The sequence below is a fragment of the Cydia splendana genome, chromosome 1 (assembly GCF_910591565.1).
Source record: "Cydia splendana chromosome 1, ilCydSple1.2, whole genome shotgun sequence".
Classification (NCBI taxonomy): domain Eukaryota; kingdom Metazoa; phylum Arthropoda; class Insecta; order Lepidoptera; family Tortricidae; genus Cydia; species Cydia splendana.
Genome location: NC_085960.1, coordinates 10105294 through 10376612, shown reverse-complemented (window position 1 = coordinate 10376612; position 271319 = coordinate 10105294). Strand labels below are relative to the sequence as shown.

Sequence of the window (271319 nt, the reverse complement as noted above, 5' to 3'; positions counted from 1 at the left end):
TATTCCATACAATTTTTTAGCAAAGATTTTGTTTAGTCTGGGGGATGAGATACACAAAATGACAACAAATAAAATATATAAACTAATGATATTAGTAAATAGAATCAATACTTGGAAAAAGGAATAATCGAAATCGAACTATCGAAACTTATACAAATATAAATAATGATTGAACAGCCAATAATTTGATAAAAACCATTGCCCTTAATTCCTTTGCACAAAAGTGGTCTAAATTATCATCATGGATCGATCTTGTTCAATCTGACAATGCTCAGCCAAACAAAATCCAAACAAATATTTACGTAACGCCGATTATCCCAAAGATTGTCCGGAAGAGGTCGCTTTTAGCGATACGAAGCGGGCAGCCTGTTGTTACCTAGTTATAATTTTCGTCTTTTCCATTGAAATTTTACATATAAAATGTATTATTATTGGAGCAATAAAGAATATTAATTAATTTAATAAATACGATGGTATTTGGGTTAATAAGTCCGTTATGGTTGAAACTGAATTATTTTAACTGGTTTCATTTGAATCATTGTATGAGGTAGCGCCGTCGAACGCTACCTATAACGTGTGACGTGCTGCGCGGGGACAGGGGCACTTAGAGCTAATAGGGCCGTTACTGTAAGCACTGAATTTATTTTATTTGTCCCAGATGGGGCCATTACTGTGTTGGGTTTTTATGCAATTTACTTGGAGAAACCGAGGTATGTATTAATTTTAACCTACTTTGTTTTTTTTTTTGATTTTCGTTAATATATATCTTAACCAGAAAAGCCTTATTTTAGAGAAAGAAAGTCACATATTGTTAATTAATAGACAAGTAGGGGTAATCTACTTTGGAAACACAAAAACGTGGTACATAAGTAGCAAAAGTCTTTAAAGGCTACTGAAATGTGACGCGGCGTCCACCATGTAAATGACAGCATCAGATTGGGCTAGTAACACAATGGCTGAGATCCAATCCAATGTATTGTTCCACCCTAACACGCCAATCTTGCGCAATACCTAGGAATCGGGCGATCTAGTGTCTTCTCATCGGGTGTCCAGATCATAATACGATTCTGGTCACATAAAACTTGTAATTGGATTTGATTTCACTCAACAGCGAAACGCATCGCATCGCTTTAAATTATTTTACCAGTAACTAAATAAATGAACTATTTTCATCAATTATTATAGAATAGAGAGGACAGAATACGGTATATACGGTAAGTGGTTGCAACACCCAGTAAATATGATATTTAAAAATGTAACATAAAATAAATAATTACTATTCCGTTTAACTAATCTAAACCCTTGCGTAACCCAGGAAGCTTATTAAGCGGGTTACGAAATAGCTCAAACCGCCATATTTTACAGCAAGCTCACACCTCCTCGCTGTACGCGTTAATTGCTAACACGCCGATGGAGATAACCTGGCACTTTCGTACAATACCTGGTCCAAGCTAACAGGAATGGTTTGCTAACCGATTACACATGTATGCGTTAAAGCTGTACATACCCACACCCACCCATTCCTGGTGAATTTATTTTTTAAATAATTGGATTTAATTTATTTATTGTAAAACTGCTGACATACGATTGTAATTTAATAATTTTGAATGAAATTTTGATTGTCAGTGTTATTTTTCGTACTCCATTATTCATAATGTAAAAAAACTGACAATCACAATATAAATTCCTAAAAATTTACCATATGTAATTTTAAGTGACATTGTATATTGTGAGATAAATAAATCATATCATATCATATCATAGAATCTTCAATCAATCTTTGGCATCATTCACACACGATTATCATATGACCACATATTGGAAATTTCTACTTTTGTAATCCATGTTGGATTACAAAAGTAGAAATATTATTGAATGTGCTTATACAGTATACAATGTAGGTATGGAAATGGAAAAAAAGTTTGTTTAACCTAACTAAATCCAATAAAGTACCAGTAGCATAACTAAGAGCGTGCACTCTTGAAAAAAACCGGATAAGTGCGAGTCGGACTCGCCCACCGAGGGTTCCGTACTTTTTAGTATTTGTTGTTATAGCGGCAACAGAAATACATCATCTGTGAACGGACGACGGACAGACGGACATATTGATAGACGGACTGACGGACAGTGGAGTCTTAGTAATGGGGTCCCTTTTTACACGACTGCCCAAACATAAAGAGTGTATTGTTTACCCTTAGGGTACGGAACCCTAAAAACAGATAAGATTAAGTCCTGTTTCAGTTTTAAAATTATGAATGAAAATGAACATCAACAGATGAGACACGATAAAATTATAACAAAGTTTTTACTGCGCCGGGGGGTGGCATCATGCGAATGATAATTATATATTCTGGCTTACCTACTAAATAATTAATGTCAATAAGCTTAATTTGGAAACTTTGTAAATTAATGCTTTCAATATCTCTCTTATGTAAGTGATAATAAACGCCCAGTGTTGTCAACATAACTGCAATGACTATTTATTACTCAAACTGTATCTTGGATCCAGTTCGATCAACCGTGTCTGAAATTTAATTTGTTGATCTTAATTTACTTGAGTGGCCACAGGCAATTATTGTGGCATGTCCGCTATCATTAAACCCGTAAAGTCATTAATTCATTATACAATCAAATTCGTTCTAGAACGACATTCTGTTGACATATTGCAAGCTTTTCACCGCATTTAGTGTTACAAATATTTGATTTCTGACACTGTTGTAATTTCTAGAACAGTCCTGAAATTTAGTATGTATATTAATTAAAGGTGTCTTTTCATGTCCACACTATTTTACTTTTGGGGACCTCGAGGAACTGCCGCCATCTTGGAAAATGTGTACCACCTTGGAGAAATTTGCATTTTACTCGGAATCTAAGTTCTCTATTAAACATGAAAGCCGATTAAATTCTACACAAAAAAGTCTTCGTCTCTTTTGCCGAAAAAAAAACATGTTCTTAGAGAAAATACTTGCTAAATCCAGATTTAGCGCTTTATTATACCCTTTCATTCTGGGACATGCTCTTAATAGGAAAGTTGAAGGAATATAAATTCCACTTTTGTCTCTACATTTATACATGATCTACCCCAATATTAACATTTTACCGACTGTGACTTCACCAGAAAGTAGGGTTATGGGTTTGAGTACTATATCGTGAGTCGAGCTATACAGCTGGTGCAATGGATAAGTGCGCATATGCTAATGGAACTATTAATTTCATTTGCTTCATAATTATACTATAAAGTGGTTCAATAATTTTCATCGATCTGGCTTACTATTGGTACGATTGGTTCGACTCTAATTTGTCAATGTGAATTAAGAATCTCTAATCAATTTCAAATCACGTTGATATTATCTGAACTACTAGTGGAAGCAAATGTCGATAAAACACAAGATATATCGTTCAATCTAAAGCGGGGCGGTAACCGCGACATAATGACAATGTCCAGTAATTGCTTGGAGTTGCTACAATGTAACAAGGTCTCAAGAATCTTACGTTAACCTATACGTTAGATGTTTAGAATTTATGTGTGGACAGCTAGTAATTAAGATTTACACCTGGGTGTTGTTAATCAACTGATTTTAGTGTCAACCTAATTTAGAGGTAGCTGCGGGCAGAGTACGATAGAGCCGTTACGGTCTATGGGTCGAATTTAGGATAATGGCTCAAGACAATAGATTGGTTAATCTATCGGAATACTTTGTTGCTACATGTAATGCTTTGGTAATAATTGAACAATGTCAGTCATATCATAATATTCATGATAATTTTGGCAAATTAATTTTGATCTTATTGGCAAAACACTTTATGGCTAATATTTAAATAAATACACTAATTTATAAAATTTTCATTAGTCGGCTATATAAAATGCACTCTTAGGTATATATTGTCTAAATTTCCACCTTATAAGTTTATAAAAAATAGGTGTTTCAAAGGCCGGAATGTTTAAACCTTTAAATGCGTTTTTCTCAAAACTGCGTTTTTTGAATTGCAGCGTTCTACCATTTGACGGCAGTGCTGCAGCAGCGAACGCATTGGCATTCTCGGGAAAAAAAAATGAGAATTGAATTTCGGTTATTTCATTAATGTTGCCTATTTTTTTTTATTAATCTACGGTGTTAAGCTTTCCTAATTTAAGTACACTATTTTTTCTTATAAAATTAACAAAGAATATGAAAGAAATACCAATGGTACACGCATTGAGCCATTAGCTGGTTTAGTTTAGGCAAAGAGAATAGATAGTATAGAGGGGTCCTGTCATAGTAAATTTTGTAGTCACAGTAAATTTACTGACATCTATCGGCACACGACTAAAACTCAAAATGAAAAAAAAATATATATATGGATAAATTATTTTATTATTTTTATATCATTTTGACCCATGTTCATTCACTAATATCTATGCGTTAAAATTGTTAAATATGAAACGGTGTCGTCACGCCATCTAGCCGAGCATAGGCCAAAGGTGTGTGCGCCATTTATCCGAGAATGACTTTTTCTTGATTTCCGAGGCACGTTTTTTCCTTAGACTTTATTCATCTTATACGAAGTTACATATGTATGTCTTTGGTTTAGGTAAGTATGACAAGAACATTACTGAGCTCAATTCGAGCGTCATCGTCAGGCTTTTTGCGTCAGTTTCCAAGTAGGTATGTAAAACTGTTCCATTTTAATGTAGGTACATATTTGTTGCACCATATGTTGCATGTACCTCTAGGTGTTGTTATCTTTTATACATTATTTTTATTTATTTATTTAAAATTTTAAGTCAGGCAAGAAATACCTTATTACATAATTACCATATTACAAATACCTTACAGACTAACATACATATATATTTTATAAACATAAAAACTAAAAACTTTTTATGCGACAAAACGGCGTGGCTCCGTTGAATCGGTTAAATTATCACACTTATATTTAATTTAGATGATTACGAAATTAACTTTGCTTATTAAGTAACCATAAACATTATGTGGATAAAATCAATATAGTAACGGTAGGTATTGGTCAATATTTTGATACCCCATATATTTTATAGTACAACTTTTAGACTAAAACTTGCACCATAAAATTAACAAGCCTATCAAAATGCAGGACTTGCAGTATCTAAGTAAGTTGTAAGCGATAAAAGCAGGTAGTTACTGTTGCCTTCTAATACCTACCCGCGTCGCTATGTTAGTTTAACATCAGCCGGCCTAGCCAAGGTTACAATCGCTATTGCTTCGACAACGAAAAGCTTTGTCTCTCTATCACTCTTCCATATTAGTGCGATAATGGCAGCTGCGTTTCGATCGCTACGGAGCGTGAGCGATTGGCATCTTGGCTACGCGGCCAGGATATCTAACAATAAGCGATTGTATCTGCTAAGATTTGAAAATAAACCCCTTGTCACTTATCAAACTCTGTAGGTACTCGCAGTTACGTACGAGATACAACTGTTCTCAATATGTACAATCGACTCCAAATATATGTTAACATTTTTCATTTTATTACAAATCAATCAATCAATCAATCAATAATTTTATTTCGTCATCATAGGTGTAAATACATTAGTACAGGTGATAGGGTGTTTTTTCAATGCAGCAGCTATGATGTACCTTTACGGCTTACGATATTTAAAATATAGCTAAGTAATACAATTATTTACAATTAAAATATGAGTTACAAACTGGAAAAATAAATTTAAAAATTATAAATGTCAACTGACCTTAACATAATATACCTACCTACAAACTAGTAATAAAAACTTACAATGTTCTCAGTTTAATATTCAATTAAAATTAGGAATAATTAGGTAATAATTTAAATGTCACTATCTCATTACATACTGCTATCACACAGAAAGTCTTGAATATTATAATAACATTTTTCCAAAAGAAATTTGCGCAATAACCTTTTAAATTTCTTTGGACTAGTACTTTTGAAGTCAGATGGTAGTTTATTGTACAGCTTTGGGCCCATTGTTACAATGTTGTTGCGCATAAGGCTAGTTTGACAAGCTTCTAAGTGAACACCAGGGTTCCTAGGACGTAAATTGAAACCTTGTGGGGGCTCTCTACTTTGGAAAAGACCAGGATTTGAGTTAACAAATACGCAGCACTCATATATATAGAGAGATGGCAACGTTAAAATATTGAGTGTTTTAAAAAGGGACTGGTGGCTTTCGACTCGTTTTAATCCGCATATTGATCTAATACATCTCTTTTGGGCTAGGAATAATACATTCTTGTATGCTGAGTTGCCCCAAAATATTATCCCATATCGTAAAGTGGATGCAACAAATCCATGATAGGCTGTTAAGACAGTACTACGATCAGCTGTTTTCCGTAACCGATATAGAGCGTAGGAAAACTTTAACATTTTTTTGCAAACTTCTGTGCAGTGCGTCTCCCACGACATATTGTGGTTTGGACAAAGGTGCAAAAGTGTAAATATTTTTTTGGCATCGACTGTATATTGCCCACTTAAGAGGGTATCGATTGTCCAGTGGTCCCCTAATTAGGGGGATTATATTTTCTAATAAACCAATTCTATTCATGTTTAAATAGCTAAATTCGACGGTAACGGAATAAAATGAAATAAGTACGAGTATGGTCTGCAATGTCGAATGAAACATCGCTTTAGTTGTACATAATGTATACACGTTAATAAATTGTTAATATACCGGCCACCTCGTAAACTTGAACATAGTTCAATTAATGGACTCAGCAGTTTGGTATCTGTGCGAAATAACTTAATGCTAAGGTGTGTTGGGAGATAAGTCTTATCCAGGTATTACTGTTACTATTAAGCAGTTTGATATATGTACTTAGGTTTCTTAAAGCCCTATGGTTAAAATAAGTTCTTAAGTCTTGAGGTAATGTACAATTATGTATTATTTTATTCTATTTTCTTATTTTTATCAAGCAGATAATTATGTTTACGAACAATACTATTTTTTTTATCATTGGCTCTTATCCAACTAAGCTACGGAAGCTTACCAGAAGCGTGATATTTTTTTTTTTTGTTTTTTATATTATAAATAATATATCTTTACAATAATTACAGTGCCTTCAAATAATATTTTCAACAGTGAGAACTCTATTTCAAACAGAGGACTAAGCCATTAAACATTACGAGTAACTAAGCAACACGTCCGCCAAGTGAGAATTACGATGACTCGCGTTCTAGCAATTTTGCGCAAAGTTTACTTTTTTTCTACTGAGCATATTCCGAGAGAAAACATAACAAAATCCCATAGGCAATGAGCTTTTGTTGGAATTTAAACTATGGACGTTAGGGCAAAGATATTATTTCCGTACCACAACCGAGCCAGATAGGAGCTTGCAAAAGTCACGGTTCTATAAATCATTGGCTAACTAAGATGTTGTGCGACATACAATTTTATGGTTTAGCCACTCGTACTAAGTTTCTTGTTGTGTTCCTTTTGAGAGATGGTGCCAGTCAAGCCTTGTTGCCTGACAAAACTATTGTTAGTTGGACTATAATTTTAACTAGATCTTTGCACTTCCAATATGGAGTCTCTCTACGGCACAACAATATAATAGCAGTATTTTTACAGTTAGTTACTTCTACAACATTTACTATTCTCAAAACATTTTATTTTTATATTTAGATTCGGGAAAATACAAGCATTTGCTTGCTAAAATCTATTAAAAGAGTGTTTTTTTTACCATGATAAATGGAAAATAATTAATATGTAGGTGTGTTAATGCTATTATTAGACACATAATACATATATTCATAAGCTTAACATAAGCTGTCAGGCTGTATATAATTTGAATCCATCGTTGTTTTTCCATCAGATCCATATCTTAGAACTTTTACCAAAGCATCCCTGAGGACCTACCGCGAACCACGTTCGACGTGTTGCCTCCCTGACACACTTACGTACACAATTTACAAGTGTGACAGAGAGGCAACACGTCGGACGTGGTTCGCGGTAGGCCCTCTGCTCTATCTTCGTCCTGAAAGGCTCTGATTTGTTCTCTCCTTCTCTCGTCCTTCTCACTCTTATAGACACTGCTCTTATTCTTGAGATTCCTATGAAAAATATCTTCTAGTAAGTTAAACGAAATTTTATGTTACAAGATAGTTTTAAGATGCGAATCGCCTACAGATGTTTAAGTGTGTAATTATTTGTGTTTATTTCATACAAATTATGACATTTTGACCGCACAAAGGGGCAAGAAATTAACCGAGCTCTTACGTGCATCCTTTTACGCACCGTACATTAATTATAACACCTCTTTAAGGTTAAATTTATGGTGTTGTTTTGTTAGCCATTACATGGTTTAAGTGGCCGAGTGTTGGGGTTCCAGTGCTATTTAAATTACATATTTGCTTCTAATGTGACTATGATTATGTTTGTATTAATTACAAAACTAAAAAAAATATTCTTAAATTGCTTGTAAAGTAAATAAATATTAATAATATGTGAAACGAGTTACCTGCGAAAAGAACCGCTAATATAATTATAAAATTTCAAGTTAATTGGTCCAGTATAGTTTCTGCTGTGACTGACGGACAGACAGACAGACGCACGAGTGATCCTACAAGGGTTCCGTTTTATCCTTTTGAGGTACGGAACCCTAAAAATGATATACAATTAGATACTAACTTTGCATAGGTAGTCACTTCTCATTTGCCGAATAAGTCAAATATAATAGATATTATCTAAAGACGAAAAAGTTTTCAAAGAAAACCCTTGTCATCATTTCACTAGAATGCCATCCTAGAAAGTATTTACTAGCGGAACCCACATTTTATATGAAAAGTAAAACTTATCGTCCCTTTTTTTGCAAGCGCTCGAGGCTCAATACTTATTGGGTGTTTATGTTCTTATAATTTATGACTGCGGGCGGTGTTTTTATGCTTTGAAAGGCTCTAAAGGCACGTGGTAAATTTATTGAGGGACGTTTCAATCTGGGCGATCTCTGCGGTTCAATTTTATTTTCTTAGTTTCTGATACAATTTTTCATTTGTTCGCGTTTGCACCCAGCTGTATTGGCTTTGGAATTTAGTTTAGCAGCCGCGGAATGGTTAACAATAGATATGATGCATCGATAAAAAAAAAACGGCTAAATGCGTGTCGGGCAATGCAATATAGAGGGTTCACAGGTTCATACGATATGAAAAAGCCGTAGCATTTCGCAGTAGGTACTTACGTTTTTTTAATACAAAGATAAGTATTTTGGAATAAGGAGGAAAGTATTTATTTAGCTATATTTTCTGTAATCAAAATTTTTGTACATCCGATTCAAAACTTAGAGAGGACACAATTTTTTGAACTTACGAAAAGATTAATTTAAAAAGTATTATTCATTTAATCATAAAACATTTTTTTTAAACCTTAAAGTTGTTTTTAAAGACCTATCGAATGCCACAAGTTGATATTTTTAGTTTTTTTTTTCACTTTTGTAAATTGTTTTTTTTTATAACAAACATGATTATGGTAAATTGGTCGCATCAACATTTGCCACCTTGATAACATAATTTACTTTGAATGAATTAATGATATAATCGATCTCTTTTTCTGTGCACTAGCTGTTATTGCATGGTAGTTGTTAAAATATAGGTAGTAACCTATCTTGAACTAGTTCAACAAGAATGAGTAGGTAGGTACCTAGTTGCAAATTAATAACCAATGAGAATACCATTCCTGATTTTACCGGTAGTTGTCGACAGACGCGGATAATTATGACCTCACATTACATTTGCACACAATAGCGTCTCGAGAAATTAAAAATACATCATCGGTTTTCCTCCTTAACGCATATAAAATTTTCTTATGACGACAGTGCATCGGAGTTGTTGTTTCACGGGGATTTATTATATGAGACGAAGATCATTCCTAGAAGCAGGTTACCTTATAGTGATTTTTAATTAATGATCGCCCTGCTTTGTAGGCATCTTGCCATTAATCGAATCATGACGAAGCTCGCTTAGCAATTTTAACTTGAAAATTTGCCTCGTAGAAGTCGTAGGTATTATAAGTTATAATAACTTCAAAATGCTAATAACATATTTAAATATTAAGTGTCCGAACCAATCTAGGTGTTCCTCGGTTTTACGAGGTTTTTTACGAGTTAGTTAAACACTGATAATTCTATGAAAGTAAAAATAAAGCAGACTTAACCCTTTTTGGAAAATGATTTTAAAAACAACAAAACATAACAATCAGTTAAAACATAATCGTTTAGTTAAAAATCATCTTAACCATGAATATAGGGTACCTATTATAAAAGATCTTAATAGACTCCCAACTCTTAAGATCTCAGTTAAGATCTTAACTTAATAGTTATCAGGAAAACGTTATTCTTACAACACATGTATCGGTGATTGGTATCGCAGTAATTAATTCGAGATAACACACCTGCCACTAGAACCGGCCAAGGACAGCTAATGCTCGCCTATCCACGGGCAACTGAGGATTTGTTATTATATGTACCTACAGGTTAAGCTATAATTAACAACGAGACCACGAATCATTTATAAAGTGTAGTTCATATAAGATGCTAGTCATAATTATAACACGTTATTTAACACAACCAAGTGTGCTAATTTATTGCCTTCTGACTTTTACAGCTACTCAAGGAATATTGGAAGCTCATAGCAGCAAATACAACTAAATGCAAGAAAATAAAACAAAACGGTAGTGTTACTTTTACAGTAGTAACTGTAGTAAGGTGGCACCTGCTATTAATTTGTATCTAATCCACATTGGATTACGGATATTTCCCACGGTATTTGAATAAAGTGTTAAACCTTATATCATAGACTTCGTAACTAATAATTCCCAAGTAACACACAAGCAGGATAATAGAGTAAAATTATCATCTTATTCAAATTATGATTGCATAAATTTTGTGTATAAGCGGTGGAAATTACTAAATTCGGAATAAAGAAATGTGTGGGCCTAGTGGGGCCTATATACCAATTAATGCTGAATAAATTTTGCATAGTATCGGTTTTGCATATTAAAACTGAATATTACTTATTTCTTACACAGTTAGTCGGACATTATTCAGCTTAAAGCATTTGTGGTTACTAAAAGCTGCATAATAGCGGCATTAGCAGCAATTAGCTGTATATATTCTGTGTTGTGAGATATTAAGCAGACAATATTAAGAAAAATGTGATAGTGGCTACTAAATGCTGAAAAGAAGCGTCGGTGGAGACTTTCAACTGTATAAAAGCGGTTGCAGTTTCTGTTTTAATGCTAGTTTTTGAATAAAGGTGGACGCTATTACTGGAAGCTGTAATGAAATCCAAATCTTATTTGTTATTCACTAGCTGCATATATGGGTTAATTATGGCTTTTATAGACATAACGTCTGAATAATAAATACTAAAACAACACTTATACTTAAATTATAGCGATTTTAGTACACATGTACTATCTTTTCTTGCTAAAAGCTGCAAAATGAACGCAATGACAAACGACACGCGGTGGAGAGGGTTCCGTAGCTTTATACACGGTCAACGGTGCTACTTGAGCCTGATTGCCTTGAGCTTGAGCTTGTTTTTATTTTATTTTGAACGCATTTATTCTTTAATCCAATCATTATTAAAAAAATCGAGGTTTAGTTTTCTTAACAATTATTTTCGATTGGTTATTTTACGTAAACAATTACTAGCTTCCATCGTAAATACTGTTAACGGACCATTTGCATACCTTACTGCAACGAGATAAGGTTTACCAATGGCCATTTAAGGGTGTTGCTAGTTGGTAAACAAGGTGTCAAATGCTAGTTATTGATATTGTTGCATTAAAAACTTGTAGACTGGACTCGGTATGTGAAAAATAAAATAATCACCCCCATTAAAATATAGCGAAATCGGTTCTCCTGTCGATTTTGAACGGACTGTTTTTAGGTTTCAAGTGGGTCTACTCATACCCATCCCACACTATACTCGTACTCATACCTAAACAATACTGCCCATACCAAACTATACTTGTACTCATACCCGTGATACCCGCTACTAATATACCCGCACCTTCGCACCTATACCATATTCATATTCATACCATACTCGTAACCATACCATACTCATACTATATACATCTTCGTACTCACGTCGTACATCTTTGCGTGTACCTTTACCTACTACATATTTGTCGGAACTGATAACGGAAAAAATAACTGTGTAATCTGCCGTGCCCCCAGATTTATCATATAACTTAAATATTATATCGCGTTTATAATATTAGTAGGAAGTAGGATTGAATATTGCCCGTGTTACATACCTATAATGTTTCTCATCAAACTAGTGAGGATCTATGTGGTTTTTACCATTTGTGTATAGAACCCTAATAGGCTTTAAGATTGAGAAAACAATTACTATTATACTGATGTTATTCAAAACTTGTTGTTCTAAAACCATTATTATCTAACATGTAGCTTAGTAACGCGAATAATGTGAATGCCTATTCAGAAATTTAGCACATAATAGCTGTGGCAGCAGCTTATATTCAGCACAGTCGGACGCCATTACGGTTGCTCATATTCTAACCTCTACAATTAAATAGGAATTTAAAATGAACTGAAAAACCCATTTATATTCATTTATAAAACTAGTTTTATCGTAGCATAACTTGTTAAAGTACATTTTCTATCCCTAAAACATCTAAACACCGCAAAAAAATTACAAATTTAAAAGTGGAGTACAAAATTTTCTATATTTACTTTCTAAACAGTGCATTATTTACGCGGCGCTTTAAAATTTTAAATAAAATGTATATATATATTAACAGTAAAGTCGCATGCGCAATGAAATTGATGTTATGTAAACATCAAATCAATATATGGGTAATGTCCTCCTTATTTTGTATTCACTTCAGAAACTACACTTTGACACGAGTTCACAAATTAAAATGGAAGACAAATCATACACAAATAGCTGAATATATTTTCTGTAACAATGCACTTTTGAACCAAAAGCTGCATAATGTGTGACTAATTGAGTCATTCTATACAAAGCTGGATAACTTTGGTTTAAAAGCGGTATAGAAGCTTTTGACAGCCTCTATACAAGTGTTATTCAGTGATCCAATGTGTGGGCACACACTTATACAGCTATTACATTACTGTTATTCAGTTTTAAGCGGCGTGGGCATGCCCACTTTGCGCCCAAACCTTCTGTATAACGTCTGTATTAGCGCTTATACAGAAGACATACAGCTACCTTATTCAGCATTCAGTACGGCATGCTCTATTATTCAAACAATATTCAGCTACTTTTGTGTTACTTGGGTCCATATTCATGTTTGCTTCTGTTTGATTATATAACACGATCATATCCGTTTCATTTGTATTCACTTTGTACAAGAAAAGAGCCCACAGTAAAAACGAGAAAACTTTTTATAGCTCTTACGACGTTGAATATTATGACACCACTAAATTTTATTTAAGGTAAGGTGAGCTACAGCTGTACGTCTACCATCAGTTTTGACATTGACATATACGCTCACGTCTACGTAACTTACTTTCTATGCATCTCGCTCGTACTCGCATATTAGTGCAAGCGAGATGTATTACGTAGACGTGAGCGTTACGTCAAAGTCAAAACTGGTGGGAGACGTACTGAACTTTTAACGTGGGTAGGTACTTGTTATGATAAGTAGATCACACGTTAGAGAATCGAATTGTATAGGTATTCAATATGTGTAATCACTAGACACACAACGTTATTATAAATTATAACTTTGTGTGATTCGTTGCATTTTGTCTAATTATTATTCCAAAAATAAAAGTGCCGCAAGTAATCGGCGGGAATCAAAAGTAAAAAGATAATTAGCAATCTAAATCTCTCTTCACATGCGCCTCTAAATCTAAAAACCGTGCTATCAAAATGCACCCCATAACTTCAAGCATATTTATTATGCACTCCGAAGTGTTCTAGTGTTAGATAACATAACATAAGATAGATTAGATTAGGTGCGTATCGCACAGATAGCCGGAGGGTAGGCTGGCTGCAGCATCATAAATTATTATTACTAATGTATATCCTTTGCTATTGTGATTTATAAGACGTTGCGAATTGATTAATAATTAAAGGTTATTTGGTTGAGAAATTGAAATTATGGTCAAGTAGGTTCGGTTATGAGGAGTTACATTCCTAACCTTTAGGTAACAACCTCCTCCAGACAAGCAGTTGATATACAAAATGTTTATTACTAAACAAACTAACGTAACATTTTACTAGGTTCAATACCAAAAGAACATTTATTTTGCATTTCCTCCATGATATTTCTTGAACAAATAATAAATTCTTCGTAATGAAGTGCGCAAAAAGATCATATATTCAATAAACAATGGTAGCAGAGGTTCAATAAATTCAAAGACATGCTCGGACAAAAATGTTCTGAATTGTTGTAGATACAATATTTATGCGAGGATCGAACCCGCGACCCCGGGCTACCGTGCCGGCGCTGGTGGTCTGCGTTCTCCATGCGATCATCCATTGGTTACTATTGAATATAGGATTTTTAGTCCTTTGTTGTTAAGTATGCTTAATTCATTATTACTATTACTAGCAAAAATATGTATAACTATATGCACAATTGCATTTATTATTCACGAAAGGTATAGCATGAAAGAGTCAGATAAAAAAAAAACTTCATTATTAATAGGTATTATTATTTTTTAGTCGAATTTAGCACTGGTTTTTAGTTAATTTATCTTAGTTTAATCCTGATTTGCTGATAATAAATAATCATGCAGTGGAGTTCGCCGTACAACATTATGGTTTCGAGTGTCTTTTAATACCGTTTATTGAAGCTCTCATTATTATCTAAGGTATTACTGTATTAATTTGTGCAAATAACATATGTATCATTACTATTTATTCACTTGTCAACATTTCCGCGGCCAGTAATGTATACGATACAATCGAGAGAAGCTCTTGTTGTGAACAAGAGCATATCGGCCTTCTTTAGCGTTGTAGTAGTTTTAAATACGGTTCCATAATTTCGTAGCTTGATCTTACGGAGGCGCGGGGTCACAATGTTGTTTGACGTTTTTCAACGTTTATTACTTAACTGGGAAACATAGATTTCTAAAGATTGTGTTTTTTCTACTGTTTTATTTCAAAGCCTTATACAGTAGAACCTTGATAGCTCGAACCTCGATTTCAATTCTCTACAAAGCCGAAAACAGTCATATCTCGATATATTTAACCTAGACAACATTAATCCTTTGCGGCTATCTAGTACAATATTTTTTTCCATAACCCGAAAAATAAAAGTAGACCCCTGCAACAAGAAAATGCAAACGTATTTTTTTTATTTGTATACCACGAAGTTATTTACTAAGTTATAGATAGCTTAACTTGGGCCTTAAAAAAATATATATAAAAAAATCTTTATTTCAGAATATTAAAAATTCGATACAATATTGTTAGTACCATAATAAATTACAGCTACATGTTAGTATTGTTAGTAAGTACATTAAAATTAATCATTAACACAATATTTTGACAATGAGATCAAGATTTATAGTAATATTAAAATTAATTGGAATCATGAATATATGTATAATAAATAATAAGTAAAATAAAATTGACTAGAATTGAATTGAAGAATGTCACAATATTGTTATTCATATAAATAATGATTTCATGTCAAAAGCATAAATAGAAATAAACAAATGTCCTAAAAATATTAAATACTTATATCTTTTTAATTAATAATTTTGACCCAAGTGCACAGTTAATAAACCGGACAAGTGCGAGTCGGACTCGCCCACCGAGGGTTCCGTACTTTTTAGTATTTGTTGTTACAGCGGCAACAGAACTACATCATCTGTGAAAATTTCAACTGTCTAGCTTTCACGGTTCGTGAGATACAGCCTGGTGACAGACAGACGGACGGACGGACGGACAGCGGAGTCTTAGTAATAGGGTCCCGTTTTACCCTTTGGGTACGGAACCCTAAAAAGGGCCTACAAAATCTATAAGAACCTCTGTAAGTCGATACCCTCTTTAAGGCCAAACCACGTTAGACACATTTTTGGCGTTTCTTTCGTGATGCGTGCTATCGAAATTCTATCGTACTTACTTAAAGTTTCTTAAAAAAGAGTAAACATAGGAATCAATTTATTTTTATACAGTTAGGTATGACAATTTTTTTATACCTAATAAATAAGTTTTACCTTTTTCACTCGGTCAAAATCATATAGGTATCGCAGTTCCCTCGATAAAATTATACGCCGATCAGTAGAAATCCCTTACAATTGACACTTCTGTGTGTCGCTTGACATATTTTTACACCCACATTAATTTCATTATCTTTTCCAACCCGATCAGAACTTTAAACCTGATGTTTAGAACTTAAAGTTCAATAAGTCCTCCTGATCCAGAATTCACATAACACCAATTTGAATTTACCGCTTGATTCAGCTCATGTGGACTCTAAAATGTTACAGTAAGGTTTGATTTATTGTTGAAGGATGGTAATTTGTAAGTTGGGTATGGTTTACTCGCATGGAGTGACGAAGTGACAGGTACAGGCGGCGGTGTCTGTGATGCGCCAATCAATTTGTAGCGCACAATACGCAATACATCGTCGCGCTAACTGGCTTACCAGAGGGTTATTCTGCGAGGTTGGTGAGAAGAGTTCTATGTTCTTAGCTTTAGCTTGCGAACACACATGATTAGTTGATACATACAAACAAGTTAATTTATCATTCCATTATGACGCTAAGGGCTATACTTGCTAATGCTGTCAATGTAATATATGTATGTATTTATGTACGAGTATACATATCCACTTACTTACTTACTCCTCTGGCGCAGCGACCCAAAGTGTGTTTTGGCCTCCAACACGACTGCTCGCCACTGATCCCGGTCCTGTGCCGTTTCTCGCCACCCCCACTCCACATCCATATTCATACATATGATATATCCACATACATACAATATATCGTCGTCTAATTATCACAACAAAGGCCTTATTAAGTTTAATGTAGAACTAGTTTGAAATGTGTAACTGTACACTGTGTCAGCAGATATTTTAGTAACGTTTTAAGCAAAGACATGTAACTTCGTATAAGATGAATAAAGTCTAAGGAAAAAACGTGCCTCGGAAATCAAGAAAAAGTCATTCTCGGATAAATGGCGCACACACCTTTAGCCTATGCTCGGCTAGATGGCGTGACGACACCGTTTCATATTTAACAATTTTAACACATAGATATCAGTGAATGAACATGGGTCAAAATGATATAAAAATAATAAAATCATTTATCCATATATCCTATACATTTTTTTGATGACTTAATACGTTTTCATTTTGGGTTTTAGTCGTGTGTCGATAGATGGCAGTGCTTTTAACTCTTTTTTTTTACACTTTTGTCATTTTAAATTTTATAGGTAATTTTTGTTTTATATGGGTGCTTGCCTGAAATAAAATCAATTTATTTATTTATTTTATTTATTATTTAAATTTACTGTGACTACAAAATTTACTATGACAGGACCCCTCTATACTATCTATTCTCTTTGGTTTTAAGTAAACGGACGTAAAAAACTTACCAATGTCAATAAGCATAGGCACAAACAATCCGCACTCAAATCGATCCCTCCACATGGAAGCTACACGGATAGCCTCTACGGCACCACAGATAGACACTTTGAAAACGAAACAAAACGAATATAAGCACCAATCTGCTGCAGAATAGCGCCTTTCCTGCTGGGTGTCTCATACAAGATGCATAGAGCTGCGCGGGAGGCGGCGTTTTTGCGGCGCTAATGAAGTGGCGGTTCATTAGACCCGAGTAACGAGCCCGGGTTCGATTCCTGGCCCCACTTAAAAACTCACATGTCCATACGTTTTATGTTTTTAGTAGATATTGTGGGATGAGTAAGGATGTTTTCAAGTTTCATATGGAGATACGGGATTTCCTGCATATTACCGATGAATTGAACATGGCGTTGGTATGCCTTTACCAAGGTGTATAAGAAGTTACTTAACGTTGTGCTATGCGGTGAAGTGTGAGAATTAAACAGGTATGGAAAAAGTAATGAATTATACGTCATTACATTTTTTATTCTGGACAGGGACTTCTCGGGTTGAAGTATAGCTTAACAGATTTAATAAACTTTAAATCTGGTCTGCATTGCGTAGACAATAATGTACTATTTATTACTTAAGTACAACTACCGTCAAAAAGTAAATGTTTCAAATAGAAAAAAAGCCTGAATAGTGTTAAAAATTTCTAAATTTGGAATAAGTCAAGGACACGAAAAGAACACGACGTAGTTATTGAGATAATTTTTAAAAAGAACTATTTATGCAAGGAAGTATTAACATGTCCGTGGCGCATCATTTTCCTTGAACGAAAGCACATGATATTGCAAGGTTCACACACATAAGCACCGGCATTAGGCGGCGGTTTGGTTGAAATTTCAATCGCGCTAAATAACGCGGGTGAACAATACGTCGCGCTGTCCCGACGTCTCGCCTGTCCTCGCGGCCTCACACAGTCACAGATCCTTGCAAGCAACTAAAGCCTGACCAGCAATTAATATATGATCACGCGAATTATTGCGGAATTACTATACTGAACGGTCACCTTAAGAGCCAACAGGAGTGGTCATTCCTCCATACAAACGTAGTCCTCGTTTTCCTCCGTGGTTTTTGAAGCTAGAGCAATGATTTTTTCAACACAGATTAATATTGTCAATATCTGTGTCGGACCGTTTTGCTTTTTTTGATATTTTTGTTTTTTAAGGCGCTAGAGCCCTTCAAAAACGGCCAAAATGGCCTAATAGACTATGCCGCAATGAGAGGCGTGGTATTCAAAACTGATATCAATTAGCCAAAAAAGCAAAACGGTCCGACACAGATAATTTCATAATCATTTAGATTTCCAAATTTGGTTACGATTGGTTAAGTTTTGGGGGAGGAAAAAGAGGACTACGAAACCTCGATTTTTGTCATTTTTACGCAGGATTTTTCGCCTCAGCTGCAGTTGTCCCTATCGCACTAATTTTAGGGGCGGAGTCAAGTTTCTAAATACGTACACAGCCAGAAAAGTGATGGGCAATAGTCGACATTTAATGTCGATAATCTAGTGATGTAAGAAGTTATCGATAAACCGTCTTGTGTGAAAATATCTAGATCCTAAGATACAAGGGGTTTTGGGTTGAGAGTAGGGAACACATTTTTGTAGTTATGATATACAATCTATTATGAACTTTTTGATTCTAATATTTCAAATTAGAAATCAAAATCAAAAATATTTTATTGCATGGTTAAAATGGGTTAACAAAATTTTTAGGTACCTACAGGCACGCTTCGTAATTGTCGAGCAATTTAGGGTCCTAGCTGAATTGGTTGTTCCATACTTACTCGTACTCTATGGAATGTCCAATTTAGCTAGAACCCTAAATGGCTCAACAATCACGGAGCGTGACAGTACAAATGATTCATGTTCTGTATATCCTGCCCTACAATGGCGTTAATATTTGGTTGTCATGTCTATACTTCGTTTTTAAGCATTATTGAAAAAAAAAATAGTAAATACTAATATTAACCACTAAGTACATAACTATTACAAAAAAAGCTAAATAATTATACGATTGCATGCTTAAAAAAGACACGTCACCTTCACTCTAATTAATGCTAAACAAACGAAGAATAAGAACTAACAGCGATAAGACCGCCTGTTGCTACCTTTATCTACATTGTAAATCGGTTTTAGGGTTCCGTACCCAAAGGGTAAAACACGGGACCCTATTACTAAGATTCCGCTGTCCGTCCGTCCGTCTGTCACCAGGCTGTATCTCACGAACCGTGATAGCTAGACAGTTGAAATTTTCACAGATGATTTATTTCTGTTGCCGCTATAACAACAAATACTAAAAACAGGATAAAATAAAAATTTTAGTGGGGCCTCCCATACAACAAACGTGATTTTTGACCGAAGTTAAGCAACGTCGGGCGGGGTCAGTACTTGGATGGGTGACCGTTTTTATAAATAATGGTACGGAACCCTTCGTGTGCGAGTCCGACTTGCACTTCGCCGGTTTTTTTTAAATTTGTTTTTATGTTTGTGGTGTAATAAAGAATATTTTAGAGTCAGACCAAGAAAAGTCTACAGCAATTTTGATAGCACACGCAGTGCAAGTGTTATTTATATGTCATAATTTCATAGAAGCGACGTTTGAAATAATACTTGCACTGCGTGTTCTATCAAAATCGCTATAGATTTTTCTTGGCCTAACTCTACTTTAAATTACAAAGTAAGGCCTAAATTATAAAATAAGGCCCATCAATGTTTTTTTTTTGTGTTTATTAAACTTGATATTTTGTCTATAGTATTAGCGGACATGGCCTCAAAATTTAAACCCGCTTAAGAATCGGGCCTTATTTCGTGCATTATATACAATACTACCCATTTTTGTGTAGTCATTATTTATACTATAGAAGCATTGTTTGAGTAGCCAATTATTTAAACAGTTTTTTTTTAAAGGGCAACGGTGGCAATATTTTAAGGTCTGGATAATAAGATACAGATCTTAATAAGGATATCAATGTAAGTGAATGTTACCATGACTACCAAACAAACAAATGTGATAGAATTTGCCAGCTGGCATTGTAACATTCAGACAGTTACCTATGTACCTAATCTGAAATATGAATAAATTAGTAATATTTTAAACAGGAAAGTAAACCGAATTTTGGCCTTTTGCTGGACACAATCACAATAGTAATTTGTTTTACAAGAGGGCAAAGTTTATCGCCACCGGTTGATGCATTTGCAGCACCAATGGTAGAAAATGCAAGCTCATCATCAACTGCATAATCGACGTTTGATATGACTATTGAATCCGAGCTTTTTGATCATGAATCATGATAAAACAAAATTTTAGAAGGTCGCAGAATAGTGGATTTAAAATATTTATTTTCTGTGATCTCAAATATCAGGCACGATCATACAAATTGTACATTTGCTGATCTTGCCTTTGTCATTGAAAGACGTAAGGGTTTACACAGAGAATATATATTTAAGTGTAATATGTGCAAAAAAAAGGAAACGATACACTCTGAAGACCCAAAAAGAAAATGTTAGTAAATACTGCTCCTCCCCATGGTTACTTGGTTCCTTATTCAACCTACCTGAAATTAAACGAGTAGGTTAGTAAATTATATCATTTTGCATTATAAAGTTAAATGTTTAGGTATCTCAATCACTTACTCACTGGTGGACATGGACGCAAAATTTTTGCCCATCTACTTATACTATCTTATAAAAAATGAAATTTTGAAAGTTAGCACGCTTAAAGTTCGTTTTTTTTGCATTAAGGTAACAGATTTTGACATGTCTTATTAAAAATTACCATTGAAAAATAAGTCATAGCAAATATGTTAGAATTATAAATCATATTAATCATATTAATGAGCAAGAGCACCCTAAACCGGCGAGCGTGTATGAGGAATGTTATGAATGTGAAGGAAGCGAAAGTGGTATGTCAGGATCGTAGCAAGTGGAAATCCGTGGTCTCTGCCTACCCCTCCGGGAAATAGGCGTGATTGCATGTATGTATGTATGTATGTATTAATCATATACTTTTTTATATTCTTTTGCTTTCATAAGTAATATAAACTAATTTTGGAAAGCGTTTTTCAATAATTATTAATAAAAAGACACGTCATGATTGTTTACCTTCTTTCTAATGCTAAAAAATAACGAACTATAATAACCGGGCCTTATTTGGTACAGAACCTTGATTTGATAGGTACATCGGATATTCTGGGCCCCTGAGTTTGTTACGTAAAGGACAAAATGGTGACATGTGGTTAGAGCTGATACTGTTAAACTAGTGGTTCTGTGCGCTAAGTATAAAAAATAAGCTTCAGCGAACTCATTAAGCCTAGAAAAAACCCTACACCCTACTGCCACTTAAGTCAGTCTTGAGTCTTTGAATCAATTTCCGTAGTAGTACTACTACTACTAAGGTACTAGAAGGTAATAAGGCCTATAGTAGGTATAATAAGGCCTACCTGAAAAATAATGTTCTTACAACAGTGTAACCGTGTTAGTTATTTGAGTAACATATATGTAAAGTGATACAATTAAAAGCTAACAGCAAACCAGTACATAAATTATATCTTATGTACTTCTTATGAATTACACTCTTATAAAGGTTTCGGCTAATTACGCTTAATTACTTGAATAAAGGTAGATGAATTGCGTGCGGTCCAATAGGTAACCACAACTCACGGAGTCCAAAACAATAAGCTGATCAGCAAAGTCAAGTAAACAAAGCCAAGTCACAGTAGTAGAAAGATTATCGAGTTCCGTAAACGTAAGCCGGGTCAAAAAATTCAATCGCAACACAGTAAGTAATAAGTGAACGCCTCGTGGTAGTAACGCACGAAAAATAACATTGCAAATTGTCGGCAATGAGGCGCGCGCGGGTGCAAGCGTACGCATCTGTGTGCGTGCATTACACACACAAATACAGTCTCTCACGCCCCGTCAGAGCGACGGGTATATTCAGCTTGAAATCTCAAAATTGACTTTTAGCTCAGCTCCCGTTTCGTCTTAATACATGATAATAACAGCGCTCTCTTGACAATGATCATACATAAGTACTTATATTAGTAAATTAAGTTAATGCCTGATTAACTTAATTTTTATAAATAAAATACTTGTATATCAAGGAAAACAGCTCAATCAGACTTATGTTAAAATGAAAGATATACTTAATAATGAAGAGGCACAAGGGATACCTCTTTCCCTATCTAATAGTTACCATTTAGGAAAAATCTAATTTGTTTCATAGTTAAGTATTTCGCATCAAATAGGGGATATTACTGCAATGTTCTGCCGCCAGAGTGCAGCACTACCGACTCAGTAAATTCATAGACTAACTTATTATACATACTGTGCCTTGAACTGTTTTTTGACAAGTTTTCACAGACAATAAAATATGACATTGATGCATCAAGGTGGTTTGTTAACAAGGGCCTACCGGTAAACACGAAAATTGAAATTTAGTTATCTGCCTCTTTATCGCTCGAATATGCAAGAGTGATAGAGAGATTAGATAACGAAATTTCGATTTTCTTGTTTCGTGGTAGGCCATGTGATTGACGTGACGTATGATGTGTCAATGTGGTTTGTTTACTGTATGTGCCACAAAGGTGCCATCTACGCAGAGCTTTGCCTAATATGCCCTATTAATGTGGATTTATATTTATTTTATTTAGCTACTTATTATTTGATATATTGTTTCAGAATGTTTATGTATACGCCATACGATTAAATAAATCAAATTTGAAAATAAATTACGATAAATAAATGATCAGTGACATTAAAAAACTCATTCAATTATAAACGGAAATAGATGTCATATGTGTAGGTACCTACTAAAGAAAAAGTAGTGAAGGTCGCATCCTCCAGTGGCGGAAACACAAATCAAAAGATTTAATAAAATAATTTCATTTGTTCCCCAAGTTGAACTCATAATTGTTTACCGTATCTTCGCTTTATAAATCAAAACTGATTTTCCAATGTCACTTACGGTTGTTATTAAGGTTGTTATGGTTTAGCTATTGAGATATTTCACTAGAGGTAATAGAGAAGCCATATCAAACAATGAATTTATCGGAACCTGTACAACGCGACCAAAACGTCGTAAGCGGCGATAAATTCATGGCACTTAAGCGTTTAGGTCGCGAAATTCACGCTCTGCTTTCATAGTTTGTCGCCGTAAACAACTCATGGCGTAAAATACTGGTTATCTGTGCCGGTTCTATATGTAGTAATAATAGTTCAATGGGTTTAGCAGAAAAGAAAAGGCCTCATTTTTAGTACGTACTAGCGACCCACCCCGGCTTCGGACGGGTTAGCAAATTATACACCTAAACCTTCCTCAAGAATCACTCTATTGATAGGTGAAAACCGCATGAAAATCCGTTTAGTAGTTTTTGAGTTTATCGCGAACAAACACATAAACAGACAGACGCGGCGGGGGACTTTGTTTTATACGGTGTAGTGATGATAGTGATAAATTGATAAAATGCTCGATGTTGAACGCAACCGTGTGTTTCCTAACGATGGCCGCTCGTAGGTGGTTCTCCTTCAATAATATCAGTAATTTCATCTTATCAAGTCGTAGGAGAGAAAATGGGGGCGGATAGCATCGCGATAAGTAAATTACGATGCTCAAGATAATCTGTTGTCTAACGCGGAGCGCTTTAAATCACTTTTAACGCGCCTTAAGTGGAAATTACTTCATATAGGGTTTGGGCTAAATAACAAATGCAAAAAGTTACGTCAACTTCTTCTTCTTTTCGTGTAAAGGGATCAAACTTCTTAGTACTAAATTTTTGTTTGCCAATGTTTTGCCACTTCCAGCCCTCGGGGTGTAGCCCTCAGGAGATCTTCCTCAGTGCACGTCGTTGAGCACAGAGAGCACTGTCTCATGTGTAATGTTGTTTGAGGTACTCCACACTCGCAGGATGTATCACCTTGTCGCCCAATTCCCCATCTCAGAAGATTATCTTTTGACCGACCAACTCCCGTCCTAAGTCTGTTGAGAGCTTTCCATACTGACCACTTTTGCTTTCCCCCTGGAGGCAGGTGTTCCACAGCTGGCATTCGTAGCGATGTGTCGCTGAGTTGCAAGTTCCATGACTTGATGCGAGCCTCCTGAGGAGAGGAGACAGATCAATATCATATCAGAAACAGATCGAGTAACTCGAATTGGTCTGATAGGATAGTGTTTTAAATATCACATTTATAATTATAAATTGAATAAATCATCATTCTACGCAAGTGATGTCGGGCGCCGATTAGGAGGAGGGAGGGGAATTAGGAATACATTACTTAAATATTTTGTAAAAAACCGGTCAAGCGCGAGTCGGACTCGCGTCCCAAGCGCGTTACATTACCCAATTTTTAACAATGTATTTTATTATGTGGAACGTGAATGAAATGTCTTTAAAAAACCCGTAGGGGTCGGTTCAAAAACTAAGTAATTAAGTCCGACTCACGCTTGACTGCACATTTCTAATAGGTTTTACTGTCATCTATAGGTAAAGAACTAGTTTGTGTTTTTATTTCAAAATGTTAGATTAGACCCAGTAGTTTCGGAGATAAAGGGGGGGGGGGGGAGGGTGGTCGGACAGACAGACGCACGAGTGATTAGGATCACTACAACATTAAGGGTTCCGTTTTTTCCTTTTGAGGTACGGCACCTTAAACATGATCGAGGTGCTCTAGTAAACTTACCTACTCTTTAGTTAAAACTCGTAGTTGTATATATAATAAATAGGTACTATCGGCCAGTTTAAAACCGAATGCTCTCAAACTGCAAACGTCCGTGAAATGTAGGTATGCAACCCTCCACACGGTACACGCATCTCCAAATATTTTTCCACGCGATATCGAAATACCAATAGGTAAAGGCATATTTTATGAAGATAACATTCCCGATCGTATACGGGAGGCACATTGTTTTCATCGAATAAGTATCGATATAAAAAGCTTATTGTAATGCAGCCAGGAAATGGAAAGTGGGATGGTCTGTTCACAGTGTGCAGAGCTGTCAGCAGTAAACACTGTATTATAAATTTATAAAAGTTAGGTTTCGAATCGTTAATATTTCAAAGTGCATCATCATCCGCTTGCCCTTATCCCATTCATTTGGGGTCGGCGCAGCATGACGTTTTCTTCCATACCTCTCTCTCGCCCGTCATCTCATCATTCAGTTGCGTTCGTTTCATATCATCCCTCACACAGTCCATCCACCTTTTCCTCGGTTTTCCTCTCCCGTTACTTCCCTTCACATTCATTCGTAATACCTTTCTCATCACATGACTTTCATCCCTTCGCATCATATGCCCGTACCATGCTAGGCGATTCGCTCTTATTTTCTACTACGGGTGCAACTTTCAGGCTTCCTCTTATATCAATGTTATGTCAAGTGAATTACGGGCTGCCATCATAGCACTGCTTTTAATTTGTGTAATATTTTATATTTCACAGATGAATTACCATACCAACGGCGGCGTATAGTCACCACAATTTCTTCTTATGTTCATAATATAAAAATTAAAGAGTTATTAGTACATATTAATAAATAAAGTCCGAGTCTGATTGACCGAAAAATAACGGCTATAATCTAAAATATACAAAGGAAACGATCACATGCCCGACACAAATCAAAATACGTTACGTACAATACCTATTACGTGCTAAATTCTGCACTCGATATCCCTTACAAGCTACGACTGTTATGTTCTGTGTGCTGCGTCAGCGCGCCAGAGTCTGGGGCTGCGTAACGCGAGATTCCCAAGCAGCCGCGTAGCTATGCGCTGCGATTCGCACTGCTAGTTGCGATCGAAGTCGATTTATACGAATATCGATTATAATAATTGATTGATTGATTATAAGTATTGATTTTGGCTTCTACAATTGTGTGTATTATATTAGTGTACCATGTTCAGTTGGTGACAAGATGACTGTCTTGGAATGATTACAGTTTATAGTGTTTTTACAACACTATAAATACAATTAATAAGCTTAAAACGCAAAATCTTGTACCCATGCTGTTTGAAATATATTATAGTAACATAGTAGAACTAGGTCTTTGCCAAATATTACATTACTACTCGTACCTAATGTAATGTTGCATTATACTCGTACATGCATTATTTTTAAACGACCCTCTTGTTTTATCCTCAGACATATTTGTCTTTTAAAAAACTATAGGTATCGAATTAAATATTATTAGATTCACTTCACTCGGTAGCAAAGTTTGTTTAACCCTCGTGCCTTGACACCCTCGCGCGCTTAAGATTCCACTTTTTGCAGGTACAATTTGCAGATACTTCGCTTACATGTGTATCAATATTAGCACGAGGAGTTAAACAACAGCTTTGCCCTCTTGTTAAACAAATAATTATTACTCAAGACATTAAAAAATAACTCGGTCTCTTCTTCCTCGCGTTATCCCGGCATTTTGCCACGACACATGGGAGCCTGGGGTCCTCTTGACAACTAAACCCAAGAATTAACGTAGGCACTAGTTTTTACGAATAAAAAAATAACTCGCTATCTGAAAAAATATATCGATAGATTATCCCCAACTCTAAATTCATCTCCACGTTGTTTTATTCCGTTGCGTTGCGCGTGTGCGTTCAATGCGCGGGATTCCATATTCCAACGCACGTGGTTTCTTTGCCTTCTGGCGCGCATTGTTGTGATTTACCAATTTCAACGCAGCACTTATATTACTGACTCCTTATTGAATTATGATCGAAACGAATTCAATACTGCTGTTTTGGTTTTCTTATTTATTAGGCGTATACACATTTGTATGAAAATAAGTACAGTACTAAATGCATTAGTTTGTGGATGGTCCCGATTTTTAGTAAACTTAATACTATGTAATTTAAAATCGTTCGTGTAGTGTGTTGATCATGTACTGTATCACACACAACGAAGGCCACAAAAATACTGACACGATCTTATTTCTAGAGCCATTTAGGAGCGTGTCACATATTTTTGCGGCCTTCAAAGTGTGACATATTATTGCAGGTGACTGGACTGCTTGAATTTAGAAAAGGATCGACACACATGAGTAGCGATGCGTGCATAAATAATAAATCTTATACGGCTGAATTAGTTTTAATATCATGTTTTAGGCAAACACCCCCAAAGACCCCAGATGTTCAGAAAAGAAACTGAACTTAAGTTATTTTAAGATCCGATTCCATTTGTTGTCCGTTTTTGTGAGAACGAATCGGTAGAGCGGCATGCTTGGCATTTACGGAAATTCAGTTTTTCTGTAGATTCCCGCCATGATTGCCGTGGCAGACACAATGTGACGGAATCCCAAGTCTTAATCATGCCAAAGGAATGTTAAAAATGTTGAAATGCATGCAATTAGGTACGATTTATTTCTATAACACGATTTGTCAACAATAAAGATGAGCACAGTAAATTCTATGTCCTATATGTCGTGTATATTCTGTGGATATCTAAGAGATATTATACACGGTGACTAAATAATAACTGCATTCCCGTTGCCAGGGAGGTTTTGGGATTATACTGAGCAATGTTAACTATGAGAATGTTAGCCATGCCACCCTGTATAAACAATTATAGGTAATCCACACCACATGCCAATAAACACAACACATAATTGCAGTTTACAATTCTTTGTAGGTATCACATTCACATCACGTTCCAAAAATATATTACACGACCTTATTGTCAGTGTCTTATGTAGAGGTGCGTAAATATATTATTTACAGTACATATAGTCCTATTTTCCCGCACTAGTGCGTAAAATAGCACTTTTCGTGCGTATGTCAATAGTTTAAAGGGCCATATTTGCTGTAAAACGTTGTACGATACACGTGCGAATAGGTAATTCGCACGGTATTTTCCTCTTTTCCGCACTTGTATTGTAAATAACTATTTTGGAACGCTGGCTCGTAAAGGTGTTTATAAACTCGACCGAACAATGCTATAGGTACTGATACTGATAAAGGGCAGTATATTCAGATTTTCTTAAATGAGCACTTTTCATTGATGTTCTCTGGCACGTCTGGCACTCCAGGCGTCCAAAGCACGTTGGTCACAGCCGAGCAGGCCCCAGCAATGCAGCAGAACAGCGGGAACAGAGCAGACGTTTGCACGTCTCTAATTCATTTCACGCTTTATTGTGAATGGGCTTTTCGAGAATTCCAAACACGCTTTTTTGGAAGTCTTTTAAAATGGTTATTGAGCTAAGTTAGTTAGTATCTATTATACTCATCTCTTGTTTATATTTCCTGATTATCAAAGTAAGAGTATGTATCCATTTTATTTCTTAACTAGACTTTTTATAATAATTATGGTTGGTGAATAACGATGGAATTGAAAATACATATTGGTGTCATATAATTTAAACAATACATAAAACCCCCCAACTTTGTTATATTTTAATCTTCTAAATCATTAAATTCGTGTACTTATTATTTATTATCTTAAATGATAACGAATGAATAAAATTGGGTGGGTACATACTGCGAGCAGAGAATATTTTAATGATTACAAATATTCGTCATTGTAAAAGCATTAAAATAAAAGATTTTGACAGTCTCATCAAAATGAATGATTTGTATTTGGACCCTAACTCGGTGGGTTTACTAGTAGCTAGCGAAGAGTTTTACTATCAATTTCCTGGTTCCTTCAACGCTCGATGGTACCAAATTATGGTATTGTCATCGGGATTAACTATTTTTAAAACCACGTTGGTGGCAAACAAGCTTACGGCCCACCTGATGGTAATCGATCGCCGTAGCCTATTGACGCCTGCAACTCCGCGCCGGGCGAGCTATTTTGTATTACTTGTATTTAAAGTTAAACTAATATTAACCTCAAACTTGGTAAAAGTTACGTTTATATACGTAGGGCCTGACGTTTCAAACGTGACGTTACATTCGTGTCACAGGCAGACGTTCCTGTGTTAGTTTTAAAATTATGAGTTAAAATTGTTTTAGTTAAAATCTCAAACTTGGTGTAATTGTAAAAAATCTACAGCGTGTTAATAAATATAAAAAAGCAATCAAAGAAACCTTCAAGCTCTCGAAACCCGAGTCCGACTTTTATTTTATTTAAATCTTACCTACTTTACAGTGAATGACTAATACAACAAAAAGTAACACATCAATCAAAACCTACAGATTTTTTAAATCGTTCTTTTCTGTCGTGATATAGACTGAAAGAAATCTTTGCATAAAAGTATCAAAATATTTTGTAACTACTTACGGCGTTACGGCCCAATTCGAACAATGCTTATAAGATGTCACTCCAATACGATCAGTGTCAGTGTCAAAAGTGACGTTGCTTCAACCAAAAACGTCACGTTTGGCACTGACAGACGGGTATCGTATCGGTGTGACATCTTATAAGCATTGTTCGAATTGGGTCGTTATACAATAATTGGGACTTGCGAATAGGGTTGCCAGATCGAAAGGCGCTATTTTCGGGAAAAAATATAAATTTTTCGGGATTTTGGGGCTTAAGTCGGGAAAAAAAAAACATTCAAATTAAAGTAATTGTATTAAAAACAACGATATTTTACATTATTGGCTCTACGTCAGCTGCTCAGTACGGCTACCATCAGTTTGTCATTGACATAAACGCCTTCGAGAACGTAATTTACTTTCTATACATCCCGTTTGCACTAATATGCGAGTGCGAGCGAGATGTATAGAAAGTAAATTACGTTCTCGACGGCGTTTATGTCAGTGACAAACTGATGGTAACCGTACTGGTCTCTCGCCACGCGCGCGCTCGTGCTCGACGCGGGTCGATCGCTCGCTCGACGACAGTTCGGAACTTGAAATTATTGCTTTATAACGAGAAGCTGTTTTTCGGGACACTTAACACTTTGTCGGGAATCGGGAACACTTGCTAAAAATCGGGAGAATCCCGCCAAATCCCGACCATCTGGCAACCCTACTTGCGAACTATGTGTCACTAGCCAACAGGTTGGTTTGTAATATAACAACAAAATCGGTTTTAGGTTAATTAATTATTGTCGTTATTTTCTTTAGTAATTAACATTAGTTTTTAAGATTTTTGTACTAACAACGTTAATGGAGCAGATCTGAATTAACTGAAATAAACGATTTTTTCATTTTTTTTTGGATATGGATCAAAATTTGTTTCTTTATTACTTCAGTTCAATTATTTTTTGAATTACTCAATGAGTGCGGCTAATTAGTTTCTTCAGTGTAATTTACAAAATGTGGAATGTAACTAAGCCCAATGTTGTGATTAAAGTACCTATGGTGATATGAAAGTTTTTATTTTTGTTAAGTACCAGTTAGATACGAGCTCTCCACCAAAAACACCACATGAAACAAATGTAACAATGATATTAATTAAAACTAAAAACCTCAAACTGCTGTCAACAGTGTCAACCTATCGTCTATAGAAGCGGGAATCGCGCAGCTAATTAGTTCAGTAGTTCACCTGAGTAGGAGGCGTAGGTATTCTGACTGTAAGAGCAGGATATAATTTTGATTTGAATTTGTTATGGATATGATCTGTCAGTCAGATTTAAGATACGTCAAATATTACGTCTAGATACTGTTGGAAAGTCAATGGCACACTTTATTAATTGACATGCACGTATATAGGTGTCTTTAGAATATTTTTGACTCTGGCAACTTGTGCGCTGTCATTCTTTCTCTTTGCTATCACGGATCGTACGGTAAACATGCTATTAGGTTTACTCTCTAAATATTATAAGTTATTTAATGTTAATGTGCTTACAGACGACTTTATAACATTTGTGCATTTTGAAAATACATTGAGTGTTTAAAGGACGACGTTGTTTTAGTTCACTATCGCACCACTTCCTCCTGCTGCGTATGCACCCCAGAGACGGGCTCTGCATAACAGGTTAAGATGCCCAGCATACCACGAGAAAAGGAGAAATCGTGATCCATCTAGTAAGTGGCTGTCGATCAAGTGGCAAAACCTACAAAATATTACCTCTTACGTCGTCCTACAACGTTATAGGTAAACCAGAACTTTGGGAGTATTGTCAAGAGGGCGCTCGTTTTGAATTTTATATAGCAACAATTTGTATAGTGGGGACAATGGAAATTGGCAGATGATTTTTGTTTTATTCCGACAACTTTAATAAGTGCGAAGTTTGATGTTTGGATATTTCTTCGGTTTTTACGCTATAAAATTCGTGAATTTTACGACGTATGACACATAAATCAAAATCATCCAAATCTATTTTCTTTTTTTGTTTTCTTTTTTTTAGGTTTGGTCGTTTAATTCCGCCCTCACGCCCTTCGCTAGCAATGTGTGATACCGATGCATGCGATACACCTAATACACAAATCAAATTATTACAAGACATCAACCAAATCGTGACGACCTGACTATAGTGACATTTGTCCATAAGTTTGAAACTTACCCGTCAATTCAGGTGGTAATTTCGTTATGTTTTCTAATGGAAGAAATTTCTCTCCCGCTCTTTTTTTTTTCCAATAAATAACTATATACACTATTTACAACTTTTTCTCTGTAAAATCTAAAACTTTCGGCATGATTATTGCAGTCTAATAATAATTCACACGAAACTAGACAAAGCAATGTTTACATTGTCAATATTGACAACTATCATAGAGGGTAGATGTTGTCTATTATTAAAGTTGTTGCCATTGCTAGAAATTAGTACCAACAAATTTCCGTAACATGGCGCACCCTCAATAGATCCTGGTTCACCTATAATTCTGAATATTTTTTTTTATCATATTGCCACGATGGCTGTAAATGCCACTAATGTCGTCATGGGCACTCCCGTCATCGAGAAGCTGGACGGGAACAACTATCTGACGTGGAAGTTCGCTTTGAAGATGATCTTGATCACAGAAGGATTGTGGGACACTATAGACAGGGAGTCGGACGAGGCTTTGACGGGCGCAGATGCCGCGCGCGACCAGCGCGCTTTGGCACGTGTCTGTCTCAACATAAAACCGGCATTATTTCAATACGTTCGGACTGCGACAACAGCTAAAGAAGCGTGGAAAAACTTGTCGGACATATTTGAAGACAAAGGGCTGTATCGGCGGGTGTTACTTTTAAGGCAGCTACACAGGGTAGATTTCACCGAGCATGCAGACATGGCTACATATATTGAACATGTAATGTCCCTAGTTCACCAACTCGCAGACATCGGCAGGGTGGTCGAAGATAAAGAAGTGGCCGAAATCTTATTAAGTGGCCTTCCGGCAGACTATGACACTTTGGTGAGCAACCTAGAAACGTATTGTATATCTTCTGAAGAGCTGAAAAGCGACCTGGTGCGTACTCGTCTTCTTCAAGAGGCGCAAAGGAAGTCTGTGAATAACGGGAGCTCAACAACAGCGTACATTACAAGCAAAATTAAGTGTACATACTGTCACCGAGTTGGTCACATCAAGCCGAAGTGTTTTAAATATAAGAGAGATAGGAAACAAAGGGATTCTTCCAAGTCTGCCACCGCCACCGCAGCTTTCTTCGCCCAGGACCGGACGGATGTCTTCTTGGACTCAGGCGCGTCTTCTCACCTTTCTAATGATCCAAACTTGCTCAGCAATATAAGGGATACAAAGAAGCAATCCATAAGATTGGCTAACAGTGAAACAATGTCAAGTTGAGATCTTAGTGTTGCTTTAAATGGACAGGATAAAAACCTCAAGAACTGTGAAGCATGCATTAAGGGGAAGCTTTCGGCCGAGCCTTTCCCTAAGGCTAGCAACAGTGCAACAACGCAACCACTACAGCTGGTGCACACTGACGTCTGCGGACCAATGCCAGAGACGAGCCATGGAGGAGGAAGATATCTACTCACCTTTACGGATGACTACAGCCGGAAGAGTTTTGCCTACATAATGAAGAACAAATCACAGGTGGAGAAACCGATGAGTACTGCACTGGGAGCAGCGACTCCAGCACAGCTGATTCACCAGGTGCCGGCGGCCCACAACCAGTGAGCCTTCCCCCTGTGGCAGTTGAAAGTGATGGAGCGTCTCGTCCTGTGGCCGATGCTACACCACAACGCTCGTCTCGCTCCACGCGTAATGTACTCCCTGCGAGGTATTTAGACTATGATTTATCCTTACTCGCTCATGGTCCCTCTCCATCGACTGATGAACCCATTACCTACGAAGAAGCTGTAAGTGGCTCTAATAGCCAGCAATGGCTAGATGCCATGAAAAGTGAGTATGATGCTCTAGTTAAAAACAATGTCTGGGAATTGGTAGATAGGCCCGTTGGTAAAAATGTAATAAAATGTAAATGGGTTTATAAAACTAAATATGATGCTTCTGGTAATTTTGATCGTTTTAAAGCAAGATTAGTCGCCAGGGGCTTTACCCAACGGGAAGGCATTGATTATAACGAAACGTTCGCTCCTGTTGTCCGTCACTCGACAATGCGAATTTTATTTTGTATAGCTAATCAGTTAGACTTAAACATTGACCATCTAGATGTGGCAACAGCTTTTCTCAATGCTGACCTTAATGAGACTGTATATATGGAACAGCCTATTGGTTTCAGTGATAATAATAAAAATAAAGTATGTTTGTTAAAGAAAAGCATTTATGGCCTCAAACAGGCAAGTAGAATGTGGAACTGTAAAATACATAGTTTACTTAGTGAGCATAATTTCACTCAATCCAAGTGTGAACCCTGTGTATATGTTAAAAGTAACAAGGATGATTTAGTGATTTTGGCTTTATATGTTGATGACTTTTATGTGTTTTACAGCCAAAACAGTTCAATTAAGCGAAATTTGTTAAACATTTTAGAAAGTAAATTTAATGTTAAAAATTTAGGTCCGCTTAAGAGCTGTTTAGGTATAAACGTGTCTAGGGATAAAGTTAAGGGAACTTTGACTCTAGATCAGAGTGAATATATCAGAAAACTACTTGTACGTTTTGGCATGGAAAATTGTAAGGCCGCAGCCACACCTATGGAAATTAACTGTAAACTTGTAAAATCTGAAAATAATGACTGTTTGCAGGATGATGTTTTTAACTATCGACAACTTTTGGGTTGCTTGATGTATCTGTCTGTATGTACACGGCCAGATATATCATATGCATGTAGTCAACTTAGCCAATTTAACAATTGTTTCGATAGGTCACATTGGTTAGCAGCTAAGCGTATATTGCGTTATTTGGCAGGTACAATTCATTATTCTCTATGTTTTCATAAGAATGAGAATTGGTCTATGTATTCTTATACTGACGCAGACTGGGCCAATGATATTACTGACAGAAAATCCTATACTGGCTATGTCATTAAATTGGGAAATTGTACAGTTAATTGGGAGTCTCGCAAACAAAGGTGTGTCTCTTTGTCTTCATGTGAATCAGAATACCTAGCAATATCTGATGTATGTAAAGATGTATCATTCATTAAGAGTCTTTTGTCTGAGATTTTGCCTAAACAAATTAATTGTATTGTATATAATGACAACCAAAGTGCTCAAAAGCTTTTACAAGCTAAGGAATACTGTCATAAGCGAACGAAACACATCGACATAAGGTACCATTATGTTAAAGATTTAATATCTAAAAATGTAATTAAAGTAGAGTATTTGCCTACAGACAAAATGATTGCCGATGTGTTGACAAAACCTTTAGGTAGAGTTAAGCATAATGAGTTTATCAAATCTATGAACGTTTGTTAATACTTAATTCAATAACTAGAGCATATAAAGTAAGTTGTGATTGTACTCTAAATTTATATTAAGTATTTTTATCTGTTGTTTTTTCTTTTATAAAAAGCTAACAGGTTTATTATTATTACTAGTATATGGTAGAGTCAATATGAATTTGTTTTAAATGTACATTCAATGTTTATTTGTGACATTTAATATGGTAGAGCCAAATTTAGTTGTTTCATGTTAGTTTTCTCTTTGAAATATTTGACTCTACTATGGTTATTATTTAGATAACAGTGTGCCCTTGAGGGGAAGTGTTGGAAAGTCAATGGCACACTTTATTAATTGACATGCACGTATATAGGTGTCTTTAGAATATTTTTGACTCTGGCAACTTGTGCGCTGTCATTCTTTCTCTTTGCTATCACGGATCGTACGGTAAACATGCTATTAGGTTTACTCTCTAAATATTATAAGTTATTTAATGTTAATGTGCTTACAGATGACTTTATAACATTTGTGCATTTTGAAAATACATTGAGTGTTTAAAGGACGACGTTGTTTTAGTTCACTATCGCACCACTTCCTCCTGCTGCGTATGCACCCCAGAGACGGGCTCTGCATAACAGATACGATATGGATTAGTTATGTCAGTGCCAAAAATGACGTTGTTGTTTGAAGAAACGTCAGTTTATCCATATCGTATCTAGACGTAATATTTGACGTATCTTAAAGTTTGAATTGGGCCGAGTGTCAAACGTGACGTTTCTGGTTGAATAAATATCACAGATCATATCCGTAACAAACCCAGATCAAATTTATAACGTGTTATTACAATCAAAATTCGCCTCTAGGTATGTAAGTACAGTGGTTTCTAGGAAAGCTCCACTTTTGCCAGTAAATCCTGCGCGAGGCTACAAATTACGCTGCGCTGCGTCTGCGCCGGTGATAGGATATCGGCTGCCATGGAAACGGCCCGTGGGAAAGGGTCAGTGCTATGGTTACTGACCTTTGGGCTACGGCGCCTTACAGTCAGTCAAAAGTAGCTTGTCATTTCGCTATGGTTCGGATCAGGATAATTCTCTCTCAGTAAGTATCTAAGTAATAAATTGAATAAGGGAATCATCAGATTAAGTTTGCATAATGATGTATTAACAATTTATACTTTGGACTAAGAAGCTCGATAATTAGGTTAATAAATACATTTTACAAAAAATCGTTTGATTTAAACTGTATGCTAAAATCTAGTAGGTACCTGCTACTGCAGGCACTACCTATTGAATTTTTAATTGTTAACTCAAAATGGCGTAACACAAGCACAGTCATTTGATTTTGTACCCATTTTTCAATATTTATTTAATATAATATCCCGAAAAATGTACGAAACAACAAACAAACAATTAACAAAACGAAAGCCCATTTAAACAAATTCTAACCATTTCGCACGATCCGGGGTCAATGACACATTATTTTTCACTTGATCTATATTTTTGACAAAAACTCCACAATCCATTAAAAAAATCTATAACAGCATTGCCATCTCTGTTGCTCCGAACACTCGCTAACAAATACGTAGGAGTAAAAGAGACGGTCGTAGTTCGTAAGTTTCACTTTCAAGTGGGCAGTCTTTCGCGGTGATCCGTGACGCGCGTTGTGTTTGAAGTAGAAATGACAAACGCGATGTGTAGCGACGTCTCGCTCGCGCATATTTTTTTACCGTTGCCATTGTGATGCAATGTTGTCATATTTTCAAGGCAATGATAACTGATGAGGCAATTTTTGCGACGCGTGAAAACGCTTTCACGATATTGACATAAGTATTATATTTTTAACAAACAATTACGAATTATGTTCTTGAGATGATGCTCACTTACATAAATTCTGCTACCTATTTGTTTTGTAGGTAGGTACCTATTTAAGGAACTTTATTAATCGTACAGTCAACAACAGAGCTATGAATACAGGCAAAGTGCCAAAAATATGTATACACGACCTTAATGTACAGGCAATAAAGTACTGTATACATATTTATGACACTTTGCCTGTATTCATAGCTCTGTTGTTGACTGTACTACATATGGCCGAATACGAACTCTTGAAAACGCATTTTTGACGCCGCGCTAAATTTTCTAAATTAGCAATTAAAATAGGTAAAATTAAAGTTAAATTAAACACTTTGGACAAATGTACACCCAGCCGCAAAATTACATGACCACTTTTTGAATTTCATTGATTATGTGTTCATGTACTTTTGCAGCTCGGTTTATGTAAATTACACATACCTACCTACATAGTCTTAACCAATTATGTCCCACCTTATAAATAACGAACACTTTAAGCAAATAATTAAAATTTGTTAATGGCGAAATGATGACAAAACTTTTTAAAAATAATGATGACTAAGCAGACCCGAATTTTGAATTACTTAACTCTTAAGCTAGCCCAAAAAAGGATAGGTTGAACGCCTACTTGGATCGCATTAGTTGTAATAATTTTGGTTAGGATTACGAGCCAAAAGTGGGTCAAAGTTACCCATTATATTGTACGTTGCCAGAACAAGGGTTACTGTAACATTAGGACTGCGTTGATGTCTTAGGCTTGCATTATCCTAGCACGAGTTGCGTAGTTCACATAATTAGTAGAATCGATTTTAACTCTATACACGTGTTGATATCTATGATACCCGCCATATCAAGCTTTTAAGTTTGAGAAACTAAATCCAAATCAAAAAATAAAATATTATAATCAACTTATAGTCAATCTCGAGCTACCTATATTTTACCTATATCTAATGCAATCCCCATAAATAAAGGTTGAATTTATATCTTATAAAATATTAGATACTCTAAACGTAATTATCATAACACAATAAACATTCAACAATATTACCGTAGTATTTGTACTAAACGAGAACATAGACAAAGGAAACGAGAACCTAAAATATCATAAACAATTTTCTCAATCGTATCGTACAGCAGAGCCGTCAACACACACCGTTAATTCCATATTAATCCTTCATTAACACCGGGCTGTGTTCACACTACTAATAGTTATTTTAATACATTTCTTATTGACAGATCTACTTTTGAACACAAAAAGGCATCACGATTAGCTATGGTTCATAAAACTCGAGCATTCATAACCCAATAATCCCGTTTAAAAAAATAAACGAACCACTTCGAATGCGGCAAGGAGATGAACTTAGTGAAAAGCTGAAGCGGAAACAAATTTATCGATTTTGAAATCAAGTTAAATAAAAACGTAAAAATGTTTGTAAAATAGGTACACGTTTGAAAATAACGTGTGAATTTAGTGTCCCACCTGCACCCATTTTTTTCCACTTAGTCAATTATTTAGCAAGCGCAGCTATACTAATGTTCTATCTTGTCAAGTTGCTATAATCTTTTTTTTTTTAAGTCTATCGTTGACGTTTCGTTTTGCTATCATTAACCGTCTCCTTATTTTCAGTCCGAATGCGCTTGACCGAGAATACCCAACAGTTAATCGAATGCATAAAAACTATATGTCAATTACAAACTAGAATAACTTATGTAGATATAATCAGTTGGTGTTTCTATAGTCGAGTTAACTTTTGGTGGCTTTTTTACTCCTCTAGCACAAGCCGAAAAGTTTACCTGATCGCCGCGCCGATGCAGCGGTAAATGTGGTCAGAGATTTATCTTGTTATTTTTGCTCTCCTGTAGCCTGCGGGCCTACCGCAAAAACCAAAATTCGCAAATTGCGGGGATCTTTCTCTTTTACTCCAACGAAGGCGTAATTAAAGTGACAGAGAAAAATGCCCACATTTTCAGTGCTCGAACCCGTAAAATGCTTACGAGCACGACGTGTGCTTCGTGCAAGTTGAAACAGTGAAGCCCGCTACCTCTCCCGCGGGTACTGTGGCGCGACCCGCACGTCAAACGGACGGGCACAAGGTAAGCCGAGTCATCATCAGTCAACGACGATACCGACCGTTAGACGTGTGCCTCCATGCAAGCTGAATCCTGGGAATATGTATATCGAACACTTTTGAATACTGTTACGTATCTGTTAGAGTTTTCTATCTATAGGATTTAATAAAGCCCTATAAAATTTACGACTAACGATAGTTATGTAAATTATGAAGTTAGCAGCTTTTGCGACAGAACATGCAAGTTAGTAGATAGAGATAGTGCTAAACAGCTTTAATCAATACACTCTAACACCTGCCCGGTGTGACTGTAATCTTAACGTCGTAGAAACACAAGATTTTCCTTATTATCAAGTGACATTACGAAATAAGTTTTACTATAAAGGGTTAGGTATAGGTACATAATTTGTAATATGAAAAACTAGGCAATATTTAATTGCTTTAGACTACTTCGTCGTTTTGGCTTTTACCTCATATTTTTCTGTCTACTCCCTATATGTTTTAGTCAGCTGATCACCATTAAAAATGAAAAGGAAAAAGAAGATAAATTCTTGAAATACATCCAGTACGAATGTGTCCTAGCGCACGCACGCTCATGACGTGCAACAATATGGTTGGGACCGTCAAAGCCTCAGTCAAAGGTCAACTTTTGATAAACGTGATATCGTATCCGTAAGTTTTCGAGCATCAAGTTCTAATGCATCCCATACTGTGGGACTTGAGAGGCTGTGTTAGTCGAAAAGCGCGCGAACTCAGTGTAGCGCCGATGCCCGTGCGCACAGCACGCCCGTTCGCCCGCGTCTGCGCAAGCGCGACCTGTCAAACTCGTTGACAGTTCCGAATTTGAATCCGAAACGCCGATTGGCGTTTTCAATTTTTCATTATTTTCTTTTCAAAATGGGACCTAGGCCAGATTTCATGCATGCTGTTATTTAATAAATTGATAAGGTTTTTATTGTTGTGACACTGTTTATCAATTATGACTGCAAAATAGGCGTGAAGAGTGCCTAAATTTGTGTTAATGGATTTCTAGGTCTGTTGAATTTTGTTTAGTGATTACAAGGGCAGTCTTGACTAGTAGGTGTGAACTGATAAGGTGTGAACTTTGGAATACATTTGAATTTGTTGAGTGTATTAGATGCTTGTAGTAAAGGATTGTTTTACAGATAAACACGGTAAGCATGTTCATTTTCTCTATTCTAATACCTCTTTTATTTTGTATCATTACTATGTATGCTTAACTTAATTATTTATATGTTGAGATTTTATCGAAAGTATACTTATACTGGGTATACTAATAGAGTGTGGGAACTTTACAAAAAGTAAGAAGGCACCTATATGTACCTGAAAATGTACCTACCTAGACCCCTACTCAAAATATTAAGTCAATCACTGAATAGTATTTTCAGGACTCTAATATAAAAAAAACGAATGGTGCATTACGTCCATTACTCTGGCGAAGCACTCTACATGAGCTCTACTTACTTTATGTCTCGACTGAATTAGTATAGCTGATCTTACTTATTATAATATACAAATACAACTAGCGTTTATATATAACCATACATTTTAATTTTAACCAGACATAGATTTCAGGACTATGAACCAGTTTTGCAAGATAGGTAGGTACTTATTTTATAATTTAATCCAAACGCTTCATTCTTTTTTTTTCTGGAACAATCTTAAAACGAACGACATTTTGAGTAAAAACAAAGTAGGGTCCTATACTTTTATAGCTACCTACATTTTACATGTAGGTATGACTTAAAATATTTTTTACAAATTTTAATGGACGTTTTAGGGGAGCACTTCTATATAATAATTCACTTTTTACTTTACTATTCAGTAATTACGACGCTTACTGTTGTATTGCCGCCTATGAAGTGGAATATTAGACTGAAATTTAATGTTTCATGTGTAATCTGACTATTTCTTTAAATGATAACTGTATTGACCAGGCGGCTTAGCACGGTCGCGTTTTTATCCCTTGTCACCATGCCTGTCACGTTCTAACAAGTACGTAAGTGCGAAAGGGACGCGCATAGTGATAGACGATAAAAAATGGAACCGTGCTGCGCCCACAGGATTGGTTAGCATTGTCTACGTGAAACATATGTTTATTACCTACATATACATACTTGAATTTTGTTGTCTAATGATATCTATCATTCAACTTTTTACTTAATAAATATGCCAAGCAAATTACGGAACTCAGTTTTCGTTTGTGTTTTGCAAACAACATCATGTCAAGATTTAACTCTTGACTATGGTCACTGCATTTACGAATGTTTGCTATCAGAGTTGGTACCTAAATAAAACATACCTACAAACTTACACAAAATAAGTTTTTCCTTTTATAAAAATACTTGAATAGTTAGTTAAAATCTTGTAAGTAGGTATAGTTAGTAGAAATTGGCAATAATGAAATTCCGTTTTTTGGGTTCCGAAGCCAACATAGAACCCTTTTAGTTTGTCCACCCCTATGTCTGGATACGTGGCTTATGACATGTGACAGCCGAAGCTAAAATAATCACGATATAATTAAGTATACATAACTAAGTGAAGAGGAAAACTACTTATTTATAATCAGAGAGTAGACATACAAATAACATGTTTACACCTACAAAATTCCTTACCTACCTAAACTGTATGACGCAGGGGCATGCTTACGATGATCATGATATACCTACCTATATTTAGAGTCAGACCAAGACAAGTTTGCAACGATTTTGATAGCACACCTTATTTATACGTCATAATTTCATAGAAGTTTGAAGTTTAAAACTTGCACTGCGTGTGCTATCAAAATCGTTGCAAACTTGTCTTGGTCTAACTCTAGCTGTGTATTCACAAACTTTTAGACGTTGTGTATTTATTGTAATAACGGCTGCAAAATCATACACATTAGCCGCTATAGAGACCAAATTGCACATGGCCGTTTTTTGGCTTAAACAGCCAAAATAAGCAGCGAAATGTTTCTCTCATTTGCGCCATTGCAGCTTCATTCACAGGGGGAGGTGTTTTAAAGCGTGTAATAATAAATACTTACCTATAACTTCACACATTTGTCAAAATAGCGACAGTTTCATGTCTATACACAACGTGTTTTGGTTTTTGCGCGGTACCATAGTCTAATAAAACATGGTCTTCTCTTCCCAGAGTGACACAAGCCTACGTCACAGTAACATTGCCACTTTAAATAGCGCTATCGCATATTATCATATAGCGCTGTCGCGTGATGACGTAGGCTTGTGTCAGTCATGTGACCACGAAAAGACGGGAAGAGTACCAGGCGGAGTATATTATTATACCATGCGCGGTACCTATCATATTTTCCATCCTACTCCAATAGTCTATCTTCTCTCTTATAAATATCCGTTTTCATTGCACATAATACCTATGTCCTTTCCGGATTGCGAATAGAGAACCATTAATGTCACCGGTATCAAAAAAACCGGACAAGTGCGAGTCGGACTCGCCCACCGAGGGTTCCGTACTTTTTAGTATTTGTTTTTATAGCGGCAACAGAAATACATCATCTGTGAAAATTTCAACTGTCTAACTATCACGGTTCGTGAGATACAGCCTGGTGACGGACGGACGGACGGACAGCGGAGTCTTAGTAATAGGGTCCCGTTTTTTACCCTTTGGGTACGGAACCCTAAAAATTAACTCTTATTTATTAAAATTGCTAAGAGTACCAACAACAAGGCAAATGTACCGTGGTAATTAAGTAGGTACCTACCTAAGACATATAATGTTTGGTTGAAAACCGTAGCATCAGTTAAATACAGCAACATTAAAGCTTAACTAAGATATGGATAAAACTTACATACTCTCTTTCGGAATTGAAACGACATCACAAGGCGGACCGTAATAGGTGGCGATCAAATATAATTGATAGGCTCTAGATAGATGCAAATAAATACCTAAATCGAACCGGTCGCCAACCGGATATAGTTTTAAAGTCACGGCGCCACAGAGTATCTGTACAGCGGCATCGATTTTTACCATAGAAGGTAGCATTCTATAGAAGTTTAGTGGTATACGCGTACCTCCGTGAGGGACAAAACATACGCAATGCGACACTATGATTGGTCGAATTTATTTGTTGCCCACCATAATCCATACTAAATTTAAGGTGGGGAACAAAAAATATGTGAGACTGTGACAAGGACAAACAATAATAGCGCTTTCGCTGCTACTCCTACTGAAAGATACATAAGACTATCCCGTTTTGTCAGTTATCCCCACCACTCATGCCCAATCCAGTTTAATACTAGATTCATGGTTTTTACTGACGATGGGCTGATGCGCGGAAGACAGGTGCTTGTCAAATTTTATTTTACATGTGAACTTTTATGTCTATGTCTGAAGCACTACCACCAGTTTTAACATTGACATATTCACTCACGTTTAAGTAACTTACTTTCTATGCATCTCGCTCGTACTCGCATATTAGTGCAAGCGAGATGTATAGAAAGTAATTTACGTAGACGCGAGTTAATCTGTCAATGTCAAAACTGGTGGTAGCCGTACTGATGTGTCTAGTATATATTACCTACATGATGGATTATTAAGTAGGCACTAATCACGAATACCGTTTTGGTCATTCATTAAGTAATAATACAATTGATGAATAAATAATAATCCAAATATATTAAGGGACAATCCTACACAAATCAATCTAGTCCTACCCACAGCTAAATAAGCTTATGTTCTAGGTACTAGACGTGACGATATATATAATAGATACCTACATAAAGTTAAATACATAGAAAACATCCATAACTCAGAAACAAAATAATATATGTACCTATGCGATAAACACATAAAAAATGCCCTTGCCAGGATTCGACCCCGGGACCTCCTGCTTCGTATTAGGCTTAGGCTATGTTAAATTATTATTTTATTTAAATACATTTTATTACATAAAATATACTGAATTAATCAATCTTGTAAGTTTAAGCTATACTGCATGGAAGTGAGAAAAGTAGTAATGGTGTAAAAGTACTACCGCTGATTATAAACGGTCGTAATCCACTCGGCCGGGTGAAGGGTCACGGGTTCGATTACCGCCTACTGATTACTTTTACGTGTGGGTAACTAATTTGATTCCATTTTTTATAGAAAGGAAAGTGTTTTCTCCAAGTATTTTTAAAGGTATTTTCTCATAAAAAAATCTAAGTAAATCTACGTACGTTTACAATCGAGTTATATCTCGACGCATCGTTGTCCCGAATAACATAATAAATATGAAGATGGCAGCGTCTCTTAAAAACAAAATACTCAGGATGAAGCCCGTCCAGTATCCACGAGCAAATATTTAAATTTCAATTCGAACGTCGCATATCAATGGGGAGCCATAAGCCACCGGGCTTTTGTTTTTTAAAGGCAAAGACAATAAAGAAAAAGCCATAGAGGGAAAAAGAAAAAAACAATTGGAAACAGCATCTAGATTCGAAGCACTGGCTGATTCGAGTCTGGAAACAAAAGAAGTCTGCTCCCGCCTGACCGAGATCTTAGCGTACGGTCGCAGGCGCATCTCGTTTGCTTTTTACTTGCCCTTTTTTACGCTCCGTTCCACGAGATTTCTTTTCCCTGATGCATCACAATGAATTCTATCGAATGACAATAGCTATTTTTGTAATGATTGTGCGTTGGACAATTGTACGAACGAGTACGTCTATATTATAATCGATGAAAGCTTTTGAGATTTATATTTAATGTGTATTTACGACGAGTAAAACAGAAGTCAGTATTAAAAATTCTTATTTTGAGTGATCGATATCTGCTGACTCACTCTCTCATTTTATTTATATTAAATATAGTACATTGTAGGAGAGGACGGAAAACCGCTAAAAGATGGACGAGTGCGTTTGAGGGCCGACACGTTAGTGGAGGCTATCAAATAATACGAGTCCATCTTTAGCGTTTCCGGCCGAGGCATTACATAGTGCTTTTCGCGACTACTGCGAGGAAATAAGAAAACATTTGCATAACTATAAGTACTAGCCCGCGATTTCTCTGGTAGCAAATTACTAGCCACTGACTGTACTGTCTCTTAAATTTCGGTAGGCGTCAGCGTAAGAATATAATTTTCTTCACTAGAAGAACTCATTTTTATAGCGATCGTAGATACGAGTTTCTTATATTTTTAGTCAAACACAATTTACACTATCCAATTCAGTAAGTATTTTCAGATCCCGCCTTTTTTACTTTTTTTATCACTTTTAAGAGGCGTTTTTCTGTTATTTGCTTCAAACCGACTCTAAACTTAGAAGCGTTTTTGCTAAAAAAAACCACAAACAGCTACAAAAGTAAAAAACGCCTTAAGCGTGAACTGAATGGATAATTGTTAAAAAAAAATGAAGTTATTGGTTTTGACATTTCTTTTTTTTTAAAGAAGAAATTGGTTTCTTTAAATAATCTAATTTTATTTTTGAAGGAAAAAGTTGCGCAAAAAAAAAACCTTTTATTGATTTTTTGTTTTAAATGATACTCATTGTTGTAGCGAATTGTCACCAATGACAGATGATGATAAAAATGAAACATTGTTGTTCAGGTGCTACAGCTATAGCCTACTTTCCAGCTTGGTTTTAGACCATCTATTGCCACATTTCCGAACAGTGGCGTGAAAACATCATTTGTATTACATATATAGAAGCATAGTGAACAACATCTACAGGTAAATATCTACAAAGATTGAATTTAAGCTAAAACTCAATCTTTGTTGCCGACTTTGCTTCTAACTATACATACGAGTACATATATGATACATTTGTTATACTTACGTAAAACGGTACTTTGATTTCTATACATACAAAATAAAAAATGGAAGCCTCAGAATCAATTAAAATTGAAGTTATGAATACATACGTTAAGTGTGATTTAACTCTTAGATCATCGTTGCATATTTTAATTGGTGCATGGGAAAACGGTTAGTCAGGTTCAGGGTTCGATCCCGACCAGGATATATGTTAGTCATCGTTGTTCGAGTGACTAATGTAATTGATTGTAATCTGTAATCCAACTAACAATCACAGTAAACATGGTGAAAACAGTAAAGTTGTAGTCAATTACATGTAAGTTAAGTAGTAGGATATTTAATCTATACATTTTTATGAAGTTTTTGTTGGGTACAAAATAATTACATTTTGATTTAAATATTTTCTGTTTATTCTGTGATTGGTAAGGTTTCTTTAATAAAGGAATAAAGGATAACTACCAACTAGCCATCCAGTCGAACTCGTTCATAACTTAAATTATGTCAACGTTTAATAAATTAGAGTAGTAGGTATATTAGAAAAGTATAAACCTTTATAAACGAAAATTAGATCCTACATAAAATAGTGTGCTAAGTATGACTACCGCGTAAAATTCTGTGTACTATGCATTGACATAGAAGCAAATGAATCTTAATAGTAATTAGAATCAGTGGTAGGTATAGTAAAAAACATAAACAAGAAAAGTGATAATGTACAGTTGAACGGTTTTAAAACCTTTTTTATATGAGTGTATAATACACCTATTATACGCTCATTTAAATGTGAGAAGGTGCTTGATATGTTTATCAATCAAATAACATCCCATATAACCATTCCAGTCGCAGAATCACAAAGTGGTAACTAAATGTCAGATGTGTCGTAACAGAGTCCACACAATGTGTCTAGAATTGTTTCGAAACAAAGTGTCGTCGCCGTGTCTACACTTTTCCGTAACAAGGTGTCGACACATTTGTGTGCACTTTGCGTGCGGTTTGCGACTAAATCTGACAGCAAATTTGTGACAGCAAATGTCAATATAAAATACCTCTTGAAAACCAAGGTTTGTCAAACTACTATTAGTGTCTCGTGTGCTCGTAATTCTAGTAAGTCATCATGGGCAATGCAAATGATAATAATCGACCGAAACCATATAAACACCCAACACCCGTCAACCTTTTACAGAAAAGTTTTTAAAGAAATTCAATAAGCTACTTAGGTCAGGCAACGAATGCTCCAAAAGTTGTAGAGGGAAATGCTCGGAACACAATTTTTGACTCCGTAACTCGGTTTGACAAGTTAGGAGGTGAACATATCAAAAGTCCCCGGCCGTAGCCCTTGAGCGGGGGGGAGAGAGGGGGCTTTGAAGGTCCCATTTTCCCGTTTTTCGATTATATCTCGGAAACTATGCATCTCAGCGACATGGCCACTTATACAAAATGAAAGGTAATTTAATTTGTTACAAGTTTATTCCGTCAATTTTTTCGATATGTTGAATAGTTTTTGAGATATCCGCTCTTGAAAGTTTATTTAGGGCTCTCAATTTTATCTTGATATATCTATATCAGTGAAGGTGCTAGGCCGTGTTTGGTATCGTTTTCGTATAAATCTGGGGTGCTGAATCCATTTAAGATATCACATTGACACCATTCCACAAAATAAAAATAAATCTTTTTAGGGTTCCGTACCTCAAAAGGAAAAAACGGAACCCTTATAGGATCACTCGTGCGTCTGTATGTATGTCCGTCTGAATACACAAAATAGTTCTTTACCTATAGATGACAGGAAAACCTATTAGAAATGTGCAGTCAAGCGCGAGTCGGACTTAATGTACGGAACCCTTAATACGCGAGTCCGACTCGCACTTGGCCGGTTTTTTTGAAACTCTTCTTGACGCTTAACCGCTGAACCGATTTCGTTGAAATTTGGTATAGAAATAGTTTGCGTCCCGGAACAGGACATAGGATAGATCTTATAACCAAAATCATCTTTTGAAGGTGTGAAAAGTGGCGTGGAAATTTGTACGGGAAATCAATAACCGCTGAACCGATTTATATGAAATTTGGGATGGTCTACATCTTTGATTTAGTTAAAAATGATGAAAAAACATGACTTCAAACCTAAACTTAAACAGTATTAACTTCAAGAAGTCAATTCTGAATTCCCCCCTACACCTCATTTCACACCTTTAAAGGGTGATTTTTGAGATAACTTATTATATCCTGTCTCGGGACTCAAAATATATGTGTACCAAATTTAAATTAAAACTGTTCAGCAGTTTAAGCGTGAAGAGGAGTTTAAAAGAAAGTATTTTAATAAGTTTATATGTTTTTACTTCGGAATGGTGTCAATGTGATACCTTAACTAAATTTGGTACTGCGAATTTATACGAAAACGATACCAAAACATGGCCTCGTAGCTTTACTGTTGTAGAAGTGAAAATAAAATTGAGTGCCCTAAATTCTTATTACTTGGCCAAACTTGTGTAGAAGGAAAAGGTAAAATAAAAGTCTTCGGCAGGAATATAAGACACAAATATATATTTTTTTTTGCGTTACTATTTCATTCATCAAATATAAACATACCTTGATTATACTATTCTAGTGAGATCCTCATAGATAAACAAAAACATTTACTTAAAAAATTACAAGGTCGAAATGTCACGGAACTTTTTTTTTTTCCTTTATTAAGGGGCTTTTTCGATTGAACGAATATGTCACCCCATAAAAAACAGACTTAATTAACAAAGTTAAAAGAAAGTAAATAGCTACATCTAGTTTAATTACATCACACATTTCTGTCCCTCAGACCGCACTTAACAATATTTAGTACCTTTTCAACAACCTCAGACATGGGGTTCGAAAGGTATAGGTATGTATTACATAACCCAATGGAACTGTCATTGTCATGAAATATCTGTCTTCTAAGTCGCTCATTTCGGACACACTCCATTAAAATATGATACACATCCTCGACGCGATTACATAAGGTGCATAATTCCGAATTCACTTTACGCATGAGGTAGGCGAACTTATTCAATGGAATGTGTCCAGAGCGCAATCTCAATAATAAAACTAGATCCTGCCTACACAACACACTATTATCAATCCAAGGAGAATTAAAGGGTTGTGGCTGTATTGTCTTATACCAAATACCTTTGTCCCTAGATCTCTCGTCGAAATATTCCTTCCACAATTCGCGACACTTTAATTTGACTAAATGTAAACAGTCATTATTGCCCCCATATAATGTTTCAAGTGAAATTCAATGCCATCGCTGCATGCCTGTTTTGCTAATGCATCAGCTGTCTCATTGCCACTTATAACTACATGCGATGGAATCCATTGCAATATTATAACTTTTGCCATAGATTTAGTAATATGTGAAAAATATAAACTTTTATGACAAAAAAAATCTGGACACAATTTAAGAATCACCCAATTGCGTCGAGGAATCATCTGTATTTTTGCATGTTTCATTACCTCCTCGCTTCTTTTTTGTCCTTTGTATTCTGTAGCAATTTGTTAGATCTGAAAATAAAGATAACTTGCGTCGTCACGGATGTCGATTTATAGGTTTTAGGGAGTGCAGAATTCGAAAACGATGATCATTTTATAATCCAAGATGGCGGCTACGTATTTTGTCATAAAAGTGGAATCCAAAATAGTCATCATTTTCGAAATCTGCGCCCCCCAAAACCTATAAAACGACACCCATGACGACTTTTATGACAGTGCATGGCCGCCATTTTGGATTCCAAAATGGTCATCATTTTCGAAAGCGGGGCCCCCTAAAACCTATAAAACGACATACATGACGACTTTTATGACATAGTGCATGGCCGCCATCTTGGAATCCAAAATGGTCATCATTTTCGAAATCTGCGCCCCCTAAAACCTATAAAACGACACCCATGACGACTTTTATGACATAGTGCATGGCCGCCATTTTGGAATACAAAATGGTTATCATTTTCTAAATCTGCGCCCCCCAAAACCTATAAAACGACACCCATGACGACTTTTATGACATAGGGCATGGCCGCCATTTTGGATTTCAAAATGGTCATCATTTTCTAAATCGGGGCCCCCTAAAACCTATAAAACGACATCCATGACGACTTTTATGACATAGTGCATGGCCGCCATCTTGGAATCCAAAATGGTTATCATTTTCGAAATCTGCGCCCCCTAAAACCTATAAAACGACACCCATGACGACTTTTATGGCATAGTGCATGGCCGCCATTTTGGATTCCAAAATGGTCATCTTTTTCAAAATTGGGGCCCCCTAAAACGTATAAAACGACATCCATGACGACTTTTATGACACAGTGCATGGCCGCCATTTCGGATTCCAAAATGGTCATTATTTTCGAAATCGGCACTCCCTAAAACCTATATATCGACACCCATCTCGACTTTTATGACAAAGTGTTTTGCTACCATCTGCATGCAAGACATTTCTATTATTTTTACGTACAAAAATGGCCCCCTGTTAACTTTCAATCGAGATTTAATCGATAATTTATTCGATTAATATTCAGATTAATTCAATTTCAATCTATGTTAGGTCGACTAAACTAATCGCGATTAAAATTTGAGAATTAACTTTTTTTATTCCATTAATTAGTCGAATAAACAGTTAATCGATTAATGCCCATCTCTGACCACGGCATTTTTACACTTTGAGAATATCTGAAAACAAATCAACACAAGGAGCCATTTTGCAAATCCAGTAACATACCAGTAACTTTGTTATTACTTTTGACAGCGCGTGTCATGTGTCAACACAGAGTCGACACAAAGTCGAAACATTTGTGACTGCAATATTTCTCAGCCTTGAACCATATTTATACATCATAATTAACAAGTTTCGTAGTATGTAAAGCGTTATTTCTGTTATTTAAGTATAGTATACGCATCGAAGTACTAAAAATGCTTCAAATAATATAGTTATGAACACAGGCACTGAGAAGTAAACAATTTCATTTCCGGCTAAACTAAAACAATGTGGTGGCGCGTTGATTATATTACACTTAGTTTATCAAATCACTCGAGCAGTTTAATTCCCCATAATAATTTAAGTCATATTGTAATATAAATGCAAACAATATATAATTACGTCTTGTAATCCGTTTAAGAGATGGCGTATTAATGTCACTTATTTTTATTTAAGTATTTTTCCATCTGACAGTTTCCATTTGACAGGAACAAAATGAACGAATGAACGAATGATTTTGGCATAAAGTAGTCGCAAACCCGAAACAATGTGTGCACACGGCGACCACACTTTATGTCACTTTGTGTCATGTGTCGACCCTTCCCCATTTCTGGTAACTGTGTCGACACGGCGACGACTCTGCGACTGGAATTGTGACCGAAACAGATGGTGTCGACACAAGATGTGTCAACACCGCGTCGTAACGGCGACTGGAAATGGTTGTATGGGATGTAACAGGATACAATATATGCATATATCTGGTAGGTATCTGGGGTTATTTGTTAAGAAGAGCGCGTGTATACTTAGCGAAGTAACGCTAAAAGGCAAATAATAACGAAACATATCTACACTTATTTAAAGTGCCACGTACCGCTTTAAAGCTTGTTAACTTTCAACATACTGAAACTAACAGGATTTATTTTCTTTATGGAATGAATTTATCTTTTATATAATATAATAGTTTATTTGTGTAAAAAAGGGTATAAATTGATGTTACATAATATTGTTTCCAATCCTTAATTTACCATAATACATGGCGTACAAATATTCTTAAATTACTATCTAATATTAAACTTCCATTAAAATGACACATTGAAAAATAATAAAAATACAATTAATAATAATTAATAATAAAATCATAGATTGTCAATATCATTCAAGATTACAATTTGTCTTATATAAAAATATACAATCATTATAAAACATAATCAATGTACCCATCAATAATAATAATTTAGTGTGACTTGTAAGCTCAAAGTAGAGTCGCAACCGGAAGAAAGTATACAAACATGGCAAGCTTGTAGCTTGTGTAAGTAATACAAAAAATAGAAGTGGAAGCATCAAGCAACTTGTCAAGTGGGCACTTTCCACTCTTTATCTACTTGTGTGTCATTTTGCAGTTTTTCATTGTTAATAGAAAAAAGGTTGAAGTTACAACAAAACTACCAATGATTGCATCTAATGGAAAATATTTTGTTCATTGAAAGTTTTGTTAAAATTTAACCATTTTTCTAAAAACAATGAATAACTGATAAATCGGATACAAAAGTGGGGGAATGGAGAGAAAGCATCCATTTGATAAGTTGCTTCCCCTTCTATTGTATTTGTTACAAACATAAGTTGCCAAGTTTTTATGATTTCTTCCTGTTGGGAAGTACTATACTTTTAAAATTTGTTAGGAAAATAAGCCGGACCCTTTTCATTTCTCATTCTCTGAAAGTTAACTCATTACTTATCTATGAAGCGGATTGAAAGTAATACTAGTACCTTACCCTATAGGGAGTTTTGCTTTCCGAGTATATTTTTTTGTCATTATTTATCTGTAAAAATTAGGTTCAAAATGGATTTGTGATGTATACATAAAATAATATTTTTCATTATCCAGAAGAATCAAATATCTAAGCAAAAGTATATTCTCCCAAAAGTGGATATTTATATAAACTGAAACTTCAGAAATACTGTTAAGTGGCCTTTTCCTGCTTTTGCAAATATTACCATAATTTTATTTTAAACATCACAGAGTTGACTGAACTAACTGCTTTAATGGAAACTACAATACGTAGCACAGCTATGCGTTAGAAATTAATAACCGTAAGAAAACTGAGTTTTGTCATACACAGCTCCGGAGATTGAAATTATGATAAGACGGTGCATTAGTTCTGGCAGCGTAATGGCGGCGATTAGGCTACGGAGATGTACGTTTAGTGAAATGTGGATCGGCCCGGGACGGTGATGGAATTGTGCACATGGGCTCGGTGTGATTGTATTTATTAGTTACTTACTCTTAAAATAAGTAAACGTGCCAACTGAGATTAAGGACAATAGTGCGTAAAACCTTTCGTAATGACATCGGATGGATCAGTGTAACGTGACTTCCAGATCTATAACTATTATGAAATCGGAGAGCACACTTTACAGTTTTGAGTGATATGCCTGATGATAAGGTAAGAATTTGGGAAAGTAGGAATTAAGAAAATGCATGCATGATATTCCACTACCCTCAGAATTGCCTCAGAATTTGAAATGAATACAGGGTAACTGACTTGCAGTGGCACGCCTACCTTAATATTGAATGAAGTTCTATTTTCAAAAATGAATTAAGCAAGACTTTTTATGACTACCTATGAATAGTAAAGGGCATATAATATACGTATGTAAATATGTAAAGTACAAGCACTACAATAACAACAATTTTGTATTCTAGCATTGGCGTTTTGTAGCATATTTGATGAAATATGTACACGTACATATAAATGTAGATCCTCTCGATCATTTACGAACAGGACTTACATATTTACAAAGGAATCATAACGAGCAAGTAAACCTGACATAAAATGTAACCTAAAACAACACCAAATGCACCAAAAACGTTTAAACAAAGACCACCTGCGTCCACCCCGTAAGTAACCGCTAAACGGCGGTGTTAATTCGACCTCTACTTACCACGTGCACCCTTCGTAAACAGTCCTTCCAAGGGTGCTAATGGGGGGTCAAAATGGGGGGTAAATATTGTTAGCATTAAATTTTGGGATCAAGTAGAGAATATGTGTGTTGGAGGTTCCCCTTCCAAAAAACCTGCTGTATAAATAGGTACTTACATAGATTAATTATTGTTTTCTCTTATTAAATAATTAGGAAAAACTTACAAAGCATGAAGATAATATTATTTTCAATCTACATAAGTAACTTATTTAACACAAATGAAGTAGGTAGGTACCTATGCATATTGTACATATCTAGGATGCAGTAAAAATAGTAGTGTTTTTAACAGTACCTCTATCTATGCATTATAAAAAAATGCTAAATAAGTGAATATCAAGTTGAGGCAATAGATAAAAATATTTCTCGGCATTTATTTCTATACTTAAGATTATTCATCATTATAGACATTTTATATCTCAATACATATATTATTTAGAATAAGCTGGTCGTGGCATACTGTTGATATTTTTTTAAATCTTTCTCGGAAACTGATATATATATATTTACTTATGTACCATAAACAACATTTCAAAGTAGAGAAGTTATTATGTATTATGTAGGTGTACGAGAAGGTATTTCATATTATCTACATGAATAGTAAAACATTCCTGCAAATCCCATGGGAACTCCGAATCACACTGACGTTCAGAAACAATATGAAACAGTAGACACCGAATCGCGCAAATCGAACAAAACAAACAATCCGATATTCTATTATGGTGATCGTCTATCTTTCTCCACCTCGCGGCGTTAGAGAAAGACGCGGCTACTGGTTGAAATGTCATAGGTCATTAGGTCCTAGCCATGTAGGGATTGCAATATGCCAATATGGTACTAGCCGTGACTCTAGTAGGTAGTAGGAACAATAGGTTATTGGGTATAATATTTAAGCTAAATGCGTAGAAGTTGGAGTCTGATGGCTCTGATAAGAATAAGTTAATTGTGTGTCGATAAAATGGTCTGCGTGAAGTTAGAATATCCATAGGAGGCATAGAGAGTAGGCACTACCCTGGAATATGCCAACCTAAATTTACTATGTATAGTCCTAAGATTTAAGTATGTAGGTATGCAGGATACAATTTAATTATGTAATACATAATGCATACAGGATAAGTACTGTTTCATATTGCCTCATAATCGGCAAAAATATGTTTTCATAAAAGCACCCAAAAACCGAAAAAAAAGTTTCAATCATATTTTCAATGTAAAGGAACTCGTTTTCAAAATAATAGTTTATTGAACATTGCTCATAAATTCTTTAGTAATAACACTTTTACATGGAAACAAGCCTGCAGCTATCAATTTATCAGCCATCGCAACTTGAAGGTTCTTTATTTACACCAATTACATTTCTTTTATAAATAAAAGCCCAAAACCAAAATGTGTCCAATCATTCGACGAAAATGGACATAATCACCTTAATGCAGGTCCTTAATACAATTCGGACCCAATTGTTGAACAGTCATTTAAGTACTTTAGTTTATTTTGTGTATAGCTATATATATATGCCACAAACTCAAATTGGACCTATTAACCTGAAAGGAGTTTAAGTAAGTATATAAATAAGTTTGGGTGTCATTATACGGTGTTTTACCACAGCGGTATCTTTGTTGATTCTCGGTCAAACAAATATTGTTGTGAGTTCACCTTTCGGGAATATGAAAGTCGTTGATACTCGCCATTACTTAACAGCGATATTTTGTTATATTTTTTTTTAGTTAATAAATGTTTGATTTGTTATATTACTTATATCTCAACATTCTGAACACAATTTAATGCGGAATATTTTATAATTAATGATTTATTTTACTAATATGTAGTATGATGCTAATGATTGACTGTTAAAATATTGAAAATAGAGGATGGCGAATCCTGTTTCCACCGTGATACAGTTTAATACTAGTACGGGGAACAGATGTAGCTTACTTCATTCATAAAAATCATAAAATGTTTATATTATTTTATTGTAATCTTTAATACTAGTGCAGTTAACTGGCCAATTGTAGACCTTATTCTAAAGACTTAGGGATTATGGTTGGTCACTGAACTGTGCGGTAACTACGCCAATATTTTCTTTGCACTTAGCGGCTAAGGTTATTAACTATAATTATAGTTGTGAACTAAAATGTAAGCTAAAATTGTGTCCTTTATTACTGAATAAAGATATTTGTATTTGTATTTGTATATGTATAGCAGTGGCGGTCAATATCACTACCAGTATATAAATGCCTGTCTGTGTGTTACTTCTTTACGTTTTAACCGATAAACCAATTCGAATAAAGCTACTAGTCTAAAATAAACTTATGACGTTTCTATGTCAATATTTCATTTTAGTTCGATGTGTTTCTATGTAGCTAACATATCATTTCGATGTCGGTGTTATAAGTTTCACTCTATGTATTGTTATATAACATACTTACAGTAATGTATATCTACGTCAAGTACGTCATCAAGTGCCTACTGGCGATAGATTGTAGAAGTGTTCTAAAATGGTTGGTTTTACTTATTTGCTATTTTATTAACGTCTGATGATTTTAAGTTTAAACTACTTTTGCAAGGATTTTATTTTTAAACATACGGATACGAAGACAAAAGTATTAATGACTTCATAGGCATCAAGCATAAAAGCAATTTTACTTTTATAATTGAATGTGGCCTGCCTATTGCCACTTCAGCTTGCTAATCCGGTGGGCTATGTCGTTGACTTTAGTTCGTCTACGGATCTCCTCATTTCTGATTCGGTCACGTAGAGAAACTCCGAGCATAGCCCTCTCCATAGCTCGTTGAGCGACTTTGAGTTTTGAGAATACACGCACGCAGAGAAGACGCTGCATTGCACGCAGAGAAGATGGCCGATGGGGTCGAAAAGTGCTCGAGTGGAGACCACGGACTAGCAAGCGCAGCGTAGGACGTCCACCCACAAGATGGACAGACGACCGATGGATGCGGGTCGCTTCCAACCGGCACGTATGGAGGTCCAAGGGGGAGGCCTATGTTCAGCAGTGGACGTCTTATGACTGAGATGATGATGATGATGATGATGAATTGAAAGTGGAATTCATAGTTTAAAAGCAGTACCTACTAACAAAATATTTATAAGTGTTTCGTCTTTACTTATTTTAAAATACATTATACCATGCAATCTTAACCACGAAAGCTGAAGACACTGGTTCGATTACAAGCATTACCTACAGCTATTAACTGGGCCTTGGTCACTTTTTTTCATATACAGGGTGTCCCAGAAATCGACGTCAAGCCGTAAACGGATGATAGACCAAGTCATAACAGTTATCATAAAAATACAAAAAATAAATCCAACTCATGTTCTTTAAAATATAAGGTCACTTTAAAAATTCACTAAAAAATCCACACCCTGTAATGGTTCTTTAACTCTTGTTAATACAAATTCCATAATTTATTATAATTTTTTTATTATTATGTAATCTTCAATAATTACAGGTTGTGGATTTTTTAGTGAATTTTTAAAGTGACCATAATTTTTAAAGAACATGAGTTGGATTTTTTTTGTATTTTTATGATAACTGTTATGACTTGGTCTATCATCCGTTTACGGCTTGACGTCGATTTCTGGGACACCCTGTATGACACATTGTTTCAGTTTATTATTTAAATAGAAGTGTTTCTACTTAAAATAAACACAAGTTAAAATATTTCATAAAATACTTTTGAGTTATTCCATAGTTAGAACATACCTTGTATTTTGTACCTTATTAATACAGCTTTAAAACCTTTAGAGTAGTTTAGAGCAAGCGTTACAGCTCCTTGTCTTATTTGACCAATAAGGTCAGTTATTACTTTAATAAGCAGAAGTCATAACACTCCTCCTATGCCCATATTCGATGCATCGCCGGGCAACGATTGGTCAAGGCATAGCAATGCTAATGAAAAAATTTTAGCGCTCCATATTCGGAATCGCAGTTCCAGAACCTTTTTAAGACAAACCAATAGCTACTAGTTAGGTATCAGAACATTTTCTTTCTTTGTCAAATTGCAAATTACCGCTTAGAAGCAATAACAGCTTAGATTTTTAAATCTTTTTTCTTAATTTTTTTTTCACATTTTTTTTTTCTTTTATAACTAATTTCATTTTCGTCCTTATGATCGATTTGTATTATGGTCCCTGCGCTAGCTTACAACCCATGTGATTTCTAATTCTACTCCCTTGTTTTAATTGGCTTGCTGTAGCGATGACATTTACCTAAGATTTAGACACCTTTCAGAACACATTTTGTAATTTTTGACCTAAAATGTATTGAAATGACATGTTTCAAAATTTCAGTAAAAACCCTTAAAATACCTGTTAGCTTAACCCTTTCGCCGCCATTGACTTGATATGAAGTCCGAACATTTCGTGCCCCACACGCCACGACTTGATATCAAGTCGTAGTTTTGGTCAGGTTTGTATACGAGCAATTTTTGACATGGCGCTGATGACACTTCATTACTTCATTGACGTGGCGGCGAAAAGGTTAAATACTAAAAGGTCATCTCTGTTGACAGGTGACAGCAGTGGGGGCTTCGTTAATGATGCGAGCGCGCGGGGCGCGGGGGGACGCTGATCAAAGCGTGCCACACACACATGAGCAGCTACGCACACAACATGTTCACCAGGTTGGTAAAGATGACTCACACTGCGAAGTGCCACGCCCGACAATCCCAAACCCGTGATCACAGACAATGTCACACTCAAGAAATGTTGGAAGTGGAATTACTTCATTTTATCCCCGGTTTAATCCTGTTTACATATGTAAAAATCTTTAATCGCATCCAATAGGTAGAGGGAGTTCCGGAGACTTGCCCAGGTGGGTGATGCTGATGAACGAATGTATAAAAAACTGGCCAAGATCAAGTAATTTAATGTAATTTATTATTAATTACAAGGGGGCCAAGTTGTTGTTTAACCTCTCGTGCTAATATTGATACCCGAGCTAACGAAAGATACCACAATTGAACCACGAGCGTAGCGAGTGGTTCGGAAAGTGGAACCTTGAGCGTTGCGAGGGTTTCAAGGCACGAGAGTTAAACAAATTTTGCCACCGAGTGAAACATAAAATTTTTCACCACACCAACGCAAGTAAAATATGAACTGTCATATCAAGCCAAATCAAATCCAAATGAAGGTCTCATCTATTCTCGTCAATTCTATATACCAGCAAACATAAGGTAACAACTCAAAATTTGCATCTGATTACTTTGCCCCACATGTGGATAAAATGCAACTGAAAGCAGTTTTTGAACAATCAAGAGAGGCTTTTCCAGCTGGTGTGGTGAAATAGTAGTTTTCGATATAAGTGCGAGAAGTATGTCATTTTGCACGAGTACCGAGGTTTCTTGACCCGAGCCGATAGGTGAGGGTCAAAACTCGGGACGAGTGAAAATGACACTTCCGCACGTGTGTCGAACAACGTTTTTTAATACAATTGCGAAAAAACTACAATGAAATAAAAAGCACAGTAGTTAAAAGAGACAGTTTTATTTATTTTTTAGTCCAATTACGAAAATAATACCATTGTATTATTATTTGTTGCCAAGTACTGATGATCCGGAGCTTCGTTGATGATTTTTTTCAATATCATCTGCCGTCAGTACTTTAGATTTTATTGCTTGATATCCTTGCGACTTTCTCTTCAAAAATGCAGTCAATTGTGTGTAACTACCTATATTTACATCGTTTTTTTGACTTTATAATTGTTTTTAACATTGAGTAACTATTTTGACCACATAGTTGGCGCCTGATATTTTTCAGATAATTCAAGAAAGTACGCCAACAATACGGTTTGCTTTTCTCGTTTCCAGTTGACGAAATGTTCATAGGCAGCAATGTATAATGCGGCCCAATACATTCCACGACTCTTCTTTTTCCATCATAGTCATCAATCATCATCATCACTCATCAATATAGGTTTCAGACCTTGTAGGTAAATGTCATTTACTTCTCTCAAAGTAGGGGAATTTTAACAACATCACACTTGGTTATTAATAATTTGGAAGTGTGTAGATTCGATTTTGTAGCAAAAGCTTTTTGTTTATTTTGGGATTTGTTACATTTCTGTACTTTGTGAAATAAGGATTAAATAAATAGCTGATAAGTTTTTACTATTTTTATTTATTTAACAAATGTGCATAAAATAATAAGAATAAATTTAAATAGGACAGAGCATATTCGACTGTGTTTAGTCCGTTTCCAATGTTTCCATATTGCGTCATTCCGATTTAGTCTATTTTTTTCCTTCCATCTCGCAGACAGAAGTATATCAGTCAGAAAACTGAAACGAACATGACACAAAATACAAATAAGAAAAAAGTAAATACTTACCTAAATAATTAACTTAATTATAATTTTCTATAATTATACAATGAAATTTAATGGAGCGTATTTATTTTAGAATGTAGACGTCATGTCCCATTTGGAGGAAAAAATATTCACTACACTGGCAACATTTAGAAGAAATGGCGGCTGACGAAAATTTTGATTTTTGTATTTACGATTATGTAAAAATATCACATTAAACTCGATACTTACGCGTGAAATGTAATATCAAGCGGTTTGTTTTTATTATATGATGTGTTGTGACACCTATTCACTGTAGAAACAAGCATCTTTCCTGTAGTTTTTGGATTTTAAACGGGAGGTGTACACAGACCGATTTGACTTTGAGTACTGCGAGGGCCGTTCGAATACGATGATGCGAGTGTGACGTGACGTCGCACTTGAAATGGCTTCACTGGGGGTGTACGAACTAATAATCTATGCCTTATAAATCTATGATTGGGCCCCATACATTCCACGAGTCTTCTCTTTCCGCACCGCGAAATTATTTTAAGATGCTAATACGAGTGTATTGTAAGTCACTGATTTAAACTTTGATTTTTACTCATTATTATTTACTACAACGGGGCTGAATCGAGTAAAATTAAGTTTTAAATTTACCTCCGACGTGTCGAGGACGGCGTTGTCCCCGTGGTCTCGTGGTTTCGTGGTCGTGGTGGTGTATTGTAGGTATTTGTCGAACGTTGTGACACATACGTAGTAACTGGACCAATATTTTGAAATCAATTTGCACATTTCGTCATTTTTTAGCGATAGTGCGTTAGCGGCCATTTCAAAGAATTATGTATGAATTTCGAGGAAATGTAGATTCTTTGTGATAGGTATGTCATTATAGGTACTTACGTCATTTACTCGATAGTAGGCGCCATCATCATGTCTTAAAATTATTCGGGTATTTTGCAGTATTCGGTACTTATAGCATATACAAAAATTTAAAACAATTTTAGTGTAAAATAAAAGAAATTTTTTTTAGTGTAATATAAATGTCTCATATATTGTGTTTTTTTAAATATGTATTATGACAAACTATAGAACGAAAGAATATAATACCCCGCAGAAGTTGGCGCCGTCAGAAAAAACCAGAATAGCTTTTAGTACGCTTTCACTGTTTTAAAAAAAAATTACCTTGACCAGGTTAGTAATAGTAGTAGTAACCTAGTAAGCAATATGACATAAAGTTGACAGTATCATTTTACTGTATGTATAATATGAAATGTAATTAACTCGTACAATTTCAGTCAGTCTGGGACATTCCTTTCAGTGGGTAATAAATATTCGCTTGAGAAAAATAACTTTTTTTCATAAATACAAATCTCACATGAACACAACCTGGACAAAATGCTTGTACAGATTATTTGTATAATTCAAATCAAATTAGATCTCGGTACAGTTGTTCTGTTAACACTTCTGCTGCTAATAGGTGACGCCGGGCCGCTCAAGAATTCACGTCAAGCGTTAATTGCTTATTACAATGAACGTAAAGGCACGATCCATTTGACTGATGGTTTCGAGTCGCACCTTATTTTACGAACATCAGATATACTTTAACGTTTTGACATAAATTTAAAACAACTAGAGGTTTAAGAATAATTAAATCGTTAACTTTAAAAACCTAAATGTTTTTCAAACTTGCAACTATAATGTATACTTAGGTACATGTCAAAGTATAGGCATAATATTAATTTAACGATTAAGACAATAATGGTTAAGTGTTTTACTACACTCAGGACCACAGAAAACGGGGCGTTCTTGCCGCCTCGCCCAATCACCTAGCGTATAAAAACATTTTTGTTGGAATCATTAAGGGCAATATTTTTGCTTTGAATTGTTTATAGAATCCTCCAACAAAATAAGAGAAACTATAGCCTTAACTAGACTAAACGACAATAAAACGCGTCACCAATTAGGGTTGTTATCGTGTCTCAAGTTTAGGAACGCTGTAATTTACGTATCGAGTTAGTGTCTACTACGTAAGTAAGTAAATATTAAAAAATAGTGTCCTATAGAAAATTTGGAAACGGGTCATGGCGAAACATACGACGAACGTCTATATTACTAATTGTATAACATTGTAATAGGTACAGTGGCGTTCAAACGCATGGCTAGATGTCGACCGTAATGCCTTAATATTACGGTTGAAACATCCTCATGCACTTTTGAACGCCAGTGTACCTAAAGCACAACGGTGTGTCGTCGCCAGTACCTAAGTTTAAGAACAAACTGGGGAAATCATAGGCATGTCCTAAATAAAGTAAGTATATTATTTTTATTACGAATGCCTATAGGACAATGGGTTGTCTATTGTTTGTCCGAACATTATATAAAATAATACTCATATGCCCGAATTTTATTTGCCCGAATTGTTTGTTTACCATAAAAATGATGTGACATACTCTTTGTTTACCCGATTATTAGATTCCAGAACGTACGAGTGCCATACGTGTTGTTGTCTATATTATTAATTGTAATAATATTATTTAATAGAATATTTAACCTCACCTAACCCACTTTTCCAGTAGTATTTCTTTTCTGTAAGGGTCGCAGTTCAAACCTAACCTAACCCATTTTTCTAGTAGCATTTGATTTCTGTAAGGGTCGCAATTCAAACCTAACCTAACTCACTTTTCTGATAGCATTTCTTATCTGTAAGGGTCGCAGTTCAAACCTAAGCTAACCCACTTTTCCAGCAGCATTTCTTTTCTGTAAGGGTCGCAGTTCAAACCTAACCTAACCCACTTTTCCAGTAGCATTACTTTTCTGTAAGGGTCGCAGTTCAAACCTAACCTAACCCATTTTTCTAGTAGCATTTGGTTTCTGTAAAAAAATTATATTATGGCTAGTGATAATTATGGCTTACAATGATGATGACAAATGATATTATTGAAATTGATTTTATGGGAAACAAAGTTTCTGGCACGTGATTAATATAGTAAACAATAAGTATTGCATATGTAATTATGGGAAACAATATAATGGCTGTTGACTATTATGGCAAATGAAATTCTGGCAAGTGGGTGTATATCAGGACAATGAGGGTCAAATTTTGGACGATTTGGAAAAAATACAATTTTAATTGTGTGATTTAAACTAGGCATTTACAAAGGCAAAATGCGTATCTATGGGGTACCTATCTACCTACACATCTTGAAAAGGTATTACCTACTTCGAAGCAGTAGCTAAGCAAGTAAGATTTCAACGTTCAGGCAGGTGAGAAACACATACATATTCAAATATGTTTATCATTTATTAAACAACAAATGGTAATTTTGATTTGTAAACGCTTTAACTTACCGACAAGGCCGACGTTCCCTACATAACTCAAATTGTTTCCCATTTTTTTGTTCGCCTCAAACCACTAAAATAACGTAATGCGCGTAAGACCATTATGGCGGCGGTAAGGCGTCGCGCACACAACGAGATAGCCAATATGGACATAATGGCACGACATTAAAATGTTGGTTAAGTAGTACTAAAGAAAGCAAGAATGTATCTGGAAACATGAATCTTATTCATTATTTATTGTTTTACAATAACTTTAATTTAGTAATTAGAGATTTGAACTTCTAGTTAGGTATTTTTTTTAATCATTTATATAGGTACATACAATATATATACAGTGGTACTACTAAACGAAATTAATAACTAGCTTAAATCTAAAATAGGCCCCTGAGGCATTGTACCAAGGATGCTGGCGGCATTTTCCTCGCTGTATCGCAATGCTGATACGTTGTGCGAGGTAGCCGCCAGTTCTTCGGTCACCAGTTACGTCAACCAGACGCTTCGCGATTTCTGCGAACAACTTATGCGCGCTGGGACCCCATGGACCTAGAGTTTCAACTCCAAATGGTACAAAATGGTACTCTCTACCGAGGCACGGTATTTATTAAGTGAATTCAGCCATAAATATTTCAACTCTTTTTAATGCTTACCTAGAATCTTACTTAATTATAGATTTACGCGAACATAAAAGTCAAATAACTTGTAATGCCATGGTTGCAATAAACGATTATGGTTATGAAAATATAATTTAAGAACAATTATGTTTTTATTATTATATACAATGCTGATAAGAAGGCCATACACCTATGTCATAATTCATATGACGTAGGAGTTTAATCCCGGCACGTGGTACCGATGTACCACTTGATAACCCGTAAGCCGATCATGGCCTATTCAAAATCATTCAACAACCGTATCAGAACCTTCCATACAACTATCTCGCACTAATACCGTGATGTTAAACGAGATAGCAACACTGAAAAATCTTATAGCAACAGAATTAGACAGCCCACTGCTATCTTTTACTAAAGCGTCGATTGGGAGTGAGATAGCAGCTTTTGAAGGGTCTGATTTTAAATTAAAATGTTTGACAGGTACATTTGTACGCAATTATACAAGTCTTTAGCTATTTCTTTCACACGCTAATTTCGTTAAAATTATGGTCCGATCTTAGAATTAATCATTTCATGATGTTGCAATAATTTCATGAAATGATAACGTGGCTGGCCACATCATGAAACCTAACGATATCATAAAAGTATAAATTCTAAGATGGCATATAGCGTTATGTATAACATAGGTTCATTTACGAACTTCATGAAAGCTGGCGCCGATTTTATATCTCGTGCCAGCTCCTATTTATTACAAGAATCTCAGAATTTAACAAAATATATGCCTATTTAATAAATACTTGAACATACACACATACATACATACATATTTGACGACCGGTCTGGTCTAGTGGATAGTGACCCTGTCTGCTAAGCCGATGGTCCTGGGTTCGAATCCCAGTAAGGGCATTTATTTGTGTGATGAACACTAATATTTGTTCCTGAGTCATGGTTGTTTTCTATGTATATAAGTATGTATTTATCTATACAAGTATGTATATCGTCGCCTAGTACCCATAGTACAAGCTTTGCTTAGTTTGGGGCTAGGTTTGATCTGTGTAAGATGTCCCCAATATTTATTTATTTATTTATTTATTTATTTATTGTAATTTAAACATTAAAACTATGAAAATATTACTTATGTCCCCGACTGTACCATATCTTTGACACACAGTTGACAGTCGGTTGCGTGATACGATATAATAGGAGGAATGTTGTGACAGCACGCGTGTAGAGTACGTACTTGCCCGGTCTAATTAGATCATTGTAACTCATTATACGTATGAACGGTACATCGGATTTGATTAGGTTTTAATCTGTTAAGGGGATCAACCTATTCGTAACTGGTTTGTTTTAATGGAATTAAAAATAACAAAACGATGAAGCCTTGACAGGTTGTAATTTTGTAGTTAGCCGTATCCTGTATCGGTTCATTAATATATTTTTTAATTACTTCAGTAATTATCTACGGATGCTTTACCTATAGTATATCTAATGTCAGGAACCATGTCATGAATACTATTTTTTCTCAAAAATGGACGGCAAAGTCGACTTTGCCGTTTAAAAAATAGGTTGCGAAGCGCGTAGTTTATAGTCAGTCAAAAATTAAAAAGTTAAAAACATTGCAGTCTCGATTTTGGGACTGCAATGTTGCATACAAATTCCATTATTTGTCGAGTTCCAAACTTTTTAAAAGTTGAAATGGCCATATCAAATGAAGGCACAGGCCCATTAAACAGCCAAACAGATGATTAGTACCGCGACTATTTAGCTGTCTCAAATAGGTTGGCGTACTTTCGGCAGAAAAATACACTTCTATTTTTTTATTAAAAAAATAAAAAGGCGGCAAAGCTAATTTTTTCAATTGTTTCTGCTTTTTTCTGTGAAAATATATACGTAAGAAAGTTGCTTTTGTAAAATATTTCTATGATATTTATATTTCTTGCACCATTTTTGAGAAAAGCACTATATATGACTCGGCTGGAAGGCTACTTGCTGGCTTCGGATTCAATTAAACGGACTCCCAAGGTCGTCCGTTTAAAACGAATCCTCAGCCTGCAAGTAGCTACTTCCGAGCCTCGACAATAATGTACTATTATATACTCGTAAATCCTCAAATTCGTGTTTCTAATAGGTTTTGAAGCAAGTTTATTTCAACAACTGGAACCATTACAGGTTACAGTGGTTCCCAATAATAGGAATATCGAATAGTTTTACATATCTCCTTACTAATGCTGAGTTCAAAATCTTGAATGTGTTCACCAAAAGAAAAAAAAAGATTGGGTAATGCGAAGCGAAAGATCTGTACTTTTTGAGATTAAACGATTAATATTTTGTGTTGTACGATATAATGTTGAAAGTGTATGAAATTAAATTTAACGATTTCCTAGAAATGAGTTTCACTTCCTTACATGTACACACAAAGAACACAGCAAGAAAAATAAAATTACAGCGTCCTCTTTCAAAATATACAGAATTTCGATCATGGGAACTATTTAAAATGAAATTTCTTAATTTTATGAATATCTCAATTACATATTAAGGTACTATTACATATTTACGATCCAAATATTTTCGAAATTTAAACAAGGAACCAACGGGACTCACGCAGGAAGCGACCGCAGACGTCCATAGATACACAATTAACCGCAGGCGCATCGGTACTGTAATGGATTTATGTACGTATTGATGGATCAATCAAAAGTCCACTCACGCCTGATCCGGCTTAATTGATGGATCTATTTCTAGTGCTCTTATGCTGCTTAGATCAAGCTTTTGTTCCGCCGCCTTTTGTTTTGGAGAATGTTTATTAAATTATTGTTAATAATTGATCTGATTTGCAAAACCTGATTGAAAGAATAATAATTTAAAATTCATCAGCATTCAATTCTGTTACGCTGAGAGTTATAAATATTTTTAATTTTGAGGTTCAGTTTGTTAATAGATTACAATTACGTAAATAAAATAGGTTAATAAATGCAATGCGTAGCGTGCGCCCAGCGCTCAGTGTTCAGGCAGGTGGTATAGACCAAAACAAAATGTATATCTATATATTTTAACTTTGACTAAGAAACTCGAGAAACATTCCATACGCATATTGTTCTTATTATGCATTGTAATTATGGCTAATGGTATGTATCGATTAATTAAATCGGCCTTGCATCGAGGACTGATAGATATGTACTAACAATACGGACTGTTGCCTTCCGAGCCACCTATGTGAAACCCGTCTTACATCGACGATGTTAATTATTTCAAAACAAAATATTTTTCAGGTTAGATATGCATTTCATGAAAGTATTTTCTTTGCAGCTTTTGATGCACTGTAAAATTCGTGACATGCAATGAAAGTTCATAATCACTATAATCAGACATCGTTAATTTTATAGCCTTTTTGGTGCAGCGGAGTGTGTTAACTGAATTGGTATAGATAATTCCAACTAAAATGGTAAATTAAGGTTGATATTAACGTAATTAATCATTAGGGTTGAAATTATTTATACCAATTCCGTTAACACCGCTGCACCGAAAATGCTATAAAATATGCGATGTCTGTTCATAATAAAACTCTATTAGCATCAAAATAAATAAGAAGAGGATATAGAGGAAACAATAAGGTCCTTTTTAAAGGTGACGACGTTGAATAAACCTCAAATAATTGTTTATTTTACCAAATCAACTTGATTAACTGATTAATGAGTCCGATGACGGTGTGAGTGCAAGCGCGCGGTTCCCACGCGCGAGCGCCGATAAATTATCGGGATCCAATATCTGTGACTTGACTACCCAACAGTTCCGGTTCGCTGAAACACTGAATCATATTTAATGTTGACTGTTTTAGCAAATAGATTTAGTTTACATTGCTTACCTACTATAAAATAATACATTTTCAATAAATGCTGCTAAATCTTTCGGATACCGTTGTGAATTTGTGATGTGAAGAATAGGCGCTTTTATTTTTCTTATTTGCCATTTATTGTTGTCACCATTTTCACGAGAGACGCCTTCAATAATAGCAGCGTGTTTTTGGATAAAACATTTATTTATTGCCCTAAAACATAAAAATAACAAATTGTGGCCTCTAATGCAATATTTATAAAATTTGTCTTGGTGTTGTCACCGAATATCTCACAAAAAATGGATTTTTAATAATTTCAGTGACGTTTCATATTCGTTCGTACACCATTTTAACAAATGATCTCTCGACCTTTTACTAATCTCACTTCAAACATTACACTTTGCTGTTTAATTGTACTTGTCAAACATTTAAAAACGAATGAATGAAATGTTCAAAAGCTAATGCGTTGTCAGTCACTTTGAAATGGATGAGTATTTAACGTCATGGTGCATATGTTATTTGCGAAATTTAGTTGATTACAGCATAGACTTAAATGTAATATTTAATTATGTTGTGAAATCTAAAAATTCAGTTTTCTATTGAATAATTTCCTCCACACACCTAAATATTTTTCCAGTACTAACCCTCGAAACTAGTAATGTTCGTAGAAATCATATGAACATACTCGTTTATACAGATGATACAATCTTCCGTTATCACTTCTTCAGATAACTTTATGAGGCAAATTGGCTGTAAGACACATGAGTGTTGTAGGTATATAATAAAATCAAGTTTCAGTTATCAGCAAACTTCCAAGAGAACAGCGAAGAAAGGAGGCTTCAATCAGATGATCAATTCAATGTTAACGTGACCTTGCCAACACAATACTTAAATTCACTAACAATAATCACTGGCAATGTTCCTTTATCATTTCGTAACTCAACATACGACCTCACCAATGATATGAAATGCGCTTTACGATCCGAATCATAATAGTTGACAGATGGTAACCGTGAGATTAAAATGGGATATACAAGCCTAGAAACCACGTTATGAGTGGTCTAAGCCAAGCAATAATGGCCTTTTCGTCAGTGTCATAAGAATTTTGACAAGGGACAGATAAGCTGGTGTGTAAAATTAACCTTAGCCGAATAATGAGGTTGCGCAAGAGACAGCCACTAATCGCCGCGCCTGCGCACAAAGAGTCGCGCACAATGCTCGTAATCGAGCAAAAGGAGTATATATAGCATAATAGGGCATGAATGAGGCATATCATCGACTCAATTTGCGAGAAGTTTTGTCCACTTTCTGTTATTTTATAAACGCATTATTTCAAACTGACCTTAACATTAACTTACATTTTGTCAGTAAAACATAGCAAACTTGGAAAATGCCAGTCAAATTGACAACTAGATGGTATTTTCGTGATACCATCTAGTTGTCCTAAAACCAAATGGAACCATACCTTTCACAAGCGGTTGTCCCTTGACCTTCGTTGTTCGTGATCCTTTTGTGTCTCTTTTTAGACCAAATGTATACATGTCAGGATATTGGCAGATAGGTACCTAATGAGTCTTCAACCATGTTTCCTTCTTTCAACGCTTCGCCATTGCCCATCTCCTGCGCAGACGTCGCGAGTGCCGGGGACGATGTCCGCTCGTGTGGCAATAATTAGTGCATGCAAATGCAGTGCTAATGAGTGCACTATTGTGCACCGCCGAGCGTTGAACTTGCATCTTTGAGCTCTAATACGATTGAAGATTCGAGTGTACGAGTGGAGAAATATGTGGAGTGGAAAGTAGGAATACAAATCGGCCAATTATCTTAAAAGATTCGTTGGTCCTTCTTTAAAAACTAAGAAGTTTTCTACTATAGGTCAAACGGTTATAACTGTTCTAAGTAAAGAAAATGATTAATTGCATGATATTAGATACCTATACATATTTAATATTTATACTCTTGACATTCCCCCTAAAATTGAACATTCAGGTATGTTTTAATTAATTATATTCTATATTGAATCATTAATATAAGACTATCATCAAATCACAATAAAATATGAGTTACCTACTGTAATTTTAATCAAACCATGATTTACCAGTAACATCAGCACAATATTCAGTTTAAGACCGCAACAAAAACAAACACACTAACGACAGATGAAGACTAATTGTCTGTTAATATCTTGCCATTATTGTAAGATGTAAAAATGTTTCTGATTCTATACCTTATTTCAAGGCGGTAAGGTATGAAATACGGCTGTTTCTGGGATTAATCTCGGTTCCCATACATTGTCAAGTAAGATCATTAGTCATTGAAGCATAAACGGAAACGTTTTTCGTGTTGTTATTTAATGTGGGCATTTAATTCGTAAAGTAAATATTTACTTTCCCGTAGCTGTTAATACTAACTAGGCTTTAAAAAGATCATTAATCATTAGGTAGTCATGTGTTTGTTAAATAAACTGAGATATTCTTGAATTTTCATGAAATACGGTAATAATTAATACGGTCAGTGTTAGCATAAAAAATAAAGTTTAAAGCAACGAGAAAGATGATTCATACCAAATCTAGTTGGCATACGGTTTTCTTATAGAATAAAATATGTCCTGATTTACTTAGTTTTGGAATGATTCAACCTGATTTATCTATCTATGATTATTATTTATTAGTCTTAAGAAAAGTCACATTCATTTAAATGGATAATTTTACTTTTTGCCGCTTCGGTGCAGTGTATCGGGCTCCATAATATCGAATTCATCATCCTGCTAATATTTACGCAGTGCATCTGCATTGATCTTGTTGCGCAACTAATAAATAATCCAAGTCGATTTAATTCTATTACCAATTCGTAGAGTGCGCACCGATTCCCCACGGCTCATTACTCGTCACTAGAACCTAGTCTTTAATCGAAGATTAAAATTAGCTGTCAGTTAATGAAGTCCTGGCGCCGGCCCGGTTATTTAACGCAGGCTCAACGTACGATCGATACATTATTTACTTTCACAAACTCCTATCGAGTGTTTCTGTCTGTTCCAATTGAAACCTTATTAACTATGGACAAGCTACTATTTTCCGTCACTAAACCTTTTCAGATAAGATTTCGATTTACTTTTTGTATTGCAATCGTATCGTAATTGTTTTTCACGCTTATTTTGATTTAATTGAAATAAATTTGTTTCTTAATATTTATTGTTTATTTTATTGTTTATTGGTGCGCTTTGTATTTTATTTTTGAGTAGTGAGAAAGGTTTATGTGGTTAGGTAATTGTTTTCTAATGGAATATAAGTACATTAATGTGAAGAAATTTAACTTGCAATTTAATTATAAAATCTTTATATTTTAATGAGCTAACCATAAAACACGGAGAAAAATCGAATTAAAAAGTATTTAAGACTTTTGAATTGCATAAAACTCTGTTGATACGAATGAAATCCACTTAAAGCTCTCACACCAATTTGACGTCTATCCTGTTCAAATACAACTGAAACTTAACTACAGCTCAGAATAAACCTAAAAAATGGATTTTAATATTTGTCTACACATAAGAGCCTATGTCAATGCGGTTTTTTCATAGACATGGAGACAAAAGTAAGATTTAGTGTCCACAATCAACAACTCGTTTTCACGTATTATTGTCATTTGACAATGAACCTTATAAAAAGTGAAATAAATCGTTTGTCGCTTGTAATTATTTAACGCACCTGACCTTAAATTACTACAGAGTCTACACTAAAGCCTATTATGGGAAGAGACGTGTAACTTTACCATAATGGGCAGAAGATGCGACCTTGCGACGAGGAAGCCCGCACTAATGATATTCATTGCCTTAATGTATACAGGGTGATAAAATGTGCGTTAGCGCCTTTTGAGCTGCAGAAGGCTGATCCATAAAGTTTAATGTGTAGTTTATACAAGCGAACAAGATTAATGTTACTTAAATGTAGAAAATTAAACTACCAATTCAAAATTGTTCAATAACGTAAAGTTTTTATTAGGAAAACCTATGGCTTTTTTTTAAATATTTTTTTAGGGTTCCGTACCCAAAAGGTAACACGGGACCCTATTACTAAGAATTCGCTGTCCGTCCGTCCGTCCGTCCGTCTGTCTGTCACCAGGCTGTATCTCACGAACCGTGATAGCTAGACAGTTGAAATTTTCACAGATGATGTATTTCTGTTGCAGCTATAACAACAAATACTAAAAACAGAATAAAATAAAGATTTAAATGGGGCTCCCATACAACAAACGTGATTTTTGACCAAAGTTAAGCAACGTCGGGCGTGGTCAGTACTTGGATGGGTGACCGTTTTTTTTTTGCATTTTTTTCCGTTTTTTTTTTTCATTATGGTACGGAACCCTTCGTGCGCCAGTCCGACTCGCACTTGTTTCAGAAAAGTATGCAACATTTTAAACGTTAGTACCTTAATCTAACTTGCATGATTAACTTACATTAATTACTTGATCTCATCAAGTTGATCTCATCACGTAGGAAGGATGTCGATAAGGATTGAAAGGATGATAATATTTAATTTGTTAATATTCGAAACACTGCGATTATGATAATATTATTAATTACTAGCGACCCGCCCTGGCTTCGCACGGGTTGACAAATTATACACGTTAACCTTCCTCAAGAATCACTCTATTGTAAGGTGAAACCGCATGAAAATCCGTTCAGTAGTTTTTGAGTTTATCGCGAACAAACATACAAACACAGAAACAGACAGATGCGGCGGGGGACTTTGTTTTATAAGGTGTAGTGATTAAACAGGGGCGTACTTGAGAAGACCGATTGGTGGTGGCCGCTCCGTGGGTCGGCCCAGTTACCGCTGGGGAGACGGCGTTGAAGCGGATCTGCAGCAGCTTCAACCCGATAATTGGCAGGAACCGGCGCAGGATCGGGAAAAGTGGCGTTCTCTCGTTTCAGAAGCCAAGATTTGGGTCGGTGAGCCACATTAGTTTGGTACCTAATTAGTTTACAAGTTATTTGAGACTTACATTAATGCCAATTTTTTGCATCCTACACTCGACTCCAAGTCCTATTTTGCTAGAAAAGCTATTTCAAAAATATCTGTGATAATCTCAACCATACTCATGTTCCTATCAAACACTAAGAAAACTAGTTCGTGTATGTAAGCTATTTAATCATGATTTCGATGTAAAGTGAAATAGGAACACATGTACCCAAACAAGCCTAGTCATAAACCTAATATTGTAAAACGAAACTTTCATATGTTACGTTAAAATATTATTCAAGTTTCAAAAGCTTGCGACAAACTCATATACTTGAATTTATCATACCTGTGTGTACCTACAGCTATTTAATGTCCATTGCGTACAATAAAATGTGAAAGCTAGACGACACAAAAAAGAGGTAAGTGCTTTTATAATAGTCGTACAAAATATACCTTCTATACGAGTAGGATTCGCGCACATGTGGAGTTATTCTGGCCCGGACCGTGGATTTAAGGAAATATGGACCTACGATTTACTAAACGCTTGTTTTCTTCTTATTGGAGAATGTAGTTAAAGAGATACTCGCACTAGTACTAGAGTCAGTATAAGCTAACTTTGCACTTTGAATAGAAGAAAGTGAGGGAATGTCATTATAAACGTCATATTTTTATGAAAATTTTATATTAATGATGACATGGCCACACTTTGTCATTGTCAAAATGTGCTGCTGAGTTAGCTTGGTCCGATTATATTTACAATTGACTCAAGCAAATTGCAAACATTCATATTTCCATTTGCAAATAAGAGGATGAAATACCAATACACAATGTTTGTCAATCGCACATTTAAGATTATAGGTACCAAGTAAATATCAACATAACTAGCAACTATCTAGACAACTGACAGGTACCTACTTAAAAACTGTATCTCAGCAGAACCTGCGACCCTAACCGCTTAGTTTACGTCGTGGCGTGTGATATGAGGCGGAATGGCCGCTTCAGGGCGCTATTTAGCGCACTTTCGAGGAGGCAGGGTCAGTCCCGTGATTGCACTATCAACTCGTTACGTTGTACAACAATGTCAGAGCGTAACAGGATTGTTAGAGTCTAATATCGCATAAACTTTAATAATGGGCGTGGAGCTTTTTAATGAGTTTTGACAATTATTAAAATATAATCTCTAGGTGATGGCAGGTGGACTAAAATGTTAACAGAATGGTGGCCGCTTTCAAATGAAAGAAGCGCCTGGCGTCCGTCGGCTCGTTGGGTGGACGACATCCGGAAAATTTCGGGTCACTTCTGGATGAGATTAGCTCAGGAACGATACAAGTGGCGTACTAGAAGAGAGGCCTATGGTCAGCAGTGGGCGATAAAGGGCTGATATGATGATGATGATGAATCTCTAGGTACCTCATTTGATTTTAACTGGCCATAATATAAGTATTATCTACTCCAAGAAGAATTGCGCCGGTAAAGTTCTCAATGGCAAAGCAGTTGCCTAGCAACCAACCGAATATAGTCCAAAAGCTATGCCTATGGTCCAAACTTGAATATCTTCGTTCAGGTGTGATATTATTTCAATGACGCTATTCAGAGGCACATTAATAAAAGGAAGAAAAACTCGGACAATATGAAACAAAAACAACAATATTGATAGTATTGTTACCTAATTAGCAGACATCGTAAACTTTATAGCATTTTCGGTGCAGCGGAGTGGTGTTAACGGAATTGATATAAACAATTTCAACCCTAATGATTAATTAGCGTTAATTACGTTAGTATTAACATTAATTTACCATTTCAGTTGGAATTATCTGTACCAATCCGCTGCACCAAAAATGCTATAAAATTTACGATGTCTGCTAATTAGTTGCACGAGTTTATACGGAATTTCACTAAATACTAGACTTCCACTGGTATCGTTTCATAATTTACAAAATATACCGATTATATCAGCATTTACCTCGATAAATAGTTGGCTAGGAACTCTGCTCGAGTGTCGTTATTGAGACATTCGTTCGACAACCTCTAGCTGGTAGTAGTAAGAACATTTAGCGAATCCTCCCACACTGCCCCAGCCATGCAGTAATAAAGGGAACAATAACGCAGCATTAGGCCAGCAAGTACGTAATGCCGTGTACCGCCGGTGCGCTGTTGCGGTTTCTAAGCACTGCCCTCCGACCGTGGTCCGAGCCATAAGACCTGTGCTGTACCCATAGAAATAGTTCCTTAAATAAAAAGAAGAAGAGGAAGACCGAGAATAAATTATTTCAACAAAATAAAAGAAAAGGTTCAGGTCGTGTCATACCTGAAGGTCAAGGAGTTGGCTGAGGACCGGACGAGTTGGAGATTGCTCCACCGACAAGAGCACAGCTCTTGAATATAAAGAAGAAGAATAATAAATTTAATTTGACCTCTAGTATGAATGAGTTTAGGAGAGATGAATACGTTATCTGAAAGACCTTATTACGATCCACAATTGTACATTATTTCAAACTGACTTAAGAGTTATGTATTTATTGATTCACGAATCGTATTACTAGTACATATTTAAATGCACATTATATGGAAACTAAAAAGATAATGTATGGTCGGTTTGTAAATCTAGCTTGGATTATAAGCATTTATTTTTTGTATTTTTCATCAAATTCATCGCCGCGGGGAAACATGAAATGAATCAGTATAATATGAATAAATTAAACTACTTAAATGTTGTTTCCGCTACCGCTCATGCTTTAATATATGTACAGAGTGAACCTGTATATTGGAAAATTGTCTAAATTATTGGTTGCTTTTGTAACGGCCCGCAGCGTGGGAAAACAAGGGAGTTTTCAGTGAAATTATAACTAAACTATACCTAAACCAGCTGGCAATATGCCATATAAGCTTGTTCTCGTCGAATGTTAAGCAATTTTGCTCTAAACAGGCGCGGTTAAATCCTTGCCAACATTGCTATACGAAAGTACTTAGCTTTGTCTGGTCGCAAATTGCTCGTTCTTAAAATCACTTGATCTATAAGTATACTTTTCAAGCAATACACTGCACTGCTGCTTGCGTATTAGTTCGTAATAATATTTTTTTTACCGACATCAGCATTTTGTTCAAAATACAAAATTTAAACATGTGTAGAATAGCGATGTCATTAGAAAAAAGAAGTACTGGAAAGAAAAAAGTAAAGATTTCAGTAAATTCTAATTCGACGATTAGGTACTTTTCAGTTAGACGTCTGTTTTGCGAACAATAAATGGAAAAAACTCAAAAAATCTTTGATTTCATGACTATCAATCACCAAATGCTAATCCACTTACTTTTCCATGTTACGGTTTTGTAAAAGGAAGCTCATTTGGCCACAAATCATGGGATTTCCCTCCAATACGGAAACGTGCGGGTTATTGAGGTGGGTTCGGCTCAGCTGAAGTAATGCATCCAGTTCCCACGATACACATGCGCTTGCGCCCGCTTTGTTCCACTTGGAACTGGATTAAATACTTAAATAGTGTTTTTTTTTTCAATAAGTGTCTAAGCGCTGCGTTCCCATTGGTTCTTTGGTCATCTGGAATATATTTTTGGATATTCACCATTATACAAACTAAAAATATAATGAATGATATACGATTTCAAGCTAAAATGGTCACCGTACATTATAATTTTTTTAAATCGGTAATCTTATATTGGAAAAGTTTTTTTAGTATTGGGAAAGGTTTAATATAAAGGTCTATAATTAATGTTGATTTATCAAATACTCTTGTGTCCTATAATTTAAATATCAAGTTTTAGTAATATCTTACAAAGCTTGAAGTTATTCATCAGGTTGAATGAAATATAATGATGGTTGAAATGTTAATTTTGTTCTGACTAAGTTAGACTTTCGGTAAACCCAGATGAAGCGTACCATTTAGGTCTTAGCATCGCGTGCGCCTTAATATTATAAGAGTTCGCTCATTGATTTCGCTTCTTTGTGGTGTGATTGAGGGGTTTGGAATGCTTTATGAACCTGAAACTAAAAGGTCGTAAGTTTTCGTTAAATGATTTGTACATGTAACTAATGAGTTTTGAGGTGAGCATACTTTTTTCACTGTATGTGATCACTGGATGGAGCGTATGGCGTGAGAAACTTTACAAAGTTGCTTTTAGTGTAAATAAAGGTATTTTCATTTTGTTATTGTACTTTTTAACAAACGGTTGGCGGTATATTTAGTTTTTTTTTAAAGTGTCCAAATTGTCCAAATTGTGGCAAGCATTTTTAAGTAGGTAATATTCAGACATCTTAAAAATACAAGATATTTTAGCAAGAAAAGATCAATGTCCAACGGAATATGTTACTTTTATCACATCGAACTGAATTTTGGCTGCCTATATCAGAGTTTCAAATAAGATTTATTATTTTAAACCGAAATACGTCCAGAAAAAAATATATATAAATAAATTGTAAGTAAGTACCTTAAACTTTAAAAAAATCCACTGTATTTAAACAAACCAAGTTTTAAGTAGTTCTAACAAAATTGATCCATTGAACCATATTTATTGCTTTAGTGCCCTCAGTTTATTGTCCAATAGAGCGTTTTCATCAGTGAGTCAGAAACAACTTGAAGGGCACGGGGCGATACGTCACACCGCGCGGTTATCATTATCAATAACACTAATATGGGTATTTCTCAAACTCTCGGCCTTTGCTTCACACCATTAATTCTAATACTAAACAAGCGGAGCCCATGGAATTATATAACTACAGTAGAGCTCAACATAAAAGTAGTACCTATAACACTTAGAGTAACATGAGTAAATAATTGCAAAAAATAAGTTATAGACATATTCAAGAACTAGAGCCTCAAGCAAACATACAGCGATAAAAGCTTGTATCAAAAACTTATTTAGTTCTAATATTATTTAAGTAAAGTTTAGAGATCATTTTAAATTAATGTTAAGTAATGCAGCAGAAAAAAATCCAATACGATTGATCTAGCTATAGTTTTCCCTTAATTTTCATTTTCTCTTTGACTGCTATTATATTGCACACATCAGCTGTATATGTACATATAGAAAATTTTCCTAATCACTGTTTCTTCTTAGCCTGAGCCAAGTCCCACTGCTGGAAACAAGCCTCCTCGCAATGTGCTCACGAGGGATCGACTTGTAATGTCTTCACGCTGACGCCAAGCGGACTGGGGACTTAACGAATACCTTTAATTTTTGTGTATGGTTGCAGGTCTCGATGTTTTAATTCTCATAAAAGTCACCGGGAAACCTCACATAATAATATTACTAACAAGTTTAGAAAACTCATTGGCACAAATCAGAATTCGAACCCACGAACTCCTATTGATAGTCGGATTCCGAACCAATTCCATTTTTGTTATAAAATAGTCACAAAGTTAAACCTAACCTACTGGCCTCGACCACTAAAATAGCTTAATGTACCTAATAAAAATAAATTGGAACCGATTGCTATTTGCTACAAATAGCGGCCTTTACCTTCCGCACAATTTCATGGAGAATGCTACTCGTTCTTCTATGAAGAGTCAAGGCCAGAACACATTTTTAAGGATTTTACCTACTATTTAGTACGTAAAAAAAAGGAATATTATTAAAACTAGAATCCGTATTAAATTTTGATTTATCAAAAAATCCCTATAATAAGCGGTATTCATTATTATGTTACGCTAATAAGGAGTAACTAATTACTGTCGTTACATGTGTAATATATGTCCCTATTATAATAGTTTTTCATAATTAGAATCTAAAAAGTTCAAATATATGTTACTAAGTTAGAAAAAAGTTAAAATACGTTTTACTAGTTTAAACTTTTCCTCGATGACTTGGTTTAACAAATTTGTTTTGCCGAAATTAGTTTTTACAAAGTGCTTTGACTATACATACGAGCATGAGTATTTTATGACATTTTCTTTCAAAATTATGTTTTTTTATTATACATAGAGATTTTTTTTAATGAAAGATGAATTCAAAGGGGTTTTTACGGTACTTATTTAACATATAGCATGCGTTGATGTCTTTTGCACCACAACTCTGTTGAGAAAAACATGGCATCTACACAGCTCTCCCTCAAGTGTTCACTAATTACTTATTTCGTTTTAATACTAACAGGCGTTTTAATATTAACAGGTTATGAATTAAATTTGAATTAGTTATGGATCTGATACAGAATACGCCTGTAAGACTTCGAGACTTCAGTGTGCGATGTTATTATTTTTGTGCATATTAACACTAGGAATTTGTCCAGGTTCGACCAAGGCAAATCAACGAAAGGCGCGAGCAAGCTCCGACGCGACCTAATCAACGCAGAGATCGCCAACCTTCGCGACCTGCTGCCGCTGCCACCTTCCACCCGCCAGCGCCTGTCTCAGCTTCAGCTCATGGCCCTCGTCTGCGTCTATGTACGGAAGTCGAACTACTTTCAACAAGGTAAGAAATTGTTTTCTACCTCTGAATAAATAGTGACTGACAAGAAGACAAAAGGCAACAACCTGAGAGCTGGAAAATTAGCTCAACTTTTTATATGTCCTTTTTTCTGTATTTTTGATATCAATTCGACCATACTTGCAAAAAAGAGTAGGTAACGTGATTTGCAATTTTCCTTGCCAGCTTATGGCTACATTTATAATTGGGCAATTGTTTACCTAAAGTTACTACCTTGTTTAAATGGATTCCAAATGGCATAACTAGGTACCTATGTATAAAATTAAAACTGACATCAATATTATAATGTGCAATGTCACAAGCAGTAAATCATTAAAACATAATTAAAACATAAATCCGGCCCCATCATATATTGCATTCATGATATATATATCGCTAAGTTACTTTCTATAGGTATCCTTAGATGTGTACGTCTAAGGATACCTATAGAATCTTGCTTCAGATGCTCCATTGAATGCGACTCGAATAAAGCTAGTTTAAACTATTACTCATTAATCTGCCGTCATTTAACTTTGAAAAGGGCAACTCCGGCTAACTGACCGTGTTAGCCGTGCGCCTGCGCCGTCATCGCTCGACGCACGGTTACGCTTGTTACGCCGTACGTCTGCGGCTGCTAATACGTTTGTTGCCTCTGTTAAAAGACTTAAAGGGCTGATTTAGACGATGTGAGAACTCGCATGTGAGTTTCATACCATTGCGGGTTTTCATCGGTCGGTTGAATTGGACGTAACCAACAGTAGCAATGTAACTAAAATGGCATGCGAGTTCGCGCGCCGTCTAAATCAGACTTCAGTCTGTTCTGTTCTGTAACGCTTTGCCCGGCGTAGACGTTTGAGTATAATTGTTAATTGTGACGCTGATAGTTTAAGTTATTAAGCGCTATTCTGACACACTGTGTGTGTGTTCGCATGTTAAAGAAATATAAAATAATAAAGATTAGATTAGATTATTTATTTCATGAAATTATTACAGTACAACTTTGACTAAGCCAAAATTATAAGGATTTACATCACAATCGTCAAAAACTAAAAACGAACATGCAAGAATTCCATAAAACCAAAATTTTATTTAATATTTTAGCTCTCAAAAAGGAATAGGGAGATCAATTATGTCCGTTTTTGTTTTAGCTAACAAATATAAATGAAATTCGTTATTCACTTCTTAATTATGTTCTTAATTTCCAATAACTGACTAACTTTCCTTTTTATTTAAGTTAAATGGGGTAATTTTTCTCTTTGTTGCTAAATATAATTTAATAAAATTAAATGAAGTGCGGTAACTCCTACCGAGTTACTCCCTTTGTCCCTTTAAATATGGTACTTCAGAAACATCAATCAGAACTAATTGGCCCCTGCAATTACTCCATAGTTCCTCGAAAACATAAACAGTGCGAGAATTAGCCGTGATTGACGTTCTGACGACTTTTAAGAGTTCTAGTTACGTAGGTACATCCAAGTGCAAACAAAATTAAAGATAAAAAAATAAACATGCTCTGCGATTGTACACAGAATAATACACACTTAACCTTTAAATTTTACTTGTAACCGGAAAGTGTAGTGATGGAAAAATAATGTTAACACCTAAAATTTTTTTATACTTTGTAGTCTAGTCTTTTTTAGGTATGGCATACATTTAATGTTACGTAGATTTTTTATTAGGTATGTATATGATTTTTTTAACTGAGCCTTAGTTTTCCATAAACCTAGTAAAAACCAGTTTACAGTAATTAAAACCCATAAAAATGTCCAAGCATCCAAGAATTGACCCATACACCATCAACAGAAATCGCAAATCTATGAAACACATTTACCAAATCTTAACACCTTGTTATTTTATACAGAAGGCATAGGCATAGGAATGGTTGCTTCACGGTCAATCATGCGTTAATGCAAGGTCGCGCGGCTTGCAAAAACGAAAATTGACGAAATGCTATAATTGCCTTACGAAAATAAATGTTTTAAGGAAACTTTGGCGTGGGTTCCGCGTGTTTTATCCTAACTTATATCAATGTGGTTTTCATTATTACTGATAAACTGATTTAGGTTCAAAGATCTATAGATTAGATGTGATCTTAACTTTCTGGTACCCTTATTTTCCTAGTGTTGTAAAATAAATTATTTACAAGTAAAATAACTAAATACGTAACTAATAAACTAAGTAGAAAATAAAATGAGTGAGTCCGCTTGGTTACTAACGCCTATTTTTAAGGTTATGAAATCTAAGGTAGCATAACTCCCAAAAAATATATAAAAACAGTAGGTATGTTAATCAAAATCGATGTCAATAGCCTTTCCTGACCGCAACAACGAACCCAAAATCCAAACCCCACAAATTACATAACCCTCTGGATTCCCACGATCAACAGTTAGTCGACTACTGTTTAAAGAATAAAAACGTTCGATTTTGATATGAAAATTAGAGAAAATTAGCGAGGCCGGTCTGGCTACCGACTGATGGTTATTGGGCCTAATGGTGCCCGCCGGCCGCGGCCGGTGTCACGCCTGCAACGCACGCCACTCGGCTTACATGGAGCACACACATTTCTATAACATAAAAGTTTAATATGTACCTATGTTCTTGTTAACAAAACTTTTTTGTTAGGTTTACTATTCATTTATGGGAGTATTATTTTAAATATTTTCTTCAACCTAGAGATTTTAGGAAGACGTTCTTGAAATAAATGTATTTTTAAATATTTCGGAATAATCATATATTTATGTCCCTAATACTTATCAAAACGATAATTATGATTATCAAGCAATAGATATGAAAAAATGTTTTTATGAATATATATATATATATATATATATATATATATATATATATATATATATACTATGTTTGTTTGCTTTGTTTCGTTAATCTTTGTTGCCCTTTAAAGCAAATGTTAAAATGAAAAATTATAGATAATTCATCTCATTGTGCAGGTAGACTTGATCAATTTTTAAATTTTAAAGGTTCTTGATAAGTCAACAATTTTTGCACGATACTTCGACTAAATCTGAATCTTGCTGCTTACGTGACATTATGAATACATTTTTTTCTAAAAATACCGGTCATTTAACGCGTATTTAAAATAAAATTACTTAATGTTAAGATTTTTATCTTCGTCATTTACGTCTTTTGTATTTAAATACTGACGACGTTTCTGTAAGAATGCACTTTTCTGTTTCTGTAACTGTCTGTTACAAGGATAAAAACATAATTTATTGTAAAGAATAGATATTATTTTTGACAAATTTTAAATAAACTTATAAACAGAGCAAAGTTCGTTTTTTACTTTCTTTCTAGGTAATACGAAATGGAAAATTAAATTCCGAAATTAATGAATTTTTAATTTAATTTAATTCTTTCATAACCGCCTCCATGTAAGCCTCCCGCGTCACATTTCGCGAACATTCCCGGGACTACCGACTTCCCCGGCGTATCGCACGACGCGATAACGCGATTGTGCCGATCGTGAGAACAATGCCGGCCGTATCGTTTGAATTTTAAATCCGACTATATTGACGATCTACAAACATCGTACAGCGTACAGGGGCTGTCATTAACATTAGGTATCCTGAAAAATTATATTCCACGCGCGTACATAGGAATGATATATTAGGTACTTACTTCGATATTCTACTTTACAAGAAAAAAGGATTTTGACATATTTTGTATTCCAACAATACTTAGTTGGGAGTAGTCTTATTAGATTATTAGGATACTAAAATCCAACATATTTTAATCAACAACATATTAAATCCAACATGAACTCCAAGATTATATAGTTTTGAAATAAATAATACCTGTCCTTTACATAAATAATAAATAGCGTATGTTTTTATCTCACAAACAATAACATATTTAATTTTAATATATTCTCAATATTGTCTGAATGTAAAAAATGACAACCTTTGAGAATTCAAAAAGGTATTAAAATAATGATCTGTGTGTGAAGCAAATTAATAATTGCACTTTCATCCCTATTCAGGCCGTTCATTACACGTCATCCGAGTCGCTCCAATTTGCTTGGTCTTATTACGTAAACAAAAGGGTTGAAAATGGCGCATTGTTGTGTGCGCATACGAGTCATAAATGCGGGTATTACTCGCATATGCGGGAATTAGTGCGCACGCACAGCCTCCCGGTACGCTCTCAACAATTTCTGCATACCTCCCTGGGAACTATCGGCTTTCTTGTCCCTAATTAACTTGTAAACTGATTGGCGAGTATGAGGATATTACAAGCCTTTATTTGAAGGCGGACGTTTCTTTGTATTTGTGTGAGAGTTTGTAAATAATCTTGGAGAGCAAATTGTCGTTGAAATAAGAGTAAAAAGATACATTATATATAATCCGTTTTAGAAGTTGGTAGAGATAAAAATTAAAATATTTTTTAAGCTAACTTTTCCCAGCTATTTTAGTCTCAAGACTTTAACAGTAAATTTCTTCAGTGAAATGACATATAAGTTTTCAAAAATAATTAACTAGGTACTCTCTCATAGAGTTTAAAAATCCAAATTACTGAATCAGTTCTGAGATTGCCGCGGTGACTATACTGAACATAGTTAGCTGACAACACTACCGATAAACAACATTAAGACGAAACAGGAGCTGAGTTCTAAATATTTTAGGTAAATATACCCGTCTCGCTAACGGAAGCGGCACCTAAAAGTAGTGCGATAAGGACAAGGCGAAAAATCCTGCTTAAAAATCTCAAAAATCGAGGTTTCGTACTCCTCTGTTTCCTCCTCCAAAACTTAACCAATCGTAACCAAATTTGGAAATCTAAATGATTATGAAATTATCTGTGTCGGACCGTTTTGCTTTTTTGGCTAATTGATATCAGTTTTGAATGCCACGCCTCTCATTGCGGCATAGTCAATTAGGCCATTTTGGCCATTTTTGAAGGGCTCTAGCGCCTCAAAAAACAAAAATATCAAAAAAAGCAAAAGGGTCCGACACAGATATTGACAATATTAATCTGTGTTGAAAAAATCATTGCTCTAGCTTCAAAAACCACGGAGGAAAACGAGGAGTACGTTTGTATGGAGAAATGACCACTCCCGTTGGCTCTTAAGTGCTAAACACATGTAATGTAGTCCTTTACATATTACGTTCCCTTAGCCATGATATCGCAGAATAACTTTGCCAACCTTTACCTTTACTCAACTTTGAATTTCCAAATAAGACTTTAATTTCATGAATATAGAATTTAAACTTGCAAGTAACTGCAATAGCGCTGTAAGAGTTTCTGAAAGTAACGTGGCGGTATGTAGATCGATGTGCGTGCCTGCTAAGTGATCGCTCAAATCAAATAAATGCATCGCGGTTAGCTGTGTTTTGATAGAGTTAAAAGGGTAATAAATAAAGGCCAATAATGTGCAAGGACTAATAGGAATACTTTTATATATTTATCAAACAACAGTAGTCCAAAAAGGGACTATGAACCAGTGCTGTGGGTTAAATTATTTTTAGCTAAAGCGCAATTGACTTGCAATCATATCGGCACTCTCTTCTCTCTTCATCCTCCATTTTTCTGTTTCCAGTTCGTCTGAAGGAATTGGGGGACCCCTTTTATCACCTACCTTTATAAATTTTATAATGTCTTCCTAACATTGTCAACTTTGTCATGGCATTTTGCCACAGATCTGCCTTGGGGACCCCAGTCCACTCAGCAACCTAATCCCAAGAACAGACATTGCGAAAACAACTACCATCTGGCTTTCCAACCCAGAGATGAAACTTGACCTTACGTATTGAGACTAGTCCGGTCTCCACACGATGTTTTCCTTCTAACGGTTGGTATAAAATCAAATGTAATATATATATGATCTACGAATAACTTGGTTATAATGTTTATTATTTTGATTTTTATAAATAGGCAGTGTAAGAAATTGATGACCCCAGTTTTACATTTAATTATCAATTTATCACATATGAGTAGAGATCTGAAAATAAACAGCTAATGTTAGGTACCTTTTAAAGTCCATCCTTGTGAGCAAACGCGCAATTACCGATGAATTGCTTTAGCTGCAAACACTGCAATTAGATGCACCACGGGCATTTGTTTTAAATAGTACCACTTCAACTGCTGTAACGTCATTCCTACTAAAAGGTGAAGCTACATACATAATAATAGTTACGAATACCTAGAATGCTACATGTACGAATTGTACGATTGTACGCTAAGGTTGGTATTAATATTATAAATGTGTGCTTAAGTTTTTATGTCAAGATGTTTGATCCTCTATCACGCAAAAGCGCCTGAATGGACTTCAATGTAATTTGGCACACGTATAGGTTATAACCTGAAAAAGGACTTTGGCAATTAATAAAACCCTAAAGAAGTCCAATGGGCTTTATAATTTAGTAAGAGAGTACTGGACAACATACCAATCGCTAACGCTTCGTAGCGAACGAAACGCAACTGTCACTGTCAGACTAATATGGAAGAGTGATAGAGAGACAAAGCGATTCGATGGCGAGGCGATAGCGATTATCACCTTGGCTAGGCCGCCTGAGGGGATGGGGAGAGGTACTTGGACTACTTATACACAGATGAAATCACGGGCACCGGCTAGTTAGATATAAATTGTAAACTTGATTGTTAGCAAGCACTATAACCACCTGCTAAATTTCAATAAATTAATGAAAGCAAACCTGATGAATTCATTTTATTATTCAAGGAAAATACAACAATAACCGTGAATAAATAATCTAACTAGTTCACAATGATTTTAGAATGACTATAAACAACAAAACGTCTCTTTAGGTATTTTATTACATGACAGCAGTATCTAGCTGAAGATATTAATTATAACATAATAGCAAGTATCTGACAGTAAAGTGCCTCAGGCTCTAACAGCAATTGTATGAATAGATTTTGTGTACCTTATTCTTATTACTAATAACTTTGTTGAAGTGTCTAAGGCTAATCTGGGTCTCTTAACTTTAATACGTGGGTGAAAACCCAAACATAGTTTTGATAAAATGTAGACCTACTTATGCATTAAGTTTACTTATGATAATTAATACATAAAATCCTAAACAAAATTTGTTATAATGGGACATCGTAAATTTTATAGCATTTTTGGTATAGCGGAGTGGCGTTAAAAGATTTGGTATAGATCATTCCAACTGAATAGTAAATTAAGTTTAATGTTAACTTAATTAACGCTAATTAATCATTACGGTTGAAATTGTTTATACCAATTCCGTTAACACCACTCCGTTGCACCGAAAATGCTATAAAATTAATTATGTCTGGTTATAGGTAATTAAAATTAAAGCAAGGCATAATGAAACATAATATTTCATCGATAGTCACCTATCCGCACCTGTCTCCTGTTAGTGACCAAGTAATTTTCTGCCTTATTTAAAATTCAAATTCATGGTAATGTGACACAGCACCAAGCTCTAATTGGATTAACGTATCTCCATACCCAACTAACGTAAGTACAGGATGTGTAATGTATGTACATTATCGGTTTCTCGTACGCATGTTCATGGTGTTAAGTTGTAGATAAAGGCATGTTGCATTATTAAATCACACCATAGATAAATAACAGGCTATTAAATGCTAAACTTAAATACATTGAACAAATTTAAGTCTGTTTAAACCGCAAAATTAACAAGTATCTATTGCACAGTGGTTTGACGGTAACCGACCTGCATTAAGGCGGTTATCACACTGACACCGCAACCGGTGAGTGAACGCTATGTCATTCCATAGCGTTGTCTCCCTCGCTCGCCGTCGCCTCATCCAGATGCGGTGCAAGTGTGAAGACCGCCTAACTCTTAATCTGTCAACATAGTACATCTACGTACACGACATACACCTCCTTCAATAACTTGCGTGTACTCGTATCATCTCTGGAATCGCAAGCACTCATAGTACAGTGTTCGCTTACAATTAAGAAAATTGTTAGACTGTTTATCACTATCATGGCATAAAATATTAGTGCAGCATAGCTTGGTGGGTACCATCTTGAGATCATCTAAATCTAACTCGTAAGTTCAATTAATAAATTAAATTATAAAGTTAATAAATTAAATTATATTAGTCATTTATAAAAACATAACCCTGTACTTATAGTTTATTAATATTATCATATCTATGGCTGAAGCTCTAATAAATTATGAAGCTATAAGCTTTTAGCACAGTTGCAACCCGTACGCAAGGGTTTGGGTCAAGGCCCAGCCGATAGGTCTTATTTATACGGCTGATACACGCCTCGGCGAGATTTATTGCGCTTTGCCCACTGTTATTACTTGTTTTCATATTAAATTACCTATACATCACCGTTACTGCGAACAGGTGTAGCGTCCGTATGTTTGTTGTGAAGTCTTTTGTGGACAGTTTTGTAAAAATTATGACAAAATTATCATGTTTATATATAAATAAATATATTGTGGATATTATAGATTTTACTAGGATATTAATATATTTTCGTAGAAAAGGCTAAATATATAGTGAGGTTCCCTTTTATACAAAGTATTGTTTGTAAGTAGGTATGTTAATATGTTAGTGAGTTAAAGTTTCAGGTCTCCCGAAGATACACTGTATTGACGACTTGATGTTGAGTGACCTACATTACATTTCTTAAGCTCAATATTGTATATATCCTCATATCACCAGTAAAGCCCATGGGATATCTATGATGTTGGAAACTCATTGAATAAATATCAAAAACTATCGCTTTTACAATGATAATCGATAAAACATGAAAAATTGTTTTGTTAATGAACCCAAAACAATAAATATAAGCAAAGCAATAAGACAAAACATTAGTTTATTACGATAACAACAACTCATACCTGCACAAACTGAAATTATTACTTACCTACCTATCCTCCGGCACCGCGTTCGCATTACCATAATCTAAGATATACAACGTATATTATTGATGCAATCAAACAACAATAGCAGCATTATTAAATAATTTAACAAAGATTTCCTGGTCCGTTTACTAAAAAAAACACGTAAGCATTTCATATATGTATATACATATGAGCAATTAGTGTAGGTAGGTACCAGTTTTGACCCCTATGATCTACTAAAATCCATATCTATCTTCCCTATATATCAGAGGCATAAAAGTTTCGAAATCTTACCAAACTGTCAATTATATTTCGTGATGGCTCAGGTCAAACCTAAATGGTAACGTATATTTCGCAAACTGCAATATAAAGTTATATTATAAACATTAAGAAATCAAACATCAACCAACGCTCATAACCAATATTGAATATGCTCTAATACAGTACCAGAACGAATTCGATACATTTTATGGTTTTATTGGAAATATTTTATGTAACTAACTACCACATTGCAGCAATATTCTTAATTAAATTAATTGTCAGCAAGTCCACCCATGGCCTATTCTAACAACAATTAACTACTTGGGTAAGGTCGGAAATAATTATTTTTTCGTATCGATACATACAATCGATTACAACACGATTGCGATTAGATACAATAGCCGATTCGAATCGTCGAAAGATGTTAAACGTTAATAATTAAATTGTGTACCTACTGTACCTACGTTACTTATGCGTTGTCTATGTAGTGTAAAATGTAGGTTCCTACTATAAGTTATTGGCACTATTACGAGTAACATGTATAGTATAATAGGCTACTTTACTAACTAATCAAAAACTGTGACGTCACAAATAAATACCTACATAGTAGTACATAGGTACAGTTTAGCTTAGGTGTTTTTTGAATTTTTAAATCATTTATGTGCAAAAACATGTAAGTATGGCTGTATGTTTTTTAGAGTATTTTTATAGATTTTTTTTATTATGAATGGGCTTACTCATAGCCACAGACTGAGGTTGAATCGAGAAAGCTTTATATAACATTGTTGTCTCTTAATATGACCAAGAATACAATGTTAAAACCCTACGGATTTCCCGTAGTCGTGTTAATTCTGAATTATTGCTATCTATCTGTTAATATTACTTAAATATATTTTTTACTGTAACTTTAATTCAAGACTTAAAGAAATACATACATACATCGCGTTTTTACTCCAGTGTGACATTATTGACCTTTAGTCTAACTCATACACGTACCTTCAACTCGAGTCTCACTTTCAATTGTTTTATTAAAAAAATACTTATTAGTTACGAAACAAAAGGTCACCTCAACCGGTAAGTATTGATGATTTCATCAATGGTACATTGTACACTGAGGTACCACTAATATTTTTTGTTAATGAAAACATGTAAGACAGAGAAGGTCTTACCGTAGGAGCCTTATCGGATTTAACACTTCAATCATGTATGTTATTTTCAAGTATCCGGTTCGTAAACTTATTGTATTATTGATATAAGTGTCCCTACTTTTTAAAATAATTTTTAGAGATTGCTTATATTTCGTTTTCATTTGTATTTTACTTATTTATATGGGTGGTAAAAAGTGTTTTTATTGAACACGATACAATAGGTGAATACAATTAAATGAAACAAGAATAGTTAAGTATTCTTGTTCCATTTTATTCTGAATAAAAACTAAACTAGCATTAAATATAACTACATACTTAAAAATTAAACTAATTTTGAATAAATCTAATACTAAAAGATATAAGTACTATAGAGGTATAAAAAGAATACCCCTATATTATATATTAGATTATAACCTGCTATAATCTAAAAAAAGGATTATACACAAATAAATCGGATGGAAAACTCTACGTGCTTTAGAATAGTCTCCTCTTATAATAATATGTTTACTACTAATTAATCTCATTTTTACAGACATTAATTGCTTGTTAGTTGTATTTAAATAAGATAAATCGGACATCACATTGTGATTCTGCGAACACTGAATTAACATTGATGACTCAATCGTTACAAGCTTCTCACCTATAGTAATGATAGCTTCAAACCAAATTTGTAAAAGATATAAACATATTTCATGAATGTCATCTAGTAATGTGTAATTTTTGATAGTCAAGTGTTGACAGCCAATTTAGAAAGATTCTTGATTTATTTGTATAATAAATCACTTATTTTTATACAAGTGATCGATTCGTACGCAAATATTGTGAAGAATCACAAGTACCTACACATTAATTATGTTTATTGGCAAATTATTTTTGTTCTTATATTATAATTGACTTAACAAATAAGCACAAAAAGTAAGCGAACAAAGTTAATTTTGTAGTCTTGGAGGATATATAAAAGTAACATATAATTATGTTAAACTAAAGATAGGTACTTACCTTTTATTCAACATTGATTTATAATAAGATAAGTACCTTTATTACATTTTAATAATTGTACATGCATTATTTAGTAAGTAATGCAGTTTTTACACACTAAGGAATATTAAGGGGTGATGATATGACGTTTTCAATTTAGACCTCACTTTGTAACCATAATTTGTTCAATAAATGTTTAATAATTGCATTAAATTACACGTAAATTTTTTCACGAAGAAACCGTGTACCGACTCTTCATGCCTTTATATTTTTAATTTGCTGTTATTCTCTACAAATCGACACTAAAAGTATCAAAAAATCAAAATATGGAGTTCCGTTTGAGACAGAAGCAAAACAATTTTGTCTTTGACAGTAATTTAATTATTGTACTATTTTGAAAGCTAGATAATTCAGCTACCGATTTATTATCGATTTATATTTTTACTCACAAAGACAACACAGAAATTCAATCTCAAATGTAAACTTTCGAGCAATTTCCATACATTGACGACATCACTCAAAATTCTTCTTCAAGTCAGATGCCCGTTGGGGCTACACCGGAGCACACGTGTACTTCTTCAAATGAAAATGACAGCTTGATTTTCTTGCTTTTGACAATTATATTGACATTAAATCAGATACGCACACGAGAAAGCATACCAGTAGATAAATTGTATTTCAAAAAATAGGGTACATAAATATCAGCTCGCGTCTCATTTAAATTTGATTTGCTGTTATTTACGGGTCATAATGGTTGAAAACCGCAGTAAACTATCTTAAAACAATACGATTACAGTCGAATTTAAGTATTATCTTCCTTCAAAACTCGCTTAAAATGAAAAAAGTTTAAAGACTCATCTTTACTGATTGGGATCAATTTTATTATGCTGGTATCATTTTGCGTCATATTAAAAACGTATTTGACTTCTATACGTCAATGAATTTTGATGACAATTGTAATCTTGTATTATATTATAGAACTTTTATCATAAAATATTGCCTATTAACATGAAGAGTTATGTAATTCGTATAAGTAATACCTGAAAGTCTTGTACCTAGATCTGTAATACCATGGATTGCGACGAATAAATTATTATGATTATGCCGTTCGTTCCGTCTATATGTATAATGCGTGTACGTGCTGTTCTCTGAAAATCTTCAAGAAAAATTAACGGCTAGGACAGCACTAAGTACTAGCGAGTTTTTGCGGCTTTGGAGACCGAGATGAAGCTTACAGGCCAATTAGCGCTGTGGCCTGGTTATTGTTATGTATACCTCGAATGTATCGAATGTTTTATAAATTTACTATAAAAAGCAATGTTTTATTTCGATTAGGTCTACATTTTGTGCATATTGCATATCTGAAGTATTTTCGTACTAAACTTGAAACTTTCCTTGAAACTAAATAAAATAATTATTCCAAATGTACAGTCACCTGCAATTTATGTTACAAAACGAAGGCCGCAAAAATATCTGACACGATCTTATTTGTAGAACCATAAGAGCATGTCACATATTTTTCCTTTGCAGATCACATTTCTCAACTGATTCTCGTGAACATTTGTAAGCAGGTTCGATAGAACTATTCTGTTTCGCTTCATCCGCCAAAATGGAATTGCCACCCTGCTGAAACTTTATTTATTTAAATTCCTATTGAATGGATTTTGCACCTTATGAAAAACCGTATAGAGTAGTAAATAACATTTTACATCTGACTTAATGACATCTTGTTTTATTCGCTTTAATTGTACAAAACGCGTATCTCGACAAATCAATATTAGGTAGTAAAACAGTCAACAATCAAATGAATTAAATAGGTACGTCACGTGTGACATGAACAGACAAGGAAAGCAAGATTAAATGCATTGTTTCTCTTTCATCTTTAATGGAACGCTTTTACCCTCAAAGGAAGCCTCCTTTGAGGGTAAAAGCGTGGTCAATACTAAACTAAAAGTCCAATCTTAAAAAAACATGATGGGTCACTGACCTGTCCCAGTAAAGTGAGGTAGTGTGCGTGAAGTGCGCTTGTGTGTGAAATGGGGTAAATTGACAGAATCTGAAATTTTACCCACCGCTATCGTCACCTTAAAGAACTTGTTAGGTATTATTTTCATATTGCAGCATAGGTAATATTTAGTCTGCCCACTGTGATGAACTTAGGTTTTAAGAATAACTATAAAGGTTCCGTCACACAGGCGCGTTTTCCAGGCAGGGTATCAGCGTTTTATATTATGTAGAAGCGGCGCTGACGCGCCGCCCGCAAAACGCGCCTGTGTGACGGAGCCTTAAAAGTTCCTTGAGACTGAGACAGAACTTGGATGTGTGTGAGGGTAGGGCGAGACAGCGGGCAACTGTTTAGAAAAACGTACAAGGAGCTCTTTACATAGTGACACTTTCGACTCACACGTGATATCCAAATGCCGCTTTCTGAGAGAAACGCACAGTAAATCACTATAATGGTTGCCTGATAATAGTTGAAGAATCCCCTCAATTTATCCAGAAGTCCATCATCGGCCCAGTCGACAAAAAACCCGACGAATTGAGAAACTATGTATTTAGTCCTACGAAATCTTGAAGTTGGTTACATAATATACCACCAAAAATAACGCTTCAGGTGCCGTATTAGAAGTATAGGTAAATTTTGTACAATGTGCATATCGCTCGTCATAAATTATGACCTTTCTTTCGTATGACTCATAATACATGTAGATATGAGGGTGAGATGAGATATACTTTAGGTATTAACCTATTTTAATAGATATACAACTAGGTTTTTTCAGTCGACTTGTGATGCATTTAGCTGGCTAAGGGTCGGTTGCACCAAACTGTTCGTATCGTTAAAAAGTTCGCTAAATTTTTATCTATGGAAAGTTTCATAGTAAAGCGCCGGGGCGCGCCGGCTGACGTTGATCAGTCTGTCAAATGTGGTTGGTGCAACTGGCCCTAAGTGTGTACTAAATTTATATTAGGGCCTTGTTCCCATACAAATTGCAGTCGGGTTGCAGTCCGTCTGTATCGGCCCTTAGGGGCCCACTGATTAACAGTCCGCCGGACGGTATCGGCCTGTCAGTTAGAACAAAATTTTGACAGTTCCGAACGACTGACAGGTCGATACCGTCCGGCGGACTGTTAATCAGTGGGCCCCTTTATTAGAATATGTTTCTCTCCGCTACCTCCTTTACATAAAGTTTGTGCTTATCTCAGCGCTTTACTAAACTCGCGATGGTTACCTACTGATTACAAGTCTGAAGCCCGCAATTTCTTTATGATTCATAACTCATTATTTCCACTTACTGAGTGCCTTTAATTACAGCTCCGAAAGAGTATCGCGGCCCCAAGTTTCACTTTTCAACACCTATTTACTGTTGCAATACCCAATGCTTTCAATATATATCGTTCTACTGGGAGACCCCGTGACTTTGTCTGTGTACAATTCGAGTGTGATGTGGATATCGATACCTAGTGCTTAGACGTGGCTGTCAAACAACATAAACGTATTGGAATTAATTTAAAAAATGCTATTTTATCACATGTATTAATACTGCATATATTATTATTATTATTTTGGTTATATTTGTGTATTGTTTAAATCATTTGGGGCTACTACTACAAAACTATTCATATATCACTGGGTTGAGTTGACAGTGTTGACACAGACTTATTGGTTCATTAATATTTTCTGCAAACATTAGGTATAATAAATATTTAGATTTTTTGATCAATCACACAAACCGACAGACACATCTAAATTATTAATCACAAAAATACGCATTGGGTTAATATAAAAACCATACATCAGTCGACATCGTTACTCTATCTAATTTTTAATCTAACTACAGCTTAATTAATAGCCACTTGTTGAAATCGATTTTAGACTTGATTTATACATCGAGTGACCTGTATTTATGCAGCCGACCGATTCAAATATATTGTATCGATTAAAAACTCACACCAACCGCGCTTCGTTTGATGATTTGTTTTGACAGACCTTATCAAATTGTTTATAAAACTTCACGCTTAGGTACTTTAAGATCCAAGGCGAAATGTCAAGGAATTTAATAATTATAAGTTGTGTTTAACTTTGTCGTAACTTCCTTAGCACTTATGAAAATAATTAATTTAACTCCAACTTGTAATTTACTAAATATGTACCTACGATGTTTTTAACACGTGTAAAGGAAATCGACTATGAATTTTTAATGACGAAGATGATAACATTTAGTCTATGATTATGTTGTAGGTATTGAAATTGATTGGTCAATTATATACTTTGAGCTGTCATTAGAAGAAACATGTACTTTTCAATTATGAAGAGACATAAGTATACATATTATGCTAATATAAATTCAAAGTGTTATTAAAACCAAAATATAACTTTGCTAATCCGCGAAAAGCAAAGCGCGCGGTCTTTTCGCGGATTAGCAAAGTAATATTTTGGTTTTAATTAGTATGGATTTCCGCAAAGTAACGCCTGATTCTATTCACTATTTCAAAGTGTTATTCTTATTTGAGTAGTCCGTTTATTTTTACTAAATAAATTAAATACCCGTTACTCGTACGTTATTTCGGCCCCGCTTAAGTTCATTTATATAACAATCGCATAAAACCTTTACAGCACCCGTCTAACGTGAGGTGCGAGTTTGACGTGATTAAACAGCTTGACAGATCTTTAGATTGTAGCATGTAATAATTACATACTGTTGTAATAACAGTGTTCAATGCACCTATTAATCTCCGTGTTAACAGCAACCAGAAGTAAGTACAGACAGAAATTGGTTGCATACTTATCCCAGACAACGTTGGTACATTATGGACTATAAGTGGAACATCGATACCACGAATATCAAGGGAAATAGCAAAAAGTTCGTATTAACGAATCTTATAGAGAGTAAATATCAAAAATTATTAAACCGCGAAGGAAATCATTTGTTACTTTGTCTCAATCAGATTAAATATTTGGAGTTATGGAGGTTTTGGGCTTTGAAGGGAAGGGAATGCCATTTTATTTCGTGTGAGAATTTCGCCTTATCGAGGTTCGAGTTATTGAGTTTCCGCTAATTGCACATAACATACCTAAAAATAAAAATAATCTTATTTTAATATGTTTCTCCATTGACTCTTGGCCTATGAGACACTGTCAATCCGGATCCTCCGCCTCTAATGTACATACCTAATGGGCGCTTCACACGCGCTAACGCGTTGCCATGACAAGCTAATTTGGTTGACGCGTGTGAAACGTTAATTGCCATGCTCGACAGGCCGTCGGTAATATGAAGACGACCTCAGTTTCGAAACATAAGTAATTGTTTTTGGTAATTTTGTAATTTATCGGATTTTATTGCATGGACTATGCGGACTTAAGAAATTATTTTGGTATTTGAGTATAAATGTATTGACGTGAATATGTATACATATATGTAATAGGCTAAATAAATGGTCGGCCTAAATCAAGTCTCCTTAAATCAGATATTACCAAGTAAAAAATAATTCATTATTTTGAGTTAAAATGCCCTACTTGGCCTAGACACACACATATAATTTTATAACACTCGCCGCTTGCTATGGAGATGGAGTAAATAGCAGCAAATAGTACGGATGTCTCAAAACAAAAACGCTGACTGTATACTTTCACTAGAAGTATGTGTATATCCTAGAGTCTGTGCGGAAAGAGAAGAGTCGTGAAATGTAGGGGAGCCCATACATTCTACGACTCTTCTCTTTCCGCACAGACCCTATAAGAAAATCGAGTGCTTGTTGCACCGTGGTCAAAACGTGGAAGGAGTGCCACGCTTCTGGTTCAAACTACCTAGAGAGAGAAAGCAAATCTACAAAATAGACAGTGAATTATTTCATACACATGAACTCATTAAATGCAAACCAAAAGTCGATCCGTTCACACATGCTCGCACAATTACAGACCGACGGACTGACATACAATAGTCTTATTTAAGAGTGAGCCCGAAAAGGCCTCGCACGACCGTAGACTTAAGTGCTCGTGAGACTCTAGAACAATTTATTTTATAGTAATTGCCTATAGCATTTGCATAAGGAGGCTCTTCTTAGCCACTATAAGCCCTGCTTACTTTCACAAAATCGTAACTATACAGGTAAAATTTTACTTTGCTCAATAAACAATAAAGTTCAGAATCTGGTAATGGGCATTAGCTAGAATGGTTTGCTGATTGAAATATTAAAAATATGTTTATTTTCTTGTAACATTGCGACCAACTTTTGGTTCGAACACAAATAGTAAAGAAAGAGGTAATAGTTTCAGTAAATACAAGGTAAATATTTTAAATGCATTGTTGATCCACATAAGGTCTACATTACATCATATTGCAAAAAGAAAAGCGTAGAGGATTAAAAATGGCAAAAAAATACATGTAGGATTTGCCAAAGATTTCAAAATATCCAAAGGAAAGCCAAATGTTCCAATATAAGGTATATAAAAACAGTGTACTCCGTAGTTTTGTTTTGTTTACGTAGCCGTTTTTCGTATAAGTAGGGTAAGTATTCTAAGGCATTGGTTTCAGTATACGCAAAGAGCCGGTATTTGTTTGGAACCCGGTTTGGAATTTTATATCTCATGGTCTTGGGTTCTCATAGCGCACAGAATTCCTGGTCGAGCCGAGCCTGTTTATTTGGCAGTCATGTTTATGTTATTACCGATGTTCGAATGTACGGAATTCGATGCTTGGCCACTATTCTCGTGTAAATGTTCTAGACTCTAGTAGAGTCTAGACAATAAATACAATACTTCACATCTGCGATTTGTACAGCGAAACAACTCTATTTGAAGTTACAGTCAAGTGCAAGTCTCAATAAACACACTACATAATAATAATTTATATTCAACATTCATTTTGAAATGACATACAAACTTTTATTAGTGATTTTTGTGACGATGAATCTGTTAGTTCCAAATTTTATCACGAAGGTAGGTATACAATGAAAATAGTTGCATACATATATCATATTCCGGAGACCATCCATAGCGTTAGCTTTTAGTTGGAACTTGTAACTGCACTTTAGGTTCAGAAAAAATCCGGATTCGATCCGATCATTTTTTAATAAAAGTATCATTTGCAAGTGACCTTTCGCTAATGTAAAATATCCAAGTTTGACGAATTCCTCTTGTCATACGAATACATTAGCGGGTGTCAGAATACAATTATTTAAATAATAGAACATTGTTCAAACACTAATAGTTTTATTATTATAACAAGCCTTATTTATTATTATTTTCATAATCGATTTTGCTTGTTTTCATTTTTGTCCATCCATCGTTCTCACCATTTATAAAATGTGATTCAATTTAATAAGGCCACATACACACCAGGTACTTATTAAAAATAAAAAGCGGCGCGGCGGGTGATGTTTTGCGGGCGGCAGAAATAACTGGGCACAGATTGACGAGATACATACATTAGGCGACTAACGAACATCTCAATTTAGCTACCCACCTGCCTGCAGCGAGCTTAAATAAACAGTCTATTGGAAATGGAATTTGGCTAGAAGTCGTGGGTGTTTTATTCTATTGGGGCTTGTTATTTATAAGGGAAATTCCTGTACCAGGTTTTGTTTTCAGTATGGTTTATTATGATAAGCAGTAAGTAGGTAAATTAAATGAGATTATTATGATAAGCAGTAAGTAGGTAAATTAAGAGAGCTTTGCATTGAATATCGACAAATTCAAATTGGTTTAGTTTCTCGATTTATGAATATGCCTAGTATCTAAATACTAATGATTTAGGTATATTTTTAACGTAAACACTTAATATGTTACTGCCAAACCAAATTAGTAAACAGATAGTCTTCAAAGCCAAACAGATAAATTAGCGTCTTATTAATTAGCCAATCAATCATTTAAATCAACACGAATTAAAACATAGTAATAGATGCTTCAGAGATGTATGATAATTTGATGTAGTGCTCATAGCGGATAACTTAAATTATTATAATTTGTAAATGTTTGTAATGTTGGTACTAATTATTCTTAATAATTATTCAGGATTTAATCAATTGTTTTAACAGCTCTACTGTTACAGTTAACAGTTTTATTAGCATTGACTTCAAGATATCATCTTTTATATTGACTAGCTCACACCGCTTAATTATATGTTCCTGTTGGTCATTAAATTTAATGTAACTAAATAATTTGTGAAGCCGCTGGATGGCGTCGGAACGAATGGTCCACTCGTTAAAATCAGTTAGGGCGTTCGTGGGCCATTTGCTGCGACTTGGACTAATGCTCGAGGCAAGTACACTATTATATTTGTATTAGAGACGCGGAAAAATAATTCAAGATGAGTAATTCCACAGATATTTTTTTGCAATAAATTAAGTCTTGATTGTAGTCCACCCTTACGGCCTGAGTCCTTTATATGCATTTGAAAACTAAATATAAGCGTAGCCAAGATAAGCGTACAGGATTCTCATTTTAATGATATCATTCCTCGGGATAAGGAGACCGATGTCTTCCGGCAGTTTCAAGATCACATAACCACAAGGTGAGGAATTGTTAATATGAATAAAATAATATATACTGGACCATCTTACACGAATCGACCTAGTTCCGCAGTAAGCTCAGTAAGCCTTGACTTGTGGGTATTAAACGATGATATAATGTATATTTAATATATAGATATATATAGAAATCCTCGTTTATTTATTTAGACTTTATGGCACAAAACTTTATGTACAAAAGGCGGGCTTAATGCCAAGCTTGCAATTGCAATCCGAATCCGCAATGTATGAAATTATCCGGACCTGGATCCGGTTCCGCAGATCTTCCCATACATTTCAGATCCGTCGTACAAACCCTAGCCATGAGGCATTCTCTACCAGTCAACCTTAGGGCAACGCAGTAAAAAGTTGAAAAATCAAAAGAAAACATTATTACAAGAAGCACCTGTCGTTATGTCAGCTACCTATAAAAAAAACATAATAAAACCCTCGATCTTTTCTAGATTAGGTTAGATTAAAAAATAAAAAGCAGTACCACATACAAGGGCAATTAGAGACAACTCGAACAATATTAAATTCAATAATGCTTTATTATAACAATGTTTGCAATGAGAGCAACTGGAGCAACGCGGGCTCCTGACGGTAGGCAGATATTTATCTAATGCGGTTGTACGTTGTACCTACCAGGAATTCCGAGAAAACTCACAAGTGATACAGTAGCTTAATTGTAGCCGTATAAACCTGTACAATTTCGTTTTATGCTATTTACATTTTTTTGACATATAGTTAAAATGTAGTCAAAAAGCATGCTGTTCACTCAATGCATAGCTGTCGAGTTTGACACTAAGTACCAGACTGTATTAAAAATGTAAAATTGAATATATTAACACAAATAGCATACACAAAATAAAGCAATATATCATTTAATAAGGCAATGTGGATCATAAATATTTAAATGAAATTGTACTTAGACAAATGTGTGTGTTGTGTAAGTTTATACATTTTTATATAAGTTATTTCCTCAGAAACCCCTAAAAACGCGACTTTCATAATAGTGCGGAAAGCTTTAGATCTCTGGCACCGCTAGCCAGTCGCTAATAAATTCTAGTCACACAGCGAGAGATAAATTGTACTATTCCTATTCCTAATCAAAACTGGCTCTTATGATTTCGCCCGACTTATCAATATTCTAATCCATCCTCCGTACCCTTTTGAGATAGTTTAGAAAGTGTAAATCCCCTTATACACCGTGGCGGGCCCATTAGACTCAGAATTATTCGATATCTTATCGATATAATCGTACGGCTAGTTATTGTTTATCGTTGTTCCCTATGCCGCCGGTCGAGAAAGTATCGATCGGTTGATTCGATTAATTAATCGAATGTCGCATAAGTGCTGGTTCGGGTGTTTCCGCCGAAGGCGGTTGTCTAATTGTTTAATGACAAGCCTGATTAGTAGTCGCCTGCAGTAAGTAAAGCAATGTCATAAGATAAGATTCAAAAACGATGATATAAATAGGTACTACCGATCTTAGTTACTTGTTTATTATTGTTATTTATCTTTTTTATTCCTGGAAGCTCTTATTCTAAAAACGTAGGAGCCTAGCGTGGTTAGCTCATAATTTATGTTTCAATACTTAAAGACGAAGTTCCGTACACGTCAAAATTTTAGTTTTTTCTTCATGTCGAATTTTGAAAACGTAAATGTTTGATTTGGTTACAATTACACCTAAAAAGCTCGCACTCTGCATTGAGTATGTTTCCCGCATTGCCTCACTATGATCGGAACGTTGCGCAAGAACGTAATGCAGCGATGAGATATGTATCGTGCGAGTAGGCTGCTCCAAATTATCGATTGTTCGGATTCTTGTGCGAGCTTGTGGTACACCAAAAGATATGATGTATTCATACATTTTGGTTCTAAACAAAAACAGCAATTAAGGTGCAGGCAACCAATTTGATTCCTAGGCCACAATAAAACCTTGTCGCTTTAACTAATGGATACATGACATACGGTCGAGAAAATTTATTCTTTAGTACTTTACGGTTCACTTTAAAATGTACAGCTCTTAGCATCTTCTCGTTCTTCTTCTTCGTTCTTGGCTTTAGATGTTCGGAAATGTCAAAATTTTGTTGTAACTGACAGGCCGATACCGTCAGTGGGCCCCTTTAGAAGATAAACAAAATGTTTCATTGCGACGTGGTTCTATAGTGGCCTAGGAATCAAGTTGGTTGACTGTACCTGTACATAAGAAGACCTATGCTATTTTTGTTCTTTTTCTTATGTTTAATATGAACTTGCAGGTTTTGTCTATGATACTACCTAACATGGATGCAAAATTTAAACCCATAAAAGTATAAAATTTTGAAAGTTAGGCAAGCTTATTCAGAACGAGCTATTTTCTTTTGTGCAGGTACCTTAATTATCTGAATATTTTATCATATATTAGCCTAGCTACTACTACGTTCTCTGCCTTAGTCATCGTATTCACATCGTATCTGAAAGCGATGACTTCTTGTCGCGACACATTACAGTCGTATTAGCCGTTCTATTATGATTGCACTATAATGTCTCACTAAACGACGTTTACGGTCCAACGATGTGCTTGAGACGTAACTGTTGTTTAAATATTTATTTATTACAATGCATTTCGAGCACTAAATATTAAGTCAGTTGAGGACAATGTACTAGTTCTAAGCAGTCCGTCCAAATTATGACTTTGATTTAAGCAGGCCACTGACGAGCCTTCCAAATGGATGACGGCATCCTAATATTTTAATATTAGGATGCCGTCATCCATTTGGAAGGCATTGTACGTTTTTGATATTCACGGACCGATTTTGGAATGCAGCCACGCTATTTGGACTGTTGGAAGGCTCGTCAGTGGCCACCTTTAGTCAAAGCATGTCATGATGCCCTAACTGGCCCTTAACCTAACATTCGTATATTGAAAGAAATTACTTAAAAAAATATGGACATATGAAGCGTTTTTTCTGGTCTCTGTTACAAATCTGCTACTTATTTTTCAACAAATACCTATTATTTATACCCTAATTTTATTTATATATTATATCGTATAAATAAATATATTAAATAATGTTTTTGCTTTGTTACAGTTTTCAAACGCTTTGAAATCAATCAGCAACAACCTCCAGCTCCTAACTTTGGTTTTTCTAAAGTAAGTAACAATAAAAACTTTTTAATTTTACTTATATTGTTTTACTGAATGCAACTAAACACTTTTTTTACACACATACATTTTGCATGTACTTCATACTTCATATACAAAATGTGCCTTGTTTCTTGAGTGTATTAATTATGATGCAGACTAATCTATAATTAGCACATACACTTTATCTTTATACAATACTCAAATTCCCACGCTTCATAATTCTGTAGCTCATTCAAATAAGTTTCTCCTTCCATCGCTTTCTTTCCAAAGGTGCTCATAATTTGTCAAAAAGGGACCAAAGCATGTGGAACAAACTTCAATAGTTCGTAAGAATACATTAAGAGGGAGTGGTAGCATACCCTCTTATTAACTTTAATTCGGTTGGTTTTAATCATAAGTTGGGAGCAATTTTTCATACTAGCCGCTGTGTGTTACCGTTTTATTTGAAAAGATATAAAATAATATATTTTTAGAGGTCACTTTTTAGTGTTATGTTTAGACAACTGAATTTAGAAACTTATGTTAAAACCAGTTCTCCTTTAAAAGTCTTTATGTATAATAAAAATCAATATATGTTTGGTTGTCCATAAGACTAACAATATGCTGATAGAGCTTCAGCTCAAGTTACCCCACTATAAAGTCGAAATCCATTTTTTTCTACGTTAGTGTAATACCTAAATTACTTATCAAGATATTTTTCATAAGCAAAGGGGTTCTAGTTGTTCTTTCACCTACATATTTCACATATTGTTTTTATCTTTTACCGTTGTTGCAATATTTTAAAGGAAGACCACTTGACCTCGTACAGTCTGTTACCGGCAAGTGGGCTTTTTTTTAAATAGGGTAAAGTAGTTCTTTAACTTAACCATGACCTTAATTTAATTAATAAACTATAATTCAGAATTTATTAACATACTAACAAAATTTTTATTGCCAGCAATGTACAGCACAGTAAATTGACAAGTAAGTGCTAATGACAGCTCTTCATACTATGTTTATGACGACGTTTATTTCAAGAGTTAGCGATACCAACAGCACTTAAGATAACTACACCAAATTAAAGGCACTAGTCTCATTGATAGACACCAACTAAATTAAACTTAAATACAAACCCCACATAATAAAATAATACGTTAACCCCATCTAATACGAGTACTTGATGTTAATTTGGTACCTGTCTGAAGTGCTCGAGAATCCTTTCCTTATCTTGCTCTGGCACGGTCCCGTGCATGGCCCTTTCAGGCTGACCAGGGGCGATTGGCCTATTTTCACGAACTCGCTGAAAAGCCACTGTTATCAATCGAGCATTGTGTGGATGTCGTCAATTTGGAAAGTGTTTCCGATAAAGCTTTAAGCCTTGAGCTGCAGTTCCACGTGTATTAACAACTCTCGAGCATAGTAACCCATTTTAAAGAAAATCTAATACCACTTTTGCAATTTTTTTGGTTTGTTTTGACAACCCGACGTGTTGACAACTTTTGAAATTGACATGTCAAAGTTTACACAAAAACTCTTTAATTAATGTATTAAAACCTCCATACATAAACGCAATGATAAGGACGACAATAATTTTGTGATAGTTGTTTTGAGTTTTTTACCCCCGTACCAAGACACGCCTTGTACCACGTGCGTTAACGATATGAGTAACGACAATTACGCAGTACACCCACTACATTGCGTGTGAGGATTTCGGAAATTTAATTGAACAGTTAATTTACATAATTATGATTATGAATACACGCAAACAACTGCTAATGGATCATATTATTATCAGTTTTAATAAACGCCCGCATGCCGGTAACACACTGTATAACGTGTTATTATGTCCTTGTCATAAATATTACAGTCACTCGTAGTTTCCATCAAATAATTTATAAACAGCACATTTAAAATATATTTAAGTCCTTCCGAAGTTTAACGCCTAAACTCTATTGCTCGCTCATAAAGTATTGTGAACACAGCGCTAATTTCCCTTTAGGAAATGATAACAGAACCGAATACTTTATGTGACAAATACTCGATTGTGGTGTGCTGCGATTGGCTATTCGATTGTGTGCTTATTTAATTTATTCGCGCCATAACTTTGCGGTCGCGGCTAGGTATAATGGAATGAGAGCGTTGGAGAAATGAAGAGAGTATTTTATTTGGCTAATAAGTTTAAATATACGTTAGATACTAAATAAGTTACGAGTTTAGATATACTATTGGAATTTGAAATTAATTTGTTTTCTCGTTTTGTGCCATTATTTATATTGATTAAGACTGACATTCATCATACATAAATACATAATTCACTTACTTATCAGTGTTTAGTTATTTAGTAAGAGCACGAGTTAGCGTTAACTTATATACGAGTATTTTATTCATTTGTCTATCCATAAGTAAATTTTCCAGTATTATCAATTTGATATGAGTCATACTGTCATATATTACAATAAATCCTAATATATATTTCTAACACCATAAACTTTTTTTAGGCTCTCAACGGTTTCCTGATGATGATGACGCAAAACGGGAAGTTACTCTACATATCCGACAACGCAGCAGAGTATCTTGGACATTCGATGGTGAGTACATTATTGTTGATGGCATTAAGTACAGTTTTCGTTAAATAATTTAGTACTTTAAATATAAAGGAGTCCATGGGAAAAATTCAAATTCTTTATTTATATCTACCGCTTTTACCTACAAGCAGGAACTTATAGATCTTTCCTCGACATTCTGTTCAAAATTAATACTGAAGGTACATATATATTTTATTCTGGGACATTTCTACACAAAGCGAGCTAAATCCCTCAGTAGGCATACCTAATATTGTAGGTACTGGACGACCGTATATCTACAAAAAAAAACATTCAATATCTTATATAGGATTAATTTAAGATCCTCACATATTCATCACAAATAAATGTCCTTACTGGGAGTCCGACCCATTAATACCAGCTTCGTAGTAGGCCTCTGTCTCACTATCTAGTAAAATAACATTAATATAATAATAATAATAAGACTACGCGACCGTCAAAGCTAAACTCTTCATTTATTAAATCAATAGAAATATGAAACTAAAATGTCAAATTATACAGGGTGGAAAGGCACGACGATCCTTCCCGGAAGTATTAGGTCGTTTAAGTGATACAGAGACTATTGGTAATGGTAAGAATCGTTAATTGAGTAAAAAATAAAAATTGCAAAAATACTACTTTTTAACTGTGGTGATAACCCTATAGCATGTGCACATGACGGCTAGATTAAGGATCTCCGTCGGGAAAGCTCGGGACTTTACACTTTTTTCCGATCGTTGACAGTATCGCAATGATGTATGAATGACGCATAAATGTCAAATAAATCAAATGCATGCAAAAATATTACAAACAATTTTATTACTTTCTTAGATAATTACTTTTTTCCAATATTTAATACTATCTTCTTTCACATACGGTGTTCAAATGTACCTCCGTATATTACAACGCCGCCGCAGCCCGTACCCGAGTATGTCGATGCACATGCGATATAGTGTATGCTCTTCGTCATTTATCCTCCGCAGAAAGCACCAATTAGCCTTTGTCTCATTTCGTCCGCAGTTTCACATTCCGTTTGGTTTGGTACACCATATCTTTTACACAGCCCCACAAATTTAAATAGCCACGAGCATCTAACATTTTTATTTGAAGAATATGACATTCAATAAGTATAGTTCAATGAAAATTTAATTTCAAACATCAGACGTCTTGTCTATTTCCTACCACGCAAGAAGGTTTGTTAGTTTGGTATTGAAGAAGTATTTATTCTTGATTTATTCTTAGTATTTAATTTTTGCAAGTTCATTTGGTGCAACTAACACAACCTACTTGTTATTTTTAATTATTTTAGATAGTTTCCAATTATTCGAAAATAATTTTGTGAAACGTGTTAAGAAACTAAAACCTTTTTATCAGTCAAGGAAACCAGAGATATTTATAAGACGATTGCGTACTTTTGAGTGGTTGTCAATGTCACCATTTGAACTGTCGTTGTAAACAATGTTGTGGTTAGTATTATTAATATTAAGGAATAACATAACTATTTCATTCAAGTATTGAACAAGTGGAACCACTAAGAAAGCGAAAATCCTGCAATGATTCTTACCGTGCTGTAAGCAGACCTAAAAATGGTTAGATGGCAACAAATTAGCATAATTTCCTGTCGAATACTGATTGTTTACAAGTAAGTTCATTGACCCTGTCACCTGTTAGGGTTAGAACAAAGTAGTTTTTTGCGTGGATGTTTAAAAGGTCATAATTTAGAAACGGTTGCCCATATTAACATAGTTTCTATGGAGAAAATATAGAGCTTAGGCTAAACTATCTCCCATTTCCGGAAAGGATCGTCGTGCCTTTCCACCCTGTATAACTTAATTTTTAGGGTTCCGTAGCCAAATGTCAAAAAACGGAACCCTTATGGGTTCGTCATGTCTGTCTGTCTGTCTGTCTGTCTGTCCGTCCGTATGTCACAGCCACTTTTTTCCGAAACTATAAGAACTATACTGTTGAAACTTGGTAAGTAGATGTATTCTGTAAACCGCATTAAGAATTTCACACAAAAATAGAAAAAAAAAACAATAAATTTGGGGGGTTCCCCATACTTAGAACTGAAACTCAAAAATGTTTTTTTCATCAAACCCATACGTGTGGGATGTCTATGGATAGGTCTTCAAAAATGATATTGAGGTTTCTAATATCATTTTTTTCTAAACTGAATAGTTTGCGCGAGAGACACTTCCAAAGTGGTAAAATGTGCCCCCCCCCCCCCCCCCTGTAACTTCTAAAATAAGAGAATGATAAAACTAAAAAAAATATATGATGTACATTACCATGCAAACTTCCACCGAAAATTGGTTTGAACGAGTTCTCGTAAGTAGTTGTTTTTAATACGTCATAAATCGTAAACCGCAATTTTATTATGTTACTTGCTGCTACGGAACCCTTCATGGGCGAGTCCGACTCGCACTTGGCCGCTTTTTTTAACTTAACCCCTTACCGCATATAATGCCATATATGACGGATGTGATATTCAACTCGATTGACAGCTATTAAAGTTCAAATATAAACAAATATTTTTTTATTACATGCAGTAAGGGATTAAAATACTGCATTGTATAATTTAATTTTATAATTGAATAAAACTTTATTCAGGTTCCTATAATAAATAATGAATATAGGATAAAACGGCTGATGAGTAAGGCACAAAGGTTTGCCTGTATAAAAAACCGACCCAAAACTCGTCCGCGATCCTTTTATCGCACTCAATCAAAATCAATATCAGTTAAGATTTTTCCGACGCCCCGGTGGGTCTTGCTACAAATCGTAGCGCTGACCCCAAATTACTTCCTTACTTTCGCAAATACGTATCTAGTTTAGTCGCAAAGTCACAAAAACAACCGTATTATCAGGACGATAAGGTTCAAAATTTAAAAGAACGAGACAGTTCCTCGTTAGCCTGCGCCCGCGCCGCCGAATTAATCACAGCGGTTTATTGTTCGGCGCATGTGAGCCACAGGTTGATCTAACTAACTAGTTATTCAATTATTTCTAACAAACCAGTTTAATTGAATTTTGTAAATTAGCTATTTATGAGCAAATCACGCTGGTTTATTTGCAGTTGTGAGAGATTTATTTGTTTAAACCATAGAAGGAAGCGGGTAAATAGATTTATCCTTTACCGGTTGACTAATTTACACGATCTTTATTAATATGTGTACGGACTTAAACATGAATGCATGGTAGGTATCTAATGTATACATTGATGTGCAGTTTACATTACATTACATTGTTGTCTTTGGAGATATACCTAGTGTTTAAACGTTAGTAATTACTTGGAATTGACTCTACTGCTTATCTGTATCAACAAGTTAAATATTCATTTTAATTCACCAGGCAGGTTTCCCAAAAATCAAATGTTAAAATAAGTATACAGCATATAGATACGATTTAGCGGTAGGCCCGTGTGAGCCGGCGCTACCTCTGATGTACATAATGACAGCAGTCAATATAGGTATTCAAATTGTGATTAATAACCTAGTGTTGGTTACCTTTGCGTGTTCTATTCACGTTACATAAGACAAATTCAGTAAATAGTTGATACATATTTATCATACTCGTATCATTGGATTAGGTACATGTTAGGTCTTGACGTAACGGACCCGTTTATTGTAAAGTACCGTAGACCGGGGTGACTATGGAAAATTTGGGGTTACTTTGATAGATTTAAAACGGCCATAGAAATACCATTATTCATTATTTACTGAAAATGTTCCTGTAACTAGTTAGATTACTATAATATTCATATTCACCTACCGTAAAAAATCTCGCATAAATATATATTATGGCTTAAAAACTAGAATTTTAAAGTCGCCCCTGCATTTGAAAGTCACCCCGGTCAATGGTAGTTAAGTTCAAAAAATACTGGAGTAGGTATATTTACCACATTGGCCTGCAACGCAAATTTGCCCTATATCAGAAATAAGCGCATTTGGATCACCTATTTATCCTTAATATTCTTAGCGGAGAGATATAATATAAATATTATTTTCAAAGCTTTAGCGCTGCTTATAGAGCTCAGCAAGGGTTACTTGTAAAGCTAATTTTCTTTTTAACTTTAATTATGAGATGCCTAAAAACACCGGGTGGAAATCCAGAAGTACTAATGATAGATAAAAATAAATAGAATTAGCAGATACTGGCTGAAACAATAATAGGTAGGGATGGTAGGGTTAGGAATTAGAAGGAAAGAGAGGATACAATCTGTATGTAGAAAGAGAATACCTATAACATCAATCATCAGATTATTCCTAATGTGTTACAAAATAAAGCCCGAAGGTACAACATGTTAGCAACAACGTAATTACTAACTTTTATTATTTACACAATCATTACGGTGCGGCTATATCATTTCTAACAATTATAGTGTAAGATAGATAATGTTTATCCGAAGTCCATCTCGGCCGATCGCCATAACTCAAGCTCCGGCAGGATTCCCACGATACCATTCTTATGAGCTCCATAATGTAATGATCGATACCAACTATTATTATCTACTAAAACGCCACATTCGACTTTAATTATATACCAATAAAGATCAAACTCTAACGGTATGACCCCAACCTCCGAGCAATATTTTAATGTTATTTTACAATTAAGATTAATGATAAGATTTTAGAATCATTAAGTACTTAATTCAAATATCTAGTTAAAAACAATGCAAGCTTGTTAATACATCGTTTATAAGCGCAAATCACCGAGTGGGAGTGTCCCGGTAATTGCCCGGAATGCCTGTAAATTATTTTATTAAAATATGCCTTTAAAAACTCAGAGCTACATACCTTATGGTTATTTCTTAATTAGAAAATACATATCCGTCTATATTATTCAAAACTATTACTCTATTAGATATCTAGATTGAAAATGTATCAAAAAGCGATTAAGATACTTTCTCTCTTTAAACCTAATCAGCTGGCTGTAGGCATTAAATGTTAACGATCGCTTTAGCGCTTGATAAGGATTTAACTTAGCATAAAGTTAACACCCATAAAGCAGCGAAGTGCTAAAACGTATGAACCACACACGTAGCAGCCGACTAGCCAGACAATAGGAACGCACAATTCAATATGCAAACCGAACAATGTAATGATAATGCCATAGACTATAGACAATGCTCTTTCGTCGCGCTAACCACTGTACCGATTTATTGATACTCAGCTATTAATACCTTTGTAATAAAACCAGCCAACCTAATAAGAGCTCTTAAATTGCAACAATTGGCCTATTTTTATTGGTTGAAAGACGGCAGGGTAGGTCTTTTTAATCTGGTGCGGGCGAACGGTTCCGCGCCTATGCCTTGGGCAATATGGTATTTATCATTGCTATTGTGTGACTTTGCCCTTTCGCTGAAGGAACTGAAATGACTTTTCACATAGAGATGTGCGATTGTTCATAATGTCAATTGTTATCGTGTCGACGCTGCGGCGATAAATGCGCTGCAATCTGTTACGGTGTCCTGGAAGTGTGATATCACATCAATAAATAAGTAAGTAAGTATAACAATGTGTGACTAATTACGATCGCCAAGGCATGTGCGTATTGTGCGTATGCGTAACAACTCAATATGATATGTCACATTAAAAATAAAATACTTATAATAATAACTACTACAGGGCTTTAGAAGGAGAAAGACACACACCATTTATTAAGCATATACTAGTTTAACTTGAATTTAATAATGTGCAAAACATCAAAAAACCGCACAGCCGCCAATGTGCATAACCCTATGAAAGAATTCCATTATGTCTCCATACAATTTCGTAGCTTGCTGTTCATAGCGCATACGTTAGTGATGTATTGAATGGACTATATTCGAAATGCAACTTTTATGGGAACTAAGTTATGTAAATGTAATGTGTTTGAACTATGAACTCTCATGGGACTCGAACAAATTAAATTTATTTTAAGCCGGTTACTCACTTATTATTCATTAAGACATAAAATTTCTAATACATAATCTATTATTTATATCTTTATATTCCAGTCCATAGTGAACTCCACTCCCTCCTCAGATAAAAAAATCCTTTCCCGGGACTCTCCATACCAAATTTTATACATATCGGTTCAGCAGTTTAAGCGTGAAAAGGTAACAGACAGACAAATAGACAGAGTTAATTTCGCATTTATAAAATCAAGTATTGACTTTATATTGCAAATTGCAGGAAAGTACATAGACAAACAGTCAAAAGGCATTATCCACCTATACTAATACTTTAGGTTAACTACCACTATACTCAATTACAACATGACTTCTGTTTGTTTAACACAATGCTATGTTGTAAATCCACAACGGTTAATATCATGGTACCTTGTTACCAATCAACATATCTATATCTACAAGTTTACCAGGCAAGTTTCCCCAAATTCAAGTTTTAAAATAAGTATACATCCAAAATACAGATACGATTGGGCGGTAGGCCCGTATGAGCCGGCACTACCTCTGGTGTACATAATGACAGCAGTCAATATATCTATATTCAAATTGCAATTAATAAACCTAGTGTTGGCAACGTTACCTTTGCGTGTTCTATTCACGACATTCACGTTACACTAGACAAATTCAGTAAATAGTTTTACCTGATACATATCCACCTATACTAATACTTTACCTACCACTATACTCAATTACAACATGACTTCTGTTTCTGTTTAACACAATGCTATGTTGTAAATCCACAACGATTAATATCATGGTACCTTGTTACCAATCAACATTAAACAAACACTAATTTATAACGCATTTATAATCAGCGTTTTCATATGTCCATCATTAATCTACATATTGAGTATTAAAAGAATAAGGTTATTTATTACTATGGCGTTCATTGGTGCTTAAGACTTTGTCTCCCAACGGGTGTAGTATCCGGAGGCTTGTATTCTGACCGTACATTTGTTGGGTGTAATTGAAGCGTATGATGTGGATTACAAATATTCTGACAGATGATTTATTGGGTGTGAGAAGAGGAACTTGACTACGACAGTATAACTACTAGGTTCTGAATCATAATTCAGGTATCGCAATGGCTTTCTATTTTCCAAATATCGTATAACTAAACACCTCCTAATCTCGGTTTTGACCTTGTTTCAATCCCATGTTAATACAAAAAATAAGATAACAATTAAATACAGTTAATCTTATTGTAATACAAAATTGGACCAAATAAAGGCTTACATAATCCCTCAGGATTGAAAATTATAACGGACTATAACTCAGGAATGGAATGATGACGGATGAGTATTTTCTAATGAATGATTTAAATATAATTCAACATTGGTGAATTTGATACTAACATTGTTTTGTATACCTACTAATAATAATAATATGTATGATGAATAGAGTGCTCAAACTAAGAGAGAGAATATTTTAGAATAAATGAAACAGGTTAGACTATGAAACATACTGTCTTATCTACTTTAACTATTTAATTATGTTTCTATTGAATGATAATGAAATAACGGCATAGATCACAATAATAGAATACGCATTACCTGAAGATCAAATCCAAAAATCTCACAATCAGACATAACTGGACCGATCATTTGCCGTATCAGCGGTCAATCTAAATGCTAAATAACGGGAACCATGCTGGAATCAATCGAAAACAACGAAACCCGAAGAACTACGGTGAAAGCAGAAAATAATTTCAATGATACCAAAGATATAGAGATAAATTCAATGGACCACCGCGGCGGTATTAACGCTGTAAACAAACAGATGCTGTGAGTAATGAGTGCCGGCCACACTAGCGGATTCTCTTTTTATTCCATAAGTAGGTAATTATTTTTTATCAAAATGAAACTTAATTGTAATATTTTTATAGTTTTTAAAGCATAATATCGAGTTTTTGGTAATGAATCTAACTAGTTAAGCGAACAGATCAAATACCGAATTAAAGAATAATGCTCTGGTATGACTACAATGTGGGTTTCGTATGGGACACCTCATAAGTTTCTAGCATCTACTTATAGACTACACCAATCACACCACAGATGGACGTAGGTACACTAGCCACCAACGCAGTATAAAAACTCAAAAGTATCTACTTTTGATTAGTTTAAAATAATTTAAAGGGATTTTATATTCCTGTATATTACGACATTGTACTTTATACGACACTCTTGTCATCACGGTATGTTTATCCCATTACGTTATTATGTTATGACCGAAGTGGATCCAATGATTTTTTCGTGACGGTACACTAAAAGTGTACGATTATAATATTATAGTTCTCGTAAATTCTGATAAAAACGATACAAAACTTTGTTTGCGGATCACTTATTTTTCTTCAATGCACTCAGATGCTACTCTCTAAGAGGTGTATGAAAGCGGGTGGTATAAAGCTTTTCCTCTTAGGCCGTAATTAAGTAACTACATCAAGCCTTTCATATATCACAGTGCTCAAGCGAATCTCTAGTGTGCATAAATTGCATTGTTCACATGTAGGCCCATCACTGCCCGGGGCGGAGCCGCCCACAAGAAATTAGTTTATTTGTACACAATTAAATTATTTTCACTTATTGCATTATGCTGTAAGGAGGTTAGAGCCAGTGCTGGTGGTCTAGGGCTTTCAAGGAAGAATGCAAAAGGTTTCGTGGTGTGTGTGTGTTATTATATTAACGTCAGCTTGAATTTCCGTACTATGCAATTCAAAATGTGTTTATATAAAATCACATAACATAGCCCTTGTTATATGTAACAATTCAAATAAAACATTTAGTTCCCATCTGCTATCAGCACAATACACCGTAGTTGAACTCACCAACAACTATTCAACTATGTAATATGAGACCGCGATAATACACAAAATTCAAATGTCTAATAATCAACTACCGTGAAATAATTAGGTATATATTCTCTAACCGCCCACAAATGAAAACTTGCTAAGAAAAATACGAATCTGATTTGTCAAAATAAACATTCTAAATACAATGGAATGGAAAGCCATTTTATATGTCTCTGGGCGGTTAGAAGATAATTAAAGCAAATAAATTAAGTCGCAAAATGGGACGGATTAAAAAATTTAAATACCGGATAATGCTCACGTACATCTTCGAATCATGAGAGTGGTGTTTATTACTACCACATAGGAATGCAATACAATAGAGCGGGGATGTAAAACAAAAAGTAAACAACCCCCGTGTGCCGTCAATGCGCCCCCCACACAGCGGTGCGCACGCGCGCAATTATGTCTTAACGCAGGGCGCGCGACAGGTGGGCGGGGCGTGACGCGTGACCCCGAGCAGGGTTGCCACGCGTGCTGTAGTCATTTCTAATTCAATGTCAATATGGAGTATAAAAAATTATTTTAGTCTAATATACATTCCAGCATTAGCTCACATACGTCTGATAACTACAAGTGGTAGTTTCCAAGGCTGAACAAATTCTACGCAACCCTTCCGTTGTCTATTAAAACATCATGACCGACTTATTGGACGAAAACGATCTTGGTGTGCGAGTGAAGGTTTTGTATATGACGTAAAGGTTATTACTAAGGTCTATAGTAATTATTATATGTAGTAGATATAGGTAATCAAAAATCGACGGAAACTACATAAGAATAAATTTTGTTTGTTTATTCTTGGTATGTACCTTGGTGTACTTTCGTTTGGGCCAAATACCTTTCGCCAAATTTCACTTCCCAACAAACTTATCGCAATAGTTTCATTTCCCAAAGGAACCTTTAGCAAAGTTACACTTCGCATATAATTTATTTGGTCAAATTATCATTTGGCATGATTTTACTTTGTCAAATGTTATTAGGACAAAAACTTATTTAGCAAACGTTTTTTATTGGCTAATATTATATTCCAAAAAGATGTTTGGTCAAATTGTCACTCGCTAATTTGGCAAATAGGCATCTCTATTTAAATCCGCACCCGGTTCGGACCCTGACCCGGTTCGGACCCGGACCCGACGGACCTAGACTCGGACCCGGAGCTGGCCCTGGACTGGACCTGGATCCGGGCTCTTATCTGGACCTGGACCTTCACTTGGACCTGGACCCGGACCTTGACCCGGAAAACCTCACTATGATACCTAAACCATAAAAAGTACTGTATAAAGTATAATGATGTCAAACTTAATAGCCCGTTCAAACCGTGTACGGGACACCGCACTGCACGCGCCGTTAAGTGGGTTAGGTTAGGTTTGAACTGCGATCCTCACAGAACTGAACAAAAATAGGTTAGGTTAGGTTAGAACTGCGAGCCTTACAGAAACGAGATGCTACTAGACGAAGACAAGACAAACTCATATGAGGATAAAATAAATGACACCATAAAATCTATTGACATGTGGTTAAATAAAAATAATTTAAAAGCCAATGTCTCAAAAACCTGTTACATTCAATTCCATAACTACAAAACACAAAAAGTAGACCTTAAGATATTATGTCAATGTGAAGAAATACAACGAGTAGATGAAACGAAATTTCTAGGAATTACATTAGACCAACACTGTTCTTGGAAAGCGCACATAAAAGTTGTATGTGCTAAACTCGGAAAATTTGTTTTTGCTCTTAAACAAGTGAGGTTGGTCGCAGGAGAAAAGACAGCACTGCTCGCATATCACGGCTATGTAACATCAGTCTTAAAATATGGTATTCTTATATGGGGCAATTCAACAGATTTTATTAAAGCTTTTCTTATACAGAAAAAATGTGTAAGAGCAGTATGTGGCTACGGACCCAGGGACTCCTGTAAACCATTATTCCAAAAACTAGGACTGCTTACACTAACTGGCCTATACATTTTTGAATTAGCATGTTATGTACGGAAAGAGCTCTCATCATATACAACACTAAATCGCAATCAACGACTTAGGCAAAAAGATGAGAGTAAATTGTTAATGCCATCATGCTCAACTGCTTTATTTAAAAATAACTGTTACGGCATGAGCATCACTGTATATAATAAGTTACCAGAAGAATTGCGTAAACTGCAAGACACATTATTTATGACAAAATTAAAGAAATGGCTGATAAATAAATGTTTTTATACAATAAAATAATTTTTGGACGAATGATGTAAGTAGGTATTATAATTTGATTAATGAATTTGGACATTTAAATATTTATAATGTGTAATTTATGTAAAATGGTGATAAAATGTATATTCAATTTAATTTATAGTTGTAATGGAAAATGGATGTAATGTAAATAATTGATTGTTAATGTACATAATGTAAATAGTTTAATTTTAAGATCAATATTTGCATGCTGCCCTTGGCTAAACATGTGATACTGCCTACTTATACCAATTATGTCAACTTATGTACCATGTTTAAGCAAATAAATCATTATCTTATCTTATCTTATCTTATCTAGAAAAGTGGGTGGTTTTACCTCCTTTTCTATATAGTGCACCAACTATGTACAATAATCTTTCACCGGCCCCCATAGAAGTCGGTTTTTTTTTCTTAGACATTATAATGTTTATGTTTCAACAAATCACATCCGTTTGCGGAAAACAACCAAAATGTTAAAAAAACCAAGGTCGGGATTAAGTATTTCAAATGAAAGCAAAAATAAAAATACTGCAAGCCCTCTATTGGTACCTATGTTAATTGTAATGCCATGCAATATTTTGGGACATGTAAGTTATGCTTAACGATACATTTGACTAAATAATACTTGGTAAAATGAAACTTGTCCAAGTAATTATTTGCTAAACAATAACTTGCCAAAAAAGACTATTGCTAACAAAAAAAATGCGATAAGTTGTTTTACCAAACGTTTTTTTGGGAAATGATAATTTGGGAAAAATAGTTTGGGATGTGATACTTTGGGAAACGTTTTCGGCCCATTCGTTAGTAAACCATGTACCTTATTATTCTTACTTAGGCATCCCTACCATGCTACACAATGCTTGCAATCTAGAGGAAATTTTCTTTCACTCGCTATGATTTAATTAAAGTTATTTAAGCTGTCTCGGGCTAATTGAAAGTTTACTCGGAAAGGTAAGAAATTGTTCTATAATTTATATTTGACCCTGACGTAGGAGCACAGGGGTCACTTTGGAAATTATTATTTCCTCGGATATTAACTTATGATACCATACTTGATACGGGTGTACACTTTTAAAGGTAACACAGACATGCGTAGCTTTAGTTGTTATTCCTAAAGGTAAAACTATTATGGACGCGAAATTTAAAGCTACTATAATGAAGCTGATTTTTATGTTATGGTATTGCCAATAATACAGTACCATTATATTACTAGATTGGTTAATATTTCCGTAATTGCACATAAAGACACATATCAAGATGTCTTCATGTCAAAACATTCATCTCGTTATGGCCTGAAAAAAAATGCCTTTGATATCAACTTGCAGTTTTGAAGTCCGGTCAATATATCTGTCGTAGTCAGGTCTTGTAGGTTTTAGGCACCATGTACCGCTAATGAAATCCAGTGTCGTACTGTACATTTCCGTCAAAACCAAGGTAGGCTACGCGTAGACCGTCTAGCTAGACCCCAGGCAACGGTACAAAGGTGCCGGGCGCGCGATTAAAATAATACCTTGCGGTTGCTCACTGATGAAAATGTCGACGCAATCTCCCCTAAGTATACGGCTGTTTAAAAATAAAAGCGTTTAACGAACTCTGCGGCGACGGGTTCCGCAATTACCATTCCATGCTAGCATTTCTTTTGTTTGGCTAGATAGTTTTTATGCGGTACTGTTGTTTGAGCAGTATGTGCATATTTATGGCATGTATTCTTTAAAAAATTATATCGTATAACGTGTTATGATATGATAGCGCTGCTATCCTTTCCCGTGTGAGAAAGCTGATCATACGCGGTTCAACTAGGAACTCAAGATGCTTCCTTATTTAAAAATCAGTTCAAATCAGACACTCGACTTTTTGTACTTCCATTTCTAACGTTGATGACTTCCATGTCGCACCAGTCAACTAATGTTAGAAATATGCGCGTTTAGTAACTAGCGTATTAAGAGGGAAGCATAGCTCAGTAGGTTTGTACTGACAAAGGGTACTTTTTTCATACAAATTCCATTTCGGGAGAAAACGTTTACCACTAACTAAATATTAACATATCACTTTGATCTTGATGTCGATCGCTTCAGCATAATATATTCTAGGTTTATTTTTATTTCTTTATTTCTTTATTTCATTTCATTGTAGTCATGTTCATAATACAGTAAGGTGTTACAAGTATAAAGCGGTAGGTACATGACACCCTGTAGGGCACACAATATTATTGTCCTTAAACTAAAACATATATTTTTAGTAGGTATGTACATTAACTTAACTTATTTTTATTAGGTATATTGCGAATGTATCCCTGTACTGTACTTACCATAACAGTGCGAGTTAATCTTATTTATTTATTATTCATTTATTATAATGGCAGGTAAAAATTTCATTTAATTATAGCTTTGTATCATAGTGTCACAAACATCAACATATCATTTTATAGGTTTCGCTTTAAAAAAAAATGTTTTTTTGTATTGCAAATTTTGAAAAAAAGGAAAACCTATAAACCTAGTTTTTCATTGTGTCCATAACATACTAAACAATCATGGAGAATGGAAAATATTTAGAAGTGGAAAAACGTTCTCTCTTTTTGTATGGGCGATCACGTGCTTCCCTCTTAATTAAGGCCGCACGTATATTGAATGCGAATACTCGTCGTAAAACTCTGACAGCCAGAACAAGTCCAAATACGACCTCAAAACACTTCTTTTTCTACAGGAAGACCTGCTTATCCACGGGGACAGTGTATACGACGTGATCGACAAGCAAGACCAGCAGGCGGTGAGGGGGGAGCTGACGCGGGCGCCGGCGGACGGCGAGGACCGCGTGTTCCTGTGCCGGATGAATGTGGCCAGGAACGCGAGGAGGCAGATGCGATTTGGTGACCAGAAGGTGAGTTTTTGTGCTTGGAATGAAATAGATGCACGAGGTTATGTTTTAGGTACATAATCAATTTCATTGTACATTCGCCATCGATATATCGGAGCGGCCGAAGTGGTAAAAATATCTGAACACGCAACTCTAACGCCTTGAAAATAGAGACGTGTTCAGGTGTTTGTGAGTACCTTGGCGCTCAGGTATATGAGATGGCGACTGTACCGGTAAGCCTATAGCTATGTTTATGTTACTATCAATCTTTTATAATTGGTACAATTAGCAAGGAAAAATTTTGTCTTTCTGATGCACCAAGTGTATCATGATGATTGATGAATGTATAATTTTTCCAGCAATTTAAACTTCATTGAACCCAATAATCGTATACTCCTGTAGAAACTTCTATAGATACCTAATTTATTCTCCAGCCCTGGGGTGAATTTAAGAACAGTTATATCTGTGTAAAAGTATAGAACATCCATCCAGCCGCATAATCTTTCACGTTTGTAGAATTACTCGTACTTGGATATATAGCGGATGGTGCTGGGCCTAACATACGGCGTTACATGAACAAGACTTGAGAACTTTCAACTTGAGCTTGATATCAGTATCATTTACGGACACCATTCCGAAGTAAAAACACATAAAATATGAAAAAAATACTTTCTTTTTATTCCTCTTACGCTTCTATTTCTATGGGAATTCAATAACCACTGAACCGATTTAGATAAAATTTGGTATAGAGATAGTTTGAGTCCAGGGGAAGAACATCGGATAGTTTTTATTCCAAAAAAAATACCTTAAAAATGAAAGGTAAGGTGTAGGATTGTATGTGAAATTAATAGACGCTGAACCGATTTCGATGAAATCTATGTCTACATCTTTGATTTAGTTGAAAATGATACTAAACTTGACTTATAACCTAAACTTAAAGAATTATTAACCTCTGACGTCGCAGACGCTTAAACCCCCCCCCACCCTTCAATCCAAATTTATATTAAATATTAATATAAATTTGAATTGGGAAAATTTCCATATACCTACTATATATAGTCATATTACGCAAGGTATTATCTAGGTAAAATTAGAATGTAACAGTTACATTTCAAAGTTCTTAAGCTAATCTTTCAATGCCTCCTAATTTCATTAATAAGTAATTGAAATATTTGCAATGGGCAGTTATAACCGATCTAAACGAATAATTTATATTTACATATCTATGTGGATTTGATACCTTGTGAACTAGCTTGGCATCATTAAACATCGGGCTGTTACCTGGATTTTTGACAGTCTAATTTTAACTTTTTTACTTTGATTGAAATCGTTGCCTACCTTATTACTTTTTACATTTCTTTGACAGCTGCGTACCTATGTAGAGTTGGTTATTAACAAAATGGTAATTAAAAAGTTGTAATCAATTCGAAAGTTAATTAATATGGTACAGAAATCGTCAATACGGGTACCAGTGTTCTGCAATTAGGGACCCGTCAATAAAGTAGGAATATTTAAAAAGGTACAATATTTTGGGAAAATATTTAAGTTGTCCGATAACCTCTTGGGGTTCAATGTCCTAATTCTAGTACAAATTACCTCCAATGAAATTTGAATCATAGTTAAATGGAACAGAGTTGGTTTTATTTTGTGTCGTTCGATTTAAAAACAAAACAAATTTAACTCTATTTTCTGATACAATTGATTCATAAGTATTTGATTACCAATTTTCCTTGTATGGTGGGCCGCTAGAGGATAAACCAAGTTTTCATTTGAACTATCGTTTATATCTAGCAAATCGTTAAAGAACTTATGTTGAGCTCTGGTTTCTCTTTCCTGTTATAAAAAAAACATCAGAAACTTAAATAAGTACTTAAACATAATTACCGTAATTTACGTACGGAACCCATAAAGTTTAATTCTACTACACACTTCCACTGGTTTCTAAACAGCATATTATAACACGTGACCCGAACGATGCGAGAGTTCAATTTTGAAATATTACATATAAAATTGATGAGAGCATAATTAACGAGTTCACTTTCAAATAATTTAAGTGAATATTAAGTATCTTGTACAAAAAACGTCTAACAGGTGCTCGTACACATTGATGAGATTTATAAAATTTGTTATTAATTAATATACAATTATATAATTATCTATAGGTACGTAGGTACAATTTCTTTTTATGTAAAACATGATTTTTAATATTAAATTTCTAAATGTCCCTACTAATATTATAAATGCTTAAGTACCTCCGAGTATATCTGTCTGTCTGTTACCTCTTCACGCTAATCCTCTGAACAGATTTAGATGAAATTTGGTATTTAGTTAGATTGAAGTCCAGGAAGGACAAAGGGTAGTTTTTACCATCATAAAATTTAATCATCATCACGCAGACGAAGTTAGCAGGCAGAAGTCAAGTCTATTCCGTCTTGATGTAACTCACTGTATTAATTAACTATCACTCTTAAGAAATTTAACTAATTTCCTCTTTTATATATGCATGAAACGAAACAGCATAGTTCTTAAGCCTCAACTCCAGATGTCCAATCCAAACCCACTCCGTCAATACATCGAAGCTTTTACACGAGACGAGGTACTTAATTGAAAGAGCACGCATTAGCCTGAGAATCGTTTGGTAATTATTTCCTTGTGGTAATAAGCCCGCTATAACCAGCTTATCTGATGGTTCTGTTTTTATTAGCACTATTATCTTGTTCGCACTTACTCGCCGAAGTGTACGGTATGATTATTTTAATGGAAACATGTGGTTCAATTTAGGTTCACAAATGAGCTGGTTTTTTTACATGGCTTAAAACTTTCCGTATAATGTTAACATTGACTATTTTTTTGAAACTAGTCTTCATAACGAATAAGTACGTATGAAATAAAATTATGTTACTATCATAAAATTAATAAATATGTCATTCTATACATATACATGATTTTTAATTATACTTCTGCCCACATCGCACTAAACTACTATGATAGATGGCCTAAGCACTAACTTCACACATAATAAGCGGACGTACATAGTTCTGCGTTGTAAAATAATTGATGAACTGCCTTACCAATGATGATCATTTGTGGTATTTTAGATCCATAAAACTATTACTCTTATAGCAGTCTTAGTCTATATTAATTTTATCATTCACCGTTTGATTTACTGGCCGGTAAAGATTAACTTTTTGGACAGGTTTATGATGAGAATCAGGAAAGCATTTATTTATTACCTTTATTTACAGGCGTAAATATTAGATTCAGATTTGGCGTACAGAACCTATATAAGACCTATCTAAGTAGGTATACAGGATGCCGTGCCGTTACGAGAAAATGGTCTTTCCTTACTGTTTACTTAAGGACAGGTTTTGGAGAAAATGCAGTCAGCAACAAAATCTTCGTTTTTGACAAATACTTTTGTTGATACCAATTAATATCGTTTCTATACAGAATCAAAAGCTTCTTTGAGACCAACCTAAGTTAGGCTTTAGTAAAGCCACAAAATAAAGAAAATAAGAAATATATTCATAAATAGGCACCGTGAAATTTTAGTGGTTGTTTTGTACAACTTTCCCCAAGGAACATAGGTCGAAATATGAAAAAAAAATTTCGACTTCCCATACTAGACTTGATCAGCTGATTGCATAATTTCTATGGGAAGTCGAAAATTTTTTTTCATATTTCGACCTATGTTCCTTGGGGAAAGTTGTACAGTATCATGTTCAAAATCATCTCGCTGCGGGAAAACAACCGCTTACATTTCACGATGTATTTTCAGCATTATTTTTCATGGGTTAATTTATGAAATATATACCTACGATCAATTAATTCCCAATACGTATGCAAGCTCCCACGCAGAATGGGAGCCAGGCAAAACATGAAACGTTTGAGAATAACTAATGCACGCAGTCGCGGCTAGCTCGTAAGCGATTAATAAACTCGCGCGCACGTGCGCGTGCGACTCCTTTAATATTAGAACGCTTACGTAGGTACCCTACTATATAGGTAATGTCACTAGTCACTCTGCACTTCTTTTTGTCGAAACTTTAGCGAATGCCACAGCCTATTGCGAGGGTATTTAGGTACCTAAATCAGAGGATAGTAAATATAAAAGACATAAGTATATACCTACAACCTGCGGGCTCAGCACGGTTCCATTTTTATCGACTATCACTATGCGCGTCCCTTTCGCACTTACATACTTGTTAGAACGTGACAGGCATGGTGACAAGGGATAAAAACGCGACCGTGCTAAGCCGCCTGATTTGTTATTTTACCGTTTAATTGGGATATTTTTTATTAATAACTTGGACTTGACCGCTGTTAGAGGCATAAAAGTCAATGATTTTTTTATTTTCTCTAATGTTGTGGAACGTGAAATATTAATATTGTGAAAAAGGCTTAGTCTTTTAAATTAACCGAACAAATGTTTAAAGGATATTAGCGCCTGGTTTTATTGTATTAACAACTTTATTTTTTTAATATCCTAATTCGCCCTGACTGTACATTTCATCCAACATGATTTTTAAATCCCCCCTCCTTATAAAAATATTGTTAGTAATTAACTTTTTTTGATACTTAATTTCATATATGCGCTTGCGGGCGATTGGTGGGCTATTGCGGGCAATAAGTTCGTTTCTGAATACTAGCTGCCTCAACTGTTTGTTTGCGCAAAATTTGCCAGTTTAATGCAGTTTTAATAGGTGCATTGGTAAATTTTGTGTAACTAAGTAACTGATCTATCAACATCAATGAGTATAATTAAATAACGATATTAAAATATTCTTACCCCTTTTTGAACATGGCACGACCAAAGGGATAAAGATGATTCTTTCTTTGACCACATGGTTTTCTGAAACAAATATACGATCACTTAAGTAATTTTTTAACTATTATAACAATATTGTTTTCTGTGTTTATTCATATGAGAAAACCAAATTGTTTTAAATTTTAGTTTATGCTTCACAAATATAGATAAAGCATAAAACTTTTCTTTCTATTCAGTTCAGTCCTGGAGCTTAAAGAAAACACTAGGTATTAGTGCTCACTTTTATGTGGCATTATGGTAATGATGTTTTAATAAATATCTAGGCTTCGCAAGGTACTTTATTTGCGTATTCTTACATTTCCAGTGTATGTCTTTTGCTAAGGTGATCCTTATTTTTATTTAAAATAACTTTCTAGAAAGATAATTAACAAAATGTCGTCGAATAATTCGCGCATAACTCATACCTTACTATAATTATATTGACTTTATCTAAAATTTATAATGACATTATTATAAATTGAATAATAAATCACAAAACGAAATAATTTAGCACTTTGCAACGCAATAAGGAAATATCCAGTACATTGTTTATGATAATAAGGGCCTGATTTATAGGTTAGTTGACAATAAATGAATTAGAAGTTTCAACAACACCTACTGGTATAAGGTGTATTCGGGTAAATTCAAATATTATAGTTTGTCGGGTAATTTTGAAAATGGACCCAAATATGATGAAATTAGGATGATTTTAGGAATTAGCCGATATTCTGAAGTAGGTATTATGTTTTACCCGAATGTATCTACGTTATTTGCTTAAGTTTTTGATTTATAATGTTTTATGTGGTCTATTTATTCTTAAACCATTTGATGCGTTGTTACCTTTAAAAATGTATATACATTGTGAATACAAAGCTATATCTATATATTTTAATTCCTACTAACAGATACCAACTAAATAAACACAGTTTGCTCAATCTCTTAGTAGTTTCAGCTATCCGGGGCCCGGTATCGGTTGATGAAGTTAAGAACGACGGCCACTAATGAGGCTTATCGACGCGCCGCCGCGATGACACGGCCGATGGCTGCGTTTGTGCATTGAACACGCCCCTTGTTAGTGGACAGTCACTGTGACAGCAGCTTATAACAGCCTTATCAATGGGTATGGTCGTACCTATAGGTCAAAGACTGGTAAGACCTGTCAAAGCGACCAAGAATCCTATCGTTTTAATAAAAGAATATCCGCTAATCCGCTTCGTAAGTCTTACTTCAAGAAGTAATTCTTAATGCAAACGTTTAGGTATTATAAGTAATTAGTACTTATGACAACTATGCGACAATACTCCTACTCGTAGCTAAGGTAATGTTATTATACTTATTATTATTATGATAGCAAAGTGATTGCGCTGTTATTGTTTCTACTCCGAAGTATTGTCGTATAACACTATTTACAGATATGATGTCAACAGATTATATTGCATACCTTTAATCCTCGTCGAAATGTTCAATACTATTATAAAATATATTGTCACTTGCGTAGTCGTCATCGCTATCAAAATTTTCTCGTATCAATAAGTCTTTCAGCTCGCATTTCTCATTATTTCGTCTTCTTTTATTAACAAAAGATCGATCTACCACTTGGTAAAGCGCAAAACCAACAGCTGCTATAATACCGGTCCATAAAACAGTGTCATAATTTGTCCATCCTTCAGTACTAACTTCATTACTCTTACAATATTTGATAGCAGTTGACTTAACTACTTCGTCAACTTTAAATGGATAACTGTTCAAAGTTTCATGCACATCAATAGCCAATTGGTTAAAAACAGATCTGCCGAGCCAATCTGCTAGATGTCTTTTATCAAGTTGACGCAATCTGTGTGCTACGTCCACATGGCTCCTACCTTTGCCACCGCCTTTTGAGTCTTCACTGTTCCATGTCAATAGGAGTTGTATACAAGGCACTTTTCTAGGAACTTTTTTCACTGCATCTGATAAACGGCTAGGGAGCGCATAGTTAAGGTTCTGCAAAGATACTACCAGTTTACGACAATCGTTTATAGATAAATGCTTTGCTATGTAGGTAAAATCTGATTTGGTCATGTCAATAGTACATTGCACTTGAAAGAAATCTTGGAATCGAATACAAAGTACAATCCACACAATCGCTTGTTTAGTTCTCATAATTATTTTGTAGAATAGTAAGTATATTCTCATCTTTTGTCAAAAGCACAATTTCATTGACACATTGATGACGTACCTCTCAAAAGACCAAAAAAGTTAAGAGTATAGATAGGTGTTAATAGTGACATTTGGTTGTTTCTTAAACGGTGTTCTAAAAACGGTATTACACGCAATCCAATAAAATCAACCGAAGGAAAATCGTAAAAGAAGAATCTGGTGTTTTACAGTAGTTTCTTAGTAATTTGAACTGATCTCTGATCCGGCTTTTTCTCATTCAGTAGGCGTTTGCTTGTGTTTTTCTGGTCGTAAACTTCTCGGAATGCCGATGTGTAACCGCACGCGGCCGGTTACCGACTGCAAAAACTGCAAAGCACGTCCAATGCAGTTCGTCCCAGTTCTTGCCACCCAGTGATCGGTTGTCAATCAGTATCTCGTAGCTGTAGAAAATATTACAACTGTCGCTGTTGTGCTACGCCTAGTCGTAAATAAATATGCACATAGGTAATTGTAATATATTACGTAATAGGCGATTCTATAATTATAGTTCGTCAAACCAATTTATCAGTCAGTAAGAACCAGGAAAACTATACTCATCCTTTTCTTTTTGGGTGCTAGTACTATTGTAAGACAAAGATATGTAGTATTATTCTCTCTGTCTATGATTGAAATGAGACAGTCCTTTGTATGTAATATTACAACTTCTAAAACGTAAGACCGCCGTTCAGATATAAATTGCCCATTATTTACATGAAGCCTTCAATATCTTATCAACAAGCGTCTTACACTAACAGCGCTTTATTAAAGGCTCGTATTTAACACTATCGGCTTTTACAGCATCGTTAAGACGAAACAGGAGCTGAGTTTTAAATATTTTAGGTAAATATACCCGTCTCGCTAACGGAAGCGGCACCTAAAAGTAGTGCGATAAGGACAAGGCGAAAAATCCTGCGTAAAAATCTGAAAAATCGAGGTTTCGTACTCCTCTGTTTCCTCCTCCAAAACTTAACCAATCGTAACCAAATTTGGAAATCTAAATGATTATGAAATTATCTGTGTCGGACCGTTTTGCTTTTTTGGCTAATTGATATCAGTTTTGAATGCCACGCCTCTCATTGCGGCATAGTCAATTAGGCCATTTTGGCCATTTTTGAAGGGCTCTAGCGCCTTAAAAAACAAAAATATCAAAAAAAGCAAAACGGTCCGACACAGATATTGACAATATTAATCTGTGTTGAAAAAATCATTGCTCTAGCTTCAAAAACCACGGAGGAAAACGAGGAGTACGTTTGTATGGAGAAATGACCACTCCCGTTGGCTCTTAAGTACAAAGTGCATGACTCTATCGGACGTGTCACCCGTTTGTACTGCAAAGATTGCTATAAACATAATTTAATCAACATTCAGGTTCATATTAAACTGTGTTAAATTTTACTCGCAGTTATCCCATGAAAGGATATAATAAAAAGATGTACTTACCTAAACCTGTTGCTTTTCTAGCTAGGAAAGTAATTAACTCCATTTTCTCATAGTACCTAATTCTATTTAGTCTTGTGTCATGACGGTGATATAATTTTCGCGCTTCTAAAGATATATCTTTAGACAGCATATAAACTGGTTAAGAAGATATTTTCTATAAGTATCAAGTACTTAAGTAAAAGCTAATTAGATTAATTTCCGAAAACGTGCATTTCCTTGTAGTACTTATGTACGTCTAAATGCTTATTAATGTATAAAAAAATATTTTATTCCGTAAGTAGGTAGGTAGGTTCCTTCCTCTATTCCTGCAATAATATAATTCGAATGCTATAAAATAAACATGCCAAATTTATCAAGTGCACGTCGTTTTATAATATCGGTGTTATTGATATTGCAATAAATACAACCGATCAAAGGGCGTACTCAAAACACTAAGGTGTTTAATATTTTATAGACATTTCGATAGCAGCTTTATGCGGGAACATTTTCCCAGATTAACTTGGGCCTAACTGCTGAACTAAAGTGTACCTTGCGCAAGCGTCGCTTAGCGCTAATGGGTATGCGGTCACGAAACCGACACACACTAAATCCTAGCAGTATCTCTTCTAGACGAAAAATTTAATTTTGTTTAAGTGGGTTGTTTCCTCAGAGACAGTACTCATGTTTGCTCTACACTAAAACTTTACTGGACTGATATAGGAGAGGATACATTTTAGATAATTACAAATTTTAACGCTTGCTATGATTAATTGATAAATTCAAAAAAGCTAGCGTTACCCTGGAAGAGTGTGCCACTGCTAAGCAAAGCCCTCTGTCCTGCCAATTGATCCTATCCAGTGCACACTCCCGTCACTCCCGTCACAATATTTGTATGTGCTCAATAATTTTATGTATTAAGGTAAAAACATAGGTGCGTAGGTACCTATCTTTATTTATTACCTTAAAATCTTTCTTACCAAACTAAAGCAGCCCTCGAATATACAATGCTAATGTTATAATACCTACTATCGCAATTTATAAACCGCAACAGAACGTATTGCTCGCAATCGACCTTTAAACCGGCGGGGAATTTTATATAACAAGCTAAGTTATCAATAACGCGGCCGCTGGTGGTCGACCACCACGAGCCGTTGCAGAAACCTATACGTACCTACCTGCTCTAACCACTCCAATTAATCAAATCTCGGCCTTTCTCCCCATCAATTACTAGCCGAAATTTTAACTCCCATTATGTCTCTGTAGCGTCACCAAAACCATCGATCACACGATCTACAAAAACATAAGTCTTAATGTAATTAGATGTTTTACGTCTCATTTTCGACCTTATGTCTTCCATATTAATATACTTTTTATGATTTTGAAAGTGTATCGGTAACTGTATGTGTAATCCGTGTCTGTACGCATAGCATAAGTCTAATCGTAGCACATTCCAAGACACAAAACATCAGAAACGCGGAGCATCATTATTATACAATGACAAAAGAAACTTGTGCAACTAGTTAAAATATACATTCTTGTGGGTACTGACTGGAGAAAAGCCAGCGTCGCATAATCATTTGGATAGGTAAGTTTTGTTTATTCGGAAAAACTGGGGATAATTAGGTATATGTCTTTTGCAATATGTATATTCTTTTTTTTTCTACGTTAAGTATTATTAATTTAATATACTAAATTAAACCACTCTTGGATACATGTATTTTAATGTAGGTATCTCTGAGCTCTGACGTAACGATAAATGTCTATAAATAATAGTAAATCTGAAAAATCTCAAACAATCATTCATATCCCTGGCTAAATTGACTGAACAATTTCAGGCCCACAATGACAAGACAATCACCACAACGACAATTCTCTTGCCATTGGGTGCCTTTTTTTAAAAAGAAATATTATGTATATTCAAGTGCTTCTGATCACACAACATTTTTTTTTTAATACGGCTTGCTCGATTTCTGTATGCTGTCGGTACTTAGGATCCAAGTTGACCTTATTCCGTATTACAATAATGGCGTTGATCGTTTCTATACGCAACATTCCTAGCAGACTCCCTTCGTGTATTAACCAATATAACAATGTAACTGTAACTATGTCTCTAGCTACTAAACTAACTTGAGTCAGGTTAACACTTCATAAAAAATCATATAAAGAAATAGTTACTCGTACCAAAACTAGAGCAGAAATAATCAGCGAAGATTGTAACCATCGCGAGCGCGGACTTCTGGCCGAAGGGTGTGGTATTTCGGCGATTCCGTGGGAATCTGCCAAATCCTGTACAACAGAAACCTGTGTCGCCGACATGAGTTTTAAGCTTATAAGTTGGATTTTTATTGTATACATGTAGTACATGTTAATTTATTAGGGATGTATCTATGGGCCATCATTAAGTAGTCGCGTGAAAGTAAATGATATTTGATTTTGATAACGATATTATAATTTGTATCTATATCGGCTTGATTTTGGTAGGTATTACATATTACTATTGAAAACCTTACATATTTGTATTATATATTGTGCAGTAGTATGTCAACTTTAAAAGCAAGGCCGTGTAATATATCTGTAATAAAATAATATTTTATTTTATATTTGGATTATTTTTTAAACAGTACTACACGGATATTTTAGGTCGACCTGAGAGTATTTTTATGAGTACCTTCAGGCACAGACTGCCAATCACCTAGTTCCAAAAGAGTCGTAGGTAACCTCACAGGGTTACACAACCAACAAATGTAAAGGCGTTGATGGTCTGTAAGACATCTCATGTTATCTCTCAACACAACATAAACCCGCACTTGAACTTCGATGAAGCTATAATGCCTTCATTCATGCGCGAACGCCTTGCTCTTATAAACATTTTGAACATGTCATTATGTTATGTAGATCCCTCGCAGTATACTTTTGCAGCCGTGAACTAAAGTTTAAACGATAATAGACCCTACTACGGTTATTTAGCTACGACGGCATTCCATATTTCTGGATTAACCATCGAACTTGGCCTTTTAAAGCAAATACACAAACTTAACAAGAAAAGGTCGATAATATTAACCATGCATTCAGTAACTCGTCATCTCTCTATTCATGTTATTCTATGTGAACCTTTTGATAGTTTTGTTGATGGACCGTTTTGAAATATATATAAAATAAGATAACAAAGTACTTGGTTTGACACAACAATATAAGTATTTTTTTAAACCGTATAAACCAATTTTAAATATTTAAGTAACAATTCATAGTTAAGGGGCCCACTGATTAACAGTCCACCGGACGGTATCGGCCTGTCAGTTGTTCGGAACTGTCAAAATTTTATTCTAACTGACAGGCCGATACCGTCCGGCTGACTGTTAATCAGTGGGTCCCTTTAGTATTCCTAGATCATTTTATGCTCACTTATATTTCCTACAAATTCAAGTAAGTACCTATAGTAGAAATAACACTAATTATTGAGTAAAAAGATTAGCTGTCTATTTATTCCGTATATCCGCATCAATCCGTATAGATCTAAAAGCCGTACCTTGACCAGGAAATCAACTGACCTCAACACACGCTTTGTATAGCTACTCGTAGCTCCGGATGTCACTTAAGTAATCTAACAAGATCCTAGATGTAATTGCTTGTCAAAATGTTAAAAAGTCTTGACTGACATTGTGACACCATTACAGTATAAAAAGTGTACAACAAAACTAAGTTGGAACATTCAACGAACATTTTGGGTTAAGAAAACACAAACACTTACATTGTGATGAGATTCAAATCACGAATGTATGGCGCAAATTCAATTCTAAGTGCCAAAAAACACATGCTTTTAGATAATTACCAAGAACCGGTACAATTCACCAGCACCAAACATAAATGCTCGCTGATTGATCGCATCACCTTCGAGCAGAATCAATAGATTTCACAACCCGCAACCTTCGAGCCCGGCCTTCGTAATTAAAGAAGACGAATCACAATTCCCGTAGTTTATAGATACCTCTAATTATATGTATTTGATGTTTTCTATACGGTGTGACGAAAGAAGCCTCATTCGGACGGTCATTACTGGAATTAATATACCTACGTGTCAGTTCGAGAGGTCCATGTAATGATTGGTACTCGATTTTTAGAGTCCGTGAGAACACGGCCAAATGATATGTCTCTGTACGTATCTTTTTGCTCAATAGGTTAATTTGTTTCATGTATCATTCAATCGGGTTTCCCTTTGTAATTGATATAGCCGCTAATGTGCACTCAAATTGGTGTTAGAGTTCATCAAGTAACGCCTCTTTTCCAATAACTACTTACTGGGTTTGTTTCAATCTAAATGCAATTTCAAGAATTAGCAAATATTAAAATGTTTTTTTTTATATAATGTATCGGTCTAAATAAACATTTTTTGTACGGAAGTTGATATGAGCGTAAAGTATCACCATCACTATTTAATCACATTGTAACGAGCTATTTTGTTTATTACAAACTACTTGACTACTACAAATTCTACACGCAGATTTACTTAGCGATTTGTGCGATTTAAGCTAAACTTATTGAATGGGCCAACTTCCATACAAGTGTACCAATAAAATCCATTTTCTCAAACATGTAATGAAATGTTGTCACTCCGGGCGTTATATCAGGCTTCGAAGTATCACGTTTAGGGCGAAGCAACTCCAGAGAACTGTAAAGGAATTTCATACAAAATTTAAGGCCTAGGCTTACCTAGGCCCCTTAGGAAGTAATTTTTTTTTAATTTACATTTCACAGATATGTGTGACACACCATCGTGGCATTCAGCCATTAAAGTGATAACACACTATCGCACCGCTTTAAAAAAAACTATAGGCAGTTTATGCTTTATGGTTTATGATACGATTTCTTTTTTTTTAAATCTTTATAGGGCTGTATCTCCTAAACCGTGCGTCGCAGCGCAAAAATAATAAAATATTCGTTCCTCTGTAAGAAACCCTTAATTAATATTAAAAAAACACACAAAAAGGAAAAAAAATAACAAAAAAAAACTTTATAATGCTGTATCTCCTAAACCGTACGTCGTAGCGCAAAAATAATCAAATTTTCGTTCCCCTTTAGGAAACCCCTTAATAACATTTAAAAAAACACAAGAAAAGAAAAAAAGAAAAAAAATATTTATAGGGCTGTATCTCCTAAACCATGCGTCGTAGCGCAAAAATAATAAAATGTTCGTTCCTCTGTAAGAAACCCTTAATTAATATAAAAAAACCGGGCAAGTGCGAGTCGGACTCGCGCACGAAGGGTTCCGTACCATAATGCAAAAAAAAACGAAAAAAAAGCAAAAAAAAAACGGTCACCCATCCAAGTACTGACCACTCCCGACGTTGCTTAACTTTGGTCAAAAATCACGTTTGTTGTATGGGAGCCCCATTTAAATCTTTATTTTATTCTGTTTTTAGTATTTGTTGTTATAGCGGCAACAGAAATACATCATCTGTGAAAATTTCAACTGTCTAGCTATCACGGTTCGTGAGATACAGCCTGGTGACAGACGGACGGACGGACGGACGGACGGACGGACGGACGGACGGACGGACGGACGGACGGACGGACGGACGGACGGACGGACGGACGGACGGACGGACGGACGGACAGCGAAGTCTTAGTAATAGGGTCCCGTTTTACCCTTTGGGTACGGAACCCTAAAAAAACACAAAAAAGAAAAAAAAATAACAACAAAAAAACTTTATAATGCTGTATCTCCTAAGCCGTACGTCGTAGCGCAAAAATAATCAAATTTTCGTTCCCCTTTCGCAAACCCCTTAATAACATTTAAATAAACACAAGAAAAGAAAAAAAAGAAAATAAGCAAAAAAAAAATTATATGGCTGTATCTCCTAAACCATGCGTCGTAGCGCAAAAATAATAAAATGTTCGTTCCCCTTATGAACCCCACGCACTGAATAACCTATCACATTAGGACATGAAACAATCATCATCATCTATTTTTATTATTATTTCATTGCATGTTTAAGAAAAGCACTATACATATATACCTCGGCGTGAAAAGGGGTTGTCGGCCTCATAACTATTCGGCCTCACTAAGTTCGGCCGTCTATATGCATTTGGCCGGCAACCCCTTACTTCCCAGCCTCTGTAGTAATGTACTATTTCAAGTGTTAAGAGTGAACGTTTAAAGCATTACGTCATGCCTTCTTTGAAGTAAATAGAAGTGGTTACAGTATAAATTAGTACTCAATATTATTAACTCAACGAGTAAGTGCAGGCGTCAATCAAACTTGAAAGTTAGCTGTTACGACTGACTCCCCTTGTCACTCAATCTTGGAACCGAATGTATTAAGTAAAGTGTTGCAACTGGGTGAATCTCAATATTTACTGAGCTGGCTCTTATAGCAGTTAGCTACCTAAAGTAACGGAAAGTAGTGTGAACATAACTAGTGTTGTCATGATAGGTTAAATCCCTTGATTATATTTATGTAAAAAAATTCTGCGATCTTCGATAAATAATTTACATTAAATATTTGATTTATTAATTGATAAAAAGTATAGTAATTACAAATCGAATCACAACTAAAAATGTATACACACAAACCGCTCTCTGCCCTTCCCGGTGCGAAGGTGCTCATGATGCTAGACGCTTTTCCATGCTGCATTCGGAACGGAGGGTCCCCTTTCTGTCTGAGTCGCGTGCTTCGCGTCAGCTCCCCAGCAACTCGCCGTTTTCACTGCAAAAGGGACAAATATGTAAATAAATTAAAATTGTATTTTAATAAATTTACTTTTTCTAATTCATAAAATAAATAGTGTTAATTGTCTTCTCTAATCGCTGAAGGTTTATAATTTATGGTGTACCCTTGTTTTGCCGACAAACTTTTTCATCGAATATTATTTCATCGACAACGATTCATCGAAACGTTAGTACTAGTAATATTGTTTGGCGTTATTTTGTTTCATATACTATTTATTTAAATTTTTCTTACTGCGTAGAAATACTACTCAACGAATATTACTTGATCGCTAATTCGTTTCAAATTATTTTAATTGGCACAACTACTAAACATTGCAATTCATTTGTTCGACGTATTACTTTAATACATTTTTATATGTCGTACTACACATTTATACATTTTTCTGTTGTAAGAATTTTAGATTTAGGTTAGGTTAGAACTGCGACCCCACACAGAAACGAACGGCTATCAAAGTCGGTTTAGGTTAGGTTAGAACTGCGTCCCCACACAGAAACGAACGGCTATCAAAGTCGGTTTAGGTTAGGTTAGAACTGCGACCCCACACAGAAACGAACAGCTTTCAAAGTAGGTTTAGGTTAGGTTAGAACTGCGACCCCACACAGAAATGAACGGCTTTTAAAGTAGGTTTAGGTTAGGTTAGAATTGCGACCCCACACAGAAACGAACGGCTTTCAAAGTAGGTTTAGGATAGGTTAGAACTGCGACCCCACACAGAAACAAACGGCTTTCAAAGTAGGTTTAGGTTAGGTTAGAACTGCGATCCCACACAGAAACGAACGGCTATGAAAGTAGGTTTAGGTTAGGTTAGAACTGCGATCCCACACAGAAACGAACGGCTTTCAAAGTAGGTTTAGGTTAGAACTGCGATCCTACACAGAAATGAACGGCTTAGTAAGTAAAATTATTGTTACCAACCTATTTATAATTTGCCCTAAATGAAAATGGCAGCCTTGTAAAATTATATCTTCAAAATTAGAGCACTTAGCTATAATCGCGCAGAGTGAGCCGACTGACGTGATTGCGTTTAGTTTCGATAACGAAATATTACAAATTGAAATAATTTTATGCGTAATAATTTTATTAAATACAATCCAAAATGAAATAAGAAAACCCGTAAAGAAATACCATGATATAAACTATATACAAAATAACTCAAGTACCAATTAAAAGTCTCCGATTTAAATTTACTAGTATCGATTCTTCGACGCAATAACTTGTCGATGAAATGAAAATACTTGAAACGTTGTCTTCGAAATAACATTCGATGAAATGTCTGTCGGCAATTCAAGGGTAAACCATAATTTATAAACGTTAAGGGTTGCAGTTCAATTTATTAGTTTTCAAGGGTCTATAATGAATTCCATTTTAATTTTATATTCCGATATACATCTAGCGAGTTATTTAAATGGAAATTGTGTGATTGTAAACCGATAAGCCGTATTTTAGGACAGATTTGAAATGTAAAATAGCAATTTCAGTGCTAGCCTTTACGTAAATACAGTAAGTATTACCTCAAAATCAGATAAGTTAACACGTGGCAAAAACAATTTTAATCTTAAAATAAATACTCAGTAGTCACCAGTTTAAATGCTAAACCGATATAAAACCGCGGCCGTAGAATCTGAAATTCACACCGAATACGATAAAACGTATTTAAATAAAGGCTCATGTCCACAAAACATTCGGTGTGGCGTCGTTAGCTGCAGGAGATGCATTTATTTATGAAATGTAAATGCACTGATTGTAATAACAAAACTCGAAGGCACTGCTCTCCTCTATATTAAGATGTATTATTTGCATACTGTATGTGTATACTATTGTAAGAGTGAGACCGAGGCTACGGGTGGCAAATCTGATAGCTACCTTTGTACATTTACTCTTGTTTCTAAACCTTTTTTTAGCTTTCAGCATGAGAAATATTGAATCCATATGCTTGGGTCAGCCTAAAACGTAAGGGAATAAATTGATATATTAGGATAAAAAAAGTTCAAAGTTTGAAAATTGTACCTAAAAGTTTTTAGAAGATTGATCAAGTCTGTCTATTGCCAAAATTCTACACTCTTAATTATCTCACTTTTAGCAGAATTCAATCAAAGTTTTTTATATAGGTACTTACTTAACTAGACCTAAAGCTAAAGGTATCAATAACTATAGTACATACCTTAAAATTTTGTCCAATCATGTCATAACTAACGGACATAAAAGATAAAATCACTATTAAACGACTTAATTTAGATAAAAAGTTATTACAAATAATGAATCGGTAATTGGCAGTGAAAGGTATGGTGAGTCGTGACGTGTAGGTGACGTCACGAGCTCGTCGTGCGCACGCCGCGCCATGGCGCGTGCGCGACGTAGCCGAATTCAGCGACACACGACTGATCGATCAATGACGACAGTTTAGTTTCGATTGTAGAAGAATATTGATTTGGAGACGCGTTACACATTCAAATAAAACATGCTAGATAATTGGTGAAGCAGAAACGAACTGATATATGTTGCTATCATAATCTGAAAAGCTGAATACGTTCTGCAGTTCATAGTTGAAACACTGCGTGGACTCTATGCGTGCGTTTGTGTGTGTATTTCAGCAAAAGATGTACCCAGTAAACATCACGCACGTAATCGGAACAATGGGATTCTGGTTAGGCATTTAGGAGAACGCGATTTAAAGCCAACACGTAGAGGCCCTCACGACAATATAATGAAACGTAACGGGTATACGGACTATTCAAGTTCCTGAAATTTTATAGCGCAAGTTTCACATCCATCATTGCATTAGCTACGTACGACGCCGCCGTAGCCATTTAGAATGTAGATTTATTAATTTAATTATATGTACCTATATAATATTATTATGTATTTACGAATATTTAAAAGTTTAATGTAATTTACCTAAATAATGTATGTTTGTGTTTGTTAAACGTTCGCAATACGTTTACTAACGTTTGTTATTTTTCCTCTTTGTAGCGAAAAGCGCCTACGAACAGAGAACCCGCCTAGTGTCGCCGCTGGCAGTAAATGTGTTAATAATCATACTTAAATCAGTTGAACCGTCTAACTCGTCTCACATACATAGTTTTCTTAAAGATCCTTTAAAGCAAATTAATATAAAGTGAAATTTTAAATAGGGATAATTAGGAATGTACAATTATTATTGTCTCATTCTATTTTAGACTGACCGGGATTTTTTTTATATTAGCTCTTTTTCTTCTTAAATTTTATATTTAAGCCAGATACTTATTTGTTTTTAGCAACTAAAAAGTCATCAACCAAAAATAATATTGAGAACGTATCGCTATCTATTTAATGGCACCATTTCAGATAAATTCAACAAAACTATGGACGCCATAAAACTTAATTAACACGAACCCACTCTACAATATAACAATATGTCTATGGGACACGTGGAGTCGTGATTGACCGGCGTACGCGCAGGCCGGTAAACTCCACAAACCGTTATAAAGGATTAAAAAAAAATGGAACATAGTATAAGATGAGAGGTGTGTCCTGACGTAACTTTTCGTGACCGACTCTCGTGACTCTTCTGACCAGACTTGGCTCAGCCTTCGTATTTAAAAGCAAATCTACATTCTGCACTCGTATTTTTATTTGAAAACGGTCAAGTGATTTGTTTCGTGTTCGATTTTTACAAATGTATTTTTTATATTTTAAATTGGCTGTTTTAAAACGTTAAAGCAATAACTACGAGACACGTATCTTAGGTACAATAAACTTCTAACATACCTAATATATGGCTACACGCCATGGCCCATGTTCGTTCCCATTGGTGAAGGTGATGTGATGACAGATTTTATTACATTCGAAGATTTACAATATTTTGCTTATGTTTATGAATTTCCAAAGACATCGTTTCGTCATCGTATTTTCTGTTTTATCAACAATGGGTCAATCTTACTCATACATATATCTGCCGATAGTCCCATAGTAAAGCTTGTGTTGTGAACCTTAAATCTTCGAAATATAAAGCCAGCTCCTAACGCGTCAATAAGTTGAATCATAAAACCCCAGCATAACCTGTCAAAGCTACTGAGCTTTGACAGTTATGCTGGGGTATAGACGTTCTTTACCGACCCACACATGACACGGGTCACTCAATTTTATCAGTCATTAGAAAGCTGTTCATTGTTCACCTCATGACGCGTGTAGGTATGTTTGATGGATTCGGGTCCGACTGATAGTGTCTCACGATCGATCGCCCTGTACGTTACTCAAATCAGGCCCTGTTATGAAATCTATGGATATGCAAACTGTAATGTAGGCCATATGGTCACACACAAATACTCTCTGTAAGTTTTTACATCACTCGTTTATTGTAAAGTTTGTCTTGTCGTTTTTCGTGTAGATTAGTCTAGCATAATTTATAATGTAATTTAATATTATGAGAATAAATATCTAAATCTAAATCTAAATCTATGTTACTTATTAGTTACTTGTACCTACATGTCAGTCATGTATTAATTTCTTGTCCATTGTTTTATTAATTGTTTTGTTTGCTAGCTTAGATTTAAAAAACCATTTCAATTAGTTCATAGTCTTTAATTTTATTTCCTTTAGCCATCAGTTAAACTTAGTATGTGACAACCGAAACATTAAGTGAACTTGGCCTTTATCTCTGTAACGACATCCTTTCTAACTCAAAATTGCGAGGTTGAACTTGACATAAAATATTTATACTTTCATACTTTGAACTTTGGAAAGGCAGATACTTTTTAATAAATGCTGCTATACAACAACTTCTTAAGTAATAACTTTCAATAATTCACCCTATCAAACTAGTCGCAAACAATACGTTGTTCCTTTTAAGTAAGGACTAAATTTGAATTCAACTTAAAATGCGATAAGACGTTTGAAAGTTGTTCTTCAACCGCTGCATTTATAAGACATGATATAATCTGGCCTATAGTGGAGCTATTTTATTACATCTTGTAAAATAGATTTTGTTTTTATGCAATTGTTGCTACGTTTTACGCACGGCATCAGGCACCTGCAAACCTAAACTTCGTGGTATGACTTGCTAAACCTATCTACAGATACAGATTAACAATTAGGATAAAAAAAATATGTGCCTTAGTCGTCTATAAATGTGCTTTCTTCTTTAGCTTCTATGGTCAATATGGTCAATTGGTCATGCTTCTTCCGTTTTTCCCGCCTGCGGAAAAATGTGTGTCCTTATTATTTATGTTTTAGAAATTTCATCAAATATACTTGTGTTAAGTAATAATCGTGTAGGAAGAGCGATTTCAAAGCTTGTACCTAGGTACTCAATAAGTAGTCGATATCGTCCAAGGCCGCGTGAATCCGGATCGTTCGGTGAGCGGCCGAGCTGTGAACTATTGTGTCGGCGTCTCGTCTAGCACCGCTTAAGAATGTCAAACTGCCACGCCCTAAGCCTTTTTAACAGGTCATAGTGTAACGACGAGAAACGGATTGACTGTTTGGGACGGTTAAATCTGGTGCAGTTTTGAAATAAGTAGGTAAATTTTTTTGGAGCTAAGCGCCAGTGTAACACAAAAAATATGTGTGCTATGCGAATTATGTAATAAGTAGCGGGTGCGGCAGTTTTTCTTCTTCAAACAGAAAACGACGACTGGTCATTACAATTATACGCCTCATCCTTATTGCAGTTTACTCGTATCATCGATGGCCTATATCATTGCGAGGCCGTTGAAAACAAAATGGATCCGGTTCAGCAAATGATATCATTCGGATTAAACTTTTTGCCCCTTCCAATCTGTCGGCGATGAATGCGGGTCTTATTATGTCTGTCGTATTTGTAATGATGGGTAGGTATACAAGTTTTTTAAAGGACATTAAAATCTTGTAGATTTTCTATTAATATAACAGGAAGTTACCATCATATCGCACGTTATTTAAACTTATGTACTTAAGTACTGAAGTGAAGATATTCGACTACATATGTGGTGCATAATTGTTTTCCTTCGTATTTTCTCGGAAACGTTCGTATTTGTCATGCTACTTCAGTCAACGTCAGTACTTTTTGTACCGAGACTGACTGAAATAGAAAGACACGTTCGTACGTTTCCGTGAAAATACGAAGGACAATAAGTATGCACTACATCTGTAATCAAAGAAACAGATGTGACTGGATAAAGGATGACTCACGTTAGACCGGGCCGTGTCCGGGACGGAGCTTCCGGCGCATCGTTTTCTATAAATTTATACTACAGGTAGCCCTAGGGTGACAATGTCACTACCTACCTGTTGCAAATTATTTATCTCAAAGTGCCCCCTCATGTCTACTGCATGTATATGAATAAAGCATTGAATTTAAAGATAAAACCAATAACAGACGTGACACTCGAGGTTTTGAGTATAGCGGATAAAATATTTATATTTAAAATGCCCATCACTTCTCGTAGAAAGTGCATATTGATGACGTTTTCTAACTGGAGTTCTCTTTGCTGCTGATGTTCAACATTTTACGCTTTCTTTTGTTCAATATATTTTTTTATCCAGGTAGTGCTAGTGCGGGGCCACTTCGTGTCGTACCTGCCGCTGTGCAGCCGCAACGAGCCCGTGTTCCTGGCGGCGTGCACGCCGCTCGCCATGCCCGAGACGCGCGAGTGCGTCGTGCACGGCGCCACCAACGTCTTCACCACGCTGCACACCATGGACATGAAGATACTGCACATCGACGCCAAGTAAGCTATGTTTGTGGGATATTTAATTAATATGGGATTAAAGGATGACTCACGTTAGACCGGGCCGTGTCCGGGCCGGAGCTTCCGGAGCTTACTTTTGTATGACATGACAGGCGATCACGTGATGCTTGCCATAGAAAACGATACGCCAGAAGCTCCGGCCCGGACACGGCCCGGTCTAATGTGAGTCATCCTTAACTGTAGGACCATGTCACAATTTACCTTATCACGATCACGTAATATAGTCTGGGTATATATTGTGTCCAGCAAGAGGTCAGTTGTTCGATGTAACATACTACATATAAGGTAAACCTACTAGTGCTCGACATGCTAATGCCCAATAGATGACACCTTGCTGTCACCTCTATTGACAATGACTTAAGTTTCAAGATGACATATACTGGGACCGCGTCGAGCACCATGCAGTACGTTTACCTTACATATGTAACAAAAAAGCCGTTTCGTTTTAAAAGTATATACGGACGGTTACAAAGTGAGACTGATGAATGTTTAATTCAAGGAAATTAAAGAGAAATCGTATGAACGTAAATATAGGTAGACATGCCTGCTGGCAGAGATTAGCTGTCGGACATTTTATTCATTATGACTCTTATGATCGTAAAATCTATAGCTATCTTACAGCAGCTTTATAAACTTCCTAAAAATAATAAAATACAGATAATAATTACAGAAATATAGACAGTCAAAATCCGTGTTTACAACGCAAACTATCTAAATAGGTAACTAGTACGCCTTATCCGCCTTTCTCCCTTAAGGCCTCCTAGTAAAACGGAGCCTTACATTCCCAGTACTGGTTCAAGGTTCCAGGTAGAATAAACAAAGGTTATTGATGCGTAAGTCAGTGCTACTGTCCATCAGAGGCAGGCAGATGTATGACAACATATCTATTGAGGGCATTTCATATTCATGAACCGCGTCACCGCTCTTGCGCTCAATGGCATGAAATAATACCAGTTGAAATGATATGCAATGGCAAACAGCGGTCAGGCTTTGTCACCCGTTGACGGCACAAAAAGGGTGGCAGCATACATTTTACGAGAAAAGAGATTGAAATTCTAGGTGGAAACAAGTTCAGGATACACCGAGATTATTCTGTCAGTATTCCCTCATGCGTTGGTAAATATATGTGCATACCCAGTTACTTGTTGTCGATATTTAAATCAAAAAAGTAATATTTTTGTTTACATGTCAAACAAAATAAATTAGGGGAATTGCTTCAACTCATCGAAAAGGTGATAGGTAACTAACTATAATGGATTTTGAACTATTCTCAAAATTATGCTTTAAGTATAATATTTTAAAGATATTAACTATAATGGATTTTGAACTATTCTCAAAATTATGCTTTAAGTACAATATTTTAAAGATAACTTAAGGGCTGATTTAGATGGCGCGCAAACTCGCATGCAAGTTTATTTACATTGCGGACTATTGAGGTTAGCAAGCGAGTTCTCGCACCGTCTAAATGATGCCTAAAGACCTATCCTCATAAACACCTATATTTATTATTAACTAAAATAAATTGAAGACCTTCAAGCATCCTATATAAATAAAGAAAACACCTTTCGGGTTTCGAATGCAAATGCAAAATAAAAAATAACACAATATTGCCTATTCAAATTTGTAGAAAAGATGCAATTTATTAAGTGGCAACGTAGTCCTTATAAAAAATAATAAAATATATTGTCACCTCTCGCTTTGTTAATGAAATGTAAACATTAAGCCTGTCACCTGCTCGGAAGTGTAACTTTGCATACAATGACGGAGTTACAAGCTACCGTGAAACTGTATAAGCAAATACGAGCATGACAAGCGTTTTGTTTGCTTTGAGAAACGAGTTACTTCAAGATCATGAGCGGTTCTTAATGCTTTTTGTCACTAGCTTGTAAGTTAAAATGAAAGTACTTTATAATAAATATAATAATCCTATTTAAACAAGAATAATAAATGAATGCATGTAACATTGTAACCAATACAAAAAATAACTACGATTTGCACTGCCAAAACCATACCAAGACGCTAAAAGGTTTGAATTAAAACTGGCCCACTCAGTAGGTAGGGATCCGATTATAATGTATTCCGAAATAACATACATAACTTACACGTACCTGCTTGTTTTTGTTAGCAAGGTAACCGCCATATGACTTAAGCACATGTCAAATCAATATCCTGAAGATTATCGCACATAACCACCAGTAAATACCATATTGTTGCGTGTGCTATAAACAACAATCATTGTTCTGTCTTCGAGACATTATGTTCATTTCAAATGAGCAAGTGCCTCATTATAAATAAAATCTGACATTAGTTATTGTCTCTGCTTGACTTGTGTAATTGATACAATTGTATTCGCAGTTCGCCTTTTAGAGAGCCGATTAGACCAGCAACACCCTGTGCAGTACATTATTGGACACCTTATTAGTTTAGGCGCCAAGTGGTTGCGCATTGCACACTTGCCGCCGTATATAACCCAAACACATTTTTTCTGAAATGCGCGGAAATATCACAATCTAACTAACTAATATGGCTCAGCGATCCAAAGAGGATCTTGGCCTCCGAAACGGCGTGCTTGGCTTGGCGTGCTCTCCACTTTTCCCGATCCTGCCCCGTTTCCTGCCGATTATCGGCTTGAAGCTGACGCAGATCCGCTTCCACACTGTCTCCCCAGCGGTATCTGGGCCGACCTACCGGGCGGCCACCAGTCGGTCTTCCCAGGTACGCCCTCTTGGCAGCCCGATCCTCTCCCATTCTTAATAAATAGGTGACCGAACCAGCGAAGTCTGTGGGATTTCGTTTCACCGATGATATTGGGTCCGGCCACCAACTCCTCGAACTCACAATCACATTCGTAATAATAAGTAGCTACAATGATTAGGTATATCCTAGATTGACGCAATGATTTTATAAGCTGTTAGCTGTTTGCATTTGTCTCAACTGCTATCAATGGTACTTGACTGAAGTTTAAATATTCTTATAAAGGAGGTCATGGATACTCAAACCTTTTATTGTTGGCTTGTAATTTCGAAATATATATATCATTCTATTACATTTCTAGTACCTAATGTTAACATAGTTATTCTAGTTATGTAGTGAAGATACCCAATGCATGTAATAATTGAAAGATCTTCAAGGGTTAAACAAAGAGTACCGTCTCAGGGTTATTAATTATCTACCTTTAGTCTGTATTAACAATTCAATACCCATCATTTACTTAAATAATCTCACTATGCCAACGTTTTGCAGTAGATTTCATGTACTGATTGTAGTTAGTAAAAACAATTTGAAAAAATCTAAACATTTGATCTTAGATAAGCTATATAATAAATATAGACCTGATAAAACTGAACGACGAAGCTATCACGTGGATTAATTTTCTGGAGTTAGATTTATGATTTCTCTGTATCTGTAAATATAATATGATGCCATACGATTAAATAAATAATATATAAAAGTAAATACGGTATATAAAGGTTCATTCTCGGAGCTTACTTAAACAAAAATGATTGATTTAGACATTTCAACCTTCGCTTTCGTAGACTCGCCCAAGAATTGATAGTTTATCAAAATGAAACAGATATTAAGTAAGACAGTTCATTACAATTTTGACAAATATAATTAAAGTGAACTTGACACTGGCTAAACAAATATCTGAGGGGTCATCACATCGATCAATCAACTGGCCTTGCTCTGTTCTTAGTTCTTACAATAACTTTAATTTGATAGTGTTAGTGTTTGCATTGAATAAAAAGGTCCAATTTAATTTAACTTTAGATTTTGTTCTTCTATAAGTGTATTGTTTTATTGTTAGTTCAAGGTTCAGATGCTATTACTTTTGCCTGAATGAGACTTTAATAATATCGTAGTAGATAATGATCAATTAAGATCGTCTAATACCTACATACAATTAAACTAATTAGGTACTGTTAGAACTGCTCAATGCTCATTAATTGCACTAAGTACCTACAGCTAATTACCTACCCCAACACTTCAACCTAAAACCCTCTCACTCACGTTAGACCGGGCCGGGTCCGGGCCGGAGCCTCCGGCGCTTCGTTTCTATGGAAAGCATCACGTGATCACCGATCATCTGTCATAGAAAAGTAAGCGCCGGAAGCTCCGGCCCGGACAAAGCCCGGTATAACGTGAGTTATCGTTAAAATTTAATCGGTTCCTCTATTTGTAGTTAGGCTAGTAGGTACAATATCGATAAGTGCGACGATCGTAATTATAATCAATTATAAATTGTATTGTCCAGTAGCGAGTGGCACCTGGGCTGGGACAGGAGTTCGCTCCACGGCGTGAGCTGGTACCATCTTCTACATCCCGACTGTTGTAAAGAAGCACAGAGCAAACATCGCCTAAGTGAGTATACATTATATTTTATTTACAGTATGTGCCTATATTTTCTTTACTTACAAATGATAAACAGCAGCTTCAATTAGTATTATGACAACTGCATAGCGAACCATCGAACGTTAACATTTTTCAACAAACTCTACGAAGACGTCAATATTTTAATCATATCTGACCACCGCCTTTACGTTAATAAGAAGTCTGCTATAGCAGGCCTATTCGGACTTCGAGATAATCACAAGATCTTGAGACGATTTAGAGATCAACTAGATAGATATCGACTATAGTCTGTGCGGAAAGAGAAGAGTCGTGGAATGTAAGGGAGCCCATACATTCTACGACTCTTCTCTTTCCGCACAGACTCTAGATGCGACTTGGATATCTAAGTCATAACTTGTGAAAATCGTTCAAGAGGACCTCCAGAATCGCGGAAACGTCAAATTTGACATATCTATCTTACAAATATCTTTAAATAATCCGTATCGTAACTTGTTGAAGTCTAGTAGAAATCTAATTCATTTTCCGAATCGAGCCGTAGGTCTCGGTATTAGAAAAAGTTGGAAAAGGCTGGTCTGAAATTATAATCTAACACGTAAGTACCTAAAAAAGGTATTAAGTTAATCATAGATATAGGTAAGAAATGTAACTAATGACCGATTTTAAGCAAAACCTGGCGTTTCATTAGTTATTTCGGTAATTAATACGAACAACGAACGAATTAACTGACGATGTCATACCAAAACCGCAAAACTGCACAAAGCTCACTTACTCAGTCGTTCAGTTATTTTATGTGTCTACTTATCTACAGTCATCTCTTCGCAGTAAAGAGAAAATACAAGCAATATAATAATATCTTAATACCAATCTCATGATCATTATCGATAACCTACGACAACATAGAGCGTTTATAATAAACGGTATCCATAACCACTTAAGCCAACCTCACACGGACTAGTGAAAGCGAGATGAGGCTGAAACCGCGCGTGACAACCGTGTGTGAACGCTTACCTTACACTACGTGAGCGATTAAATCGAATAAATCGACAACTCGAACGAACTGTCAAATTATAAACACACGAAAGTAGACCCTAACGCTTATATATTACGTGTTAATTGAAACGTTTTTGAGAAACGGTTGCGCAGGATTCGTGACTCTCCGCTTGACGGAAGGTTTGCAGCTAGGAGCAAATTCAAAATTAGAACACTTTCTTACGTTTGGAACGTGAAGATGTTCTTCCGAGGTCGAGTGACAGGGGATTGTCGTGCTTCAAGAAAAATAACGTGCAGATATATTATAACTATACCTATTAACCTATAAGACTAACTGACTTGAGGTAACCATGGTCTAATAAAACATGGTCTTCTATTCCCAGAGTGACACGGGCCTACGTCACAATAACATTGCCACTTTATTTCAACATAACATGTTACATGGGTACATTATACCTATGGTTAATAAGTTAAAATATTTCTTTATAATTTTATAATTTTCATTTATATGTATTTTATCTTAAATTTTACAATAACACGTCATTTTTAATTATTCGTTAGCAATATCTTCCGATTCACAAAAGAAATTTCAGACGTTCGGGTAATTCTGTTTACATTACTGGCAACACAGGATAGCGCTGTCACATTTGACAATTCGGATCTATATAACTTCATGCACTGACCGTCATCCTTGTCGAACGCGTGTTAATTGTTATTTCCTTCTCGCTCAGTGTCAGCAGTCGCAGTGTTTTCCAAACTTTTCACGTCGTAAGCTTGGTAATTAATGTGTAACTGTGAATTAGTTTTTCAAACGTTTGTCTTGTATAGATAAATAAAGTTTAATTTAATAGATTAGATTTGTTTTATTTTACTATGTTTCTACATGAATAACTTAAAATTAATGCCGTTAAAATAATTTTCACCGTTGGTTAAAATTCTCCCACATTTTAAAGTTTGAGAACCTGTAAACAGCATGATGACGTAGGCCCGTGTCAGTTAGGTCATACGCGAATCTCGGAATAGAGTACCAGGCGGAGTATATTATTATACCATGGAGGTAACGGCAACCTTACAGGGAACCCCCTCTAAGGTTGCCGTTACCATTGCCGTCATTGATTGAAAATTATAAGCGTGCTATTTATTAAACTTTACTGCTTAAAATACCGTTAATGGTATTCTATAAATTAATAGTCTTGTGAACCAATGTGAATATTCAAACATCGAATCAGACGTTGTAACACTTGTAAGTAACCCCTAAAGCCCGGGTGACCCTTCTCCTACGAATTTCATGAGATATCGTTCGCTTGCCCATTAGCTTGGGTCAGCACTAGGGCTTCCAATACCGGGATCCCGGGATCCCGAAATACCGGGATCCCGTCTGTGAAAACGCATTTTTCAATACCGGTATTTTTTTATGCAATACCGGGATCCCGGTATTTTCAAAAACAAGGAAAATGTGCCGATAATACCGTTTAAAATCCATTAAAATGAGTAACTTCGGCTGTACCAAGAATATTACTTGCCCATTTAATTAAACAAGATCATTTAATTGAAACAAGATCGGTGCATATGCATAGATAAATATTTGGTAATGAATTCTGATGTTCAGGATATGATATTAATATAACTTTAGTTCTTAAAATTATATCAAAGAGTGGAAACAAATGAGCAAGGAATTGTAGTATGGCAAACGAATTTTTGGTGGAAAATTTGAATATAGTTGGCTGGTTTATTAGGTTGAACTAAAAATGTGACTGGTAAAAGTGGTGAAGTTAACAAGGCGGATATAATGATTGCCAACCTGGAGGGTGAAATGATAATAGGGAGAATAACTGCAATGTTCTGCCGCCAGAGTGCAGCACTAATTTGTTTAGTTAACCATAGAGTAACTTATAGGTACATACTACGCCTTAACCAGTTTTTTGACAAGTTTTACTATGACATACCTCGAGCAACACCGGCTTCCGACACATCGGAAGGGAGGGGCCCAAGCGATATCTCACCGTACAAATCTTTCTGTCATTTTTCGCGGAGGGAAAGGTGCACACAGTCGCACTTCTCACACACTTACATACAAAATCCAATCTGTAATAACGACACAAATACATAGAAAATGACACACGTCAAAAGACAAATCTTGCAAACCTCGATCTCTTTTTGTGTACGACGAGTGACAAGTGTCACAACAGTCACAACACGCACACTAACACATTTTCGTTGAAGTATGTTATTGTATTCTGAGAGATGAGAAGTCGGATTTGTCGCTCGACCGATCCGCAATTTGTACTGAGCGAGCAAAATCGATAAATCCAACAATTACATGAGAGTAATGAGACTAAAATATAATAATTGTGTTTGAATGTAATTAAACGTATGATATGTAAAAAAATATTACATGTGAAATGTAACACTTTCTTTTTGTAAATTTGATGTCCCCGACCTCTTTTTATAACAAAAAACCGAGCAAACAGGCATTTTTGTGCTGCAGTGTTCACGCGCGCGTGAACTCGGTCTAGTGAAAAATCCAAGTGCAACTAGTTTTATTACCCGCGCTAGATTAGTTTGACGTGCTAATCTTGTACCTCGGCAGAGGGGAAATAGTGCGAATGCCGCCTCCCTTCCGTGTTGCTCGAAGATGACATACATGCAGCAAGGCGGTTTGTTTACAGGTCGCTTACCGCGAAACGCGAAAATCGTAATTTCGTTATCTGTTTCTCTATCGATCGAATAAGCAGTGATTGAGAGGTAGAAACGGAACTTTCGATTGTCGTGTTTCACGGTAGGCCATGTGATTGAGTTAGTGACGCCCTCTATGTAGAGTTTTTTGTAATATTCCCTATTACTGCAGATGGCGATTATTGTTTAACATCCTAAGCTAAGGACATACATATCTGGTGTTACAGTGATCCTTTTTTTGATAAAGCTCAAAAAAATTAAGCGATTCATAGTCAATACCGGGATCCCGGGATCCCGGTATTGATGAAGACAGTTTCGGTATTAATACCGGTATTGAAAGAAGTCCGGTATTTGGAAGCCCTAGTCAGCACAGCTTGTCTTTTTCTTCCATAGGTACCTCTCTGACGCTCGTCATCTCACCTGCGTTCTTTTCATATCATCTCTCACACAATCCATCCACCTTTTCCTCGGGTTTCCTTTCCTCTCACTCCCCTCTACAATCATATTCATATCTGTACCTAATAATTTTATGAGTAACTTATGTACAATCATAAGGCCTACCGCTTTTTAATTAATAACACCAAAACCTACGTAATTTAATTAATTATACTTATGGGCATCGATTATATTGTCATATATTATATCGTTTTAAGCGGACCTATAAAATGTTTGGTCCGGTCCGCATCGGTGGAAAAAGCCTGATGTTACTTAAGGCCACTTGCACCATCCCACTAACCCGGGGTTAAGTGATTAAACCGTTAACCCAGTGTCAAGTTGTACTGGTAACCATGGTAACTTCAGGTTTAACCGGCTAACCCCGGGTTAGTGGAATGGTGCAAGTGGTGCTTATAGTGATAAATACCTATAAGCTTCGAGCAACACGGAAGGGAGGCGGCATTCGCACTATTTCCCCTCTGCCGAGGTACAAGATTAGCGCGTCAATCTAATCTAGCGCGGGTAATAAAACTATTTGCACTTGGATTTTTCACTAGACCGAGTCCAGACGCGCGCGTGAACACTGCTGCACAAAAATGCCTGTTTGCTCGGTTTTTTGTTATAAAAAGAGGTCGGGGACATCAAATTTACAAAAAGAAAGTGTTACATTTCACATGTAATATTTTTTTTTACATATCATACGTTTAATTACATTCGAACACAATTATTATATTTTAGTCTCATGTAATTGTTGGATTTATCGATTTTGCTCGCTCAGTACAAATTGCGGATCGGTCGAGCGACAAATCCGACTTCTCATCTCTCAGAATACAATAACATACTTCAACGAAAAGGTGTTAGTGTGCGTGTTGTGACACTTGTCACTCGTCCGTACACAAAAAGAGATCGAGGTTTGCAAGATTTGTCTTTGACGTGTGTCATTTTCTATGTATTTGTGTCATCATTACAGCTTGGATTTTGTATGTAAGTGTGTGAGAAGTGCGACTGTGTGCACCTTTCCCCCCGCGAAAAATGGCAGAAAGATTTGTACGGTGAGATATCGCTTGGGCCCCTCCCTTCCGATGTGTCGGAAGCCGGTGTTGCTCGAAGCCTATAAGTATTATATAAAAAATCTTAAATAATATGTTTGCCACAGTCATGATTCTCCGATTTGATTAACTATATGTAGCATTAACTTAAGCCTAAGCCCTTGCCTTCTTAAACAGCGTAGAACTCTCGTTATTTTAGTGATATATAGCCCTAAAGTGACACCAGTATTAAATTTAGTCCATTAAACTAATCCAATTCCAACGAACCGTAGGTGCTGCTGTCAAGTGCTAAGAATAACAATTAGTTATTTCGACGTCTATCCATATCATTACACCATTAGTTCCACGTACAGCGTAGGTTGGTCTCAGAAAACAGCAAATCAAATACACTTTAGCAATATGTACATTCTCGAGCAAAATAAGTGCCCGAAGATAAACAAGCTGGCAGTTAGACCCGAGCACAATCATAGCAGTCGTCAATCTCTTCTTGACTCTAAAACCAACAGTCGAGATTGCACAAATAACCGTCTGGCATTAACCCTCATTATTCCTCGACAAATGTACTTACACGCATACACCCTTCTTACTACTTCTTGCTTCAACATAAGGTGTGTTATCGCTTGTCAGTAAGAATGTAGTTGTTAAAAACTTAATGTGGTTGCAATCGATGCATCGGAGCTCGAGTCATCATTCGAATGATTCGATAATGGTGAGCGACAAGGACGGGTCTGTGTGCGGTGACCTTTATGAATGATATGCCGTATAGTACTATTGTTCATTTCTATCCGACCATGTTTTATTAATGATATAATATTATTATAAAAAGACCAATAACGAAGATTGGTTCCCATTTTCCTAGTTGGAAAAAATCATTTATTTACATACAATATATATACAGTGGTACTACTAAACGAAATTAATAACTAGCTTAAATCTAAAATAGGCCCTTGAGGCATTGTACCAAGGATGCTGGCGGCATTTCCTCGCTGTATCGCAATGCTGATACGTTGTGCGAGGTAGCCGCCAGCTCTTCGGTCACCAGTTACGTCAACCAGACGCTTCGCGATTTCTGCGAACAACTTATGCGCGCTGGGACCCCATGGACCTAGAGTTTCAACACCAAATGGTACAAAATGGTACTCTCTACCGAGGCTCTTATATTTGTTACGTTTTAGAATTTCGGCGCTTTCCGCCGCTCCGCCCGCTTTTACAGTAGTCCGTTGGAGGTGGGACGGTGCCAGTGTGTCTACGCAGGTAGCATCCCACACCAACATCCGTCCCAAGCTCCAAGGAACTAAGGACACTCCATCGGGCCTCTTGCCATCATCTCTGATAATGCCAGTCGGCTCAAGAAGAGCAGGCACATTGATGGTGGCAAGAGACCGACGGACTATGTCATTAAGCGACGCATGTCTCGAAAAACGGCCTGCACTTTTTTGACAAGATAATCCGTGGTGTCCCAGTCGGTCCACGTCCGTGCCACAAGAGCATATGTGTGGCGTACACACCGAAACCCCGAGTCGCAAACCAGTCGCCAGTCTAAGGGAGGCCGGATCCAAGAAAGTACCAGTATTGGGCGAAGGATGGGCATGTAGCCAGTAACCGGCTTCCCGGGCTCCGACCGCCAAAAGCCTCGCGCGGTTGTACGATTACTCATGATATTTTTAGGGTTCCGTAGTCCACTAGGAACCCTTATAGAATAACCCACAAACAGGCAACTAACAAGCTGACACTAGTAAAAAATAGAAGTAAAAAGTAAAACTTAGGTATGTAAATAAAATTAAGTACATAAGCGTCTAGTAACTACGTTGGGGTAGGGGTAGGCCCCAACTTTGGTGTTAGCTGTATTAGGATACAGCACACACCAAGATTTCGCACTCATTAGTGTATGGAATAATTACCTGCCCGAGACAGAAGTTAATTAGCGCTGTTGATCTTATTTACAGTTCTATGGTAATATATTTTATTGCAGACGTGAAATATTTGTTCACAAATATAATCTTATTGGCAATCCGCATTCTCACAAGAATCTCGGGGTTAAGTTGCTTATGTTTTTTCCTGTCAATAATATTCGATTTGATTATTGCTCAGCAGACAACGTAAAATTTATTTAAAAATATTCTTTCTTTGAAATCAAAGGACCATGAAAAATATAACAAACGCTATATAATTTCTTAATTCTACCTAGTACAAATATGAGAGCAAACGACAAGAATTCTGACAAAATCTTTTTTGTCATCAACCTGACATACCGTTCAAACAACAATAAAAGCCTAATCAAAACAAACTAAACCCAAATCTTATCGGCTAATTCGATCAACAAACAAATCGAGCCTTTTACGTCGCCGATGGGCTCGAGTTAGACGCCATATACGGCATGAGCTTACGCACCATCATCGTCCAGGCCATGTCTGGCCTATGTAAATTACTATCATAACATTGTCAATGTCTACCGCACCTCTAAACACATCAACGCCTTTTTACAGCCCATTCGTTCAAATTTAAACTCTAACAGAAGCGAGTACATTTTAAAAGGGATTGTAGATGGTAAGGTGTTTATAATGTTTCGGTATGTACTGTGAAGGTGTCTTGTTAAACGGCATATTATTTAGCTATCGCTCGATAATCTGTTCATTAACAATAGTCTAATTTCAGATACGTTCGATTAGCACAATTCACACTTTGTTGGTTTTGGATTTGTGATAAACAATTAAGTGTTCTATTGATTCGAGTTGACCGGTTGCATTAGCGGGTTTAATTACATATACTCGTAGATTGCGGAAGTGTTTATTTCTGGTCAGCGTGTTCATTAATGAGAGTATGATATCAGAAGTTTGGTATCTAATGATATGGAATCATTCAGTATAAACAATAGTCATATTTGCATATATTCCGAGTGCGATCTGATAATAAATTGTTGTTCGCAGTAACTCAGTCCGAGCAAGAGCGGTCTTGCATAGCTCTACTGCGGCTGCAGCGGAGGTCAGGCCAGTTCCTGTGGGTCCACGCCGTTCTACAGTTGAAAGACAATCTGGACAATTCACAACGACCTGTCATCGTTTGCACTAATCAAGTCTTAAGGTGAGCAGTGAATATATTTTATAAGGGTTAGCTCATACTTACTTATGTAGAATATGTTCAAGAAGAATCTTTATTTGGAACAGATAAAAGTACATTCTGCTTTTTATCCCAGCGAGGCATCTACCAAGAAAACCAACACAACAACATCAAAGTGAAATATTTCCCATAACGCTCATATCTCCCATTATAGTGCGCATTCGTAAGTTAAGTATAGCCCGTAGCCGGCCATGGCAGGTTAAGTCTCACTCGGCCTAATAAGAACCACTCTAACTTATGACCGTTGAATTATCTGACCCCTTGCAAACATTCAGCTTAATCGTCCTTTCCTTGGAGAACCTCTTAATACCCATTAATATATCGAAACAACCGCCAATCGAGCGGCGATCAAGGGTGAAATCACTTCATCATGACCGCCCTGCGCAGGCGCAATTACGACGTGAACAAACGTCAAATGTGGAGTTTTATACGACATACTAATCGCATGCGCTCGGGTCACATGCGCCCGCCCATTATTCAGACATAAATCATTGAAATTGCGATCTAACTGACTCGGACAATCAACTGAGACTATCAGTCAAAATGACGGGGTAACATACGCGAGGCCGCGTTTAGAAATAGTAGACTGCTTTCTACCTCAGAAGAGTCAGAAGGAAAAAACTAGATACAGTATCCAAAGGTATGGTATCAATTTATATAAATAATACATAATAATATGTTTTGGTATAAACTACACTACTATAAAACCTAAAAAAAATTGGTCCCAAAAAAATACAAAAAAGGAACCGACACTACAATATTTAAGCTAGGCTAGGCCGCTAGGCTAATCTTATACCTAATGATCTTGTAAATTTTCTATGATAATATAAGTTTTATATCCAGTGCAGTTGTAATTAACTTACAATAAAATGCCTACCGGAAACACACAAAAGGCGTTACCTATTATTATAAAGCAGTTCCCAAATTTCGAAAGTAACATTTCCTAAAACCATAAAATTAGTCTAAAGGTTCAAACCAACGTAGATAACGCATAATAAAATCAATAATATTACTGACACGAGTAATGTATCCGATTAAATTGCCTGTCTTATATCTCGTGAAATGTTAGCCGGTACAATAATTATATTCCGATCGACAAATCGTATCGAATCGTGGAATTGCTTTTCATTTAAATCAATGTCTCTAATATTTGTAATGCGAGCTCGTTACTGGCTTTAATCCTCGCCACGAGATGTTATTCTCAAGAATATTGAATTTATTTGTATGGCTAGTAATAAATTGTAATGAACATAAATATTTTTACATAATTGTAACGTGTGATTCTGTCAAATCAATCTAACATGATCACTCGAATGATTGATTTTACGAGGGCGGCCTCGATTGATTCCAAGCGTTAACGACAACCTGCCATAATTTTGTTGCTGTGAAGTTACATCTGATTGATATATTTATGATCGAAAAGTAATGGATTAATTTAATGAAAAGATTCACATGATATCATTGTAGGTACAACATAATTCACACAAAAATCAACAAAGAATAATATTTATAAAATACCTGACCTATCACTGTAAAGAGTCAGATATATTAACCACCAGGAATAACTTTAAAATATTTAATTATGTACATAATGGACAGGCAAAACTAAAAATAAAATAAATTTAGGCATGTACCGACTAGTCGCCGACTATCCGGCCACATTTGTAGTCGGCGATTAGTCGGCGACTAGTCGGCAAAAATGGCCGATTAGTCGGCACTTTATTAGTGAAAGAAAAACAGAAAAAAAAAATTCGACAGTCAATATTTACGATATGTTTTATGTTTATTTTACTAAAATACCTATTTAGGGTGCATACGAAAACTTTTGTTGATATCACAGACAAGACATCCTCCAGACTGAGCAGCTCTACCCCCTCTGCCACAAATACGGTAGTTTTATTCCATTTTCGAGTCGAAAGTGTCTTTGTGTGACGTCCGTGTCTTTGGACGAACCAATCACGGCACGGGAACTCGCTGACCTCGTCCCCCGCACCCCCGTATTTTTGCCACGTTGCCACTGCAATAATTTGTTTGTAAAATAGTAAATTCCTTTTTATAAATAAATACGCTAAGATAATTTATTTATTGGTAATTTTACTCCTACGATTTAAAAAAGTACTTTTATTTACTTATTTTTACATAAATACAAGACGCGCTAGTAAAAAGCGGCAACATTGTCTTACTTTTTTTGGAATCTAATTAAGATTTAGAGTTTAGTCTATGGTTCATATAATTGACCGTTTGATCGTTATCGTATGTTGCTGGGCTGGTATTTTCCTCTACAGGTCGATCTCAACTGAATCAGTTTGTAATTCGTCGTAAAGTCGTGTAATTTCATATGCAAGTTCGATAGTTATTTTTTTATTATTTTATTATTTAGTTTTTGTTTTTTTTTTTATGGTGGAGCCATGAGGAACGAGGGACTATTAATGTTATTTGAAAATTTTGAGACTTAGTCAGGGCACGTTGCTCGTAAAGACGCTGACCACAGGGGATAGGTTCTTAACTGGCGACTACGTACGGGAAATAGAGCCTTGGAAATACCTCCTACAAGCTGTACTGACGGTCTGCTCAGGATCGCAAAATAAAAGGACTAAAGATAGAAATTTAACGAGGATTCTTGTGATAGGTCTTTGAACTGTAGAGAACACCTAATATTAGCCTAGCTAAATTATGATGAATAGCGCAACCAAAGGAGCAAAACTATTGTTTTTCATCTGAACTTATACGAAACTAATGATTTGGCCGACTAGCCGACTAGTCGGCCAACTAATCGGCCATTCGAGCGCCGATTAGTCGGCTAGTCGGCTAGTCGGCCAAATCAATAGTCGGTACATCACTAAATAATACTAAAATATAGTCCAATCATCTTTATAGTCTTAAGTCAATAGGTAGTTAATATAAAGCTAACACTGTATTTAAAGTAATCGGATGCTTGGCGTCATGTTAAGAGATTTTTACGTAAAATACTAACCATTATGCTTTAATTCCCAAAGAAAATAATAGTGCGATAGGTTCTTTATGCTCGCGCGATATAATTTAATAGATATAATATCATGTAAGCCCAGGCTAAGAGTATGAGATTTACCGTGAGTCCGCGAGGTTCCCGCAAGAACCAATTATGATTACGACCTTAATAGTACTTGTATGGTACGGCAAACAGTAATTATGAATTAACCAATAATTGGAGATAATTTTATACTTTAGCGAAGGAATTTTGTTTACTTAACGACGTTAAAATATTTTGAATTCTTCAATCTTACCGTTGTTGGTTTAGGATTATTCTTAATTGCGTCAAAACAATTATTAATATCTTATTTTCGAAGTCGTTATTTTTAACGCATTTTTTTTTTCAATCTAAATAATACCAAAGTGGTTAGAAACAGCCGCTCTTAAAGAATGGTAAATTTCAATTTCTGAGAGCGGCAATATTCCTACTACCTTCCGTATGTTGTGGTGACATAATTGGCCAGGCCATAAAAAGCCAGGCAACACTTATAATATCGAGACAGGTAACTGTGACCTAAAAGCAACTCTACCAAACATTATAGAGACCAAGTTCGTCAAAAATATTCAAGTGACAAATGTATGCATTTAAAAACACCAGCGTGCCCGACTCTGTGAACTAATTGGCTTAAAAGCCGAACCATTAAACCGACAAGTCCAGTGCCAACCCGCAGCGAACCGACTTTGAAAAATGACCATCATAACTTAACGCGGTCACTTACAAACTTCCCTATTGAGATATCAATACTAGATGACGTCGCGGGACGTAGCTCGCGTAAATACAACCCTTACTATCGGCCCGACTGCGATTTAGTTTGCTTTAGGCGGGATCGGGATCATGGAAATGGCCGTACCAAGATATTTCACGTTGGGTATTCGGGTTCACGATCATCGCATTACTTACCTCTGTATTTTTTATTTACTTCCAATAAGTAGTGAAAGAAGCGGGAAAATATACTTACAGCAAGCAACATCTGTACGTACCTGATATTAGATAACAGTTAACCACCACTGCAAAAAGTAGATACAGCTGTGCTGTAAGATATGAACTTTGTCGAGTTACATTTTGGCTTCATCGTGGTTTTTATACTAATGGAATTCCTAGTGAGATTTGTATCTGGTAACCTAAAAAAATGCCCTACTGCTAAATAAAATGATAATAGTCTCATTAACATTAATTTGATACTAGGAAATATGTACAATATACTTATCATGCTCGTAACAATTTCAGAAACTGAATATGTATGTAGCTTCATGGCGGTATTTAGTATTGTAGTTATAACGAATATCCGGAAATATGTGATTTGTTAACTTTCTGTCTTTGATTTCATGGACTAAGCATGAGGTATTCAGGGTTCGCGGCTCTGAACGCGTCCATCATCATCATGCCTTTATCGCTTCTCATCCGTGTTTAACATTCCGTTTACCGAGCGAAATAGCATCGCGAACCTGTGGTGGGGTTACCGGCGAATAAATATTGTAAAGAGGTGATTTATTGAGTTAGAGTGCGGCTTGCGAGCCGATCGGCCGGCCGATGTTCCTATCGGATGGTTTGAAATATGCCCGCAGAGGGCTATTGTTGTGATGTGAGAAACTGTGTTTAACAAGCGCCGGCTCTGATCGATGGCGCCGCTCCACGCTTTAATCCCAACCATATTTTATAGCCACAAAATACACGAAAACTTGACTAATTTTAAGAGACGCAGCTTGTAATTTTATTGATTGCACTGCGAAGATTAGAGAACGCTGGAACACTTTGGTTTAATAATTACATTTTAGTATAAAAAGCTTTAGACTCGAAGCTGAGCCGTTAGTTGCGCGCTTGCGGTTAAAAGCCTATTGTTTCGCGCTAATTAAAACGTTTACGCTTTCATTAAATTTTCACGATAAGCTTTAGTTTAAGGTTCCTTCGAAATGCATTATTGATTAACTAGCTAATTCAGCTACCAACGAAATCAATAACGGACACGAAACTAGCCTTAGGTACTCATTAAAGGGGCACACTTTGTAGTAACAATGTTATTATCCCTATAAACTAGCATGACTAAGAGGCAATTCATCTGAACCGCCAGTAGGCGCTGGGTAGATTGTAAATCTAAATTAATTTCAATGCACGAGTGGGTGACAGCCCAGCTGACCTAAACAATCAGGCACAAAGGGCGGTGACCATGTGGCCCGCGGGCGCTTAGGTTAAGCTTCAACTGTGGTACAAACTAGAAATCACATAGCTAGGCGTTTCATGTATAATAAAAATAGTTGCAAGGTTTACGAACGCTTTCCTAATTAAAATGAACATAAAAACATTGACATAGATATCTCGGGACTGGCCTTACTGGCAATAATAATGAGGGCTGACAGGGGCCAGTACAGCGGTGTGACACCGCTACAACGCGATTGGTTGATGAGTTCGCATCACGCGCGCAATTGGTTGACGAGTTCGCATCACGCGCGCTATTGGTCGCAACTAGTTGCGTTAGACTGCACGATTGGCTGGAATTTGTGAGTCACACCGCTAAACTAGTACCATTTTTAGTGCCCGTAAGGCCAGTCCATAGATATATACGTTAATGAACACTGCTAATTCAACCAGACACAACAGACAGCAGATTTAAACTACATACCTACTTATTATGCGAACCATGTCGCGCGGATATAAATTAACTTACCTCGAGGATAAAACAATGTCATTTGTCCATTAACGCGCAAAATTTCAGGTTTTTACCGGAATAAAATTCTTAATTTTAAACAATAGCAAATCACATTTTGAGTTTACAAAACAAACCTGCTCGTAATGCCATCTAAATTTGTTATCTAGCAAACCTAACCTTAACACAAGGTCCAAGGTAAAAATTACCAGTAGGTAAATACCTAATGATATTTGACACCAAACGTCCACATCGCTGGCTCCTATAAATTATTGCCCCGAAATTCACCCTAAAGCCTAATCCCACTGCTCACAAGCGCGCATTGTTCGCGCGATTGCGTCATTTGTCTCCTGCCCAGATGCGCTTGCGCAACCTACTCATGTTACTTCGTGCTTTCCACTGACAAATACCACCCATAGTACCATAATGCCTTAAGTGTCTACCTAGCCCATACGCACATGTGCCATTCTCTGTCCACGCATACGAAATACTGCTACCACGAAAAGCCTTCAATAATGAGCCGGGATTATGTGGATAGCGAATTTAATAGGTGCACCGGTCTTAACTTAGTTTTGCCTATATAAATAGATTATAGCTGCCCATTTAGGTTCAGACACGTTCAGTTATCAGTTTTGATAGATTTACTGCAATAAATAACGCACCTAGTTAGGGAAGGCTCGTATTAGTCTGAAAGGATTATAAAGTCAGCTCGCCGCGGTCCAACGCTTAAGCTATACCACTCAACGGCGATGAAGGGGAATTTATTTAAATAATTTATAATACCCATCACCCAAAATAGAAATAGATCTTAGTCTAGATATTCGAGTATTATGTTTTTCTGTTCTGATCTCTGACAAATAAACCTTAATTTTTTGTCAATTGGGTAGGATTTACTAGGGTAGTAGGTACTAAATAAGGCCATTGCAAAAGATTTAGAAAAATATAATATCTATCTTACATATGAATATTCATGAAATTAGCGAGTGAGAACTACCATCAAGTGTGGATAAGATAATGGCCTTTATAAACATATCTTTTTTTAATATTGAATTACTTACTTTAAAATGTAAACTTCAGGTACGCAGCGTTGTCAGTGGACGCACCCCCTTGCAAATACAGTGAACGACAACAAATTGTCAACATGTCGACCGCCTACGTCATGTCGCAGAGATTTATGCGTCAGGCTGCGCGGACGCACAAATTGGCGGGAAGCAACGACGGATACGATTTCCAACATTCCATTAACTCGGTTATGCATAACGAGCTATTCTTAAAAAAAATACATACATACGCAGATTTCATTAACGGGATATGCCTAAGGAAAAAGTGGTTTCTATAATCTGCGAGGAAGTATCTTCAGTACCTGAATAATATTCTATTTCGTTTTGATTTAAATTAAAGGTTTTTACGTTATTAAGAAGACATAAATTGAAGTATGATGTAAATTATTTGGTACTTACCAAATTAATCTCCTTGCCGAAAATATCGCTTCACATAAAACACTCCACTTCAGACACTCCCAACTTCCCATCATTACCTAAAACATTTGCAAAATAACTATTAGCAAAAGAAAAAAAAAATTATATAATTATCTGGAAACGTTGAAATTTATTTCTTGAGGTCATATATTTGCAATGCCACCTATAGGTACCTAAATAAAAATAAAGAAAAGGAAAAGAGCTTGACATAAATGCCTGTCTATTTGGGGTGTCTACACGACTATATTAGAAAAAAAAACGGGTTGCACTCCGGGAGTGCCGGCAGAAGTGAAAGCTCAATGACTAATGCAAAATGTCTGGAGCGCTATGTATAATTGAGGTTAACGCCATCTAGCGTTATTTCGTCGCATTACTTGAAACCCCTAAGCACATCACTGTTCGTACTCGAGTTATATTAGTATCAGTTAGAGGGAAACTCACTAGATGGCATTTAAATCAATAAAGAAAAACTCAATGACATTGTAACAGTTTTTCGATCAGGTCACGTGTCCGTCTTACGTCTTACGAATCTTACCTGTCGCGAGTTTAATATTTTTTCCCCATCACAAAAAGTGCACAGCGCCGCTAAAGAAGTTTTCACTTAAAAAAAAATACAATCAAGCCAATTTTCTGCATCAGATTGATCAAATGTATTGGTATAATTTGCTACAATACACGTTTCCGAAGAAAATTATTTGCCAAGCGTCGGAGCTTTAAACGACTTCAATATAATGCGAACCAAGCAGTAAATTCTACTAATTAATTCTAATTGCTATTGACCCCGCCGGGTTAGTCTTACGCTACCTACGCTACTTTTTCTCTAATAGTTGTTAAGCTGTATTCACATTACACTACCCACATTTAAATAGGTTACATATATACTTTTAGATTATTAGAAAACAAATTATGAGACATATTATCATATTCCAGATTGACAAATTATTGTATTGATAGAGTCTGTCCGGAAAGAGAAGGGTCGTGAACTTTATGGGAACCAATACCTACATTCTACGACTCTTCTTTCCGCACAGACTCTAAAAGATAAATGCTATATTAGGTACGAGTATGTACTTATTTATTTACAAGGGGGCAATGTTGTTGTTTAACCCTTCGTGCTAACATGATACCCGAGCAAGCGAAAGTTTCCGAGATTAAACCACAAGCGTAGCTAGTGGTTCGAAAAGTGGAATCATGAGCGTTGCGAGTGCGAGGGCACAGGCATAAAGCATGAGGAACATTGTTACCGAGTGAAACAGAACTTTTTTTCACCAAACCAACGCGAGTAATATACTAACTGTAAAACATTATAAATCCACGCTATTAAATATTTAATATCTTATCTGGGAGACCGAGTTTTGCTCGGAAAACATATAAGAACTCAAAAATGTACGTTTTCCCAGAGACAAGACCTCTAGCTATATCGATTTTTCGCCCCCGAAAACCCATATAGCAAATTTCATAAAATTGTTAGAGCCGTTTCCGAGATCCCCGAAATATATAAATAAACAAGAATTGCTCGTTTAAAGGTATAAGATAATTCTAAATCATAATAAAAGCGAATTCTATCCTACCAGCCAACATGAAGAAACAACTCAACTTTTTGCCCCCCCTTTCATTTCTTGTGTAGAACACGATTTTCCGACGACGGCTTATTTGAGCAAGCAATTGAATAAAGAACAAATTTCAAAAGCAAGCAATAAGTCACCATTAGCCTTAAGGCCAAGTTCATTAATGCAGAACGTGTGTAAACATCCCCGCTGCTATCCGCGCCCTTTGATTCGGCGCTATCTCTTTCCTAATGCGAATGCTAAAGCGATTTGTCGCCGTCCAACACATATCTAAACTTTTGATGTATCGTCGCCAACAAAAGTAACGTTTTTAATTAATAAGTGAACAGTCACTACATGTATGTACCTACAGTCATTTTAATTTCAAGTGACACCAATGAGTAAATATACTTAATAGTTCTTTTTATTTTATATTTATGAGTTAGATAGCGTTGCACTATTCGTTAAGGATGAAAATCAATTTCAGTACAAAATAATGGACCAAAAAGGCGCGCCTTTACATAACGCATGTTCTGCTACTGAATGATGAAAAACGCAACTAGATGTACCTATCGCCAGTCTTTATAATTTATATGTCTCTGCTGAAAGTATCATACAAACAAAATGCATTTATGTACTTGGGCATAATAAGTATTTATAACCTTAGAGCATTTAGTAACTGGAGACGTCATGGCAGTCATTTTCTGTACGAGACAGTCTGCCGATTTTTGCGGGGGAGGGGACGTCAAATGTATTGATTGCTATTTCTACATGATTTGTACGTAACGTACAAATAGCCATGTTAGTCCATACAAAAGTTTGCACAATTGTGCAAGTTTTTCGGCAGAGGGGTAAGCTCTTAAAGGCGACTCCAGTTATTAAATGCTCTGTTTATAACTAACCCCGGTTGCTAATGTATCAAATATCGTATTATGAAAGGTTACATAATTTTCCTCATATTTCATTCAGTTGTCGTTTCCTTTAACACTTTTTCGCGCGACTGCGCCTATATAGGTCCAGGGCTGAGTCCAACTATGTGACATTTCCCTGCAACCACTATCTTAAAGGTTGGCTTACTCAAACGTCGGTGTGCGCTAAAGGTTAACCGAGGTCCTTACAAATTTAATACTACCTTACTGGCGGGAACACTGAGTGCTATTGTCGTTCGGTTGATTTTAATTTATTGTCTATAGAATTGCGGGTTATCGCGAATACACTTGAGCTTCTGTTTTGTTTAATTCTGAAACGAATTTACCTCTCGGATAGAGCCTATGAATATTACACTTGTATTTTACACAAAGCACAATTGTTGGCTTCATCAAAAAAAAAAAGTCTAGTGATACTGATTACTGATAGCTACTGTTACCTTGTAAATTCCACGAGTACAGAGTCGCAGGCATAGTCATAATAATAAAATTTAAAAAATGTTAAATGTAAATTTTTACATGTATTTATGTATATTACTTACTAGCTACAGTAGCTACCCGCCCCGGCTTCGCACGGGTTAACAAATACACCTAAACCTTTCTCAAGAATCACTCTATTGATAGGTGAAAACCGCATGAAAATCCGTTCAGTAGTTTTTGAGTTTGTCGCGAACAAACACAAACAGACAGACGCGGCGGGGACTTTGTTTTATAAGACCAGAGATATAAGACGTACTGATGGTACCTGCTTATATTTAGGTAGATGTTTGTTTAGTATTTGACGTATTTGTTATAATTATTATAGGTACTCTACCTAAGCTACTACTATCACATAAAAACTGCAAACTAATGTGGGAATTTGGATAAAATTTTACCCGGATAATTTGTCACTTGGAATATCTGAATGAGTCGTAGGATACTTTTTATTCCGAACATCCTCTTCGAAATGAGAAAAATTGTATAGGATGGTCATTGAACTAAAGAATTCAACGCGGTCGATGTTCCAAGCATTAAAAATGCGAAGGCTGATAAAAAATTTATCGGAATACGCAAAATAAATTCAAATCGCATTGGCATAGCAAGAATTACTACAAAGATGGTAGAACAGGAGATGATGGTATTAATATAAACATTAAACTTTAGTGGTCCTCATTCTAGTGCCCACTAATGGCCGAACCTTGTAACAACGCACTGATGGGGGAATTCTTTCCCACATGCACATTATCTCAGATGAAATTACCTCAAACATTAAGTAGCTTTATTATGTCCTTGCGTATGCTGCTCTATTATATTTATTGAATAATTACGAAATACCAGAGGAATGCCATTAGCAGTAAGACTCTTTTTCTACTGTAAGCTTAACGCATTCACTGCCAGGGTGCGTGGCCTAGAAACAAACTTGTATGACGGGGGACGCACATGTGCGCCGGGGGCAGTGAATGTGTCCAAAATACATATTTTTAATATAGGAACCTATTTACATTTAATATGAAAGGAATATGTTAACCTAGTGTCATTCTGGTACAGTCAATCCTGGTCATATTACAAAGAAATACTAAAATTTATAATATAGTTTTAAGTGATTTTGTTATGACTGTGATGTATGGATATTTATTTATTTTTAATCACTTATCCCGAGTACTTATATATTACCCGACTATCCAAGGTACCTAACCAGGATTGGCTGTAAGTTTCTTTGTCAATACTTCTAATAATACGTAGCCTGCGGTACCTATCCGACAGAATATTGAAATTGAAATGTTGTTCACAGTGAGCAAGAAGCAACAGTCATGAAGGCGAATCCCTGGCTTTATCATTACTACGCCGTTCAATCCAAGCTCCATTACGGCCTAGCTTACGAGGCTGCGACCAGAATGTACGGGCCACCGCCGCCCGATCTCCAAGTGTACCCTCCAGCCATGCAGTACACGCCGACTCCACCCGTCTGTATAAACGGGAGCCAAGTGATGATGCCGAACCCAGGCCTGCAGCCTCACATACCACACGTGACGCCGCACTTAACTCCGATGCACTACGCGTATGAAAGGGCGGACAATGGACCTGTGGATTACTCTGTCCCATTACAGGATAACAGGTACTGAACATTATTCTGTCTCTCACAAGTCAGCAAACTACAATCGATTAAGTCATAAGTCATAGAACTAGTCTAATATGGAGAAGTTTCGGAGAAGTTATAAGAGCTTTTGACCTACTTTCAAATATTAAAGTTTTATTGACCTTGCCACGAAAATCCTGATTTACTAATAATCGAACTATTGTAAGACATTATTTTATTGTTTCTTAATTAGTTCGCATAATAACTAAATTGCATGTTTAACATTAGATTCATATTCCAGGTACCACAATGTCAGGATAGAAGATACTAGAATTCAATCAAACGCCAAACGGAAAGGAAAGAATACCGATGAAAAACCCAGCACACCAGTTTCGAACATGTCGCCTCAGTGCACGCCTTCCACAGTCACTTCAGGGGGCGAAACATTAGTAGCAGTTACGGGGTCAATAGCTAGCAGAAGACCAGGGTCCAAAAACTTTAATATATCAGAAACTGAAATGGTCGATCAGTGGAATCCAAGTCCGACTTGGTCCGAATCGGCTCTCCAAAAAGTTCCCGACGTTTGTCACCAGGACTTGAGTCCCTACGTGACGACAACTCCTCCCACTCCTTCTGGCACGCCGTCCGCTTACACACAAAACTATAGTCATACCTTTGTGTTCGACTGGTCGCCAGAGCAATATGTTCCTCATACTAACAATAGATGTAACACAGTAACAACCGAAAGTTCCTACCAGCAGCAGACGTGGAATAGGAGTCAGAGAGCATCGTTCGCGACTGCGGACACAGTAGACGAGAATTGCAATCCTAATAGAATAAGCTTACAAATGAGGGTCAGTAATCCACCGCCAGCGTATAACGCAACGAGGGAAGGAGAGATTCTTAGAAGGCAAATGGGTAAGTAAACTTTCTATTGGAGTTAGGATTAAATGGATTAATGCGTTAAAGAACTAGGTACATTTGTACTTATTTATGTCACAAAGATTTATATTTCACATTTTCACCTATTTGCAACAGTACCTACGATACACTAAGTAATGGACGACGGCTTCTTCGTACAAACTTAGTACCAATTTTCGTCTCTGGATTTTGACATTATGGCAAATATTTTTACACCGTTCATCTTCGTTTTACTTTTTTCGATTTTATGATTATTCGCTTATTTTAGGATTCTGTACCTCAATAGGAAACAACGAAACCATTAGGTCTGTCTGTCAAGACTCTTTATCTCGGGAACGCGTGGAAGAATCGAGATGAAATTAAAATATACTTTCTCAAGTCTACAGCCTCTTGAAGCTGTGAAAAAATCAAACTTCTAAGTTAACGTAAAAAATAGATACGGCCGTTTATGCCGCAAAAAACGTATAATTCGATAAACGTATATGTGTTCGGTAGGTATGTTTTGTATGTTAAACTCTTTCTTCGTAACTTCTAAAGTACTCTTTATGTATAATGTAAACTATATTATAGTTTTGTAGGTGTTAGTCAACGATATATGTAGGTACCTATAATATATACGTAAATACAGAAAACATCCATAAATCAGGAACTAATACTCGTACTTGTAATAAACTCACAAATAGGTAAATCCCGTCACAGTTTCGAACCCGTCCAGCTTCTCAAGCAGGGTCACTACCGACTAGGCTAGGCTACGAGACCGTTAACCTTTACATTAGTTTTTTTTTCTCTTGTTCTAGATCGTCCACATCCTGAATCGCCGGATGCCAAGAAGCCTGCTTTATAACTAAAGTTAATTTGTTTAATTTCTCTAAAATAGTTCAATATTATGTTACCCTATTTAAATAAATTTTATTTTATTTAGACAAAAAGCTCTGGAACTCTCCTGTGATCTTTATAGCGTTAAGATTTTTTTGATGCTAGGCAAACTGTATATTCAATTTAATATATGGAACTTGTACAAATTACTCTCATTATGTAAGTACATAAATAAGTTTTTCACATACAATGTGATTAGGTTGTGTATACGATGTACATATTATTATTATTAACTTAATTTAATTTTACTAAAGGGTCTATAATATGTATATAAAGGGTCCATAATAAGAAAGGCAGTGTGGCCCCTGTGATGAAAAATATGAATTTGTCAATGTCAGTATGTTACCAGTTCATATCAATATAGCCCCATTATGACGGTTCCAAGAACTTATACGTATATATTATGGTCGATCGACTGAATTTTACTCTGTAGATAATGCACGCCAGTTCTTGAACTATTATGTAGCTAGTTTGTTAGTGCACGACACCTTGCACTTTGCGACTATGCGCTGAAACATGGCACAGTTGATTCTTAGCTGGTCATGAGTAGATACAGACCGGGAGACCTCGAGAGCCGCGTCTCATTTAGTGGGGGGGAGGGGGGAAGTTCGACGCCGCCGCGCTTCACTTGGAGCAACATTTCTCTAAGACTGTACCTATTAGGGCATGTGATATATCATTTTCGGATAAATTAAGGATGAGGAATTTATTTTTGGAACCAAAACAATGCACTTTCTAACAAAAAAAAACATAAAGTAGAAAAGACAAAAAAACGTATCTTGGATTTTTTCATAATTACCAATTTTTTTTTAAAGTGTAGTAGGAATCTGAAAACAAAAAATATAGTTGTAAAGCTACACTTATTACGTTTAAGAAAATATATACTTTATTATACAAAACTGTTGTTACATGGGAGATAAAAAATAATATTAAGCGTGGGTCAGAGTGATCTCAATACAAAATATTATTAATGTGGGAAAGTTACTTATAATTTGTTCTACAAACGTTTATTTTTTTAGTTTTTCGTAAATAACTTTTTTGTAGGAAATTTTATGCTAATTATTCATGTATTAAAATATTTTTTGCTATTGGCCATCCTTTACGAGTTATTTACGAATGACTAAAAAAGGGGACCTTAGTATTTATTTTCTCCCTTCAATATTTTTTTTAAATATGATCTTATAGCGAAAAAAAGTAGCACTTATTTTATAAGAAATCTGAAACAGATTATTTACGTAAAAGATAATTTTTTGCTGTGGGCTACCGTTTACGAGTTATTTACGAAAAACAAGAAAAATAAACGATTGTAGAACAAATTATAAGTAACTTTCCCACATTCATAATATTTTTTATTGAGATCACTCTGACCCACGCTTAATATTATTTTTTATCTCCCATTTATCAACAGTTTTGTATAATAAACTAAATATTTTCTTAAACGTAATAAGTGTAGCAAAAAATGTAGTAAAAAATTATGCGAAAATTATATATTACATGCAATAGGTATAGTTTTAGAGAAATGTTGCTCCAAGTGAAGCGCGGTAGCGTCGAACTTCCCCCCCCACTAAATGAGAGGTAGCTCTCGACGTCTACCAGTCTGTTTCTGCTCAAGACCAGCTAACAATCAACTGTGCCAAGTTTCAGCGCATAGTCTCAAAGTGCAAGGTCCTCATACGACGGTGTGCAGTAACAAAGCAGCTATATGGGGCTTATGTCTCAAACTCGTAAACGGTCAAGAGTGTAACTAAAGCAAGGAAATAAAAACAGAGCTACATAGATGAATGCAATAATTTAATAATGAGCTGGCAATCAACTGTCATTGTCAAATTAAAATATTTCTCACGGAGCTACATCCTTATTATTATACATTTTATTTTGACATGTTTTCAGAAAAAGATAAATTATAGGAAAAATATTAAAAAGTAACCTGATTCTGTTGAAAAATTGGGCCCTGATAAATACTGAGGCACTACCGCGACAAATGAGGCAAATATTTTTCGCGGTAGATCCTCTGATACGTAATAAAATCCGTCCAGAAATAGATTAGTAGAGTCGGACCAAAAAAAGTCTGCAGCGGATTTGATAGCCCACGCAGTGCAAGTGTCATTTATACGTCATAATTTCATAGAAGTTTGACGTTTAAAATAACACTTTCACTGCGTAGGCTATCAAATCCGCTGCAGACTATTCTTGGTCTGACTTTAGTTAATTATACAAAAGTAGGAAGTTTGATGGTTAATTATATAAGAAGAAATGTCAGTCTTCCGTAAAAAATTGTAAAAAGTATTGAAAAACTAGTTTTAATTTTAATTACTACATTGTTGAATTGAGTTTGAAAAAGTAAAGATTTTACATTTTAAAAGGTTTTATTTTCTTACCTTCTATTACAAATATTCATTAACATACATTTTAATCTAACACTAATGAATACTTAAAGTTACAACATTTATTCAGGCCTCAGTCTCATATTTCTGATCAGACATAAGTCTCTGGCAGTATCTTTTCTGCCATAAGGAGTAGACAAATCATGTAATCTCAAAATCAAATTTATGTTAAAACTATCTGGAAGGGCCTTTATAAGTGTTGGAACTAGTTCACTAGGCATTTTCTGCAATACTACCTGTGCTCTGTCTTGACCACACTGCACGACAAACACCAAAAACTCGAGTATAAATTGCGTCTGAGGAGTCACATCGCCATTTTTTCCAGCCAGTTGCGAGAATGATTTATACAAAGTCTCCAAAGCAGATGCTAATGGTTCTCTCATATTCATCCCAGGCACACTCTGTCCCTGCATATAATACACAGAACTATCCGTACTATTATCATTCAGTCTCCGAACTTTACTTGAGGAGACCATTGCATCCATATCATCAGCATCCTCATGACGGCGTTTTCTAGTATTCTGAGCCTTATTTGAGCTGCTCTGTTCAAGTGCAGCAAAGACACAGTACACTGCCAATTTGGCTAATGTGGCAGATTGAGGCTCCACTAGTTCTTCAGATAACTTTGCATTGTATAAATACTGTGGTAAGACATGTAAAAGCATAGCTTCTGTACACTTTTCAATGTCCAAATGGAACATGGCAAGAACTATATCCACAGACCTATCAAGGTCTTCTTGGTACCTAAATTTCAATGTTTCTTTTACAAGATTCGTAACAAACCACACAGGTCCTGCAGTATTCAGAAGGCGTTCTATAATGTGTGTGGCATCAATATGCAAATAGCCTCTCGTTTTTACGTCCTCCCAGGCTGATTGCAATTGCTCCAAAATTGGCTGCCGTGAAATAATTGTGTGAGGAAGAGTCACATTTTTGTTCTTTGGTGCAGATGGAGGATGAATGTCATACTGCATTTTTCTGATAATTTGGCACATTAGAATAGCACGCTCTTTAAAGTTATCAATTTGGGCCAATTCTACCTCACTTGGTGGAGTCAATAACTGCTGTATCATGTTTATTGGCTTCAAGAAAGCATCTTGGATAACAACATCAATATAGGCACACAGCCAAACAGTAGCACATACGGCTAGTGACGCCATTTTCTGTCTTAAAGAATCCAACATTCTCTTAACATCCACAGCAGATAATGAGCCTTGCTCCCAGGCAAATAATACTTCTTTTACAGTTCGACTCACATTCATGCAGAGCTCATGAGGTTTCAAATTGGTATTTTTGAAATCAAAGTCAGGTGCACTCAAGTGGTGAATAAAAATGTCTACAACTGATGGATCACATTTTTGCACAATTTGATCGGGTGACTTGTGGACACCTTTTTGTGGCATACATTCTCTGACCCACTGTTCAAAGAAAGAGTCTCCATTGTCTTCTAAAACTGCATCAACACCATAGTCTTGCACAATCGAACATAGAATTAAAAACGAAATATCAAAAATATAGACCTTGGATTGAGAAGCACCTTTCTCGCTAGCCGCATGTAAAGCAAATTCATTAAATCTGATAAGTCTCGACACAAACAACTTTAACTTCCCTTCAACTGCTGCAACAGCCAAGATTGTTGTTAAAGAAGTTCCACCTACTATCTGGCATAGCATGGCATACAGTTGCTCTTGCATTTTGTGGAAATCTCCAGACATTGTCTTTAATATCCCAGCTAGAGTAGGTTCTGCCCGTGTAATGAATGAAGGCACAGATCCCTGGAGGCCAGTGGGTTCTAATTTTTGCAACTTTACATCTTTGTTTTCTCGTTTTTGGCTAAAGTAGGACAGGTGTTGCTCAGTCACTACATTTAGTTTGACCAAGGGTTCCAATAAGGACACAATGCTGTTACAAGAGTTTTTAGTATCAACTATATCCAATAGCGGAGTTGACTGCAGTAGTTTCTCAAAGGCTTCAACAGTTTCTGCAGAGTAATCTCCTTCTTTGTTGCTGGTGCCACATGTGCTGTGCAGGTAACTTATAACTTGTGGCACTTTAAGAAATGTGAATGCCGCCCAAAGTGCTTGTTTAGATGCATCTTTACTGGAGTCATTCAAAGAAATGAAGCAAGCTCGAATTAGCTCACAAAACAGTCTGCCCAGGGAATATCCCTTGATCCTCTTTATCATAAGCAGTTGTGTTGATAGTTGTTGCATGTCAGCACTAGGGTTTGCCAAAATGTTTATAGCAACTAACGCCTGCAAACAATGAGTGACAGGTTCGGGCTTGAGATTCAATGGTGCTATTTTGTCAATATCCATATTACAAACCTTTTGTAAAGTCTCATGAATCGCCACTGGAGCTTTGAACTGTGTGTTCATCATCATAAAGGCTGTAATCTCTTGGCACTTCTTGGTTACCTCATTGTATTCATCAGGGTTGTTTTGTTTAGCTAGATAAAACATAGCTACTAAATAATCAGTACTTACTATAGAGCTGAGAAGAGCTGTTGATTTTTCCAGAAGTTCTTGACTTTGAATGGTATTTGATGATGGATATTTACTCAGAGAATAGTGGTAGACTTGCAAAAGCCACAGTATTATGGATGACACAGCTGTGGCTATTACTTCTTCCTCCAGTTTCCCCCGACAGGTTATACTATCCAAGAAGCTTTCCAGAAACTCCAAAAGGCTCAAAATACAGTGAGGTTTGTGAAATGCGTCGAACTTGGAGATTCTCTGTATCACAGCCGCATAGGAAACTATGTGCGATGCCAAAGAATGTTTAAGATAAGATATTACTAACTGGTTTGCTCCGCATCCGACCATGGCTTGCTGGAGAATACAATCCGCCAGGTTGTATAGATCACCGCTGACTCCTCGAGGTATGATGGTCTTGATGTTTATTCCCCATTGAATGTCAGTCCATCGTTCTCGCCAGGCTTTTAATATAAGAGCTTTGAGTGAACTAGTTTTGCTAGTGTTCTTTGACGTCTCCATTTGCACCATAATTGTAAAAGTTCGTTAACTAAACTTGATATTTGTTAGCCACGTATTGATCACTAATCATTTTAGGTAAGATCGGCACTAATAATGTCCAGAAAGCAGGCTTTTTGAGAAAAAGTAAGCAAGCACGCTAAATCTCAATACGAATACGATGACACTATTGAAGTATTGACATTGACAACTATGTCATGTCAACTAAAAGGGATATTTCTACGCTAAACGTTTCATTTCAAAATATGATCTAAAAATAAAATGATTACAAAAAAGTTATTAATATATGATTTTTTGAATATCATGATTGTATATTTCAAGTGGTAATTTTTTTTATATATGAGCAAGGTTTGAGGATTATTCTATTGCTTGATGTTAAAATTCCATAATTTCTTCATGTGTGTCAATTACGTATATCGGAATGTACAGAAGCGTCGAATGCATAAAGCCGCCCATTGATGCACATGCAATTTATAATATCTATGCTGTCCATGTGTGAGAAGGAAAAATAATATAAAAAAATTATATCTGAGTAATACACAATCTAATATGTGTGCCAAGCACACTGGTTGTAATTACAAGATGTACAACAATAAATGATGAATAATGAACAGGGCGCATAAAAAGTAGCCAGACAATACGGCGTTCAAAAACCTTTTGTTTTACTTTAAAAAATAGTGCGCTGAAGAAACATTTTACTAATACACATCTGGATTAATTAAATTTATTAATACTTATTATGATATTATCCTTTTGAGTATTATACATCAGGTGTTTTCGACTACTGAGGTGTAAAAGACCATTTGTAATTGTGTTACGTTGTATGGTTCCGAACGCATGAAAAGGTACGAATGTCAATGTCATTAATGTCAAACCCACATGGTTGAATTTCTATACCATTGATTTTTTTTGTTTGCAAACTTTGTTTATTTTGTAGTTATAATACTAAAAATGAGTTTCAAAAATTATAAAGACAAAATTGACGAAGGGGATATTGTTATTTTATATTTGAGTAACAATGTCCACGCAATAGAAGTGCGACCTGAAATAAAAAACAAGAAAGGAGACTTGGTAGAGAACGTTTTTCAAACAACATTCGGTGCCCTGAAGGTTAAGAATCTTATAGGGGTTGAATACGGAAGCCGGGTAAGCTTTTCCAGTATAATACTTAGATAATCATTAACCTCTGTATTTTATGGAAGACCTGCTGTAAGCATCTAAAAGTCGCAAAACACTTGTTTTAATAGTTATTAAAGCTATATACAAAGGTATCAAAACCTAAATAGTGATGTGCTTAATTTTACGACCCCAAAATTTTTATATTACATTATTTAATACTCAGTTTGGGACTCACTGGTCACCTTTTGTGCATGAGCCTGTATACTTAGTTATTCTCAATAAATTTATTCTTATTCTTACTAGCAGCTTAAAGCTGATGCATGTAAGTATACCTATCACTGCCCCTGGTGACGAAAAATGTTTAAATCGGTTTTTAAAACTAATGTAATTTCATTAGCAAAATTGTTTGAATACCACTCAAACTATTTGTAATGCCCAAAACATATCAGATTATTTAGGTTCCTAACTACTATAATTAAAACAGGTGGAACTGTCCAAGGGTTGGGGCCATGTTTTGCAGCCCACTCCTGAACTGTGGTCAGTGACTCTTCCTCACCGCACCCAAATAATCTACACTCCTGATATCAGTATGATTTTGTTACAACTTGATCTGGTCCCAGGTTGTATTGTTATAGAAGCAGGTAAGTTCAATTTGGTTGATTTATTTAGTTGCTATGATGTTTGTTTGTTGTGGCTGGAGCAAATACTGGTCTCTCAAAGAGATCATGAATAGCAACCTAGGTATACGGATAAAAACCAAAACTTTGACCTACGGCTGTGAAACTTGGTCCCTTTGTATAAAACAAAGAGACAAAGTTGCGAAGTGCCAGAGAGCTATGGAGAGGAGTATGTTGGGGGTTAAATTAAAGGATAAATGTTGCAGTGCCAACATAACAAAAAGAACCAAAGTTAGAGACATCCTCACCCACATAGACTTGCAGAAATGGAGGTGGGCAGGCCACACTGTAAGGTGTAAGATCGAGAAATGGAGCCAAAGAATCCTTATGTGGCACCCAAGAGACGGGTCAAGATCTAGAGACCCACAACTCAAACAATGGGAGGATGAAATAATAACTACTGTAGGACCATTCTGGACAAGACTGGCCAGGCAGAGAAAATACTGGAAAGAGTTGGAGGAGGCCTTTGCCAACAGGCACACTGAACTATGAGACTTCATTTAAACATCAATCCAAGCAAACAGTTCAAAGTTCAGAAGAAGAGGCTATACAAATACAAATAAATAACCGGTCAAGTGTGAGTCGGACTCGCATTCCAAGGGTTCCGTACATTAGCCAATTTTTAACAATGTATATGTGGAACGCTTGAGCTTGACTGCACCTTTCTAATAGGTTTTCCTGTCGTCTATAGGCAAAGAACTATTTTGTGCTGTATTTTTCCTTTTTAGGTCCAGAACCCTAAAAACAAATCAAAAGCCCACCGGTGACATCAAGTATTCTAAATTTGTAATTCTTATTATCGAATATATTTTATGAAATGTTTTACTACAGGTTCAATCATCTTGCCTAGACAGTATGGCTAGATAATTTGTGGTAATGGTATCAGTCAATCCTGTTTGTTATATGGATGAAATGTCTATATGGGACAAAATTTAAAAATAACTGTAGTATAATTTTACATGGAACACTCCTTACTACATGGTACTTGATTGTGACATCATACTTGAGTTGAAACCTTCTTGAAGTAGGTACATATTTAAAACAAGATAATTGATATTTTGACAGAGAGATATTATGTTTATGTACGTATGTAGTTACAATACAATTTATTTTTCAATACTTAGAAAGTAATTCCTTACTTTTGGTACACTTGATTCCTCAAATGATTCCATTTTTTTATTTTGAAAGTTAAAAAAACCCTGAAAGTATTTTTTTATAATTTTCATATATGTTTTATGTTAAACATAGTTTTTCTATAACCAAAAGGCAAAAACATGTAGTCATATTCCAATTACCTTGAAAATACATAGGTAGGCAATTTGAAATCTCCTGTATGTTAGTCCTGTTATGTGCTTATCTAAAATTATAAGATCTATACCATGAAATTATATTTCCAGTAAACAGTAAGAGGTCTTCTCTCAGGATAAGGTCACCTAATTTAAAACTCTGTGAAGCTATCTCAAAATATATTCTATTACTGCCTGTCAAACATGAACCTATTACACTTAGAACAAAGTCTAAATTCGTTTGCAACAGGCACTGGAAGCGGTTCCCTAACGCATGCCCTAATACGGCGGGTGCGGCCGCACGGTCACGTCCATACGTTTGACTTCCACGAGCACCGCGCCAAAATCGCCCGAGATGAATTTGAAGCCCACGGCATAGCCGAGTATGTCACTGTAAGTTTCATTTATTTTATACATTTATTACTTTTAGGTAGGTATATAGCATTATCCCAGGCAGCGTCCAGCAACAATAGAAAATGGATTGGATAAGTTAATAGATATATTCAACAGCTAGGGAAAAAAATTAAGGGCATATCAAATTTATAACAAATCGTGCGTTAGGTCATTCATTTGCATCAAGTACCTAACGGAAAACATCGTTCAACTTTTGGGGGCAATGTGCCTCTTTTCAATATTTAAGGTCTATATTTATTTACCTTAGATAGCTGACGCTTCCGTTAAAACTGATCCTAGTTGCTAGACTCTGAGCTAGGATTAGGTGGCTACACGGAATCCGGACGCAATCCTTACGAATGCAATCAGGAGAGCTGTAACATGACATGAGAAAGATGCCTGGTATTGCGTAATCAACTAATCATCTGTTTGTTTGCCGTTAACTCCGAAACTACTGCATATTGATACGTTTTTCTAGTGAAAACACGGTAGTCGTGTGTACCTACTTGTAGCTTAATTCTCAGGGGTATCACATATCTGTGTAATTACTATAATTCGTGCGAACCACGGGCCAGGTCGAAGTCATGATAACAATGCGCTGAACACCGCCAATATTTACGATAGTTGCGTGTTGCTTCTCAATTTCCATGAATTTCACTTGCAAATGGGACATATTTTTGAGATGATTTGTGCACCCATATTTTTACAGTTGACTGTACGTATTTACTTTAACCAACCAGACACATCGATGTATTTTATGTGTTTTATCATTATCAACCAGAAATATCTGCGAGCGATACTAACCTTTTTTTATAAGTATCAAAGGAAAAATTGAGAACTCAAACTTACTTTATTAGCTTTCTAAACACCGATCCATAGCTCGAGTCTTGCCGGAAGCGGTGCATCATCAATTTTTCCTTTAATATAAAAATTGTGTGTTTTAAATGTAGTTATTTTTTTACTAGCTTAGTTTAGTATATACTGATGATTTGGCTGTTAAACATTCGTTTTCATATTAGTCATAGGTACCTAAACTTGCTCACGAAGACTCATTTTCAGGCAAAACACAGAGACGTGCTCGAGCAAGGATTTGGGGAGGAGCAGAACGGTAAAGCCGACGCTGTGTTCTTGGACTTGCCGGCTCCTTGGCTCGGTGTGCCACATGCGGTCGCCGCTATGAAGGAAAATGGTAAGTGTGTAGTAACTAGTAACTCAATAAATGGTTCAGTTAGAGTTAAAAACGAAAATCCATCGATCGAATGCAAGAACGATAGAGATATGTTGACACAGGCAGCTAGACCATATCCACGGGGGTGACGTATATAGCGTGTGCGTGCTTAGAGTGCGCAGCAGTGGGGTTCCGGCTTTACGCCAAGTGCTACGGGAAGTTTGACGCTCCTATACAATATACAACACTGTCACTGCCGAGGTGGTGTCAATTTAGGGTAGACATAGACCGAATCTAATTTTCACATTTACAATACAAGTTGTATGGATTCTGAGATTTATGATACTTTGTAGTATAATATGTACTCGTCTTGATTTTCAATTAAAGTAAAAGCTAGGTCTCTAAGTGATTACACATATGTATTATGTACATTTTTTATTTGATACCTATCTATAAGTTACATTTTGGAGGAAGACTCAATTCGGGACGGATTCTCGATATTGTTTCTAATAGACAGACCGCTAGCTCACATTTCCTCTTAATCAAACACGCTCAGTAGTTAGTGTAAATTTCAGCCGTTGAAACAAATCACTATAACTAATGCTCACCGTGCCCGATAGCATCGTCGTATGCAGGAACCCGCAGATCTTATAAATCGACTGAACAGATTGCGATCTGATTACCCGGTGTCGATTATTCAGATCCCTTTGTAAGTTATTCGATTCTATTCATTGAACTAGCTGTTGCCGAACTAGATAACGAATTCAGAATCGATTCATCGATTTGTGTTCGATTTGATAGTAGTAAATTTTGCACTTGTTAGGGCTGTTAATTGATGTTAGATTTGGTAATTATAATACTTTATAAGTATTTTACATAATGCGTTGAGGAGACACACTTGCGTGTTATAAATGCGAAATAGCTAGAAATACAAAGGTAGGTACCAAATTTTATTGCCATTTATAAATTTGTATCTTAGATGTTGGATATAGTCGATACTGGCATAATTAAATGCCATCAATTAGGCCGCACAAATCAATTCAAACATTTTTATAATAACTCCGAGGCCGATTCGGCCACGGCTACTGCTATCAACTCCGTTGCTGTCTCTGGTATGCTATCACTAAAGCAAAGATGGACTAAGGAGGCCTTCATTCAACGAGTAAAATAGAATTTGCTTTTACATATGTAATTCTTGTGTGATTTAGGCATACAGGTTTACACGTTGTGCAACTTTCTCATACAGCCTTGGGCAATCAGTTTTTTTTTGCACTATTTATACGTACAAAACATTTTGAACAAACCGTAATGACGGTGACAACCCTAAATTGATTTCCCTAATTGGAACTAGTTATATCGCGATACGGATCGCAAGTGATCGGCCGGTCGCGACAAACAACACAATAACAGTTGTTAGTTATCCTTGAAATTGCTCTTAGTTGCTCCATTGTTAACAGGCAATGGAATTCGAACTATCAGAATTACGATGACCGAGCTGAGCGATTTAGATACAGTGGGTATAAGTTGTCTTGGTTACTTCTTGCGTGTTAATGTCGAATTAGAAGTGTTAATAACGATGATAATCCTATTTTATCGGACTGTTGCAAGCAATCTATCAGAAGGAATTGTAAGAATCAAATCGCTTTCAGGTTTATAACTGGATAGCTTTTTTGTACCTACTACTATCCATTTCTTTGACATACGCTGTAGGTACTTACCTAGAATACCTAGCCCAATTTACATGATAGATTTTGGCATTTCACACTTCTATTAACTTTAGGTTGATCTTTACTAAAAGTCTGGAGCCTGTCACTCATTACTATTTTATACTCCATAAATACAAGTACTTTGAACTTTTTGTTTTTTGGCCATGAACCTTATCTCTTACGCCTGGCAACTTGTGATTAAGATAAAGTGATATCGATAACCGATCCGTAACGAGGAGGTTGGACATTCACTATGCCAATGAATTGGTGTTTGTAGCAGTAGGTGTAGACCCGCTATATGCGCATGAGCTAAAATAAAACTATGGTTTTGACTGCTGAAGGTTTTTACGACACTAGAAAACAAACAACTAACTATATTATTTGTTAACAAGAAAGTGTGTTCAAATCTATGAACTTAATGCCTTCTCTCTGTGTAGGCCCTCATCCAATCCTTACAAGAGCGTAGTCGCTTCAGTAAATGTCTAGTAAGCGACTAGCTCAATAGGTTAAGATTTTACGACACAGGCCAATTGCTATGAGAAATAGGGCGTCTATCATTTACCTCCAAGTCTCGGACGTCTCCACTTTCCTTCGCATTATGGTCAATTTTGGTAAACACTTGTTTGGCATCTCCGCAACATAGAACCAACATATAATTATGTTGCGTTGAAATATATGCAGGCAAATCAGCGTAATGTGCGGTTGACGTAATGTTTGTTGTGCAATTATAATATGAATTGCTTACTTTCGCAAGCTCTTAACTCATTTAATGATATTCAAATGTAGACTTTATTTTTATACAACTAAGATTCACTTTTGCCGATGAAATATTTATCATACGAGATGTGCAAAATAAGTTGTGGATAGATATTATGTGCCGCATTGAAGATGGGGATAATATGTGGCGTACCTAGAAATGATGCAAGGCTTTGTGATCGGTGTTTAGTATTAGTACCATAACTTGATGATACATATGAATTTATGCACATAATATTGAGCTTCAAGTTTGTTGCTCAATGAGTTCTGATTTCAAAACTGATAGGTTGCTAGTACCTACCTATAGTACAGTCAACGGTAAAAATTTGGGTGTACAAATTATCTCAAAAATATGTCCCATAACTCTTATGTCAGTGAATTAAGAACTATGGGACATATTTTTGAGTAAGTTGTCTACACCCATATTTTTACCGTTGACTGTACCTACTTCTATGGTTACCTGCGACATGCATGTGTATATACTTTCGGGCACGAAAACCGAGGAAGCGAAATGAGACGCCGATTTGCACATCGTCCTGCTCTCTCAGCCTACGAATAGTCCGAATCCACGAACCTCATGCTCAAACTTTAGTACCTATTTTCCACGTATCATCTTTTTCCAAGTCATATCCCAAAGGAGTCCACTCGGTTATGAATGTTATGATGGTTCGATACATTTTTAGAAAAATTTATAAAAAAAACATCTAGGATTGATGATGATGTTGATGATTTACGCAATCAGTGATCAGCATTTACCTACATAACGACTTTCTCTACACATAAATATTCTTACAAATAAAAATACATAGATACCCCGCTGCACAATAAATCTCCTCAATACATCTGGGCTCCAAACAGTCTACCGACCACAACACAATCGGAAACAATTTCTTGGCGTCGAAAGGCAACTCTTTTGTTACAAACATGTCTAACAAACTCTAATACCCTTTAAAAATCAATGCGAGCGTAACTAACGATCGTCTCTGTTAGACCGTAAGCCTCTATACCCATATTTATTGCTTGTCGGACTCTGTCCAAATATGTCCTATTAATAAATGGACAGCATACTCTATGAATCGGACTACAATAGGTGTAATAAATGTATGAGAAATGCGTGATCTATTACTTGTCAACTGCCACTAATACCACTCTTAACTTCGGCATTTTGGAAGTGTTCTGGGATAACTTAAATTTTATTCAAGTATGATGTTTCAAAATTACCTCACAGTACGTTCCGTGTCCATAAATAAAATGCAGCTCTGAAAGTTTTGTCTAGCAGTTTGGAATACCTCATGAAACTTCGTCACGAATTTTTTTCTCCTCCATTTTTCTTATTTCCAACTTATCCACACCTCTACGCGCAACATGGCCAATTTAAATATCGCACCATCTTCGCGTTTGCATTTGTAAGATCTGTCGTAAGTGCAGTTCAAGCAGTTATTATCTTTCTCATATAGGTATCAGTAATTTAAATTGACACGGAAAATAAGAAACAACAACACACAAAACCTAAATAAATATAAAAAAGTGACTAATATATATTTTTCTTACATACAATATTGAGTAACAACACACACGAGAAAAACAAACAAACATATAATCCCAACAAAACAAACCAAACACTAAACTGCCTTAATCGCAGTAACTAACAAATGTTCTGACGGGACACGTAACAAAAACCTTCTCCACGGTGGTCCGGCGCGGAACTCTAATAAGACAGTCCCCTAGCTCAACTGTCGGGTTCAGGACGTTATCTGAGTGTGAAAAATAGCGGCCTTTATGCCAGACTTAGCCTCGAATGCGAATAGGATAGAAAGCTTGACGGAACATTAAGAGTTTAATTCGTCCTGTGGGAACTACACGAATGTACTGTTTGGTGTCACAGTTTAGTACGTAGTAAGATTTATAAGTTCATACTTGGTTGGCCAAAGGATAATACGCGATCCTTCTGTTCCTGGGAATGTTTTCAGTTTAGTATAGGATTTTTTATTTCGTGCGGGAACGTTTTCCATACTAACGGAGAAAGTATTCGTCACGAGAAAGACAGAGCTCTTGATAGTTATGAAAATATTTTAAACCTGGAATCAGTGTGCCTATCTAGTCCTTGATTCTGATTAGGTATAAGTAAGTACCTAATAAATATAATAACGACGTATGTGTTCTGTTCGATATTAAACAAATATTGATGCAAACGCATCTACGCTCATATTTGTGGCATGCAGTGAGCTAACAGTGAAAATCTGTGTCACAATCATAATCCCAGTGATTGATCGAGAATACACATCGAAATGCAAACGACAGCTGACAATATTATCGGCACACGCGCGCTACTACACTTAAAACAGCAGCTACAGCGCATGCAAATGGTGTACATTTCTTAAGGCGCAACGGAGATGGCGGTTGTGATCAGTCAGTAGTAGAAGTACATGGCCAATACGTACGTATGTAAACGAAGTGTTCAAAATGACCCAAGCATTCATTATCTTACAGCTGCACTTCTGGTGTTAATAATTATGTATTCCAGGGTGACAGATAGTTTTGGCGCGTTGTGACTATTGATGCTTTACAATATACGAGTAAATTACCTATTAAAATATTCTATAGCTTGTAGGAACTCATTACCTATACCAACTGTAGATCTTGTGTTTCTTATATGGGTACCTAACATTAATTTCACAGGATTATAAGCGAAAAACATGGTAAAGTTAAGAATCATCCCGTATGTTACATTTACCAGGTCAATTCAAACATTTCGCAACACAACACTTAACTGTCCATCGGAGGTAATTACGAAAGGCATAAGGTTACCAAGGTTACCGATGAACAGTTAAAACTGTGGGCGATGGTACTTGCCCGTACATATATTAGCGCGAGCCAGACGCACGATAATTAAATGACATAATTTAGATATCACTTTGATGTCAGTGTATGTATGTACGTTCGAATTGGCCCATACTTTCAATTAGATACGCACTATGCTTAAACACACTCATAACTAATTTGCTTGCTTGTATACTAACTAACTAGCCCTAAGTTAATCTCGCATCTTAACGAAGCGTTTAAGTTGATTAGCATAGCGCTGCCCCCTGATTAATGCAGTCGCGATAAAGCGTTATTCAATAAAGGTTTAGGTTGAACCTTCACCTTATTGGAGCTTATTGATCACCACAGCCGATGCCATCAAGGATTTGCAATACGGATATTGAATTAATTACTTACATGTCGTTAGTGATAAACGTGGTACCCACATATGAGTAAAAAATAGAGATATGCAATTATAAACGGTACCTATAGATAGATACACGGTACTTAACGAAGATCAAGTGCAGGACGATTCATAAGAACTGCCAAGTAAGGATCTGTTGGGTATAGGTGAATAAAAGTATCCAATATAGCTTAATTCATTCCATTCGCGCCAGCATTTTGAATTTACCAGTAGGTAGGATATATATTCGCGTCATAGTGTCAGTTTGCTGTTACCGCGTCAAAAAAGATGTTTAGGTACATACCTAATATGATATCAAATTATCCATCTTATCTTAAAGCTGTTTTTCTAAACACATTAAAGGTTATCTGTCTGCTATCAAATATGTAGACCAATCACGGAAATCAAATGAGTTCATGACAAGAGAACTTCAATCACATTCCGTATGGCACCGCTGGATAGCAATCTAATATCCTTGTTACTTTTACTCAACATGTCGTATAAGAAATAGCATGACATAACATGTCCCTTTAGGCGTTACTCTCACAACACTATATTACAAACTTAACACTACTGTTGCTCTAAATAAATTATATTACTTATCAGAATAAGAATAAGATCCAGTGTTGTTACGCGGGCTACTTCTGCAACGATATCTTAAAAAATAATCCGCACTTATAAAAGCCAAGTTACGAATGCGATTATCAGAATTAAATCAAAATAATATACTGAGCATTGTTTTCTTAGAGATAGAGTATTAGAATGTGTTGGGGGACAGCATATTTAAATTGGTAAGAGTGCAGCACTAAATCAAAACGCAGTCAATTAAGATAAAGCTCGGACAACGACAGCCGTGGACAATAGAGCATGTGATTGGGCCGGAAACAAATATGTGTAAGGAACATATTTAAAGATCTGAGTCAACACGGTGTATTCTCTTCTTTTATCATTTAATTGTTCCTTTAATTCTTAGTTTGTTAGTGTTTATTACGACTCATTTCCCAGGTTGTATTTGATCATAAGAAAATTTATGAGAATAGACTAGAATAAATTTTAGTCCGGACGTTTAAACAATGTAAACACTTTTTATTAAGAACTAAAAAGATATTTCTATAGTCTTAAATTATAGCGAAATAAGTGCCTGGCTTGTGAAAATTGGTTAAAGTGTATATCGCCATTTTAGTATTAAAATACTTGTGCAATTTTCGCACTCCGCCGCACCATATGACTAACCAGCACTTTGTTCAGCTAACCGACTAACAACAGCACGGTGAATAGAATTCCTATTAATATTTAATTCGTTCAATGCTGCAGTCGAGTCTACGAAACAAAACATAAACTTTATTCAAAGCAGCTGTCATCGTTGTTAACACAAAAACTGGACAGGCCGGAGCTGTATTCAGAGGTAAAACATGTTTAAGTTTGATAAAGCTTTTTATGTGGGTACCTATGCTTGTTTTAGATATCTTCGAAATATTTCCTCGGTTCATTAAATAGCCTTAATGAAGTATGTAAGTACTTCATTAAAATTACTTTATGATATCTTAATTAGCTACACACAGTTATAGCCTCTAGTTTTTACTCTCAAAGCATTGATTTTTCATTTTATGAGTAGGAATGTACGTTTTTGTGTTGTCAGTTTCGATTTTGCTGAAATCTCTCTAGCATAGGTATCTATTGTCCGTTTAAGATATTGTACAAGATTTCTTTGTAGCGATGATTCGCAAGTCTATTATAATACGAAACATATCAAAACTACTTATATTTATGTCTATAATGTAATGTACTCGTCGTTACAATTTTACATAACATTTCTATTAATACAAATTATTACTTTGCATGTTACACCGCCTTATTTTTCTAATGAAATTTTTAGATTTGACTATATTTAGGTAGAGCAAAATATAAAACTAGAGTATTTGTTTACATTTATGAAATTATACTTAATCTTTAATTTCTTTCTTTTTACCGTTTAAATACCTTCGTTTTAAAATCCTTTAACAGCTTTACATTTAAGTACACTATTGCTAATAAAAGTTTTCATTGGATACATCGGTCCGAAGTTGGATCTACCGAATAAATAAATTTTCACTAGATCTATCTTGAATCTATTGTTTGGATCTATAGAATAGAGAATGAAGGAAAACGTAACTCCACGTACCTATCAGGTTGTATTTTAACAATTGTATTTTCCAATCAAATTATTTGCTGATTGCATAAACTAACAACAACTAGAACTAGATAGACTCAAAATTGCTGACTTACTGCTTCGTTACTGAATTAATAAGTCCTGACCGCGGCTAGAATAAAATTAACATAGGATTTAGCTATAATTCACCACCTGACAATTTTAACAAATTTTGTTTTCCGTTTAATTTAAATCTAAGTTTAATTAGTCCTCACTGTTAAGATTAATCGAATTCCACTCTTTCAAACGTAGATAACCCACGATATTGTGATAAATCGATGCTAATGATTTAGTAAGAATAGTAAGATAAATTGCATTGCGTACCTGGCATTGATATTATCTTATCAAACATCTATGGTGAATAAATTTAAATAATTGTCAAAATACGACTTCTTCATTTTTGTTTTGACGTCTAATAGGCCTTTACGACGTTAACACGAAGGTAATATATGTACCTAAGTATTTAGTTTTCACGGCCGATAGGTACGGTATGACTTTTAGCAAACATAATATATGCAGGGTGCATATTTGGTGCCCCCTTGCTCCCGAGCTATTCCAATGGGGCGCGGTGATTTCCTGAGTATGGAATTCAAAATTCATAGCTTACGTATTATGTATTCCTAAGCCAAGTGTTAGACTTTATAAGACATTAAACATGGTCAAGTACCTGGTAACTAAATATAATCAAGGTAAAACATAAGACTTAATTAATCTCCAGTAGTTTATTTATCGTTGGCTTCATTGGTCATAACATGACCTTATGGCCCACATGACATCATATTAAGTCATTAACCTCATTAAAATTATAGGTACAAAAGTAAGCGTTTACCGAGGACAAAATACAATTAATTGTACTTTTGACCTAACGTAACCTAGATTAGCATTAGATATAGATAAGATATAAGCTCGCTGGAACTGGTCTCGATGTAGATCAAAGCACAATGTCAACAGCTGGCGAAGCGAGCTTTGGTGTTGCGTGCCGTAGGTACGAGCTTACATTGTTGAACTTTACCTAATGCGCTCCTGTTACTGACTGCTAGTGACACTACCGCGCGTTATATGCATAAAACTTTATTGAAACATTGACTCGAATCCATTTTGCGTAGATCATCAAGCTTAACGCCTGTTCTTATGATATCCTTATTTTACGTACCTATTTCACCTACAAAAATATCGATATAGGTACCTATTTAGATACAGCAAACTACATGAAACAGTTTTGCAAAACCAATAAGCTGAACCATCCTATGTGAATCGAACGACGAACAGTCGAATTAAATTTCGAACAGTTGGAATTAAATTATGTCTGGGAAACCATTTTGCCAACCAACAGCTTACTTATGCATGCATACATTAGTGGAAACCACTGCATTAATTATTATCCAATTCAACTAATCTTGTCACTGAGATTATCTAGCGGTAGATAAGTAGAAGTCTATGATTCTTATGATCAGCTCGGTTCAGGAAAATTAATGTCGAAAGTTTGGCGCGTTCATTAGTATTGTCTGAGCCGAATTAATGTCGATATTATCGCGGACTAGATACTAATAAGTGTCCAGTTAATAAGTAAAGCATAAAATTAATACAGACATTAGGCTGCCTTTCTCTCGGTGACCCCTCGCCTTGACTCGCCGCGCCCTGCTCGCATACCGGGCTTGTTCGTACGTCATTCATATACCAGGTCAAAAGGGCTTATATAAGTTAGTAGCACAACGACGCATATGTCGTTGTTTATTACAGTATGTGGCATGCCGGCCTTATGTTCTGTAGGATTCAAGGAGCTGACGGCTTGTTAATTATAACTACCAATGCTAACCTTCAAATTGATTTGCCATTAGGTCATGTGATCATTTCGAGATAAGGCGGCGAATCTGCCGAAAATGAATGCTACGACTTTTCGACGAGCTCTTGCTGCAGAGTAGGTGTAGTTGTAATACATGACACTACGATACCCGTGTTTCAAATAGGTACAACTCGGCAACCAACTTGCTCGTGTCAACTTGGTGAGGGTTCCGTTTGTTTAGTAGAACCTACAAACTGCAACTCAGTTAAATACTCACACGTTTAATTTTGTCTACATTTACTTTATTAATAACACATATTAATAAAGTTCTGCATAATATACAAGCTGATATCATACATTTATGCAAATCATAAATGTAATGAAATTCACGCACATCCGTATTATTTAAATAAAACATAAAAATGGATGGTTCGTGAAAATATGTAAACCTTGACTGAATCATCATCGACGTAAATAAAAGTTTGCCATACCGAATCATTCAACCACTCAAAAAGCCTTCATTATCATCGTTTTTTACAAGCTTCTATTAACTTGCAACGTTCGTGTATAAGTTCGTTTGTTCATACATACTTATTTGTAAAATAAATATTGCCTTCAAAATTTGAATATATCGCCGGTATATTTCGAATACCTGTTGTTATACGATTGAGTTGAAATTTGTCATAAGTACTTATTATAAAATTTATAAAAGACCGGTGCCAATGTAATACATATTATAATGACATCGAGCGGATATTGATTAATATTAACCCCGGAACTCTGGCATAAAACCTCATTTTAGTTTAGTTTTGTTAGAATCGTCTTGATGAGCAGATGACTGTTGAAATTGAAATACAGTGGACGATAAAAGTTTGGTATCAAAAATAAAAAAATAGAAAAAGTTATTTTGGAAATCTTTTCATTTTTGAAAAATCAAAACACCAAAAGTGTATAATATTGACTTTTATTCAAGTTCATTAGCGTCGTTGTTTGTATTTAGTACCAGTCTGGGTCACGTTGAAATGATTTAGTTTCAATATGGTCGGACGTCGCGGTAAATGCGGCTGTCGGGCTGTAGTAATTTATACCTATTGCCCCTTGTTTATTACAGCTTGCTTATATAATAAAAGGCAGTTTTGCATGGGAATTTATTCCACTAAAACCACGGGTCTTATGACGTTAAGTAGTATTCGAACTGAAAGAATAATAAATTTGTCTGCCCTTGCATGATAAATCTATAGCGGATACAACATTAAATCTTTTATAATCTAGTCCAGTGTCTGTGTCACTACTGTGATCATCATCATATCCAAATAGTGATTGTCAAAATGATTACTGCTCAATATTATTCTTTTTAGCTTACCAGGCAACAAGTTTAATGCAACTGCTGAATATTGTTTTCGATGCACAGAACTTGGCGAATAGCAATGGTTTTTTTTTTGTAGTACATATTTTTGAATTCGTTGCAATTTGTGTTTTTGTATCACGAATTTGGAACCACTCTTGTTGGCAAGGGGTAGCAATTTTTAATGAATCGATTTTGTATAATCTGCACTTTTTTGGTATTTTTAAATATGCATAGACACTCATTAATTTGTATTAGAAGAGTGTTGTGCATGATGAAAGCTTGTACATATTACAAATCGCGTGTTGTGGCTATACTCTCGCATTCTATTAATATAAATTGAAGTCGATGAAGTCGTCAATTCAATGTAATCTTCACAGACGCGTGTTCAAATTATGTAAAGAGGAACTGCAATGGAACTTTATTCTATTCAAAACAGAAACGAATGGTTCGCATTAAAATCATTTATGCTAGCAATTAATAGAGACCGGTGAATGTTTTAAAACAACTCTGAAAGCGCCCCCGGGCTATGTGCGCAGTGTGGTTCTTTATGCTAAATGGTCGAAAGCACGCTATGAGTATAAAATTATAAGCTATTTATTTGAGTCTGCGTGTACGGGCCGTAAGTGTTATTTGCTGCATCTATAAGTGGCAGGTCATATGTAATTATGTGTTTCGGACAAGGGAGGATTGTGCATTCGGGCCATGTCTTAACACTCCCCCTAAAGGTGCCGCCTTTATACTAGGGCTCCCGGTATCCGTGTTACACGCCGAAACGAATACCCGTGTTCTTAAGACCGGCGGTGCTAAGAACACGGTTTACACGGAACCGCCGGGATCCGGATACGTATCCAAGAACCGTTCCCAAGAAACGTTTCTCAGATACGTATCTCCGTTTACACGGGTACTTAAGACCGGCCCGAACGGATCCGAAACAGTTTGAGCCAATCAATGCTCTAGCTCTGGGTATGCAAGGTCTAGTATTGAATGTTGACTTCAGATGAACTCGTTTAGCGTACGAATTTTTTTTTTAGTTATTTATAACAGTTTTAACACATGTGTTAATATAACATATTTAACCAACTATACAATACAGGGTAATTTTTGGACCGTTAGCCATATTGTGCGAGGTGATTAGGTAGGCCATACTGAACAACTTTTTGTATGGGACCAACTCCGAATACACAAAAATTTTTTTGGCCGTTTCATACATTTTGGTCGAGTGGATGTCGATGTCGACGTTTTCTATGGGAAGGCCAAATTTTTTTTGGGATTTCGAGGTTGGTCCCATAGAAAAAGTTGTTCAGTATGACCTACCTAATCACCTCGCACAATATGGCTAATGGTCCAAAAATGACTCTGTATATGAATGGAAGTAGGTGTCCCTATTCTATATAGTCTACTGTTTTTAATTTTGAACTAACTCGTCCCTAGTTTAGAACCTTAATTAGGGTTCCGTACCCAAAGGGTAAAACGGGACCCTATTACTAAGACTCCGCTGTCCGTCCGTCCGTCCGTCCGTCCGTCTGTCACCAGGCTGTATCTCGTGATCTGTGATAGCTAGACAGCTGAAATTTTCACAGATGATGTATTTCCGTTGCCGCTATAACAAAAAATACTAAAAACAGAATAAAATAAAGACTTAAGTGGGGCTCCCATACAACAAACGTGATTTTTGACCGAAGTTAAGCAACGTCGGGCGGGGTCAGTACTTGGATGGGTGACCGTTTTTATAGATAATGGTACGGAACCCTTCGTGTGCGAGTCCGACTCGCACTTGGCCAATTTTTTTTTTACTATTATTGCTTTTAAGTTAATTTCATTACATATTACATTTCAATCAAAGAAACACATTTTATATATAATGGTGTAAGTTATATAGTTTCGCGAAGAATAGGTATGCAGACAAATACTACCTACTACTACTTTGTGGTTATTTGTTATTTTTATCAATTACCTAACTGTTAGATTAGTTACTAATCTACCAACGAAGCAAAAAAAGTACAGCGGCATTTGAAACACAGGATTTCACGCGAGAACCTTAAAAACCCATGCTACCTTGGTTACCTTGCAATTATATTGCTAAATACATTAAGATAGATCTCAAAATTGGTAATCATTCATGTTGACTGGAGTCACTTTCACACTAGTGCTCAGGTAATAAATGCCGGCCGGTAGTGTTCCATTCATTAGAACTAACGTGTTGTTTTCCAATACCCTTTTGTCTGATATCGCCGAAAACAAGTAGCGACCCAAACCATTATCAGAACTGCCATAGCTAATTATAAGCTTTATGTCGGTGTAATAAGGAGAACCTGTCTACACATATATGAAATTGTAACAAATGCAGCGGCTAAAATTAAAGAAGCAAATGAACACGAAATAAATATGACTTTTAAGATTGTGTTTAGGTAAGTAGGTATGACTCCAGTTCGCCACTTAGTCGGCCAATTCGTAAAATACAGTCTTTCCAAGTTACTTTAATTTAAAATCGTTTTGTTGTTTTGTTGCTAAAATTGTAAATAATATTTATTAGTACAGTCTTAAAGTTCATTTTATATGATAATAAGATAATGAATTTAAGAAAAGTCATACTTTTCATAAATTCATACTAAATTATATTAAAAGTTGTAAATACATTACTTATTGGCAGATACACATGATTACAGTGTAAACTCTTTATAACGTCACTCGATTTAACGATAAACTCCTTAAAATGTCGAAATTGCTTGACTTTGGTTGGTTTACCTTGTTTTCTATACAGTAATACTACTGACTCTATTTAACGACAACAATACGGCATAATACATCATTAAGAAATACTTTCTAAGTTGCCGAAATTGATAAAAACTGCAGCTGTGTACGTTTTTTTTGTTTGCTGTTTTGTTGTTTTATTATCTAGCACGTGTTTACTTCGACTGACGTACCGGAGATTCTAAGAAAATTTGTCTTTTGTTTTTGTATGATCAACTTGCACATGTTTACCTCGGGCACTAGACTTTTGACAAGATGTTACACGTTATAAATTAATAGGCGATGTTATTTGTATGAAATGAATGTTTTTCTTGTGCAAAATGTGTCTTCTAATGTATCTGTTTATAATATACTTAATATTATAAACAGATACATTAGAATATTTAGAATAGTAAGATGACCTTTTTATTTCACTCCATTTAACAACCACTCTCTATACTTAACGTCGAAAAATGCGCAGTCCCTTCAGTGTCGTTAATGTCGTTATATAGAGTTTACACTGTATTTATTAATTTTTACATGGTTTACTATAATAATACTAAGATGTCTGGCTTACGTAACTTAAAAAATAATTAGATTAAAAAATATACATTTCTTATTGACAGAATATATTCGTAAAAACTCACACATACAATATACAGAATACAAATTATTAAAAATATAAGAACTGTTTAAAAATATGCAATTGGTAAGAATATTGTATACTTACCTACCACCACCTACCAGATCATGCATGGCCAGATTTTAACGTAAAGTCTTTATACTCTTTATTGCTTTTATTTTTTTTAAGCACTTTAAATTTATTGCTATCAAGTTATATTAATAAACCATAAAGTATTAGTATTTGAAGTCTTATATAAAATACAATTTTTATAAGTAGCATAGGTATACTGTATTTCTAATTTTCTACTCGTATTGCAACATTGCATGCAAAAACTACCTGCTCAGAAACCGTTTATTGAATGTCGACTCTATGAACCACCGAATAAGGTTAAATATGACGGAAACTCGTCATGAATCTTTTGTCTACTTGTTTCTAACTCTTAAGTACGCCGCGCCGGTTCGTTCCTTCGCTATTCGTCAAGGACGTGTCCGGAGCCACGGGTAAATAAGATCCGTTTCTTCGAATACCCGTTTATCCGTGGAGACGGATCTTAATTACACGTTTCTTAATTACACGTGCGGAACGGGCCAGAAAACCGTGTACGTGTTATTCGGAAACGGGTATTCGAAACGTGTAAACGAAACACGGACTCGACCGCGAGCCCTACTTTATACGCAAATAGATAGATATTATCATAGAAATTGGGATAAGAGATACGCATGTGAGATTTTTTTTTAGGACTTGGGCATGCTATAGTAACTACACCTTATAAAACAAAGTCCCCCGCCGCGTCTGTCAGCTTGTGTGTTTGTATCAGGCCTATTCGGATTTCGAGATAATCTTGAGACGATTTAGATATCAACTAGATCTACATTAGATATCGACTAGATGTTACTTGGATATCTAAGTCATAACTTGTCGAAATCGTTCAAGAGGACCCCCAGAATCGCGGAAACGTCAAATTTGACATATCTGTATTACGAATGTCTTTAAATTATCCGTATCGTAACTTGTTGAAGTCTAGTAGAAATCTAATTCATTTTCCGAATCGAGCCGTATGTTTGTTCGCGATAAACTCAAAAACTATTACTGAACGTATTTTCATGCGGTTTCCATCTATCAATAGAGTGATTCTTGAGAAAAGTTTAGGTGTATGATTTGTTAACCCGTGTGAAGCCGGGGCGGGTCCCTAGTACCTATATGTACCTATAATATGAGATGAAGTTAATACACTGCAGGATATTTGTTTTTTCTTTTTTACTCCCAGAAACGTTTTCCCCGCATGTCCGAGTCTTGAATTATTATTTCATGGACTTAGGTCCAATTGGGCTTTATCTGATAAAAACATAGTATACAAATTATAGTAATGTTCATAAGTAAGATTATTTTAATTGTATAATATTTAATATTGGTACGTTTCATGATTATCCTCTAAGCCGGCGGTCGGCAACCTGCGGACCGCGGGCCGCATGCGGCTCGTGAAACTGTCACTTGCGGCCTGCGAGCCTCTCTGGCTATGTAATATTGAGAAACGACAATGTCTGATAAAGTCATAAATATTAACAAAGTGCGGCCCGCGTCAACTTACTCATCGTTAACTACGCTACTAAAACTACGCAAAAAAAGGTTGCCGATCACTGCTCTAAGCCATGTCTTTTCAATAAATGTCAAACAAATTACAACTAAATCCTAACTTCCGTTCGGTTTCACGTCTTAATTACACCGAGATGGATAGCATCCTCACATATAATCGTATAATTATGTGTTCATGGGAACACCATCTCGATGGTCGCATTTCTATTAGAATCGCGTGAATGCGTCCGACCACGATTAGGCCGGGTAATTCGAGCAATAATTCCCCCATTGACCTGTTGCTTTGGCCAAGTTAAATGAGTTTATATCGGTACTTAACTCCCTTTTAGTCTAACAGCATTTGACGCAAAGCCCCTGTATTTAGTTACTTGAATAAAGCATACATAAGTGGATTACGTTAGTATGGGTGTTATTGAAACGCACTCGTGCACCGTTAGATTTAGTGTCAAGACTGATTTTCAGTGTAGACTAACATGTGTGCCAAATACCAGCTCTATGTATTTTCCTGACCCTTGAGATTTGTAAATAAAGGAAACAGCATTTTTTAGGGTTCCGTACCCAAAGGGTAAAAACCCCTAAGGAAAAAGGGACCCTATTACTGACTCCGCTGTCTGTCTGTCCGTCCGTCTGTCTGTCTGTCACCAGGCTGTATCTCATGAACCGTGATAGCCAGGTAGTTGAAATTTTCACAGATGATGTATTTCTGTTGCCGCTATAACAACAACTACTAAAAACAGAATATAATCAATATTTAAGTGGGGCTCGCATACAGCAAACGTGATTTTGTTGCTGTTCATTGCGTAATGGTACGGAACCCTTCGTGCGTGAGTCCGACTCGCACTTGGCCGGTTTTTTCAATTTCTCCTAGTCCAAAATATGTATCTGTTGTGTGTGATGGTCAGTAGGTTAGTACGTAATTATGGATTTATGATTTTGGCCTGTAGCACAAAGCTGATAATGAGCGTTATGTTGTATCTATGCCTCGTCGGCACTGGAAAAATTGGTTCATATTTTATAGACTCATTTTCTCTCTAGAATCTTAGCGAATTAATATGAAGTTGTAACCGGGACGCGTGTCTAACGTCGCATAATAACACGTCCGCAGCGCTCGCGGGTCGTCGCGCGACTAATCAATTGGCGCGCGACGTGATGTCTTCATCAGCCGCCCGGGGGCGTAACGCCCAGCGCTTGCGCACCTAAACTTACAGCTTTTGTACGGGAAATGTGCGCATCTATTGTATGTGGTTGGAAATTTGCATAAAGGCAATTTACATGAAGCTGTGTCATGATTTACGCGAACTCCACTGTTATCAAGTATCGAGCGAATCGCGCCGGGGCCCGGGGTTTCCCGTATTTCGTAGTAAAGCACGTTCAAGCTAAAGCCCGATTTCGTAGCAAAGTCACAGTTTTGAATAAATACTGAAGGAACTAGTTATGTAAAAGTTTAGGACAAATGACTTCGGATGAAAACATGCTTTATTTTGGGCATACATATTTTGTTCTCACTGCTTTCCTTCTGTAGTATCGCACTTGTTTCGTTCAAAGCAAACAAAACGTAACCGTAATCGCATGATTTCTTAGACGTAACCATGGACATGTTACTATGTTTGCACAAAAATCCCACCCCCTTAAAACGGCGAACTAAGCTCGCATACGATTTACTAAGCAATTGAAAGTGGCCACTTAAAGGAATCACAGTGCGGAGAGGCAACAAATCCAACAAATTGAACAGGATCGGCAATTACCGAAGACAATGCGTGCGTGAGAGCCGGGCGCCGCGCCGGGCACGCAGGCGCAGCCCGCGAATTAGACTCGTTATGTGCCGGGATAATTAGGGAGCGTTCCCACGCGCTGCTACCCTCACAGGTGGAGCGCGCTTGTAACTGCAGAAATAGTAACACTATCCCGGCGTTCAAGCTCGCATTTTGGGAGCATTGGCGTTAGAAGCCATTTCGTGTACGTGCATATAAATGATTACACTTTTTAGGGAATGAAAGAGACATTATAGCGACTTATGTGCACTCTTGTAATGGCAGTAATACTTAATTACTTAGTAACATATTTTTACCAATTTCGTAGCTTATATAATGTATTTTTACATATGTTATGTTATAATGAGTTGTCATTTTGCCATGAATAAATGATTTCTATTTCAAAGGTAACAGATTGCATTTGAACACAAATGTTATTGACCTTTCTGTAGCAATTAGCTGAAATGCATATGTGAAAATGCGACCAGCAGGTTGCTATTAGAAGTATTATAACAAATTAAATTATTTTCAGTAAATATAATTTTAAAATCACAAAAAAAAAATAACTGATCGAATTATATTCTTCTACTTCGTGACTAACCACTTACAATTTGTAATTCACGAAATTAAGTCGCTAAATGCAATTCCAATTAATTACTGTATTAGTCAATTACCTGCACCGTATCAAACTAAATCATATGCAATCGTAGGCCCCATTATACCTACAGTCACAAACTGGAACGCGAATATCGAGTAAAGCCTAGGTTGACACTTAACTAAATCAATTCAAAGGTGCGTAAACGTAACTGCCAGTATTAATTTGAAAAGGTATTTACTTTACGTTGAATAGTGTATCCATACGGTTTAAGGTGAAATCCGCTCCGAATGTTTTAGCAAAGTAAATATATGGAGTGCTGAGTAATCGCGTCTAAACCGGGCGTATATTTGTGTAATGTTAATTTGCATTAATTTGTTTTAATCAGCCATTAGTTAATTAAATATAAATTGACAAATAAATAAATGCAGAAATATACATAATGAAATGATTCATTTTTTTAGTCTAAAAAGCAAAACATAGAGCTATTATTCGTGCCGAGGATTTATTTTTGCCTAGGTGGCCCCATTTTCATATTCTTAGCCTCATTCCTAGGTAAATCCTTCTTGCCCTCCTTGCCAAACATATTTCGCCTTAAATGTTTTAATAAGCTATTTATTAGAGGCTTTGGATCTTACTCCTATGTCGCTTAAGCTGTGCATTCACGCAATAAAATAGAACTGTTATCGATAAAGGCATAAGCGCCTATCGCGTTAAGGGTCTTTTTGATTCTCATTGGCACATTAAGTTGACGAACGTGTGAATGAATTTTATTGCCTTTTGGGACGCGGGCTGGGGCGGTAGGCATTGCCACGTCCTGATGATTTACTGAAGATCGAGCCGCTAACGGCCTAAGCTAAATCCTATATTAAGTCAACGACAATGTGACGTTGAAATACGTTATTAGGTCGGTCTCATTTCATTTTATTTGGAACGGCACCTGATTGTGTAGAACTAAGCTTTGACATTTGACATAAGTATACCGACTTACTTGTTAATGTTCTAAATGTAAATAATAAATATATGAATAGATATGAATTAAATAATAAATGAAAGATCTTTTCTGTTATTTTTTAGTTAAACAACTTAAACATACAAGGCATATAGATATTATGTGCCTATCTATATAGAGGAAGACCACTAAATATCAGTGTTTTATACATAAACATTGAATCCGCTAGATATAGACTGTCAGAGGTGGAAAGAACAAGGATACTCGTAGATCACCCAATTATCAAATTCACCAAACTCAACAAGGAAACACTGCGTAAGCATCGCCGCGATGCAACTAAAAATTGCAAACTATTACAATCGTATTTATCCGCTAAGTACCTATTCCAAGCCCAGGTATAAAATAAATCGATTTCCTTATACCTTAAAAACCTAAGTTGCAGGCAGTAGCGACTTTACACGGCTTGTCGGTGTCGGGGCTACACGGCCGGTCCTTATACGCAATGAATGGACGCACATGCGTGCCACCGGCTGCCCCGGTGTGATATACGGCGAGAGAGGTGTGCAAGCGCATACAATTATAATACTGTTTTTAATTAAGGGCGTATAAAATAATGAATAAATAAATATTATAGGACATTATTACACAAATCAACCCAGTAAGCTCAATAAGGCTTGTGTTGTGGGTACTTAGAAAACGATATATATAATATATAAATGCTTAAATACATAGAAACACCCATGACTCAGGAACAAATATCCGTGCTCATCGCACATATAAATGCCCTTACCAGGATTTGAACCCGGGACCACCGGCTTCAAGACCATCATTCATAGGGACTAAGACATTTTACTGTTTGACAAACAATGTGAAGATGAGTTTAGACTTATTTGACTTTCTAAGTATAACACAAAGGTCAAAGTGCTAAGTACAAGAACGTGTAGGTATAATATATTCAATAAAAGACGAACGGTAAACATTTAAACGCAACATACTTAGGTACTTAAAATGGAAGTGTGGAATCATCAAAATCTTGTATTTCCAGGTATATTGTTTTCCTGCAAACTGCTCTCTAGATGTATTTAAATAGATAACATAATTTATTTCAGTCCACAAAGGCCCATAATAAATGAATGTGATACATAGGTAACATAAATATATGGAGATTTTAAAAACTAATAAAATTTATGATTCATTAGTGTATAGGTATTAGGTACATATATTTGTAAGATAGTAGGTATAGTTTGCAACATTATATTTATCCGCAAACTTTTATTTTATTTTATTTTTATTACATACATGGAAAACCAACTGCTATAAACATTTCTAAAAGCTACAATAGATTTACAGAGCCAATTACAGGTTCTCACTTGTAAAAATTAAGTAGGCATACAAAGAACAAATATAATTACAAATGGCTGCTATTTAACTGATCACCAGATATAGTAAAATTTAACACCAAAAAAATCTATTTTACCACCCTAAAATCATAAATGATCACCAAAATTATACCTCCATATTAATGTGAAATGATTACCAATTTTATTACATTTTGCTATCCTATTAAAGGAAATGACACCAAACTAATAATTGTAAACCCAAAAATAGTAAATGACCACCAAAATTAGAACTCCACTTTAATGTAAAATTATAACCAAATTTTTAAATCTCGCTATCCTTTTAAAGCAAATTACTCCACAATAATCATCGTAAACCCAAAAATAGTAAATTACACCACCAAAATTGTAACCATTGTAGCATTTCATTTCTGTAACAATCGCAGTTCTAACCTAATCTAACCCACTTTTCTAGTAGCATTTCGTTTCTGTAAGGGTCGCAGTTCAAACCTAACCTAACCCACTTTTCTAGAAGCATTTCTTTTCTGTAAGGGTCGCAGTTCAAACCTAACCTACCTATTTCTACTAGCATTTCGTTTCTGTATGGGTCGCAGTTCAAACCTAACGTAACCCACGTTTCTAGTAGCATTTCGTTTCAGTGTGGGTCGTAGTTCAAACCTAACCCAACCTACTTTTCTAGTAGCATTTCGTTTCTGTAAGGGTCGCAGTTCAAACCTAACCTAACACACTTTTCTAGTAGCATTTCTTTTCTGTAAGGGTCGCAGTTTAAACCTAACCTAACCCACTTTTCTAGTAGCATTTCGTTTCTGTATGGGTCGCAGTTCAAACCTAACCTAACCCACGTTTCTAGTAGCATTTCGTTTCAGTATGGGTCGTAGTTCAAACCTAACCTAACCCACTTTTCTAGTAGCATTTCGTTTTTGTACGGGTCGCAGTTCAAACCTAACCTAACCCACTTTTCTAGTAGCATTTCTTTTAATTAAATTTCTAGTAATTTTGGCATCATTTTACTTTATTTGGTAATATGTATACATTTTTTGGTAATCATAGTGGTTTATTTAGGTGAAAATATCGCATTAATTTGGTCTTCAAGATTTGGTGATCATTAATGATTTTTGGTGATCATTCAATATATTTGGTATTCGAATACAATTTTAAGTGCAGTCGTTATTAAAACGGTGGTACTTTTGTAATTTTAGGCCTTATTTGTTTGGTGTTCAGTAATTTTTTTTTGGTAAGCATGATTTTTTTATTTAGGGTACCAAAGTATTTTTTGGTGATCATTATATTTGTAGCCATTACAAATCAGTTACACACACAAGTATCAACAGCACAAGATCATATTCTAAGGATTAGCCTTTGGAAAATAGGGAAGTGGGTGTTTCAAATTTGAAAGTCAACAGACCCACAAATAAGGATGCACAAAAGTGGACTAAGCGCAGAAGTCTCGCGCGGAAAGCAAACCTTGATATTTGTCAGGATAACGCTAAGCGAAAGATCAAAGTTTCGCTACCTTTCACACGCTTTACCCAGAAGATAGTGTTAACAGTGACCTTTAGAAGCTGCAACACTTTATACTTCGAATCGAACCTAAGCTTTATTCGAGCATCGAACACCTGAACCAGTATTGATGAGACTCGGCTGATTTCCAGAAATAAATAGCACAGTATTTATAAAGTTAAAGCAACGAGCAAGATCCGGCGCGCCGATTGCAGTACATTCTTGTATCACTTGTAAAATACTTTATTGCTCTACAGTGCGAGCTATTGGAACTGGCTCTTGTGGGTGGTATTAACAATAGTACCGTGTACTGTCGAACCGTTTCCTCAATAACTTCGATTCGATTTTACCTGTTAAAGCTTATTTGCGAATACAGATGTACATGCAGTCATACTTACACAGGTATTCTTACGGTACAGTTCGGATTCGGACTTTACTAGCATTACTGCTGCAAGAATGCGCCGTGACATTGAAAATCCAGACAACATCATTGATTTTCACATCTGCTGCAGCAATGCAATCAGCAGCCTTAAAATGAACGGTATACCTTTATTGAATCTCAGTACTCTTAGTATTGATTAAATCCATTTAAAGAATTAAAAGCTATGACTACTTTAAGCATCGTGTTTGCACGTTAAATACTTCCCAATGGTGTTTTTCATAGCTATGAACTCAGGAAAGAAACTGAAACTGGTTCCATGGTGCCAAATAAATGTCATAAAAGTAGGTTGATAATATTTGTGTACATCTACTGAATCATCTTGCCCCTATAAGACCTATTAGCATAAGCTCGAGATAAGCTTCTGAAAGATAATACACATGAACACTGTCACTGTCACCCAAAGAAAAGTTCATTACACCTATGGATTCTGACAAAAGTAGTCAAATCTTTTGCTATTATCTGTTCATAGTATTTGTGCCAAGCCGCAATAACCTCACTACATGAAACGAGAGGGACACGGCGGAAAGGGTTAGTTTTTTCCTGTGCGCGAGCAGGACAGAGTGATCGTTTCTTCGTTTTTGGATTTATAGCAGCGCCTCCCCGTTAGTTTTATCTGTATCGCTCGGTGCGCTATGGAGCTATCGCGCGGGCGAGTCACCATCTGCTCGGCTTAGCGCTTGACCCACACGGGGTGGTTTACTTATTATAATAATCTGATCTTCTGAAAGGCATACAGATTTTCCAGTACCCACAAGGCGCGCGGGGTATAAACGACACTAACGTATAGTCAATATAGTTATATACTCGTACATTTATGTACTAAATTATATGGTAGGCTCTACAAATTAACAATTCAACATAGGTTGATTTCTATATATATCATACTAGCGTACCTAAATACTACGAATTATACTGCCAGTGCCACCATTCCTTTAAAGCAGCGGTCGGCAACCTTTTTTTGCGTAGTTTTAGTAGCGTAGTTAACGATGAGTAAGTTGACGCGGGCCGCACTTTGTTAATATTTGTGACTTTATCAGACATTGTCGTTTCTCAATATTACATAGCCAGAGAGGCTCGGAGGCCGCAAGTGACAGTTTCACGAGCCGCATGCGGCCCGCGGGCCGCAGGTTGCCGACCGCCGCTTTAAAGTATCCTTTTAATTTATGTCCATACATGTTGTAGCTTATTCCCCACTTCTTCACAAAGTGTAGCAAGTAGCCTCTACCTTTGAAGTCTCATCTGACCTTTAATTCGTGCAGCGTGTGGAGGCTCCCAGTAACGTGGACTGATCTGTTTAACAACGCAGGAAACTTGAAGGCATCATGTTATCGGTTCGAGTAAAAGTTCTAGGTCCTTAGTCCAGTAAAGTGTAATGATGATGATGGTTTAGAACAATAGTTAAATATGCATCCAGTGTGCATGGCTCTCAAGTTAATGATACACTGATTAACAATATTCGGGTCCGATAGCAGTGAGTTACTCGCGGGGGCGGGGCGAGAGCGCGCGATGCTAGATTGCGCGCGCGCGGATTTATGCCAACCTCTCCGTATTAACTGATAATACCTACTAAATATGCCATTATTATATGCGAAACAAATACTCTCACAGTTACGATTACGACCCGAGATTGGTTATTGGTTTTATTTATTGCTGAGAATGGAATTTGGATCGAGATTAAGTATAGTTTACGCATGTAAGTGGAGTCTTAGAACTTTATTCTAGATTGCAATAAGGCTTAACATGAAAAAGTTTAATACCTGCCTTGCTAATCAATAGGTATGTGCTGTGATGTAGATGGTATTTATACCTATGTGTTTTGTTTGTAATAAACCTAGATATGCTTACCTATGCGGAGAAGACCCCACGCTGAGGTTTTTATGAACGACTAGAGTACATATGTAGTTCTTTAAAAAGGATAGAAATTCATAAAATTTAAAGGGTCAGAAGGGCTGGCTGATTATTTTTCACCGACAGCAATTAATACAGTGAATATAAAGTTCATCTTACAGTATTGAACCAAAATGTCGCATAAACCCTCTCGTAGTCTACTTGCTATACATACATATCTATGTCATATACAGAAAATATTCCTACACTTTAAAACCACTTTAGTTAAACTGATCTCATAAATATTTTGGGGCGTCAACATTGTTTTTGTCTTTAGTAGTCCTCTGTAAAATAACGGTTTTTGGTGCCAATGTTTATTATCTTATCTATCCATTTATATATACCTACTGAAAACCCATAGTAGCTAAATGACCGTGAGCTAATTCCTAAGAAAATGAGCGAAATTCTACAATGGTAGGTATTAGTATTTTATGCCCACTAACGAGTATTCGAGGGTTAAGTCTATTTCATTTCCAAGTTGAATTTATTTGAAATGCGCGGTGTTTAAAGGTGATCATTTTCTATTGTGAGTATTGCTGAACGGTGCAGAACAGCTCTAACCTAAATAGAGTAATATTTAATCTACTCGATTTCTGTGTTGCTTACGTATGTCATAAGTAGTTTACTTTGCCGAAACCTGTATGGATCTTACAATTGTGTCGGTTAACTTCAAACTCGGGTAAATCCATTCGACTCTCTCAGCAAATATGGTTTGTGGTTTAAGAATTTATTTCTCCAAAAGAATATTACAATTCACTTACATAGAGCAATACTAACAAACATTATATAGGTACATTATTTACAGAGTGCACGAATAGCATAAAATATATTCTTAAACAAAACAAAGCAACTTAGTTTAAATATCTACCCTATTGCCTACCTAAATCGCATAATCTGACAGATGGATTTAAGTATGAAGAGTTTGAAGTTAAGCGACTCAATTATAATACCTATCTTCGACTGGAAGTAGGAAGGCTAAAGCTAGATGCGCCAAGCCTGCGTACGCTATCAGTCCTATCACGCATATCCTTTGTTAAGGCGAATAAAGCCAATTTATAAATTCGTCTCCAACACGAGCATCATTAATTATGTTGCTGGCTGGGTGGCTGAGAAAAACTTACTCCACTCATTTCGCTATCATTACCATCATTCGCCGTCCTTGTTACACTACCTTTGGTAGTGGCCTAGTCTTGCGAAAGAATACCGCGAGAATTTACAACTATTTAACGGATTTTGCACTTAATTGTTTTGTTAGTATGGTTAAGGTTGCTTTGGCGTTTGCTCGAAGTGAGTCGTTTTGTATTGAAAGAGTTTCCTCCTGTCTCGTTCTATTGTTTTGTTCTTCAGCCTCCCCGGCGTTAATGGTGTTATCTTGCCTCTCGAACGCAGCACCTCTCCGTATATTTCTTTATCTTGTCCGCTCTGTTGGCGGTTACCAGCAGTTTGTTTTTATTCATTTGCTAATTTCGAAAATGAGAAGGCGCCCGCGATCACATCGCCGATCGTAGATTTAGGTTCGCGCATTAATAAAATTAACGAATGTTTTTTAAATTAATTGAACATACTCGGAAACTGTTATCCCGGATCGTATTTCTTCCCGGTACTGTTCCCCTGCTTATTTTATAGGGATATCTAAGTGGACCACCACTCGAAAATTTGAGCCTCCCAATATTTGTTGATATATGTACCTGTGTTATAAGCGGCTAACAGACCATTCTGTATTCGCTATTCATATTTAGATTGTATAATTAGGACATATTATATGTATGCAGATAAAGTAATCAAAAAAACCGGACAAGTGCGAGTCGGACTCGCCCACCGAGGGTTCCGTACTTTTTAGTATTTGTTGTTATAGCGGCAACAGAAATACATCATCTGTGAAAATTTCAACTGTCTAGCTATCACGGTTCGTGAGATACATCCTGGTGACAGACGGACGGACGGACGGACGGACAGCGGAGTCTTAGTAATAGGGTCCCGTTTTACCCTTTGGTTACGGAACCCTAAAAACGAAATAGAAAAAATAACTCCTGGAATGTTTATTGTGGTAATCATGAAAAACATAGGTATATTTTAAGAACATCGTATATTAAGTTCATCCTTGGAATTAGGCAAAATACGACAAAACTAATGGTTCTTTACCTACTACGAACTTGTTTCCTGTATAAATATTACTATGTATATTTATTATAGGTACCTACCTATTTGATTTTATCTAACCAAAATCAACACCTGACAGCATAGTAGGTATGTACTTACTATACAAGATCTAATTTGTATCTCGTAGTTTATGCATGAATATATTCATGTGTCTAAACTAAATCCAAACCGCGCAAAGCCCGTTATTATTGTCATGTCACTCGCACCAACAAGTATTGAAATTGTGTTTGACGTGGTTTCTCTCAGATTCCGCATAGTTGCCGAGTATTGGAATTCATAGCTTGACTTATGAATTTCAAACGTATGGTAAAACAAACACACGACACAATCCACGCCATTTCCCAGGATTGTTTACATTAAATTACTACATTCGTTTGTAGGTAGTATTTCACCATAGACTCCGATGATTGTTCTACTTGCATCCGCTTTATTAAAACTATTTGATTATCACTAGCAGATAAGTTCGAGAATCTCGTCTTGGTCATATGTTTCAATACTTAAGAGATACTTAAGAGACTTAGGCAGACTTAAGAGAAAAATCAAGGAAATGTTTAAGCTATTATCAACTACCTAATCATATTTGTTTCTTTTTTTTTGGATAACAGAATTAACAGAATTTCTTGGTATATGTGATACAGAACTTGGTACTTAAGGAGACATTTCTGAACTATTCCTATGCATACCCAAATCATGTTCACTTCTGATTTTCAATGTCATACAACATACATACTGGTAAGCTCGGTGACAGAGAGAAAACCGTTTATTTTAATGTCTTAGTGACGAAGGCTCTATAGGATTGGGATGCGGAAAGCAATCCCGTTTGAAAGATATGCTACGGAGTTTCATACATTTCATATATAGGTAGGCAAGGATACTTAAAGGGGGCACCTTGGGTGTTTCTAGAGCAAAGGGCAAAAATATAGACACAAGAGGAGCCGTCACCGCAGTCGGTGCGCTCGCGCAGGCCGCGGGCGAGGGCGGGGCGACGCAAGCGCGGCCACCCCGGCGACGACGCCCCACGCCAGACGCTCAACTTACCTATATTTAGACGGCTTCATTGTCTGCTGCCAAAGGGTTTAATGGTGGTGAACCAAGTAATTTATACTTAAAACTGACTGTGATATGACACTTGATGTTATGATCGTCTGCTCTGCTGCAGGAGGTCGAGGGTATAGCACGATGCACAATTGCGTTTAGTATTTAAGTAATTTAAATTGTTTAGATACGGCAGATCTTTTAAACGTCATATATGAGTGATCATTTACGTGAAATAAATTTACGTATGTATTATACTTTTTTTCGTTAAAACGCGCATATTCGAATACATATCACAATGGGAATGACAAAATACAAAATAAAATTTAAATAAACATTGAACGTAAAAGTCCAAATGTAACATTTTGTCTTGTGATATTGGGATATTTCATGTAGGTACTTAGCTAACTATTGTAACCTAACAGCAATGAAATAGTTTAAACCATATCAATAATTAATTTCCAATCAGATCGCAGAACAATACCGTCTGCGCGCGAGTGCGACCCCATTACGGTGCGTATGCGCAGACTGTATTTTGAGCCAGTGGTTGCAGTAGGTACAATACAAACGTATCGAGTAGTCTCAGTTTAGTTAGTACAGACAAGCAGTATGCTTCAGAACAAAATGTGAATGCCGTAGGTATACAAGTATTTTAGGACCAAAAGCACAAGTTGAGATCTCAAGCACATTCTACACACCGTATATGTGATCTTAAAACAATGGGGTTGGCAACTGTCAAAGGTTTGCATAGATGGCGCCATCATAGCTTGCCCCTTTTTTATGAGATTTGGATTAAAGAGCTGGCATCCGGGGCATACAATTCCATTAAAAAAACAAAAAAAATACACTATTCTATGGATTGACAGGGCAAACTATGCTGACGCCATCTGCTAAATACTTCGACCGGCCAACCCCATTGAATGACAAACACACCGGTGTTCAGATATCGATGAGGTGATCGGATAAGTACACTGCATATATACACTCCGGCTAAAAAACTACCCTCTATTTACAAATATCATAACAATTTTTCGAAAACGAAAAAACCCATGAATGTTAAGCTATATACATGTATATGTGTATATATTATCCCAGTGTTATTCCTTTTCGGGATAGTATATTATGGCATCACAAAACCTTACTAAAGGTTTGGAGGTTCGTAGATATTTTACAAAATTGCCAAACTATTGCATCGTGGGCTTAAGCCTTGTCTTTGATTCAGTATAGATTGTACCTACTGTCCTTGCATATTCTGTATTCTAGGGCTCACATGTGATTTCACCGCGTTATCTCGCCTAATACATCAATGGCTTGTCCAGTATTGTTAGTGACGGTCGGATCTATTGTGATTACGTTGCGTCGCTTCGGGTGTAGTGACGGGCCTATTTATCGATGGAGGTGAACTGGATTTAAAAAAAGAAGCTGTTTGAGAAATTACAATGCTGAAATTGATAAGCAATTAGGCGATAGCTGTGTTATTAGTTAAAGGAACTCGTTGGCCTTGGAGTATCAGAAAGAGTAACCCCTTATTTATGGATTATAACAACATCATAACGTGCTAATTCTGAGGTCAACCCTATTTTAGGTTTGACCTCCGACCCTAGTGTCGAACTGATAAGTATTCCGTTGTCCGTTGTAAGCAATCGTTTTAAACACAACTTTGCACAAGTTAGCATCTATTATCTAAATCTACTGTGTATTGCACACTATTAGTTGATTTAAAAATATGTTTATAAAGTCAACACTCTCGTATCTGATCTAGAATGACCGCCAATATTGCCATGTCGAGCCATTCGTCACTAATACATCACTATACTCCCAACAATACAAAATCATTAAGTTATCTTTATTATTTATCACAACATCAAAGTTATCGCCAAAGTTTTCCCATCACTAGCATCATTGTGAGTGAATGAGGTACCTATTCCACAAATCTTTTGTTACATAACGTTTAGCTAAATAGTTACAAAATATACAGGCCGGGATTACGCCGCTTTCTCGCACTAAAACAACGTATGTTTTATTTAAATTTAGAGGCACATAAGCCCTTCTAGAGTTACATATTAGTAGTAGTGTCGATACCGCTTTATGCTTGGCAACAAATCTCATACATTGTTGCATACAACGCAATATTCTCAATGGGACCGAGTCGAATTGCGAATTAGATCAATTTTATTTAAGACATTGAGTAACGCATTTTTTTGCAATACGATACGTAACGGAAATGGCGTTTAGCACTACATCATTTTACTTCGCGGAAATATGAAATGCTGTTGTCTAAATAATGAGTAAATTGTACAATCAGCTGCAGAGATAACTCACTGGGGGTGCATAGTGCACATTTCAAACTTCAACTATATCTGCAGCTGACTACGTAGCCATGTCAACGTGAATTAATAAAGCATACAAGTGCGTTCTTCCCTTTATAATTTTCAAAACATGTCGCCTACTAATAGAGTCAGCTAGTATTTATGTGAACGTTCAAACATTTATGTTAAAATAGTACTGGTATGACTCACAGTCGTTTAAATTTAACCACCTTTAGTCAATAATTTAAACGGATTACTTTGTAGCGACAATATAATTCCGAATGACCCATTTTCATTCCTCTTAAATGTACTTTATACTGGTAAACTTTTTCTACTAAATATCACGTTGTAGATAGAATCGAAACAGCTCCCAATTCAAGGGAATTACTATGATACTATGGAGTCACTGGCCATCTAAACCGCACCTCCGATCGCCTAAAGCTTCCACATAAACTAACAAGCCAACCGCTAGATTTACCAGATTTACGACACATCCTAAAGGCAAAGCTACGCTGGGGCACATGCCAGTAAATAGAGAAGACTGACAATACAACGCCGCGATATAAATGGTCACTATAGATTGGACTTGTCTTGTCTAGCCGCTGTCATAGGGCAAAAAATCCAATGTCAGTAAGCATTATGAAATGAAAGCTTACCTATACTTTTTTTATTAAATTGCGCCTTCAATTGAAACTCTCGTACACACACAGTGATAGTTTTCATACACACAAAGCTAAAATGCAAGCGTAGCAAAAAGCGCCACGCTGGCCACGCACAACTGGCACGTGGGGCACGGTATGGATGTCAGTACGGTTACCATCAGTTTGTCACTGACATAAACGCCGTCGAGAACGTAATTTACTTTCTATACATCCTGTTTGCACTAATATGCGAGTGCGAGCGAGATGTATAGAAAGTAAATTACGTTCTCGACGGCGTTTATGTCAGTGACAAACTGATGGTAACCCTACAGTTTAGTGGTTTAAAGTGTACTTAAGTAAACAGTAGTTGGATTAACGTTAAAAACAGCTAGTGAAAGTGAAATATTAGGTAAAACCAACCTCATGTCATATTTCCATAATTACAGTGAAATAATATAACCTGGACCGAGTAAATCTCAATGGCCAAAGTTACCCTCCAGGGCTAAAGTAACCCGACTTTACGGTATTTCTAAAACATTTTCTAGAGAGATTAACAACTAAGGTCAGTGTTAGTGTAAGTACACGCTATGGAAGTCAGTTTAAGTGTAAGTACACAGTAGTAGAAGTGTAAGTTTGTTGTATTCGCTAGCCTCTGCCCGGGGTTAGCAAGCGCGGGTTAGCCGAACCGACAAGGTTGCATAGTTTAAGGCATGGTGTCCTCGCTAATCTGTCAATTAGCCGGCATTCCTGTCCCGTGAACTGCGTGGCGCAACCGAGGATGACTAACTATTGTTCCCCCGGTCAACCTTTAACGGAACCTATGGGTACTAACTTAAATACATACCATACATTCCATTCACATTCTAACCATTGAAAGACGTAAACAACAAATGTAAACAAATACTCGTTTTCTATAGATACTCAAAAGTTAAGCACATTGGTGTTGAGACAAATATTCATATTATGGTTCAGCGAAAAAATAATTCGGAACCGATTTTGGGCGACATATGTAAGTCACAAATGTACATTGTATAACACTTCTATTCCTTTGGGGAATCAAAAAGACAATAATAATGTACATATTTGTATTTTTGTAAGTTATGACTTTATGACTAAACTTCGTCATCAGCTTTTTGTTCGAAAACTTTAATTTCCAAATAGTCCACAACTTTGTCACACTTATGATTTAACCTGAAATACCTATTATAGGCCAATGTAACTAAAGGATTGTTTTTTATTGATTTTCAAGATGATTTTGATAAGATCCTCTAAGACTAATTGGATCGGACCGTTCAGTCACATTCAGATATCATATTGATCAAATAGATGCATTTAGCTTTAATTGTCTGATTTGAAACAACAATAACTGCAACACAATCGTGACGAGCTTGCGTATCCGTATGAATAATAATGTAAACAAAGCGTATGAGATGTTCCAATAAGATTCTTTACTTTGTAATAAATGTCAGTGCTTAAGCACATTAGAATATTAGATTCCAATCAGAAATGTTTATTAGCTATATATATCCTCTTCTGGCTCGTATCAAACGTTCATCTATGATTAATTAGCTTTAATTAAAGGTATAAAGCTGTCGATATGCCGTAGAAATCCTTGTTATGGCGATCGTAAGCTGATCGACACCAGTGCGACGTGACTTGCGATACATTAAGATAGCGCAGCATATTTCGCCACCTATACGCGTACGTCGTACTCATATTATCCCCTTTAATGGCTTCATTACACGACCGACTACATTATGCTAATAGAACCAGCGCGGCTTATTATATCATCCAGGCACGCGATACGCATTTTTAAAATACAACAATTTTAAATTCGCCCCCCGCCGTGACGCGGCCGCTCCAGACGACTCTGATTGGCAGAGTGAGTGACGTACGCTGTCCTTATTGGTCGATAAGATTTGACAGATAAAATCCGGCGGCCCACATAAAAGACGATGTGTCGTTTCCCGGGCATTTTGGACTTGTAAAAATTTCAAAACGGTATCGCGGTAACAAAAAGGTTTTCTATCTACGGTCCGGGCGTATCACATGGGAATGAAAACATCTGTCGACGTTTTGTTATGTCTGGATCGTTTTTTACATGCGCGGGCGCATTATGAAGTGGTAAGACGTCGTGGTTTTGTTTGGATTGTGTAATAGCGAGGTCGATCGCCCCCGGCGCGTGTCAAACATTGTTACGGGCCCGAACGGGTCCGGCGTCGCGAGGCGAGAGCCCTTTGGTCATTATCGTGCCTTATGATAGGGGACTCGGTATCCCGCGAACTGGAGCTCTAATAAGGTCAACGACTTTGAGATATGAATTTATACATAAGTATGTTAAAATTTACTTAATCAAAGAGAATGCATACATATTTATAAATTCTATAATATACCCGTAGAAACAAATGCTTTATCTACCTACTACACATTACTTAACGTCATAGGACCAAGCTCCAAAAACCTAAAAACTATAATTAGAATAAATCCATTGATCTTTTCCTTAGTAAGCTCTCCGTTCTTTATTCTTGATTCAAACAAACACTAGGTATAAGTTTACAGCTGCAGGATGCCAAGACACTTTTCTCAAAAATGGACGGCAAAGTCGACTTTGCCGTTTAAAAAATAGGTCGCGAAGCGCGTAGTTTATGGTCAGTCAAAAATTAAAAAGTTAAAAACATTGCAGTCTCGATTTTGGGACTGCAATGTTGCATACAAATTCCATTATTTGTCGAGTTCCAAACTTTTTAAAAGTTGAAATGGCCATATCAAATGAAGGCACAGGCCCATTAAACAGCCAAACAGATGATTAGTACCGCGACTATTTAGCTGTCTCAAATAGGTTGGCGTATTTTCGGCAGAAAAATACACTTCTATTATTTTATAAAAAAAATAAAAAGGCAGCAAATCTAATTTTTTCAATTGTATCTACTTTTTTCTGTGAAAATATATACGTAAGAACGTTGCTTTTGTAAACTATTTCTATGATATATTTCTTGCACCATTTTTGAGAAAAGCACTATATATGACTCGGCTGGAAGGCTACTTGCTGGCTTCGGATTCAATTAAACGGACTCCCAAGGTCGTCCGTTTAAAACGAATCCTCAGCCTGCAAGTAGCTGCTTCCGAACCTCGACAATAATGTACTATATCCTGTTAATACATAGTCAGTATCATAAACATGTATACACTTTTCGAACTATCTCTATCCGTTGCTGTTAATCACTTAACTATAACATATTCTCACTTTCCAGGTGGCCGCTTCTGCTCTTTCTCACCATGCATCGAGCAAGTCCAGCGCACGTGCCTAGCCCTGACTAGCAACGGGTTCCAGGAGCTCGCGACTTTGGAAGTCCTGCAGACTGAGATCAAGGTCACCAGGAGGACCATCCCAGTGAGGGATCTATCGTTTTTGAAACACAAGGTAGGTGATATTTTTTCACGCACGCACGGCACGTGCCTAGCCTAAACTAGCAACCGGTTGCAAAGGCTGATGACTCTGGAAGTACAGCAGACTGAGATAAAAGTCACCTGGAGTACCATCCCAGTAGATGTTAGATATTTTTGAAATACTAGGTCAGTCAGACTCTTATCAGTCAAGAGTCCTCTGCATCCTGCATCGTTGACAACAACACTCAATGGTCAAATGAGTATTACTTTATTATACTAACTAATGTAATACATGTTTTGTATTTCGAGCATATATCACATATATGTGAAGTGAGTCAACCAATTAACTGAATTCTCCATCAATTAAGCCCGAACATCTACCGCATATATATATATATATATGTATATGTATATATAATATATATATTAATAGCTCTTACCGTTTGACACATTCGTATTTCAAGCCTAATTTAGTTCCTACATGGATATATATCTGCCAATAAAATTGGTATAAACATAGAAATATGTTGTATCCCATAAATGGCAATACGTCTTCAATTCGATTGGTTTCCCATTGCTCCTAATTAAGAAAGTGAGCGAATGTGGGCCACACCGCGGACCTCTGAGACTAACGCATTAAGTTGACTAACTTATAGGTTCAATGAATGACTACTAGAGATGGGTTTGACCGGGATACCATAAATACTAGTATACCAACATGAGATGGTACTTTCAGTTTATATTTTATCAAAAGGATTACTACCTATTACTGCCCTATTACCCTAATTATCGATACAAATTTAAAAAAAATCTTTGTTTTGTGGCTTTTCTCGTAATTTCATCTCGGTTGGTCCCTAAGATCTCTTTTAACTCTTGATAGAAATAAGCAACGGTTTTGTCGAAGACTGTATTTTTTATTTGCCGAGAGACTGTAAATACCGATTGTCATAAATGAAAATATTCAACGTTATGCGAAATTACTTACTCTGCACGTAGATTACATACAAGCACAAGGAATTTGGGCGCTAATAAACAAGTCCACCCACCAGAAGAATTATTTTAAGATCTATTTTTTTTTTCATTGGTATAGGTAATTTTCTGGGGTAAGTGCACATGCACATCCCTAAACGCCACAGGTAGTAGTATTTACCGTGGATCGATGTTAGCCAGTAATTGACAACCTTACTCGCTTGCGACATATACGTTGCTTATGCGCAGATGATCCAAATTAAGCGGTTGATGCAATGGTTTAATCATTTCACTTGTTTCGTGGTTCGTTAGGAGCTACAGTTAAGTTCGTGAATTGCAAATTGCTTATTAGGTCGTTAGTTAGATGTCATGAGTCTATTGCTATAATTTATGTTTGGTGTAAGAATATTTAATTAGTAGTCTTATATCAGAGAATATTTTATTGGTAGTATCATTATCATTATTAATTGGGTGCGCCAAAGTTCGTATAAAATTGCTAATTCGATTATTGAAACTCCTAAAATGTATCTCATACAATTTTACATCCTAATGATCATTATACATTTTCACTTTAAACAATACTCATTGGAACTTCGAATTTATTATACTCATAATGTCATTCTACATAAATATCTCTATTACTAAAATTTATGCATAATATATTATTACTCGACATATTGATTTCGACATATTTGATTTTATTTATAGCAGCATGCACCTGCAATAGTAAATTCTAAATAAGACAAAAATAAACAGAAAAGTAGGTCAAGTCAGGTTAAAATCCTGCCAGAAAGGTGGGTTAGGTTAGGTTAGAACTGCGGCCCTAACAGAACCGAAATGCTACCGGAAAGGTGGGTTAGGTTAGCTTAGAACTGCGACCCTCACAGAACCGAAATGCTGCCAGAAAGGTGGGTTAGGTTAGGTTAGAACTGCGACCCTCACAGAACCGAAATGCTGCCAGAAAGGTGGGTTAGGTTAGGTTAGGTTAGGTTAGAACTGTGACCCTCACAGAACCAAAATGCTGCCAGACAGGTGGGTTAGGTTAGGTTAGAACTGCGACCCTCACAGAACCGAAATGCTGCCAGAAAGGTGGGTTAGGTTAGATTAGAACTGCGACCCTCACAGAACCGAAATGCTGCCAGAATGGTGGGTTAGGTTAGGTTAGAACTGCGACCCACACAGAACCGAAATGCTGCCAGATAGTTGGGTTAGGTTAGGTTAGAACTGCGAACCTCACAGAACCGAAATCCTGTGACGCTCACAGTGAGCGAGCGTAGCGAGAGGAAATGCTCCCGGCTTAGTCTTCGAGAAATTCTTACAAATAACATTATGGGCACAGATAGGTACATTCTCAGTGACAACATTATGAGTAAAAAAAAACGGAATATGTATCGTTATGAATAATGTAGGTAGTAGTACAAAAAACTATTAAAAAAATATATGAGAAACAATTTTCGGAGAAATGATGATTATGACTACAAAGCGGTATTATTAGAAATATTCGAATAATAAATTGTATACGAGCCAATATGGACCCTTATTAATTGCAGAGGTCGGATAAAGGCAGAGTTGGCGGGTTATTTAATGCGATAAATATGAAAAGACGGACTACTATTTCCGCCGGAATAGTTAGGTTGGGTATTGGGTAGTATACGGTGTATAGTTTTCAGAAATTTACATATATATGTACCTATATAGATGATGAATTAACCCTTTGTCTGGAAAGCTCCCGCCGTGGAAAGTTTTAATGGTTTTTTTTTAATTGATAGAAAGTTAAAATATCAACAACTATGATGTATGCCAGCTGGAGGATTAATTGATCAATGAACATCTTTCTAAACTAGGTAAGTACTATTATTTCTATTTCAAATACGCTGTATCGAAGTTTCTACAAAATGTACCAGATGTGTTTTATGCTCGTAGCTATTAAATTCCCCAGCAGCTTAACTGTTTTTAATGTTAATCCAATAAAGCATATAATCCTACATTTACTACTGGCCCTATAAAGTATATCCTTCAAATTACTGATATATCTCAATTACTAATGCCCTTTGTAAACCGCATGGATTTCGATTGCAATATAATGTCCCAGCCGGCTCACATAAATCCATAGTACGTGCCGTGTACCTAAATTGAGAGTATAGACGTGTAGTAAATCACAGTGGGACCATATCGTTCGTACCTAATTGCCCGATTCGGTGCGTTCCCAATGATTGCACAGGACCACCTAGTGCACTCCACATGGGACCGACAAATTTGTTCAACATCGCCTTAATCCAAGAATCATAGGTTCGATTTACTGGCTATGGAATGAACTTTATACTTACGGTGTGGTTTTATTATTACAAGTTTTATGGCTGTGGTCTTCTATGAGATGGAGAGGTACACACATCAGTGAAAGAGCCTTTGCAGCTCGCTGTACTTCCCCGATTCAGATCGAGCGACGGGCGACGTGACATTTCGCTGTGCCCTTTTTGTTTGTTTGTTATGATTCACTTATTATAGCTATTTGATAAGTAGGCTATCAAATGCACACTCGCAAACAAAACCTTTACTTCTTCCCTTTCCTTCTAGTAACTTTTCAACTTGTGAAAGTTGGCAGTCTGTTCCTCATATTTCTCCCGGCCTTTGGCAAAGTTGAAAAACTCAGCAGCACTTGTGAATTCAGTTGATTTCCAAATATTACACAGCCACGATTTGTATATATGTATAGTAGGTACAATGTTTTACTACCAGTAGACCTACTCGTCGAAGAGCCAAGCGAACTCGTCTGTCGACACACGTCGTCACGTCGCGGTATGAATGGGGCACGAGTATGAATGGCCCCTATCGAACTATACGCGATCCTGGTAATTGGGAGGCACAAGCACATCTGGCCGACAGTGAAAGGGTTCTAGTCAGTATTTTGACTTCGCACGGGTACCTACACTCTAAACTAAACTAATATGATCTGTTTTGTGTAAGGGTGAAGTCTTTCAACAGACCTCCAATGTATTATACAGTCGACTCTCGTTAATTCGAAACTCAAGGGACTTTTAAAATATTACGAACTATCGAGAGTTTGAAATATCAATTAGTTCGAAATTTTTGAGAGAAAAAATATGAAAGTTCGAATTATTGAGTAATAATCAATTATGATTTATTAACTGCAAATTTTTTACAATATCAAAAGGTTAGAGGTACATATTTACATGCACATACATAATGTGAATTAATAATTAGTATTTGGGAAGAAGTCTCTAATATTAGTTTGCTTCAAAGTACATTGCTGAGACTGATCAATAACTTTTTTTTATCAGAAATACCTAGTGCCGGAAATGATTTTACAATAACAAATGCTCGTGCAACGATGAACTTGAACTTGTCTCAAAATGTAGGGTACTTACACTTACTTCTGCAATCTGATAACTTTGAATTGTCGAGTGTTTGACGCCTATGAGTTCGAATTAACGCGTCGTTTTGTTACGTAGCGATGATTTTTTTTGTTCGAATTACCGTGCTGAAAAATGTATTGAATTATTTCGAAATATAAAGAGATTTTCTAGGGAACTTGTGATAACTTCGAATTATAGAGAGGTTCGAATTATCGCGGGTTTGAATTAACGAGAGTCGACTGTAATTAGAGCCGAGTGGCAGCTACAGAACGTGTGAATGAATTAATGGACGACTAAAAGACACCACTGATGTAACAACATCGTAAGGCTGCGGAACTCGCCGAAATAAGGTTCCTATCGGACAAGTGTCAGCGCACCCAATAGTCTCCTGCACAGATATGATAACAACCCCGAACGAAAAGAAAAAGACAAGGGTTAAGTAGACGAACGTTAATGAGATAGCAATACATGTGTCAAGTTAATATACGTATAATGTTACAATCGTGCGATCCACGGGTGCGTGAATACGGTCGTACGTCTCTACGCTGAGACTGACGTAGATTGAAGCATACGTTGTACTAACCTGAAGTGTATGGGGTTCTGAACCAGCCATCACCGTGATTGGTGCGCGGCAGGAATTAAATAGGATCGATTGATTGATTAGCTTTTGAGCGTGAGAAAATTGAGAACGGATTTTCGAAGTAGATTAAATAAGCTAAGGGGTTCCGAACTAGCGCGAAACTCACGCTTCGTACAAATCTACCTCTGTTCTTATTTAATTTCGATATAACTGTAAAATCTTTGCATATCAGGCTTTAATACTCGCTATTATAGCATTTACATAACTTTTTTTTCTCGACTGCGCCTCATTATGTTAAAACTAGGCAAGTATCCATCTTTGTTTATTTGGGATGCCAGCTAAAATCTATACCGTGCATCATTTATAAAATATAATACCGAGTTGGATTCGAAATTCAATTAGATTTGATATTGTCTTAATAATTGCTGGCAGGGCATCTTGCTTGCTCGTGTATGTCAAATAATTAGCGAGTATTTAAATCAAATCATTATTTTAATTATTTTAGGTATATTAAGTTTGAATTTCGAATATTTACTTCCGTAAGTATTAAATACTACTATTAGTTACTAAGTAATATCCTCAAACTGCATCCGGATTGCTCTCGAATAAAGATTGCAAGGCAAGTAAAAATACATTGAACCTGCACCGTAACATCAAGCCACAATATCTCTAAAGCCCTTGCAATAAAGCGCTAAATCGCAAATGCGGTAAACCTATCGATATCGGCGACATATCGGGCTGCGTTTGAAACGTCACGCGCGCCGTTTGTCGCGGGCGGTCACGCTCCCGACCAGTAGCCTGTAGAGACGTCATACCTGATTATAAATATTTATCGATTAGCAATAACCTTGTTGAGAACTTATGTTCAACGTGTCAGTCACATGAAGGTAGCTAAGTATAAACTTCGTTTCCTCACCGTATGCGTATGAGCAGGTTGTTCATATCTATTGACGAATAAAATTCGTTCATTTTAAGTGTACCAATTTCACGTTTCAATGGCACATCTGTACGTCATTCTCCAGCTATCCATACAAAGGACATCAACGGGTTTTGATTAATTGAACGATTGAAATGAACTTCAGCTTACAAATCAAAATAAATGACTTTATTTCATTCGTTTAATAATTGTTAATATTGTTATAATTGCAAACTACCCCATTAGTACGGATATTTACGATATCCATCGACAAGTAAGATAAGAGGATAGTTAAATGGATAAAACTTCTGGAAAGTTTAAAACAACTTTTTGCCGGCGAACGGTCACAAAAATAAACACTCAATTTGTTGTGACCCAATACAGTCCATTGAATTTTGAATAGTGTCGTACTTAATTTTGTAAAATCGTGAGAAATTCCCAAGGTTCACAGCTGAAGTTATAGCCTGCAAACATTAGCAATGGGTTCATGTCGTGTTCGTATTCCAAGCTTTCTCTATTTCTGGGTCTTATAATTCAAGGGAACATAGTCAACCAATGCATTGAAGTCGAAGAATAGCTCTACGACTAAGAATTAATTCTTACTCTAAACTTACATGTCAACTATTACTCAAAATGTGTCTTTGAAGACTTACATCACAGAACTAAGTTCAGTCATATAATTACATTTAAATCAGTTACTGTAAATCATCTGAAAAATTCTCCTTTCCCGCCTACCTCTTTTCCGCTCTCAATATCAATCGTTTCCTTACATGGTATAGGCTCAATATTTACCATGATTAGTCTCCACATCAAATCCTCTTTAATATTTCCTTAAAGGCTCCGAATACAAGGCGGCTAATACATTTATTGACTCTAAAATGAGTAAAATGTACCCTTTCCAGTTTATCGATGAAACCTGTATAAGGCACATGCCTAGCAACAAAGGCTCACGTCCGTGGGAAAATCGCAGGCTTCTTAAAATCTAAAAGCCAACCCTAGTATGCCACACTCATAATAAATTATCCATTACCGGATTATGAAGTAAAATTGTTTTAAAGTCATACTTATTAGGAGGGACTACGTGGGAAACGGAGAGAAAATACTAGTAAATGTGTTGCCTCGTGAGACATAAGTTTGGTCTCATTAAGATTAATCACAAACCTTTTCGTGATTCAGTCGGTGTAGCAACACCCTTTATGAACTTTTACACGAGCCAAGCTGTAAGCAAGAAGTAAAAACCATCAATGAGTACTATACAAGTTGTGACGAATTGATATATTCCGCAATCATTAGAATTCATCTAGAAGTGTAAAGATTCCAGGGAATTAAGAATATCTTAAACACGAAGTCTTTGCTGGATATATTCTCCTAGTACCAATATTATGTGGCCATTTTAATCATCCAATTTTCGTAAAGGCTCTTATTCTCAAAATCATGTGTAATATAGCGCTTTCTAGTTAGATGTAATTATGCTATTTAAGATCGCTGATTATATAAAAGCCGTTTGATCTATCTATTCGTATATGAGTCCACCGCACCAGGCACTCAAGCAAATTTGCATATCCTTCCCCAGTCCTAAATCATATATCGCTCCGGTGGTACTGCAATTCATAAATATAAGTCATTAGTGCTATCCATAAACCTTAGCAAATGGATTTCCAACAAGTCGAAGCGCCGGGTCTCAGGCCCGGCTGTATTTCGCTCAAACATCTCAAAACTTCATTTCTCGGAGCGGATTCTGGGCTGAGCGCGCCTTAAATTTCTCCTTTTTTGAAACTTGCTTTATCGCTAGATAGAGATGACGTTAGGGTCAAATTCGTAGAAAGGCCCGGGGAAGTTAATATGGTATATCTGTATGGCTTTAATTACTTCGTTTTGGGATTTTGAAAGGTTTTGCATTTTACGAAATAATACTGTATGAGTGTTGACTACGTTACTCCCTATTAGATTTTATTAAATCATGTTCCTGTTACTATGAAAATGTAAACGCTGAACAAGAGGCCCGAACTATCTTTGTCGCCTTTGTTAAATTCGTCTGAAAACGAAATGGTGGCGTACTGCAGTCTGCGCGGTTTCAGAGGAGTTTTCTCCCGGGAACGCTCCGACTGTGGAAGTGCGAAGGTTATTTCAAGAAACTACAGTACACTTTTTTAATAAAGCACTTCAATAAATGAGTGTATAGGTAATTAAAGGATCGGCAATGTGCATGAGAGCACCCCTGGAGTTACGAGCCTCCATAAGCTACGATAACCGCTCGTATGCTGGTTTACTACCGACGTGTTTATAAAAAAAATGATATTCATAACATTATTTTTGAATAATGCCAGTTTAAAATGCACGTGTTATTTAAATGCCCGAAATTTTAATTACTTTGTGTTCCTATAATACTCAAAAGTATTAAACAACGCCCAAGAAACCTAGCTACTTGATTAATTCCCAACAACTGTTATGGAACAGTAAATCATTATATTATTGACTGTTTACAATTTACTGACGGTAAATAGCTGTCCGATTAAGGAAATAATTGATACTTAGTCACACTTGTCATAAGTTTTCTCACTATGTTCATAAATGTATCAAAGGAGAAGGCGAGATCGACATAACTTTGCAAAAACCTGTTTAAGACGCTTATTAATCTTATTATATCTATCTAATATTACCTTTAAGCCATTCTTGCCATTCTTGTTTATTTATATATATATATTATATTTCGCGGATCTCAGAAACGATCGGCTAACGATTTCGATGTAATTTGCTATATGGGGGTTTTCGGGGGCGAAACATCGATCTAGCTAGGTCTTATCTCTGGGAAAACGCGCATTTTTGAGTTTTTATATGTTTTCCGAGCAAGGCTTGGTCTCCCAGATATTTATATTTAAGAAACTTGCCCAAAAATGTTACTCAATACTTTAAAGCCGTTGTCTAGAACTCAAGTAAGTACACAAATAGTACAAATACAAATAATATATGATTTGTTTAATAGTAGATGTAGGATAACCCGTCCAAAAAAACTTTTTGCCCAACTGCGAAGGTACCAAAAAGGATGCGTATTACGAGTACAAAGTATGTATATTATTTTCCTTGTAAATACTAAATGACTGGACTGATTTTGATGAATAAGTAGATAATATATGCTCTAATTTAACTGCGACGGAATATTTGAACATATACAAAAATACTATTAATATAATCCACATTTCAACTATAGGCAGTTTTGAAAATATTGAGATCTAACAAAAGAAGTAAGTACTATAAGTTATCAAGAAGTCGCTCCTATTAGTTACTTCTTTAGGCACAGATTCTTTAAGCAAACTTCACTACAATAATAAACCTATTGAACACGCACTGAAATGCATAACGCACTCGCATACTAAACAGTCTCATTACAAAGGCAACCTCTATCAAGACATTAACTAACCGAATAAGGCTTCATCGGGCCATTTGCGAGTCTAAGTTCAGTTCTGCCGCAAATCATAACGAGTAGCTAATAGTGCTGTCAGCGGTATGGGAAAGGCGGTTGTACCGCGTAGTGTATGTGACCGGTGTGTGCCAAATCCGGTCGCATATGCTACTGCGGCGCTAAAAGAGGGAATGGGTTTCATTTAAATATTATTGACCTGCATAGATTGTTGGGTGTCATATTTCATGCGCGAGGTTACGCTAATATGTCCTTATACAGAACGCTTGAATCTTAACGACAGTGATATGAAGCATGAGAACAGATTTTAACCTAAGTACTCGTAAAGCATCGCAATTTATTATGGAATCATAAGGTTTATCTTAAAGTTTAGTTACGTTTATTATTTTATGACGGCATGTAAAGTCTCTACCATTTGTAAGTGGAAAGGACGTCATTGTAAATAGGTAGATAGGTGTCACTTGTGCGTTACCATGATAGAAAAGGATTCGTTACAACCACATAGGACTAAAATAAAACTTCGCACGTACCTATTATATCTATTTTGTACATTATCCACGTAACCCTTGCACAATGCACATATATCGTCATGGTATGGATCTTATATGTCGAACACAATATAGTATACGCTGCCATATTTCACTATAGTAGAGTACCTGGCATCTCGTGTCGGAAATTCGTCCAACACTCCCTAATTACGATCTAAACAAGCATCTATCCTAATTTAGATCGTCCATTATAGTTATGAATATGATTTATATCGCGCGCCGACGCAGCTGCGCGGGACAAAGCCGTGTGCGCATTCCCACATTACTTACCGAAATGACTTATAGACTAAGGAACTATGAGACGTATGGACTACGATTTCGCTTTAGTAGTAATTTAAGTACAGGTACTGTTTCCCCTATATAAGTCATTTGCAGTCCTGTTGCTTATGATAACCAAATGAACAACGGGGTTTAGCCTGTGCATTTCCGAAAAACAACGACCTAAAATTTTACCGGGTACGATTCCTCACCAAGTTACTTTTGACCATTTTTAAATGAATTTTTAATTGATCCTGTTTTTTGCTTCGTGGTGGCGGAACAAATTAAATTATAGGTATCTTATAGTTTTGTAATTTTACATCGCTGGGTACATCTATTACTTATCCATTACTCTGTATACCTGCGCGAATAATATATACTGTTTTTATTCATCCACCTGCACTAAATGAGGTTCAAAATAAATGTCCATTCATTTCGTAGGTCTATGATCACAACTATGCTTTCATCGCGTGCTTGTTTCTGTCAGTAGTTCCAAATATAGTGGTGCTGACTCGTAACAAGTTTATAGACTTTCAGCAAGTGTACAATAGCCGTCAGTTTATACATACCTACCTTAAATAACGAATTAATCAACAATGCAAGCATAACAATGTCAGGGGCTTTATTCTACATGTTACAATGATAACTATTGGCGTGGCGACATTTAGGCATTGTTTTATAATAGAAATATTATTTATAATATATTATACTATTCAAAATGTCTTGAAGATAGCGATATCTACATCTCGTAATAGGTATACAGACGACTCAAAATCGGCGAAGTCACGAGACCTATGCAAGATGACCTGACCTGTCTCGCGTTATCACGCATGTCGCTGTCGTTTCAGTTAGGTGAATGCTGAACAACCATCGTAGATAGAACAAAACTGCAGTACTTATATTTAGTTAATATGTGCTTTATTATTATTATTATGTTCGTCCTTTACATAATCTCGGGACCATGGGGTCCCGGACATTGGGAAGGCGTGCGTGGAGCCAAAGCCAACACGCAGAGGCCCCTTGTAAAAAGACAATTTACTCTAAAAGGTGATGTGACACCACCTGACGATTATCCCTGTATGCACTATAGTAATGCACCCAAGGATAAGCCCCGGTTAGTGTAGGACTATTGCAATGATAAGAAACAAAAGAAACTGGGCTATTGTGTTGAGATGTTAGTGTACTGGTAACCGGGTGTATGGAAATACTATAGCACCTGCCCCAGTCTATGTTTAAAAACAAGAAAAAAATGGACAGGTGGTGACTCGCCAACTCACTATATATGGGTCTCCGAAAACGGCCGCTCGCACGGAGCGACATGGGGACAACATCACGTGAGCGGCTCAGGCCGTGGAGAGGTGTGCACCGCTTTCTACCCAGTGGCTGTAAGCAGCCACTGTGCCAACTCGCGTCTTACATGTTTCACTTCCGCCCTGCGAACATATAGCTCTGACACCCCACTCTGGACGGCCGGTTAAGGCAAGCCAGAGGTGAGAGTCCTGCGGCCCCTGCTCAGTGTTCACTCCTTATTATTATTATTATTGGGCCTTCACCCTCTTTTTCCAGTCTTCCCGATCCTGTGCAGTCTCTGGCCATTCCCTTAAAAAGGAGTCTAACTCGTCTCGCCATCGCTGACGTGGTCTGCCAATTCCTCGTTTTGAGCTGGGCTGCCACTCTGTGGCGATCTTGGCCCACAGCTCACTCGGCATTATGGTCAATATGTTCTTTAATATTTTTTATTTGATTCTCTATTTCCCACTCTCTAGTTACTGTCCTACTGTCAGACTGTCAAGTACAAAACCATTGACCTCTCCAATTTTGTAGGAACCCACAAGAATCAATAGAATCGGTCAGATTCATCGTCAGATAACGATTGAATGGATTCTATCTCATCTAGTGTCACGTTCAACCGACAATGGCTAGTCATGGCGGGTTCTGAAGCTTTGACATGATACCTGTTCATCTAGATACTTCCAAGTATTTTGAGTGACAATATCTTTACTTGTGCATTGCGACAGGTGTGTTGTTTAGTTGTTTGATTTAGCTTTTTATTTGGCAAGTAAATTGTTACATCGCCGTTTCTGTAGTGTCACAAAATAACACTCGGCCCACACAGAAGACCAATTCTAGAATTAAAATTTTACTCTTGGTCGGTATTAGAATGACGGCGCGATTCGGGAAATGAATTAGAGATTAACTAGATACGATATAGTAAAGATATGTGACGTCCCACGGATAAAGGTACCTTTCATATCTAGTAAATCTCTAATTCATTTCCCGAATCGAGCCGTCAGACCGTGTGAGTTTGGGGCACCCCGTACGCATATGTTTTTGCAAACCAAATATAAGCTACGAGGTATTTCACACTCAGGAATAAAATATTAGCAAACAATAAACAGAATGCAGGCTTTGAGTTCTGTAAACACATTTTTACGTCACCTCAAATTTTAAATTAATTTGTACCTCCATCGTCTCAGACAATGACACCAAACCCTTTACAGATACAGTGCATCACTATCACCAGGAGTGTTTCTAGCTTCACACCAATTTAGACAAACGTCTTCCAATTCGTACTAAACAAACCGAGATATAAACAAAGTATGTAGTTCCTGCCATGCATTCAGAAACTGGAAGACAAGAGAACATTGCCGTTGGCCAACTGATGCCGTCATGGTGAACGCTCATTTCAGTTTAACTGCATATTAGTACAACAGCACTCGATCAAGGTTGCTCCCATAATTTTCCTATAATTAATTCAGTGGCCATTAACTGTAATCCGGAGCGGCGCGTGCGTCGATGTTATCGCGCGCATTGTCGCTGGCGTCCCGTGTCCAAACATCGCGCCGTCTTGTAAGTGGGCCCGGTGTAAGTTGAGCCGTGTCGCGTGGACCGATTGTATTTGATTGTGGTCTGTACATATCTGGAGCTGGGAATTCAATACAGTTACGAGTTTTTTTGGATAGTGTCTTAAACTTTGTGTATAGATTTCTTATCTATGTATATTGATCGGTTAAAAAAAGTTACTTGTAATACCTATATTTAATTAAGTATTCGTTTTTGTTGAATGTTTATTATCATAGGTATCTAAAGCTTATAATTACATATAACCCCATGAGATGTAAGGTAATATTTATAAAATAAAACTATGTATTTTAACTGTTTATATCGCGCGTATATAATTAATTTAAAATATGTACATCATCACCTACCGCTTACATGGATGTATTTTAAATTTATTATTATTACGCTGCACAAACTTCTTCAATGATAAATAACTTGTAGTAGGCGCAATCATAAGCCTCTGGCCATGTTAAGTATTCAGAGTAAAAAGTTAAAATTTCTCAACGAGAATTCAAAATTTTGTATCAGATTTCTGAACGCATAGTCGCGCCCCCGCGCGCGCGCGCCGCTTCTGTCGCCCTCATTGACGTTTTTCATCAGCCGCGGCCATTACGTCCTATTAAAATAAAAAAGTGTTTTTATTAAAATAAAGGACGAAATATGTAAAGAAGAAAATAAAATAGTATACCTAAATGATCTATGTTGCGGAATAGAAGAAAAAATAAGAAGATTGGAGAAGATTCAAGAGCATACGCGTTCAAATCCAAATGCGGCGTCCTTCCATTGGTATAGGCCCGTTAGACGCGTTACATACCGATCGATGGGATCATGATCATGAACCTATTCTATGTCTGCAATTCCGCATCATCTAGATCCCTATCTCCGCCAACGGCGTCGAGAAGTAGATGTCGCTCGGTATCCAGATGTAAGCCTCGCTCTCCAATAGTGGCAGCATTCGGTTAATTATTTAATACACATAATATTCCGAAAAGGAATATTAATTATAATCAGGTAAAAAATATGATTTGTTTATGTTATTTCTATCTGGTGTTAGTGCTGTGCGTTGGAGTGTTATAACTAGCCAACTGGTTGCTAACCTGTACTTGGTTATGCTGTGCATATGCTTCTGGAGCGCTATTCTCTGTTTCTAACTGCATAAAATGGCTGTGCTAATCATTTTGGAGTGTTAATCTAGACATCTCTGTTTGATATTCGCACTTGGCAACCTTGGCGTACTACACTAGGTGCGTTCACTGCCAGTAGCCAGGGGATATTGTCACATATTCCTTGCCAACAGCACTGAGACATTGCTCATGTCCTACCTGATAATAGGGTGCATTATAAGCCACCTACAAGTCTTGCTAGATAAACTTACCTACTGGGTTTTGTGGCGTGTTCGACTAGACACCGCTCTTAACCAAATGAGTTAATCATGTGGTATGCCGTACTGGGCCATCTCTTGATATATACTCATCTTCAAGTAGGTGAAATTAAGTAGGTACTTATTCTAATGTCAGCAAGCAAAGATTTAAGCGAGCAAACCTTGACATTGTCGGAGGGAGGCACCAGAATTTTGGATATTATAGAAAAAATCCTTATAGGATAGTGTTGTTCTTTGATTACAGATAAATAATTAAGAACATTATAAAAGAAGTATGACCCGGACAAGATTACGAAATACTACTCTGCGCTGTAAGAAATTATTGGTCCTCCGAAAATGAAGACTTAAGCTGCAGCTGGCGAGATTTTGCCAGTGGGGAACGAGGCTAAGTATTGAAATGATACAAAATAAAGTTTCCTGTTCTCTAACTGTGATGATTTAGCTCTAAAAAATTGTGTACCGTACCAGCTATAAGAAGGAATTGTCAATTTTAAGTGATTCTGTTCATATCTTGAAATTAAATACTGAATCATAATAAATGGCATAAGAGGTTTATTAAATCTTTTAAACATGCTGTTGACAAGTTATGTTTTAGGGAAATCTAGCAGAAAAACTTTAAACTCCGGCAGCCCAGCCCGTAAGCCTGGCACTTTAAACTTCAAAGGCCCAACCACCAATCATATTTTGTAACGTATGATTTGCTGTTGTATTTGTTTCATACAAAAAGTATTTATTAAACATAACAATATACAAAAACCCCTGGTCAAAAGCAAGGAAGAGGAAGCGGAGCAAGACCTTCCTCTCTGCAGTCACAATGTGGTCGCACACAGCGACATCACAACAGCCTGTGTTCATTTAGAACAAATTCTTAAAAGCTGTGGTTTACTTTTTTCACATACAAGGATTTTGTCCGGGCTATCTCATACAAAGTTCCTTTTTTATCTGTGCCAACACCTACAAGTATTCCGAAATATGATCACTTCTGTGAAATTGATAGTCGAATACTAGAAAAATATGTGACTGTGGTATATACTGTGTGTACAAATATATGCCTATGATGACCTTATAAAATAATGTTCACTTTATAGGTACAGCAAGGCAAGATCCATATATTAACATAAGCACATTTAGGTAGTGCAACTGAGCGGTTTTAGCTCCAAGATGTTTTTACTGATTTCTTGAATGTAGAAAACATATCTGTTTCATGTGGAAAGATGAGATTTCAGTTTTTAGTCCTAACATACCTAGACTATTAAACTAGATATCTCTCTAGCTAGATATATGTGCAAGACCTTTTATGAAGTGTTTAAGATCACATACACACACACACTGTTTAGATGATAGATATATCTATTGTTGATACTCCTTATAACAAATGTTATACTATGTAGGTACTTATACAGGATACACTTAATTATAGTCTTGGTACCATTACCTATGTGGAGTTATAATCAAATGGAACTAGCTCCATAGTACCTCAGAAAGCTGGCTACTATATAGATTTATTTCTTTACCTACTAAGGAAAAAATTCAAAGTTAATCAAAAGATAAAGCCCTTTATAAATTGGTACAATGTAATACAGTTGGTTGTTTGTATAGTTATATTATAAGTTTGGCTAATGAATATGGCTATGTGTATGTTTACACAAACGCTTTAAGGGTTAAGAGCTGAAAAGACAAAAATACATACTTATACTAAATTAAATATATTTTAAGGAAACCTAGTGTGACATTTTTTGGTGGCTTATTAAAATAAAGATTTATAAATATACTTTCTGCAGATATTTACTTACTTACAGTAATAGTTTATTGACACGCTGGGGCGGCCGATTAGAAATGAGTTAGCTGTGGATTATGGAAGGAGTCAAAAAGAATATATATTTTACATTATATTTGTTCAGCTTATGGTGGTCTTTTATGTTTAAAGACTTTCTTTCCGGTTTACCAGATTGTGAGATGCTTCTGAGAGAAGACAACACAGCTATCGCAATTATTTATAAACCGAATAGGTGAAATTAAATCCTGTATTTTTTATGTCTAGGAACATTTTGCAGTGGTGTGAAAAAAGACATTACAATATTCTACTTAAATAATATATATGTGCTATAAATGTTAAAAGCTGATTAAGTGATAACTTGGGATTTTAGAGTTTTAATACAAATTAAATTTGAAATGTCTTGCAACATTTTGGAACTTCATATACCTACCGAGTTATTGGTAGCCGTGCAGATGAAATATGTGAACGTTACACATATATCCTGGTGAAGTAACCCAGAAGATGCTTTCACATTTTCATGAATATACAAATTATTTTATTTATGCTTTCCTTTAATTTGAAATGAAATCTAAGGTATTAAAGTTATAGGAAAACCAGAAGGCACGGTCACTGAAACTACTCAGTTTTATAAAATAATTATGAGTATATGTTACATATAATTGTAAAGATTAGAGCCCCAGCTCTCAATTAAATAAACTTATTCTATTAACCGGTTTCAAGTTTCAACAGCGTCTTATCCTGGTTACCCCAGTGTTATCCGGGGAGTGCCATCAGCCATCTCTGAACGAGCAGGGAAGAGGAGGAGGAGACAGGAGGAACTTCTGATTGGTGAGGCCAACAGTATGGTGTAATCCCTTGCGCCCAACACCGTCAAGCAGCATGATACCTAAACACTTGAAATACTGGTGTATGTTTTGTAAAAATAATAACATTAATTATTTTATGGTATCTGTTCCAGAAGTGCTTGCCGTTTTAATAGCATTATTTATGCTAGGTATAGAAGTGTAATTTTCTGTAAATCTGTTCTTGGGTTTTTATTGGGGAATAGGCTCTTCTCAAATGATACAATTGAACATTTTAGGAAGAACGTTTTTTAGATTACACCCACCTCAACATTAAAGTGTGAGCTGATACCTTAATCAGTCTTAAATTACTTATAAACAATGTCACCAACTAATGAAAATCTTTCATTAGGTACAGACAGAAAAAGTAAAAAATTACTTTATTTCTTTTATTAGCCATTGTGATTGTACACAACGTGCAAACCCTGTAAGTAATTGATAAAATATGAAACTTTATTCTGATTTTTGATAAAGACCTTTATGGCTTTATAAATTACAGTAACCTTTGCTACCTTCAAAATTAATTTTTCAGGATAAAACTAAATTGAAATTGAGTAAGGTTGCTTAAGCCAAACATTGGTTAGCTATATATAAATGAATGATAATATTCGTGATTGTTAAATTGTTAGTGGTTATATTTTATTGCCTTCAAAAAACCTCATGCAAAATTGCATGTTAACTCCTAATTTCTATACCTAATACATCTCAAGCAATAAAACTCTATGTCTATTTCAGAGAAAAAATCTCTTCCCTAACGATTTGTAGATGGACTAAGTCCTGATCTTAAAAAATAGTGGTGTTGATATTTTTTAATCTCACCACTCATTTAACCCATTATGCGTTGGGACACCAACTCCTGCTTAGGCTGACAAGCAGAAAAATCGTTTAGGAGTTAATATTGATGGAAGAAAACATGACACTTCTAATAATTTTTCTCAATTTCATAATCATAGTTCCATCTAATTCTAATAATTATATAAAGATATATCCTTACTATCTAGTTAATGAGAAAATAAGTGTTACCTACTAAAGGTTGTAAGCAGCAACACACTGTCAAGAGTTGCTTATAGTTGTTGAATTCGTTAAAAATTGCATCTCATGCTAACATTTGATTTCTTTGATAGTCCTATAATAATTGAGTTTTAAGTGGTACTTGGTGGTACTAATGAAATACCTATTAATAAGAAACAAATTAATTTTGTTTCAATCATCATATGACAGGCAGTTTGATGAAATAATGATCTCTATAATCACTAGATCTCTAAATAATGTTGTTAACTAAATATACATATATATTGAAAATAGTTGATGATAACTAAAAAGGTACCTACTTTAAAAATGAAATCATTAATCATTGTTAATCATTGATTTAATTATTGTAATACAAAGCCAAAACAAACTTTGAATACTTATCTCTAAACATCTACAAGTTATTTATCATTGAAGAAGTTTGTGCAGCGTAATAATAATTGGAAATTAAACGAACTTACCTGTAAGTGAAGTTCTATTTCAATTATATTAGCTGCACAAACTTCGAAATGATAATCCCTTCCCACCCAGTACCCGCGTTGTCCTGAGACAACCACGGATTTTAATAGTGAAAAATCCCTGTCAAAGTTTAAGATAATATTGGCTTTGCTGAGTTGCGGGCCAAGCTGTCATATCAGTTGGCATATTCACTGCCAGCGCGAGCAACGAGCGAAGCTGATAATATGCGTTTTCCGCTTTGTAGCGAAAAGCTCCTAAGACTAGAGAACCTGCCTAGGTAGCGGGTCACTGGCAGTGAAAGTATTATGTCTTGGCTTGTTACTCTAAACTAAATGAGGGCGACAGAAGCGGCGCGCGCGCGCGGGGGCGCGACTATGCGTTCAGAAATCTGATACAAAATTTTGAATTCTCGTTGAGAAATTTTAACTTTTTACTCTGAATACTTAACATGGCCAGAGGCTTATGATTGCGCCTACTACAAGTTATTTATCATTTCGAAGTTTGTGCAGCTAATATAATTGAAATAGAACTTCACTTACAGGTAAGTTCGTTTAATTTCCAATTATACACGATGTAATCCGTTTAAATAGTTTTATTTCATGAGTAACTATCACGGTAACCGAAGATAGTGTTAATATTTATATTCGATAATTATTTGATTTGTGCTAGCTGGAGTGAATTTATCAGCGTTTGTCAAATAACGACAGTAGAAAGAGAGTTTAGACCAAAGACATTGAAATATATTTTACTGTGTCTATTGCTATCGAATTTATCCATAAAATAAATCACATCCGTCTTGAGATAAATAATAAACATAACCCAGCATTGATAATGGCGTTAATATCATTATATTAACGCCATAAACAGCGGGATGTTCCCTTTGAACGCGTTACACAACGCAACTACTAGCGTCGCACATAAATCCCTCCCAACATGCCCTAACCCAAATACTCCCTTCAGTGCGACTATTAACACGTCATTACGTTATAGCAACTATAAATGAAGCTAAATTACCTCTTCATGAATGTATTTCATAGTTAAAGGGGTTAATGTGACTATTAACGAAATTTAAACATCACGCCATTTAGATTGATATCAATTATTGTCTAGAAGTGTGGGATTGAGATACCATTAAGGGATTGATAACCAATTAAATGTGGAATGATTGTACCTAACAATTTTACAGAATTTAGTAACTATTTCCTTGAGAGAGACCCCTTGATCAATTGTGGTGAATGTAGTGTGGTTTTACCCTTTCGTTGTAGATACCTTTGCTACATAATGGCCATGATTAGATGTATTTAGAGATAAAATGTGTACCTAAAAAAGTATGTAATATGTTTTAACAGACTATTTTTTCCTATCTTTGTCAAATGTAGAAGTTTAGTAGATTCGTGATTCCACTCTCGTGACAAAAACCATTGTATCCATCCGAAGATGCAGCCAATTCTGTAATATTTACAAACACGACATACAAGCTCATACAAATCGAAGAACAAAGAGATTTAGGGCAGTGTAACACAATCCGCCATATTGTTTGTCGTGTGACGCAACAAATCTGTCGCATGGGCTAAGATGGCGGCGTGATCGAGGGCCGACAGCCGTGGCGAAAGGATGCGCGTGTGCCGTGAAATCGCTCGTTAGGCTTGTGGCAATGTGAGGACTTATGGCCTGCGGTCGGTGCGGTGATCAATGTTTGATTAACACTCGGAGTATCCACTTTGCTGGGCCATTTTAGGGTCGGTATAGCGGATGACGAAAGTATTAAGGATCAACAACAGTTGATCCACTTACCCAAACGTTTAGGTATGTATTTTGAAAATGTTCAATATGCTCTTACTCAAAAAAATTATATTCGACATCAAAATACTAAAATGGTATACAGAACCTTTGATTCATGAGTTCTTCCTGTTCTTAGATGACTTGAAGAGTTATATTTGTTACAAATCGTCATCGACAATGATCTCCATTGAAAGTTAAATGTAGCGCAAGTGTATCTGTGAGGTTTTCTTTATCAGGTGGTGTCAATTCTAATGTATTGTGACTGCTATGTAATATATGACCAACCTTTGCTTATCCAAAGCTTGTGATCCGATAGTATCGACGGTCCAACACTGTCGTATGAACAAACGCCCTATATAACACCAGGCACGGCCCATTCCTTTAGCAACACAATTTACCGTTACAACTGGCATCTATAAATTCGCACCTTGACAAAATAATAGGGGAGTCGATACTTCCACGCTATTAACGCCCGGAAAGATATATTGAATCTACTCTTCTCAATCAGATACCTTAATACAGCCTTCCAGCTTGTAATAGAAATTTCCAACTAGTTAAACTGTACTTTAAAGGTCCCTGATAAATGGCCTTTGAGCTTAAACGCTTTCTAGAGATATAGCTTTTAACATTCGATGTAGTTACACTTAAATATATATCACTTACCATTTTATGAATGTAAAAAAATTATAACAGACTGGCTTAAATGTAAGAGTTATTATGATACAGAAAACTTAATCCAAAGTGTTTTAGGACTGTAAACACACACACACACACACATTCACATACACACACACACACACACACACACACACACACACACACACACTCATTAGGACTTGCAAGTCCATATTCTCATTAGGTTAAATAATTTAACTTAAATTAAACTTACTTATAAGTAATTATTTTTGTTATTCTCGGTGCGTTAATTTTATTTCATTTAATTTCTATGTTAATTTAAAAATATACATATATTGTTGTTCAATTACCAACTAAGGAAGAGCGGTGCCTCTTAACACAGGTATTTGTTACTTAAAAAGAGGCGCCAACACTTACAACTGTATAAGTAATTCTTAAACTGAATAAATATTTTTTCATTTCATTTTTCATTTTCAGTTACAGCTCTTTGTCATTGGTTAGAAATTAAACATACAACGAATCTTAACAGCATTTATTATCCAATAGAACTGATTGAGCCGGGTGCTACGCAATTTCAATAATGTGGACATTTACACACCAAGCATGATATATCGTTCGGTTTTAAATATAAATTCTAGTTTTAATTACGCAATCGCGTTTATGATTGGTTATCTTTTTGAATTATATCCCAAAGCTCTCTACTTCTACTAACCACGCTTCTGAACTCCTTCAACGGACTTATTTGCTTTTACGCGTAGGTATGCATACGTAATCAATTAATCATTTAGCGCTACTGAAGTAAATTTTTGGTTTAACTAGGCGAAATGCTCACTTTTGGCCTTGCTCGCCGAATTTGTGGGCATTTGTATCCCAAATTAAAAAACAGAATTATGTGTTCTCCAAATTAAATAACATCCCAATTTTCGACGATTCAAAAAGTGATCATTACGTGGGTGAAACCATCATCATAATATAAGGATTAACTCTACTATTTGTCATAGAATTGTCGAGTACCTACTTACGATTTCTAGGTACATATATTATAGTTTTAATTCTAACTATTTACACTCGGGGTTAAGGCACTAAGCCAAATTGCAAGACAACTATATGTATGTATATTGCTCGCTTGCCTCCCAAGTTTGACAGTGTCGAATAACAAGCTTTATTTAGTACTATATTTATCCGTCGTGCCAGATTACACGGTGATAGGGCCCATTGAACGTTATCTTCAAGGAGCATCAACAAAAATAGAATTTTCTAGAGCCAGACCATTGGTGGTCGTGATTTTGTAGACTCATCATGACAGTTGCGTACTGAAAAAAGCCGCCGAACCCTTAAAATTGTATATACCCTACATAGTACGTAGTACGTACCGTACACGTACACCTTATTGTAATATGAAATTATGATATTTAGTCTAAATCTAGTTTCAAAGTAGGCACGTTAAGAAAAAATTCACAGATTTCGTGCCTCACACGACTATCGAGCACATTGGAAATGAATCTACGGAATTCGAAAAAATATTGTCGCTGAGCGACGTGAAAGTCTGGATAAGGAAAAAGTTACAAAATAAAACTACAACGTTGAATGATAATTATTTTATTCTTAGATTAACACAAGTATCCTGGACATAACGCATGTGAACAAACAAATTGCAAAATTTCCACACGCGTATCGAAGTTTGAATAATTGTCGCCGTGGCGCATAAGTATAGGTACATATTTAATTTTTCGATTAATAAGCAGGATATATTAATGTTCAAAGTACAAGAAAATTATTACACGGCAAATCCGTCCGTAGTCAACTCGAGAAGTGGTAGCCACATCGCCGTTATCGTCACTCGAGTCTTGATCGGCAGCGGCCCATTTGCTGCAAGATATGAAATTTTCTTAACAGCAGTTTGACGCGACGAGAGATAACCATAACAGCGTTTGTCTATGTTGCACCAAACCTGAGTTCCAATAGGTACTACCAGGGTTCAGCATCAGCTATCTTGGGTAATGCTCTACCATGTGATCATCATGACGAATCGGATGTCCAAAACAGCGCGTGCCTATGTTGCACCAAACCTGAGTTCCGCTAGGTACAACCAGGGTTCAGCATCAGCTCTATCTTGGGTACTACTCTCCTAAGTGCTCATCAAGATGAGTCGGATGACCAAAACAGCGTGTGCCTATATTGCAACAAACCTGAGTTCCTTTAGGTACAGCCAGGGTTCAGCATCAGCTCTATCTTGTGCTCATCGAGACGAGTCCGATGACCAAAACAGCGTGTGCTTATGTTGTATTAAACCCGAGCTCCACTAGGTACTGCCAGGGTTCAGCATCAGCTATCTGCTAGCAGCCACCAGCAACATGCTGAGGTGAGACCATTTCGTGGCACTTTTTCTTTTTTATGTTTCTCTGTATAAGTTTTTATTTTGTGTTTGTGCTCACGAATAAAATTATTTCTATTTCTATTTCTACCTCTACCTCTACCTCTACCTCTACCTCTACCTCTACCTCTACCTCTACCTCTACCTCTACCTCTACCTCTACCTCTTCCTCTACCTCTACCTCTACCTCTACCTCTACCACTACCTCTACCTCTACCTCTATTTCTACCTCTGCCTCTACCTCTACCTCTACCTCTACCTCTACCTCTACCTCTACCTCTCTACCTCTCTACCTCTACCTCTACCTCTACCTCTACCACTACCTCTACCTCTATTTCTACCTCTACCTCTACCTCTACCTCTACCTCTATTTCTATTTCCACCACCACAAGAATACATAGATTGTCGAATAGTGCGTTCTGACTTTTTGACTATTTTAAGGTTAGGCTACAGGGCAAACCCTTAACCCGATCGTCTTTGTTTTAGGCTCAAATTGTAGCTGACTAAATTGTCCAGAGCCTTTTTTTTCAAATTTTTGATATCGTTCTTCGTTTCCAAATTATCGAGCACCAAAATCAAAAATTCGAAAAAAATTGAATTTTATTTTCACTATTTCGACCATAACATTTTTCGTTTTTGACTTTCTCGAATAATTATTTTTGCACCTTACAGCTCTCGTGATTATGCGTCTTTTGAGCCAATTTTTTATATCATATCTTCACAACTTTCCGAGATATAAGGGGATCGCACTTTTTCGTGAAATCGGACCGTATACTGGAGCGAACGAAAAGACATTTCCAATGTCAAAAATATTGAGTTATAAATAAATTAACATCCTTAAAGCGAACTTGCCATACTCGTACATCATCTTCGGTAAACCAAGTACGTGCTATCAGTTTATGTTCTACAACTGTCAGGATATCAGGTTAAATCTAAGTATATAATAAATCATTTAGGTATTCACAATAATTTATTTAATCATTAGTGATCTAATCCGTTTACACTCATAAATGTTTAAGCCCATCTAGCACGCTACCGTTTGTCGCGGACTTAATACATTTTGTAGCTCTCGCACGTACTTACCGTGCTAGTGAAGCTAAGACTAAGTATTTTATGTGTACGCTTATATTGTCAATTTTCTTAACATGTAGAACGACTATAGCCTAGGCGAGGATGGAGTGTGTTCGACATGAATGGCACACGCTGAATGAACCATGAATCAGCCGGTCAGTGAATGTCTTACATGCTACAAGCAAAGCCCGAGTGCGAATACGAACGTTGCCTGTCGGTACCAGGCGGACGAATCAATTTGTGTTTGAGCAAGGAGGAAATATGTCTTAAATTTATATGTGAAAGCGTTCTACAATAGGTACAAGGTGCCTTTAAAGATAAGGCATAATTTTAGAAACTTTTATTTAGATTTTGCTGTGTCATATTTTTTTCTACTTACGTTCTGTTTACTGGTTTAATAGATTGACGTGTAATGACTTATAACTTATAAAAGAGCAAATTCAACTTAGTTTTATTGACATATGAACTATTTTCATGAAAATTAGTAAAATCACTGGCAAACGGTCAAATACGTCGCCAACTGCAACGTCGGCGTGCAGTTCCCATACAAGTTGCAGTCCATCTGTACCGGCCCTTGGTTATGGCGTTTATTATCCTCCCTGCTGCGCCCCTTTAACAATGCACACGACACTTTGAAAATCAGAATAATGCATAATGAAAAGACAAAGTAAACAAGTCTTAAGTCAAAACGATGTTGCAAAATTGAGCAATTAATCTATTTTAATGAAACACTTCAGATGTTCCAGCACTATCTAAAATCACCGGCTAAACACTTGTAAAGTGTCGCTTAAATCTAACCCAATCACTCTTCAAGACATAACGTTCAAAAACAGCTTTTATATCCTTGGCATAAGAAGGTTAGTCTATGTGATTTTGGCAAGCACTTTGACGATGCAACTGTCGTTTAAATTAACTAGTGCGCTGCAGGTCGTGCTGCATTTGGCACGTTCGTATTTATTTATGCCACCGAAGCTAGTAAGCGAGGGTTATACGATTTAGTAATCTGATTTACTGATGTGCGCCGTGTGAATGAAATAAATGACACGATACTTGGCAGTGTTGCGCAGTTCCTCACAAATCTTTGTTTGGTCGCATCCATCAGTAGTATACTAGCGGCCTAGGAAATATTTAGATTTTCTTCAAAACGAAGTTTTTAGCGCCTTAAAACGCCGACCACCAACACATGCATACCTACTTTTATATTAGTATATTACACACATACATACGTGGACATTGTTATTTATGACGCCATTTATTTTTGACTTAAACGACACATCACGATCAGACATTGAAAACACAAGTCCTCTAAAACAGCGAAGCTTTATACTAAAAACATTCAGTACAGTTTCCAAAGGGAGACAAACACATCGCTCTAGATTTAGGCGTTTTCATTTCTGCTCGGATAGAGTCGTCAGTCGCCTGTACCACGGCTAGGCAATAAATTAGAGCTCGAATGTTCAAAGTGTTCCCACGAAACCGTATCAAGATGCAGCGCCCTAGAACACCGAGTCGAAAACGGGGACGAGCGAAATCTACCCAATACTCTCCGAAACTATCACCTTAGCGTATATCCCGCTTTAAAACTAACCTTAAAGCGCCCGAATAAGGTTTAAATTTAAAAACTATGCGGGAGACAGATAGGAGGCCCGGAAAGTAAGCAGTGGAAATGCATTATTCCCTTACTCGATTTATTTCGCCTGTGTGACATTCGTTGCGTTTTGTTAGCTGTCACTCGTTCACACTCGGTTTGTGTTTGTTTGTAGAGCGTTTTAATTTTGTATTGGGTTACAAGGGATATACATTCGCCTTTGAAGCAATTAAGGATAGCAGGGAATATCATTTATACTACTGCTCTAATTTATTACATAGGACAAGTTGGCTCAAATCTGATTTGTGGTCCACCATCCCGAGCACGCACGGCCGTCCGCTTAGTGCTCAGCAATAAGCTGCGATCGCATAACGATCTGACTCATGGCGCTTCAAATATGTCAAGCCAAAAACTTACATGATGCCAAACCAAAGTGTCCAGTGATCTTTGAGATCGTGCCGAACATTCTACCCATAAACGAGGCCCATTCGATTTATCAGAGTAACCTTTGTAACGTATATATCAAACATTTTCTTAACTTTTATCATAAATGTACACTTACGTAATCATAAATAGGGCTTGCCATTGGCTTAAATTAAAGGCTTTTCTCTATTACCATAATAGCAAAGTACATAATGTCGTCATGGAACAAGTAAAAAGACGCACCGCGCTGCTAATTCCCATACATTTCAATCCTAATGGAATCACTTTAGAATTCTTTGCCAACCGCTAACTGCTTATAAAAGCTGCAATAAATAAATACAACCGATTGTCCCATTTTGCTTTCCTTGCAAAGCGATAAGCCGTGAAGGCCTACTAAAAGGAGTCAATTTGCCTTTGGGATTATTGCTACGGCATGATTGGTCTTTTTATGTTTCAAACGAAGCATCTTAATTTCTTTTATAAATCTTTAAACGAGCAATTCTTGTATATTTATTTATTTATATATATATTTCGGGGATCTCGGAAATGGCTCTCACGAATTCGGTTAAATTTGCTATATGGGGGTTTTCGGGGGCGAGTAATCGATCTAGTTAGGTCTTATCTCTGGGAAAACACGCATTTTGGAGTTTTTATATGTTTTCCGAGCAAAGCTACCGAGCTTTGCTGGGAGACCGCTCCCAGATATTAAATGTATATAAGACGTAGGTAACTGTGTAAAGAATTGATAGGTACCTCGCAAGAGAGTAATTGTACGTTCTTTTTTAGACCATTTAGTGCTTGAAAATAGAGATCTCCAAAAAATGTTCCGCGGGTGACTAAAATATGTGAGTTAAACCGCAAAATAAATACTCGTACGTCAATTATCAAGATAAGAATTACACGACAGATTTCATGCTTCAATTCTAACAGTTCGCTAACATTAAATTAGGTGTTACCAAGTTGTTACTAAGTTATTCGTGACTTGTTTGGTTTGTTATTGGTTATTGAAATAACGTCGTCCACCTATGTTTATTCAATACACTTATTTGTAAAGTTAGGCAACACCTAGCAGCTTTACCGATACTATCTATTGGACACCATAACTGCAACAATGCCTATATCTTGATAAAGTAATATTTGTGTTACACAAACCAAGTGTACAGAGTAACTAAGGATTCTATGGCCTGTTTTGTATAAGCTTTACTTCCTGAGCCCAGGATTTTAAGACGGCTTACCGTATGACCTTTTTTGAAAATTAGGCTATCAAAGGAGCAATCAGATAGCATAAAACTTCTCCGTTACCCCTTCACGGATCTGCAAAATTCCCAGCATGCCATTGCCTACGACTTATGGAAATAAACTTCTTAACCTTGGTCGTATTAAAATCAATTAATAGTATAAACGTGATTAAGCCACATCCGTAATTGTGATTGATAGAGTTGAGAAAACAATGGAGCTCGGACAGAGAGACCGGATAGAAATTACTGATATATAAGTAGGTATATCCATTGATCACGAATGAAAGTGGAGCAATATTGTGTTTACACGGCCACTTTGGTAATTACTGAATTAATCATTCAATTGTGGAAGCCATTATCACAACCGTCAAGCGTTATCTGAAGATTTGGAAAATAATTGAATTGCAATTGTATTGTCTCCGTATCGCCTTTATTATGAATGCTAGATTTAGACATGTTAATCCTAACAATTATGGGTACGAGTATGCTCAAATAAAATGGACGTGGTTTGGAATAGGTAGATAAGTAGGTACCCATTTATAAAGTACGATTGATTGCTACCGTTTATGGGTTCTACACATGTGTAATCGTAAGTTTAGATTGAATCTACTTATAATCCATTGGTTTACTACTTTACAGGGTGTACATACTTAAATGAACTGTTATGTTAACTGGAAGAGATCCCTGAAAGGGATAAGTTCGCTTGTAAGTTATTTTTAATATTTCTTGTTGTAGGTACAATAAACAGTTTACTACTACTACTACTACTACTTAAATGAGGCTTTTCTAGACCAGTTTCAAATAAGAAGATATTTATTTACATACTTACATGTTTGATAATTGTAACGTTTTATCCCATATGAGTCGAGTATCCTACATGCTTACTAGATGGCGCTAGTGATACTTAGTATTTATAACATTTGCCAGTAGTTTACTACTTTTTATCGGACCAAACAATACGAAATACTTTAAACTTTTAGTAACCATTTGTTTTTTTTTTAATAATTTCAAAAACACAAACAATTTTTTTATTATTAAACGGTACCAAAGTCCAAAACAATTTAACAAAATTGTTTCGATTAGTCAATTATTTAACGACAAAATGCCTCAGATACATGATGAAATATATTGATTTAATTTACAAGATTCTTGTCAGCCTATTTGTTTCCAAATAGCGCTGTTATCTCTAAGGAATAAACAATTCAAACTTCTAATTGATAGTCAACTCAATAGATGGCGTTAGTGGGAGCAGTGAATTATCCCTTGGCCATCATCCCTCGCTGTATGTTATTAGTACGTAATAAAAAAAATTGTGCTTATTTGTTAATTGATATGAGCTTATAAATTGGAGATATGTCGAGATTTTTAAACACTACCAATCAACCATTCAATACGCTTTTTTTATGCAATGGTAATTTACGTACCTAAACCTAGAAATCTATTGCCGTTCAAAATGTTAATGAACATTCATAGGTATTCCCTTTCATGTGGAAACCAATAAGTTCGTAAAATAGAGCAATAAACGCCACCACCAGTACCACCACGTTGCACCACAGCGCCCTTACGATACCTATGACCCACACGTTGCGTCGCTAGGTAGCTGGCGACCCCAAAACTGGGCCACCTGGGTTCGTGACCCGCTCCGGCCCCCGGCTGGTCTTATTGTCTGTTATTTTTGGGTATGGTACAATATTTACATTGCATTTTAATTAGACTATTTATTTTATAGTATATAATTAGTTAGAGAGGACAACGCCATCTTTGAGACAATCATCAGAAACTACCAAAGATAAACTACCAAACTAAAAAAACCGGGCAAGTGCGAGTCGGACTCGCGCACGAAGGGTTCCGTACCATAATGCAAAAAAAAAAAAAACAAAAAAAAAAGCAAAAAAAAAACGGTCACCCATCCAAGTACTGACCACTCCCGACGTTGCTTAACTTTGGTCAAAAATCACGTTTGTTGTATGGGAGCCCCATTTAAATCTTTATTTTATTCTGTTTTTAGTATTTGTTGTTATAGCGGCAACAGAAATACATCATCTGTGAAAATTTCAACTGTCTAGCTATCACGGTTCGTGAGATACAGCCTGGTGACAGACGGACGGACGGACGGACGGACGGACAGCGAAGTCTTAGTAATAGGGTCCCGTTTTACCCTTTGGGTACGGAACCCTAAAAAGATTAGTTGAGTTTTACGCCACTTATACATCCTTGGTTACTGTATTTCGTTATTGAAAACTGCATAGAGTTCAAATTAAAATATCGGCCCTGCCACAGATTAATAAATAGTTACTACGTAACAGATACTTCATTCCCAAACAAAAGCAAAAATACCTACGCTATAATAGCCTACAGAACCTTAATAATAATACCTGCTGCTCAGGACAAGAAGAAATGTACCATAATTACGCGCACAAAGAGTCGAGACTGTGATAATTACGCGCACAAAGAGTCGAGACTGTGTTGCCCGCCGTTCGAGTCACGTGCCAACGCGTCATCGTAAGAATGCGCTAGGGTTGTAGCTACCCTACCTATGATGATTATTGTAATAAAACGAATGTTGCGAATCAAATATGTTTCAGTTTTAATATAATGATTTATAATTATTTCACTTCTCGGAATTCTCTGTTATTAAAATTTAATAAGTAGTTGAAAATATCCTAAATCACGTAAATAATTTTAATAAATATTCAGGAGCAAAGCAACGGACAATCAACGGTTTTTAAAAGTTGTAATACGGTGCTACCAGGCCGATTAATTATTACGTCGTCAAAGTTATTTAAAAATACTTTTTCTAACCCTTCAATATAATTATTAAACTTTCAGGTGGGACCTTTAGCCCGCCATAAAAAGATGAATTTTTATTATAGGCTTTTTCCTTTGTTTTTTTGACTTTTTCACCCATCTACTGCACAATAATTACGAAGCATAAGCGCGGGAAACGCGCGGTGCAATGCGATGCGAGCGCTCAGGCGGGCGTTCGGCGGCCCTCTGTCAGTTGTATCGTCGACGATACGCCGAGCGGTAGGCATATAGCGCGTGGCCTTGAGCGTGTGACGGAGGCCTGGCCCTGCGAATAATTAAGGTATGTAATGAGTATAAATAACTATAGGGTCATAGAACGAAAAAAATGCCATTTGTAAGAAAATGAAAAATTTAACATTTTCTACTAAACTAACCCACTCCAGTGAATTCGCCAAGGGCGTTAATTGTTTATGGGTAGGTACATTATATAAAACCGCTACAATATATGTAAGCCATTATTAAATTTATTCGTTTTATACCATTGTAATTAAGACAAGTTTTAATTTATCGGCTATTATTATTTTATGAACTCGTAAACCCACAGTTATAAAACAAATTCTTTGCCACTTCGTAATTACGATAACAATTTATAGGTAGCTTTTAAGTCGCCTAGCTTTTAGAGTTAGACCAAGAAAAGTCTGCAGCGATTTTGATAGCCCACGCAGTGCATGTGTTATGTATACGTCATAATTTCATAGAAGTTAGTCGTTTAAAATAACACTTGCACTGCATGGGCTATCAAAATCGCTGCAGACTTTTCTTGGTCTAACTCTAGGCATTTATTTCCTTTTGCAGATTTAAAACAATTCCGTCGCAGATAATGTATACGTATCTTCTTTCGTCTAACTAAATGCATCAAAAAAGATAAAAAGGGATTTGAGATAGGCAATGATAAATATTTTCATAAATTTTTAGCTCATAAGTCCTTATAGGCTTGTAATTTAATATCCTAACAATTTTTGAACAACCACTTTGCTCTCTTAACTTGTACTACAAACGACTGATAGCGCTATCTCGGATAATGCTCCCGCAATTGAAATGTGTCGCTGTGACAGGCTGCGTGCGTGCACGCGGATATGACGCGAGCTTTATTGCGCACACTACGCTCTTCACCCAACAAACAACCAAATATCAGCCTTCAGCTACTTCTATTCTAGACTTCATTCTAGAACACTTAAGATTCAAAATGCAACGTATTTAATTACCCGTTAACACAGTTTACTTCTAAAAGTTTTCATGTACCTTGTTTATTATAATTGCAATGCACAGCAATATTTATTGCGCGCGTTTTTTATTTGCAATTTGATACGTGTTTTTAATCAACTTCCAATTTAAACGCTTGATGAAGTTGACAGGTCGATGTTTTTATTATTATGACATTCATGAGTGTTTATAGCCATTTGTTTATTACACCAAAACACGCGTATGCCCTGTAGTAAAATATCTCGTTAGTAAGTACCTACCTACTTTAATTCATTATTACGTGTTATATTTATTATTATAATCAAAATACTGGTCGCTGACAGTTCAATAATGAGTACGGTATTTCGTTATATTATAGGTTAGAATGACAACTTTATAATAATTTAAAACAAGTTTAGGGGAAAGAAAAAAATCACTAATTGGCACTAACTATAAGGTAGTAAGTATGACATGTCTTTTTTCGTGCGGGGAAAAAACTAGAACTGTAGTAATGAATCCAGGCATAAAATAATAAATGACATCAAAGCACCGCAGAAAGAAATGTATTTTATTATGTTAAATGTATATTCGTAATTAATGAATAATGACCATTAGATTCTATCATCCGATGGCTACCATCGCTTGTCTTACGCAACCAAATCAGTTCATTTGGCCACCATTGTCTCAAGTCTCCAAGCCGCATTAATTGTCGGGACGTGTTGCTCAAGGATGAAGATTGCTATCATTCTATTGATTACGATTACATGTCATGGCCGCGACATGGAATTAGAGCTTACTATCTAATTACAGAGGCCACGGTCACGTAAAGCTTGTGGAATTACTGAAATTAACTGCGGATTTTGAATTAATAGGTATACTTGCGGGTCGAATAAGTGCGGTATGTTTGGTAACAGAGGGGAGATGCTTTTATACATAGCGTGATGTTTCGCAAGATAAATTAGTAACTTGATAATATTATTTCAAGCAATTTGAAAGTACTTAAGTATACTCCACTGCTTACTTTATTAATTATTACGTTTATATTATTGTTATGAAGTTATAATTATCAGAAAAACTTTATTCCTTTCTATAAACATGTAAACTAAATATCGTGAGTATCTTAATTTTACAAGTTTTTGTTCAAATAATGTTTTGTAGTTTTGTAACCGATTGTCATATTTTCCCCAATCAACAAAAAATTACAATTCAATCTATAAATAACTAAAATTACGTAGCTATCGTGATTGCACGGTTAACTAACAATGATTTCGGCTTTCTTTTGAGAATTTAGTGGAAAAGTTTTTGTTGGGGGGTAACTGTCTCATTCAGTAGTTGGGAACAGATAGATAGACGGGCTGACATCGTGACCGATGGAGCGCATCGGGTCACGACTGACGACCGACGACCTGGCGTTGGCCAATGGTTCCGTGTCGAAATTTACTTTAAGCTGTTAAGTAGCCAAAAGCTGCTATGTCGCCTATTTTGAACGATTATCTAGAACTACTATCGTTACTACTTGATTGTCAACTTAAATAAGCTTTACGTTACAATATCCATTAAGGTGCAGTAGGTTCAGTTCTTTTTTAAAAGTCGTTGCAATACGGCTGCCATAAATTTAATTAGCAATCACTAGGCCTTTCTCGTGGGACTGTAAGTATCAATCTTTTAACTAAGAGAGTAATTTTCTTTAGACTGCGACATTTCATATGCTGATTTGCGGATTCCATCTGAGTGAGTGAAAACGCTATGACATATTCTGTTTTTTTTTTTGTAATGTATTGTATTGAAAATAAGCTTATTTCTATTTCTAGTTATTAGCTAGATACTTTATCTTCAATTACATAAAATAATAACTAGCAGAAGGCAAATGTAAATTAATAAACAATTATTAATATTTAAAAAAACATAAAAATTTAAACATAATTTGACCGGACACATTGGATAAGCGCCCGGTCAGCCGACCTCCGACACCACGGAAGCAGCCGGGACAAAAAGCCACAATACGCGGTCGTGACTGCGGCCAGCCCCATTCATAACCTCCTCTGAGAAGACGCTACGTGCAAGCATTTTCGCGCCCACCTGGACACTATTATACGGAAATTATGTTAAGTCAGCATTTTTTTTAACGACGGGTTAATTTCGGGACAAGCCCGTAGCTCCATGGTTCTTCTTAGGTAAATTGTTGAATAGATAATTGCTAAAATCCAGATATCAGTAATCTGCATTGAATTATTGCAATGTTTAATCATTATTAATAGAAAAGTGAAGTGGATGGTTATCTACTATCTTGACCAGATCGTTAGTCCACCTTGTATTTTGTATTAAATTAAATTATATTAAAATCTCTTTATTAAAGATAACATATTGACACTCCATCTTGGAAAATACAATGAACTGGGCTGAGTGGAAAAATCAGGCTATTAATAAAATTAAAATAAGATATATTTTATTGAAATCCAAAAATTAAAGACGATCATAATAAAGTACTAGAATAATGTAAACTTACATACAAACATGGTTTAGAATAGTCAACATAAAAGTATAAAATCTTGTCAGCAAAAAATATAACTGGCTCTAAAAATATTTTACATCAAAACCTATTATGTATAAAATAAAAAAAAAACCCTAATTGATAACCTCCTCCTTTTGAGATTTGGAAGTCGGTCAAAAAATACTTCATATATACTTACATATATGTATATTATTATGTATAACGAGATTGAAATGATAATATGTACCTACGAAATTTGTTATATCACGCGCCAACAGATGGCGCTGGCGTCGAGTTAGATGGCGCTATCGTTTGTTCGCCGCAGTTTTATGGGGCGGCTCGCATTTGGCTGGATGTTAACTTTGCGCAGAGGCAATATCGTAACCAATGAGGTTAATCCGAGGTGCGATTATTGCTAGTTGAAAACTTTACCAATACCCCGCCGTGTGGACGTGAAATACCGTCCGCTATGGCAATTTTTGAATGGCCGTAAAGGCCTCAAAATTCCTGTAATAATATGAATTTGTGTGAATGTGTCTTCTGTCATTCATAATTGTCGTTCTCAGTTAATCATATTCACAAGATTATTATTACCTAACAAGATCATGTTGTATACAACATTAATCGACAATTGTTTTTTAGGGTTCCGTACCCAAAGGGTAAAACGGGGCCCTATTACTAAGACTCCGCTGTCCGTCCGTCCGTCCATCTGTCACCAGGCTGTATCTCACGAACCGTGATAGCTAGACAGTTGAAATTTTCACAGATGATGTATTTCTGTTGCCGCTATAACAACAAATAGCTAAAAACAGAATAAAATAAAGATTTAAGTGGGGCTCCCATACAACAAACGTGATTTTTGACCGAAGTTAAAGCAACGTCGGGTGGGGTCAGTACTTGGATGGGTGACCGTTTTTTTTGCCGTTTTTTGCATTATGGTACGGAACCCTTCGTGCGCGAGTCCGACTCGCACTTGCCCGGTTTTTTTATATTTAGTATGTATTAATATTTTTGTGTCACACTAATCAAAATAATTTAAAATAAGAATAAGCTCTTTCGGTTCCAAAGTTTGTATTCTGCGAATCCTTTCATTACGTAGGTAGTTACGTGTTTGTAACCGTACAGTACAACTAATTCTCGTTTCTTGGAACTATGAAATATACTTTTTGCCACTTCGTTGACTTGAGTATCTATTTATTACAATATATAAAAAATATAATTGGCCATAGCCAAGCACGTCGGCTTGTTGGTAGCATCTCTTTATAAACAGTTTTAAATGTATTCGTCGTATCCGTAATACCTATAGTAATATTACACATTTTGAAGTTTGGATGTTTGTTCCTCGATCAGGCAGAAACCGGTTTTCGATTAAATTTAATGTTTATTTTAAAGAAAACGAGGTACTTATCTACTTTTAAACTACCGTAATGAATTATAATGTCACATTTTCGAGTAACAAAAATAGTCGAGTCGAGTAGTAGTATCGAGTATAAAATTTAAAAAAGTGGTTAGTGACTATGATTCAACGTACTTCGGACAGCTCATGAAGCTGCGTCGGTTATTACAAAACATCCATATTGATGTTCACGCTTGTTCATTTCATTAACCATCACAGAGGTTTAAACCAGTCTGTTACAAAAGGGATTAATAAAGAACAAAACTTGACGCGATTACGCTCGATACACTTTTAATAGCGTCAGGCTTTGACATCCACACTGCGGTGAAAGCGGTCGATAATCGATACGAATGATGAAGAATCGATACATGGCTCGTATAATCGCATTATTGGTACGCGGGGGGTCTCACGTGCCGTTTTATCGACTCGATGGGTGTTAATCGACTGTTTATTTATTTGTTTTTAATGGGCGGCCCAGTGGCAAAAATTGTACAATTCTACTGAGTCGACTTACCTAACTATTGATCGTTGTTTACTTTATTTCTAAGATTTTTTTTACTTTACTATTAAACTAGAAAAAAAAAATACATAAAGCTGTTTCGATATTTTGCCCCTCTCCTTGATACTTAGCTCCGCGTATTCATAATTTCTTCGAATTTGAAAACGCGTTAAGAGCGCTCTTACAAGAAAAGTCGAAATAACGCAAAATTGATGATACTAGTCGACGAAATTCAGGACTTTGTGCTCATTATTAGAAACAATGAGTACTTGTTCCAGTAAAAGTCTCTTCTTATCTTTTTAAATATCGTTGTAAATATTAGAAAAAGGACTTATTAAATTAGTAATGATTTTTTTTCTGATGGTCGTTTCCGAAAAACCCCGTGAAGCACTGAATGGCAAGCTCTTATTTGGAAATGTTGAGAAGTTTACTCTGCTAAACCTGGCTATTTTGTATTACTAATACCCTGTACTTTAGGCATATCAAACGATATTTTTCCTACACACCTTTGAGAAAGAGAAAATCAAAGTAAAACGAACTCAATTTTCTCTCCGAAACAAGTGTCAATTCCTACGAAAATCTACTTAATATCAAAGTCATTTTCATACTCAAACAATCTGCAACGTTTGCTTATACTGTTGGTATACATTAGTGTTTATGAAATTCTACTATAATTTTTTGGCAATTTTTTGAAAACTACTCTATATTACCGATGACGCGCGCTGCGCCAGCTCAGTGCCGCGGCAGAGCTTGTAGAGGCAGGACGTATGTCGGTCGGCTCCGCACATTTTCAACGGCGACAACGAGATTTTTTATCATTGTGTGCGGCGGGCGCCGTGTAAAACGCTATACTGTGTGCGTGTAAACCGCAACGAGACACTTTGATCCTAGCACTGTTTTTATAGTATTATAATTTATAATGGTACAGTTTAATAAACTACCGGACAGGATTAAAAATATTTGAAGCGACCTGACATTCTATATGTATTAATTTTGACTCAAGATAGTACCCAGGGTCTGATGATGGAGCCGGAAGGTGGTCACCGGTACCAATCAACCATGCAACTAAACCACTTCGTGTTGAGGCTCGTTTTATTCATCTCAACAAGATCTTTGACACAAGATTACTCAGGGTCTGATGATGGAGCCGGAAGGTGGTCACCGGTACCAATCAACCATGCAACTAAACCACTTCGTGTTTGGGCTCGTTTGATTCGGCTCAACAAGATCTTTGACTTAAGATAGTACTCAGGGTCTGATGATGGAGCCGGAAGGTGGTCACCAGTACCAATCAACCATGCAACTAAACCACTTCGTGTTTGGGCTCGTTTGATTCGTCTCAACAAGATCTTTGACACAAGATAGTACTCAGGGTCTGATGATGGAGCCGGAAGGTGGTCACCGGTACCAATCAACCATGCAACTAAACCACTTCGTGTTTAGGCTCGTTTTATTCATCTCAACAAGATCTTTGACACAAGATAGTACTCAGGGTCTGATGATGGAGCCGGAAGGTGGTCACCGGTACCAATTAACCATGCAACTAAACCACTTCGTGTTTGGGCTCGTTTGATTCGTCTCAACAAGATCTTTGACACAAGATAGTACTCAAGGTCTAATGATGGAGCCGGAATGTGGTCACCGGTACCAATCAACCATGCAACTAAACCACTTCGTGTTTGGGCTCGTTTGATTCGTCTCAACAAGATCTTTGACACAAGATAGTACTCAGGGTCTGATGATGGAGCCGGAAAGTGGTCACCGGTACCAATCAACCATGCAACTAAACCACTTCGTGCTTGGGCTCGTTCGATTCGTCGCAACAAGATCTTTGACAAAAGTTAGTACTCAGAGTCTGATGATGGAGCTGGACTGTGGCCACGGGTACCAGTCTACCATGTAACTGAACCACTTCGTGTTTGGGCTCGTTTGATTCGTCGCAACAAGATCTTTGACACAAAATACTACTCAGGGTCTGATGATGGAGCTCGAAGGTGGCGACGGGTACCAGTCTATCACGTAACTGAACCACTTCGTGTTTGGGCTTCGTGTTTGGGCATCGTGTTTGGGCTTCGTGTTTGGTGTATCACCTAGTGTCAAAGATCTTGTTGAGACGAATCAAACGAGCCTAAACACGATGTGGTTTAGTTGCATGGTTGATTGGTAATGGTGACCACCTTCCAGCTCCATCATCAGACCCTGAGTACTGTCTTGTGTCAAACATCTTGTTGAGACGAATCAAACGAGCCCAAACACGAAGTTGTTTAGTTACACGATAGACTGGTACCCGTGGCCACCTTCCAGCTCCATCATCAGACCCTGTGTATCTTCAGTGTCAAAGATCTTGTTGAGACGAATCAAACGAGCCCAAACACGAAGTGGTTTAGTTACATGATAGACTGGTACCCGTGGCCACCTTCCAGCTCCATCATCAGACCCTGTGTATCTTCAGTGCCAAAGATCTTGTTGAGACGAATCAAACGAGCCTAATCATGTTACTACATGGTTGATTGGTATCCGTGACCACCTTAATCATCATCATTATCATCAGATCCTCAATACTAGTTCGTTTTTAAACCCTTGATACAAACTTTACAACCTATAGGTACCAAATGCTATGACGAAACATGTAAATAAGCGAGTACCTATAATTTATTTCGAGTAATACTTATACCTTCATAAGTACGAGTATGGGGCTATTCATAAATTACGTCGTTTCAAATGGAAGGAGGGGGGGGGGGGGGGTCTGGACATCGGATGATGGTAGTATGACGTAGGAGGAAACAGAGTCATCCGAAGCATGATTTTTGGATGATTTGAGGGGTGGGGGGGTCAAAAATAGATGACGTAATTTATGAACACTGCACACACTTACATTTGCACTGCATTTAGTATTTTCGTACTTACCAAATAACAGTTTTAGGACTTTAAAAGTTAAGCACAGTTAGTGTTGTTATGGTTGATTTCAATATGCTTCGCGAAGGATCAAGAATGTTTAATCCATCATTGTAGTGCGAGTGTGGTAGAAGGGATCGGCATACTGAGCTCGCACAGCCTGCCGCAGCGCGTAAAATACCTAAACTCGCTCAACGCCGAAATGTAATAGCGCTCTTAATCGCAAACACGATTAGGTACTTACATAATTAGATTTATGCAAATATTGCTCATTTAATATCTATCTGTAAATCGTTTTAAATATATATATTAATATACCACGTAATACCTGTATAAAAAATTAAACCGGCAATTAATTTACCGAAGCGCTTACATTTAATTATTATTATCATTCATCAATCTGTTCTCAGCATTTACTCGTACTTCTAATATTACGATTATATAGGCACACGTAACAGGGTTAAAGAGTCAAGGTCCATGAGATCAGCCTCCCTTTACGCGACCAAAACAAATTGACAACTTCGATTAATTACAATCAATTCTTTCCACAAACGCATGTGAAGTTTGACAGTCAATTTGTTATAAGACGTACGTTAGCCAATGCACTGTTAAAAGCAAACAACTTAACATTCGCAAGCGCTTTCCAACTAAATCTTGTTATTGAAAAATCAACTTTAATCCAAACGCTTGCAGTTTGGATTATAACCATGTACATGCTGCATATGTGATCAGAAGCGGACAGTTTAAAAATGTTAATTCGAAAACCAGAATCAATCAAGCCTTTACTTAACCTTAGCATCGGAAGCTGTAAGGACGAAATGCCCACGATTGTTGAGTCAGTAAATGTTTTTAATTTTTACTGCGGTTCCGTCATTTGTACTCGTAAATTCATTTCACTCTTCTTACCATCGGTGTTGGGTGAATTTAACCTGCGGAAGTTCTAGTGCTTTAATAAATTTGTTATTTCCTACTAATTATTCGAAGATAAAATCAATAAGTAGTGCGGCTTCATTTTTGATGGTTTGTAACGTAACGTCAGAACACACTAAAACTGCTTGACTTACTTGACTTATTGTCCTATGTCCCCTAGGTGGGGCAGAGGGCGTCCACAGTGCGCCGCCATCTGGATCGGTCTTGAGCTTCGTGCTTGAGTTCGCTCCAAGTCTTCCCGATAGCCTTCGCCTCTGCAACAATAGTCCGGCGCCAGGTCTGTTTTGGGCGGCAACGTTTCCTCTTTCCTTGGGGATTCCAGTCGAGGGCTTGCCTCGGTATGTGGTCAGGATCCCTTCGGAGTGTATGCCCAATCCAGCTCCATTTCCGGCGCTTGATCTGCTGGTCGATTGGGGTCTCATTGCAGCATCTCCACAGGTTGGCATTAGAAATTTTCTCGGGCCAGTATATACCGAGAATGCGGCGGAGGCAGCGGTTAAAACAAACCTGAAGCTGGCGCGAGATGTCTTTTGTGACCTTCCACGTCTCGCATCCATATAGCAATACGGTTTTTACGTTTGACCGGAATATTCTGAGCTTGACTCTCCGTGTCAGTTTGCTTGATTGCCATACGGGGCGGAGCTGTGCGAAGGTTGCTCTTGCTTTGGCTATTCTCGAAGCGATGTCCTCTTCGGTCCCTCCAGTTTCCGACACGACGCTTCCGAGGTAAGTAAATTTGTGGACTTGCTCCACAGCCTCTGTGCCAATAAGGAGCGGCACGGTACTTGTGTCCCTGCACCTCATCTCCTGTGTCTTCCGGGTGTTGACTTTGAGTCCCGCCTTCATTGCCTCACTTCGAAGGTCGTCCAGCTTGGCTTGCATATCAGCGCGTGTGTGGCTCAGCAGGCATAGATCATCGGCATAGTCCAGATCTTCTAAGATGTTGGACAGTCCCCACTCTATGCCGCGGCGCTTATTGTCAATCGTTTGATGCATGATGCCATCGAGAACAACAAGGAAGAGGAGAGGAGAAAGAAGACACCCTTGTCGCACACCAGCATTTACTTGAATATCCTCCGAGACGAGGCCATAGTGCGTCACTCTACAAGAGTAATTCTTGTAGATAGCCTTTATGAGGTTAGTGATTTTCTCGGGGACACCAATTTCACGCAGCCTGTTCCAAATACTAGCCCACCTTAGCGTATCAAAGGCTTTTTCAAAGTCTACAAATGTTAGGTACATTTCCCTCTGCCATTCAGTAGCCTGTTCTAAAATGATACGCAGTGTGTTGACTTGATCCGTGCATGATCTGTGGGGTCGGAATCCAGCTTGCTCTTTGCGTATGAGAGGTTCAACGACCCTCGACAACCTATCCAAGATGATCTTGCAGAGCACCTTAGATGGGGTCGAAAGCAAAGTAATGCCTCTCCAGTTGCTACAATCGCTGAGGTCTCCCTTTTTTGGCACGGTGATGAGAAGTCCCTTGTTCCAGTCGTCCGGTAACTCTTCAGCAAGCCAAATGCTATTCAAGAGTGGTGTAAGGGCATTCACGGCGGTCGGCAAGTCAGATTTTAGCATCTCCGCTGTGATGAGGTCGACTCCTGGGGCTTTGCCGTTTTTGAGCGATTTGATGGCATTCGCTACTTCTTGATTCGTAGGTGGAGACACGTCGATATTCAGTCTCAGCAAGGGCGAGCTGTCTGCGGGTGTGTTGTCAGTGCTGGGGTCGTTGGGGACGCGGAAGATATCCTCAAAGTGTTCACGCCAGCGTTCTAGCTGTCCCTCGGATGTCACAATCAGTTGGCCTTCTTTGTCTTTCAGGGGTTTCTTCTTGCGCTTCTGGCTTCCGGCTAAGACTCTTGTTGCCTTGTACATCTCCCTGAGATTACCGGAGTCTGCAGCACGTTGGGCGGTATCGGCAACACCATCTGTCCAAACCCGCTTATCATACCGGGTACTACGGTAGATTCGCCTGCGGATCAGACGGTATTGCAGCTTCAGGTCTTCTAATAATATCGCGTCGCTGGTCGCCAGGATTTTAAGATGAAGTTCCCTTCTTTCTTCAATGAGGTCCCAAGTCTTCTGTGACATCCAGTCTTCTCGTTTGTGTGTTTTAAGTCCAAGAACGACGGAGCTGGTTTCTGTGTAGACCATTTTAATGCGATTCCACTCCGTGTTGACTGAGGTAGAGTCCGCATCCAGCACCGAGAAACGATTTTGTAGCTCCAATTTGAAGGCATCTCCTGTTTCCAGGTTCCGCAGTTTTGTGACGTCAAATTGTTTGCCTAATTTGGTGACATTGTCGGTGCGTCGAGCTACGGCTACTTTGAGCCGCACTTCGGCCACCACCAGGTGATGATCACTGTCAATATCCGCCCCACGGCGGTTACGAACATCGAGCAGTGATGAGCGCCATTTAGCGCTAATGGCAAGGTGGTCAATTTGATTTTTGGTGACTCCATCGGGTGAATTCCATGTGTATTTGTGGTGTTCTCCATGAATAAAAAGCGTCCCTCCGATGGTAAGATCGTTGTCCAGGCAGAACTCCATAAACCTTTCTCCATTCTCGTTGCGAACTCCCAGCCCGTGCCTGCCCATGTGTCGTTGATAGCCATCGTTGTTCGCTCCGACTTTGGCATTCAGGTCTCCCATGACGATAACTATGTCTTGTTTTCGGATGTTCTTCAAAGTTGAGTTGAGTGCACTATAGAAATCGTCTTTCTTATCCTCTGATGCCAAGTTCGTCGGCGCGTAGCATTGGACGATAGTAATCTTGCGGGCTCTTGTGTTAAAACGGGCTGTAATGATTCGTTCTGAGATCGGTTTCCAGTCTAAGAGGCTCTTCTTCGCTGCATCGGTGAGGAGGAATCCCACGCCGTTTTCGCGGACGTCTTCTTCATCTTCCTTCCCGGAGTAAAGTAGTGTGAGGCCTCTAGACGTTCTCAGTTCCCCGAATGCATTCCTGCGTACTTCACTGAGTCCGAGTATTTGCAGTTTGTACCTTAGCATTTCTGCTTCTGCTTGGGCTAATCGGCTATCATCGCTCAGTGTTCGCACATTCCAGCAAGCAATTCGTGTCCGTGTTTTCATGCCAAAGGTCGTCGTATTTTGATCGGTCCGGTTTTGCACTGTTTCGGTTTCTTTAATCAGTTAGTTTCAGGTAAGCGAGGGATTAGCCCACTATACCCTAGCCCAATGGTGGGGCTGCCACCTTGGAGCCATTGGGCATGCTCGGTTTTGTTTCGGGTTGCCTCCCTAGTGAGTCGGTTCTGCTTTGAGGCGCAGAAGGTTCGCCTTTCGCCCTGCATCCTCAGCTCAGCTGCAACACAAAGGTAGCGGTCGCGCGGCGGCGCGGTTGCAGCAGTTCCCAGGGGAGACGGCGGGGACGTGGATGACGCGGACTGGCCAGGGCTCTGCGGCAATACGGTGTTCCGCTACGAACACAGCAGATGGCTTCTTGGCATTTTGTAGGTAATGCTGTACTCACTATCAGCGATTCCCACCAAGACCATACCCTAGCTTCCCCCCCCGAAAACTAAAACTGCAGTCACCTGTTAAAACTGCAGAAGTACCGCAAATAGTAGATGTAGATAATTAGATACTTAAGGTGACAGACCATTTCCAACGACAGCAGCACTACCATTCATTTTACTATGGAAATTGACAATAACACCGACGCGTTCGTACTAGTAGTGCAGCTGCGGTCAGAAATGGAATGTTACCCTTATGCAAACTTTTTAGCAGTGACAGGACTAGCAGGAGTAAGCATCAGGATTTTTGCCGGGTACTTATGCGTTACGAGTAAGAGTAGGTAACCATAAAACGTAGAAAAGTTCTTGTGAACTTAAGGAACTCTTTTTATACCTGGTGAAAACAAAAACATATTCCTCTCAAATCCGACATTGAACGTATTCAAGATAATTTTGTCACAGTCGCGAGCTGTTTAATGCTATTTGGCTGAAAGGGTTTTAATGCAAATTTAAACGCATATTATTATGAGCTTTCATACACGGATAATTTAAGATTTCGGCGGGAGTGTTCAGATAAGTGGTGCAAAGTGGCTGGGCGGCCAATCCGGTCATTTCTTATTATTTCTTTTGAATCAAAAATAAGTTATGTATACCGGCCAAATTTTCTAATAGTAATTCAAGTATAATACTTTCTCGGAATATATGCTAATATTCTAGAGGGTACTACAAGCATGCAATATTTTTGTTCCCGTTTACTTTCGTGAATACACAGTTTAAGTGGTGTTTCGCCACCTTGATAACGGGTATCGAGTTATCTGCATGGTAAAGTACATAATTTAATTAAAAGTAATTTCCACAAATTCGAATCGAATTGCTGTACATTCGTCAGAAATGTGCCCACAAAATGAATTATATAATCGACAAAAACGCTGTTTGGTATACAAATAAGCAATAAGTTTATAACTTCAGATATAGTCTAGAAGTATATACCGGGTGTGGCCTGTAATATGAGCAAAAAATTAAACTGTAGGCTGTACTCCCCATACTGACCAACATTTGTTCAGCGACTTTTAAAAATAACTTGTGGTTTATTTTTTAATACACTTAAGTTTATTCTAAGACGCAATGTATTGCGAATTTTGTTATGTTTAAGGCGTGACAAGCAACGTCAATCACAATGATAATGGCGTGGCGATGGCGTCCATTGACGATAATATTTAATTTGTATGAAAAATAGGGATTCTAAATACTTCATAATTTTTAAAAGTTGTTGAACTAAAGTGTCACCTTTTGAGGAGTACAATCTATGTTTTAATTATTTGCTCATGTTACAGGCCACACCCGGTATTAAAGAACCTACATTTATACATAAGATTTAAAATCAACAATAAAGTTAGTAGGCTTAATCGGACATAAATGTTAATCTATGTGTAACATTAATTTATAATGAAGGTAACCACCCACTAACATTTTAGTTGTAGGTAGACGGACCTAATAAGTTGACAGTTGATTATTCGATATTGAGGGTGGATTGAAGAATGAACGGGCATCGGACTTGAAACGAGTTCAGTCGTATGACGGTTTGGAATCCTAACGGTCGATTGTAAAATATACTGGATTATCAATATAGTTGTGAACTGTTCAACATCGTTTTATTTCATTCCGTGAAATACACACCAACAAGAGTGCGGCGGCGTTTCAACTTCAGAAGACGGGATAAAAACACAGGCCCACGAAAAGGTAAATTACCGTTAATTCGGTTAGATTTTTTTTCTTTTCCGCTTGGATGACAAATGATCATAATCAAAGGTATTTAGTGGTTTCACGACAGTAAATATTTGTTAAACTTAGAATTATGAAGAATTATTATAGAGATTTATAAAACATAGTCTATCTAGTATGTCGAGAATAGAACGTGATTACCGACAATTTTCAAATGTTGTAGTAAGATAATGATAACAATATTAAAACAAAACAAAAGTGAGTTAATTGCGATTTTACTGTATGCGGGTTTAATTATATTTCATATCTGTTGTTCATTTAGTTTTAAATTTGACTTGGTGAACTGTTATTGGAATTCAAACCTACCAAATCATTTTGTATGGCTATAAATGGATTTGGAATAGAACAATGTCAATTTAATGCACAGCCAAATCATAAAAAAAAAGAGACCGAATTATGCGATCGTGGTGTACCAGTAAGGGTGCATGTCACTTCCTACCTTATTCCCGTAGAGGTAGGCTTGCATTGCAACCGACGTATATCAAATTATTAAAAAAAAATACTCATTCTACTGTGGAGTACCTACATAAGACTTGACAGTTTATTTGCCTAATCGTGATTGAAACGCAGTAGTATTAGGCTACTTACTTATTACAAAATATTGTTGTTAATAAAATGTTATATTCCTTGGTGCCACCAGCGTTCTGTTCTTACTGTAATAAAGATAAAGGCATTGAGCATGACAGGACCTACGAAATATTTTTAAATGGTTGATCTTTATCTATATACCTACTGTGTTAAAACTAAACACAGTCACTACTTAGTTTTAGTTACATGTTTGTAGGTCACTGCTTCAACCTTACATCTATGGCACTTTAACCTACCAAAATACATTTCTTTAGTAAGTAATGGTACACAAGTGCTTTTAGCAAACATCCTACAATTGACCCTTCAGTTGACGAGACATATGTTTGCATTAAAATAATTGTCAAAATGTTATGTAGGTTATAATGTTGAATGATCCCATGTTAAGATAAAGTGAACATTTACATGTTTGACCCTCCAGTAATAGTCAATATTATGCATTATACTTTTATGAACCTATGAACACTGAGTCATTAAATTATAACTTATTTGTCTGAAGAAACTATTCTAGTTTTCTTAGTTCTAACAAGGCTATGATAACATATACAAGTGTGTTTATTGCAAGTTTCAGACAAAATTAAATAATGGAGGATGATGATGACAATGGGCAGCCAGCTCCAAGCAGCCCTGTGCTACAAGGACCAAGGACTACTATTGCTGCACACCGTGTGCCAAATGCCGGTCACCGAGAAGAGATAAGGTCAGAGAGAATCTTATCCACTCCTAGGCAGAGTCGTCACCGTAGCCGTACTGGTAGTGTTCGAACGGCTAGGAGTCGCAGTCGAACTCGAAACCCTAGTGTTGGCTCAATCGTCAGAAGGCACAGTCGGAGTCGTAGTCGTATGTTTAACGACGAACAAAATTACCTTCACAATCGGAGACATGATCAAACGCGAAGTCGTACTCGTAGTCGTAGTTCTCTGCGCAACGATAGGCTACGGGAGGAGCTGGAGCTCGAGAGACAGCGCTTACGTGTTTTAGAAAGTCAATTGAGGAACGAGCGTGATCGACAGGAACTTCAGGAACGCGCGCGTCATAGAGATTCGGAGCTACGCAGTTCTAGACGGAGCCCTGAAGAAGGTGAGAGGACCAGGAGGTTCACAGAGCTTGTTATTCGGAGACGAACACCGGACAGGGACATCAGCGTGGAGACCGGGAGGTCCATGGAGCTCCGAAATCGGAGACGGAGCCCTGCAAGGGACAATGAGAGTACCGGGAGGTACTTGGAGCTTCGTGATCGAAGACTGAGCCCTGGAAGGGACGACGAGGTCAGGTATGATTCAACATCTCGTTTCTTTGAAGAGTTTTTAAAGGTTATGAAGAAACAGAATAATGAGCAAAATAACAGTTTTCCTGTCTTAAACAATGTTATTCCGGACTTTGACCCATTGAGTAGGGAGCAACCAATTACTGTTTGGCTAAGCAAAGTGGATGAATGTGCCGAAATGTATAAATGGAACGACAGACAAACTATCCACTATGCTTTGCCTAAGCTAACTGGTCATGCTAAGTTATGGTACCAAGGGTTACCATCCCTGAAACGAACTTGGCCCGAATGGAAAGTTCTTCTAGCGGAATCATTCCCTGCAACCGAGAATTATGCAGATTTATTAACAGAGATGCTAGCTAAGAGGGCTCGTTTCGGCGAATCCTTAGAATTGTACTATTTCTCGAAAATAAATTTATTAAATCGCTGCAAAATTTTCGGTAGGGAAGCTATAGATTGCATTATACATGGTGTAGACGACAGAGGGGTCAGGGTAGGCGCTCAAGCGGCACATTTTGAGAAAACAGAACAAGTTTTGCAATTCTTTAAAACCATTAAAGTTCAGAATAAAGAAAACAGCACAGACCTGAAGAAAGATAGAAAAGTTTCTAATAATAATAACACGTTTAGTAAACAAAGTTACAGAACTAGCAGTAGCGACGCAACCCCTCTTAAACCACGGCAAAGTTCAGATAGTGTGGTGTGTTTTAATTGCAAAGAGAAGGGACACCCGTGTTCTAAATGCCCAAAACCCATTGTTAAATGCTCGTATTGCCATTTTATAGGTCATGCTATTAGTGACTGTCCCAAAAAGGCAACTAAACCTGAAGTAAAGGATAAAAGCGTTATGAGAGTTATCCATGTGAACAAAGATGACAAGAATCTGCATGACTCATCAAATGACAATACCAGCAGTAAATATAAGATGGTAATTGAAATTAATGGCAAACCGATAGCTAGTCTCGTAGATTTGGGTTCTGAGACTACTCTTATCCGTAAGTCAGATGCGGAAACGTTAGGACTAGAGTGGACAACAGTTAATGGTACTGTTTTAAAGGGGCTAGGTTTAATACCATACATTCCGTTGGGGCATACCCAAGCCATAATTGATGTTCAGGGCGTCACTGAAAAGGGAGTAGAGATTTATATAGTTGACGACCATCTTATTAACTGTTCATTGCTATTAGGACACTCCTATACAGAACGACCAAATGTTTGCATTATCAAAACATCATCGGAATTGAGATTTGTGAGAGTAGATGAAGACAATGACACGAAACTGTTACTTAAAGCGGAAAAAGACGTAACAATCGCTGAAGGCTCAATGAGTGCAGTTCGGGTCATTGCGGATAAACAATTCAGCGGAATTGTCTACGTTAGTGGCTCGGTTAGGGGGGGTGTTGGTAGTGAATATTATCTTTTGCCGGGTGAGTATGAAATCAATTTAGGCACTTGTTTGCTACTCGTACAGAATTTAGGTGCAAAGCCTTTAACCATTCTTAAGGGTTCACTCGTTACTCGCGCCAGATATTTGAATGCGGTGAAGCATGTGCAGAATGTGTCAGTTACAGCTGAACAGAAGGACATTTCAGATGAATCGATTAGATGTGGAGACAATCTGCCTTCCGATGTAAATCATAAGCTGAATAGATTACTGGATAAATATGAAACCTGTTTCTCAACTGGTTTACGTGATTTAGGGTTCACAACCGAAGCTGAAATGGTTATCCAGCTTAAAGACTCGGAACCTGTGGTTTATAGACCATATAGGATGTCACATTCAGAACGGCAACTTGTCCAGGGTATGGTAGATGACATGGTTGAGTGCGGGATAGTTCGGGAGTCCAAGTCACCCTATGCCAGTCCAATTGTTTTGGTACACAAGAAATCTGGTGAAAAGAGACTCTGCGTCGACTATCGCGCACTCAACAATAAAACTAAACGCGATCACTACCCCCTGCCTCGGATTGAAGATTTGCTGGACCAGTTATCTGGACAGACGGTGTTCACAACGCTCGATCTCGCGTCAGGGTACCACCAAATACCCATTGCAGAAGAATCCATAGAGAAGACTGCGTTTGTCACGCCGGATGGGCAGTACGAGTATACCCGCATGCCATTCGGCCTGGCAAACGCACCAGCAGTATTTCAGAGGGTAATGCATAAGGTCCTGGCCAAGATCAAATATGTTGTTATCTACATGGACGATATTTTGATCCCAGCGGCCTCCTTTGAGGAGGGCTTGACTCGGCTGGAAGAAGTTCTTAGTGTACTGCAGCAAAGTGGTCTTACTCTTAAGAAGCAAAAATGTAACTTCTTCCAACAGAGTATTGAATTTTTGGGATTTGAAATAAGTAAAGAGGGTGTCAAGCCTGGGCTGCAAAAAGTGCAAGCCGTTTCAAAATTCTCTGTTCCGACAAACCAGCATGACGTTCGAAGGTTTCTGGGTTTGGCAAGCTTCTTTAGAAGATTCGTCAAGGATTTCGCATTAATAGCTAGGCCGTTGACGAGTCTTTTGAAGAAGGACACCCCTTGGAGATGGACTTCAATCGAGGCTAATGCATTTGAGAGCCTACAAAAACGTCTCGTCGAAAGGCCTGTACTTGCTCTGTATGATCATACTGCTGAAACGCAGCTCCATACAGACGCAAGCAAAATGGGCTTAGCTGGCATCTTGCTGCAGCGTTCAGGTTCCGACCCTTGGCGCCCCGTAGCATACTATAGTCGACAAACGACTATCGACGAACAAAAGCTACATTCCTTTGAGCTTGAAACCTTGGCTGTCGTAAGCTCACTTATGAAATTTAGGGTATACCTGCTCGGGGTCAAGTTCACAATCGTCACCGACTGTAATGCCCTACGTTCAACATTCACAAAGAGGGATCTTGTTCCTCGTATCTCAAGATGGTGGATACAGTTTTTAGAGTACGATTGTGAAGTTGAATATCGAGCAGGAGAGAAAATGGCGCACGTTGATGCGCTTAGCCGCAGTCCCATCAACGACAATGATGAACCACCACACGTACTCGACGTCCTTTCAGTGAACCTTGAAGACTGGATCACGACTGTCCAATCTAGTGATACGGAAATAAAACATATTAAAGATATTCTACAAGACCCTTCAACTACAAAAATTGTAAATATACATAAAGAATATAAATTGAAAAACGGTCGAGTGTATCGTATCATTGATGAGAACACGATGCGTTGGGTGGTTCCTAGAGGCGTCCGTTGGCAAATATTGAAAGCCAACCACGATGACGTGGGTCATTTCGGCTTCGAAAAAACCTTGCAGCGGCTAAAATCACACTATTGGTTCCCCAAGATGCGTCGGTTTACCAAAAAGTATGTGTCGGCTTGTTTAGAATGCGCCCACCACAAAATTCCGGCTGGGGCTAAAGAAGGAGAACTTCACCCGATTCCAAAAGTCGAAGTGCCATTTCACACGGTACATGCAGATCATTTAGGACCGTTCGTACGAAGTAAGCGCAAAAATTCGTACCTACTTGTGATTGTGGACGCGTTTACCAAATACGTCAATCTAACTGCTGTCCGTAGCACTAAGTCGAAGGAAAGTATAAAGGTCTTCAAAAATTACTTTAGCTATTTCAAACCCCCGACGCGATTAGTGACAGACCGAGGTACAAGTTTTACGAGTAAAAAGTTTAAAACGTTTACCCAAAAGTTAGGAATCAAACATATATTGAACGCAGTGGCCACGCCACGTGCCAATGGCCAGGTGGAGCGCTATAATCGCACCATCTTGTCTGCCCTTAGCACAATGTCTCACGGCCAAAGCCCTGATAAATGGGATGAATATGTCCAAGACGTTCAAATTGGAATTAATTCTACGGTGCATGAGGTAACGAAGAAGTCACCGAACGAGTTACTTTTTGGCATGAAAGCGACCAACGCTTCTCAGGGAATTTTAAGCGAGGTGATAGAGGAAATAGATAGAGATGTAGTAGAACCAAACCTAGAAGAAATTAGGGAACAGGCAAGAGATTCCATAGAGAAAAACCAAGAAAAGAATAAAGATAGATTTGATAGGAGTAGAAAGAAGGGCACTCAGTATAAAGAAGGAGATCTAGTTAGGGTAGTTAGAGCTATAGTTGGAGGAACAGGTCAGTCGAAGAAACTTGAATCCAAGTGTCAAGGACCCTATAGAATCAAAAAAGTCTTGCCCCATGACCGCTTTGTAATTGAAGACACACCCCTTACGAAGAAAGGTAGACGTTATGAAGGTATAGTCTCGCTTGATAAGATATTCCCGTGGATGAGTTATGATAATGATCCTACTAGCAAATCTTCTACTGATGACAGTTCCTCGGAAGAGTAGATTGCATACGTTAGACAAATTCAGATTTATTACCTTTAGGATGAGATGTTGAATCAATACCGGTAATCGTTTGGAGCATGATTAAGGTTATCATGACTGAACATAGCTCAAAATGAGTTATGTCTGAATGTTAAAGACGGATCTTTGACATCTTAGTTTTAAGACTGATTTATATTCAGGATGTTAAATGTTGTTTCCTTTTGTTATTTATCTTAGATTAAAATCATGTAGATTTAATGTAATATCGTAAATGAAAAAGTAACATGATCTGTGTTTGCTCAAATATTATCTCATGAAAAAATATATATATGAAGATTCTAAATGATGTATAGTTGAGTGAAATCTGTTCAATGAGTTATCTCTTAAACGAAGGGACTCGTTTTAAAATCGGATGGCCGACTGTAACATTAATTTATAATGAAGGTAACCACCCACTAACATTTTAGTTGTAGGTAGACGGACCTAATAAGTTGACAGTTGATTATTCGATATTGAGGGTGGATTGAAGAATGAACGGGCATCGGACTTGAAACGAGTTCAGTCGTATGACGGTTTGGAATCCTAACGGTCGATTGTAAAATATACTGGATTATCAATATAGTTGTGAACTGTTCAACATCGTTTTATTTCATTCCGTGAAATACACACCAACAAGAGTGCGGCGGCGTTTCATATGTATATTTTCTGCGTTGTGTTATTTAATTGGCACTAAAGTATGTAATTGCGTATATAAATTTTAATGCAGAGCTTTAAATAATTTCTAAATTGAATATTTCTTACGTTTAACAGACTTCAACTAACGGATATAAGCACCTGTTGATTTAAACTCTTAGTATTTTCGTACATTGGTTACATTATGGTCTTATGCTAAGCATCTCAGGGACCCGGCGAAGCACGTGTTTCGGTCCTATAGTTGACAACTTACTTAGATTTATTTTTATAAGCATAATTCATATCAAAAAATGTGGTGTATTCGTATTTGGTACAGGTATTATTGCTGTCTTAAAGAACGTCTTATTCGTCTAATTTCATCACAGATTACATAAATTCAAGACATTCGCATACAACAAGCATGGTTATGTATATTATTTTACATAGAACTATGTATTGAAAAAAAGACTCGAAAAGGTCAGAATAAACTGGCTAAGTGGCCAGTATCAGGCACGCATGGAATGTCACACCGAACACGTGCCCGGTCCGCCCGAACACCCGTGAAATTACCGCTTTTTCCTGCCAACACAGATGATTTGCACTTCCATTGTTCTGCCCGCCCGGCTTATAGGGATGTTTCACGCATGGCTTTATTTCTTATGGCATTTTATTATATAAAAAGATTTAAAATTTATGTAGTATTGGTATTTAGAGCGACACATTAAAACTTCAACGTAGGTATGACATTAACCTACCCTTAATTCGTTTCACTCGGTCAAGATGTTTTATAATGAGTGTTTAAGTCGTGATGAAATATTATAACTAGGTAAGTATATCAAATCGTGTTACATAATCAGGACATACTTACTGCACTGAAACATTAAAAAGATCAATACGAAACCGAAGGATACAGCTCGATGCGCGGGATCGATGGATTGATTGCGCAAGCATCGATTAAACGGCGCGTATATCAATCGCCATTACCGCTGGCTGTCAATAATGGGATCGCATGAATCACGCGCTGCCGCTGTGGCGAAATATGGAGCTTTTGTTGTTTTAAATGCTTTTAGTGATGTGAAAATTGATCAAAAAATAATTGGTCCATTGCCACCGGTTTAGTGAACCCACAAAACACATACCTAGTCTTCTTATGACACTTGCGTAGATGAGATGACTTTCATCAATAATAACAGCAAAATATCCCAATTATTCAACAGAATAAAAAATAACATAAAATATAATTGCTCTCATTTAATTCCTACTTGATTATGTTGCTTAGATATACATACAGGTGTCAGTATCGTCTCTAGAGAATAATATGTAAGTGTATATAGATACCTAAGTACTTAGTAGGTATTAGTGGGTACTACCTAACAACATTTTTATGTCTATAAAATAAATTTAAATTTTAGTAGACTAGACAGTCGCCCCAGTAAAATTCAATTAAATATTCAAAACCTAAAACAATTTCTGACTCATTTGTTCCTCGCGTGTAACTTATCTTATACATGTACTGACTGCTACCGATGCTTTTTATATTTTTTTATTTTTCTCCAATACGGACGTCTAAATTCAAACGAGTATTTATCAATCCCTGACAGTTATGGAGACACCAACATGGCTCTGATAAGGCTTCTTGCAAGTGTTTGGCAGCTGCGTCATTTTGTGCTCATTTATTATTTTTAAAACATTTTGTTTCGGACAGATTTGTTAAGAATAATGGAGGTGTTTTGATTAGCAAGAGGACTTTATTTATATCAATATACGAACATATATATGTTTATAGTATAATATGATTAATATGAATACTTTTCTAGCTCTAGTTAATGATTGTATGTTTTTATTACTGACAAGTAGGTACCTAAGTAGTTATTCAGCTGTCATTGAAATACAGTGTAAACTCTATATAGCGACACTAAAGGGACCGGACAATTTTTGACGTTATGGAGAGTTTTCGTTATATAGAGAGGAATTAATATTAAAGTAAAGCAACTATAGCCATAAAATGTCGACGTTATAGAGAGTAAAACGTTATATCGAGTGACGCTATATGGAGTTTACACTGTATTATAATTTAAATATCCGGAGGCTCGTAACATACTTATGTTTCAGCATACATTTGTAAGAAACATATCAACATGGCTAATTGTCTGAAAAGTACCTAATTATAAAAGTTCTGGTCGAAAAGATCTGTTGAAATGAAAGTAAACACATGTTTCCAAAAACTTAGTAGCGACCATTTAGCGTAAAAAATATTTATTTCCAGATTGATGGCATTAGGGTCTTTGACACTCTTTAGTCGGGCATTTTCGGCACGGGCCAACCGGCAAGTAATAATTATTCTGAGTGTCAATAAATAATAAAGTGGCCGCGCGCGTCTTGAGTGCTCGTTCGTCTCTCTTATCTCAATTCTTAATGCGCCTCTTTGCTCGTTATTCTTTTTTATTTTTTGTTCTTTTTCAACATGTCATCCAGTGGTGAGGTTAAATTCTGTGTTGACAGCATGAAGGTTTTATGTTTTAATCTCGACTTAATGTTCGTTCAGCAGCATTAGGCGGTTGTAGGCTGTAGCTTGGTTCTATTAATTTGGATCAGATTTGTAGTTAGTCATGTCTATAAATGAATATTTTATCGGCCAGTTTCTTTGCTTAACAAATTTTATCCAACGTATCAATTCGAGTTGTGACTTTTAAATAAATTAGAAGCAATTGATCAATACGCTTAAACTGGCCTGGCGAGTTGTAGTTCCATTTTCGTAGTTTCGTCCATCGATCACGCACTTCGGATTTATGTTGCGTAATTGCGGTGCGTCTGCGCACATTGCAATGATTTCGCTTATTATGTTGTTTTTCAAAGATTTATTTTGTGGTTTTTCTGTTGTGTTACTGAGGTAAATGATTAGATAATCTACTAACAACGGTAACATAAGTTGAATGTTTAATATATCCTGCAATACCTAATTTATCTTTTTTGTTAACTATTATACCTACTGATAATAAAAATTAGCAAAACATATTATTACGGCTTAGAATAACACTAACTAACACACCTTACCATAGGTACCTTAACTTAGCATACCTTAGATGTAGACCTTTTTAGGGTTCCGTACCTCAAAAGGAAAAAACGGAACCCTTATAGGATCACTCGTGCGTCTGTCTGTCCGTCTGTCACAGCCTATTTTCTCGTAAACTACTGGACCAATTAAGTTGAAATTTGGTACACATGTGTAAATTAGTGACCCAAAGATGGACATGTCTTTTTTATAATTTTAAAATACATAGGAATCGAAGTTATTTAAGAAAATAGCCAAAAAATGACCATTCCCCCCCTTTTATCTCCGAAACTACTGAGTCTAAAATTATGAAAATAATACCCAAAATAGTTCTTCACCTGTAGATGACAGGAAAACCTATTAGAAATGTGCAGTCAAGCGTGAGTCGGACTTATGTACGGAACCCTACAAACGCGAGTCCGACTCGCACTTGTTTCCTGACAACTCAGCTACACAAACGTAGCATTTGAGACACCACCAGGCCAAGGTCAGCTAAGTTCAAACTGCGGTCGTACGGATACAGGCTCTGCTCAATTAGTGGCAATCTTCACCACAACTCTGTCAAGGTCCGCCATCGCTATTAGGACGGTACTTAGGTATTGGCACGTACTGCATGCCCCTTTATACATAAGAGGAAGTTATCTTCACGAGTTTTTGCTGTAATCAAACGTCAATAGAAAGAGGAAATCCGAACAAATGTTTTTATTAGTCATTTTAAAGATCAGCACTAAGTGGCTGTTTGAAGAATGAAGGCATAATTTGTTCCGTATTGTTTCGGAATTATGTATGCGTGGCAAAAAATGTTAATAGACACAGATTACTATTGAATAAAAAGCCTGACATGTGAACATGTATTACCTGCCAGAATGAACTTGATTCGTGGTTATTTATTTGGTGTGTAGTACTCGCCGCGGTATTATATTCGCCGCAGTGGCAATGAAAATAGGTAATTGTTGCTATATATTAAATCTTCATCGTGATCATTTCTCAATATTTAGGCACACTACGCTGGCAGTTACCGAGTCAAAATTTTAACATAGCACGTGCGACGGTACCGAATGGCGAGAACTCATCACAACCAATTTCCATGGAAAATATCTCGCTTTTATGTGAATGACCATAGTATGTTAGTTTTAAAGCATAGGTACTACCTCTAGGTAATTTTATACAAATATCAGCTACGATTCCAATAGCACAGACTGCAGCTGCAATTGTACTTTCGCTCCATCCAAGGTTTTACAAACAAAAGCTGTGCAATACCTACACCCCATGTAATGTACTACATTTAGTAATCCCACGAGATGAGAGGACATCTCCGCTCTGTCATTAGAAGGCGCCACCGCTCGCCTGTCATTTAAAACCTAACAGTACCGTTAAATGCCGCCTTTGCTGTTTGGATTAATTCTAAGCTTACGCAATATCTCCATTGAAGCGTAGCTTCTTTAAAATATTGATACCTATGTAGCCACCTGCAGTTTCCAAATATCTTACGTTGCGTACCTACTTACAATAACATAAATATGATTTGTATATTTTATACAGTACACGTCTAACTTACATAAACTAAGCCTTACAATATTGTTAAATGATGTACATTAGGCTTGCTTTCGTTAAAATTGTATCTAGGTACTATGATAACTGAGGTACCTGAGATTCTCGAACGAAACTACTCGTGTGTGCATTTCTGACTCGTCTTTTAAGCTCATAATTTTTTTATGCTAACCCTTAAAACCTTTATAGGTCTATGCGGAACACTCGTCAAAATTAATAGTCATCCAAATAAACCATGAAGAGATATGAGTTTGCACGATAAACATACCTAGTGTATGGATCTCGCCTGGCGATTATCGAAACACCTGTGATAACGTTTGTTTGATTCCCATGATCCATGTGGAATACCGGCTGCGATGGTGCGAAGGTCGCGCGTGCCCCGTGACATCGATAATTGCATTCCCCGCCCTGACCCCCTTGCGGTATCAGCGGGTACACAAGTGGTACCACTACTAAGGTTCTATATACGTACATACCTAATATTATGCTTTCAATATCTCAAGAAAAAAATACAGGATTCACAGGTTCTATTCAAATAGTTCTATCATTTTGTAGTAATTTAGATACAAAGATACAAATTGAAAATCTATTGATAAATATTGTTCCCCTCTAAACAATTGAGTCGGTAAACCCCCTACTAATTATATGGGTAGGTACTTAAGTTATAGTAATGCCAGAACGCTTAGTAAAATTCTATTAAATTATTATGTGTTGTTAGATTCAAATGTGAACATCTATGACATTTTCAATAGGATTGTACCGCACCATCAAGCACGTATTCGGTCGACAGCCGCTAATGGGGTATCGGCGGTAATTCACGTCTGTTGGTCTTACACGCTTAGCACTCTGGGACGCATGGCGTCATCCCGTCACACTCATCGCCCGTTTAGCAACATAGCGAGCCTGTGCCTAGCATGACGCATTACATTCCTGAATTAGCAGTTGTTGACGTATGTTGGTCTTACACGTTCAGCACTGTGTGACGCATGGCGTCACCCTGTCACACTCATCGCCCGTTTAGCAACATAGCTAACCTGAGCCTAGCATGATGGATCACATTTCTGTATTGGCAGCCGTTGCACGTCTGTTGGTCTTACACGTTTAGCAATATGTGACGCATGGTGTCATCCCGTCACACTCATCGCCCGTTTAGCAACATAGTAAGCCTGTGCCTAGCATGATGTAGATATTCCGGCTTTGCCTTCTATCTCGCTACTGGTTCAAAGCATAAGTAGGTCTGTACAGTAGGTATGTTTTCCATTCCTATACATTCTATTGCAAAATTCTATCGGAATTTGAGTAACGCACCGTGCTAGCATCTCGGGCTTAATTAACTCGCGTAAATTATGCACGCGTGTCAGTTACCGCGTCTTTAAAATTGGCACACCCATGCTTGTTATTTTATACAAACATACTCTATCATGTAGCTATTTGCGGTGAATTACTACATTAACCCAAGCTTGAAACATTAACCGGTTAGTTACTTTTTTAATAAGACTTTTATTCAAAAATGTACAGTTCTACAACCAAAAACGTCACTTTTGATACTACGATACGATACCGATCTGTCACGGTATCGTATTGTTCTGACATCTTATAAGCATTGTTCAAATACGGCCGTAAGAGTCCGAATCCGTGCGCATTTCTTAACGTGATGTACTGATGTACTTTGTTTCCAGAGCTCCGAGAACCCAGTAGACGAGAGGCCAACATCAGACACGAACTACGTGGTGGGTGCGTGGCCGCCGAGCACGCCGGGCCACACCGGCTACCTCACCGTTGCGACGCTGCCGCCGCTTTTCCTTAGAGGTGAGTTCCCCTATCAGGGATGGCGATAATAGGTTATTGGGTCGTAGTATGATCTGCGAGAAAACCTCTATTTATTACAACTGTTTCACGATCCAGTCCTGTTGTCTGCCTCAACTACTTTTACGAATCCTGTAGATATGTAGTATAGAGACTTAATTGATAGCATTACGAGTATTACAATTACAACCTACCCCATCCTTGCCAAATTTGTACATGTGAAATATGTAGGTACATACTTAAAAAAATGTATAGTAGTTGATGGTGCTCAGAGGCCTCAGAGCATAAAAAGGCCAACTACGGCGTTGCATGAACAAGAGATTTCCTTTGGCAGGATTGCTCCTTAGGACCCAATGATGTATTTAAGAAGTGGAGCCACCCAGATTTTTGATGCAGGTGGGGGGTGGGGGGGTTTTTAAGCGTCTGCGACGTCTGAGGTTATAATTCTTTAAGTTTAGGTTCTAAGTCAAGTTTAGTATCATTTTCGACTAAATCAAAGATGTAGACATAAATTTCATCCAAATCGGTTCAGCGTTTATTGATTTCCCATACAATCCTACACCTTACCATTCATTTTTAAGGGATTATTTTTGCAATAAAAACTATCCTATGTTCTTCCCCGGGACTTAAACTATCTCTATACCAAATTTTATCTAAATCGGTTCAGCGGTTATTGAATCCCCATACAAATTTCCACCTCCCTTTTTACACCCTTTAGGGATTATTTTTGAGATTAATAATATCCTATGTTCTTCCCTGGGACTCAAACCATCTCTATACCAAATTTCAACTAAATTGGTTTCAGCAGTTTGAGCGTGAAGAGGAATAAAGAAAAATGTACTTTTTTCATATTTTATGTGTTTTTACTTCGGAATGGTGCCGGAATGATATCATAAATGAATTTGGCATCCCCGATTTATACAAAAACGATACCAAACTTGGCCTAGTAACTAAAATTATATAGATATCAAGAAGTTGAGAGCCCCCCCCCCCCCCCCCCCCCTAAAAATTAACATCAAAAATCTCGGTGGCTCCACTTCTTAAATCCATCCTTGGGTCCTAAGGACCAATCCTGCCAAAGGAAATCTTTTGTTCATGCAACGCCGTCGTTTAGGGCTTCCACCCTCGACTATAGTCATTCATTAAGTATATTGTTTTGTATTCTAATTCATATGTTACTTATTATTTTCAGGCAAGAAATCCAAAGCGGAAGTTAGCAGTAATGAAAAATCAGTATTGTCTGAAAATGATGCAGTTATGGAAATAAGCGCATAATTTAAATTAATTAATAAAATAAAATAAATTTGACTATTACTCTGTACTTTTATTCTTACTAAAGCTGGGGACTGATTGTTTAATAAAAATAGTTTTTGTTAGGTAAATGGTATATTTAAATAAAAGCCTTAAAATAATTTACTGACTGAAAATATGGACAGATAAATAATTCCACATGAAACTTACACAATACAAATATACGAGAATTGGCATTCGACACTCAATATTTGGAATAATAAAAGGCAGTGTTGGAAAATTATTTCGTACAAAAATTTGGCAATCAGAATTTCATTATCTAACACGGCAATTTATTTTGTTAATTTCCACCATAGTAGCACACTAATTGCTGAAAGTCTTGAGAACTTTATTACAAAGGGATTGGGATCATTGGATCGGCAATGGAAACTGTATTTAGTTTCAAGTTACTCGTACTGTAACAATCTATTGAAGTATTTTGGTGCACTTGTCAGTTAACAGCTAAATTCATACCGGAAAATACATAAAATGCACGTTCTGCCGCCAGCGTGTAGCACTAGCACTTATCGTAAACCATAGAGTAACATACAAACTGTGCCTTAAACAGTTTTTTGACAACTTCACAGATAATTTGTTACGAATAAATATGACATTGATGCTTCAAGGCGGTTTGTTTACAGAGGGCCTGCCGCGAAACCCGAAAATCTAAATTACGTTATCTGGCACTCTATCGTTCTAATATGCAAGAGTGATAGAGAGGCAAATAACGAATGTCTCGATTTCCGTGTTTCGCGTTAGGCCCTCGTGTTTGTGCTAGTGGCGCCCCCTACGCAGAGTTTTACGTAGTACATTTCTACTTTACAAGTTCTCATGAGATTTCAGCTAGGAACTAAGCGTGCAATACATGCAATTCTTGAAATGTCGTGACCAATATCATTATACCTCCTGTTTTACCCTATTACGTAAAAATAAAATGTCGATGTTGTGTCAGTAAAATGATTAAATATTGTCAGTTAAAACATCGACACGTATCTCAAACTTTTCATCACATTCAACATTCGATACACTCCTTATAATTTTCAACAATTAAAATATAATCTATAATAGCTATAATGCCTATAATCTATGACACTAAGCAGTAATTAGACTTAAAATATCAATTATTTAAATTAAGCATAGTGTTCTATCTATCCCAGTCCCACCCTACATGATCAACGGTGACAGATGGGAACGAATCATTTCTGTGTTGGGTGGGGACAGACCAGAATATACAATTTTATGTTTTAATAAGGAAGTATAGGAAGTTATTACATTTAGGAATTAGTCGTTAGCAGTTGCGTTCTTAGTCATCATATTGATGAAATCTTGAACGAAGCTTGATCTGTTTGGAATGTTTAGTTTAAAAATAAATTATACTGTCTGTCTCTCAGGTATTTCCGTTCCTTTTATAAAATGATAATGTATGCCAATTAGTATTGCTAGCCTCATTATTACTTACAATTAATTATTCTATTGCCATCCATGTCCAGAACAACGATCTCGTAGTTCTTTAGAAACAAAGGCATTAACAGTCTAGTCCTTCCATCATTGTTCTACTCCCAGCTTCCTTGGCATCTACACTACGTTGTGCTTAAACAACCTAATATATAGTTGCTTATTTTTACGTTCGAT

The 271319-nt window shown here is 36.3% G+C and overlaps 4 protein-coding genes and 1 non-coding gene across 6 annotated transcripts; 4 read left to right on the top strand and 1 right to left on the bottom strand.

Moving 5' to 3' along the window:
- The first annotated feature begins 39809 nt into the window (after window positions 1-39809).
- On the top strand, window positions 39810-166474 carry LOC134795071 (PAS domain-containing protein cky-1-like). 2 transcript variants are annotated; one of them, XM_063766917.1, is made up of 12 exons: window positions 39810-40272; window positions 58087-58197; window positions 78842-79023; window positions 101815-101876; window positions 104348-104437; window positions 118155-118328; window positions 139938-140122; window positions 144402-144505; window positions 152574-152727; window positions 164137-164460; window positions 164723-165339; window positions 166140-166474. In XM_063766917.1, exons 2-12 carry the CDS (start codon window positions 58166-58168, stop codon window positions 166184-166186), a joined length of 1971 nt encoding a protein of 656 aa, XP_063622987.1. In that variant the 5' UTR covers window positions 39810-40272; window positions 58087-58165; the 3' UTR covers window positions 166187-166474. The 2 variants fall into 2 exon arrangements, with proteins under 2 accessions (XP_063622987.1, XP_063622981.1); XM_063766911.1 differs by having other exon boundaries at window positions 144399-144505.
- A 1952-nt stretch (window positions 166475-168426) lies between these two features.
- Window positions 168427-171753, bottom strand: LOC134790590 (mediator of RNA polymerase II transcription subunit 24). Its single transcript, XM_063761442.1, has one exon. The coding sequence runs from the start codon at window positions 171605-171607 to the stop codon at window positions 168665-168667; it is 2943 nt and encodes a 980-aa protein (XP_063617512.1). The 5' UTR covers window positions 171608-171753; the 3' UTR covers window positions 168427-168664.
- Window positions 171754-172481: 728 nt separating this feature from the next.
- Window positions 172482-269711, top strand: LOC134795720 (tRNA (adenine(58)-N(1))-methyltransferase catalytic subunit TRMT61A). The gene is made up of 7 exons (XM_063767673.1): window positions 172482-172741; window positions 173199-173355; window positions 174928-175070; window positions 176130-176259; window positions 210054-210223; window positions 268271-268400; window positions 269590-269711. Exons 1-7 carry the CDS (start codon window positions 172547-172549, stop codon window positions 269670-269672), a joined length of 1008 nt encoding a protein of 335 aa, XP_063623743.1. The 5' UTR covers window positions 172482-172546; the 3' UTR covers window positions 269673-269711.
- On the top strand, window positions 244533-244671 carry LOC134798637 (U4 spliceosomal RNA). The gene has a single exon (XR_010145239.1). It is a non-coding gene; the product is annotated as a U4 spliceosomal RNA (small nuclear RNA).
- On the top strand, window positions 254792-262137 carry LOC134796705 (uncharacterized). Its single transcript, XM_063768883.1, has 4 exons — window positions 254792-255104; window positions 256303-260480; window positions 260712-261122; window positions 262127-262137. The coding sequence occupies exons 2-4, from the start codon at window positions 256316-256318 to the stop codon at window positions 262135-262137; spliced, it is 4587 nt and encodes a 1528-aa protein (XP_063624953.1). The 5' UTR covers window positions 254792-255104; window positions 256303-256315.
- Window positions 269712-271319: the final 1608 nt, after the last annotated feature.

What these genes read in the sequence shown, in the direction of transcription:
- LOC134795071 (XM_063766911.1), top strand. Translation starts at nt 58,166, where the DNA reads ATGAGCAGCTACGCACACAACATGTTCACCAG. An exon ending in TGCGATTTGGTGACCAGAAG is followed by an intron (nt 118,329 to 139,937) that starts GTGAGTTTTTGT and finishes TTTTTTATCCAG; the next exon opens with GTAGTGCTAGTGCGGGGCCA. An exon ending in ACAGAGCAAACATCGCCTAA is followed by an intron (nt 144,506 to 152,573) that starts GTGAGTATACAT and finishes TGTTGTTCGCAG; the next exon opens with TAACTCAGTCCGAGCAAGAG.
- LOC134790590 (XM_063761442.1), bottom strand. Translation starts at nt 171,607, where the DNA reads ATGGTGCAAATGGAGACGTCAAAGAACACTAGCAAAACTAGTTCACTC.
- LOC134795720 (XM_063767673.1), top strand. Translation starts at nt 172,547, where the DNA reads ATGAGTTTCAAAAATTATAAAGACAAAATTGACGAAGGGGATATTGTT. An exon ending in TATCGTTTTTGAAACACAAG is followed by an intron (nt 210,224 to 268,270) that starts GTAGGTGATATT and finishes CTTTGTTTCCAG; the next exon opens with AGCTCCGAGAACCCAGTAGA. An exon ending in GCCGCCGCTTTTCCTTAGAG is followed by an intron (nt 268,401 to 269,589) that starts GTGAGTTCCCCT and finishes TATTATTTTCAG; the next exon opens with GCAAGAAATCCAAAGCGGAA.
- LOC134796705 (XM_063768883.1), top strand. Translation starts at nt 256,316, where the DNA reads ATGGAGGATGATGATGACAATGGGCAGCCAGCTCCAAGCAGCCCTGTG. An exon ending in TTTAGGACCGTTCGTACGAA is followed by an intron (nt 260,481 to 260,711) that starts GTAAGCGCAAAA and finishes TATTGAACGCAG; the next exon opens with TGGCCACGCCACGTGCCAAT.